General features: G+C 45.7%; 3 protein-coding genes and 1 long non-coding RNA gene across 20 annotated transcripts; 3 read left to right on the forward strand and 1 right to left on the reverse strand.

The window, feature by feature from the left end:
• Positions 1-47,624: 47,624 nt before the first annotated feature.
• On the forward strand, positions 47,625-186,560 carry adgrb2 (adhesion G protein-coupled receptor B2). 16 transcript variants are annotated; one of them, XM_029844780.1, is made up of 37 exons: positions 47,625-48,382; positions 90,192-91,100; positions 116,190-116,270; positions 118,018-118,206; positions 123,311-123,472; positions 127,264-127,428; positions 127,875-128,039; positions 128,898-128,999; positions 130,107-130,213; positions 130,927-131,121; positions 131,456-131,524; positions 131,941-132,049; positions 132,127-132,273; positions 135,388-135,475; positions 136,302-136,404; positions 139,598-139,641; positions 148,147-148,273; positions 154,758-154,861; positions 155,156-155,258; positions 155,646-155,796; positions 157,730-157,799; positions 159,162-159,228; positions 161,858-161,943; positions 163,507-163,605; positions 164,921-165,020; positions 165,535-165,606; positions 167,154-167,246; positions 167,996-168,298; positions 169,221-169,260; positions 169,518-169,532; positions 170,658-170,824; positions 170,961-171,668; positions 173,139-173,174; positions 174,877-174,990; positions 176,957-177,038; positions 180,041-180,092; positions 183,952-184,020. In XM_029844780.1, exons 2-36 carry the CDS (start codon positions 90,212-90,214, stop codon positions 180,043-180,045), a joined length of 5,157 nt encoding a protein of 1,718 aa, XP_029700640.1. In that variant the 5' UTR covers positions 47,625-48,382; positions 90,192-90,211; the 3' UTR covers positions 180,046-180,092; positions 183,952-184,020. The 16 variants fall into 16 exon arrangements, 15 of the variants coding, with proteins under 15 accessions (XP_029700640.1, XP_029700638.1, XP_029700636.1 ...); XR_003890203.1 differs by having other exon boundaries at positions 176,957-180,092; positions 183,952-184,048; XM_029844778.1 differs by lacking the exon at positions 176,957-177,038 and having other exon boundaries at positions 183,952-186,560.
• Positions 186,561-218,725: 32,165 nt separating this feature from the next.
• On the forward strand, positions 218,726-261,589 carry col16a1 (collagen, type XVI, alpha 1). 2 transcript variants are annotated; one of them, XM_011609065.2, is made up of 70 exons: positions 218,726-219,002; positions 222,925-223,035; positions 227,798-227,866; positions 227,944-228,061; positions 232,714-232,837; positions 233,391-233,672; positions 234,062-234,142; positions 236,356-236,424; positions 238,034-238,066; positions 239,832-239,882; positions 240,046-240,078; positions 240,183-240,227; positions 240,790-240,828; positions 240,920-240,982; positions 241,691-241,735; positions 241,806-241,901; positions 242,101-242,136; positions 242,293-242,337; positions 242,450-242,485; positions 242,710-242,832; positions 243,314-243,349; positions 243,725-243,760; positions 243,920-244,027; positions 244,166-244,192; positions 244,549-244,584; positions 244,689-244,742; positions 245,201-245,251; positions 245,338-245,481; positions 245,830-245,865; positions 246,393-246,500; positions 246,582-246,704; positions 246,792-246,845; positions 246,928-246,969; positions 247,554-247,589; positions 247,671-247,724; positions 247,798-247,866; positions 247,952-248,005; positions 248,371-248,397; positions 249,173-249,229; positions 249,347-249,391; positions 249,500-249,571; positions 250,042-250,086; positions 251,234-251,287; positions 251,411-251,530; positions 251,767-251,799; positions 251,883-251,954; positions 252,109-252,153; positions 252,650-252,694; positions 254,054-254,107; positions 254,201-254,254; positions 254,380-254,433; positions 254,498-254,542; positions 254,625-254,678; positions 254,913-254,948; positions 255,038-255,100; positions 255,176-255,247; positions 255,331-255,384; positions 255,497-255,541; positions 257,148-257,192; positions 257,318-257,371; positions 257,495-257,548; positions 257,629-257,679; positions 257,953-258,042; positions 258,128-258,163; positions 258,247-258,291; positions 259,297-259,491; positions 259,680-259,743; positions 259,916-260,092; positions 260,178-260,255; positions 260,334-261,589. In XM_011609065.2, exons 2-70 carry the CDS (start codon positions 222,960-222,962, stop codon positions 260,531-260,533), a joined length of 4,767 nt encoding a protein of 1,588 aa, XP_011607367.2. In that variant the 5' UTR covers positions 218,726-219,002; positions 222,925-222,959; the 3' UTR covers positions 260,534-261,589. The 2 variants fall into 2 exon arrangements, with proteins under 2 accessions (XP_011607367.2, XP_011607368.2); XM_011609066.2 differs by lacking the exon at positions 250,042-250,086.
• Positions 261,590-263,986: 2,397 nt separating this feature from the next.
• col9a2 (procollagen, type IX, alpha 2) lies at positions 263,987-277,193 on the reverse strand. Its single transcript, XM_003969037.3, has 32 exons — positions 276,883-277,193; positions 275,856-275,930; positions 275,247-275,282; positions 275,106-275,168; positions 274,405-274,458; positions 274,282-274,317; positions 273,188-273,211; positions 273,034-273,087; positions 272,910-272,963; positions 271,511-271,561; positions 271,369-271,425; positions 271,221-271,274; positions 270,261-270,314; positions 270,074-270,127; positions 269,544-269,597; positions 269,407-269,460; positions 269,200-269,253; positions 269,063-269,116; positions 268,919-268,972; positions 268,125-268,169; positions 267,993-268,046; positions 267,857-267,910; positions 267,732-267,785; positions 267,580-267,651; positions 267,227-267,262; positions 267,097-267,141; positions 266,705-266,737; positions 266,447-266,593; positions 266,320-266,374; positions 266,023-266,211; positions 265,698-265,775; positions 263,987-265,377 (listed from the first exon to the last, which is right to left on the reverse strand). The coding sequence occupies exons 1-32, from the start codon at positions 276,952-276,954 to the stop codon at positions 265,172-265,174; spliced, it is 2,076 nt and encodes a 691-aa protein (XP_003969086.1). The 5' UTR covers positions 276,955-277,193; the 3' UTR covers positions 263,987-265,171.
• On the forward strand, positions 273,195-275,406 carry LOC115251681 (uncharacterized). The gene is made up of 5 exons (XR_003890204.1): positions 273,195-273,234; positions 274,385-274,480; positions 274,925-274,957; positions 275,127-275,178; positions 275,249-275,406. It is a non-coding gene; the product is annotated as an uncharacterized lncRNA (long non-coding RNA).
• Positions 277,194-288,358: the final 11,165 nt, after the last annotated feature.

Raw genomic sequence — 288,358 nt, forward strand, 5'->3', positions numbered from 1 at the left:
TTGCTAACACATTGCAAGTTGCTTCATTTCCATAAACCACCGCAGAAGTCTGGATCAAAGTGCAAGATGAAGGCATCAGACCTGCAGACGTCTGTGGGACGTACAATCAAAAACAATAGCGATTTTCCTTGATAACCTCTCATCTGGGTTGCCTGCATATTCATTATTATAAATAAGCTATTATTAAGCTATTAGTCCTTTAATTTAAAGCATTTCTTTAATGTGAAATAACAGTTTAAGGAGTTGAGCCATCCATTATGGAGGATTATGAAGAGACAGCTGAATAAAATGGTCGACTTCTCCCTCTCCTCTCCTCTCCTCTCCTCTCCTCTCCTCTCCTCTCCTCTCCTCCCCTCCCCTCCCCTCCCCTCCCCTCCCCTCCCCTCTCCTCTCCTCTCCTCCCCTCCCCTCCCCTCTCCCTCTCCTCTCCTCTCCTCCCCTCCCCTCCCCTCCCCTCCCCTCCCCTCCCCTCTCCCTCTCCTCTCCTCTCCTCTCCTCTCCTCTCCTCTCCTCTCCTCTCCTCTCTCTCTACCCAGCTCTCCCATCAGCAGGAGGGTCCCCCAACATGAGCCTGGTCCTGCTCAAGGTTTCTTCCTGTTAAAGGGGAGTTTTTCCTTGCCACTGTTGCTTGTCTGGGGTCAGGCCCTGGGATTCTGGAAAGCGCCTTGAAACAATTTTGATTGTATAAGACGCTATATAAATACAGATTGAATTGATTTGATTTGACTGTATATGACACATATGTCTGTGTAGATTCTCAATCATCCAGGTCATTGTATCCAAGGTAGTTTTCTCTGTCAACTGGACTGGGTTTCTTCTCTTGAAGACGTTTCGCCTTCTATCCAGAAGGCTTCTTCAGTTCTGAAATCGCTGGGGAGAGAGCTTGAGAATATATAGCCCCTGGACCATTTGCATGCTAATGATCTGGGTGGTCACCTGAGAGTCGTTAGCAGGGTCGTTGGTCGGGTCGTTGACCTAGTTTCTGTTGAGATGTCTCCCCTTTGTCTGCTGGGTCACATGGTGATGAGTCACTGGGTCTCTTGGAATGGTGTGAATGTTTGTTTTGCTGTTGGAAGGAGTGGAGGACTGCATTGTATGTGGGTGATAGGAAGTGTCTCAGGCCACCACCTCTGTTTAAGGATGGTTTCTCCAATTTAACATGGATAGCTTCCTTGACCCCCCTTTCGAACCAGCGGTCTTCTCTGGCCAGTATCCGTACTTGGCTGTCCTCGAAGGAGTGCCCACTCTCCTTTAAGTGTAAGTGGACTGCTGAATCCTGACCCGAAGAGGTGGCACGTCTGTGTTGTGCCATTCTTCTGTGTAGAGGTTGTTTGGTTTCCCCAATGTACAGTTCCTTGCATTCCTCCTGGCACTGTACAGCATAAACAACATTACTTTGTTTGGGTCTTGGTGTCTTGTCCTTTGGGTGTACTAACCTCTGTCTGAGGGTGTTGCTGGGTTTGAAATGAACCGGTATGTCGTGTTTCTGGAGGATCCTCCTAAACTTCTCCGAGACTCCAGACAGGTAGGGGATGGAAACGCTGCGGCGTTTGTTTCTCTCCTCCTCTCCTTTGCTGAGGTCTTGCTTTCTTGAGGTTTTGGTGAAGGCCCAGTCTGGGTAGCCACATGTTTTGAGAGCTGTCTTAATGTGGTTCTGTTCCTTCTTTCTGCCTTGGGATGTGGTGGGTATTTCCCTGGCCCGGTGTTGGAGAGTTCTGATCACTCCCAACTTGTGTTCCAGTGGGTGGTGAGAGTCAAACTGGAGGTACTGGTCAGTGTGTGTAGGTTTTCTGTAGACTTCGATGGTGAGATTTCTGTCCTCAGTGATCTTGACTGCGCAGTCCAGAAAGGCCAGACTGTTTCCTTTTACCTCTTCCCGGGTGAATTTTACATGCTCGTCTGTTTTGTTGAGGTGATCGGAGAACGCTTCCAATTCTTGTATTTGAATTTTGACCCAGGTGTCATCCACATACCTGAACCAGTGGCTTGGCGCAGTTCCTGTGAAGGATGTCAGGGCCTGGGATTCCACCTTCTCCATGTATAGATTGGCAACTATAGGGGATACTGGTGAGCCCATGGCACAGCCATGTTTCTGCCTGTAGAAATATGACACATATGCTGCAAGAGTAGGAGCAGAAAACTGTGAAAAAAACTGAGGCAGGAGAGAAAACAGGAAATAAATGTATTTTTAGTGCTGCTTGAGAAAACAGTTTAAAAACAACATCCCGGTTGAAGATGTCTCTTTTGAAATCCCGAGCAAAGACAAAAGCATGTCCAAATTGAGGTTTGAGGCAGAGGAAGATGTGAGAATGCATGTTCCTGTCAGAGAAGCTAAACAGGCATCAGTCCTGCTCAGAGCCAGAAGCAGACGGAGGAAATCAGCTTTCTCAAGTGTTAAACTCTGCTTTTTGGGTCACTGTTACTTTTGTCTCTGGCTCTTTGGCAGACCAGTGACTGACATGGAGGCAGCTCCTTCCTCGGAGACCCCGGGAGCTCGGGCGAGTGTGTCGGATGCTTCACTGATCCGGGTCGGAGCTTTGATTTCCGCGCTTCCTCCGCTGTCCGCCTCCCCGTCTGTCAGGTCGGCCTCCGAGCCGACGCGACGCCTCCACACGTGAACCGCCTCCAGATCTCCGCCGTCGCAGTAATTTCTTGTAAATTTGCTTGTATTTGGTGGATCCCAGGATATTTTAAATGGGTTAAAGAAAACCCGCAGCTGCGCTCGCTTGTGATCTCTGAATCTAACTGTGAATATGTGATCAATGTGCTTCCCTGTCAGTTTCCCTGGGTTGGAAACGGACTACTATACTTCCAGCAGGCCTCGAGCTAGGCCTTGGGCACCAGTGGGAGCTTGCAGGGAAGTTTTATTAAGTGAGAACCCCCCCAGAATAGCAACAGAAAGTGTCCCAAACAACTTCTGATTGGCTGACCTGTTTGCAGACAGTCGACCGTGCAGCCCACCCAGAATGCATCACTCCTGCGTCCTTTGTTTTCATTCCTCCACCGCGGAAGCAGACAGGTGCCGTGATTAAAGGCAAAGCTCTCTGTAGAACTTTCAGAGCCGCCATGTTTAATTGTTTGTGTTCGTTGCGTGATGGCTTATCAATAGCCGTCCGCGGCGGATGGGTTAATGCCTGACGACCCGCGAGTCATTAATTTGCCCGGTTATTGATGCCGTCACATTGCAGGGCTGCGTCGGAGGAAGTGGGCTGAAGACGAGGTGAACTATCGGTTTGGTCTTCAACCGCTTCACCGCTATGAGAGTCTTGGTTTATTCTGTCAGAAATCGACTTTTTGGTTTGTTTTTAGCATTTGAGAAATTACTGTAAATGACAATTATTGTCTGGACGAGCCTGCAGACCAGCCCTGCAGTGTCCAAGGCATAAGGTCAGACGGTTGAATGCTGAGGCCCGTGACTTCCACAAGGGAATTGTCTGGTCGTTTTGTGTTTGTCTGGATCATGGAGCCGTTTTCCTGCAAGCGTCATTCGCAGACAGCTTTACCGAGCTTGATTGCTCACAGAGGTCTTTAGTCCACAATTAAAACCGAGTACACAGAGTAGGTAAGCTCCAGCTGCCCGTCAGGGTTCAAGCGGTGACGCTGGAGTCGATATGCTCTTTTTTCCTTTTCCCAGCTGTCTAATTATATTCCAGAAAGAAGAATTGACATGCTAGCTTTAGCAAACAGCCACAGAGCAGCATGAATGTGCAGCAAATGCGTGCGCAGTCCCACTGACTCAGAGCGACCATGATTCCCAAACGCATCACCTAGATGCGTCAGTCTGACTTTCAGAAATTTGACTTGGTGCTGTTTGAGATGAACTGACTTTTAAATATTTCTGTTCGTGCGAGTGAGGAATTCCACTTTATTGAAGGTTAGGACATAGGAAAAGAAAGTAAGAGTCGGTGGTAGAAAAACTGAAGCATGTTGCTCATATTTTTAATGATAGCTTTTCTTTAAGGTTTTTCTCACATGTCTTTATCGCTGTCGGGGTCGTGGCGAGGGTACACAATAGGCAAAGGTCAGGTCCACCCCTGGATGAGTCGCCAGTTCATCGCAGTGCCCTATATGAGTGTGGGTTTGGTGCCTTGCTCAAGGGTACCTCGGCAGTGCTCTAAAGGTGTTCTGGCACCTCCTCCTACTGCCAGAATACCTTCCATGTTTTGTCAGGCACTGAGGCTTCAACCAAGAACCCTCCGCTTCTCAGCCCAGTTCCCACCAGACTGAGACAAACCTTAAGGGTTTTGCAACTTTTCACAGTCGCATGCAAGTGCCCGTAAATCCCATGAGGGCTGTGTTCAATTTTGTCCCTCTCCTTGTCCCCTTGTTTCCCTCCTCTTGTCATTTTCCACCCTCTCCTGTGCGATCTCCGACCTCTTCTAGCTTCACCTTCCACCATCCCAGGCCCAGACGCTATAGAGAGGCGTCCTTGATGCCAATGACACTTGATGCTAGCCAGACCGACACATTACCCCTAGCAGAAGAGAGACTGGGGTGAGGGGTCAGAGGTCATCACAGCCCCATTCCAACATGCCGGACCTCAGAAAGAAACACTTAATCTTCGCCGCTGATGTTTTTGAGTTCTTGGACTGCAACGGCAAAGATTTTTGAGGGTACTTGTACTCAAACTACAACATCCGTTATCCAACGGTGAGGAAAAAGGAAGCAGAAAATGCCAACAGGATGATAATTACAGTCACGGGGGCACAAAGGGGCTTTGCAACGTTCAATCTCATTGCCTCCTTTCCTCCAGTGGTCCGCTCAGTCTCTCTCTCAGTAATCCTCTGAGGCTGTGCTGACAGCAGAGGTACCATAGAGGAGGGTCCGGAGGAGTAGGCAGGGAAATGATCTTCTAATGGTACACTGATCCCACAGGATGCCTGCTTACACACTGCTCCTCCTTCAGACGCGGTGCAGAGCCGTCATCCCCACAGTTGCCGAGGTCCTTGCCGACCTTTTCCCGGCTCCTTTTGACTCTGTTTAATTACTCCTCTCCGCATTCCAAGCAGAACGTCATCTGTGCATCGTGTCAACTTCCTGACCTCATAGGAAAAAGTCCACATGTGATTAAAACATTCCACTCCTCATCATTGCGCCCGTGGTGGTAACAAAGCGCGGGGCAATTAATACTGGATCTTTCACGGTAGCTTTGTCGGCCATTTCCCTGCTTCCTCTCCGATGGATAATAAACAATCAGCGAATTTCACAACCCAGTAAAACTTTATGAACGCTGCGGGGCTTGGCGCCCCCCCCCCCCCCCCCCCCCCCTCCCCCCCCCCGGTCCCTCAGTGTTTAATGCCTCCACCCTGCCACAGTTCCCGGGATGTGGCTAACTCCAGGTCCGTTCTTGCTAACCCCACCCCGCGACGGCTTCTGCACCGCTCGCCTCTCGTCATTTACGATAGCTGCATTTCAATCATCTTCGACAGAGAGGATTGCAACCTCATTCCCACGAACTCCCTGAGCAGCAACCCATGCATAATGTCACATTGTCCACATGCACATTGTATAGAAATATGTTAATATGCGCCGCACAGTGCAGCCAATAACTTTGCACGGACACCCAGGAGATTAATACAAAGTTATTGGTATGGCAACAGAATGGCCCCTGTTCAAACTAGCGGGTAGAATAGTGCTGACAGGGTTTGGACTGTAAGCTTAAAATGAAAAAGGAAGGACAGTCAATGTTTTTCACTCTGGATCTTGGAGGGAAGGGACAGGAATGTCAACCAATTTTCCTGGCCCACACGTGACTGAGGCCCCGCTGAGATGATCTCGTCATCCACTTGGGCCCCGAGCGCAGCGGCCGGGGGGAAAGGGATCAAGAGCCTCTCGGCCCTGCAAAGAGGCTCCGTATGCTGCGAATGGTGAGGAGCACCTCGTGGATCAGCCGCCATCTGGGAGAGGTGACGGTTTGCCAGGGCTAGCGTGTTGAGAGCGAGCAACGCCGGGAGAAACAAAACATGTTGAATAACTGAGAAGGGGGGGGGGGATTCTTGGGGGGGATGAGGGATTGACAGAAGGGCTGACAGAAAGGAAAGCAACTGATTTAGGAGGATGTTGTTTTCATCCGCTCTCTTGGCCTCGCGACCAGCATTTGAGCTCCACCCCCTAAGGTTCAGCCCCTGCTCCTGCGTGGATTTTCCCTTGTCTGTGTCTGCTCGTGCTTGTGTGTGTGAAACGGTCAAACCAATTTTCCCTGGCTGAAGAGCATCTTATCCTCTGTCTGTCTCAGAGTCCCAGCTCCAATCACTTCCCTTAAACCCGAAACGCAATATCCATGACGAGCAATCTCGTTGCGCCTGCATGTGCGCCTGCATAAATGTTTTGTCGGCATGAATCGCGTGATTAATATCTATTACAGCTGGAGAAAACATTGTTTCACGCTCCCGGCGTGTCGCAGGAGGAGGAATTTTCAGAGCAGGACACAGAAAAAATCCCCCGTGACATGGCCGAACCATGAAGTTTGTGAACACAAGGACACGGTTGTTCACTGATTAGCACTTTTATTGGAATATGTTTGGAGTTCTAACAGTTTTAACCCCTAAACTGATGCATATTGATGTTTTTGAGGAGGTTCTAAAGCCCCTAAAGGCAAAGTGTGGACATTGACTCACACCGTTGGACCCAGGCGCAGCTCAGAGTCTCCAGTCAATCTAACCTGCATGTTTTTGCTCTGTGTGCTTGGAGAAAACCGTGTTCAGGTTACTGCTCTGTTCCTCACAACACACTGAAATATGTCCTCTGCATTTAACCCCCTCTGGTGGTGGGTCGTGGGCAGTTGGCTGTGCAGCGTCCAGGGTGAAATCTGGGTTTAAGGGTCCAATATAGCATCATTGGGTTTAGTCTTCTCTCTCTTAAATCTCCCATCAGTGTGGGGAGTCATACCACAGAGCAGCTGCAGTGTTTCTCCTAAACTGCGTTTGACATTCCAATGCTAATTCTATAAAAACTGGATGAAAATCTGACTTTTTCCCTGAATACCCCCTCCGGTTTGTGCACTCACGTTACAATTCTCAGTCTACATTCTCGCCACTAGACGGCGCCGAATTCGAAACACTCAAAAAATCAAAGTGTAAAAAGTGGCTTTATTGTCAATATTAATGTGCCATCTTTGTAATATTGGCTGTTATACATTTTGTCCTACACACATTTTGGTCACATATATGTTTCTATAGTAAAAGAGGCTGCACGACTTCAATGATGTTGCTGGTATGAATAAGAAAATATCTTTTTGCAGTATTTTTTGAAGTATCACTTTTCGCACTGACTCACAGTCAAAATCCCTGGTTTGATCAAAAGAAATTGTTTCATTTTGCTTAACACAAGCAATTTTACTCCTCTGTTGAGCTGCTTCCACAGTATTGCACTTGCAGCTGACAAATTGAGAAATTTTGGTGTAATTTTGTGATTGTAATTGTACATCAGGAAGCACTTTGTCCGCTCACGGCTCAATCACCTTGTATTGGAACCAAAGAGCCCTGCTGTGTGGGGCTGACGTGAGCGCTCTCCGGTTGGCTCGTCAGAGGCTGTAACTGTGAACAACAGTGGTGGTCCTGCCCCCCTACGTGTCTGTCGTTGTGAGAAGGGTCCTTCACTCCTGTTTGTGATGATGGAACCAGTCGAAATCTCCCTCCCTAATAGCCGGTTAGACCTTTGTGGCCTGTAATTACTGCAGTGAAACCTTTGTTGTCCTGATGAGAAGGTTTGACACTCTGTAGTCTCACAACAGACACATCAGCACAGAGCAGCCAGATCCCCCCCCCCTCCCTTGTGCACAAGGACGTAAAAAAAAGGAGAATAAGGAAATCTCCCGGTTCAATTCCTCAGAGAAGATCTTAGTTAAAATAAAACTCATCTTCTATGTGTCTTAACTAAACGTGAACTTTGTGGCTAAGCTAAGCCGCAGAGGCTTGTGCGACAGTTTTTGCCGCGCTCCGATTGTTTGGCTCTGAGTAAAATATTTCAATACAGAATCAATAACATCACCGCCGGACGAGGCTGTTTTATAAACATGAAAAGATACCTCATCTCCTGCTTGGTACGACCCGCCGCTTACACTGTGACCTGTTTAGCAGCCTCGGATGCTCTGGGCTGCCAGGAGGAGATGGATTCATTTATTACTGGATGCTATATATAAACTGACATTTACTCCTACTTTTTGGAGCCAATATCTGTGATAAAACTGCATGCCCATGTGTCACCTGGCTGATATTCTAGAAGAATACAGATGCTCCATGAACACAGAGGGATGCTTAATCTCATATTGGGTACAACTGACTTAAATTAATTCCTTTAATGGCTGCTAATAATAGACATAACCAGCCAGCATGCTAGATTGCTACCCAGAAACAAGCACATAAAAGGGCCGTTCTGCTCCAACTTCTGACCACTTTCTCCCTTGTGTTTGTTCCATTCAGCTTCTCAGCTTAGACAATTAATTTACCGCCTGTCTGTGCCTTGTTTGTTACGACACCGTAGCATTGATTCATGTTTGCGCCTAAGTGGCACAATTAATGGATCAATAGCGTTGAAATGGTGACTTCTTGACTCATTTTCTGCTGGATGTAAATGAGAGCAGACCGGCACAAACGCAAAAAAAACCCCCAAAAAAAACACTTTGTATTTCACAGAAATGACAAAATGGGTATATGAAATTGAATGTGATGCTTCAGTAGACACTGATTCACCAAACCAGGGAAATTTTATAGATCTTAGGACAATTTGATAACTCAAAAACCTCCCCAGCTGTGCAGCGAGGAGAAGGCCTGATCTCATCCTTTTCAACCTTCTATGTGACACAACCTAACTTCACTTTCCCTTCTGTCGACAGCAACATTAATAAGCAAAAACACACCAAAAAGTCTAAAATGTTGTGTGAGTCGTCGGTTAGCCAGCAGTTGCTAATATGCCGAGCTAACTGAGCACATAAATAATGTGACACCACAGAGCGTGAAACTCACCGCTGCGGGAATCGCAGCAGCACGCTCTGCGTTGGCCTCCAGACCTTGGAGCCCACGTGCACAGATGTTTCCTCCCTGCTGTCTTGGGCCGTTGGAGGAGAGGGGAGGATAGTTTTTAGCCATGGTTGCTTTTAACACGCATTCAGCGGGGAGGGTGTACCGAGTCCTGGAATATATTACCAGTTTTTTTCGCAGAAAGGGGGAAAAAAGGCTTTTGTGGGTGAATGTCACCAGCAGTGTCGTTGCACACTTCACTATTTCCATATCATTATCCAATGGGTGGTTGTGTGGCGGAGGAAAGGCGACGGCCGTGATGGCGAGGCTGCCTATACCTGGGAACCTCATGGACACACACATTAATGGAAGCACCTGTTGTTACAGTGCGAGTGTGTGAGTTTGTGTGACGGCTGCAAGGCCGGCGGGGGGCTGATGGCCGCGCTGTCTCCTCCCTTGGGGAGGAACAAGGTTGGTCTCTGACTCCTGATCACCAGTGGACGTGTGTGTCAGTAATGATGGCACCTCCTAATGATGGAGCACGGAAAGGTCAGAGTGCGATGCCTCGCTGGATGAGCGGGAAGTCGCCCTCCTCCATCCGCAACACCTTTTCAGCCCCTGCAACGTAATTTGAGGAATGCTTGATTTTTTACTGCTGGCATGAAGACTGCAGTGTGTGTGTGTGTGTGTGTGTTTGTGTGTGTGTGTGTTTGTGTGTCTCTTGGAGCTCTTCCACAAACTACAGTCGGCAGCTGCTGTGCGGAATCATCTTCATACCACAGTGCAGCCAGACAGGCCACAGTCCAACAGAGAAGGATTTAGAGGATTTAAATTCTGAAGGTGAAGCACTCAAACAGACATTTCACACACACACACACACACACACCCACACACACACACACACTATGTCTCTCTCTCTCTCTAAAGAGCCTTCACCTCCTTTAAAGTGCTCTATCTCCACAAACCACCTTTGTTTTTATTAATTTAATGTCACGTCCGGAGGAGTCTGTCGGGCTGCAGACTCCTAAATTCAAATCCTTTTTTTCCCCCGTTCCTCGGTTCTAACGGAACAAAGCATCTCCGTGTAATGGCAGTAATAGTGGAAGTAGAACGAGGAGAGACACAAAGAGGAGGAGCGCTGGCTGGCACTGGGGGATAAAAGTGGCTCCCCGACTCGATTAAATTGCCCTTTAGATAAAAGCAAATCTTGCAAAAGGCGGCGCAGAAAAAAAAGTGGGGGAAATATTAATGATTCTCTCCTCTAATCTGATTTTCAGCTTGAATATCAGAGTTGAAGAAGGAAAATAACAATATAAGCAAACGCTTTTTCTGTTGCTGTTTGTGTGAGTGGGGGGTTAATTCCTTGAGAATGACTCTGCATTTATTGGAGGCTTAATGCAGGCACCCTCAGAGAACTGGAGCTGGAGTTGTGTAACCATTGTTAACGTATAGTTCTGCAGGGACATGCACTCGTGGCTGTTGAACCAGGTCAACAGCGTCATGACCCGTCCCTCAGTTGAGCTTTCTGCTTCATAGTCTGTGTGTGTCCAGCCCCCCCAAAAAGAGCTTGTCTGTGCTACAAATGAATTAAATCAAGTGCCAAAGATAACAGGGAATTCTACAAAATCCATCAAGGATTAAAGCAAAAGAGGGAGGAGTTGATACATATTCATCCCAAAAGTCTGTGGTTTTATCTTTAACATGTCCACTTGATGTTAAGGAGCTCTTTAAATTGAAGGCTTTACGATGATATTTAGCGCTCCATAATGACCTGCGTGATGCTATCTAACGTGTTCTCTGTGCTGACTCATCAGGTGACAAGGCCTGGTCAGGTGGTGCCTCAGGCTTCGCGTTAATATCGTTCTATCCCTTTTTCGTCACAGTGGTTATTTTCAAAAGCTATCTTTTTTATAGAAGCAGTGCTCACTAAACATAGATGTAATCACACTAAACTCACACCGTCACAAACCTGTCAACCATCCCACGTGGAGCCTTTGTCTAATGGAGCTTCGTTATTGGCTGATCTGGCTCTGAGGACATGCTCAGGGCGCGTTCAAGGTCCAATCAGGGTCCAACATTCTATTCAGGAGCTTCACTTAGAGAATGTGCTGCGTTTGAAGGGTGCATTTTATTTCTTTTTAAGTCATTCTTTCTTCAAGAGGCTTTTATTATGAGTTCCAAAGCTTCATTCACATTTCAAATTGTCCTGTGTAAACTTTACTGTATCTATGAGGACGTTTGAAGCCAGACTCTGGACTCAGGAAGTGTGTTTTGTGTAAGGTTCCTGATCTGAATTGACTATTTTCCAGCACCAAAGACGAATGCCCGTTTGAATCTCTACCCATTTCTGACCTACGCAGCATCAATTTCCTGTTTGTTAGTGACGGGACCGGCGGGGGGTGACGCATCGTTTGTTGTGCTATGAATACATACATATAGAATCTACGGGTGTATTCCCCATGTCTTGGTTCTAATGAATGAGTGTCTGAATGGTTTTGGCGGTATCGATGGGACAAATCTGCTCAGGAAGCAGCAGAAAGATCATGAAAGGATGGCAGTTAATCGCCCTGCCCTTGTTATTACGAGTCTATTCCTGCACTGTTGCTGTGTTGTAACAACATCCGACGTCGAGCTGCAGCCCAGTCCATTTTCAGTCTTAAAGGCTAACCCAGACCTAGAAGATAAAAAAACCTGTACGGGCGTGTTATTCCACCTCACACTAGTGAGCAGCGGGAGGCTAATTGACACAGGAAGTGATGAGTTCCATCTAATTGAGGGCTAATTTCCAATGCAGCATGTTTGATTGCAATTAACAAATAATGAGCCCTATAATTCAACACAAACCTGTCATGTAACCACAAACATCATAGCCGCAAGAGACGCTGCTTATTATCTAAAGCGTGATTATTAAATATGTTTATTATGGTGATTATGCCGCTTCATTGTCATAAACAATGCAGATACATTGTCTGAACTTGAGAAGAATATATGGAAAATAGCAAGAATCTCATTTGAATCTTCCTCAACTTATAAATTATGGAGGAAAATAAATACAGGAAAATTAACCACCACCAGAAAATATTGCACATGTGTGGAGGAGAAGATATAGAAGAGTCCAGGTATCGATGGTGTTTCAGGACAACATGGGAGGGGGCGTCCTGGGTCTTTCTGGGGGGTCCTCCAGGCTGGACATGCCCAAGACACCTTACCCTTTGAAGGGACACTGGAAGGCAGCTGGGAGCCGGCCTTCTTCCCTCGTTACGTTCTTCTAAATAGCATCATGAGTTGTATAATAGTTCTTAGCTCTTCACTCCTCATAGCTTAAATCCCTTAAATCCATTATTCTTGACTAAACCGAATTCTTGACTAAAAACAAACCAATCAGCCACTAAGCAGACAGGAAAATGCGACGTGCTCCTTGGCTGTAGTAACAGATTACCGGTACATTTTTCCTTCTGTTTACGTTCAGCCCAACCTTCACTCGGATTTCGAGTAACCTTCCCAATCAAAACGTCCCAGTAATTTTAGATTAGATTGCCACTCTCCTGCCTACAGACGGCTGATTGCTCACTTTAGCCTGTTCATCAGCTGATGACTACTTCCTGTTTGACTCACCTCACCCTGAACTGCCCACACATTTCTGCTCTGAAGGATATGAATCTTTATTTCTTTACTTTTTACGGGGTTTTTTTTGCCATCCAAGCCTGGTGTAATTCCATCTTTGACGTCGTTCATGTGGAGCGATGCAAAGGTTCCAATATGTTTCCAGTTTTGGAATCAATATATGCAAATTCGGAACATTTTTTCTGTCCTCTGCTATGTTTTCCACGATGATCCTCCTTTTGTTGCCGCTGAGCCCAAAAGGATATCGCCTGGTGTCAAAATTGGTTTGTTGCCACAGAAGTGGAAAATAGGAAATGAGATTTGTGACTGAAGGAGCAACACGACTGTAGCGGCATCTTAGCCGCCGCTTTATTCTGCATTTGTTCCGCTGGCCAATGTTTGTTGTGATCAAAACACGGCCTCATCGAATTTTAGGAAGCGGCAGCTTCAATAAGAGCTGAAAACTAGTTGAGATTTTTGTCCCAATGCGACCGTTGACCGTTGTCTTTTTTACTGTTATCCTCAAAAAAATAGTCGGGAAAAATCACCACAGCTGTGCAGTTATAAATATTTATGGATAAAAGGACTGATGGTTAATTTTTTATATTTGATATTCTTGTACAATCCAAGGGAAATGTGAACATAAAAACCTCAATGATTAATTGAAGGATGCGGTAAATAGGAAGAACAAGCCAAGATGAACAGCTAATGACTTATTCTCTCTAGCCTTGAGAAGCTAAATCACTCTGAGCAGCTAACTGTATCGGTTTAGTCACATCTCCAGCTTTTCTTTCTTTTAGAAATGCCTCCCACTGTATGACGGTGAAAGCTTCTAAATATAAATGTGCATTTCCGTTGTACTTTCATTCTGATGTTCAGCACGGCTGTGTAAAGGCTGGGGGATTTCTATAAAGAGGTTTTAGTCATGGGGTCGGACAGAGTGTCTTTGTTTTGGTTTTCTTTTACTCATGCAGACTTTCTGATTAAATACTGGCACAAAGGGAATAAATCAAAGAGCTCGAAAACAAAGCAAAGCAGCAAATAACAAAGTCAGACCTGCTCACACGTAGCCTGATTACAGCTCTCTAACCCAACAACTAACATGGATGAATAAGAATTTCAGCCATTCAGCCATTATAAAACGCTTCTATATGGCAAAATTGGCTATAAAAAACCTTTTAACCACCGTTCAGATATTGTCCTCTGATTACTGCGCAATCACAATCAACCGCTGGATTCCAGGCAGCGAAGCTCCGCCGTCCCCGGCAACAGCGTCCACCTCATTATCATTCATCCTCCCTACAAGTGAGCTCAAAGTTATTGCTGGGGAAATTATAAGCAGGCTCTCTTCTGTCTGCGCCACATCTGTCTCAGCTGCTGCCTGATTGCTTTGTAGGCACCGTTTAATTGCCAATTAGGTGGAGAGCAAGACAGCAATCACAATGGTGTTTGTGTGTTTGCGTGGACACGTGAGGCGGTACTGCAGTGGGCAAAGCAAGAGCCACAGCTGATGTTCTCGGTTCTGGATATCTCGTATTTTGCCCTTTTTGCTAAAAAAAGAGAGGGATAATTTTGAATTCAGCAACTTTAACATCAGTTTTTGCGTCACTTGCTAGCTGCAGATGTTTTAAGAACCCTCTGTTGACAGGTGGTTTGTGATGTTACATTTACATTGAACCAAATCTGGCAAAGATATAATAAAATGTACTCTGTGATTGCATTTTTTACTCTCCAAGTTCAGGGTGCGATGGGAAATGTGGTCAAACAATTGGCTTTGCTGTATCATACGTGCGTATTCAAATCAGTTTATGGTATCTGGCAACGTGGGCCGATGTTTTCGGAGCCAGATTTTTCCATCACAAGTTGCCTCCAGGCGTTGAATCAGTGAGGCAAACTTTAAAGTTGTTCCGTTTGGCAGACTTGGGTTTCAAAATGTCTACTGCCAAATAAAAGTGAGATGCTTCGGGAACATTCTTCATCGGTGCGAGCGGACGACAGAACTTGATTTCATGGCTGTTTTAGCCAACTGCTGAGTGGAAGAAACTTTTCATTCAACTCCTCTGAGACACTTTTGGATTTAATGTAAAGAGAATTGAATCACTGTGTTCAGGGACATTAATTGCGCTCTTGTTGGGTCAAAAGCCGAGCGACGGCGCTCCGGTTTAGCATCCGTGACGGATATTGCTCAGTTTTGTCGTCTTGATTGGACTTGACACACTCCGCTGACATTTGGCAAGGACAATTGATTATTCAATAACTCCTGTCAGGACATGATGAATCGCGGGGCAGGTGCACTGTCTGCATCTTTTTACTTTCTGCATTTGCTCCCGTTCGATATGGAGACATTGTAGTTCACAACAGCGGGGATTTTCCGCTCACAGTAGTAGTAGTTTACCACGCTTGATGCGCTACACAACCCAGCCACTCGATAGTTAGAATCGAGCTGAATTATTAAAGTTCATTGGTCTACTTGGTTTTAACTGGATGGTGAAGGCGATGCGATGGTATCCACCCATCTACGTCACCCAAACTAGCTTCTGTTAGCCTTGAAACACAAGAGAGAAAGTCTGAAACACATCTATATTTGAGAGAAACCAGCAGAAAATCATCCATTAACACTTTTGGAATTTTTGACACTGACAGTACAAAAGATTTCGGTTTTGCACATTTGCTTCGATGCTGCGTGTCCATTTAGCCTCTTTCTGTCCTCTCACCTGCCTTGCCTCTCCTCGTCATCCTCCTTTACTTAGCCACCCATCAGTAGGATGGTCCCCTCATATTGGCATCGTCCTGCATGAGGCTTTTTCCTGGTAAAATGGAGTTTGTTCTGCTACTGCTGTTTGTTTGGGGGCCAAGCTCTTGTTTTCCGTAAAGCTCTTAGATGATTTTTATTGTAACAGCTGCTCATACACATAAAGGTGAACTGAATGCACCCCAAGTCCTAAAACTGTGGTCTCTTAAAATATTAATGGTTATTTTTTGGGATATCCTTACTTATACGCTCAATAGGACAGTAGGATATGACATCTGTCCTATACATTCATACAGAAAACAAGCAAACAACAACACAAACATACATTTCTCAGCAGGCTGCATGAAAACTGTCGACAGGAGCATTAGAAACGGATGTAAATTTGAGGACATGCCATCAAAGAACCAACCAATGCTGTTGACTGTGGATCCATCCTCCCTCTCCGGTGTGTCTCAGCGGGCCGTCTACCACATGTAACATTTTCCAGTTTGTTTAACTTCTTACACAAATCTTCAGAGCCTTTGCCTACTTTTACTCATTAGTGTCCAAATGCTTAAGTTCCTGCATACGGCAAATTAATCATGGCATACTCACAAGCACCCCCAGTGTGCCATCATTAAATGCTGTTTGAAATGTAAACACATTAAAGTCTTCGTACTTTGTAGCTCGTGTTGAGATTTTCAAGCTCCATATCCAAAATTCAGTCAATATCCCACAACCTTGTGTGTTCCGTTGATCTTCACTTTGACTAATTAAGTCGGTTCAGTGAAGGAGTTGAACCTGCTGGGTGGCTGAGTGTCTTGGTTTAGGGTGCAGAGGCTGCTCTGCTGTGGTAGCACACGTTGGGACGCCAGGACAAAAGAGCACTTCGGTTACAGCACTCACACTTTTTGGCTGGATTCAGTTAGTTATGAGTTCAGTCCGAGATCGAAACTGCTCCTCTGTTGGTTGGCAAGATGCAAAAATCGTGGCTTTTCGGTCGCTTTCGGAGCTAACTCTATGTAAAGCTAAGTATTCCCTATTACGGTAATGGTTAGAATATGTTAGGAAGACACGATGCACACCAGACCTAAAGCTTCTATTAAAGCCTTTTTTTGTTTCAGGCTATGACCAGAGAGGCCGACATAATGATTGACAGCTCTGTTTGTCTGTGTGTTACCGGAACGCGAGGGTCAGATGATGCATTTCACCTGCCTAATGTGGAGATTTCCAGAATGTGAGGACCAAACTTCAAAGACAATTTGAGTGTGAAGTCCCTGTTTTAGGTTTGGGATAAAGGTAAGGGACATTTCATTTTATAAATGTTAGCATTAGTGTAAGGGGCTGGGGAATGCAGCTTTTTTAAATACAAACTGCCCACATAGTTTGTTTGTTTGATAGCAATGTGTTCAAGGATTCAAGGATCCTTAAATTCCTTGAGTTCATGTCAATGATTTATTTTTTTATTCAGCAATGTTCTAGATTGTTGTGACCTTTTTAAAGATCAACCAGTTATTGTGCTTATGTTCCCAAAGAAAATGTATCTAAAGATACAAAAACCCCTGTGTGAATTAGTATGGCTTTGTTGGCTTCTGCAGAGGGCTGACACCATTTTTGGATTCCCAACTTTTATAAAATTTCCGCAACATTTGCTCTAAAAGCTAAGACCGCAGCAGCTCAAGTAGTCACACTCCAGCTGCTTTTTTTAATTTAAATTATGATCATGATCACATTCTTCTCTTCCCTCTTTGTGATGGAAAGAAGCGAGCGAAGGCGCAACTCATACGATTCCAAATTATAAAAGGAAGCATCAGTCTCACGTGAAAGCTTCTCTGTTGATTCAACCATCCAGCAGAATCCTCTTTCCCCCTTCCAAAGTGCTCCTCCAGTGATGACATACGCTCCAATCATTGGGTCACGTCTCTCACTGACATCAAAAGTCCCACGTGGAGATGCAGAAAGAAGCGGAGAAGGGGAGCCGGCTCTTTGGATTGGTCGTGTCACGGAGAAGAAACCGTTTGACACTTCCTTCTGCTCTCCCAGTCCTGAAACCCTGTGGGAGACAGCAGGAGCTGTGTGGCTGCTCGCTCCCTCTGATTATGGGACAACCTTTGGGAATTAAGAGAGTGCAAAAATTGAATTTATTCATGTAGATGGAGAAGGTCGTAAGGGAGACAAGGCAGAGTGTCAAGAGCTCAGGCCTCTGGTGGGCACAGAGCATTTTTTGACTATATTATTAGATTGCCAAGCACTGAGCAACCTGACCTAGTTAAAGTCCTCTGAATAGGATTTGTGACTGTGTCCACCCTGAACGAGTTCCTCTGATTGAATGGACAAGTCCACAGGTCTCTTTTTGGCCGTGCAGGTGTAGTTACATTGCTTTGAGTTTCTTCTGTGCTTGATTCATCTTTTATCATTTAACAGCTCTGTGTCAACATCCTCCTTCAACTAATTACCGCTTCATTTCCAAAAGAAGTGTTTGCTCTCCATCTTCATCACTCACAAAGCAAACTGACACCAGGAAGCAAAGGGCAGTAACACCGGCCAACAGGACGTTTTGCGTGCCTGCGTGTGCCTGTTGCATTTTAACGTGGAAAAGTGCAGCAGATTGCTAATAATGAGTGTTGTTGCTATGCTAGAGGCCGTCTGCTGACACGAAAGGTCTCTGAGATATTGACGTCTTTATGAGGCGCTGTGAAGAAAAGGAGACGGTTGTTGCAATAAAATAACGATCTTAAATTCTGCCTTTATGACTTTGTCCCCACGTAGGCCGAGTTTTTCGGCGACATTAAACAATCTTCGACGTGCTGGTCACTCGCTGCTTCTTTCGCCCTGTTTACACAAGGACGATTTCAGGTTAAAATGTGAGACTTCTGTCAGGTTTCAACTGTCCGCGTTGCATCCCCGGAATGTGGTGATGCATCATATAATACATCGGAACAGGTCGTGGCGAAAGAGCCAAATTCCAATGAGAAAATTTCAGAGCTACCCAGGGGTCTTGCTCTGCCATGTGTCTGTAGTTTATTGTTAGCATTCATACAAGGTCCTCTGGAACACTCCATGCCTACCAATCATGTCCCTGATTGGTCCAATTATGGATTCCACCACTCTCATTTCATACTGTATATCCTTTCATAAGAGAGTTGATGGAGAAATGTTGTGATGCTGCTCTCTCTCCACACCATAAACACCCACCTGTTAATAAACACACATACACACACACACACACACACACACACACACACACACACACACACAAACAAACAGAGAGCATTCATCTGACCACATATAGACAACATAAAGGGGTTCTTCTTGCCGGAAGACTCCTAGCAGGCTGTGTGTAAATGTTTGCTGGCTAATGAAAAAGGGGAAAAGGACTAGATCAATGCTTTCAGTGGGAAAAAGAGGAAGTAAAGAAAAACATTTGGCTGACCACACTCCATGCTGGCCTCTTGCAGCATTTTTGATTTCACACACTCTGCTTCCCACTGCGGCTCTTGTCTTTCACATATTCACATCCCACAATGTGTTTTTGTTCAAGTGGGAGGTAAATATAGACAAGAGTCATCTCTGACAGACCCTTGTCTGAGCTGGGCAGTACTCCACTCTAACCCCTCGCATCCACTCGCCTGGCTGAACCAGCGATGAGTCCCGGCTCCTCGTTGACCTTTTCTCCTCCCATAAGGTTTTGGTATTAAAGCACACGTCCTCTGTTTTGGACATGGCTCTGCCGCCAACTTCATGACCTTATCCACTGACTTACATGCAGACACAGTTAGGACCATTGAGCTTTTCCGTGCAAGCAAACACACACACAGCAAATTGAATTCTGAAAAATGGGTTTTTGTCCTTCGATGCTTTTGTTCTCTCAACTATAAAACATGAAGAAACAGTATTCAGCGTGTTTTGTTATTGGTCTTCAATTGGCAGATTCCACCCATTCATTAATTGGCTGCACCTTGTCTGCACACCAAAGGTTTTATATTTTTGCCTAAAATGGGTTTAAACATGGTGAATGAGGAAATATTCCAGTTATTTCATGCTAATGCAGCACTTTGGTAAGTGACCTCGCAAAGAGACATAAACCTGTTTGTCTGTCTGTGTTGTGTGCGAATCAACAGCTCCGAGGTGTAATTCACAGCTAAGAATGGCATTTCATTAAATGATTAGTTGGTGTTGAAGACACGGCTTACGGTAAAGCCTGATTCGCACACGTCTCAGCTCCGAGAGGAAAATACCAGTCTCGAGGAGGAAGGGGAACAACGGCACATAGCAACCATAAAAAGGCAATCAACCAACTCATTTTTGCTTTTTACTTTAAGAAGACAAACCTGAAAAAAGGTCACATATAAACACTCCAAACTCATTTAGACCTTAAAGAGACGCGCCCAACCTTTCGAGCACAACTGTACATGCTTTTTCGCACAGGATTTTTAAAGATTTTTCACATTCACACTGTTTATTATTTTTTTTAAAACAAAACACAACAATTTAAAAATTATGTGTTTTTAAAAAAAAATGAAATCAAGGAAATTACAAATCTGGTCAAGAGACTTGCATAATGTAATCAAAGATATTTGTTTACATCCATTCAAGATCCAGTATGATGTAAATTTAATCTACAGATGAACACAATGATGAAAATGGGGAAAAGATTCATAGACAAACACATTTAGAGAAGATCTGACAGCTGCTCAGGGTCAAAACTTCAGACTTTCCATCTTTTTCCAGTTAATCTAATTGTTTATTCAGTGATGGGGAAAACTATCGATTAGCTTTACATTAATGTCCTGGCAGCAGCTGAAACCGCTGTTCTATGCTGCGGTGTGCATGGAAACGGTTGAAGGGGTGAATATTAAGCACTGCAGTAAGCTGCTAAAGAAACACACAACATTAATTCAAATAAACAAGAAATCATTCCAATCACTCTCTGGACTGCAAAAAAAAGTGGAGAAAACAGGGCGATTTTACCTCTGAGAGGAAAATCGCTGAGGTGCTGAGCAGGTATGGATTTTGCACTGGAATCAATTTGAGAGTCATATTTGCTTTTACTTTACTTTTCAGGAGTGTAACATTCACCCCTGATACCACACAGAAGCAAACTGAGCCAGAAGAGTGACAATAGAAAAACTGTGCGGTAAAAAAGTTAGCTAACAGTGTGTGTGTGTGAGTGTGTGTGTCTCTGTGTGTGAGATTAAATCCCATAATGCAATGTGTCACATGTATGTCCATGAACTCAAGGACCAGGCAGGGGAATCGACCACAGTCCGCTTAGGACCCCTGGAATGATCTCAACTTCAAATCCAGCACTCAAAGGCTGTAATCCGATCCCGTTTTCAGGCCTCCCAGACAGGAACTGGGCTTTCATGGACCTGGTAGGTCAGGCAACCCAGTTGGACAGCAGCCCTCAAGGCCTGGGTTTGGGGCTCCCCGTAAATTGTCTTCCAGTGCAGCATTAATGGGATGCAGTAGACCGCCGCTCCTGACAGCCACTGGTTTATTTCTGTCTGACTGGCATCATTTGGTTGACTTTTTTAGGTGCAACGTTAATGGAAGGCTACAAACTGGCTGTTAGCTAAGTGCCAACAAGCAGCGAATTCAGAATTTTAAACGTGAACTTGGAAGCAGTCTGAAGGTATTGGTCGCTGCTCCCGACGTGACAATCCTGGATTTAAAAGATGGATAAATATGTGACACAAAGCAAGTATTGATTGGAATGTTTCTGCCAACTTTCTGTATTTGATTGCATATTCCTTCCGTTCAACCCCTGCCGTGATGATTGATAACAGCACCTTTCATATCTCTCTGTAGAGCTACAATGGATTTGAAAGAAGGAAATCAATTTGAGTCCAAAGTCAAGACTTTTAGCTGTAATGTTGGTGAAAAACTTGGTTGGTTTTGACTATTATACACAAAATGTTCAGTATTTAGAAGAAAACTCTCCAGTGAGCATGTGTGGAAACCAGGACGTCGCCTCCTAATGGAGGTTTAGACTAGACAGGATGACTAGACATTTCTTGGACCCTCACCCTTCATTTGCGCTGTGTTTAGGGTCCACCTGCAGTGCGCAACACTGTCCTATTGTGGCGCAATCTGATCATACTGTAGATCTTTTTTTGGATCTGCTCGTGATGTCAGGGACCAGATAAGAACCCAAATGCGACACAGGAGTTTGGCTGAACACCGCTTTATTGTCGGACGCACACAACAGACAGGATTCTCCGGGGAGCGAGCAGAACAGAATAGTCGGGGACAGGCAAGGTCGAGATCGGGCAGAAGGCAGACAGAGTTTACCGGGGAGCAGGCTAAACAGAATGGTCAGGAACAGGCAAGGTCGGAACCGGGCAGGCAGGCAAACAGGAATACGTAATTGTAAATGTCTTACAATGTCTTATTTAAAGTCTGTCATTATCTGAAGAAAAGGTGCTTTTAAAACAAAAGACTTTCTGCTCAGATTATCTTGGAGCTGCTGAAGGATACTAGAAAAATGCCACAAAGAGAGAAAGAAAGGAAACAAAGAGAGAGAGACCAGCATAAATAAGGCTTTTTACTGTAAGTGTCTCTTTCTGTTTGTCCAGCAGCGTCTCTGAGGGACAACCATCTTCAGGCTGATGCATATTCATGCCGATCAGGCAGCATAAACAGGAAGTCCAGAAGGAAACGGGAGGAAGGCCGAGGAAGCTGTTAGCAGCTGAACACATGGAGGCAGAAAGGGACAAAATAGGCCCATGATGGACTAATCACGTCTGTGGTCGTAATTACCCTCACATGTGGTGTGCAGTCTCCCACGAGTGATCAACCATAGTTGGATAAACAAGCCCCTCGGTGCCGCGTTCCCTGGACGTTTGGCAGAGAGTCAACTAAACCAAGAGGTGAAATCGGAAGAGGTCTCCAGTGAGGAGCAGCCTTCGCTTTCTCATGTCAGGGAAGAGGTTGCGTTTTTGGGTTTTGTTTTGTTTTTTTCTTTGATTGCCCTGTTTGTCTCTTTTGGGACTTCACCGCTCGTTACAGGTCAGTGGAGCGTCAGCGGGCAGCCGGGCAGGGAGTTTGAAGGGGTGCCAGCGGCATGTGTTGGGAGAGTCATCTCTTGTTGGTATTACTGGTGAACGCCGGGAAAGGTCACCGCTCGCAGCTAAATGACCCTGTCGTCATTGGTCAGTGCCAAATATTCCACTTTTTCCTGCTTGGATTTGGCTACTTAATTACAAATGAACCGAGGCTGAGACAGACGCACCGCCGAGTCCATGCCAAACCCCCCAATGTAGCCTAGAACTCCAGTCTCGCCCTCTGATAAGGACAAAGCCAAGATGTCAGGAAACTGAGGCGTAAATTAAATGACAAATCTCATTTTCTCGTCTCGTGTAGGTGGAAGAAAAAGCTACTGGTGGGACTTCTCGTCTTGGAGTACACCATGTTCCCGTGGACAACTCAGTCATTCGCGCTGAGGCCAAATATGGAAGTAAGGCTGTTTTCTCCCATTTTTGGGCCGTAAAACAGCTCTAAGATTGGAGTGCGAGGGTGTGGAGAATGTTTAGGGGCAATGTTGTGGAGCAGTTTGCTCAGGTCCCGAGTGAAGGCGGTGACCAAGTGTGGTTAAGCAAGACTCCGGTGAAGCCGTGAGTTGTGGTGAGCTCAGTTACACGTGGCTACAGGGCAGACCAGCATGTGGACGGAGAAATGGAAGACGGGGTCAACAGAAAGTGTACAAGAGGCAGGAGGAACCTTCGACCCTCACTGCTGTATAAGGCTGCCACCACTGGCTCCATTTTGGTCGAGTTTACGACAGCGGAGGACACAGGGCGCGGTTATATTTCCATCTGTCATTTTCTTTATCATCGTTCAGTCTCCTTGAGCTCCTCAGCAGTGATCCTGCCTCTGTTGTGATGTTCCCAGCTTTATTTTCTTACCTTCTCCCTTTAATGTGCAGAGCAGCCAGTGACAGGTTGATTACAAGGTACCTGAATTCTGATCAAATCAGCAAGACACACCGTCTTTACGCGGTCTTCGGGGGGTTCTACGAGAATCCATGTTTTGATGAACGAAACAAACGCACTGCTGAGCTCCAGGTACGCAGACGGCGTGATTGATGTGTTTGTTTGGAGTTTCTCAGTCCCAAATGGCCGAGCTGCCACACATCAGACCGCCGCTTCCATTTTGCTGCCAAGATGGCGCCTCCTCCACACAGAATTCTGCTGTTTTGTGCATCAACCCATGAGACCCCCTTCTCTTCCCCGGGGGAGGGGGGCATGAGTTCCTACCTGGGCTTAAATGACCATCCCACATTCTAATTTAGGACAAAAACAGCAACTTAATATTGATTCATTGAGTTTGTTGACTCGAAAATGCGGCCGTCGGTGTGCATTTATCGTCACCGTGGTTATAAATGGGCAGTTTCAGACGGCATAAAAAAAGGGAACCAAACGTTGATTCCCACCATCTCCAGCACCTCTCCATTCTCACCTTGTGGTTTTGAAGCGTCTCAGTTGCTCCCGGATATGTTTTGAAGTGTCTCATCTGCAAAGAACAATGAGTTCTGAGGCCTTTTTTTGTCTTTGACATTTGTGCAAGTATTTCCTGACTTGCATAAGAAATTAAGCCTATAAAAATCGCTCCTGCCGGCTGCTGCGATTGATGGAAGACCTACAGATCGTGTTGTTTGAAGTTGAAGTTAGAAGTTGTTTGGTAGCTCGCACGTGGAAGATCAAGTACAGGAAAGTGGAGTCTGCAGGTCTTTATAATGTTGAGAAGCTCATTAAAGCTGCAGCTGTCTTTAAAGATCACATACATCTTGTTTTAAAGCAATTCTAAGCTCCAGTAATTTCTACATCTCTTGTTTTTCCGTGACTATGGGAAGAAAGGGATCTACAATCTATTTCATGTTATCTTTCAGTTCCGTTGCAGCAGAAACACGAGCTGTGTTCAGCTACGTGCTTGAGTTTGAGGGACCATAATCAACATCAGGGTGTGTGAGCTCATGGACAGAATTGCCATATTTTGTAAATGTTTTCTAGAAATCCATGTCAAATCACCGAACCGAGAGTTTGTAATGAGAAGCTGGTGAATTGTGGGTGTCGCCGGCTGCAGTCCAGCTTGTTTTGCATCATCATTGGAGCTGAAGCAGCAAGTCTGTGCCAGGAAGATGTCACATTTACTCCTGAAAAAGAGTCATTTAAATCTGTGACATAGGCTCATGGATTACTGCGCAGCGCTGCATGCTAAATTTAATGTTAATTTTTGCGACTGATGTGTTTGGGTCCAACTCATTTAGACCTTAAAGAGACGCGCCCAACCTTTCGAGCACAACTGTACGAGCTTTCTTAATGTGATAACATCTTCCTATATGGACTTTAATCAGCTGCAAAAGACTGAAGGTAATTCACAGCGGACACATAAAGCAGATTAGATGAAAAGTAGCTGTGAGAAATCCATATACTAATGCTTCAGCCCTCTGGGAGCAGGGGCTTTACTTTATTCGTGCAGAAATGTTTACATTTCCCCACAAATATACATGAAATGCAGTTGAAAGGCCAGATGGCCACAGAGAGAGAGAAAATCTTAAACCGGCAGCAAAGATGAGACAGAACACATCCAATTAATTTTTACGCAGAGATGCGATTAATCATCTGATATATCAGGTGTTACCCGTGATGACATAGTGCAGACAATTCTGCTTGATTCTACGCATACGCTTTGAGCTCATGGAGCGCGCATCCTCGCCATGACAGACGGCTACGAGCTCGAACTGCCTGTCATTTTAGCTGCGGCTGTGACGCCTTTTCATAGATTTTAATGGATATGACATTTAATGTAAAAACCACCTTTGTCAGGAAGAGACGCGAGCGAGAAGCCTGAGGCTGCGGCTTGCGTTCTTCAGCTGAGTCTGGAGTGAGAACGTGTTGAATAAAGCCGACGGCTTTGCTAGCAAACAGTCAAAAATGCAATCAGTTGCAAACACCATTATTCCTTTATCCCCACTGGAGGTGTAAACACGCGACTCTCCTAACCAGTTCACTTTGTAACCTTCGGGGGGTGGTGGGGGACCTAATTAAAAGAAATCTATAACGTGCAAGCTGTACTGGGATCAGTTCAGGAATCACACTTTCAGCCGCCAGTGATCCGATAAATCTGAGCTCAATATGTGTCACGGGCATATTTCAAATGGTGTGCACTGGTTTTCACTGGTCATACATGTCCAGCACCATGTAGGGGAAGGTTAAGCCTAGGTGACAACACTAAAAATCAAGAGCTTTCTGTGCCTGATGGAGGAATCGGCCGCGCTAGGCTAGTAACGACTTAGAGGTGTAAGTACGAGCATCAATTATTCAGTATATAATTATGCGTCGGGCTGCTTTGTCAGCCAGTCAATCAGAACTCAGCTTTTCATTAGCCTTCCTGCCAAGGCGGCACGAGGGAGGCCCGCCTCTCCCACATGCGTGTGACCGTCACCTGCCTACCATCCCTCCAACACACCTAGATGCACAGCGTGAAAACTGCAGACACAAGCTCTTCTGAATATGTCATTTTAAAAAAAATGAAAGAAAAATAAGGGTCAGAATTGCCCCCTGCACATTTTCCCATTCTTTTGCACAAAAGGCTCCCACTGAGATTCAATTTAAATCTTAAATGAGACTGATTGAATCATGGCGGCGATGAATCGGCGAACGACGGGAGGGTGTCTGGAGGAAGGAGGGAGGGGACTGTACAGATGCCTGAATAGAAAGATAAGACCCCAGATTATAGAGAGGCCAGGCCTTTATGCGCAAAGAACGTCTTTTATGGACGGGCAGAATTCATTTCCATGATTGCCGGCGGCCTCAGAGATTTGCTGTGGTAAACAACAGGAGGGAAGAGAAAAAAAAACCTCTGAATGCAAATGGCGGTTAATGTTTGCAGTAAACGTGCAAACATTATCCTGGCATCGCAGGGACGCCTCTGGTATTCCACGGGAAGCCTCCTTGGTGTTGTTTGGCAAAAAGGGGAAGCGTTTGGCCCCTAAGCCCTGGTCGCAGCTCCACCTCCGGAAGAGCTCCATCTGGGCTGGAAAGGACAGCAGATCTGGGATCAGGCACGCGATCGTGGCTGACGTGTGGTTTACGTGAAATATCCTGTGAATTTCGCTGGGTTTTAGCATCACGCTCAGGTTTTGGTGGGCAGACACCTTAAACACATTCGTAAATGCAATAGTAAAGTCAACGGTGCGTTCAGAAGTGCCTTTTTGCCTTTTTTCAGCGTATGTCAACACAGCAATCACATTTGGACGAGCGACAAAGAAATGAGGCAACATTTGCAGAGTCAGAGCGGTCTTGGCTGGCTCTCCTTCGGCTCCAGGGTAAACTATTTGTGGTGTAAAAGCAAACAAGCCAGCTAGATTTATAGCACCATTGCGAAAGCTAAAGTACTTATAAATCAAGCCGTGTTTTGTAAAATCTACCCAGAAAACGATCTGAGAATTGATTTGTATGAGAACATTTTTATAAACAATGGGAATTAGTCAAAGTTTTATGGGGCCTGGCTTTTTTTCTTTTTTTAAATCATTATTGTTCGGAATGAAATGAAAACTGTTATTGAATAAAAAAAAGTCATTAATACCTGCTGAAATAAACTCATTAAGAGCACCTTTAAAATATTTATTGTATTGAAACAGGATACATTTCTGCTGTTCTTTTTGTTTTTTTCAGACTTATATCCATTAAAATCATTTGGTAATCATGCTAACACACATGCACGCGTATAATTACCGATCATTTCTTAGTCAGTAGGAGTATAACTGACCTTCACTCCTGGGTCAAATGACCCTGGGAACGCTACACCAAGATTCATGTGGAAATTTTCCGGATGAGGTAACGCATCTGTCATTTCTGCGTCTTTCTTCACCACAGCCAAAAACAACCTCCATCTACCTTCAAGCAGCACTATAACTTTGTTGGGTCTGCATTAATTGGAAGAGAGAAGGAAAACCACGTATAGAAAGGCTCTGCTATCACTAGCTTTCATGCTGCCTTCCATGTTGCTTCCAAATGTTTACTACCGTGTTTTCCAGTGCGTTTCTGAGCATGGCGACGCCTGAAGACGCGCAGCAAAATGCCCTGGTTCTCATGTTTGGAAGGGTTTACTCGTGTTTAAAAAAGCCATGTGCACCTACTAGTTTTGGCGTGAAAGGGGATTCACGCACTTTAAATGTGATGGTAAAAATGTCATCAGACTCACAGTACCAACGGTGAAACTTGCCCGGTGGTGTAAATTGAGTGCACCGGTTTCCTAGCTACACTCCTCAGTGGCATCCTGCATGATGTACAGTATGGCTGATTCCATGCTGAGCTCTTCAGTTGCAAGTGAGATTAGTTTAGATTAAAAACTCTGAGCCAGAACACGGTAAAATATAGGAGTAATTAAACACCTCTGGAAGGATTTGAGAGCCATCGAGAAGGCTAAGTCCCACAGCAACAAAAGGCAAAGTTTTAGGAAATAAAACGATATCGGAGCTGAGACCGAGGAGTTCTCCTCATCTGACCTGAAATTGATTCTCTTCAGATCATCGGACAGGGAGAATGAGTATCCGACACAGCGGCGCTCTGTTTTCTTGCTGTTCCACAACACCTCCCCCTTTGACAGGGTTTTCTCGAAACGGCTTCTTTCCCTTTGGGTCCGCGGAAATTGTCAAAAGACGGCTACAGCTGGCTAAGTCTTCGGTGACTCTCTTGTGAAAATGCCAAGGGAACATGGTTGGACTGAAAAGGGCAGGAGGGAGGGGGAGACGGGAGGGAGGCAGACAGAGGGTCACAGTTTCAGAGAGGAGGAGGCGGAGAGACCGAGATGTGATCAACCCGTGCAGAAATGGTGCAAAAAGTAAAAAAAAACTGAAAAGGACGTCGGGGTGCTAGAAATAGACGTTCTCTCCGCGCGGTGACAGCTCGAGGATGAAGACGCGGAGCCGCTGCGCACGTGTTTGAGCGTTAGCGGGATCTCATAAATATGCATGTCGACATCTTTGTACATGTGGGTCTGCCTGAATGTTTCCTCTCCTTTTGACCAGGATGTCTCATTACCAAATGTGACGGCTGCTGTGTGGATGGGGGGGCTCCTCCTCTAGTCCTCCGGATCAAAGCAACCAGTGTGTATTCAAGATTTGAAAAAAAATCCAAAAAAAATCCCTGTACTCCAGAGAGGAGTGGCACAGAGTAATGATGTTGACTCAGGTCTGTACACTTGTGACTCAAAGACGGGCTGGTTGGCGCTGGTGCGTGTTTTATTTCAAGGGGTGTCGTGATAAGCAAAGTGACAGGGGGCCGCTGGGAGATCAACAGCACCGGCGCTGTGATGGTCAATGTTTGAGTAACATCCCTAAACTTTGACTCAATGTGCTTGGGAGCAAACACGGGTAAAGCGAGCAGCTCCTCAAACGGCGGCTGGATATTTCGGATGTGTCAAAGGAATTAGCTCCTTCTTTCGCCTGTTTTTGTCAGCGTTAAGAGAAGAGACGTCCACACGCCATGAGTCAAGCGCTGCAAACCGACACCGGTTAATCAAGTTGTCAACGCTTGAGCAACAGAAGACGGCGGCGGCACGCACCGCCTGCCCGCAGGCACGTGCGGATGCTAATCAGGGAAACGCAGCGGCGTTTACCGCCATGTGTCACAAACAGGAAGACAGGAGGAAACACGGATGAGTCTCAAAAGTGACGACAGAAGAAGGAAAAAGAGAGCTGGGTGGTTGATTTTGGCTTAAAAAAAGAAAAGCCAAAGAAGAGAAAAAGCATTTTGAAACCAGCTGTTTGTGTTTAAACATTAGATATTTGACTTATCAGGCTTGATTCAGCACTGCTGGATTTTTCTTTTAGGTTCCTCAAATAAAATAGTCCCGAAACTCGTAAAAACAAGCATATAATGTGAAGTCCACCTCACAAGTCACTGAACGTTACAACCAGCAGTGCCAGTTAAACCACCTCTGTGCTTCAAAACTAATAACCTGATAATGTTCTCGCAAAAGTCTGACCAGAAAAATGGGCCAAATTAGATTTAAGTATCTATGGGGAAATAGAAGTAACCAATTGGGTTCCAGAAGGAGTAAAGAGAGAATTTCGAGCCAGCTGTGATTAGCCCAGTATAAGACGTTCACTGGTTTCCTTCGGTGAAGATTTCTTTTGCTGGATTTACCTTTAGTCTCTTGCTTCTTGGTTTATGAAACAGAAAAAAAGAAAACAAAAAATGAGGACAAGAGTCTGGACACCTTAGACATTTGGAGGACCATCCCTAAAAAGGCTTCCCTTGGTACCCGTTACCCCGTCTGCTCGGGAAACACGCGTCAAAACGCCCAATCTGCCATTTTCCCAGCAGCCCTCCAGCCAGCCTCCAACCTGTTGAGCACAAAGAGCTGATAAGATGGACTCGGCCACCCGGCCTCTCTTTGTGTTTCCACAGCAAAATGTCAACAAGACGAGGTGTCCCGGGGAGGCGCCCAGACCAAACACCTCTCCTGTGTCAGTTATTGTGGCCTCTGATCCTCTTTGAAGCCACATTGTTATAGTAAAACTCTCAAAGGATCAGTGGCCCTTATCTTGACTTTGCTCTGCTGCAGCCGCAGTGAGCTCCTCCGTCCCCGCACGCGCACGTGAGCTTGCTCGGATGTGCGCAGGTAAAGGAGATGGTGACGGGCCTTCTGGCGCTCCGAGCACCTTGAATGACGCGTGGTAATAAAAGTGTCAGTGCGGTGACGCGGCTGTGATAAGGAGCCCGCGAGAGTCGTCCTCATTAACCATCAGTCCTGTGTGGCTCGTTGCCCTGGGTGACACCCGCCATTATGACACACGGAACAACAAGTAATGTCTGATTCTGGCTTCTGTGGAGGATTAGAAATGAAGGCAGGGCGGCGTAGTTTGGAGTTTGCTGCAATTAAACCGCAATCTTTGCTTAAAGCCTTCCAATTTGTCTCTGTGCTTCTGACTTCCAGAGGCAGAGACGGCAATTTCTCCCCGGCGAGGCTGAGGGCAGAGCCTGGATGTCAGGCTGCTGAGGGAAAAGGTGCAGGGATTCTGCAGCTCTCCAGCTACAGGTGTGTAACACTGTGTGTTTTATGTGCTCCATTATGCTGATGTCTCAGTCTAACGCATTCTTAGATCCTGCTTCTCATTTCATGCTTTGCAAACACACACACAGACACACACACTCGTACACACACTCGTACACCCTCTGGACTGAATCATAATCCTGTTTTCAATTGTACACAAAAACACACAGCGCCGTGTCTGCTGTGAAATTGTGCTCGTAGCGCACAATGATAGCAACAGCGCTAACGTTGGGGAGCTATATAGGACGACGCGGCGGTTCTTTGTTTTTTTGTCGCATTTGGGGAGCTGGAAGTCGGTGAAATCTGCTCGGCCGCAGCGCAAATACGAGTGTGAAAGCACATTCCTGCAAACTTCTAAGAGCAAGTCGGCATTCAACACATCAGCAGTATCAGGAAATGTTTGCTCTGCTCTTTAGAGAAGTGCTGGATTTTGGAGAGAGCTTTTGCTAATCACCACTGTATATTTTATGAGCTATACATAAAATATGAATGGCATACTGTATACATTCCATCTGTTTATCTAAGCGAGGATACCTTTTATCCCCACTGGTTCATGCAAACTTCTGGAAGACCTCCTTGTAGGATGTAGCTGCATAAGCATACATACAGTGTAGCGTGACTCGCTAACTGTGCGTGCCTGTGCGTAATGCAGCTGCAGAAGCAGTCACTTTTGATCCAATTTAAAGCCTGTCCCTCCGTGCCTGAACCACAGCATAAACTGAAAACAAGTGACTCTGAATAAATACCTACGATGAACAAATATGCACTTCATTGCTCTTTTTAGTTTGTTTCCGTAGCAGCAGCGATTTCTGCATGTGTGTAAAATAAGTCCTTCGTTTTGTCAAACAACTGCAGCCCACCCCCCCGGCCAGTTGGTGGGGAAAACACGTCGACCTCCAGTAATCTACGATCCACTTTTATGGCAGTGTTGTCGGGTTTGTGGCTGTGGTCTGACTGTGAAAAGCAGCGGGATCATTTCAATATTAACACTGGTGAAGAAGAAGGGGTTGATATTTGCGTGTTCGCCTGAAGAGGCAGCAATAATCACAGCGTGGCTCAGGCCCCAGAAAAGAAGAGACCTTCAGTTGCATTGGAACACTTGGTGTCCAGGTTCATATGGATAGTAAATAATAACACGGCAAAATGGGTTACCAAAGTCAGGGATGGGCCACATTTGACCCAGAGTGCCATCAAGTCGTTTTGTGCTATTTCTCCCCTAGGGGCGCCCCATCAAACCCCAAAATATAGAGTTCTCCTTAGAGAGACAGGAGTGACATAAATAGTCCAAACCTGCCTTGTAGTGTTTACATAGCTGCTGCTGCAGCTGGCGTGAAGCTTTGTTCCAATTTTCAATATAACCTGAACACATCACAAGAGTTAAATCTGTCAAAGAAATATGTATGTTTGAGGCAAGGGGAGGGAATCCAACCATGATTCTCAGGATGCATTTAGCCTCTTTATGTCCATGTAGACATGGAGGAAAGCTTTCAGGCAGGTGGTTCGCAGTGATTCCAAACCTTCTGGGTACCAATAGCAGCTTGACATCTTCTCATCCATGATATCAGGCCCATTTTCCCGAGTTTAAATGGGCCTTTACTTTACCTGTATTGCCTTTTTAGCATCCACTTGCACCACTTTTTATGCTGGGATTATTATAACCCACACCCATCTGTGTGGTCATTATCAGAGTCTTTATGAAAAGTCTCTTGACGCGTCCTCCTCATTTCCTTTTAATGCAATAAATTCCCATCTTTGAAAGGGTTAGGAATAGCATGGTGATTACCTTCATAAAAGAAAAAACTCAGGTACTTATTTCAACATCTTACGTAAGGGACTGATGCTCTTACCTGATAATAGCGCCTAAACTCTTCAGGCCAAGGATCTTGGTCCTGGATCACCCTGCATGTTAGAATGTATAAGATCTGGATATTTTAAAGGGTAATCCACCATCATGGAATCTCGGTATGGTGATTCCACTGTCTCGTTCATAAACTCCAGCGGGAGTTTTTGGTTTATGACAATATTTATTAATATGGAAGAAATTTGAAGGTGCGTGGGTCTTGTTATCGGCCTTGTCTGCTCCACATTCTCTGATAATTATTGGCGTCCCAGTGGCTGATTTTGATACAAGGTAGCTTATAATGTTGCATAGCCTTCATTTGGAAATCGTCCTCTCTTGTCCCTCTATCAAATGTCAAATTTTCGTCTGCCCGAAGCGATATTTTGATCAGTAATGAAATGAGTGATGGCACGTCGGCTCTGAGAGGTGAAATCGTGTTATCAGCCGTTACAGTTGTGACCCGGGCCAGAATTTTACTGGCAGCCATAACAGCCGTGGCTGTAATTTTCCCCACTTGTGAAGATTGAAGGGCGGGCCGTTTGAGCGCGGCTGCAGCCTTTATATTAGCCTACGCTAAATTCGGTCATGACGTTCGGTCACTCTTTATTGTCATGATTGATGCCTTCAGGACGGTTCCCGCTAAGGCGTGCCCTCACCACTATTCCTACACATGAAGTACAAATATATTTTTATTACTTTTGTGATGTGAGTTTAATTTGAGAAATGTACAAGTTCATTTTATTTACACTGCAAAAATCATGCCCTAAAATTAAGATTTAGATGTACTTTATTCATCCCCGTAGGGAAATTGAAATACCTGTTAGGCTTAAGCTAACAGGAAACATTCCATCCATTATCAGCTGCTGTGGACAATGCCTGTCAGGTCAGACGCAATTAGACCCAGTGTATAAACAAATGAAGCTAGGGAAGCTGCCTTGTGACTCACATAGTAGGTAGCCCTCTGGCATTTCCTGCTATACTGGTATTGTTAGCTTGTATGCTACAGGGTTATGGTTTCAAGTCAGGTAAAGTGTATACCTGTACTTCAAAATATTGCCATAATCCTTGTGTGTGAAATCCTTCTCAAGCTTGGGATGCTAATGTAAAAATGTGCCACTAGCAGAGTTTCAAAAACATTGTCTGATGATGAAGTTATATCCCACCATCTCTGCTGTAATGAACCTGAAACTCTTTAGGTGAAGCTTTCGTGGTTGAACCGTAACCTGAAGTTGAGGGAGATTGACAACAAATAGGCCATTTCAGCAAAAACCTACTTAACAACCAAGATTGGTAGCATGTTTATCTATGGATGCAGGCATCCCTTCACGTAAAAATATGAGACCAAAGTCATCGACCGAGGAAGAGCCGGCGCCCCGCGTTTTATTTGATGGTCCCTGCACTCAGTCACACTGGTCCCTGCATTGATTTCAATAGGAGCTGTCATGCGATCAATACAAGTTTATTACCCCCAGAAGGAGCACTGGCAATGTAGTTGTGCCCCATGGGAAGTGTAGTTTCACCGGCTTTCATCATCTACCTGCTAACGCTCCTGAGGGAGCATCTGGCGTGGGGAATTGCGGTTTTTATAGCGGCAGTAAATCTGATTGTTATTCGTCTGGAATGTGATGGTTTGTCCAACATATGAGTCATGAAGGGAAATTGAAAAAGAGTCGCGGGAGAGTAGAGGCTCCCAACATGTTAGCTGGGAGCCCGTTAGCGGTTTGTCATGCAGCACAGCACGCAGCAATGTGAGAACAGGAGGTCGTTAAGACACAAGAAGAATAAAAATCCAAGAGCGGGCATTTATTTGCTCTTGGGCTCTCCGGTGTGATCAAACGGTCGTCTTTTTGCCGTCTAATGCCAGGTATTTGCGTGCCGTAGGTGTTCTTTTTGACAAACAACCTTGCAGCATCGTTTACAGCACTGCGTGTTATATTAGAGCCATTTAGAGAGACCGCTGGAGTCCACTTCCCCACTGACTCCCGCTGTCGCTGCTTTTTGGTTACCCAGGTGACCGTGCACGCTGTGATTAATTGCACTTTTGTTAATGAGCGCAACAAACCGCCCGCGGGGAGAAGTTCAGGCGGCTGATGGCAGAGGTACAGCTGACCACGTGCAAGCGGGTTACCCTGCCAACTCTTCGTGCCCCCCTGGCCACCTCTTGCAATCATATGCACTGGGGGGTTAAACAATTGCAAATAAGTGAGGTCTTTTCCAATAACAGTCTCATCTTTCAACGTCCCCACGCCCAGCATTTGTCCAATGATGTACGAGGGGATCCTAATACTGTTCTCACCACCCCGATGTCCCGATTATAAACAATTATTCATTGTTACTTACAGTAATAAAGGCTAATGGTGGCTCATAAATCTTTGGGGCGGTACTCCTATTCTTCCTCAGTGGGGGTGGTTGCATTGGGGGTAGTCTGGGGTGCAGCGAACTCAAACCCAATGTCAGATCTTTGACCACCTCCGCAAACTCCATCCGTTCAAAAAATGTTTGTTTTGTAAAAACATTGTTTTGTAAACAGCGGGCGCAATTTGCATTCTTCCTTCGTCGGAGACTCATTAGACACGGAGGTTTCCTTCTGACTGGCGCGTAGGTTAAACCGAGCGCTCGCCTGGGTCTCGTACTGAGCGACTTTGATGAGATGAAAGCAGAGCCCGCATGGAATCGGGTTACGCTGCATAATGAAGGAGGTTACTTGAAATTATCCACGTCCCGATTGACGGGCGCTTATTACATCAGAGTGCTGATGCGGTAGAAACATATGAGCGCGTTTTGGGGGCAAGGGGGGCATTTGATGTGTGATGTCAGGAAATGGGAAGAGACATGGAGGTGTGGGTAGTCGGGTGGACGGATCTTTATCTCATGATGCAGTCAACCTTGTTGCGATTTAAATATTCCTCCTCTCTCATCGCATCAACTTGTTTCTTATTCCCCCGCTCTTCGCCCATCCCCCGATTGGCCGGCCTGCCTTCCAACAGAATGGCGGCACCGCTGCGGTCAGTCATCAAGGACAGCTCGTTGAAATTCCGCTCATCCCTTCCCTCGCTCCCTCACTTTGCATCCATCCTCACAGCCCTTTCCCCGGCACCGGCCAGGGCGAAGCGGCCCCACTGTTGTTAACGTCGTTACATAAGCACCCAGAGAGGAGAGGAGACGGAGTGCGGAGGCCAAGGTTCTGCCAGAAAAAAATTATCTCAGGTATGTATTACACAAATAATGCTTTGTAAATCAGCGGTGAGGTGCTTCTCTAAAATGGTTAAGAAGTCCGTGCACCACGCCACAACCACCACTGATGCCACGAAAGCCAAGCAGCACTTAGCGTTGCTCTAACCTCGGCGTCAGGACGAGAGGGAGGATTATGGAAAACACATAACAGGGTTATAAATGTGGCGGAACCAGGGCGTGGATGGCAGGAGGAAGAAGGTGACCACTCGAGTCATTTGTAAAACTGACTAAGATTGTTGATGGACCATTTCAAGGACAGGTTGAAGGGAAGTGTGGTGGTTGGGTTGGTGGGGGGGGGGTCTGGAGTGGTGAGGTAATGTGATAAGTGAGCACTTTGATTCAGACCCACTCCATGCAAAACACATGGGTTACTTTCCTTCACTTAGCTTGCCTCCTCTGGAACGCAGCGCGCTCATATTTCCTGAGTCAGGAAGCGCCCGGCCGACATGTCACACAGCTGTTGTCATCAATCCCATAAATATCCATCAATATGAAGCCACGGTTTGTGGCCGTGGCACCTGTGAACGCACATGCAGGCGCACACCCGCACATGCCTCTGACCGGCCCATTAACCGCGTTAGGAGGGAGGAAAGTCAGAGGCAGCGGAGTGTCTCTTATTCCACCTATCAATCATACATTAGCCAGCTAGCACAACAATATTATCCAGACAGGAAATAGGATGGAATCAGTGCTGCAGACCCCTGGCCAGCGGCATTAATCTATGCATGCATCCTTGACTAATAACGCATGAGTGAGGCAATGTGCATTTGCAAAAACCAAAAGTGGTAAGAATTTGAACTCTGCGCTAGAGCCGAGTGCAGCAACCGTGTCGACTGAGCAGCCACATATTTTTAAAATGTAAACAATGATGAAAGATGCAAAAAAGCATAAATGGAGCTGGGTTGCATCTCTGCACCAGTAAGGCCTGTAATGGGCGGAATAAAGCAACAACAATTATGTCAGCAAAGAGCTGTTCCCTAGTTGCTTCTTTTAAATATTTGATGCAAGACAAAAGTGTCGAACAGCCAGCACGTCAACAGAAGGTTGGAGGCTGAGCTGGACGCAGGACCACATGAATTTGGCGAACGTGACTTTTTCGGTAATTTTGGCGCTTCTCTACACGGCTAACTGAAATACTATTAGGTCAGGAGGTGGGTAATTTCCTGTGTTAATTTCCCAGAACCCCCATTACTGCTTTAATTTACTCATTCCTGACACACATACAGGACATACTTTTAAAGGATTGGGAGCCTGGGTAGTGCTAGCAGCTCACGGATCCAAATGGAAATCATTCACTGGAAGTTGGACCTTAAGATTTACTAGTATCGTTTTTACACTGCCTGTTAATATAAATGACGCACCATCAGTCTAATCACGTGGACAGGGGCTGGTTTATCTATGCTGGTGACTTTTTTATTCTATTTACAGCGTAAACGAGGTTAGTTTTGTCCGCATCCAAGAGAAATGAAATCCGAATATTGCTGACAGCCGCCATAAGAACAATGCGGACACTAATGAGAGCCGTGGGGTGGGATGGGGTGGGGGTGCTCAGGTTGATTTTTATGAACATGCCTCTTCATTTATTCATGTTGCGGTTTTCCAGCCCAGTGGAGCTCATCGTCAGGGAGGACCCTGCAGCTAGCATTGCTCTTCTGTGTTAGAGATATTCCTGTACAACAGGGTTAGCTGGTGGGAGTTGTGTAACTGCGTGTTGTGCGGGGCTGGTCGGACTGGTTGTTTTCTGAATGGTCAGTGCAGGCTTGCAGAAGTTGATGATTTGGTGTCCGCAGCTTCCTCCACGCTTTGTCCATTAGTCCATAATTTTACATGCATTTTACAAGCTACAGAGGAAAATGAGACAGGCTCAGCCTACAGTTTGTGCCCAATAATAGTGGTTCTTCAGGATGGTAAACTGGTTTAAAGGACAAAAGCTGACAGCGTGGATGCGTCCCCTTGTTACAGGATAAATAGATCTCATCTTACATTGCCTTTTTTGTCATTTCTCAGGACTGATGAGGCAAAACATTGTGGTGTTCTGTGGGCTTCAGCTGCTCTTAGATGTATGGGCAGGGGGGTGAGGAGATGGGACGAACGGGCCTAGACAGAGATAAGATGAAGGTATATGAGAAGAAGGCCGGCGTGAGGTGATAGATGCCTCAGAAGGAACCATCGAAGGAGGGTTGAGATGACCATAGACTGTAGGTGGGCCTGTTAGTGGAGGGGGTGTCGTGGTCAGCGCATGATCCGTCACTGTCGGATGAACAAAAGTCAACCCTCCTTCAGATAAACCTGAAATATTCCAACTGAGGCTGAGGGGCTGTGGAAATGCCCCATTCGCCACGTGGTAGCAGATTTAATGAGTCAGACCTGATGTGGTGCACAGCTTAGATCGACTCATCATCTGAGCTGTCTAGAAGACTACATTTAGTCAACATATTAGATATACAGCACATATAAAATCAACATATTGTTTTCTATTGCATCATATATAGGCAGTGAGTTACATTATGGCTGTTGCGTTTGTGGAAACAGCCACTCAGCACACGGCTGATGTAGGGTGTCGGTGCGTTAACATGGGTGCAGTTACCACGTCAAAAGGGAACAATACAAGTGAAGGTGAAAAAGAGCCAGCGAGTGTAACAGGATTTGTGAGGGGCAAAAAAAAACAAAATTTCAAGATGTTCTTTTTGCAATTTGAGCAAATAATGAATCACAAACTGTGATTGAGGAGTTAGAAAGCAGCCAGGCCAACCTAATGAAAAATACTTAGTGACAAAATGACTTTGCACTACCAACAGCAGCAGGGATGTTTATAAGTCATGGAGTCAGCAAGTGATGGATCATTACCTGTGAGCCAGTCTTTTCCTGTGGAGCTTCTCTCATACTTGATGCCTTATATCCCTTAATCCCCCCCTCCTCAAAACAACTCTGTAAATTAAATATAATGTAAGGAAAGAAGTTGAGTTGAAATGGATGACTGTTATTCCAAAGGACAATCCCCACAACGCCATGTTCTGGGATTTTAGCGCTTTCGACTTATTTAAAATGCTATCAAGGCTTCAATACCAGCAATATAGAGCTAACATTATGACTGTTTGTGATCCTTTTTATCTATTAACATATCAAATTCACTGTTGGACTGTTACGTTTAAGAAAACGTGCTTGGATTTCTTTTTGGTGCACACTGAAACGGAAATACATGAATTTGGCATTAACTGCAGTCATAGCGTGGCTAATGCTAGTAGCACTACTTCAGCTAATTGTGGGCCTCGATATCTAGTCATGTGGAAATATCACTGTGAAAAAAATTTCTACATTTTAAATCATTTTCATTTGTTAAAGCATGGGTAAGAGAAAAAAATACTCAAAAATATTGAAACTCTATTTTAAAAATGATTTTCTACTTCCTTTATTAGCCTTATGAGAGGCTCTTTTTTTAGACAGGCTTTATTCTGTTTCCTCTCTGAGAGGTCATGGAAGCCCGCCTCTGATGAAACGGCGGCCTCGCCATCACAAGTGCCTTTGTCTCAAGAGACAAACGTTATGTATGTTCTTCAATATTTTATGACCCACTGAACATCGTATGACTTGCATTTGGCGTGCGCAGTGTGGGACTTTATTTTATTTTTTTCCCTTTCTGTGTCACTGAGCACACGCTGTGACTCTTTTTGAGCTCGGCTATTAAAAGATACCACACGTATGAATTATAGATGGACTGTTAGAGATTAAATCTGAATCCAAATGGAAGTCCTCCTCAGAAAGCGGAGCGTCCGGCCTGAATGTCCAAACTGTTTTTTTCGTGATAACAAACTGTATTTAGACGCAACCCTGGTGCAGCGTTTGCTGCCGCTTGACTTATGCAATCAATGAGCGTATGCGTGTTCTTAAAAAAGCATTTGCGTTGCACAACTCATCGTGCATGCTTGTAACATAATTGATAACAAGCTCTGCTGGCTTTTTCACTTACTTCCTCTCTCTCCCTCGAACACATGATCACAAACAGCCGAGAGACCAGGGGCCGCGGCCTTTACCTTTTAGTGTTTGGAGTGCTTATTGGAGCATGCTGTCTATGGCGCGGCTCTCAACAATAGCCTCAGTGAGGATTCCATTTATTTAAGAGCCCAGAGAAGACCTGACTCGAGGCTAAACAGAGTAGTGCAGATGGAAGTGGGAGCAAATAGACAAGAGGGAGGGTAAGAGAGCACGGTCAGGTAGTACCGAGGTAGTGCTACTTTTGTCCCCCAAGTGTTCAATTATCGTGACATCGGTCCCTTCACAACCCAGATCTTAATCCAGCATTGAAGCTCGGATGCTGAACGAGCAACTTCGACCCGGATTGATGGAACTGGCAGCGATTCTTCAAAGGGTGCAGCTCTCTAATGGTGATGGGCGATTCCTGCCGGCATGAAATCGCTAACCGGCCTCCGGCAGGGCAGGGCCAAGCTGGGCGTCATCACTTCTGTCCCACCCAGCTTTATTTACGGCCTCCTCCCGCCTAAGTCCCGGTGATGGAGTGCAACGAGGCCTCATATTTCTCCCGGTGTAAACAGATCATCTCCTCCGACAGTTCCGGGCCGCAGTTGCAACGTAAAAATAGACAAGTGAACTTTGGTGAGCGGTCCTCTTTTCACTCAAAAAAAAAGGTGACCAAAGCATCTGCTTGGAGTTTATAAATTATGGACAGTCCATGTGCAACAATATACAGGGGAATGACTATGCAAGCATGGAGAAAACATGCCGAGTCTTCACAGAAAAGCGCCACACTGGGATTATAGTCGACAACCTCGTTGCTCAGGAGAGACGGGCATGATGGAATCATGGTGTGGTTCTCAGACTGTTGTTTACCAGAGCCTCACCTTTGTTCCACGGGGGTAGATGCTTATGTGAACAGAGGAACAATTTCATTTCTTCTTCTGCGCTTATTTTTGTCTGAACGTGATTGGCAACTGAAGCCGAGCAGAGGTGCACCAGCAGGAGCTCAGTGCCGCGGTTCCACTGCCCACTCAATCTGGCTCTGGATCACATCTCCACCTTAGGAAACCAGAATATTACACCTTCATTTTTGGGCAGCAGATGGAGGCGGAGATGCATCTTTTATGTTTATCGATGTCGGCTGAGTCCCGTGAACTCAAAAACAAGAATTCGGAGGAATTTTTTGATCCTGTGAAGACGATGTGCTGAACCTAAAATAAAATGTTAAGTTGCTTCTTGGTATTCAGCTCCATTTTTTTCCCTTCCCAGCGTTCTGCGCTTCATACGAGACCTTGCGTTCGTGGCGTAGAGTTGATCGTGCTTGAAGCTTGCACACCATGCGGGCGATGTTCACAGTTTCCTAGCCCCCATTCCTCTTAAAAATAAACCACATGCAGTATATGCAGGCCAGTCAGATGCATGATGGGATTATGATTGTTTATTTAGCCCCAGTTTGCAACTTTACATACAGCGGTGCGTGTATCCTGTTGCCTAGGGAACAGAACAAGTCACAAGTGTTTTCTAAAAGCACATTATTGTATTGGTCATCGCTAATTAGTTGAGGAACTCTTAACAAAATGACCATGGCAGAAGCGAAGATAACAAAATGATCTCTCGGAGCAAAGCTCCAGCTGGTGCACCTTAGAGCAACACCGAGGTGGCCTTAAATCATAGCTCCTCTTTTCCCTCCAGACCTGTTTGGCCAACAGTCAGTTATGATGGATGAGGCAAAACATTGTGGTGTTCTGTGGGCTTCAGCTGCTCTTAGATGTATGGGCAGGGGGGTGAGGAGATGGGACGAACGGGCCTAGACAGAGATAAGATGAAGGTATATGAGAAGAAGGCCGGCGTGAGGTGATAGATGCCTCAGAAGGAACCCTCGAAGGAGGGTTGAGATGACCATAGACTGTAGGTGGGCCTGTTAGTGGGGGGGGGGGGGGGGGGGGGGTGTCGTGGTCAGCGCATGATCCGTCACTGTCGGATGAACAAAAGCCATCCCTCCTTCAGATAAACCTGAAATATTCCAACTTAGGCTGAGGGGCTGTGGAAATGCCCCATTCGCCACGTGGTAGCAGATCTAAGAGTGATTTATAGCAGCGGGGAAATGGGGCCTGGGAGCATTATGATGAGGCTGACTTTGTTGACTACCCATCAGGACTCCAGCAGACCGCATGTTCTTCAAAAGACATGAAGACTGGGACAAACACAGCACAAGGGCGGGATGAAGGGATCTAAATCCAATCATTTAAGGATCAGAATGCAGAAGCATGCAGACGTGATGCTTTGCGGCACCTGACCGGTGACATCCATTTGGATGATTTGTGAGAGAGATTTGCCTGAAATTTGGAGAGAAAAATTTGCCGACTCATTTCAGTTTGACGGTATTCATGCTTTCAAGACTAAAACTGGGAGGATCTCTGAATTTATGGACACAAATTAGTGCTTATTTAGCAAGAGATTTAACTTTATAATTGGAGGTTGAAGTTTTGAATTTTACCATGCTGATGGATCTCTCTCTGGTTTACAAAGCCAGTTGGGGAAGAGCAAAGAACCTGGACAATCCAGCAGTACGTCACTGGGTTGACACATCAAGACAAACAACCATATACCTTGACATTTACACCTACAGGGTAACTTAATGTCACCACTTCATCTAAATTAGTAGTAGTTATAGCTAGTAACAGTAGCTGCAGGCTGCTCTCTACTTTAGTTCGGTCTGTTATATTCAATTAAATGTTCATCATAACATCTTATATTTATTGGGGGTCCTAGTGTTTTGTTTTACTTTTTTAAACTAATTTTTACTTTGGATCCTTTTCTTTTTATAATCATATTAAGGCCACATGTATGCTACATGCATATGCTAAAGAAGGAAAATCAAGTCCTTGCAAAACTGTTTTGTTTATTCAGACCTTTTAGCAGCAAGAGTTGCTTCCCAGCTGCTGAACTCCCCCCCCCCCCCACCACACGCACACACACACACACACACACATACACAGAGACACACCCAACGTGCCTCAACAAAGAGATGATAATGGACAGAAGAGGATCAAGCATGACGTGACTTTGGATGCTCTTGTCAACAGCAGGAGAGAGTCATTTTGCAGACTCCAGGTTCACCATCCAGGTGTCTCTTCACGCAGAAGGGCCTCTGTCTGGACTCTACCATAAAGCTGGGACTGGTGATGTGCTGTACACTGGATCCCTGGAGCTCAGCCAGAGGAATCATTGGGTTCTCTGTCACATCTCACGGTCACATAAAGATGCTTTTCCCTACATCGTTTACTTTGGTCTGAAGGTCAGCTCTGGGTGGAGTGCTGGCTTTTCCCAACTTCCTCCACGTCACAATTATGGAGGACATTTTGCTCTTGATTTTTTGTGCCTCAATCAGTGTGGTCTCTGAGCTCTAGAGGAAGTCCTCTGGACCTAATGGCTTGCTTTTTTTCCACAGATGTGCCCCATTGGCTGTGGGTCTGACCAAATTCCATTTTTTTTACTATTTCTTAGCATATTTCAGCAATGTAAAATATCGGTAAAATAGTCTCCCGACTGTAGTTGTGTTTCTCTGGTTCCTCAGTCTGTTTTTAATCCCATTTTGGGTTGGTCCACCTCTAAATCATGATCAATGCCCTTTAAAAGTAGAAGTAAGCTAAAGTGGGGGAAAGTGATGAAACATATTTTTGAGAAAAAGCGTTTGCGTGTTTGCAGAAAAAGGGCAGCAGCCTAAAAGATGGAAAGAGGAGGTGGCATGAGGAGAATGCATGGGAGAGGAATGGATGGTGCAGCCAGAAGGGAGTTTTGTACCAAGAAGCACTATCATAATTGTCACATTTGATCAGGGAGGAATTGTAGTTAGCTTCATGGACCACTGCTTTTTTTGTCCGAGCTCCAGACCCCTCTGCATATCCGAGTCTTGTACATACCCCTGCACACAAAAACACACATGGGAGCATCCGAATATGCACATTTTAACAAATACAGCAAAAAATAATAATAATAAAACAAGCTCCATAAAGATTCACTTCACTGGTATCTTATGCTTGCATTTATCTGCAAAATATTCCCAGAGCGCAGTGCTCTGCCATCCCTTGATTTGAAATATAAGCAGAGACAAGGTGCGTTAACGCGGAGAAGCAGATTACTGAAGTGTAAGTCTGGAACGTAGCGATGGAAAATGGGGAAGATTTTAAAGATACCGTTGCGCCTGTGCGGTTTCTGACTGAGGTTGCTCTATCAAACTTCCAACAGGCATCACAGGATAAACCTTAAACGGCTGTAATGAGCACTGACATTTAGAAAGCAATTCACAGTTTACCAACAGATCCTTTAGGAAAACTGTGGAACTCCTGTGGTACCAGTTGGGAAATAACATCTACGCACGTTGATGAAAGTAGTGGATTTAATAAAAAAAAAAACACAGAAAGGTAATTTAACCTCAAAGCAGGCATCCATTGAAAAACGTGCACATTTACAATTGCACCATTCTTCGACAGCTGTTTGGCCTTGACAGTGTTACTCACACAGGAAATGTACTTTCCTGCCCATGCCGCCATGTTAAAACTGGAGAAGAAAAAACTCAGAAAGTTAAGCAGAGTGGAATTTGAGACTTTGTCTCCGTAGCTTTCAGCTTGTCTTGTAATGAGTTACGAAGGTCACATAGTGTAACGGCCTTAATATTCACACATTAACCTTCAAAATGTTGGCTACGGATACTCTGTATTGTCCTGGCTCATGCACGTTAGTCCATAACAATGCTGAATGTGTCACAAAGCAAAACATACTATACACGTGTGTGCAAAAGGCAATGTTTTCACGTTCTGCTCTTGGTCTTACAGTACTTTTATCTGGTTCTTTTACCGCCTCTGTATAGGAGCTCCCTCCCCGCTGGCTACAGCAGATGTCTGGTAATCAGGTCAGGAGGTCCCATTGACTTGTGCTAATGTGTACATACAGCATAAAGTGTATAAAACTGTATGCTGAACAGTTGGCGTGGGCAATATAAAAGACTGACCTAGCTGCCTCGTGAAGCATGGCAAGCCAAGTTGCAGGTTTGCTGTGATGGTCTTGTGAGCGCTGCAAAGTGCCGATATTTGAATGTATCGACCGATTAAGTGGCGGTAATTATTCGACTCCTTTACTTTAATCAAGGAGGGTTTTTGAGTTTGGCCCTGTCCTCAGTGTGAACATCCAAGCATTAATTAGACCCAAGAAAAGAGACTTAATGCCACACGAGCATTAATTTGTGCAATGCAGCAATGTGCTTGGAGAATATTGATGTCTGATTATAATTCCTTGAAAGCTTTGTTTCCCATTCATTTTGCTGTCAAGCAAAAGTGCATAATTAATGTTTAAAGAATGTTCCATTTGGTTAAATGGAACAAAGGCACATAAATATCTTTGACAAAAACACCGAGAGACTCCTGCTAGGCAGAGTTATGACGTTGCGTCTACTGGTGGTGATGGAGCTCTCCGTGAAATTTGCGTCTATGAGCCCTCTTCTGCGTGTGCCTGCACTATTTTCCTTCTCATATGGGGCACTGGTGTTCAAAACTCAGCCAAGTCGTGTGCTTTTCTTCATGTAGCCAAAGGTTACTCATGATGATGGACTTCTAAAGGTGAGGTATGACTCTGGGGTTGTGGTTGTGTAAAGCCTTTGGGTGAAGTGAAAACTAATGTCGGTCTGTCTGTTGGTCTGTGTGTGTGTGAGAGAGAGAGTTGTAGTTTCTTCTAAACCAAATTTAACATTTTCCTTGTTTTAGAGTAACAATTGAGTAACAATTACAATCAGCTTATGTCACAAGTAATAAAACAAGAGTCTTCTTTTCCTGCCTAGCTCCACCCCACCAGTCTTATTTAACCGGCAAATTTGAATGAGTTGTACTTTTAATGGAATAAACACATTAGGATGACTGAACACTGCTTATCAAAACACAGGATGTTTACATGAGCACCTGGATATTTAGCAAAACTCAGGACAGAAAATAATCTGTGCTGTGCGCTTCCTATCGGACTATACTTTACCTCATTCCTTTTTTCCAATTAGTCACAGCAAATTGTGGAATGCAAAGTCAGATTCCTATCAGTCAGTAAGTGAATTAAACGTGCCGAGCAGAGAATTTTCCATCAATAACTGTAGCTGCAGCATTACATGCGATGGTGAGTCCCAGTGCTAATAGATGAGCTTGATTATATCCGTCTCAGACAGCACCCCCCCCCCCGGATCGGCTTTGTGCGTTCGTTTTGGTCCAATTTTTTTCTCCCAGAAAGCTCTCAGGAGTAGTTTTGGTCCAAATCGCAGGAGCTGCGGAAGAGCAGAAATAATATCACTGGAAAATAGTTGTGAAAAAGAAAAGTTTGTTGGAGAGAAAAAAAATTCAAATCACAGGTCATTTTTAAATCATGTATGGTGGCATTACCTTGGACCTCACCGTCTCTGACCATCAAGCTATTTCCTTGACTGTTCCTCCACCCTTCCTGAGGTGCCGCCCTAAATGCACCATGAAAAAGCCCTCCTTCACCACCAATTTCGCCCGTGTTCATCACTTGGATGAGCAACAACATGAAAAAATCTGATAGCCAACCAAGGAAGCCACCCCAGAGAGCGGTTTTCGACCATGGGTTGACAATGGCCTGGAGACTGTCCCCTCGCCAATGACAGTTTTTGCGTGAGAGAATTGCTGCCATCCTTTAATAGTTCCTGGCTTCACCCCAGTTCAAGACCCAGGGACCTCTTTCATCCCCCCAGTCTCAGTGATGTCCCTCAGGGTGCCTTGTTTCTCCCATCACGATCAACATCATCAGTGACACTCTGGAAAAAAACTGAGGCGACAGTTGGGACACCTAACTCAAAGGTTGAAGATCTTCCTCTCAAAACCAAGAGGTGTTTCATTTCCCCATGTCACAAACTCTGCAATCCATCCTGTCCTGGATTCCAACCGGTTTGATCCATCACCAAACCTGCCTTCTTTCACCACAAGCAAACACCTCCAGGTTCTCTTTGTAGACGGCCCATCCTGGAGGAAACCCATCAATACCGCCCAGCCTGGACTCCTGCTACAGAATCCTGTCGGGGCTTTCCAGCAAAGCTCAGATATGTCTGATATTTCTCAGATGGCGTTCTCATCTGCTCCGTGTCCCTCACACCCGTAGTTTTCAGTGCAAGGACTCAGCCCTCTAGAACCCCCCCTTCAGATATTGTTAGGGAGAAAGTTATCAGTTTTCTTCCCGTGCTGTTGCCATCAGAGGAATGAGATGGAAGCTTCAGTTTACTTGCTGCAAGGACAACCACACGTCTGCAGTGTGAGCTACAAGCGTGGGCCCCGGTGAGGTTTATTCTTATACTAGCACATGAACATGTAAGATTACAATAAGCGTAAATGTTAGCGCCATATGATAAAGCGTAAGCGTCACAGGATACAACAACGCATGATATATACAAAAGGAACATATAGGAAAATGGGGGATGGAGTGTCACAGGATGTTCAGGTTGTCCACTGCTATCCCGAGGTGATAGAACATCAGCTAAAGTAGGTCAGGGTTCTGGTCAGGAGTGATAATAAGTAGTTACAGCATTGTAATATGAACAGTTTGAACCTAACAGATATCCTTAGTGACTCTTCTCAGGCATTACCAGCCAACGTCCTTGAAGTGGACTTCAGTGTTTAATACACTGTTCAATCTCTGCTACAGTGTTATCGGATGCAAGTCCTGTAGCTGCTTAGATTTTCCACCACAGAACCAAACTGTAGGCAATTTTCTTATAATAGTATCCAGAACGCACTCCCCCCCCCACCACCACCACCTTTGATGGAGAGATCACAACCATGGGTGAAATGGCAGCGATTGGCTAAGAGCACCAAATGCTCGATGCTAATGGCTTTAATTATGCCTAAAAACGGATGACCAGGCACTCTGAGAAGGCTTCAGTACTCCAGTTCTTACATGGCCATATATAAATATATGTGCAGCATTTGCTGAGCCCGTTAACATCAACCAGTCGTGCTACTTAAATGTGAACGCCATGGAAACCATTCTGAGTAATTTACAGTTGTTATACAGATCTGAACCGTGTGCATGCGCTTGATTTGGAAAAACCGCGCGCCCTGACGTCACTGCGGACGGATGTGCACGGGTGGGCGGGGCGTCGGTGGTTTTGGTGGCGGGGGGGGGGGGGCAGTGTCGTGAGCGCGCCTGACGGATCCCCAGCGGAGAGGCAGCGTGGACGCGCATCTTAGCTCTCCGCTTTCGGAAGCGACTGCAGGGGAGCCAGATGCCCGACTGTGAGGCGCTCGCTTGTGGATACCCATCCCGACTGCCAGAGCAGGCGAGAGCCGCAGACGCGCACGGAGAAGAGAGGACATGAGCGGGGCGCGGAGGAGGGATTTTGTTTTTCAGTATAGATCAATTTTTTTTTTTCTGAACATCTCGCTCTGCCCCTTTCAAATCTGCGGTGCGATGAATGAGCGTCCTGTGACTTGGATCAGCTGAAAAGATAAGCAGTTATCACTCTGCGGCGCTGCTGCCTGCGAGCGCGTCCTGACATTGCACGGGAATACAACAGCGTCCCTAAATGCGCCAAACACTGGAAATTCTATGACTTGGATTTATTATTGCAACAAAGCTGGACACCCACAGAAGCGGCTTCTTCTTCTCCCCCCAACTGGCCACCTTTTCCCTCATTTTTCTTCATTCCTTTCACCCATGGATACTTTGAATTCACACTGTTAGGGATAATCAGTTGCTTCTGATTTAATTTTTACTCTCCCCCACACTTGCCATTTGTTGGCGCGTCTCGGAGGCGCAGAAGTGGAATGCCTCGCAGTGAACATTTGTGGAGGAAGAGTCAGCGCAGCAGCGTTGGTGAATGAATGCCCGTCTCCCTCTCCATCTGAGACGTGCCATGGATGGAAAACTTAATTTGTGCCCACGGAACCGTTCGGGGAATAGCCGCCGCATCAAATAACTACAGCTGACAGCGATCAGGTATGCGTTTCCAAATCTCTGGCACAGACCGCTGCACTCTTTTTTGCGCAATATGCTCCAGGTTGTCTCAGATCTGTGATATTTTTTAAATGTATTCTTTGTATGCTCGTTTTCATACGTAGTCGTAGCCAAAACGCTCGCTTTAACTACGTAAACTGTTTTTTTTTTTCGTTTAAGCGTGAACGTGGGGGGGCCGTCGGCGCGGAGGATGAATCTGTGAACCTGAACGGAAGTACTGGTCACGAAATCGCCCCCCCCCCTCCAAAAAGAAGGTTTAGAACAGATGAAAAGCAGCTCGTTAGACAGACACAGGTGGACTTTTGAACGCTCAACCCTCAGTGGAAGAATGAGCTGTGTGATCGTCTCCAAAGCCTGTGGCAGACCTGGAACTTTGCGCAGTGACCAACGCACACGCGCCGGGAGGAGGATTTTCCGCTGGTGCCATTTTGAGTTTGGAATTAAATTAATAAATCGGATAAATGCAGAGATGCTTTTTGGCAGGTGTAGTGGTTCGGTCTATTACGTGGAGCCGGTTAGATTATGGAGATGATGCCCCCCACCCCCACCCTCTCGCGCGTACTGTGCGCCTCAGAGAGTCGTTGCCTTCTCCCACTGAATGCTAAAGATCCGAGATGTAGCAAAGGCGCGATTGAGCTGCGTTTACGAGGGTGAGAGGAGCTTGTGCGATCCCCGTTTGGGCAGTTGGAATGTGCTGCAGACAAAAAAAAAAATCCTATCGGCCACTGATTAATTTGTGCGCGCCTCTGGCTGCCGCAGTGCCGACTCCTGCTGCCACAACCTCCCTTCCAGTGAAATGATTCTGGTTTCGCACCGACAGCTTTGCTCACCGGACCCCCCCGTCGCCTCGCCCGACCAACCTTCGGATGCGAGCAGGTGGCTCCGGTGACGCTGAGCGGGGATGACAACCGTGGAGGCGACAGCGCAAAGGAGCCTCCGAGCATCGTCCCGCTCCCATCTGTTGAGCGTGCAGTTTGCGCTCTCTGCGCACGCACCTCCAGACTAACTTCCACATCAGATCGCGCTGAATAATGCAAAGTTACGCACACGGCCAAGTGGCACGTTGAACAATTGGCTATATTTTACTCATCCTAGTAGCTGTAAGGCCGTTTCAAAGGCAGGCAAGTTCTTGAACAATGGCTTGTTTATGTCTGTCTTCATTGGAAGCATCAGGTTAGGAGACCGTTGCTTACGTGAAAGAAAGCTGCCATGTCCTCATTTAACAGGGACTAGTGAGGCTAGATAAGCTGGATACTCACAAATCTACACCATCTTGCATCCCTTCTTGGGGTATCCATTCAGTGGATCTACTTTAAGTCTGTTCTGAGAACGTGGAACTGTGACTAATGAGCTTAGAGGACATTAGTTCTGCAGTGCTGCGCTGCAACTTTTTTTTCTCAAGTACAACCCGCAGATAAGACTGAAGAGATTCTGCTCTTTGCTGTATCTCAATTAAAGGTTATTATCAACCAGAGAGTGCCATGATGCAGTTACCCATGGAAACTGGTCAGTGTCCTTGGTGAATGTAACCTTTGTAGTGTTCAAATCAAAAGTGAATGGATAAGAAGCAAACATCACACCAGCCCAGTATTATCAGGGGTTTATTCACCTGGTAATGTGTGGCTTCTACAGGACCTCAACATTCCAAAAACTATTGACCCTTCTTCAACTTTTCACAGATTTGTTTCAGTGTGTCCTTAACATTTAGCTCTGGCAGCACGTCAGTTGTTCTCCCAAAGACTCAGGAGGCGCAAAAACAGCCCTGGTCATTCCAAGTCAGTGACTGAACTTTCAAGAGGCTCATAGAGCTTGGAACGTGTTGGGAGCCCACAGATCCCTTACTTTGGTGCTATTTACACCAATGGTTGAAAATACAAAGTGAAGATTGCAGAAATCAATGCACTGGCTAAGTCTGGCTAATTCCCGGTCAGAGTGATGCTTGTGCAACACTCTTCTAAAATTATTGGGAATCTAAAAGCTTGTACCTCCTACCGGGTATCTTTTACAGAAAGTTTGGGGTTGAGGGAAAGGTCTCTTGGTTTCAGTAGAAACCTGCTGGGGTTTATCAAAATAATAAAAGCTCCTGCAGTGGGAAAGCGGCTCAAACAAAGAACTTGATGCCACACCCAACCGTCACATGGATTCAGGTTGGCCGGTCCTTGAAACCATCCCAAACTAAGATCAGATGTCTTCTCCCCACAGTCACAGTCTCTCATCTGCTTGCCGTAAAAGTAAAGCGTGACGCATCAGTCAGTGAATGAGCTCGACACCCCAGGTGCCAATCGCAGTAGCGGATCTGCAAAAATGTGTTAAACGGTGGCAAAAAAAGTGGTGAAAAGCATTTCAAAGACGACACCTATAATTTCTGTTGAAATTTAAATTATTTTGTCATAAAGTGTGTCAGCCTATAAATAAAGAGGACAGCGGTGCGCCTGTGCGCACGGCCGCGGCAGTGCTTTCATTGGACGATAATTAAAGCAGCCGGGAAACGCAACACAAACGACAGCATGAAACACATCAAGTGAGGATGTATGAAAACTGTCAGTTCTGCAGCCAATTTTATGTGGACAATAAATGCGAGACTAATAACATCAGCATCCACCCCCATAACACACTCTCTTGCTCTCGCTCACTCACACATGTGCACACTTAATGTACACAAAGTGTTGGAAGCGTTTGTGCTTCGACATGCATGCCGCTTAAACAGTGCATATGGTGCCTAGGCCAGGCGACAGCTCGGTCCTGCCTGGATCACTGCACCCCGGCTGGACCATTGTCCCTCTGCACACACACCCTTTCTCCCATTCACACACTTCCTCTCCTTTGCTCTTCTTCAGCTAACAAGCTTACCCGCTCTCTCTCCTCACGCCCATCGAGATGGTAAACCCTTGCTCCATTCCGGGTATAATTTGCCCGTTTGGACTTGGTGCGTTTTTCTCATTGGTGGGTGCCTCGGTTCAAATGACACGTGCTCGTCACCCTCCGGATCAGTCCATCAGACCACCAGAACGTGGCAGAGGGGTGCAAAAAACTGCACGGCTTGAGGCTTTTTAGGTTCAAGGGTAGGCCAGAGAGGAGATATTATTGAAAGCATCAGTACACTGCACCCATTTTCTGCCCCTCTCACTCTCCACCTAGTTAATATTCTCTGCCATGCTCCATTTGGAGTCACAGATGCCGCTGTCACTGGGGCGGCTTTCATTTGGCACTGATTCGGGTGACTGTGTCAATATTTGCAGCGGCTACCATTTTAGTTTTGGGGCTCTATATGAGCACGACTGGGCTGAGGACCAGGACCAGCCAAGCTGAGGGGAAAGCCGACAGGAGAACTAAATGGGGGGGTGGGGGGGGGAGATCTGCGCTACATAATCAATTAAGTTTTTTGGCAAACAGGTTTGAGTGGAAAGACTTTCTAGGGAGTACAGTAGATATTTGGAAGCTAATGAACGGCTAGTGGAATGAAAATTGCATGGATGATCCACATCTCCGATTAATGTTGATCACATCGGGAGAGGAGACGAAGAGCCATATAGGATTAACCGGCAGTTTTTGCTGTTGGAGGTTGTGTCCATGCGTCTGTGGTTGGTGCATTCCAGCAGCAACGTTTCCTGCTTATGTAATTTCTATTTATCTCAAAACGTGCACCCCTTTGGGAGTGCTCTGTCAGACAAGGCAGAATATACTGACTGAGAGCGGACGTGCCATGAATACGTTTTTCACGATCGCATCGCGGATTAAAATCCCCAATGCTGCCTGTATGTTAGCCGACACATGGCCGGGCTATTGCACGTGCAGTGTTTCGCTGCTACGCTCGGAGCTCGTGGGGCACAAGCTAATCTGCCTCAGCACATTGGCCTCATCGTCAGCAGAGCGCCCCTGCTGTGACACCCATCGGCCTCCATTAACGCTCCTCGCAAAGGAGGACGCTTCGCGTTTGCAGGCCAACAAGTGGAAAGCTTTGCTCCGCTGAAGCAGATGGAAGGAGTCTGGACTCTTTGGCTGCGTGATCTAATAGCATCTGATGGGTGCATGTGCAAGTGTCCAGTGCACCGAGTTCATGCTCGGTAAATGCAGCTGAGTGCTTTTAGTGGGTAAAGTACCGTAAACGTGGGGGCCCTTGCTCCGGGGGCTTGTTTCGGAAAGAAAAATAAAATTCTCGTTGTTGTGGCAAAAGAAAAGAAATAAAGTTGTTGTTTTTCAACTGGTGCACGTTTTAATTTGAAAGAGTTTTAATTTATTTTATCTAAGAGATTCACTGATGGTGGTAGCTCAGTTTGTAGGGGACCGGGCCGTTCCTGGTTCAAAGCCCGGTGTGCACAAAACATGCAAGCTGTTCTGGTGCGAGGACACCTTCAGAGCCCCACTGCGTCGCCCAGTGCGGTACAACACCCCTGAATGGCTACATAGGGCCCTAGATAAGCTGGTGACACTTTCAGGGTGCCTTCGCCCATACGAAGCTGGGATAGGCTGGAAAAACCTGGAAAAATTCCCTTTGACAGTGGATCAGAACTGTTGCACCTGTGGTGCTTATGTTGGCCATTCTGCCTACACAGCAAATATAGGTTTGTATGTTTGGTCGAGGGTTACCATGGACACGAGTAGCGCATGCTGTATAACATTGAAAATATGAAATATGGATTAAAGCAGATCGGCCTGCATCTTCTGCAGCTCCTTGGGCTCGATGTCTAATCCCTAATTTCCCTTTGAAGTCAACCACACGCGGTTTTACAAAGAGCGGGAGGAAATAAAATAAACAAACCAAGAGATAATCGGAGGTTTAAATGTAATTACTTTCGACCGCGCGAGGCAGACTGCATGAAAATGCGCCTCTGCAGTCTTTAAAATTCTGCCTGGATTCACTCTGGAGTTCTTGATTCTGTTAAACAGGTTCATCAGGGGAGGGTGGGAGGATAATGAAATGCACCTGACAGAGTCTTAACCAGCTCCAGCAGATGCCGGCTGCAGCCACAAAAAACAAATTACCTCAGAAAATTGGATATAGCGTATTTAATTGCAACCACAAATCTACTGTATCCTATTCTTAATACAGTCCTGCAAATAACCAGAGTAAACCTGTCACCCTGCTAACTGTTGCTAGTTGCCACGTAACTCCTTTCTGGCAGCTTTGTACACAGAAACACACGACACCTAAATGTTGCTTCAAAACTGATAAGTAATTACAGCATATCGATAACGTGGGTGTCTGAGTGCACATTAGAGCACGCAGGTAGTGATTTTGTCTTCTTTTATTTAGCCTTCGCAGGCATTTGTCACCAGGCTCCGAACATCAAGCATGTCGCCGCGGCAGGACAAATGTTTGCTTCAGCAACAGGAAGTCGTGTTTGCAGAGTGTCTGAGTGAGACAGTTGTGACAGACTGATTTCAGGATGTTACAAAAAACACCAGTTGTCGCCCTTATGTGCCTTTGGACCGTCAACGTTTGCTGCTGTCGCTGTACATTTATCAACCCGCGTGTCTTCCAGTTCTTTGCTTCTCAGGCGAACCGCAAAATTCTGCCCGGATCAAAGCACTTAAGCACGTTTACGATCCCCTGTCTCCATTTTTGCCACCTGCGGCAGATCTGGACCAGTGCGTCACAATTTATGTCCGCTTTTATGGTGTGTGTGTAATGCAACTGAGGTGGAGCATTGGCTACAGATTCTATTTTCTACGACGCCGGGGCAAATTTTCTTTCTCTGTGAGAACAATTATCAACACTTAACTGAGAGTCTGAAACAACAACCAGTGCACGTAAACCTGGTTGTGTGTGGCCATTCACATATCAAGTATAGACGTGCAGTTGACTGACTTCCCGTTAGCGTTTTAATCACTTTGGTGCATGTGATAAACACTAAGGCAGGGCTAGAAACTACAATAAATATACACAAACATGAGATTAGAAATCGGCTATAGCTTGAAAGGGTGGGTAATGGCGCTTTTTCTTTATTGCAGTTTGTAGACGGTCCCTGGGTTATCATCCACGCCGGCTGGTTGTAAACAATAAACATTCATCTTGTCTCCAATTCAGCTCATAAATACTCGTTTGTAGCTCATTTTGAACGTTGCTAAGCACAGATAAATCGGGAGTTTGTTTCCAAATGTGCCGCAGTTGCGCAAAGTTTGACAAACCAGATGACATCTCACTCATGTCGTGAAGGGAGGGAAAGTGACACAATGCAGAATTTACCCTCAGCTGGGGGCCACGAGAGGCACATAAACTGAAGACGACCCCCCCCCCCCACCCCTTCATCCAATCCCATGAACAGCGCTGGGGAAAAGAGTGGCCCCGTGGAGTACGCTTTTAAATTCATACGTTTTCTGGGAACATATTAGACTTCTAAATGTGAGTCCCTGACTAAAACATCAATTATTCTGCCAGGCCACGGGAAAGAATTTTTAAATTTTATTCTGTATTAAATTAAATCTGGATGGGCCTCTTTAATGGGCCTCGGGGAGCTGATGTAAGTGTTTAGGTGCTATTGTTAAGAGAGGCAGAAGGCTTGTTAGCTGTGAAGAGTAGAACGTGGAACGTTACTTTAGGGTGCAGATGGTCCAGAAATTGCACGGATTAGATCTTTGTGCAGGTCTGAGCCTCTCTGGAGGAAAAAAGAACCAAACCAGTTGTTTTCAATAGTCCTCAGTGGCAGAACAGCAGGACCCCAGAGCCCATTCGGGTTTTATTCATTCTGTCCTCATCCTGCTTATGTAATAATGACTTTGCAGAAACATCCAGTGTTCAGAAAAAAAAAATCTGTTGTTTTAACTCTTTGAAGACAGAGATAATAAGAGATAATACATTCTTTTAAAACGATGTTCAAGATCAACCCGGCTAGCACCTGGGTCACAGCCGCCGTGCTGAGTGATCAGTCTGAGAGGGTTTTGCTCAAGGGACTGAAGTACAGTTTAATCCACTTCACAGTCCAAACCACGAACAGTACTCATGGTCATGGCGTTCTGATTGACGACACCGTCATTCAGTCAATAACACGACTCTTCTTACTGCCTTATTTTTACAAGGTTACACCTGAGCTAATAATCCTTGTATTTGATCCTCAATATGCCCACATTTTTCTCTCTAACCAGAAGTGTGTATTCCTCTTATTCCTGAACTAAAGTTATTTTTAATGGTGAAACAACGCTTTCCCTCCGAGCCTATAACAGCCTCGCAGTGGGACTGTTGCTTCAATGTTCCCCCACATCGACCCCCCTGCTCTGTGTAACAGAGACTCTCTGTGTGATATAATATACACAGGTTGTTGCGTTGGGAAGCTGTCCTTTACAAACAATCCTTCGAGAGGTTCCGTCACCGCGGCCACATTGGATTGGTCCCGTCAGCGACGAGAGCGGCACAGGCAGGCGTGCTTGATTTACCATCAAAGTCCCAAACCAGGAGAAAATGAAGCAGCATTGATGTCAGCAGTAGGGAGAATAATGAATGAGCAAGCGCTGCGGGTTTAGTCACCTGACCTGCTGTAGTTACGGCCCTGCCAGGACCTTCAAAGTGTTGGCTTGCTGATTTACCCAATAGGCAATGAATTGAACCAAGTTAATGGCCCAATATTCCATGTTGGTTTTCTTTCTATACTGTTGTGAATGAGGCATCAGCAGCTTGATTAGTCTACGTAGGAGCTTGAGAGAAGGAAGGTATGTTATATTTTTAATGCATCTATCTCCATTTTTAGAGTATGGTTAAATGGTCGAAAGCCAAAAAAAAAGAATATCAACATGGTTTCCCATCACTTTCACCCAATTTATGTCAGAGCACCTGGGAAGAGCTTTGCTCCCAGCACTGTCAGCAACATTTTATCATCAAGCCCATGAATTTGTCGAAGACCCTGTGATGCTTTGAAGGAAAAAAGACATACATCCTCTAGAGTTAGTCCACTGAAATAGATATATTAGCCAGCCAATCACAGCTAACCCCCCCCCCCCCCCCTCCCAAAAAATAAATGAAAAGCTGCTGAATAAGCCATCTTTAAATTTACATCATTCATTGGATTCATTTCCAAAATAATCTCCTCTTCTATGGAGGTTTCCAGTGGATCCCCGCAGGTGACCATTCAAATCCACCATTAATGCATATGGATTTTTCTATATGTGCTCCAGTGAAGAAGAAAATCCCTGGCGATTTCCAGATAGGTTTCATTTCTAGCAGCCTGACAGCGTTTTTAATTCCCCCTGCGGTTTGGGTATCATATCGGACCAATCTCCCGGCACTACTCCATCAGCACCTGTCTCCCGGACCCAATTTAGCCAGTGATCCTAAAACTAGCAATCTAGAGACCCGAGTCATTCAGAAAAGTGCTCTTTGTGGAATAGCACCCTTGTACCTTAAAGGAATATACTGCCTGAGAATGTAATTAGATGCTGCCAATCTCTGGTGATCACTTGGGAGTGGGGCCAGTGGGTCTCTTAATGGAAGTGGAACAGAACTTGTTGAAAAAAAAGTGTGACGCACCAGAGTATCACATTAACATTCCCGTTGTTATGGATTTTTTCCCAAAAGATAAAGTCCAAACAGGTCCTAGAGGCTGCAGGATATTAACCTCGAACAAGACCCTCCATCTGTTGGGGTCATTGATGGACGGTTATTAAAAAAGCAAAATGAATAATATACACTCAGCTGGAGGTATTTGTGTTCCAACGTTAGCCTTCGAAGCTGACTTTTAAAGCTGAAACAGCTTCAGTGACGTTGGACGTGCTGCTACTTTACTTGCTACAAGAGGCACACATGTCTGTTCAGAGCGAATCACACCCGTTGAGGGGGGTTAATCTGACAGTATCTTGCAGTTGTTAGTGGTGTTTATTTGGGTCGGATCATAGCTGGAGGCAAAATCTGATATTTTGCTTTGTAACTAACACAAGCGGCCTTTTATTTTTTTAAGTTTCAATTTGGAATCATCGATCTGCGTTATTATCTCCATCTCCCTGCAGCGTCTCTGCATGTGTGGGCCGTCCTTTTACCATCTGTACGACTGTATGCAAACCCGCAGTGACAGGAATCGCTTGTGCTCGTCAATATCCCGAGTCTACACTCCTCTGAACGTGTGTAGGGGTGTGTGAGCGTGGGACACCAGAAGGTGACAGCAGGGATCTGAGGCCACTGTCATTATTAACCCCTGACTGATCTGAGTGGAGGCAATTACAACCAGTCATGCGGCCCTCGTACCATCAGAGGGAGGACACACAAATCCCCCTGACTCAGCACACACACACCCATTTGGATTAGGTTCTCAACATTTTGATTGTTCTGTCGAAGGCAGAACACGTTTGACAAGGTTTGTGCTCCATGTTTAAAGCAAAAGCAGCGTGAACGTGGCAGCAAAAGTGAAATTCACCATTACGTTGATCAAAATATAGTCTTTCAGGCAAACTCGCAGGCTGTAGTATCAAGACAGCCAATCAGAGTTAACACGGTGTGAGTAAGTCACGTCATCCTGTGCACTTTTCCAACTATTCGGAATGTAGGGGGGAAGGATGAGATGTAATGTGCTAGCCAAACCGGTAGGAAGCACATGTTATCTCCAAGGAAGCAAACGTATGCATCGAGACCAGGAAGATCTGAGTGTCTGTCTGGAAAAATAGGCAAAAATGAACCGTTCAGTACATTCAAAAGCATTCCTGTATTGAAAAATAAAGCACTTTCTATATGCTACGACAGCTGAGTTTTGCTTTGATAGTCTTTCACCCACAACATGCACTAATTCCTGCTTGATATTCCAGGACATTAAGCTTCTGAGCACCACTCAAATTGCATTTTTATGCCCACCTATCCAACGGCCCCTCCATGATGACCGGCTTGGTAGGCGATACGACTGCCTGTTTAGTGTCATTTCTGTGAGATGGACAGATTAGTGGGAGGAGGGGGTGGGGAGACAGATCAGGGACAGGGCTCTGCTACACAGCATGACGGGCGGGCGCCGTGATGGAGCTCCACCATCTCACCTTCCCCTCACATCCGTGTTAACGCTCTGCTGACGCGCGATAAGTTGGCTGTTTGTCCGTCCAGTTTTGCCTGGACCCCGTTTGTCCGTCACTCATCTGTCCTCACCTCTCTATTCAGTGTTCCCGACAGAATTGCCACTTAAAGACACATCTCATACAGTCTTAGAGTAGGTTTACAGCACAAGGGAACAGTGGGTGCCAGGTTTTATCAGCATAATGGGGTGTTTATCCTACCCCTTTACATATACCTTTGTGTATAGCTGTCCATTTTTATCACTCGGCAGCCCCCTCCTCCATCTATTACAATGGTTTACGCTCTGAAAAGATGAGTTGGCTCTTTCCGGCTCCTTTTTCTCATCTCACTTTGCATAACTCTGTGTAGAACCTGACAAAAATAAGTAAAAACCATCGCTTGTTTTAAGCTGCTGCTTCTTTTACCCCCATCAGTGCTTACTATCAGCCCTTGCGCGCGATAATGCCCCTTTTTTGAGGGGATTGCTTCCCCGAGGGGAGTTGTTACCTCTTTAGCTTTCCTTTATTTTCCAATTCACAAAGTAGCTGAAGTTGACAAAAGAAGAAGTAAGAAATGATTAAGTTGAATTTGGATCATCTCCTAAATGGAATTAGACCACTTTGAGTACCAATAAAAGCAAATCACGCTAATGGAGTCGCCCACATCAATGGCCGTAATTGGTCTGGGGGACAATTGGAGCTCCTCTGCCGAATAAAGGGAACGAAAAACACGGTTGTGTTAGAGCCGCTCAGGTGACTAGGCAGCTATTGTCAGCCACATGTGTTTTTTTCTCTGCACTCGTTCCCTAGCTTTCCATTTTTGATTTTGCCCAGCGACTCAGTGGCGGCTTTGTAGATTCAATCATCACATATTTATGAGAAGCCCTTAAATGCACTCCAATTCCGGAGGCGTGGTGGTGGAAGAGATTATATTTTTCTATCCCACTCATCCTTTCTTTTTTTTTAGCTTTGCTGGCACTCATCCTCCCTGTCCGATTTGCTCTTGACGTGAATTCCTCTAAGTTTCCTCCAAGGGAAAAAAAAAAATGACACGATTGAAGCATGAACCCAATAAAGGGCGAGCTGTCAGATGCACCCTCCCCCCATCCTTCTGCTCCATTCAGAACCTCGATTGACAACCTCTCATGTGGCGGGTTTAAAACAAATCCAGGCAGAAATGGATCTGCAGCCGCCATTCATGGCAAAAGACCGTCGCCATCTTCCACCACTTAATGAATCATAAACGTCAGTTACGGTTACGATCTGAACTGTTGTGATTGATTCTTTTTGTCGCCAGTAAATGATGTGAATTTAATGAGAATCCAGGCCCGCAAATGAGGCTGCGCAGACTTCCTGATCTCAACAAGAGCAAAAACATGTGGTTTTGGATTAAAGCACGATGAACATGGCCTTTGCATGAATTGCCTCTCCCTAAGACGCGGAATTATACCCAAAATCTCTATGGACATCACTGTTCAACTTCTTCAGGTTTTCTTATCCGCATATGTAAAATGAACCCAAATATGGGTAGATGTCCTGAATCTAACCGCTCTATCCATGGCATGTTTGATCCACATTTTTGCTCCGCGACACATTTATTATTTTCCAGTATTCCCCCCGCCTTTCCCACTGGCTTCTTTTCTCTACGAAAGTTATTAAACATATTTATTTTTACAATTCATTCCTCCCAGTAAAATCTCGCCTCAACGAGTGCTGAATTATTACAGCAATATCTTGCTGGCTGGCTGCCAAATCTCATGTCTCCGTGCATTTGTGAGGTGCATGTGTGTGTGTGTGCGTGTCCTCTTTATTGTGCATTTACTGTCTAATGCCCTTTCATCACATCTCCGTGCGCCTCGCAGGAGGAGCTGCATGCAGGCTCATATTCACAGACTTGCCCTTGCTGTTTATACCTGTTAAACCCCAAAGATGTACAATTTCTCATCCATTTGGGAAGAAAAAAAAAAGAAGAAAAACACTGAAGCTGAAATCCAAGACAGCATTCGTGACTGGACAACGTCCACTTTGACCTCGACCCCTCCAGCACGCTACGTCTTCGGAACCGCATTAAACGCCCGGCATGAAAATTATCTCGGCAACCAGGCGAGCTTATTTGGAATACGTTCCGCGCTGCCGCTTATTTTCCCGTGCATGTTTAAAAGAAGTCTAATACGAGTGGAAAGGCCAAACCGACCGGATGTCTAATTCAGTCGCGAAACGCTCGCCGAGTGTTTGGCCGGGGAGGCCTAGGAGGTAATCCTGCCTGGGTTATTTCATTTACATACTTGAACAGGAGGTGCGAGATGCATTCATGCATGCCTTCATGAGCGAACACATGCATGAATGTGCCCGTATTAGCATCCGCCTGCACGTGTTTGGGATGGAAATGCAACTAATTGAACTTGCAGAGGCGCTTGGGAGGACAGAGTTGGACTCGTGCTTTTACTGAAGCAACGTTGTCAACAGTTTGGAGTTGCACATGGGTCACAGTCGCCCTCCCTCACCCTTGATCCCCCCCCCCATTTTTTTTATATTAGCATGCAGGTAGTGGCTCAACAGCGAGAGCCCACTTTCCCCTCTGTGGTCACAGTCTGGCTCTCTAACCCATGGCCCGAGCTGCTGCTATTGTACTACAACAATGATAAGGAGAAGCCGAGTGTGGGAAGAAGACAGCGCTTGATTTGGCTGTAGTGCTGCCTCCTGTCTGATCTTCAACTAAAAAGGCTCTAACTCCTACAACAGGCTTATAACCTCTCACTAATCCCCCTTCTGACTCATTTCACTGCAGTGTGAAGCACTCGCTTTAAATCTCTCTTCGGCATGCTGCCGTACATCGTTCACACAGGGAAATTTCTTCCCGCGCCAATAATTTGAAGCCTGGCAGATTTAGTAGTCCCCTGAATACCGTCTGAGGGTCAGAATATGACCGCTGCATCTGTATGTCAACGCCATCATCGTTATGCAAACTCTGTGTTTTAAAGATTGGGTGCTTTTCAACAAAAGTGGCACTAATCTAGTTTTGCATTTTGAGGTCCCGACCTTTACTGTATCACCCAGCCAAACATGGATGCATCGGGAAGGGCACGACTAAGGAATGATGCCAAAAGGGCACTGTATGGTGACATCTCGCCACGCTTCATTATCTGAAAATTACAAGTGGAAACGTTTAAATATCCTTCTATATTATACAATGTCAAGGCCTTTATGCCCCCCAGAGTTTGGCATAAAAATGTCCTCTCACCTTTTAATATCAAACCATATTTGGTATGTTGGCATTTATTACAATAAGTCTGCCTGACGTGTCTATTCTGAGGATGAGCTTGTGTGTCTCTACAAGAATACGGGGGAAAAAAGACTTTCCTCCGGTACGGCGTTTAAGCAGCTGACCTCTATTACATTTTCTTCGACTCATCTTGTCTTTAATAAATTTTTATTCCGGAGCACAATGGTTTTCAGAGAAAGAGAAACAGAGATGCCCTCCTGGACATCCATAATATTCACAGATACAGCCTGTTCCTCTTCCCACTCCATTCTGGGTTTTTTTCTTCCCATTCAGTCTAAAAATTACCATTTTGTCCTTTGTGTCACACCAAATTGAAAATTCCGAGTTTTGTGACCGAGAGGCTCTGAAGGATGTTGAGGGGACAGAAAGTGGCGCGGTCCCCTCTGCGGCAGACCCCTGTGTCACCGCAGAAGATTAATGTTTTTAGAGGAACGGGAGGAATTAGCATTAGTGACGGTTTTAGTGTCAAATGCTTGTTTTAGAGCTGCCACTTGCACCGGCCTGCACAGAACCAGACGGCTTAATATTCCGCTGTTAATAAAACCGTCTTGTCAGGTTGTCTAAATACGGATCGCTGTCAGGGGTTTAGCTCCAGGGGTGGGAACACAAGGGCAGGAGAAGCATAATTCTGTCTTAGTAAAGTCAATGAGTTTACTTCAGCATGTCATTTTTAAAATTTCCATTAATGAGCATTAACATATACAGTATAAATGGTAGCTCAATCTGTTGGGATTGTTCTGAGAAGCACACGGTTCCTGGTTCAAGCCCCAGTGCATACAAAACATGGATGGTATTCTGGGATTAGGGAAGGTGCCAGAACATTCCAGAGGAACCTTTGAGCAAGGTACTGAACCCACAACTCCTTGTATAGGGCCCTGCGATGAACTGGCAACAAATTGCTGCCCATCTACCTTGCCCTCCTTCTGACCCCAGAAGGGAAAAAGTGGCCAAGAAGAGTAAAAATTTGCCCTAAATATACAATCCTACACAAATATTCCCCTCAAAGCAACGTTTTGGTTAACTGATGTTATCCAGCCTCCTCATGGCGTGATCATCCCATAACAGCCCGCTGCATTCAGGGTGATGCAGAATCTTCCTCAACGCTTCCACTTAAGAACTCGCTCTGGCTGATGGATCATGCTGCCATCAGCACGGCGCCAAGGAGCCACTCTTCGTATCCATCGCCAGGTAGAATTGCCTCCACTACCCACCCGCCGACGGGACGAGAATGTGGTTACGGAAAGATGGATATTTACGGCGGGGAACGCGCCGCCATCACCTCATTCAGGACCATCAGGCACCGTACAATCATGATCTTTCCAACGGGGCGGGGGGGGAGAGAGGGGTTAAGATACGACCAAATTACCTCTGTTCATCAGATGGAAGTTAAATGTCAGCAATTCTCTCTGTAATTCCCATTTTCTCGGTTTTGTGAAGCTGGAAAGCGCAATTTTGTCTGCAGCGTGTGTGATGAGTGTATGATGGCGCTGAAATGAGGGCCAGGTTTTTTTTAACATTCAGGCTCCCCATTACCTAAATGGGTCTATAGGCTCTCTGAGATTTGCAGCCTTTTGGCCATGATAATTATCAAACATGAAACGATTCAGTGTCACCAGAAAGATTCAACAGAAAGTCACCGTAGGAGGGATGGGATATGTGACGGATGAAATAGGATACTATAGACAAGGGTTACGGTTGGTTTTAGGGTTGTGGTTCGGCCAGGAGTGACTGTAGACCTTTTTTTCCTTGACAGGCTATCTTAGCGGCCTGATATGAATGTTCAGTTCAGACTCTGGACCCATTTTTCCGCCTTTCAGCCAGACGATCAAGGCAATTTCCAGGAGAAAAAAGTGGAATGACAGGCAGCAACAACAGTCGAGTAACATCCATGTAAACAGAGCGCTGAATAATAAATAAGCTACTAGGTTATTGATTCATGACTCATAGCAGCACACACAACATTGCAGAACAGGAAGGGGACTATGGGTTTCAGACATATTTCAAAGCATTTTACCCTTTCTTTCCACCCTTGTGTCCACATACATGCTCTGCCTCGGTACCAGTAGGAGCTGTTTAACCTGCGCTGAGAGACGGCAGTTATCAGCTCCTCCATCCAGAATAAACAAACTAAGAGAAAGGATGTAGGGGTGAGAGAATAGGGTGGATGTGTTTGATCAGCATCTGAAGTGAAGGACTTGTCTTTAATCTCCTCCTTTAAGTAATCCCGCTGCTTTTGGAGGGTCCTCTTTGCCTGGTGGAGAAGTGTTCCGGTGTAGTCCTGAGAGCAGAGCTGGTGGTCACACTGAGGGACTTTATTTTTTCTAGTTTATTCTTTTATTCTTAGGAAGTTTATGATGTCACGATGAGCGTCTTACTCTGACCCGCACTGAATTATAGGCAAACTAAGACGAACTCCAGACCCAAATCCATTAAAAGAGTTCCATTTGCACCAACATCAGTGTCCAGAATGACCTTTCTTCCCTGACACAACATCCAACGCCAGCTATTTTGATAGCAACCATTATTTAAATGTTGCTCTTTATTTCCAATTACACATGTCAAAATTAGCTGTTTGAATCATTTCTACGAATCCTCACAGTACTGCAGGGCCCTCCAGTGTTCTTTTCCTTCTGAATGCAGCTACATTTAGCTTCATTGATCAAATATCCACGATTCCACATGTAAAAAGGCCCGATAGTGATTTATATTGCTTTGTGTAAGATATGAAAGTGCTTTTGGGTCACACTCTCCAGTTAAACTCTCACTGTCAGGCTTCAGAATGAATCCTTTCCTTTCCTATCAAAGGCTTTTCAGCCTGTAATAATCAAATAAGGCCAGAACAGGAGACGATAGGCCCACCATTGAGTCTAAACTGAGCATAAAAGTAAAATAGAAAGAAAATAGGCAACAACTTCTAATTGCTCGAACACTATTGGATCTGGAAACCTCAGCTCCTGAATGCAGCTTCAGCTGCCTGTGCCCATTATAATCCAGCATACCAGTGCTGTACGATCCAATTTAGCTAAATGAATATCCGGCCTCAGACGACATGCTCCGGCAGCTCCGGCAGCCCTCCACGCAGACAGCAGCTGTCAGAGAGGACCAGTCAGATCATAATGTATACCAAATGCTTGGCTGGCGATATCAATGTGTGATCAATATGCAATAAAAACTCATTAAAAGATTCTGTGTTCTGTCAGTGAAATGAGTCCCGGAAGAGGGATCCGCGACGCGTCAGCTCGGGTATGATTTCAGTCTACCCATGCAGAAACAAGTTATTTAAAGCCAGAGATTGGAAATGGGGCGGGAGGGGAGGGGCGCTGGGAGAGAACGACACCAAAAAAGGGAGAGGGAGACAGAGAGAGAGAGAGAACAGGAGAGGAAGAAGCCAACCCATCTGGAAGAGGAGACAAAAAGAGTCTATGACAGCCTGGAATAATGAGATTTGGAAGTCTGCGTGGCTTTCCCTTCACCTGAAAAAGGGTATTAACATAAAACACACGCGCACTGTCCTCCATTCTGTTCGTGTCTATTTCCAACCCGTCACTGTTCCGTATCCCTCCCACTCAGTGATCTCAACATCTGGTGGCTCAATCACTCGCCTGTTTATTGAAAACGGAGGATCTCTTCGTGTACCTGCCGCAGAGGAAGACTGTAGCCGCGATGCGTCAGATCTGACATGGCGCTCCGTCGCCAGGGCGCCCCAGCAGGGCGGCGTGGGATGTTTTTCAAACGCAGATGTTATTTTGGTTTTAATCCCTCTTCGCGGGGCCTTCGTGTTGGGATACCGCTGTGAGCCAGGATGGGAAACAAAAGCAGAGCGGGGTTCAGAACGCTGCACGTGCATTTACAGATGTAACAATAACGCCAGCAATGTTCTCGCTATAAAAACAAGATGTCTTTTTTTTTTAACATTCCGGGCTTGATTTTTACACCTTCCCTCAGCATGCACGAAGGTCAGAACTCTGCTCATTGATTTGCTTGGCCTCTCCTGGCAGATGTGCTTGAATGCACAGGTCACGCTGAGATGTGAGATACGACAACGTCTTCTTCATTTTCTTTTTTCCGTCAAAAGGAACGCAGGGGTGTCAATATTGATCCAGAACTGCGCTGGCTTTTATGCCCAGCTCCATAAGACATGTCCGATGTAAAGTTAATGCACACGCTTGTTAAAATGTCTGCTGGATTGACTGGTGGTTCTGGAGGGGTGGCCATGCATTGTGGCGTGTGTTACACGCGCTTTGCATTCTCTTTATTATCTGACTCACCTTGGTTTTTATTGTGGGGTAGAATTCAATGGAATTGACCCGTAATGGTTACAGGGGACTGGTGATGCACTACATCTGAAAGCCTTTTGTTGGTGCTGACACAAGGAAAGGGAAATATCCTCTCTGTTGGGTGCTACAAAATTAATGCTGCTTGCTTTGGTGTCCCTGTGTGTACAGACACTTATCTTTTTTCACGCTCCGTATTTATGCGCCAAACTTTGATGTCGACTTTTTTTTATTAATTCCTGTCTCAGTCCAAACTATACAAAATCGATTGTAACATCCCATCAGTTTCCTTTTATCATGCTCTCCTCAACGTAATCAGTCCATCGAGGCACCCACCCGCAGTATTGTGTCATGTGATATTCACAGGAAGTGAAATTCACTTGCCCTTTTAATTTAGGATTCTTTCTTCTTTCTCTGTCAGGTAGTATTTTTAATGTCCTCATCTGCAAACACTCTCTGGCATTAATGCGCTGATGAGCCTGGTGGTTTAGCGAAGCGTGTCATGCACCGGGTCGACTTTATGAGGAACTCACAGATGAATATTTATCATTTCCTCCATCTGTTCAGTGAATCATCCTCAGGATAATGTCGCCCTAATGCTGGACCCTAGTAGTGGAGCCAATTGAAGCTCACGTTGACTATTTCTGCTCTGAAATGTTGTGTGACGGGAAAAAAGTCATTTAGGACCCCACAAACGTTCTAAAATAATGTGTGTTTGCTTGTGTTCAATTGCAGTGGAGTGTCCGCTCTGGTTGTTAGCTGTGCTTTCATTTTAAATTTACTTTCAATGACAAATAGAGTTCATTAGTACCTTAACAGAAGATCACAAATAAGAAAATAAGCTCCATTTACCTTTCCCGTAAACCTCAGGATTGTGAGAAGTTCCGTTTTCAGGCAACGGTGGAGACGGCTATCAAATTAATGAATCAATTCCAAACAATTACTCCGATTACCTTCTGATTCAACCAGTTTTTTTTTAGTACTAGGAACCATAATTGCATCATTATCAATGCTCACCAGTATGGGGGCGTGTGTAGTTGTGGTGTGTTCGCGGCATGTTAATGTAGCTGTTACTGTTACAGCTGGAAGGGAGAATTAGCGTGTAAAATCACATTTATGTACTCTAATGTGTGTGCAGGTGTTCTGTAGGTATACCTTGAAGGGTTTTTTTTTTTTTTTTTTGACTTGCACTGATTTCTATTTGGAGACTCTCAATGTCTCCAGAGTATCTGTGTAGCTCCCAGAGGGGGAGGCTGAATGCATCTATTACTGGACCTCTTGGTAGGAGCCTGTTGCCCCATTTACACAAGTCCGTTGAACTTTTATTACATTTTCGCTGTCCATTCATTTGGAAATGGCATTTAATGGGATTCAGAGTGCTCGAAATACTCCAGTCTCCGTGTAAATGAGGAAAACATTTATTTTTCTTCTGTGAGGTAGCTGCGCTTGTGCATTGTTGCATCACACCAACTAGTGGTGTCGTGAAAACCCAATAGAGTAATAGGCCAGAGTAAATCATTTTGCTTTTCCAGGTGAAACTCTAAAGGGTGTTTATCCAATTCAGGATGAGGGTTCTGCTGATCTTGTTTCAAAACACTTGATAACTGAAACTTGAGGTCCATCTCCATCATCATCCTCCACCTATCTAGCTTATTGGATAAAGGGCATTGCTACAATAATGCAAGTATCCAAGCTGAAATTTGGGTTAGATTTGATGAGTTTGAGACAACAGCAACTCATGTGGAGAGAAAGAAATCAATGAAGGTTCCAAAAAAACCTCCTTGAAATGTTGCTCAACATTTTTCAGTGTAGACAGCTTTGATTTAGCTATTAGCAGTTTCAGTAATTGAGGTTCTGAAGCTTGTAGGTCAGGAAGTGGGGAGCCTTCAACAGTCCACACTGTGCTGGAAAATCTTCAAATTACCCCTTGATCAAGTCACCGGTAATCGGTTTGTAGGAGACACGACATTTCCAGTGTTGTTTGTTCTTCTAAGAGCAAAAATAAATCCTTCCTGACAAATATTCAGTCACATTCAAGTGCCTTCACCTGACACTTGCTCCACTGTTAATCCTAACTAATCCTTGAAAATTATACCGATATACCAGAATCAGAATGAGCAGATCAGCTCTTTTTGTCAGATAACGCTGGTTACTGCCATTATCTCTGATAACCGTACATCTGAACGACTAGTTTTACCTGTGAAGAGCCATCTCCCTTGTGATGGGAGGAATTCATCCCTATTACAAGCAAAAGATGTTTTATCATCTTTTGATGGGATGGTAAACGCCATTGGCAACCAATATGCAGCAAGTTGCAGAAATGACCTCCCAGTGGCCAGTAAGAACGGCGTTCAGATTATTATCAGGAGCACGGACATGAAAGTGAAGTGCAGAAACATTCTGCTGCCTCTTAGGAGTGAGCTGAGTGGGGTAAAACCGAGCGGGGTGGGGGGAAGAGAAGCAAGGGGAGAGCGGACCTGACAGTTTGTGTGAAGAGAGAAATTTCTTTGCTGACAGATCCCACCAAGACTGGGTCAGAGGTAGGGATGTAGATGAAAAGGAGGAGAAAAAGGGGGGGTGTATCACAGCCCAGTCTCGCACAGGACAATTTTACAACTAATTCATTTCAGACAAAAGAAACAGATCACACCAGTATCATGAACTCAACTTGTGTTACGAACACAGTTTTTACAACCACAGGCTTCTCGGCTCTGAATAAAGTAAATAACAGTGATCTCCCGAGACAAAATTAAATCAAATTATCAGAGCAGCCTTATTTTGAGAGAAAATTAATTGGGAAAAGATAAATGGCAGCACTTTGAATTGTGTTTTTTTTTCTTTTCCCTGTGAGAGGAACCAATAGATTAAGATTTGCGAGAGTGTGACGAATTTTCGTGAGACTGAGTTGAGTATCGGGTTTTTAGAGCAGAAAGAAGGGACATAAATATGGGGGCAAAATGCATTAAAGCTGCCGTGGGAGGCCGAAGGTTAACACTGTTATCTCTCTGTGTGAAATCAAGTCTGCATTTTAGTGCCCAGTGCCGAAAAAAAGAGGAATTAATAAAAAATAATAATAACTCGGCTTGATCTTATCGCTCTAAGCTGTTGGGTTTTTCATTATAAGCTGATATCACGTGGCTCTGTAACATTGTATTTTCTTTTCAGTAGTGTGTGTGTGTGTGTGTGTGTGTGTGTGTGTGTGTTTGTGTGCATAATCCCTTTCCAGTAATACATTTGCTCCTGCTTGTGTGGAGCTCTTCACATTCCTGATTTCCTTCCTTTGACTTTCATGCACATTTACATCCAGGCACACTTCAGTCACCTGTTGCTGTCTCAGCCGGCCTATCGGGAAATCTCAGAAACGTGCGCCCGAAGAGGACGGCACGGGAGCGGGAGATAGCGACTCCTGCGGCTTTACCGCGAGACGGGAGTGAAAGGCGGTCAAAGCGGGGAAAAATAAGAAGACGATAAAAGGAGGAGAGGGCTCAGCCTTATCAGTATTCGCTTGCAGGACAGTGGATGAAATTACCCTTCTCGCTCTCGCTACGTCTGCGGTCACCGCTATCAGCGTGGGCCGGGGATTTGCAGTTTACATAAAACCATGTGTGTGAGGGGACAAGTGAAAACGTTGGTGCACAGGCACAGGTGGGGGTCCAAGGAAACCAATCTAAAGCACTGAGAACATCATTTACCTCTGTTCACGTACATCAACGCGGCATTAGTAACAATTATCTGCGGTCGCCTCCGTGTCCTCCCTGCTGTGCTTTTGTCAGTCAGCCCAGATTAGAGCTCAATCGGGTGATTTTAAAGGGCTGCTTTCATTAGTTTTTTTTTCCCAATCCTTTGTTTGATAGGGATGCCTTGATAGAAGATAATTTCCCACTTCTCTCTTCTTCGTGTTCCACATGCAAGACTTTTCTTGTGTTTCATCTTGATGCCTCTCAAGCGTTCTGCTACCGCCAGGACTTTATTTTCTCCTTTGGTCTTCTCCTGTTCTCCAGTTTCTTGTGGCCCTTAAATTAATTTTCTAAGTGTTTTTTTTTATTTTTTATAAATGTTGAGTTCAGGGGAAAAAAAGTGCCTTGGAGCAGAAGACGTCAGTGGCCTCATTTTAATTCAGAGATCTCTTTTGCTTTCCTGCTTGGTTTTTCTTCATTAATAAAGCCAAATAGGAATGAAAACCAATGACTTCTGACCTCGCATTTTCCCTGAGAAGCATGTGTGGGGGGGGGGGGGGGGGGGGGGGACAATGGAAGGGTTGACAATCTGTCATTTCAGATATTGCCATATTTTTAAAAATGTAATCGCCTTACCTGACAGCCCCTTCAACCACAAGGGTTCAGATTTTCTGAGGATTACTTTACTGATTCTATTTTATTTTGGCACCATATTCTATCAGTAGCAGCACGTGACCAAGAGGACCGGGTGTTTTGGAGGAACTGTTTTTCCTCTGACCTTCAGGCCCCCTTTTTCTGGGAAGTTTGATACTGACTCACTGTCACCACTTTGAAACAAACTTCTTAAGTCTCTAAACTTGGATGGGGCTCCTTCTGAAATCCTGGACAGCCTGGACTTGAATGTACCCATCATTTACTGGTTCCTTCTTTCTGACAACTATGGTTATGAATTATAAATAAAGTATTTTTATGCTTTTCATCTTCTTCCTTGGTGTGGAGGCGGGTTATGTGACACAAAGGCAAACACAAAGGCTTCCTGTGGGTTGTTCATATAGAATACCTCGCAAACTTACCCCATTTGCATTGCTTTTGTTCTTGCCCTCCTCTGCATCTCTGATATTGTCGTTCTCTGTCGGCGCTTTGGCATCACAACAGGTGAGTGTAGGCATGATTTACTGTCATCAATAATCAAAAATGTTCCCCTTTATTTCGCGACTCTTGTCATCTCCCCCTCTGCTGTTTTCCAGCCTCTGCGTCCTCCCTCTGGGAGCATTATTCATGTTGGGTTTGAGGCCGTCTTGCTAGCAATGTAGCACTCAGAGGAGCACAGGCGATGATATAATTGGTGGTTAAATTAGAGAATGAAGCCTTCCACAAACACCTCCCCGCGGTGAGTCGTCACACACACACACACATGTGCATATGGGCTCCCCAGAGGCAGACAGTTTCCAATTCTTTTTCAGATAGGCTGAATGTAGACACATCTTCCGTTGACATATTCAGCTGCTCGAAATAATTCTAACAATCAACCCATGATCAGGAGTCGGGGCAGGTCTTATCTCGGTAATTGAAGATAGCTTTGCTGATGGAAATGTACATTTGATTCATTTATTTTTCGTTATTAAACTTACAGTTGCCCGTGACGGAAGAATGGATCAAGTCACATCTCCTTAACTGCTCAAGGCTGAAGGCGAACGTGCAAATCTGCACCAGCTGTGATTAAAAAGGGAATTCGTATTGACTATACATACTGACTTGCAAATCGATAAACATATTCACGTTTAGTGTTTCCTGATGCTGTGGAGGCTACAGGACAGTGTCAGAAGGAGGTTACTCTTCCAACTTTCACTGCAAGACAACTCGATTAAGATCACTCAAAGCAACAACTTTGCCCAAGATGTACCAAACTTTCGTACATTGGTGATAACCAGCTTGTGTGAAACGTCACAATGCAACTTCTGAAAAACAGATAAAAATTGTTGAGTCAAGTCTTCTTTGCCACTTTATCTGATTCGGGGTCACAGGCAGAGTACACAATGGGGGAAAACAGGGGCCACCACCGGATAACTTGCCAGGTCATCATAGGGACCTATGTGAGCAATTGTGGGTTCAGCACCTTGCTAAAGGATACCTTGGTAGTGCTCTGAAGGTGTTCTGGTAGTAGTGGAAGGTGCCAGAACAACTTCAATGTTTTGTGTGCACTATGTGCTCGAACTGAGAACCCTCCACTTCTTAGCCCAGTTCCCAACAGATGAAGCTACCACTGTCCCTTTGTTTGCTAAGTGGATCACAAAAAACTGAGGCCAGATGAAAACCTTCATGGACAGGAGATTTAACAAGAAATTGAGGAGTAAGATCATTGTTCCATCCATCCATTCTCTACCGCTTATCCGGGGTCGGGTCGCAGGGGCAGCAGCCTAAGGAGAGAAGCCCAGACTTCCCTTCCCTCCCTCCAGTGTTAGTTGGAGGTCACGGGCCGATGACGCCAACAGGACCACATCATCCGCAAAAAGCAGAGACCCGATCCTGAGGTCACCAAACCGGATCCCCTCAACACCATGACTGCACCTAGAAATTCTGTCCATAAAAATTATGAACAGAATCGGTGACAAAGGGCAGCCCTGGCAGAGACCAACCCTCACCGGAAACGAGTTCGACTTACTGCCAGCAATTCGGACCAAACTCTGGCACCGATCGTACAGGGAGCGGACGGCCCGTATAAGCGGGCCGGACACCCCATACTCTCGGAGAACCCCCCACAGGACTCCCCGAGGGACACGGTCGAATGCCTTCTCCAAGTCCACAAAACACATGTGGACTGGTTGGGCAAACTCCCATGCACCCTCGAAGACCCTGCTGAGGGTGTAGAACTGGTCCACTGTTCCACGGCCAGGATGAAAACCACATTGCTCCTCCTGAATCTGAGGTTCGACTATCTGGTGGACCCTCCTCTCCAGTACCCCTGAATAGACCTTACCAGAGAGGCTGAGGAGTGTGATCCCCCTATAGTTGGAACACACCCTCCGGTCCCCCTTCTTAAAAAGAGGGACTACCACCCCGGTCTGCCAATCCAGCGGCACTGCCCCCGATGTCCACGCGATGTTGCAGAGTCGAGTCAACCATGACAGCCCTACAACATCCAGAGCCTTAAGGAACTCCGGGCGGATCTCATCCACCCCCAGGGCCTTGCCACCGAGGAGTTTTTTGACTACCTCAGCAACTTCAGCCCCGGAGATATGAGAGCCCATCTCCAGGTCCCCAGGCCCTACTTCCTCACTGGAAGGCATGTTGGTGGGATTGAGGAGGTCCTCGAAGTATTCCTTCCACCGATCCACAACATCCCGAGTTGAGGTCAGCAGCACACCATCACCACTATACACAGTGTTGACAGTGCACTGCTTCCCCTTCCTCAGACGCCGGATGGTGGTCCAGAACCTTTTCGAGGCCATCCGAAAGTCGTTCTCCATGGCCTCACCGAACTCTTCCCATGCCCGGGTCTTTGCCTCGGCAACAGCCGTAGCTGCACTCCGCTTGGCACGCCGGTACCCATCTGCTGCCTCAGGAGTCCCACAGGCCAGTAAGGCCCGATACGACTCCTTCTTCAGCTTGACGGCATCCCTCACCGCTGCATTGCCGCCACGACAGGCACCGACCACCTTGTGGCCACAGCACCGGTCAGCTGCCTCAACAATGGAGGCACGGAACATGGTCCACTCGGACTCAATGTCCCCCGCCTCCCCCGGGACATGGTCAAAGCTCTCCTGGAGGCGTGAGTTGAAGCTCCTTCTGACAGGGGACTCTGCCAGGCGTTCCCAGCAGACCCTCACAACACGTTTGGGCCTGCCAGGTCTGTCCGGCATCCTTCCCCACCATCGGAGCCAACTCACCACCAGGTGGTGATCAGTTGACAGCTCCGCCCCTCTCTTCACCCGAGTGTCCAGAACATGCGGCCGCAAATCCGATGACACAACCACAAAGTCGATCATCGATCTGCGGCCTAAGGCATCCTGGTGCCAAGTGCACATGTGGACGCCTTTATGTCTGAACAAGGAGTTCGTTATGGACAATCTGAGACGAGCACAGAAGTCCAGTAACAAAACACCACTCGGGTTCAGGCACGCTGAATTCCTGAAGATTACAGGCACTGAGCTGGGGAGCAACGAGAATTGTCACCCCTGCCCGTCGCTTCTCACCATCGGCAACTCCAGAGTGGTAGAGAGTCCAACCCCTCTCGAGAAGACTGGTTCCAGAGCCCTTGCTGTGCGTCGAGGTGAGGCCAACTATATCTAGTCGGAACTTCTCAACCTCGCGCACCAACTCAGGCTCCTTTCCCACCAGAGAGGTGACATTCCATGTCCCTAGAGCCAGTTTCAGTTAGAGCCAGTTTTTTTTCAGTCTCTAGGGAAGATCATTGTTGTTTCTTTTAATTTAGACATCTAGACACCACAGGTTTTACAGTTTAAATAAAAACAAAAACATGTTAATTGGTCAAATTGCCTTCTGTCATGAGCCTTTTTGCCCCAAGAAAATGAAGCTCAATTTAAAAAGATTTGGAACTAATTTATCTAAAATAATCCACGGCGACCTTGTGATTCATCTAGTAGAACATTTTGGTCACTTGAGAACTGTAGTTACTTTCAATTTGCACTTTGTTCAGAAAAAAGCAAATGTAATTTTTGTGCGGGGTGTCCTCAAAACCTCAACTTGACATTGGAGTGCGTCGTGTACGCTCAACAGGGATGAATAAAGCATTGGTATGTGCGTCAGCCACCTCCTTGACTTTGTAAACGACACTCGGCTCCGGTCGTCACAGGCCAGCCCAGTGGAAGCTGAGTTTGTTTAGCTCCGTTCCAGTGGGAGCTGGTGTTGTTTGAAGCCCTGCCATTTCAATCAGGGTTGTTGTTCAGCTGTTGTTGTCTTTTGGGGGACCTGGCAAAGACTTCTAACCAGGGGACGCATGTGGTTCGCCATGCCTGTAATTGGATTTGATTTTGTGTTCTGCACTTTTTGCCTGTGTTTAATTAAGGGTCTCTGCCACTGAGCGCAAAACCATTCCTGGCTGAAAGACTGACATGGAGCCCAAAGTGAGGTTCTGTGGTGATTAGTGGTTTGAGGAAAGTGGGCAAAGTTAATTAGTGTAGGTATTTGTCATTTTACAATTAGTGTGAGGCCTACTCTAGGGATTGTAAGCAGTTGTATACAGGCTTTAACTTATTGTTTTCACTGCGTGCGCTATTCTCCCGCAAGCAACTCCATGTTCAAAACGGGACAGGGAGGGGGTGATATACCATATGTGCAACGCTGCATCGATTATGACACGGTCCTCCTCCCACTGGAGCCATGATCGGGCTATTTGTTTGACAGGAAAACAGTGGGGGCAGTCTATTAGCATGGTGCTTTTCATGGACTGATGACGGGTAATGGCAGTGGCAGGGGCCAAGCCCACTGGGACCCACCTCTTAGCTGCCCCAGTCTGCTGTTTCTGCTGCCGGTTGCAAGGTAAGAAAAGAGAAGGAAAAGCGCACTAATATTGGGAGTGGGTTTAATGAGATGAGAGAAAAATTGCCCAAACAATGACTAGTCACAATTTCTATCCGCATTTATTTAGTTTTAATGTTCAATTAGAAGGGCCGATAGTATTTTCATTAGCTCGTGAGGTGAAAATTTACTGGTTATACGTTTCTTTCTGATCCTCAGTTATGGGAGCTATGGGAAATACGTTTTGAAAATTACTTAGAGTCCAACATAAAGTTGTGTGCATCTTCAATGCAGCATTGAAAACATTCACCAAAAAAAAGGAATAGTCACAGCAAGAATCACACCAGGGCTTCAGGCCGACGTCATTGGATTCTGGTTAAAAAACAAATATCTCTGCTGAACCAATCTTCCAATTTTCCCTCCGCTCTTGCTGTGTTGTGCAGCTTGAGTGGCAGATGTTTGCCTGTGGCGCTACACTCGAGTCAAATTTGGGATTAAATAAATGTGCATTCTCTTCGGTGATTGATGATTGGAAACGCTTTGGACAGAGAAGAATCGCTCGGTGGACGATGGACACGGTCGCTCTTCCAAACCCTCAAATATCCCAAGAACAGCCGCTCGGAAATTCCGCCAGCACAGTTATGTATCTGACAGTGATGGCATTTATCCTGAAGTTAGCAACAGACTGCGGGATGTGGAGTGTATAAAATTGACCATATTTGCCATCGATGTCTGTCTCCAGGTTGCATCGTCGTAAATGGCCATTTTGGGCTGAATTCCTGAAGATTAAGTTGTCCCAAAGGAACTGAATAACGAATAAAAGTGTGTGCCTGCCTCCGAGTCGTGGGGACTAAACTGCCACAACTGTGCAGCTGTTAAAGAAATAAAATGATTGCACAGTGTGAAAATAATACAACCCAGTATGTTTACGGGTTATCGGGGTGAAGACAATTTGAAGGGAGCGGTGGGTGTGTTTCTGCAGTGATTCCGACCGACATAAATGCGGGAGTTGTGAGATCGGCAGTTTGGGCTGATTACGATTACACGTGCGATAATATTGCTGCCTAAAAAGCTCCTTTATTTTTTTTTTTCCTTTGGCGATCTCTAAACTTTAGCTCATGTGCTACATCAGGATATATCGCAAAAAAAGATCAGACAAAAAGCTGACAACACTTGGTCGTTTGGCTAACGGTAAAAGGTTCGCATCATTTCCTTTTATGTTTTATTTTTTGCTTTATTCATCAACAAGACAAAGGAGTCACACTTTAGCTTACACAGCGACACTCACACAGCTTTATCGCACCTGCTGTTACCATCGCAAACTAGAAAAGGAAGCATTAGCTTCAGCTAACTGACCCCCTCCCACTACCGCATTAATGTCTCCTTATCTCATCATTGATTGGCTGCTGGATTAGCCTCCACCCCCACCTCCAATTCTGCCAGGATGTGGTATCGACAGCCTGCCTGTCAGTGCCTGGAGAGCTCTTCAAGATAGTGAATAAATCCTCAGCCGAATAAGGACCCCTGTCAGTCAGTTGCTGACGCGGCAACCTCTGAACCCCAGATGAAGGTTTTCAGCAATGCCACGGAGCTTCTGGGGTCTTAGGCCCATGACCAGGCCGCAAGGGGGGGCTCAGGATTTTAGAACTGCGACTTGTTTGCCATTACTCAATTCAACATAGTTTAAAAGCTACGTCTTCCTGGGAGGAGCACGTTCAACACTTCTCTTCATATTAGCACTCTGTTACTCCTTCTGAATTGGCAATCGCATCCTGTGTGACCTTCACAATTGAGCATAATTCAATTCCTCCTCCTGTGTGTGCATGTCTGCGCAAACGCTCGGGGATTTCAAACAGCTTTAATGTCTGATTATGTTGCATCCGATTTATGCGTTCCACTCATGAGCAAACGGTACGTTGTCAAAACAAATGCAGTTACTCTGGCTGTGTAAGCTGGGGTGTTTGCACAGAAATTAGCTTAATGGTAATTAGCTTAGGAAAACATGTTGATATCTTGGAAGCTCTGTCTAGCTCTGCGTCTCTGCTGTATTTGTTTTTCGTAAAATTTCAATATATTGTCAACAGTTTCATTCGGGTTGTAGAGTCGCCTCCGCTCAAGGGTTTGCGCTCGTGCTATCGGATCCTCGCGATCGGCAATGTGTGTTTTCATACGCTGCTTAGCTCCTCAATTGCGCGGTTGCCGGGGCTCTGTGGCGCTATTCTGCCAGTCTGCAGCTACAGATAAAGTTCTGGCCTAAAGGCGAGAGGCCGTTCCACATCAGCCTTCTCTCTGCATATCTCGCACCACCTGCCCACCCCACATCAACTACCTCTCTGACCTGTCTTTCAATACACTCACTATTCTCCTTGCCCTCCAATAATTTCCTTTTGCCTCTTCTACATCTACAGATTTCATTTATTTTTTGTTTTTACCACTTGTGCATCATTTTAGCATGCATCTCAGCAGCTAATGAACAGAAGTGTTGAGCGACAACCTTGAGCTTTTGTTTTTTGTCAGATAATCTTGACATTTAAAGACCTAAAGGACCCAAAGACCTTGGCATTTAAAGACCTTTAAGATCTCATATGGATTTGCTTACAATTCTCTTGTAATTACTTTGCTGAACCTTACTGAAGTGATTTCTAAGGGTCCTAATGACCCCATAGGTGCCATGTCATCAGTAGTAGTAGCTGCAGATGTCGTTCTGTCTCTATCCTCTATTCATCTGTCTCACAAATTAGCAGCTGATAAAAATAATAGTTTACTTATTCAAGCAATGAAAATAATGGCTAGTTTTATTTACCTAACAAGCCTATCCATTCTTATGCTCGTAATGCGGTACGCCTTTTGGTATTCAGCACCAGGTGCTAAACCTCCCCCCCCAACAAATAACGTAAATAGAAATCATTACATCATTACATCATTGACATCAAAGGTTTTTAGTTACTGAAGTGCCATGCTAGAGAGCGCTTATGCCTTCTTATGGTCACAGGAGCCCTAAAAGATGTATTTTGCATTAAAGAGATGAAAAGCGTGCGATGCAGAGTGTTCTTTAATCGTGGTTACTTTAGGCACACTGGTATTAATGAGTTAACTGACATCGACAGTTCTGTCTGACCTCCCAGTGAACCCGGCTCTCTGGCTTTTGGCACTCTTTAAGTTCAGGGTGATCGGAGGTTTGCCAGGATGTCTCATTAGCTTGAGCAGGCAGGGCATGCAGAAATTTTTAATCTTAATGACAATCTTTCGGTTTGTGACGTGTCAGAACAAATCCCACCCCCCCACAATTCGGCCACGCGAAAACGATCAGATCTGGCAGAAATGTTCAGTTTCATCTGGCGAGCAGAGATTATTGAGCGACAACGTGTACGTCTGAGAAAGATCGTCTCTCGCCGCTATCATTAACATTTGCATTTCAGTTGTCCTCGCCTGATTGAACAGCAACAGCAGGATAAGTGGTTTGGCACAGCAATTTCCTTTCAGCTTCAAAACAAACAGCCATACATATTGATGTTTGTGTTCATCAGAAACAGGACTCAGACGTTGCTCGCTGCTTTGATTCACCTGCCGGAAAATGCTACATGAATCAGTCCATTTTTCAGTCTCTCCGTCCTCTTTTCAGTATGTTCTTTAATTCCATTTTCTGTCTTTGATTCTAAAATCCTTTTCAACCTCTTGCTGTTCTTTTAACCACATAATCTCATATAGGAAGGCCGGCGGCATGGCCATGTGTTGCTCTGTCCACACTGACATATGCTAGCTACTTAATATCATCATAAAATTTTATGAATCTTCCTCACTAGGTTCATTTTCATGTTTTCCCTGTAGCAACAACATTGGATCAACCACCAGCCTTACACTTTTAACTTTGTAGCTTTCAGCGCCACATCACATGATTAAAACTGCATGTTTCCTTTTTCTGACTCCAATCGTAATTCCTTTGCTACAAGTTTGTGTCTTAAAAGGGAATATCATTTTGAGCTCCTTTCAACGGCTTAATTCCTACCTTTCATCAGATGTTATCTTTTATTACACTGAATATTAAATGACCACATTTGCAGAGAAAGAATGCTCTTAACAGAAAAGTGAAGCACCTTTTTCCCTCCCAAGGGGTACAAACAACGTAAAAATATATGCAATACACGCTACGGTAGTGATACATGATACAGATTTGTGACACGGAGGTCAAGTACCAACGTCAGCAAAGTGTGATCTTGGCCCGCTCAACTTCTGCTGAACACACCAGTCAGTAAGTGTACGCAACACATCAAATGACTGAGTTTTTGTGTTAGTCCGACTAAGACTAGACTCTCAAAGGGCACGCAAACATGTTAGCTTGCCTGAAAAGGAGGTTAGCAAGTCAAGCTACGCGCCCAGATAATGTGATTAAAGTTGATCAGGTCGGATGCGCATGCAGGTCTGGTTTTGTTGTATTTCTCTGCTCCTGTTTGGATCATTCCATCGTCAGTTCCAGCTGCCTCCTGGAGTTCTGGTGATTCTACAACATCTGTCTTTTTTCTGCAAAATTCAGAAAAAACCTACAGACAAAATTCAGGGATTCAGAGGGGAGAGACTCTCCTGAGAATAATCGACGAAACGATGAATGCTCATCAGGACAACACCTACACCTGAAGAGAAGATTGAGAGGGAGTGTAACGAATGAAGGGGGTCATTCATGTCAAACTGGAACAATCAGCACTTAGTAGAGGCGGTGGCTCCTGACACCAACTATCAGACACCTGTAATGGAGTCTTATGGACAGCCTGAGCCCCATTTGCACCTGATGGAGATCTGGGTCAGCGACATTCAAGATCACTTTCGAGGTAGCAGCCGTACTAAAGGTTAAATAGCTGGGACCCAACGGGAGCTTAAAAAGCCGTTCGAGCCTGCCTAACGACTGAGGACCAGCATATTTAAAATGCTTTTTTGAAGCATATTTTGGCACATTATTAAGTCTGCTTGCAGTTACTTAGAATATTAATATGTGGCTTTTCACCCGAGCCCCCAGCGTTCATCCCAGAATTGCTGCATGGTGAAGTGTTTTGACTCCATCTGCAGCAATACCCTTCCACAATGTTTCCCGCTGGGAAATTGCACGACGCCCTCCCTCCTTTATGCACCCAACCGCAACCTCCTTTTGCGTTAAAAACCACACACTTTTCAAAGCGACTGCTCTTTAAGGAAGAAGCCTTGTTGTTTCTGATGTGGACACTTTCTTGCCTAGTTTTGACAGAGAAAAAGAGGGTCTCAATTCACCCTCAGATCTATATGTTCCACACTGCATTGCAAAACCTATATTTTAGCTTTCATACTGACATTATGTCCTAAAGGTATACAACAGATCATCTTAAATATCAACTTCAAAGATTACTGCTATGTTATTCCAGGATCAGGCTACATAAATTTAGCTCTATTTAGCTTGAAGTGCAACATGTGCATCATCAAAGATTGTAGATCTGGTGTCTGGGACGCTTCCTGAATGTCTGGTGTGTCCGAAATTTTTGGTTTTCCCACCTTGTGCGGCATGTGCTACGACATGTTCCTAGACACCACCTGTTGTCCTGCCTCGCCACCCTGAGCCCTCATTCCTGGTGACAGCACGCCATGATCAGGCGGGCTGTGGTCAGCGTCATATTTTCAATGTGGCCACTCACTGGTATAAGACTCCAAATGAATTTACGAATGACACCGCATCTGACAGAGCGACCTGGACAGTCCGCGCAAAAAGGCAATGGCGTTTCCCCACGATCTTCCCTCCCTGATACGATTGGAGGTACCGCAGTGAAATTTAAATTCCGAAACATCTTTATCCCAGTCGACAGATGTGTGTGAAAGGTCATTTGGCAATCTGCGACCCAATGCACGGTTCAGTGCCACGCGGGGATGAGGTCCACTTCAACCCCTAACCCTCAATGTGAGGTGCGACATGAGTCAGGGGGACATGAGCCGAGAGGACTCACGTGCGCAGGAGCTGGGTTAAATTGATGGTGCTGTCAAGGTCTTTGAATTTCCGTTTGACAAGATGTATCACCCCTGCCTCGTATCATCTTGACTTACCCATAAGGCCTCTCTCCATGCCTGTCGTCAATGTTGTAAAATATAGCTGTCACATGGCCAATGTAACAATGCCTGTAATAGTAACAGTAAATATGTTTTGCCAGCATTTTCATCTCCTTAAAGGACAGAAAGGCCACATAGAATTGTGCGAAGTGTTTAGCCGAACACCGGCGCGAGCTGCCGACTATCTGCAGTGTCAGCGCTCTGCGCCTCGGGTCTTGCATTATCCTTGATAGCAAGCCCTAAAAACAAGAAGGGGAAATAGAGAGGGAGAGGAGATAATGAAATAAATACCCTGGCTGGCAACGCTTCAAAGAGAAGAGGCGGAGCCTGGAGGGCTCTGCGGCTACAGCGGGAGAGATGTTACTTAGACAGCAAAAAGATCAAGATGTTTACAGGAGGTTCCGGAAAACCTGCTGCTTTAAGGAAATACGTGACTCTGGGATACTGATGCTCTCCATCTCGGTCATATACTTGACCATAGAAATGCATTTAAATATAGCAATCAATACTAGCGTGTCAATGCTAAGCGATCTGAAAGTCTGTTGTCTTACTAAAAATGAATTTAAGTATATTTGTTAAATTTGGTTTTTTTTTTACTCACTTTTCTGGACTCAGATGTGGTATTGTTTGCTTGTTTTTAATCATCTGGAGGCCACAGCAATTTCCCGTTCTTTTTTAAATGAACACTTTCTCCATTTTTCTCTTTTGAAGTTTTCATGGCAAAATCATCTGCTCTATACATGTCCAAATTTGGTGTTTCAGGATTTTATGAAAAAACACTGTAGTGATGTTTGAATAGTTCTAATCAAATGCAGCATGAATGTTGCTGCAGGAAAGTTGATGCACTCTTGTTCTGGCAGTCAGGGACTTGCTTTCTTTCTTCAAAAATGTTTTTCCTACATGTACTTTATCTTCACACATATTCGATTCATACATACCGCCCTTTTCTGTGTTCCTCCTTATACTGATCTGGTAAACATCAAGAGTAGCAACTGAACCAGGCCAATGTGATGTTTTTTAACGTGTCCTTGTACGTGTATGTCAACAGGCACTAGTAGTTCATCAGGATCACGCCTGTGACATCATGCATTGTCATTAGCCCCCCGCAGATATCCTGAAACTTGTCATCAGCCCATTAGCTTCTCTTTTGCTCCATTTGAAGTGAAGCTTGTAGAAATTAAATAAGCAAGTCTGCAGCCGCACGCAGGCTTAAACGTAGTGCCTTCCGCCAGTCGGTCCACCAATCCCTCAAGAATTCCAAGGAACCTGAAAAGTCCTCCACAAGCTACTCTGTTCCTGGAAAGTTTGGGATCGAGGGGAATTGACTTGGGAGTTGTCGGCATTCCCCACACATAAAGATATTTGTCGTCAATGTAAAAATTGAGGTAAAATTTTTATGATTGTCAGCCCTGACTATTTTTTGGAGCTACTTATTGGGACAAATTTACTCTTTACACACCTCAGACCAACGGATAATCTCATACAATAACCTTTTAAGACATAAATTAACTGTGGGGGAGGATTGTCGTCCTTGGTCGGGAAGGGGGAAACTTGGCGCAAAAACAGCCACATTGTTTTTATGTGTGCACGCTGCGTTACAACAGCTGGTCAGACTGGAGATATGTGGTGAATTAACAGAGCAGTTAAAGGTATTTTCTCCCTTGATTCTGTCGGACAAATACCTGGAATTGTCAATTATTCCAGTGGCTACCATTTCATGGATGTTGAGGAATGATACCTTCAGTCAATCACCTGCTGCACGCGGGAGCAACAGCTTGGGGGATTCACGTTCACTTTCAAAGGTGTTTCTCATCAGCTGTTTTTTTGTTTTGTTTTTTTAAATCCAACCATGACCCCGGTTTGTCCAGTCGTGGTAATTGAAAAGGTAAAAATGCTCGTATTTCGCCATACTGTAACTTATTCATTTTTATCATCTATACTATATGTTAGCATGACAGAGCTAAATCTGATCCTGCCTATTCATGAGATGGGCAGGTACTTAGGCCACAACTATGAATGAATTATGCCAGTTTCACGCAACAGCGATGCACCGTTGTCGCGTTATTAGAGGCAGGATTTTGGTGGAGTGACAAGTTGATGAGTCCTGCTCTTTCCCTCTCTCTCTGCAACTCTTCCTTTTTTACTCTCTCTACGATGCAATAAGCCTGTGTTGTTCCGAGGTGGGGGGGGTGCTGATGTAAGCTGATATGTTGGCAGGGAAGCGCTGCGGAGTAAAGCCGATCATCCTTGCAGTTTCCCCGTGACACCTCAATTCCTCGACCTTACCAAACTTCCATTTAAGCATGTTAAATGAATGGCCGTCGTTATCTCCATACAGCTCCGATTATAGCTGAAATTCTTTGTTCAAGCATTCTATATAAATCATACAGTGCGTACGTCAACAATTGCTTTTGTCGCTAACCTCTGGAGGACTTTCGCTGTTCCCCGGTGTTGTGGTCGTTTCAGATTCCCGCAGTGATCCGTTCATTTGCCGGGTTGTTGAATGAGGGTACTGATGGATAACGGTGGTCTTTTGTGCCAGTGTTGAATCAAACAGTGAAGACAAATGGTTCAACTGCGCTGCAACTGTCACGTCCCGCCGAAACGTTAAAGTGGCTACTTTAGATCATGGCGGATGGGCCGCAGGGTCATATTTAAGTGCTCTGAATGGACATTACTCACCTTGTATTTCTAGAAACTCTCAGGAGTCGAGCATTATGCGCATGTATCTCTTTTTTTGCAGGTCGGTTTTCTTTGTAGTTTTCTTTCTTCTTTAGCTTCTCTTCGACTTTCCTTTCTGTTGTATTTGTTGATTTGTTCCTGTTTTTGCCTGAAAAACTTTTGCCACAAAAGACGCCAGATTTTCTCCCCCAGCACCATTTTAAGTAGTTCACCAGCTGAGAATTTTATGAATAAACATAATCTTCCTTTCTTCATGGTTTCTGTTAGTCCATAACATTTCCTGCAAAATTCTAATAACATTTTTCAAAAGGGCATCTGTATTTGACATGCCAGTTCAAATTAGAGGAAATAAAATAACCTTTCTGTGAGTTCTATATAACATGTAAAGACGTTAGCCTTGCATGATTCTTTAATTATTAGCTTTCCTGTCGACTCGTGGCTTCTTTTTCATTAGCATCAATGTCCCACGCTGACCTGATTAAACAACACATACCCATCACTCTGTAGAAATATAAATTTAGCATCATGTCTCTAAAAAGAAAACGCCCTTTCCCCTGATCCAAGGCTGCGATACGGCCGTCTCCATCTGCAGCATGAATTTCTGCCTGCCATATTTTATTCACAGATAAGGTGAAATGAAAATACTTCTGGTGGTAGAGTGGGCTACTTCAAAGGACAAACAGAGCGCTTCTAAGATGTCAGTTGAAGTTAAAAAAAAGCAACAAAAAAATTAAACACCAAAAGGGCTTATCAGTGTCTCAAAATCAATCCTTCAGGGCTTTTATGTCGTGGAGACATTGGTGAAGTGTTACACTTAAGGGGGGTGGTGTTTAAAGGGAAGGATGTCAAAGACAGACAAACACTGGGTGATTTTGTTCCAGGAGAGAATAAATAGATTAAAAAAAAACAGAAAGGTTTACACCATAGCAACCAGTTGCTATGTGTTGCGAGAGTTGCTAACAGTGAAGGTTTTTTCACTGACAGTTCTTCTTGACATTGCTCATTAAAGTTTACCAGATATGTACAATACTTCGCTGCAGGACTGTTGCTTTTGCTAAACCTCCACTCAAAGGTTGCCAGAAGCCGCGCTTGCCTTGCTAGCTCTCGTAAATTCAGCCGCGAGTAAGGAGAAGGGCTTTTGGAGGGTGCCAGGCGCTCTTCCATTAATTTACAACAGCAATGTTATGATTTTGGGATTTAAAAGGATTCGCCCGACACTAATTTTTGGATGACTATCTAAGTATTCCAAGACAATGTCCTCCCTGCTCAGTCTGGGATCCTAATCTGGATTTTATTGAAAACATTATGAACCAGTTGCTTTTAAAAGAATGAATCTTTTTCCAAGATAAATGTATTTCTTTTTTCTTTTTTTTGTGGTGAATTATCCAAATTGCTTTACAATTTACGTCCTTGAGGACTAATGGTCGTAGCTTGGGGGTTGTCTGAAGACAAGTGAGGACAGAGTTGTGAACTGTGGAGAGGTGGGGTTTAGCTTCTTAATACGTAAGCCACGACTGTAGCAAAAGTGCCCGATTAGAGGGGGATGTTTTGTTAACAGTAAAATATATGATCAACATCATGACTTATAAAGTAAGGTGAAAATGTGTCAACATACTCTGATTCAGTATTTCTTTAATGATTCATTTTCACTTCCCTGAGCTTTAATTGTTGCCCATTATTACTTTAAACTTTTTTTATTATTATTATTATTATGTCCGTGATTATTGGCCTAATGACGCGATCTTACAACTCTAAAGCTATACTCTGCACGGCTTGTCGCAAATCACTTTTACACACTGTTGTAAACACCACAATTTATAGGCTAACAAACACAAAGCCAGTGTTTTCACTCCAACAACAGCAGAACGAGCTTGGCATCGGGCTTTATAGACTTAGTTTGTGATGCTCCCAAAGTCGGAGATTTACAAAGCCAATGTGTTATTTCTTGTCTAGTGTCATCTTTTACGTCATTTTGCTTCCTCGCCACCTCCGTACACTTATTTTCCCCGCCCTCAGCATGTGGGCGGTGTGTCACCATAACGATTTTAAATGTCAACCCAAACAAATTTTTATTTTCTTGGTTTGCCCCCAAGCAAGAATCATCCAGGAGGGATAGTCGTGGGCACTCAAGTGGACACTTGTGTTTTTTTTGTTTTTTTTATTTCCCACCATTCCTGCTTTTCCATCAACCTTCTACTTATTTTAATGGTTTTTCAATGTTTAGCTGTCAAAATCGTACCTTTCACATCAATGACACTCACATTTGTTGAGTATTTTGTGAATTTCACAGTAATTTGCAGCAATACATATGCAGGACCAACTATTTTACAAGTATAACTAGCGCCATAATGCAGTTTTGCTAATGATAGAATTTCCTTTAGGTTATATAAGTTAGCCTACACGTGTAGAGTTTATTCAGCAGCCTGTATGTGGAATATTGGCCAACACTTCATTATCTGATGAGTTGTGAGAGGGAACATGGACTAAATTAATCCCCGGTGTAAATGAATCCTGCTTTGAGCTGCGCTTCCTAGTGAGGCCTAAAGCCCTGTTGGTGTTAGAACAATGCTACTGTCTATAGCAGAGAACCAGACGCAGTAATTGGTCATGTTCCTTTTTGCTTTCACCAGCAAAGACAGCGCTGTGTAGGAGTGACCGCCATAAATCTTTCAACAACGCCTTTGAAACGCAGAAGAAAAGTTTCTGGCTTTCCGACCATGGGTGATTCTCAAAGGGGGCTGGGCAGTAAGGGAGGGAACGGCTCCCTGCTTGCTTTTCCTTTCCCTTTCTTAATTGACTACAAGGATTGCGGCTCACACCAGCTCCTCGCGGGCAAATGAGTCATTAAACCATCCGAAACAACATCAGAGTCAAATTTCGAGTGGAGCTACTGCTAACGGCGAGCGTCTGAAGGCAGATCAATAACAACCCGCTCCCTGCGTCATTTGCGTCAGCAACACTTAGCGCCGTTGTAGTCGATGGCGGACGGAGCGAGTCAAAAAATAGAGAGCAGAAGTGACAGGTAAACAACCACAGCTTCAGGGACAGAGGAGAAGTGCGAAGGTCATGCAAATATACTGATGATTATGTTTCACAGTGAATGTAGGTGTGATTCAGGAGACACTGTGGTGCGTTAATGTAAAAAAAAACCTGCTAGCACACCCTCAGCGCACAAATAGCATCGCTCAAAGTCGCCCGCAGTGTTATTCATGTAAACCACACATGATAACTGAGGAGCTGACAGAAAGGCGTCTTTAACAGTAATATTTATGTATCGTGCTGACATTTTTCTCTCTGATTTTAACTGGACCCCAGTTCCCTTCATAAAACCAGTTGGCTTCCTGGTAGGACAGAAAATTCTTCAGGACTGGGTTGCCCTCTCCTGTTGTGAGACAAAATGCTTCCGCTCCTCTCGTCCACATAGAGACCGTTCGTTGATAAAAGTCTAGTCAGTGTTCCCACTGCTGCCAGCGCTTGTGAGCACCCACGACTCTTCAGGGTGACACCAGATGAAATTCAAACAAGAACCTATTCAAGTTATCCATCAAACTAAGTGTTCGCGACTGCTGCTACAATAATTAGGTAGTTCCAGCTAAGGTCCAGACACTCCCTGTTGGGATTAATGACAACTTTAAACTGTTAGCGTGAGCTTGACGTCAGCCACTGACTTTTGTGCATAAGAAACCGCAAATATGATTCAAGTGTCATTGTCTCAGTGGGAAACATTTGGGTTTTTTCATTTAAAGTGCTTAAACTTGGAAGTACGGTTTCATTTTCACCTATAATTGAATCTGTGAAACATCAGAACACATTTATTTGTTCACATTTGGGGGCAAGAAATTGGTTCCAGCCTATAAATTAAAGACTAATGGATTCAGTGGGAAAGGTCTCATGAGGGACAAACCTAAGAGATGTAAACTTTATTTTACATGTTGTTTTATTGTTGGTAACAGTGGAGTGACAATCCCACGTTTGATTGTAGTTAACGCAATAAAAATTATTCACTTCCTGTCATCTTCCTGTTTTAGCAAGGGGGCGCTGCCACGCTGTTTACAGGACAATAGAAAATGTCCCGCAGCACAGTGATGGAAAATGGGACGAGTTCTGGTGTTAAGAGTTTAAGAGAGAAGAATCAGAAATGAGCCCTTGTCACCTGACTGAGGTGTAGAGCAGAAACAGAGAGAGAGACGGAGGGGGAATTTGGTATTTTGTCAACTTTGATGATAACAGTCATGTCAAGGTGGGGGGAGGAACAGAACATATCAAAGCAGATGAATATTTATGGGTGCCCACAGTAATACGCTGTCTTGAGTGAAGTGGGCCAGAGCGGCCCCCGTGAAGACAGCACTTCAGGGTCTGCTTTTGCACAGACAGCACCCCCATGAATATTCAGTGTTCATTGTTGTAAAAACTATTTGCCTCGCCGAGGTGACGTCCCCTCGTCTGTGAAATGTGCTTTTAGTGACCTTTTCCCAAATTTGACGACTCAGATCAAGGTTTATAAAGCATCAAAGATCATCAGTTTTACGTCAGTCTTAGGGTTTTACAGCATCAACGGTGTCAAAGCATGCTGTTTAGGTTTACGTATATGTTCTTGGGATGGGCCCTCACATAGCTGGCAGATGGATATCGGCACTCTTGTTTCCCAGCGTGCTACTTGAGCCCCCTTTAGCCCCTCTGAGCGCTGCATGTTTGTGACAAGTCAACTCTGAGTTGTTCAAAACGCTCCATGTCAGATCTTCTGTGCAAACAGGAGAAAGAGCCAAAGGAAAATATCAGAATCCATTTAGCAAAAAAAACCCCACATTTCCAGGTCACGACATAAGACGTTGCCATGGTTACTTTTCTCCACACTACCAGGCTTAAAGTGTATAGTGCCTGATGTTGAAATGAAAGCAAGATGGCATTACGTGCTGTCTGCTGCTGTAAGCTGATGTGCACAGGCGTCACCTTAGTAATATGTAGGTTTTGGACCATTATGGCCATTTATCAACACGTATCTTTAAAATGTGTTACTCAGCTCATGCTTACAAGGGAATCTTATATTCTTCAGAAAGAGCTGACAAGAAAGTTTTTCTCAGAAACTTATTTACTTTTCCCCCAAATACTTTGGGGGTGGGGGTCACCTCTTGACATTGAAGTTTGCAGCCTGTTAGCGTCGGCCTGTGGACTCCAGAGCCGCCGCTGCACTTCTTTAACATGAACCGTGTGAAGTGTTGGATACCGCTGCGTTTCATTAACCCGGGCCTTAGGGATGTGGAGCACTTCACAAGTGTGCTTTATACAGAGACTTTAAAAAAAAATAAAGGTCTGTGCATATAATGATTTTTGGTTGGAACCATGGACACCAGATGGATGGTTCTGGTTAACTTTAACTTTAACCATGCAGGAATAAAAACTCTAAAGTTTTTTTTTTTTTTTTTAAGTATGTCAAAAAAAAAGAGAAATGATACATTTTTGATACAATAAATGACACCTGTTTCAAGCTTAGCTGATGTGCAGCAAACAAGACATTTGAGCTCCAGAGTTAGGAGAAATGCATTCTGGGATTTGTTGTGTCTGTTGGTCCCCGATCATTAAACATTCAGGCCTGTCACAGATGCCACCAGTACCTGTCCAGCCTGATTTTCCAACATTACAAATCTGGAATCCTGATGATTTTTAAATGCCTGGGGATTAATGTTCCACGCCCCACATTTTAAAACTCAACCTGTAAACCGATGCGCCCGTCGCATATGAGCATCTACAGCAACGGCTGTTGAGTTGTTGTGTTGTTCCATGTTCAAATCAGACAAATAATATTAGCAAGGCTAAATATCCGACCCCCGGCGCTGTTGGTACACATCCACCTCCTTAAGAAGCAGCCGAAAGTGGTGGCACAGTCAGACAAAACAAAGCAGACTGGATGTTGAAGTAGTCTCAAGCAGAGCGCGCTGAAACGCCGTCTGCTATATATAGGGCTTTTGTCTGTACTGTGTGTATGGTGTGTGTCAAAATCAAGCTGTTGGCAGACCCTCACTGTGTCGGTGATGGTAATAGTTAGCCAGAGCCTCGGGGGGGTGCCGCTCAGCGTGTAGCCGTGCGTGTGTGTACGTGTGCACACAGCAGGAGGAGCATGGAGCAGGTCCCACCGAGCGCCTCTCAACAGCCGAGTCATCAAACCTTTTAATCCGACGCGGCGGGGATGTGTTTGTGTGTTTAGACGTTTGAAGAAGTTTTTGGAGAACGGCTGTCATTAACTTGAGATGAGGCTCAAAGATAGTTCCAAAAAAATGAGAATCTTTGAATGTGAACATTAAAAGTTGTTTTTTTCTTTTGTTCCATGTGATGTTTGCTAACCCCCCCCTCTGTTTTTCTCCCATCCTCCCTTTGTCTTCCAGTACAGGACGAATGTCATAGGATGAACACTGCTGGTGGGGTGTGTCTGTATGTGCTGTCCTCTCTCCTGGCCGTGGCCGGAGCCCTGGCCGCAGCGTCCGCCCTCGCCTTAGCTCCTCTCTCTGCCCTGGCTGAGGTTGCGTATGGAGCCCCCGACGGCGTCCCCGGCGCCAGGGCAGAAGAGGTCCACGCCCCTGCCTTCTCGTCATGCTCCAGCCTGGTGGCTGGGGTGCTCTACGGCTCTTTCTCCCTAAGGGAGCTCTTTCCTTCCAGGTCGCCAGGCTGCTCCTGGTCCCTGGAGAACCCCGATCCTACAAAGTACTCCCTCTACCTCCGCTTTACCCGCAACCCCATCATCTGCCAGACACACGTCCCCATGCTTCTCTCCCTCGACCACCACCTTGCTAATCAAAGCTGTCCCCTTAACATGCAGTCAGCCACTGCGAGGGACCAGGACATTATTAGTCTTTGCAGTGACCAGCCCAGTTCAGAGGCACCTTATTCCTTCCTCCAGTTTGATAAGAACTTTGTCCAGTTGTGTTTGACCAGACACCCAGCTCCAAATGAGCCTCAGGTAACAAAGGAACTGCTGGAACTGCGGCTGGTCGAGGTGTTACTCATCAACAACGAGAACTCCAGCCAGTTCACCTGCGGCGTGCTCTGCAGGTGGTTTGAGGAGTGTTTACGCACGGGTCACCATGGAGATCAGGGGGAGTCCGACAGGGACGGATGCGGGATGACCCAGACAGGATGTATCTGTCCAAATCACAACATCATGGCGCCACCTATTCCCCTCCTCCCCGCAACGCCGCACAGCTCCGGCAACGGGTCACTGCTTCCTGATGACTGCTGCGTCACTGGGCTGCATTCCAATGAAGCCATCGCCATCGCACCCAGAGACGTCCGACAAGGTAGGAATATGCCACACACAACAACCTTACCTTGTTTGAGGTTGTACAAATATAAATGGAGCTAGCATTACAGTAGGGGTCTAAAGGTCAACTTATCCAGGGCCACAATGCAGCTGGGATTTCTGTCCTACCTGGTAGACCTGGGATTCCACGTTCCTTGGTGAAAAGCATTTTCCTCATGCTAGGACAGCAAACCAGGCTGGATGGTGGCCCTCAAGGGCTAAATCTGGAGACCCTGGCTTTACAGTCATACTCAAACCTGCCACAAGAACATTTTACCTCATTATCCAAACTTTCTATAAACCCTAAGGGAAGAAAATGCCTCTGCTTGACAGAGAATTTATTATCTGAATTTTGTTTGTTGGTCGCTAATTTAAAAAAATGAGGCGGTTCAAAAGGGGCTCTTTATACCTTCCTTCAAAAGATTTACAAATGAAATTCAGTCTTCTGATCTATATTTTAGAGACTCCCCATGCGGCACGCTGAGAGGTGTGCCGCCTCAGCTTTACGGCTCATTATGCACTTACTATCCAGTGTGTGTGTTTTCGTCTGTGAAAATTTGTCTCTCACATCTCTGACATCATGTCGCCAAGACCGAAGCACAGGAAAACACATCATGTGCACAAAGTTCATCCTCATTTTCAGGTCCTATTAGCGGTTTTTCCAAAAATGTGTTTACAGAGAAGAAAAAAAGCCTCAATAGCACTGAAATAGTAAAAGACATTAGGTTTTCAAAAGTAGGGGGTCTTGGTCCAGTTTGTGTGTTTCCCAGGTAGCGGCTGCTAGTAGATAACAAGTTTAAAGATCAGTGACTTGCTCCATACCTTTGCGGCGTCCAGGTGCTGACTCAGCAGTTTCCTCGGATGATTAGTTTCCCTATTCCAGAAAAAACACATACTTAAATTTACCCTCCGGAGTCAGCGGGCGCAGTGGGCAACCCGAGGAGTTCCATTTCCCACGGAGGCTGAAATAATTGGGTAATGGTCATTTCGGAATTTTAATTTCTTCAGCGACGACACAGACGTGACCCCGATCCTTCCTTAACACGCACGCGGCTGGCACACATCTCAATAACCAAAGAATATGAGATTATTTTCAGAAATTACCCCCTTGAAAGCCAATATTTTGGCTGAATAAATTCCCAGTGTATAAATATATAGATTTTTTTTTTAACTTTACATACATGTATTACTTCATCCGTATACATGCCCTTTATGTAATTTAGTTCTCCAGGGTGGTGTTTGGAGAGGCTCGCATTGATTTGCAGGTTTCACCTCTTAGATTGATCTGCTTGAGGCTAATGATTTTGACATTTGTTCTTGTGCACTTAAAATCACTCGGAAATACGGTAAATATACAGAGATTCAGGCATGTTAATACGCTGGGGGAAAAAAGAAACAAAACTGTTGGCCGATGTGATACGTGGGCGCTAATTGCTGAACTGATGTAAGAATGTGTGACATTTCTCTGAGAATGGGAATAAATAGCTTCGGGATGGAGGCTGTCGATCACCTTGATACTTTCTCAGGACCCATCACTGACATTTCAGTGCCCCACATTCACTTTGCTTCCCCCTCAGTCGTAAAGGTGGTGAAAATAGACTGAAGAAAATAGATTTTTTCATCAGCCGACCATCACTGAAGATAGCTCTGTTCCTGGATTTACAAATCGGGGCTGTTGAGGCTGTTATATTTCAACCTGCAGTTCCAACTGTGCAGCAACAGGTGACCCGGTGAAAACAAAGACGGGGTCTTTTCACTAGAATGGCCACAAAGTTATTGTGTCTCTAACTACAGCGAATAGCTTGTGCTTGTCCTAGGTTGAAGCTACCGGTTCGTGCTGTGCACCACATTGGCTGAAATTGTTCCAGAAGCAATGTTTTTTTTTTTATGATTTCCATTTGGCCAATGCTGTGATTAGGCGTGACAGACACACTTTTTTTTTTTTTTTCTGGCAGCTGATTTGCCGCCAAACAGCTCAGCCTGGCGGCGCGTGTGCCAGAAAATTCAAACTTCTCTGAATCACCGCAGCCCCAAGAGAAGCTAACACGACTCTTTAGTCAGGCAGTGCATTTGGGTTTTCAGGCAGATGAGAAATTGATCAGATTTTGGCAATTGGTAAACAGAAGGCATAAATACAGATGCCTCAATCAGAGCTGTGAGCTGCAAGGTAAGGAGATTTAAGAAACCTCTGTTGCCAAGTCATCCAGGTAACAGCAGGTTTTCAGGTTTACTCTCACAGTGACATGGACGGGCGATTGCGTTTTTGCTTTAAATCCTCGTATAGTAGCAGCATTTTAAGCATCCATCTAGTTTATTGTTTTTTTCAACTCGCTTTTTAGTCAACGGAGCCCCGGGAAGGTCGCCAGAGCATCGGAGGACACCACTCCCGCCTTCCCCTCCCCTACAGCACATTTAGCTGCAGCCATTTTAGGGGTTCGTGTTTTGGCTAGCAGACAGGCATGCAGATATTAGCTTTTGACAGCCTGGATTGTGGAAAGCCTTTCGCAGCATTTACAGGGTCGCACCTGGAAAATCCGCATTGGTTTTCTCCATATTTCAATGCCCACCTGTAACATCATTCCAGGTGCAGATGCGTTCCGTAACAGTTCTTTCAGACGTTTGCCTGCGTTGCCATCAAACATCAGGCGTAGCCTGCCTGGTACAATGATGGGCTGCACTACAGATGGGGTGGGGGGTGTTTAGTGTTCAGTTCACAGTACGGCGCTCCCTATGTCGTTATTGCACTCAGCTCAGATCTTCTAAATGTCTCCAGCTGCTGGACATGACAAAGACGAGCCGCCTCGTTTGCACCAAGTATATTGTCAGAATTAAAAGTGAACGCCGCGTTTTTAATCATTGATGGAAAAATGACACCCTCCTCGGTTTGGCAGTTCATCCATCATGCGGATGTAGGCGCCGTTTCCACGCATTAATTGAATTAGTTGCTTTGCACTCATCACATTGTGCTGGCGTTTGGAGGACTGATGGGTTTTGCTCGTTGATTGAATGCAATTGTAGGTGTAATAATTCTTTAATCTTGAACTTGTCCCCTTCGTAAATTTAATTTGCTTGTCTTCTGTGGAGAAAATAAATCATTTGTAAAATCATGGGGATATCATTTGACCAATTAAAACAACACAGACGAGTCCATGATGAGAAACCCCGGGGCTCTAAACTCAAACATGGCAAAAAAAAAAAGGCCAGTCTATGGCGGTTCCAGGCACTATTTCAAATGTCCTTTATTGCCTGCATGGCATGATTCAAATATTCTGTTACAGCTAGTTCATTCTTGCAGTGTTTTGTGTTTTCTGGATTGAGTTTTGTTGGAAAATACAGATAAATATCAATAATATAAGTTTCATCTGTCAAGTGTGCCTGAAGCATTCATCACCGTGGTAGTGTCCTGTTTGATGTTAATTATAACCACAAATTCGTTCAGATGTTAAAATGGGCAAAATAATGAAATTATGGTTTCGTATCCAAAAGGTCAACTCAGCTGCAGCATAGTAATGTTGACAAATTCTGAAATTAGACTGATTGCGTGTTGTGGTGATAGCAACGTGAACCCTGAGTGTTGTTTCCAATCAGTTAATGTCGCTTTATGTGTTGTTCTGCTGAATCTGAGCACTCCATTAGCGCTGGGCACCAGGCTTTAGCGTTAATGTTAGCTGCAGCCTAAAGAGTGATTCTATTTCTTTTTTTTTTGCATCACTTGGACTGGGAAAACAGACTGAAATAAATATGAGACTTATCACCAAAGTATGCTTTTTAGCCTTCAAAATAAAAGACAAAATGCCGAGTTTCTGTGGCAAAATATGAGTTTTTGTCCTTTATTTAAACATTATTGCAGTGTCATAGGTATGAGACCTCGATTCGAGCATTAGCCTGCTATGCTACTAACTTCCACCTGTTGTTTCCATTTATCCATGCTTGACCCCCATCTTTCATTGTTGTCCATAGATGGACACCTGCCTCATACCTTCCTGTGACACACCTGCAGGCACACGCAGGGTTAAGAACGATTCCCCGCGTCTAAAACCGCTCAAGTGTGTACGGGTTTAGCAAAACCTGCCGGGAAGACTGGGATTTGGCAGGGCCTCTTGGGACCTGATCGCCCTTGCATTGAGCAGGAGCCAGTGGTCCATTACTTATAAAACACACACACACTGAAGATGGCTTATCCCTTCCTCCTGGAATACTATCCACTTGCTGGTAATTAGAGCAGAGAGAAATGTTTTCGTGTGTGTGTTATGCTGGCTGCACAGGTGAGGGAGGTGTTTATATTCACACTGCGCTGGCTTAGAGCACATACTGTACAGGTGTTTTAATAACTCTCAGTTCCACCAACTCCTACTGTGAAGAATGCACACACACACCACAAGAATTAATTGCACACTGTGTTGGTTGTGTGTGTTGTTGTTGTGTGTGGTTCTGTGATTTTTCCTTTTTTTTTTTTTTAACATAAAACGGATCAGATCAAATGCGCGTGTGAAGGACTATCTGCTCAGGTCGGCTCTGGCGAAAGGATTAGTATTCTGTGCACATGAGCTCTGGCTTTCTCTTCCCGAGAGCACTGAGCCCCTTTATACTCCAGCAAATGTGCCAGGCACACAGACACACACACACATACATACACACCTTTTCGTTTGGATCCGTTCCTGTTTTTCTCTGCAGATCAGTGCCGATAGTTTAGGCTGGCTGGCTTCAGCCCTATCTCAGATGCATTGGAACATTGACTTCCTTCCTGTTGCTTGTAAAAAAAAATATCAGAAATTGACAATTAAACTCTTTGAGAAATGACATTTCAAAGTAGAAAACACATCTCCGAACAATAATTTCCCCCTGGCAAAAGTCCATTTAGAGTTTAAATCTGCAATTTTTGAGTTCTGGTTGAGGAGGGAAAAACAGAAACTACTCTGAAGGTCAATGAGCATCATTTAAAGTCGAATATAAACTACATGTACAACAGACGGGAGGGAAAATCGAAAACCAGCCGATGTCTCTGGCCATGGAATGAGGGCCAGAGTCGGTAACTGAATCAGCACCATCATTCTGGATGCATTTAATGAAACTTGCAGTATGCATTAAGGGGAGAGTGCATTTCTACAGATCCTTTGAGCTCAAGAATCACGAGCGACCCGTCAAGCCGGTTGAAAAGGAGTGAACCGAGGGAGATGTGGAGAAGGCACCAGTGGGCCAAATTAGCCAGCCTCTCGAGATTCCCGCGTTGTCAAACCACAGTGGGAGATACAGTATGTATGTCAGCAGGGAGAGGGCACAAGTGTGTGCATGTGTGTGTGAGAGAGGGGATGCTACCGACTGTCTTATAAGGCTCAGCCATGTGATAGTAGAACAATTATAGAATAATAGAGTCTAGAGTGGTGGTAACACACACACACACGCACAGCTACACACAGTAAATCTATATCACTTTCTTCCCGAGCGATTCCCAGTCAAGATTCACTGGTTTCATGTGATCGATTAATTGCGGAGGATAGAAAGGCAGCTGTGTCTGAAACCATGTGGTACGGTCCCTGTAGGCCCGACCACTCATATGTGGCACGGACTTATGCATCCGCAGAATGAGCCGCATGACGCCCTAGAAAGTAATGTGGAAGCAACACCAACCATGAAAGGCTCTAACAGCCGTATCCGTGGTCTGCTATAAACGCTGTACTTCATCCTCCAGCAGCCGTTTGTTCAGGCAGAAGTGACATTTTGTGCGAACGGCTCGACGCTGTGGAGATGAGCGTCCTCTGTTTGCAAGGACAAAATGATAGCTCGGCTGCATGAAAGGATCATTTTAGTTCACTGCTTTGCGAGGGCAAACAGCTGTGCACTACGGCCAGACCCAAGACCACAGAACAGGAGATGAAGGGATGGACACAAGAGGATGGCACAAGTGGAAGCGGTCAGTTCAGACAGCTGAACTTTGATTCGAAGCTTCGCAGTTTGTGATTGACGCAACGCCCCAGCGTGAACATGGACAGTTCGGCAATAGAAGGATGCACAAATGCAACAAGAACGGGACCCGAGCGCATCGCTCACAACTAAACGCAGTGCATCCACCCCATTGACGATGCGACCACGTTGTTCCCCATGTGGCAAACAACCGAGCACCTGAGCCCAGAGCGGAGACGATGCCATGCGCAAATATGACATGCACGCGGACCTGGCTGCCGAGCCGATGTGGCGGGCCATTAGGGTCGGTCGCGAGGGCGTGCCTCGCCGGGTTGAAACAACCCCGAGGGCGCCACGGCCTGCGGTGCCTTGAGATACATTGCAAGACAGTTGAGAGTTATTGACACCGTCATGCAGGAGGGGTTTGACAGATCGCCTGCTGTTCTTTCGGGGGGAGGGGGGGTGCGCCACTGCATTAAGTGGAGATTAACATCATCGCCATGGTGTTGACAGTTCAGCATAAAAGCAAATATGATTTAGGCACGTCAGTGGGTGAGCCCATGAATGATGCATGATGTAGCCGTGCTTACCTTCTGGCTCCTCCAACAAACCCTCCAGTTACCTGTTAAGATGTCCTTCACGATAAGTGTCACAGGGACGCTCTTCTCCCTGAAACGTCTCCTCCGGGAGCTCATTTGTGTTCATCTAGTTTGATGCCTGGGGAATCTGTTTGCCAGACACAGCTTAACATGATGGACAGGGCTATTTATCTTAATACAGGAATGGAAATTTTCCTAAATTTACAAAACCAAATGTTGGGCCCAGATAAGACTAACATCTGATTCCACAGAAAAGCCACCACAGTGAGATTTTCTTTACAGTTTTATCAATTTAATAAACCACAATCATGAAGTGTGACTGTGCTTTTTGTTTCCAGCTGATTGGACACTGTCACACACACATTTTCCAAATTGTGTGTGTGTGTGTGTATGTGTCGGGGAGGGGAGGGGAGGGGGAGAACAATGCATCGTCCATTCTGAGGCTGAGTATGTGGCACCCAGTTAAATATGAAATGATCACAGACGCGAGCCGCAAACCCGGGGCGTGAAAAACATCGTCACATGCGAGTGCACATCGTGGCGGGACACGTGGTGCTAACTGCGAGGAAAGACTCCTGGCAATGCAGTGCGGGAAGGACATAATAACTTGGCATGGAGGCTGACACGTGTGGGATGGGAGAGTGGTATGGATGAGTGCGCGGACGTGACAGCAGCCGCTCCCATGAGCCACGACTAAACCCCCCCCCCCACTCTCATTTGAGCGGAGAGGATGTTTAACTCTGACCAGCGAGCAATATTCGCCCATGCAAAGTCAATGTCGCTTTGGAACAAGTATGACCGCCTTTGTCTGTTCCTCTCCCTCCCCCTGCCTCCTTCCGCCTCTCGCTCTCTTTTTGTCAGCGTGCATTAGCATCACCAGCCGGTGTGTGGCAATTAAATGTATCCCTGGGCAATGAGACCCTATTTAGAAATCATTACAAGGCAAGGAAACTTGTCCCGTGAGTTTAGCAAAAACACACGGGAAGGCCCGCCTGCCTCCATACGTGTGTGTTCCCTCGCATCCACATGAGTCATCCTTCACTCATCCGCGACTCTCTGGCTCTTCTTCCCAGGACGTCTTCCCTCTCGGATGGACTCCAGCGGCGCTGTAACACGTATTGTGCCCCCTTTTATGGGATTGGAGGCGGAAGGGGTTATTCTGGAAAGTGTGATATGTTGTATGTCTCAAGATTAAAGTGGCACGGGGATTTGGCCCCAACCTGTTGTTAATCCCGAATGACAGTCGGTAAGTTTAGGAAAGGGCGAGGTGAGCGCAATTGGATTCATGTCCAGCAACGTCGAAGGCGTTACAGCAAAACTAGGGAGCCTATTCCAAAAACTGTAATAAAGTCACATTCGGGGTTCTGTCCTGCCCTATTTCCCAGTTTTGCCGTGTTGGCAGAGAACAGCTGATGGTAGAGCGATGCAGGGGATATAACAAAAGAAAGAGTGTTATCGACCAGTCTTTAGAGACACTTCCACACCTTTCCAGATATCTTTAGTTGGGTCTGCAACTCTCTTTTCTTTAACCCTAAATAAACATATTTAGCTCAGTTCTCTGAGCAGCGTCGATTTAACAATCCCATCAGGCTTTGTTTTAATCATCGCTAGTCGACCATTAGTGTTGCATTGCTCTTTTGGACAATACGATAATTTGCATGTGCAGTGTGATGTTTGGAGCAAATCTAATTACTTACAGCGCAGTCCAGAGTCGACCCACTAACACGGGGGGCTTGCATTCATGCAAATAGAGACAAATCTCATCACAGAGCCCACACAACAAAAAGACAATACATGCATAATATATGTCCTCTGACGAAAGGCGTGATATGTGATGCATATGTGAATCTATTAATATGAAACAATATGAGAGCACAAAAAATAAGTGGAGAGGAAGAGAAATCCTCTCAAATTGGGCTCCTTTTTTTTCCTATTCTGATGCACCGGCTTTCAGAAGCCTTGATGTCGCACTACAGCAGTTCCCCCATGGTGGATTTAAGAGTCAACAAAGACCAAAAAGCTCTTAGTCTTCATCTCAGTCTGAAATTCTTTTTTATTTTGCACATTGGTGCAAGTAATTTAATGTCAAGTCTGACTTAAAGTGGGGCTGTATCCAGCACAGAAATCCCCATTTAGTCAAATTCAGCTCAGGTACATCTTTCACTGCCTTAAGAGTCATTTCTGCTGATAAAAATATCCATGGAAGACTGCCACAGCACCCCTCTGTCCTCTCCCATTGGCCACGCATGCGTAGCGGCCTTGAAATAGTTTTTTGTTTATATGATGATAAAATATTCATGGCGAAAAATAGCTGTGGAAGCTGTCCATATAATCTCCCATAAACTGATAGCTAAATCCATCATGTCCCCACACGAAAACACAAACACAAGCGTACAATAAGAGCTGACAGGCTCAAGGGCACAATGGAGTGAATGACAGCCGCCCCGGCTCGTGTCTACCCCTAAACACAAGATTCCGCCCTCGCACGCCGCCAGACAAACGCTGCGGTTTTCGAGCAAGTATCGATTGGCACGCGTCAGCAGGTCCTCCACAACAACACTCGCCTCTGAACGTGCACCAGCAAATAAACTGTCTGAGGGAAAGACTGCGAGAGAGGGGTTTCTAGGTGAAACCGACCGAGCATCGTTTGCTTGCAATCCACTGACAAATGCCATTATCCCAAGATATCATCGCCTTTACCCACAGTGCATTGCCACAAGGTAAAGCATCATAAAATATTATTTTTTTGTTATGTTTTGCCTGTGAGCAAGGGCAGAGTGGCTAAAAGCGAAGAACCAGCACGACCATGATGATGATAAAGCACCTAGCCATTCAGCTAACGAGAGCCCGGATCTGCCCCGAGTCTGCCCGCTATGCAAATTTCTTTTTCACACCAGCAATGAATCAAACTAATATTTCTCTTCGCAGCACTTAAGCAAAGCCATCACTCACAGAGGACATGCCAAAGGCGCATGCAGCCCGGCAACAAGCCCCCTTACGCACATGCGTGCACAGAAGGAGGACGAGCTGACGCGTAACGACACGTTGTTGCTTTGTGCAATCTGCTAATCAACTGAGTTGTCAACAAGTTTGTGTTTGCTTGTCATTCTTTTGGTATGACGCTTAAGTGCACAACAGGCACTATATTTGAGTCAACAGTAACGAGGCTCTGGAGATAGCCTTCTGTAAGCTGACAGTCTTGGCAGACAGAAGCAGTAAAATAAAACATCTTTTTCTCCCTTGCCAACTCTGACCTAACAGCACGACTCTTTTCCTGAAGGTTAGACTTTTTGGTTTGGTTTCATCATTCGCTTGTGTCATCACATGCCAGAGTAGAAAGTCTTAATCTAAATCTTACGATTTTGACGGATAGAAATTGCTCGAAAAACATATACAGTTATTTCTGTCCCATTGCGGAGCTGTCAGTCTTTCTTTGGCTTCTTGGGGTTGGCTGTCTCTCTTCCTCCGTCCTTCCTCTCATTAGCGTGTTGCTGTGACAGCCCTGCAGGTTTACCTCTGGGGTGTTGAACCAGCGCAAGAGTGTGATGGTAATTTACTGGAATGGAAGGCCAGGCGGTCTCATCTTGCTTTTCAAAAAGTGTCATGAGTGCAGACCTTTGACAAAACGATTAATTATGTACTACATTTGGCAGCACTGGGCGTTGTGGTTAGCACAGTCACAGCACAGTAAAAGGTTCTGAGTTCAAAACACTGACTTAACTTTAAAAAATAAAAGCAACAGGCAGGCAATCTACTTTCCGGGTATTGAGTTTTCCTGATGCTTGTTTTTTGGTTTGCTAATAAACTTTAAAAGGTTCTAGATTGACAACTGAAAGTTGGTTGAACGTTTTTGGGTCGTTTTTGGCGGGAACTGGTTGGCAGGGTTCCTGGTTGCTGTTGTGCACATTGTGACTCCATGGAAGTCACACAGATGGTCTTGCTTGTCTGGGGTATTTCAATTTCATTTTTGGATAATGAGGGTCTATGAGCCACCTAATGACTGATCCTATAAATAGGAACCAATCTGTGTCCAGGCATGTGTTCCCCTTAGAAGGTTTTTGACCACCAGAGCAGCTCTGCTCTAGAGCTCAGCCATTGCAAAAAGGATGCATCATTTATCTTTATTTGTGTTAATGGTGTATATGCCCTACCTGCCATCTTTTTGACGAGACATCTGCATGCATGTGAATCAGTTTTATATAGTTCACAGTGCTGCGTGTATACCATGCTAAACCTTGTCCTGTATAATTGACCTCATTTTAAAAACTGATGTTTTCAAATATGTTAATTAAAACTAATACTAAAGACACATATCACATTAAATGGAGGAAAAGGAACATGGAAGCATGTTATGGGCTTTTAAGGCTTTGGCCAGATATGGTTACTTTCTCCTTATTGTTGATAAATGCTTCAGGGGGTTCCCTAAAGGCTGCAAGATAGCTCCCTCTGTGCGTGTGTGTGTGTGTGTGTGTGTGTGTGTGTGTGTCACTGAACAGGCCTCATGGGTCAACCTGTCACCACAAAGACAGCTAAGCAGCAGGAAATCAATGTAAGGTGATGAGGCTTGTGTGCATGTTGGGGTGTCTGTGTGTACGCGTGCTCTTGTTTATTTTGATTAATTTCACTTTATTTCTTTTACTCACAGCATAAAGATTGAGGGAGAACAAATAAATTGGGACCACATATCACGTCAATGAAAAGCTAGAAGGCAATTAGGGCAGCACAACACACGCCTCGCTGAACGTTAAACGTTCAATTTTAGATTTGCGCGATGCACAAGGGTCCCCACAGAACATGTTGTTATATTTTTGGGATATTTTTAACTAAGACGCAGGCATTCTGCATTTCATGTTGATCCTTGTGGCAACTTTCTGAACTATGGCCAGGGATTATAAATGATTTTTCTTTTGTTTTTGTCATTTCCCGTTGGAAGATTCAACAGCTTCCTGGGTTTTACTGGTATTGGCCCGGTTTACTTTCAAAGGCTTTTGAATATAGATTCTTGCATCAAGATGGCTCAGCGTTTTAGGCACCCATGGGATGTGTCTGAGTGTTCTGGCCGCTGGTACTGGTTGGTCAGGGTGTCAAGGCATGAAATCTCCATTGCATGTGGCCGAATCTTTTAGGGCGGCCTGAAGATTACGAGGCTGCCAAGCACTGGAGCAGCTCTGCCTTCCTGAGGCTGCAGGGAGAGTTGGAGCTTCAGCTCACTTCTCTGTTAGTGAACCCCGGCTCTTTAAACGAGCCCCAGCGGTCCTCATTACCCATTCCCTGGGCGCGCTCTCACACAGCACACAACACGTTGCTGTGCATGTGTGGAAGTACACCAGTGCAAGTGGAGGGTGGAAAAAAACAGTCGCACTCATCTGTCAGCTTTGGTGAGGCGCTGGTTACTGCCAGTTTGTAATAGGCTCTATGGACGGCCGCCTTATCTTTTCAACATCGTGTTTTAAGGAAGTGTTTCAGTGGTGATGATGCCTGGCTTATCTGGAGGTTGAATCCAAAATAATGCTTCTTTTAAAGCACTCCTTATATCCCATGTCTTAACTGACCAAAGCCTGTTGGTCTTTTGATTTAATCAGATGTTCTCGAAGATGACCCACTGTGAGTGAAATGTAATACATGAGCGTAGAGGTGGTTTGCAGGTGACTTTGTGACTACAGGTGGGAGGACCAGGAAGTGATTCGCCCAGAGGGAAAAGGCTGAGATCATGCCAAAGTTTTGTGTTGTCTGTGGCTGTACCAACCAATCGAATTAAGGGAAAGAAACAAAATCTGCTTCTGCATCCTGTAGTCACTCACCAAGGAGAGACATTGTCGAAAAATGGCAGCAAATGTTAGTTAAAAGCCTCTGACTCAAATGAGGAGGAGCAATGCTCATATATGCAGTGACCACTCTGTGAAGTGTGACGCTACAGTAAAGAAACCACTTGTACTGTATAGCTGGCTGAAACTGTCAACCTTACAGACCAATGTGTACAATATTGCTGGAAAAAACCCAACTGTGATAACATCCTGTGTAGCTTGTTCCACACCTCATGTTTTGAAGTGTGGCTACCATGGCCAGTGGTTCTCAAATGTAGGTACTTGTTCTGACAAGAGGGAGGGAAAATCCCTTCTATTTGGTATGTATGGCTCATATCTGATATGTTTTACTACTTTTGTATAATACCTGTTGCTTCTTTTGTATATTCACTGTCCATCATTTCCACTTACTGCTCTCCACTTCCTGCAAAACCTATTGTAAGATTTTTATTTTTTGGATATCCTGCCTGCATCATTATTTCTGTCATCATTATTTGTAACCTAATAAAGCAACTGGGCAGGAACTGTGGACATTTTTTCGGTCCATGTCAAAAAAGCATCTCAGGTGAGGCGATCCAGTCGCTTGTCTCCTTTAGGTTTTTCCGTCTCTCACTGTCTACCATCATATGTTCTTTGAAAGCCATTGTTCTACCATGAGTCAAATTAACCATCTATGCGCTTGGCTGCACACCAGTAGGCACTTCTCCACTGGGGGAAGAAAAAAAATGTGGAAAAGCTGTGGCGTCTCATCTCCAAGCTCATCATCTTTTCCATTTGTCCCTGTGCTTTCATTTTTCTCTTGACATCCTTCTCCAACAGATACCACCTATGGAGACAGAGATGAGTCGGGCCTTATTGTCTGTATTGACTTGTATGTGCTCATTGGTGAGTGGAATATTGAGCACTCTTCATAAGCATTCAATGAGGTTTTGATAGTGTAGTATCTGAAGCCTGTGTATTGCTCCTCAGCAGGCCTTTACCTCTGTAAGATCTTAACTTGTTTTTCAGACACTTGGGCACCATCTCAAATATGTTCCATCTGTCCTGTCCTGTCACAAGAAAGGAATGTGTTTACTTGATCATATATAAGGGTCTACCGAACAAAGCACTTCGGAGATCTTCACCATCGGGACCACTAAACCTCCCTCGGACAAGCTGCAGCGTCCGATTGATACCTGACTGTTCTCTCCAATAAACATCTCTCATAACCAAGTCGGTGTCTACAAAGATTCTTTTTTCAGCACATTCAGCACATCTGAACAATCTCCAGAAGAAATTTACCACAATAGAACCTTCAGCATTAAGCTAAAGTGGTCCTTGGATATTCCTGGAGTTGCCTCTTCTGCTGCCCTGGTCACATTGAATAACAACAGTTTTTGTACATGTCTTTAGTTATTATAAACTTGTTTTCAAAACGTTTAACTGCCTAGTTAATTTTTTTTTCTGCGTTGACTCATGAGTCATCTGGACGGCCTCGTCAGGGTCTTGCAGGGACACACTGCAGCCATTGTTTGCCTCTCATCGCTAATCTAAAGATAGAATAGCCATCATATTCTCGGGAGTGAAACAGATGACCATCAAGTAATCGATGTGATTATCAGCGAGAAGCAATCAAGTGATTTATCAGCTTGACATTTATGCTGATGCGGGAAATCCTGGAGAAAGTCTAACGGCTGCAGTGGCTACAAAGTGAAGTGAAAATGGATCATTTAAACAAACAAAATGACTGAAAAAAACAATATTAAGTTAAATTAAAAAGTATAAAGAATTGTTGCAGAATGTGACTTCAATTTTTGAGCGGGCTTTCTAATCTTGGCACCTCAGGGGCTAGAGTTGAGTTGAGGATTCTATCAATAGTTAGTGTGTCCACTCCCGTGGTTACGTTTTATCAGCAGAGGTGAGGTTTTTGGTTAAACTGTGGCATTATTGACTCCTGTCCTCTTTGTTATCTCCATACTTGTCTCAGTAATCTTGTGTAGTGTCCCAGAAAAGGCTATTTTCAACACACTCCACAACAAACTGTCTTCAACACACCACAGTGGAAGGGTATTAAGCGGCAAGTGCTGCAGTTTGGCTTGTCTAAAGGAGCTACTGTTACTTAAATCAGATAGCTGTGCAATTCACTCTGATTTGGTTCCACTTTCATCCTGCAGGCCAGGACTTCTGTTTGTGATCTCTGTCCAGAGGGAGGCTCGTGCATCCACAGCTGACTGGCAGAGTTTTACAAAGTTCATCAAGTAATCAGTGTAGACAGATTTCAGGAGAGGCTGTAGAGAGTAAACTGTTACTTCTTCAGCAGTATATCTCCTTCAAATTCTTAATTTTTACATTTCCTTAAATGCATTGCACCCATAAATTCACCCTGGGACTTTGACCTCATGTGTAATGTGAATGCATCTGCAAGAAAACATGATTTTTCACTGTTTTTGATGATTTGATATCAGGCAGGGGACAGAAGTGTGTATTATACCCACCCGAGGAGGAAGGAGGACATTATTAAGAGAACAATTTTGGGCTCATTTGGCAGATTTTCCATTTCTTCATCCTCTGCTGCTCCATGATGGTGAAAGAGAGCGAAAAGGAGAGTATTTTAGATTTCACTTCAAATGACTCCTTCCTGGAACTCTCATCTTTCTGACACCTCTGTTGTTCCTCTTCAGCTTCATGTGGAGTTCTTCCTCCAGACTGGAACTCCTCTGTTTACACTCTTTCACAGCAGCTTCATGGTGGTCAGCAGGGCCAAGGTGTCGATGAGGGCTGTGGTTCTCCGTTGTCTTTCTTGCCCTGGATCTCCTGGTCTGTTTCCTCCAGGTCTCCGAGTTATCCGACCTCTTCTCGTCAGCTCTTTTCAAAGCTCTGCAGCTCTTGTGTCCTTCTGACCTCTTGGAGATACCAGAGAGTTCACATTTGAGAGAATCAATGATGCTGTCCTTCAATTTTGTTGGGCAGAAAACAGTTTCCTCCCCAGCTCGTCACACTTGTGTTGCAGCTCCTGGAATACTTTTTTTTTTCCAGTTGTCTTACTGTTCATTCATATCCTCCAACTGTCTGTGAATAAACAAGAAAAACCATTAGTTTCATATATCACAACAAGAGTCCCAACCCCAGATGGGTTTCAGCCGTCCATCTACACCTCGAGGATATGGGACACTCATTAGAAGACAATGTTCAGGAGTAAAGGAAGCCATCTTTATTAAACTGGAAAAACCATCACCGTTCAGAGGAGGCGGCCTATGACAGCAGTTGCCAGCTGTTCTGGGATCCCTTCTCACAAGGTTTCACAATGGTTCACACCCAACATCACATGGGGACCGAAAGGATCCACGCTCTTTTAATAATGCAAATCACCTCTGTTGAGCACAAACAACCATTACGCTAACGACCACTAATGACATTCAGTAAACACAGTACATATAGTTCTGGGATGTAAAAGATATATATAAAAGATAAGATACATATATAATAAATATACATATATAAGATACATATAAAACTGAAGAAGCCTCTTGGATAAGAGGTGAGACAACTTCAAATAACTAAAGGAAGTCCAGGTAAAGGTTTTTAAAATCATATTGAAAGTTCTGCCATGGGAATAGAGGTAAAGCTCCAGTTTTAAGGTTGGGAAGAAGCACAGCTGAAACGAATCCCAACATATTGAATCAAGCTACAGATCATCTTTCTTCAGATGCAGTGTCAAAATCCAACAGGAGTACATTTGTGTCCTCCGAGGCCGCCGCTGTTATGATGAATTGATAAAGACGTTTGGGACCAAACCAGGATTCAGAGCTGGTGTTCTGCAGGAGCCGCCACCTTCTCACTGGAACAGAATTTATTCTTGCTATTTCAAAATCCTTTTTTTTCCACACAAAACTCACCCCAGTTTTGATAAGCACCTACTTGTGTGCGACTGTAGTTCAAAGACGCCATCAACGGCGGTGAGGGCCAGTGAGAAAAACGACTAATGACAGTTTAAAAAAAAGATTTTTGATATTCTGAGTGTCCTTTCAGTGTCTCTCCTAACCTCTGTGACTTGGTAGAAATCACAATTACCTGTAAAAGATGGTAACGTTGCCATTGTAAATATAATGGAGGTGCGCAAGATGCAGAGCCGCTGGCTACATGCACACCGCTCCCATCAGAGGAACCAATCCTATAAGGTATTTTTTTAACAAAACATCCAATTATGTTTCAGCTCTGCTTCTTAAAATATTGTAATTATCATGTATTTTACCGTTGTAAAAAACAGTCTGCAATCTTTGGAGTTTAATGTAGAACAAAAAAACATCATACTCTCGAGCTTCACATTCAGAACCCGTGTTGCACTTCCGTCACCCCCATGGTGAATCTCCATGGCGCTCCATCCCTCCAGGAGGGAAACCGTTACCAGAATTCTTCACTTGTCTTGAGGGGAGAAACCCTAGACATGTCATTAAAAGAGGTTTATCGCTGGTACACTTCCGCCAAGCTAACCCCAGAAATCTAGGACACAGCCTTGTTTTGATTATTCAAGGCAGAATCGTTTAGCTGAGCACCGTGTCAAAATCGCTGCAACAGCCACAGTGGTTGGTGCAAACTGCACAGCGCTTTTTTCTTTCTTTTCCCCCGGGAAAAATGTTGAACTCCACGGCTGAAATCAACCCTCTGGCGCGACGCTTCCGCACGGCTGCACGATTTTGCTGCTCTCTTGATTAACCTCATGACTGGGACTTTAGAGGGACGGCATTCAGTTATTTATCCTGGCGATCAACACCTTTCTCTCTCCTTGGATTAAATTGCCCGGAACATTTTGCAGCACAGAAGTGGGAAAGAACAAGCAGAGAAGTCTTATTTCAAGAAATGATGAGGCCCTGGCAGTCCTTGGGTCTGGGGTGAGAGGGTTTTTAAGCCGCGTACGCTCTGTGTTGTGCATCACGAGCGGAATCAATCAAGCCAAGTCCGAGTGAAAGTGTTTTGCTCCTGGTCAAGGCTGTGTTTCTCTGCATTTATGCTATTTTGTTTTACCCTTGGACGTCTTTGAGGAAGTAGTTGGCGATATAAACGGGAGGGTTGCGATTGAGATGCCGGGCAGACTTTCCAAGTGTGCTCATCGCACAGAGTGGGGATTTGATTTTGCTAATCTTTCCAAATTCTCGTTAAAACCCCAAACTGTCGGTTCTGTGACTGGTTTGTTTTCCGATTTCGTGAAAGAAAATGTAAGTCTAACCTCAAGTCTATCGCAATTAAAATTTTGGAGCTAATTCAAGCCTAAACATAGTTTTTACGCTGGTATTTCATTTTCACTCTGCACTAAGTAAGTTTTGATTAAATTGGCGTGACTGCAATGTTCTCCACATGTGCCTCTTATTTTGTCAAAAAAAAGAGGCAAAACGCGGGGTCATTATTGGTAATGTGTGTTAATCCTCTATCAAAGTGAATCATTGTGGGCTGTGATTCATTCTCCAAACATAACACACATTTGACCCTAACCCAGCAGGTACCGGGCACCACCATGTGTGCCAGGATACAACTATCAGATGGGCTGCGGTCATCACAACCAAAGCTAGCTCCCTCTGCTTAAAAACCACATTAGGGTTTATTTTTTTAAAGCTCAAGTTGAACACCAGATGGCTGTCATCGAGTCGAGATGTCATTCCCCACATCTCTCAAACTGTCAAAATAGCCTCGGCTAATCTTGGCTCAATCGAGACGGAGAGCGAGAACAGAGCACGGCGTCCAAACGGTGACGCTCATGCTCCAGATAAAGCTGTGCGAAAGTGGCTCCCAATGAGTTGAAGCAACAGCGAGGAACGCCGCTCACTGTACGTGAGCCGTAATTTACATTTAAATGAACTGTACCACCAAATTTGTGCTGGATAAACACGAGTGGAGGCGATTAATCACAACACTGACTGAGCCAACTGCAGTTGTGATGAATAAAAGCAGCAGCTGATGCTACACAAAAGCAAGGAAGTGCTTTCTTAGTGCCATCTGTTGGGTTGAGCTTCATTTCTTTTTATAAAGCAACAGTTGTTGTTTTATTTTATTTTTTTAAATATGTGTATAACTTTCGCTGTGTGACAGAAGATGTTTTGGTTTGGACTTTACCTTCAACTCTCTTGGTGTCAATTACCCGAGGAGGCAAACTGCCTCAGCTCTGACTGTATCGGACTCTTCTGCATGAACCTTTAAAGTCTCGCTCTCTCCAGGCGAGAGTGGCTATCATGTGGGTGGATGTGAGCCCACATATGAGCGAGTATATGTCTGTTACGGCGGAGTCAGGATTGTGTGTTTATGTGGACGTGCACGCTGAGTTTATTGATGTGTTTGCTCTTTGTAAAATACTCCAAAGGCAGATCCTTGCCTTGACAACTGGAGTCAAGATCATGCAAATAGAAGAGAGATCGTGTTCTCGTGATTATATAAGGACTTATTTAACTGCAGGTGATTACATTTAAAAAGCACAAACTTGCATATTGTGTAAATGACCTGGCTAAAAAGGTACATAGATATCAGGCTGAATGAAAAAAAAATCACGGCTGAAATATAAAGAACTCACCAAATATCTTTATCTGGTTCTCTTATGGAATTAGAGCAAGAGAACATCTTTAGAACTATGCCACTAATAAAGTGTGCTAGCCAAGGCTGCAATTCACCGTATGAATTGGGCTGTTAGCATCACTTGTACGTTCCTCCCACTACATGCTGGCGAGCTGACGACATTCATCTGTACTGACATTCTTTGAAAGGTTTTTAGCTTGATTCAGGTTTGTAGAGGGGGAAAAAATCACTGTGACAGGCAGGTTTTAAATTAACGGAAAAATTAGCTCAAAATGAGAAATGATACACAGGCGAGAATGGTGTTAATGCATGTCAGTTTATCATGAATTAAGTAATTAATTAATCTAAAAGTAGGCAATAAAAATAAATCATTAAAATAAGGGTGTTCAACTGACTAACTTGCGTATAAACCTAGTAAATATCACACAAACATACAATCTTCTAAATAAAACCCCATCTGGATTAGCTTGTACCAATTTAAGGACGTGGCGTGCTGCCAGTTTGAAATCAACTCATGTCCATTTGTTTTGTGACTGAAATAGAAAAAAATAAAATCTCTGGAAACAAAGAAGGGAAATAAAATCCCTCAACGCATTTCTGGCTTGTGACATTTTAGTTTTTAGGCATTATCGCCGCAGCGAAGTGTGCAGCAGCTGAATTGGAATCAAAAGTGGCAAGAGGCTCTTTGCAACTTGTTTTGACGTGTTCAACCTCTCCCGCTGTTGTTGTGAAGCGGCCGACTTTGTCTGAGTAAATGAAGCAAATGCGACAACTTTAGTTCCGCAGGGAAAAAGACAAGAAAGTTTTCTTCCGCATTCCTAATTGAAAACACTCAGGGTTTTTCTTTTTTAAGGTAAGAACCCGATCACAAATAAGTTGGGTTTTGGAATGACTCCCTCCAACAGGCAGCTGAAAACGAGGTGTTCCCAGAGTTCACGTCCGATTCCAAGACATTACCACTTTGTAGTTAAGAGGAGCCGAAAACATAATTTGCAATCCTTTTTCCTATCCGGAGGAGGGGGATCTACTTTTTTTCCATCTGTAACATCTGTAATGATTTCTATGGTCTGTAGGAGAAAAAAAAAACAACAGGAAATGCATTTGGTTCAAGAAAAGTGCATCATTTGAAGCAGGTATGGCTAATTATTCATTGCGTCTATTAAGTGCCCACATTTGCCTTTTTAGAAGGATGCGCGCACGGCTTTCATCGTTCATTAGCATAAAGTGGAACCACGGTGTGACTGATCGTACATGTCTGGAATTACAATGTACAGATGACAGAAATACAGCAAAGGCAAAGAAAAATCAACACCCCACAAGCAACACCATCACAACAGCTGCTCCTCTCCGCCGCCGTCCCCTGACCGTGCTACCTGCCTCCGCGTCACACATGATAAGCCTGCTGACATGGATGCTAATACATAATCCGCCCGCCCCACCACCACCCGCCTCTCTACCTTTCCATCACGGTGTCCGCGTGGTCGTGTTGCTAGGGCGACCACCCCCTCCGCAAAAGCAAGTGACCTGATCAATCTTTTCATCTGGTCACGTGAGACACAACTGCCCTTCACCCGAAAAGCCCAGAGAGAAACCTCGAGGCGAAAATTCCGCGGTTGCCATTTTCTTTGTCTCTCCACTGTGATTTTTTCGGTCTTCCTGGACTCTCCATCACATCTGTTGCAGCTAACGCAGAGGCCAGATCCTGATCTGAGTCTTCATACGTTTAAACCTTCTTGAGGTGGGACATGAAAACGCGCACGTGTCCTCATAAATATGAATATGAATCAATAGCTGCAGCAGTTGGGAAGCACCTGGGAAGCTGATCTGCCCATTGTAAACAAACACACTAAACCGGTGGGGAAGGGGGTGGGGGGGGGGGGGTAATTGTCTATAGCCTTAACAACAGGTGTCTGCTCGGGGGTTAATGAGCAGTTCCGGTCATTTTGGGATCGATCGCTTGTCGATGGCGTCGCCTTTCTGCAGCCTGTCCCTGAATGCATCAGCTGAGCCTCTCCTCCCGCCGTGGAACAGGGCAAAACAAATGCTGAGATGGGGGGGGGCAAAGGGCACAGACAGATGACTCTATGGCGTAGGAGTTGGAAAATTTAAAAGTCATTAATGATAGAAAGAAAAATAGGAGGAAAAGCCAAGTCCAGATTGAGACTGAAACAGCCAATTTTGGCAGCTGGAAAGTGTAGCAAGGCCTTGTGTTGATCTGTGTGAGTGTGTGCGAGTATTAGATGAAAAACAGCAGCCTTTGGGGGCTCGGTAAACTAGATTCTGAATTCATTTTGAAGGCAGCGAAATGACCTTGAGGCCCCCGTTTTCACACAGAGGCTGCCCTGCTCCAACCTGATTCCACCACTGCCTTCATATCAAACAGACAGTCCAGGATTGGACCTGTCAGTCCGGTCAGCTTATAAAAAGTCCATTATGGAGCTCTTCTATCCGTTTGGACTCTCCCAATGGGGGCGCGGAGTGAACAGACATCAGCAGAAAGCCATAAACTCTGATTTGATTGATGGCAGACTGTCTTTATGTTGGCAACATCGCAGGACTGATGAAGCAGACCATGAGCAGAAACGTCACCTCTCCTAATTCTGCACATTTACTTACAGGGCTTCCATATGTGTTCTGGTGCAAAACACACACCCACACCAGCAGGCATGAGTCCCAACTTGGTCAGAAGCAGCCTCCAGCTCTGGCTGGCTGTTTCCCAATTCCCCTTGCACGACATTTAACCGTGTTTATCGAGCAGATCTATGACCGCTTTGCCTCTTCGAGGGGTGTTTGGGTTCACACCAGTGCTAAAGTGTTTACCGAGATGTTCAGCGACTTGGTAGCCCGCTGTTGTTCGTCAGCATCTTCTGCACGGTAGCATCACGCGCTGTCAACGACAGATCGCGGTGGAGGCTGCAACCATTGAAGACCACAGTTGGAGAAAGGCTGAGATGGTGACGTGCAGGAGCACGTATGAACCATCATCTCCTCCAAAAAGCAGTAAACTCATCAGTGGTTTTTGCTAACCAGAGCTCTCAGCGCTGCGCTGAACCCCCACAGCCAAATCCTTTTCCATATTTGGGATTTTTCTGCCCAACGGGCTCTTTTTTTACTCTCTCTGTTCTTCAGTGTGAGGATGTTCTGTGGGTTTTCAGAGACTTTTGAAGCCAAGATGTGCTTTAGCTGCGTATCAAAACAGGCGCTCACACTGCGAGCATCAGGGTGGCTCGCTGTGTTTTCCGCAAGGACAAAAAAAAAAAAAATCGTTCCAAATCTTGGTCGGGGCAGCCAGTCAGAACTCTGCAAACCGTACACAAAGCCATTGCCATCATTTTTTTTTTCGTACGCTCACATTTGAAAGATCGACCTGTAGGATGATTGACATTGGTAAATCTCTGAAAAGAGTGCTTTAAAAAGGGTCTATTCACCACTTGCATTGCATCTAGGATATCCTTGTGCTGCAAAACAAAAGAAGCGTTTTACAGGTATAATTGCTACCCTGCTTGCACGCTCAGAGGTGAGTACAGATATTAGCACCTCTCTTCTGCAGCATTGGGATTATTGACCGTACTTTAGACAGGAAGTAGTCCTTCCAAAGGTGGAAAATAGTATTTCTAGACGTGAAGGTGCCTCTGATGTTGGCCGTAGAAGGGCCGGTGATTTGATGAAATAACCGTTAAAGTGCAGTTGAGAGCATTAAATGCTCTAGCGGGGTAGTGCAAAGGTCAGTGCCCTTGGGGGGTTTATTTATTGATCTTGCCTTTCAATTTTGCCGGCCCGTGCGGCGCTGTTCTTTCAAACCTCCGCCCTGTAAAGCACACACCTACCAGGGATGGGTGAAGACACGCAGGGAGGGAAAAAGAGCGTTTATGCCCACGTGATTATTCAGCCAGGGAACGTTCACTAGTGCAGCATCGAGGCGAGAGACTCTCACAAAGAGACGGAAAATTAGGACACTTTTAAAAAATCTTTTGTGATACCATTTGGAAGGGATTTGAGGGATTCTTTCGCATTTCAGAAATATATGCAGATAGGGATTTATACCATGTAATACCTTTATAATAACCACATTTCTATAAATATTGTTTTATAAGGTTTCCACAGTACAATACTCTAATCAGTTTAACAGTATAAAATGATATTTCAACATCTTTGCTGCAGGTACTTATTGATTCTTTGGCGCTAATCTCTTCGTTTTTTTTATACCAGCCCGTGCTGTTAGTGGAGCTTCTGCGTCAGAGGAAGAGGATAATTGGGCAGCTGGGAATTTTCATTTGCATTTTTGTTTTTTAGCTAATGAGTATTGATTAGTTAGGAGGATGATGAGTGCTGGGAAATCATGGACAGGCTGAAGGAAGTGTGCCGGGAGAGTTTAGGCTCAATTAAATCCTTTTATTGCCCCCTTAAAGGCTTGCTCGTGTCTTAAAAGTTCTCAGTTTGGCAATTATTCCGAGGTGTCCGTTCAGTCAGGGCCAGGATTTTATGGTTAAAAACGAATATCATATCACCAGGGTAAGAAATGTCCACAGTCAACAGTTGCCCGGCAACAGTAACCTTTTTGATTGTTAGATTTCAGAAGGGCTGTCTTCGATTGCGCTGTTATCTTTTTAGCTGCAGGTGTTGATCAAGTGACCAAATCCACCTGGTGTCCAACAAAAATTGGTGTTTGAGCGCATTTTAATGCGCAGGATCTGTTTTATCGCACCGCCTGACAAGCCACGCCCACTTTAACCCATCTGAGAGGAGAGGTGAGGGGTCACTCTGCGGTCTCAGAGGGGGTGGATCGAGATCTAGCTTCAATGCCACAATCAAGGGCACGGAACATGCAAAAGTCCCCAAGCAGGATATAACTGTGCCCGAGCGCTGCCACTCCCGCTCTCCTCAACACTGTAAATATTCCCACTGATTCACTGCAGATTCATTTGTATCCATTTATTCATTCATTCATTTCAGTCTAATCAATCAGTTCTCTGGAGATTAGGATTAAGAGTCTGCACTCAAGAAGACAGATTAGCAATATATCCACTCCAGGAGAAGAGATCTGTTAAATCAAAGATTGGTTTCCCTGCCAGAGTGTTACAGTATAAATCCATTTACAGAGCTCACAACAGCCTGAATTTATGCCTCCCTGTGTTTGAAAGTGGATAAAACCAACCGATGGGTTTCTTCATTTTAATTTCATCTCTGCTCTGATGTGGATGTTCATTTGTTTTCAAAGACTTTGCTGCGTGCTGAATTGTGACTTTCAGGACATGCATGCGAGTATTTTATTTTAATATATCCCCGTTGATCAAAAATTGACTTTGGGATTATATCGCCAACTTGTCAGCAGTTTTAGTACATTGTGTGCTCTGTGTTCATTAAAAAATTGGCTACCAGAAGCAAGCCAAGCAAACGTAGGCGGGTATATATTTTTATTTGATTTTTTTGAGGAGCCAGAGTCGTGATTAGAATGTACCAGTACGTTCTGATCTTTCTGCATGTATAAAAAAAGAGTAGGTGTCTGTCAGAATTTTCTCTTTAGAACTTGTACCCGTTACGATCCCACGATTCCAAATGGGGGGCCCCCACACGTAAATGTGAAGGAATGTTTGTGGAAAAGGATCCGGATGCCTGATGGATCAAACATGTAGGGTTCCATTGTCCATCCACGCCAGCAATGAGGATTCTGGTAGCGTATGAGAGGCAGGGAGCTGAGCAGTGAGCTGGTAGGCTAGGGGAGCGCACATCTAAAGCTGGAAAGATCAGAAGAGCGAATCAAATGTCCACCTGTTTGGAAATATTTCAATATTTTTGGCGCAGCAACAGGTCTGCAAGGTGGGGATTTCACACAGTGGGAAGGAAAAATGGTGACGTTAAACCGTGTTTCAATACTAGTTAAAGCTTCAGCAGCTCTGAGCAGCCCTCACATGCACACTGGGCTTTGGCACACTGAAAACATCTGCTCTGCTGGTGACTGATCCAATGTTATTAAAATTTTCACCAGTTCTGACCTATGTGCAAAGCGTCACTACAAGTAGCTCAATGCAGGTACCTTCATGTCACCAGTAGGCGGCGCTGTAAGTACGACCCATCGGTGACAGATCTGTTCACATGTTGAATAATAATAAAAATCTTAAGGGGTACGTGGAATTTGATTTTAGTATCAGATGACTGGGATATGGGGGGGGAATGGATCAAGACATCCCTATTTCTAACAGAGGACGCAGTATTTGTCTTTATCTTTTGCTTTATTCTCTTTTTCAGACCCATACGATGACGACCTGAAGGTAAAGACCCAAAGACCGAGATCCGCTGACCAGCCGGGCGTGTTTCAGGCACAGACAGGTGAGTCTCCATGAGCCACGGAGCTGGTTAATGATAAGAAGAAGGTCCTTTTGTTGGACACTTCCTGCATGGTGACCAGGCCAACTGCTGCGGTTGACCACTGACCTCCATGCATCAGAAAATGTTCATGGTTAATCTGAAAATAAGGCTGAATCATTCAATAGATGCAACATGTAACATTTCAGTTCATGTCATGTTAAGACTGCCTGATACACAGAACAACATGTTAATGACATCTCAGGTCACAGGCTAAATAAAGCTCGCGTGCACGACGACTCGCGCATTGATGGGTGCGTGTAGGAGGGAGTCCCCTCCGTGAGGGGAACCCCCGGCTCTATCCCGCCTCCCCTCCAAAAGTCTTCCATTCTTCCAGGCATGTGTGATGAGCTTAAGCCCTGACTCATGGCGTGTTAATGAAGATGTAATGCGATTAGCGGACATGCAATTAATTTGATTTCCTTCGTTGCCATGTGATGACGCCTTCATCAAAGGACACGGCGCTCGTAAATAATTTAGATGGGGGGAGAGAGGGGGAGCGAAACAAGAGGGCTGATTTAACCCTGCTGTTTTTGTTCTCGAGGGAGTAACTGGGGAAGGGGGGGGCAATGGAAGAGTCTCCACAGCTGCCAAGATAAGTCAAAGTAACCCTTGAGCAAGTGTCTGAGAGCCGCTGTAAAATGAAACATTTATTGGATGCATTATGTATTAAATATATCCTGTCTAAATCACAGTCATGTTAGCATGATGTAGGAACAATTTAAACCCCCACGCTTGATAAAAAAAGAAATCACTTGTGTCCATCATAGAGTGTTTCAAAAGCATTGTTATTAAACTGTTATTAAGTCCAGAATGACCCAAAGTTCCAGCAAGAGAGCTGAGGAAGAACCTCCTGTTAGAGGGCAGAAAGTCCCCGTTTTGCTCCTCCTGATACTCATTCATTGTTTTCCCACCTTTTCCCACCTCTTGGGCCTGATGAGGAAGTTAAAAAGTACTCATCAGCTGAAGGAAAACCTGTTGACATTGTATCAAAGACATTTGCCTCATTGTCCTTTCACATAACAGGAGGACGGAGGCTACGACTCGTCGCGTCGGCAGCACGACCAGTTTGACAATTTCCCCCAGCTCGGATGTAGACCCAAAACGCATGATTGCAATCATTGGCTCGCGTTATTTGAAGAGATTAATGGCTACAGTTTAATTCCCGGGACTGAAGCAGAGTTCCAGGATGAACCACATACAAATGTGGATTTGTCTGGAAGAAAGTTCAATAAAACAACCCCAAAGGACATTTACTTAATCGTTTGACCGTCCACAAACGATAGCTTCCATCAAGGTTCAGTGGCCTGTAATATCAACTAGCTCGTTTTCATCTGACAACAGGTACTCCATTTAACCCTTAATAATTCTCTTTGCGACCGTTGAGGACGGACAAATGTCCTTCGTGTTGGCCGCTGCACAGTAGCTAAAAGGGTTAAAGGTTCACGATTTGATAAAACAGCTTCAACCCACAAAACAGGAAGTGCTTCCTGTTTTCAGACACATCCGAGCAGCCAGTGTTAGGATGCTCATGTGGTCTTTAGTGGCACACTTGGTAGCTAAGGCGTCAAAAGTAAACAAGACACTTTGGGATACCGAGAAAGTGCACTCATGGTGCGTCAGCGAGAAGAGCCCACAGAGGCTCCTGTGATGATGCTACAATTATTAATCTCTCTTTTATTGCTTTTAATGATTCCTCCCCGCCCCACAGGTGACCCCGCGGCCGAGGAGTGGTCACAGTGGAGCGTGTGCTCCCTCACGTGTGGCCAAGGTTGGCAAGTGAGGACGCGCTCATGCGTTTCCTCCCCATATGGGACGCTTTGCAGCGGTGCCCTGCGGGAAACGCGCATGTGCAACAACACGTCCTCCTGTCCCGGTGAACCTGGAATCGTGGGCTCGGGTACGTGTTAACCTTTTGGGTTGTTTTTTTTTTGAGCGCCTTTTTCCCCACAGCGTGGTTTTTGAAATTCAAACAACAGAACCTTGACAGTTTCCCACTCCCGTTTCATTTACGTCCCCTCAAAATGTGTCATGAAAAAAACGGGAAAAGTGTCACTCAGGATGAAGAACGCGGAATCAAACGCGCCACCAGTCCCCCGCTCAGCCGCGGTGAAACAATAATCTTCCTCTCTCGTTTTCCTTGTCTTTATCGCCAGCAAATCTCTCTTCACGTGCTGTTTATCTAAGACGTAGGTGTGAAAGGAAGCTTTCTACCTAGGATTGTGTAATTTATGGGGAAATTTAATATCTGCCCAAGCGCCGATATGAAATATTTTATGCAAATCCAACCTGGGCCCAGGTGACAGTGATAAGGCTTCAAAATTATTCCAAATCATGATGACTGTAAAGCTTTTGCTTCTGCTTTAGAGGATTTTGGTTTTCATTTTAAATGAAGTCCCCCTGCCAAACGCCGCGTTTTCGCCGCCGTCCTCCTGCCACGTCGAAGCGCGCGGGGAGGGAAAATGAGCAGCAAATTATCCGTTTCTACTCCACATTCACAACACAATCAGACCGGATCAGGTTGATGTTTGGAACCTGTGGGTCTCTACAATTAATGTTGCCCGGGGAGATTGCCAGGGTGGGTTTTTAGGAGATTAAAATGTGAAGTACAGCGTATCCTCCTCAGCTCCGAATTGAAATGTCCAGCGACTCCCACCTGCCCACTTCATATCCCTCCCATAATCCACAGCTCTTCTCATCAGTGGGCGAAGTGTGTAATTGTTTCAGTGCATTTCCACAAACCGGCATCTCTATACCGAGCTCATATCCCCGGCCGTTACCAGCCACTTCCGCTAAGCATATCCCGCCCTTCCAGATCCAGGACATCTGCAGCGGTGCGGAATCGCTAAAATCGGAGCTCCGCTGATCTGGCACATCAAAGTCTGTTTGTAGGTCTCGGGGATTACCGCCGAATAAGTGATCAAAGTTGCGTGGCTGAAAAGGCGGCTCCATAAAGTTTGAGATTGATTAGCTCAAGTAGCATCATCGATCATGAAGAGGTCTGCGGATTGAATTAAAAGAAAGTTGCTAAGAGTCGGGCCCCTCGCTAGTTTTGAAGTAGAGTCACACCAGTAATGGTGTTGTCGGAAAGGGATGTTTTGATATGAGGAGGAGCTTTCCGTCCCTCTTTAAATGATGCAGTTTTACCTCCTCAAGAGTGACGTAACCGTTTCCGATACTCTCTTTGCCATAGCACCTTCCACAGTTGGCTAGCTGACCTCTGCAGTAGCAATAGTAAACATCAAACATATTTCTTTGATTTTGATTCCTCACCTTGAGGAGGACTGGTTAAGGCTCACGACGGTATTCAAGACGTGACTTTTCCCAAAGAATTCCTTTGTATAAGCAGTTGCAGATCTTTTTTCTCTGGTTCCTCAGATCAACAGTCAGGGTTCTCTGATGCACTAGAGAAGGCAAGAGGCCCATTTTCGCTGTCAGTGCATATGCTAATCTTGTTTTCATGCAAATGCACCGACACGATTTGTATGTCTAAGTGCCTCATTTTTCATTCAGTGTCGATTTTAATATCCTCAGCCGCTCCTTTGATGGAATATTGGTTGCTCCGTTATGTTCTGTTTATTATTTCATTTTAGTTCAATTCCTTTGATGTTTCCGGACACATTTCCTGAGGACATAGAGACACTACAGAGACTGCCTGAATGGAAAAACACTAAAATCAAAGTAAACTGCAAATATGATGATAGCTAGGATATAAAAGTGTTTAATAGACTTGATGTGATTGGCTCGTTTTCTTTCTTCTCCTTCACTTATTAAATGTATAGATCTGCAGTTAGCTAGAATAAGCTTGATTTAGCTGCGTATTCAGGTTTTAAAGGAACCTCAAAAAATGATCCAGATTTCTTTCAACTGAATGTAGCCGCATTAGCCTAAAATAGCCTGTCATGGAAAAACAGTATTAATTAAAAGTCGAGAAATCATTCAGAGATACAGCTTCAACAAGCAACCTCAGGACTAAACGTTATGGTGAATAAAATAATGAGGGGGAAAAGCAAACATTTTGTTCTCCGGCAGCCACAGGATGTTCTCAAAGTTTAGGTTTGTGACAGTTCTTCAGTTACATTTCCTGCCACTAAATGTATCACGCAGTTCTTTTAAGCCTTATAAATATACCATTTTTGTGGCATATTTGTGCAAAACCCTTTCCAGAGGTAGAGCTAAGCCTGTCCTGAAACTAATCACGTTTTTAATCTATCAGGAGTTAGATTACAGTCCAGGAATCAGACTTTTGATCATCCACAAGACTGAAGACTGTGACAAGACTGTCACATTTGTTCATCCACAAAACTGTAAACTTACACAGGGCTTTGGAGGAGCCTTATAGATGACTGTTATTTCCTCCTTGCACACACACTTCCTGTTAACACATCATCTGACCACTCTGATGTGTTGAGGGGTTTTTATTGTTAGAACGTCAATAATAAGTGAAACTGTTACCGTAAATTGTGATGTAGTGGAGAAATGTAAACACATTTCTCCCTGTTTCGACTATGTAGATCATTAATTTGGAATATATTCCAGCGCTGGACAAAGGAAACTACCAATCATGGGCACGAGGGTTGTGTTTTCCTGCCCCGGTGCCTGCAAAATGAATTCATCTCCTCGTTATCCACTGCTTATTAGACTCAGTGACATTTCAAACATGGAGCGGAAATATGGCGCGCCGTGAATACAGTACGTCTGGGTCAGCGTGTAGTCAAACGCGGCAATGGCGTGCTTTCAACGATCATTCAAGCACGCGGCCGCAATGCCTGCGAGGATAAAATGTTGAAGCCGAAGCAGATTTATGCAGATGTGGAAAGCAGAAGCTGAGCCAAGCGTACATCTGCTCTCCTGGTTTCAACAAACGCTGCCCTGCTGTGTTATGATCCCTGATTAAATAGCTAAAATGAGGACGGTACGTGTCCGATTGCAGGCAATGGGATTAAAAATGGTGGGAATTTACTGGAAATTATGCTACATCCTCATTAAACAGGGGTTACGGCGAGCGTCGCGGCGCCCTTTTGACCTTGCTTGCATTTGCTTTCAGTGTTTCTGGCTAACTTTGAAATGTAATTTGTTTCATGTGTGCTGTAAACGTGCTTTTCTGCCTCCTGCTGCAACGGCAACCCTGCTGGCACCAAACTCTTCACATGTTCGGCTAAAATAAGAGATGCTGCGTTATGTTTTCTGCAAATTTCAGTAAAAAAAGACACAAACAGATTGAGAAAAATGCCTTGTTATATACGGCCTCCCTGTAGTTTATTCACTTGTGATCCTGCTCTTTACGTCTGTTTTGTTAGCGCATTAGCAGCAGCGTGTTGCTAACTTCATTATCGGACCTGTTGGGAGTGAGAAGTCATCGGCCTCTGTCAAAGCTCCATTTTCTGCACTCCGGATCTTATTCCCGAGGCAGCTCCCGGCTTGATTTGAATGGACAGAGAGATTGATTTCCTCAGATGTCCTGGACTTTTCCTGGGTTTGAGAGACTGCCGTCCGCATGAATAAATAATGACCTTCGGGTCATTTTCAACAGAAGCAAAAAAAGGGTTTTTGTGGGTTTGGTCACGCCTCGTTTTTTTCTTTTCCCCCCAATTTAAAATCAAATGACCCGAACGCTTTGAAGATGCCGGCTGTATTTTATTATTTATGTGAGTTAATCTGCGAGTAGTTTAGGACTTTGATAACAAAAAAAATCCATTTGTGTGACAGCACAAGTTCCTATTGAGAGCAAATAGGTTGTTATAGATCATAAGGAGTAAAATTATCTGAATATCAAACTGAATAATACACATTCGAGGAGCCAGTATCAGATGCCTTCATCCTCTTATGTCCGAACTATGTGGAGTTTTGGCTCAGAGCTGCTCAGGCATCAAGATCAGGAATCAACTGGAAACTCACCTCCGTTAGTATTTACAGTCGGTTGTCCGCTCCCTGCTTGTGTTTCTTTTCTTCACAGTGGCAACTTAATTATTTAGTGCAATGATTTATTTAGCTTTAGCTCAGCACAACCAGCACTCTCCATCCTCCATTTCCTCCATCCCTCCCTGTTTCTGATTCTGCTTTTTTTGCTGTCCTCCTCCTGGAAGTTTCCTTTCTTCGTCCTCTTCTTTGACTTTCCCTGTGTTTTAACCATCCCCAGCCCCCTCTGCTTTCTTTCTGATATTTTATTTTTTTCCTATTTTCCACTTCTTCAAATAACTGTTTTGTTCTCCGGCAGATCCGTTTAATTTCTCTTTGAAATGATCTGTTTATGCTTAATCTTCCATCTCTGTTGCCGTTTTCTATTAAATTGTCTTCAGTGGGGTTTTCTCCCCTCTCTTATCTGTCCGCCATCATTATTCAGTCTTATCTCAGGTACAACATCTCACCATCTTTTCAGCAATTATTGGTGTGTGTGTGTGTGTGTGTGTGTGAGGGAGAGAGAGCGAGAGAGCTCATTTATTGGATTTTTGGTTTATCTCAACTGTGTGTGATGCTATATAGGGATGAGATGTGCAACAACCATGAAAAGGGAGGGAGGAGACGAAAGAGTGAAAAAGTCTTAATGCTTTAATTAGCGTTTGAAGTGTTTGAAGTCAGTCGTGTCTGTGGATCCTTTGATTTGCTCAATATTCTTCTTATTATTGAAAGCGTTAATACTCTCAAAAGCAAACTCGCTGCCTTCATTTCCCTGTTATCATTACTCAAACTGCTTATTTGCATGAGTCCAGACGTCAGAATGTTCATTTCCCAATAACCTCCATTTTCTTCCATACAGTAACATGTAAGTACAGTCTCATTTTCTGTGCTTTTTCCATAACGGGAATGTTTTTTTCGTCCAAGCCATTAAAGTCACCAACTTCCTGAATGTTTCTTCTGAAGGAATGTGCTCAGACTCATTGATCTCATGTTTCTCTCATTCTCTGAAGCCTCTTGCCTGCCTTTGGGATGCTCCGCTCCTCCCGTACGTTCCCCATTCCTCATCCATGTGTTGTGTTTGTGCGTGTGTCCGTGGGTGTTTGCAGTGCATGGGCTGTGGGAGGAGTGGTCGTCATGGAGTCTGTGCTCCGTGACCTGTGGGCGGGGCTCTAGGACGCGGAGCCGGAGCTGTGTGAACGGGAGCGGGGTCCTGGCATGCCGACGGCCTGAGATTCAGACCAAACTCTGCAACATAGCAGTCTGTCCTGGTTAGTACCATTCCCCATTTACATAATGCAGCCTGCCTCTCTCTCTCTGTCCCTTCCAGCATGACGGTCTTTTTTAAAAAAAAATAAATTCAACTTGTTATATCCAGTTTTTGATCCACCATCACATTGCACTGAGCTTATTTGCCTCCTTCCAAAAATGTGGCCCAGCGCTGCATTCTTGTCACATTTGACGGTGCCAGTTCTGCAAAAACAATATCTGGAACGTCTCAACACTTGGCTGGGTTGTGTTTACGTCCAGTGTATCTTGGGGGTGGAGTCTAATTCCATTGGGTATACATGTTGGAGTTTTCCCTCCTCGCAGCTTCATTTTCCCCCGCATTGTCCTTGTCCCGTGGAACTGATTCAACCCTAATCCTACCTTTACCAACGTCTTAATGCCTCAGCTTTGGCGCCGGTGTCACAGTGCCTTTTCTGATTTTGGATCTCAAGCACTTGCCCATTTAACAAAACCACCTCAAGTGGTCTCGGCGCCGCAAAGTCGTTGATGTGACTTCTTTCGGGGCTCCACACTCCTATAGCAGAACTGTCCGTGCTGCAATTGTCTCTGAAATTACCTGTTAGGCTCACGCTTTGTCGAGTGCGGCGGTAACTCACCAGCACCCCCCCTCTAATTCTCGCTTCATTCCAATCTCGCTCGAACTGTCCAGGCGAAACGTTTTTATCAGGCCGCAGCTGAAGGGGACTAAAACTGACCGGTGGCTCCAATAACGTCTCAATAGATGCGAAAGAAGTAATGGGGCAGGTTCAGTGAGCAGAGCAGCTTTCCAGGCACAAAGATGTGTGCTCGCAACATTGATTCCAGTAAATAAACACACTCGCTGAGCACTTTATACCTTAATGTTGCTTCAATTGCTTGTTAACACACATAGCTAATCAGCCATTCATGTGGCTGCAGCTCAGGGTATTTAGGCAGGTAGACGAGCATCGGAGTTGGAGATAAAGGGCATTTATGTGACACGGCCTGGTTGTTGGCACCATTCTGCAGTTCCAAAACTGCCGATCTATTAGAGATAAACCATCACTAGGTCCAAAAAAGAAGAAGACATCCAGCGAGCGGCAGCTGTGTGAACAATATTATCTCCTTGATGTGAGAGGTCAGAGAGCTAAGCCTGTCCTGAAACTAATCACGTTTTTAATCTATCAGGAGTTAGATTACAGTCCAGGAATCAGACTTTTGATCATCCACAAGACTGAAGACTTGGGCGGACTGGTTCCAGATGATACAAAGGCAACGGGCAACTCAAAACATCCACCCGTAACAACCCAGTAAAGCAGAAGAGCGTCTCTGAAACCTGAGAGTTGATGAGCTACAGCAGCAGGAGAGCACATTGGTGCCCCTCCTGTCAGTCCATGACAGGAAAGTGAGGCTGAAGTTCACACAGAATCACCAAAGTTGGACAACAGAAGATTGGAATAGAATTTGGCATAAAGAACATGAACACGTGGATCCATCCTGCTTTGTATCAAAGGTTCAGGCTGGTGACGGTGTTGTGGTGGTGTGGGGATATTTTCTTGGTGCACTTTGGGCCCCTCAGTATGAAGGTGTACCTAAAGAAAAGTGTCCTGTGAGTGTCTCACCTGATTATTTGTTAAAATCATTGACCCTAACAAAATAGAGTTAAATATAAATATTAAAAGGCCAAAGGTGCATCACAAAAAAATGGCAATTCTGCATTCTTCTCCCAGAGGAAATCACACATATGAAACTCTCTGGGTGCAGCCTTTTGTGTACTTTGCTTTGTCCCCATTTGATTATTTATTTCCGGTTGTTCAAAAGCCAGCGCTTAGAAAAGGTTAATAAAGGAAAAAGTCTCCCCAACAAAGAGGACGCAGCGTTGCATCACGAAGCAAGATGGAGAAATGGAATCCTCTAAAGCATGACTGCTGGGATGTTTTGTGTTGTGGGAACACTTATGGAATAAGAGGGCTCGATGGGGGGGGGGGGGGGAATCATCCTTCAGGAGCCCGAAGGAAATCTGTGCGTGTGTGTCTTCCAGTGCTTCGCGCGTTTGTGTACGGCTGGTGCGATGCGATCGCGATGCATTCGGTCTGCGTTTTCTCTCGTTTTTTTTTTTCCTCCTTTGGAGTTCAAAGGCAGCGGCCCTTTGAAATGATGAGCACCAGCGCAGGCCTTTTGGCACAAGCAGCCATGCATGAAGAATGGAGCTTTGATGGATCGTTCCTGCCTCTGTCTGCGTGTGGGTGATTGGATCTCACTGCACAGCAAATACTCAGATCCTCTGCTATCACGTCCTGCTCCATTTTCCATCCTGTCTGAGCAACACTGACTTCAACTCATCACCGTAATCCATAACTAGACAGTGTAAATGCTACTTAAACTGAATGAACACCCTGTCTTTGCAATAGATCATCCCATGTGAGACGCTTTGTGTGATTTGTGGAATTCTTTCTCCACGTGAACACGTAGGCACGTGACAAACATGTCATGGCAACCAGAGCTGGTCCTAATTCTAGTCCCTGATGTTTCCATGATCAGATTAGCCCAGACGGTCCAGCATCCAAGCTGTGAACCCCTGCAAGAACTAGATTATATCAGGATTTAATTAGAAAATTGAACAAAACTTCCAGATTATCCATTCAACTAAAGACCATCCCCTCAACATGTCTTTCTACTCCCTTCATGGAGGCGACCAGAGACCTGTTCTTCAGTCTGGACGCTGACTCCTAACCTGCCGCGTCCAGTTAGCATGGCCGAAACTTGTCCCATCCGCGGCTCATACCCTGCGGTTCCACGCTGACACAGCTAGCTGGAAGTCTGTCAGAGTCCCACGCTGTGATTGACCACGTTACCAAAGAGAGTTGGCAGTGCTTCACCACTCAGGAGGAGTACATTCACAACACTCTGCTTCATTTCCCCCCATGACTCAAAGCCCCATTGTTAGCAAAGAGACCCTTAATACATCATTCCCAGCCAAACAAAGTAACACTTCGTCGTTAACGCCGAGACAACCCTGTTTTGCTCTGAATATAAAAGTAATGAGCCTTTCCCAACAGACACAGGATCAGGCTTGTCTAGTTTTAAGGTATTCAGGGATGCAATTCTGAGACTATGAGTGAGCCGTCTTTCTTCCTTTATCTCTGTCTGAGTGCTGGACGCAGCACCACACCGAGGTCAGACAGCCGGCGGATCGAAGCGGTTATCAGCGCCGTTTAACGGCTACATGCTATAGCTGGACACGGGAGCACGCACTATCTAATGCAGCGTCTGCTGATTGTGACAAACGCAAAATGGAAAACTTGTCCACCTGAAGAGTAATTTGATGGAAAAACAACAACATGCAGGAAACTGATATCAGGGCCTGCACACTGGTGGATTAATAATTGGATTTTGAAGGCTTGGGTCACATTTCTGTCACACTCTGGTCGAGGTGTTTGTGTAATCTTCATTTCCAAGTGCTTGGAGATTAGCAAGAGGGACAATAAATAGCTAAAATGTCTATTTCAGCAAACAAAATAGCAGAATTCTTGCGAACAGAAGCCTGGGCTGGCCTTGTTATGCTGTGCTATCTCTATGAAATGGCTGTTAAACGTTTATTGCTGCTTTAAGTCAAAATAAGTACATTTTCCAGGAGACAAAAGAAGGAATAATGCAGTTGGAAATTAAGCTCCAGTTGATCATTATACCACGGTGGATATAAAACAGAATTGCATTGCCATATTTTATATACCTTTCCTGGTTTCTTATTAAAGCGCCCTCTCGCCACCTGCATCCATTTCCGTGTCTTTTTTCTCATTTGCCGGTTTGGCAGTGGAGGGTCAGTGGCTGGAGTGGGGGCCGTGGTCGAAGTGTAGCGTCACCTGCAACACCGGAACCCAGCAGAGGCAGAGGCGCTGCAGTTCGTCGGTGCACGGCTGGGCCGAGTGCAAGGGTCTTCATGAGGAGAGCAGAGAGTGCACCAACCCGTCCTGCAGCGGTAAGGAGCTAAAATCCGTTGCTAGCATAGGAGGCTGGCATCTGCTCAGGCACACCGGAATTTTTTGAGTTGGAACATAGTCTGGCTCACGGCCTGGTTCAGACCAGGACCCCTGCGAGGCTGAATTAATGGTGTTTTAATGAACCTGGACTCAAGAATGGGCTTGTTTGCCTTAATATCCTTCCTCCATTAAAATCAACCAATTTTTTTTTCTTTCTTTCCCCGAGTCCCCAATCACATTGATCCTCGTTTAAAACTCATCAGGTGTGGTTGGCGCCATGCAACTAATCAATACCACCACAGCCAACGCATGTCAACAAAAAACTCAACAGCAGCCTCATGCCCTCAGTGCTGCTGTCACGGTTTCCATGTCAGAGTGGGAGATTCTGTCTGTCTGGGCTCTCAGATCCCCAGTGCTCATGGCCCCTGTTCTGCTCCTGTTCCAGGTGGAGGTAACTGGGGCAGCTGGAACCACTGGAGTCTCTGCAGCAAAACGTGCGACTCTGGCTGGCAGCGCCGCTTCAGGCTGTGCGAGGGCACCGGTTTACAGGGATACCCCTGCGATGGCTCCGGAGAAGAGGTCCGCTCCTGCAACGAGAAGAAGTGTCCCGGTCAGTGACTCTTTTTTTTTTTTTTTAAATTGAGGTTTCTGCCATTTTTCCCTGTCTTCAGTGACAAAAGAGCGTGTTTCCACACTGCATCTGCACAGTGTTTGTCTAGACCGAAAGCGGCACACAACGTGGTTCTTTTGGTCTGAGCCCAACTCCCGTTGCTTCGGTCCCCAGTCATCTGCACCTCTTCGCTGCTTCTTTTCATCCTCAGATACTCGCTCCTCTTTAACATTGTTCTCGTGCCTCTCATTTCCTTGGCTGTATTTCAGTTTCTTCCTTTGTCTGTACTCATCATCATCGACTGAATGAAGCGCTGCGCTTTAATAAGCGCGCCTGTTGACTGAAGCCACGGTGGAAGTGAATATAAAAGCATGTTTTCCCGAGGGCGGCGTGTACATGTGCACTCGAGTGGCTCCGTGTGATCAGTTTTAGGATAGCTCTGAAGATTCTTTTACACAGAATGAGGAATCTTTCCTTACTCGGCTTTAGAAGGGACCGCCATATCTTGTTTTCTCTCTTTCTGTGCCTGCCCTTCCCCTCGCTCGCCGTCTCTCTGTGGTCTGCCAGCACTTGTCTGTCCCATCAGAATATCTTTAAAGCGCTTTTTTTTCATCAGGGTTATGAAAGAGAGGGACGGGGGACGGGAGGAATAAAGAAAGGGAGTCGGCCGAAGAGATGCCGTTCAGAAAAGAGGGAACAGCGTTAAAGAGAATGAGATGGAGCGCAAGGACATTGATTTGTATCTTGTTTGTGGGTCCCTCTTCTCGCCTCGGCAGGGTGGACGTGCTGATATGTTTCTGTTTGCCTGCAGGACTGTGTCTAACTTCACTTCTTTATGCCTCTGTCTCCTTTTTAAAGCTCCTCATGAGATATGTAAGGAGGAGCACCTTCTTGCTATGTCCTGGAAACGTGCCTCAGCTGGAGAGACGGTCTACAACAAGTGTCCAACTAATGCCACTGGTCAGTGATGCATCTTGAATCTGCAGACCATCACTAGTCCCAATAATCAACGTTTAAAACCTTCAAGAAAAACTGAAAAAATAGCACCATAGCACCATATTAGCTAGCATAAAGTTGTACACGATCCAACATCTTAAAATTAACCTCAGGATTTACATTAGGATAATTATTGTGTTTTCCCCTAAATAAAAGGCTCCATAATAAAACTTCAAATCTAGGACCAAGAACAAAGTACTGCCATGCAAAGTACAGCTGTCAAAATTTACCTCTAAAGAACTCTGAGGTAATGAAGGTTCTACAGCAGTTTGCAGCATTATAAGATGAATAAAGATGTCTTGAAAATGAGTTTCTATATTTTCAAAAGAGGTCAAGTTTTCTCCAAACATGTCAAAAATTGAAGCTTGGTAAACCCTCAGTGTGTGAGTTAATGAAATAGTAAAAGGTTTAGTGACTTGGCCTGGCGTGAATTCCTGAATTCCGGTAGTTCAATTACATAAAATGCACGTGGCTGTAGGAGCTTTACAAACAACAACCAGGCACTATTGGGAAGGTGCCGAGATGAGTTTGTGAAATAACTTAATATTTTAATGTTCAAGGATGGGCGCAAAACCCAAAATGGGGACTGCAAAGCAAATATCTTCCATGGCCCCGCTGCAATATACCTTTGGTGCTCCAAAAGCAAAACCTGTCAAGAGTAGCTGAGTATTGAGCCACAAACCAGTTCGCCGCTGCCATTGATTAAGCTGTGGCTGCTACCTTGTGGCTAACTTCCTTATGGATTGTTTGCAATGTGATATAAAAGGTCAACCGGTGAGGCCCAACAACAACAGAGTAAAACAGTGTAAATGGCCGCCTATCGGGGAGAGGTAGCTTACCGCCAACGCCGCTACTGCAAACTGCTTTGTCGACGGAAAGTCTTGTCTTGTCTCGTCTTCTTGACCGCTATCGACAGAAAGTCAGGTTGCATAAGATATATACGCCAGCCAAGTGACAAGTGTCCAATTTTTTGTAGTCCTAAAAACACTGATGATGCAGATATGCTGCAAACAAAGCCAGTCTCCCAAAGTTTAGGTTTATCCCAGACTGATCACTGCTCTCTCTTTACAGGATCTGCTAGTCGTCGTTGTATGCTGGACAATAATGGAGTTGCTTTCTGGGGTCCTCCGAGCTTCGCCAGATGCGTCTCGCTTGAATATAGATATTTACATTTATCTGTAAGTTCTTGACATTATCAGTGCATATTGTGTGACAAAACATTTTAAAGACATGCTCTATAAAACAGAAAACTAGCACAAACTTTCTTTCTTAAAAGACTCTATGCCTTTGGTTATTCATCCTAATTTGACATGTTTCTGTCTAATTAACATACTTGTCAGTGCTTCAACCTGATTTATGTTTTATTTTACAAAATCCAGATGCTGCCTTCAAACGTTGTGTGCTGGGATCTCTAATTAGCTTTTGTTACACTTTCTGCACACGCGTATCCATTAATGAACACACAGTAGCTAATGAATGTGATCATCAGAGGCCGATCTTTGAACCTTGACCTCTTCCATCTCCCGGCTGAAGGCGGAAGGTGACGGGGGTCAGGAACTACGCATGACAGAGCTGATTGCTTTTGTTCCAGCCTCCCATTAACATCAAGAGTCGATAATTAATTTTCTGTGATTGCTGTTATCTTCTGATTCCACCCGCAAGCACTTTTATTTATTTATTTATTTTGCATTGCACACATCCACACATGCGGACACGATTTGTGGATCTCGACTTTTTGCTCGATGGATTCCGTTTTTGCCCATTTTTAAGCTCTATTCAACTCTCCAGTTCTGGTGACGTCCATGCTGCTCACTGCTGCGTTCACAATAAACCTATTCCTGATTTTTTAGAAGCGGAAGAACATTTCTTTCTTTCATTTCTCACATTACAGTTACGAGAGCATCTCGCGAAGGGTCAGAGGACCCTGGCTGGGGAGGGCATGTCTCAGATCGTAAGAAGTCTCCTGGACCTATTGCAGAGGAGGAGCTACTACAGTGGCGATCTTCTCTTTTCCACGGAGATTCTACGAAATGTGACGGACACCTTCAAAAGAGCAACCTACATCCCAGCTCCCGACGACGTGCAGGTAAGCCCAGTGTCCTCCTAATCCCCCTTAATCCACAATCCGTACTAAACTTTCAGTCACACACTCACAATACACCTGAAAAAGGAAAAGAGCTCCATTTTCTACAGCACGGATTGTGAATAAAGATGAACTACCGCAGCACTACAGTGACTGTGGCTTGAAATAGGATTTTGTTTTCGGTCTTTTGCTCTATTTAAAAAGCTAAATACCTTCACGGCCTTCATTTTTGCCCAACATATTGACTGTGTGTGACTAAAAGCCTTTAGCAGCTGCATGCTGGCCTCATAACACTTGTTAGGACTTTCCTCATGGCATCTTCTCATCTTGCGTTTAGAAATTCTTCCAGATCGTCAGCCATATGTTGGACGTGGAAAATTTAGAGAAATGGGAAGACGTGCACCAGGTAAAGTCTTTTTGTCCTGAATCTGTGCCTCATTTTAGCTACAAAAATGTTTGCCTCCTGTTATTTATCACCCGTTTTTCCAGGAGGCTGTGTGTGTGAGCGGTGGGAGTGACCACAGCCCACATTAGACATTTTATCCACAGTCATAAAAACACACCTGTTTGCGGAGCATAATTGAAACCTATTAGTTTCGCTTCATTTGTGTTTGTGTGCGACCTGGCTTGATGCCCTTGAGTGAAGGTGTCTTTACTTCCCATCTGGACACAATAAACAAGCATCCAAATTTAATATCAGATGCCACGTGCCGTGGAAGTCAATCAGCAGTTTAGGTAGTGTAATGAATAAAAATGTGTGGATCAGTGATAAGTGGATTACAAGATTGACGGCATCAGTGTTGATTTCTGGCTCCCCCGCAGGTCGCTCCCGGCGCTGCTTTGCTGATGAGGATATTAGAGGATTTCATTCACCTCATTGGTGAGGCCCAAAAGCCTTTCCAAAGCTTTCTGGTGGTTACCAATAACCTCAGTAAGTGTCGTGCAGTACTTTTCTATCACAAATGGAACACAAGACATCTCGCTCACAGTTTGCTTTTGCCCGTCCAGTGATAACCATCCAGAGAGAGCCTGTGTCAGCGGTTTCCAGTGATATCAACTTTCCCATGAAGGGCCGGAGAGGGATGAAAGACTGGGCCAGAACTGCAGAGGATAAGCTCTACATCCCTAAGGAGGTCTTCACTAATCCGACAGACGGTACGAAAGCGAGGGATACGTTAAAAAAACGCTGTCAGTGGCCAAACGAAGTCGGCTGTTGCACGCCATGGATACGTGGGAAAGGCATGGGTCCTTGATGGTTCTGTGGATACATTATGGTTTGTCTGATGCAAGTTCACCATAAAGACGAGTCAGAAATGCGGAGCCAAGAGCGCTTGCGGCTGCAATCGACTCGACGAGGTCTCGTTAAACTAAATGACCACTCGGCTCCACTCTATGGAGTCTCTCTATTCCAGCCTCTCTAAAAGTGAATTACTGCACTTTAGCTAGACCAGGCTCATCCGCATTCGGGTTTTCAGTCACTCAACCAGACGATTGTCCCTTTCACAAGGATCAGTTGGACTCTTCTCAAGAATACTTCTAATAGGAATCGAATGATTCATGTATTGAACCGTAATTCGCCGAGCTCTTTTGACAATCTGAATTCAGGGTTTTTAGATGTGACGGGTGCAGATGGTTAACCTTGTCTTCATTCAGCCCTTCAATTTCACCTTAATATCGCCCCAGCCAGCCAAACGATTCTAGAACAAATTTGCTTACAAGGCAATGTCTATCCTAGCTGGACTGACTTTCAAGGGTGTCAGTGGGTGATTCTTGAAAGAGTGCGGACCGCAAGAGGCCCCGGTGGGTTCCTCGAGACGGTACAGCTCTGTCATCTGTGAGGAAGGGCAGCCTCCTCCTGAGAGCATCACCAACTCATCCCCTTGCTTTTAGCGACATGCGAGGCTAACTGCACATCTTGCCAACAGCTGTGAGTGTTTTCCGTGCATTTTTCACTAAATCCAGAAGACAAGCACCACAATTACGCAAATAGGGCGTATAAAGAGAAAGAAAACACTAGCAGGCATTTGAGCGAGACACCATGCGGGGGATTGAAGAGATTTCCGTGAAGGTGTTGCTCGCAAGACATTACTGTGGCAGCTGCCATACACTACCACTGAAAGCAAAGGTCATACCCTGCAGGAAATAACAGCGGCAGACTTTCTGTCTCACACCCTGTACCCTCGCCCAAATGAAAGTTCGCTGAGGGTATAGAGAAAGGTAGCAGAGTTGCCTCTGACCTCTGACCCGCGCAGATGAATCATACTTGTTGAATGGCTTTCAAGAGGTCCTGTGGGGTGACCTCAGGGCACCCACACACACGCGTTTTGCTTCTATCGACCTCAACAGGTGCCCGACGTGCAGTTGCCTCTTCCCCGTTGAGCTTTTATAGGAGTCATTTTTACGATTTGCCAACGAGTCGTCTCATTTTTCCTGGTGTAGTGAAATGACGCAGTGAAATATTTTCCGAAGCTGAGCCTCCAGCTAATAGCCTCAGCTCTTAGTCTGTCTCCCTGTCCTTCTGTCTTTTTCCTTTCGTTACCCCTGTAGTTTATAGGTGATTTCTCTGTTAAAAAACAAACTGGCAATAATGTTCTCATCTACTTTAAGCTCCACTGTCTGTTACGTAGATGCTATATCATACATTGTATCAATCGCGTACCTTTCCAAATTAGGACATTATTAGCTCGGTGGCCCACAAGCGTAGTCCGCCTTTTCCCACCGGCAGTCTGGGAGTTCCAGTCTTCCTGTCTGATTGCTATTGGTTTGATTGGTTCATTTACTCCATAATGAAAGCCTTTTTTTCTGAATGACAGCTTAAACACGCTCATAAAGGCCTGCTGGCACCTTTGTGCACACACCAGGGTACACAGAGGCACACACTCGGCCACTTGATGGGTTCATGAATCGCTTCGCTGGGCAGAGGCTAGGACTGTTACTCACTGACTTTCTAACTGACAAACTCGTAGCCCCCCCACTACACGCCCCCTACCCACACAAACACACACATATGCAGCTATCAATCTGTCTGGCAGCCATACATGTATCCAGAAAGACTTCATATCTTAGGAGGAAAATAAGACGGCCGTGTAGAAATGATTGATGCCATTTTAACATCCGAGAGACGCTTTTGAATTTACGAATAAGATTAAACTCAGACTGAATGATTGTGTTTTGTTGCTCTGATTAATGGTGTTCTATATGGTTCAGAGCCGCTGACAGGCATCGGCCCCCTTCAGCTGCGCACACCAAACATTTTGCTGTTAAGCTGGAGGAAATCAGAGCTCCGTGGGTGACTGAGTGCCTTTAGTAGCCTTCCCAGCCATTCCTGATTTCACCTACCAGACCCCCACTCATTTGCATGCTTTACGCCGGGACTGTCCAATTAGGGGCCAGCACACATAGGGGCCAGCACACCGCCCCGCACACATTTCGTGCCGAATTTCGTCCTATTTTTGCCCACCGCATTGTCTCGTAATGGGCCCAGTTGTTTTTGCCTCTGCTTCATGCTGTACTTCTCTGACCTCCATTAGCATCTCTCTGAGTGCTACAGGCTGACTTTGGATAAGTCACCTGATCTGCCCCCCTTCCTCCCCTGCTGGTCTTTGCGGAAGCTCCTCCATCACAACTTCCCAGCACAAAAGGGCAGAGCAGGGAGTGGCACCTCTCAGAGGCGGCTCTTCCTCTCTCATTTCTCTTCTGCTACCCCGCCCCCCATCCCTCGCTTGAGACTGTCTGACATTTGCGGAGGGATGGTTTATCTCCTCGGGAGCCCCTGCTCTTTTTCGAGGCGGAACACTGACAGGAGTGGAGAGCAGGCAGGGGGATTGTTGTAAGGGGGGGCCACTGAAAAGGGTGAAAAGTTGAAAAATGAGGCTTGAGAATTGCGACACAACAGCAAAAAGGAAAGCAGCATGGGGAGCAGGAAGGACAGAGTAATTACCTGTTCAAGAGCTCTATGATAATGAAGTGGAAATTATCTTGATTATTTTTTATCAGATTTTTCGGTATTTGCTTGTTAATACACACATCGTTTTCACGTTCCATTGAATTACTTCCCCCACCTGTAGGGGGCGCAGGTCTGTGGTTTCTATCTGCAGTTTAAAACTTGGAATTGCTGGTGGATGTGTGGATAACTGCTCATTTACTTAAAGAGAAAGTCAAAAGACTGATCCTGGTTATCAGAAGTGTCATTTGATATTCATGCAGTGACATAAAGATTTCATTTCCTCGTCCTTTCTTTCATCAGTCGTGTCTTTATCTGTGTTTCAGAAGCTGAAGCCGAGTCGGAGTCGACCATGCATTATGTCATTGGGGCTATTCTGTACAGGACGTTGGGCCTCATCTTACCGGCACCAAAGTGAGTACATGCAGCATAAACCCCAGTCTAATAATTCATAACTTCCAGCAGTTTAACAATATTCATTCCATGTTCCATGTCCCTACATTTTCTACCAGTCTCTTCAACCACCTTGCATCCCCCCAAGTCAGATTTTATATATTTTTCCATCTTTGCTATCTTTCTATTCCTGTTTCCTCTCTTACTCAGTTTGTTGTCTATGTTTAATTCCAGCCTCCTTTTCTCCATCTGGCTCCTCTTTTAAAGTGTCTCATCCTTCCACTTCTGCCTAGTTTTCTGACAAATGTCTCGAGCACATTTCCCCGGATGTCTTCCCTCTTTCTTGTACCTCTTTAGTGTATTTTTGGAACCCTACACTGGGGTTTAGAAGTGTATGGGCTTAATTGGTCTGGAACTAGCGAGGAACTTGCAGAAATAAAAGTTATGTGGGCAACTGAAAAATTTAAGGCCATATTTAGATGGTCCCTTTGCTGCCCATAAGCCCGGTAAGGCCGGTGCTCATGATTGTGGATGGAAAGCCGCCCTCCTCGAACCTTTGCTGAATGCTAATAGGTGCTGTGTTCTTGCTAATCTTTGACTGACTTTGTTACATCCTCATTAACTTTGTGTTGACATCATTTCATTATTCATCCATGCATTTGTGTTTCTTTTAAATTCATTCTCAGAATCCATTAACAGTCTGCCGGGGCTGTGGATCTTTCTCTGACTGTTAATGGATATATTTGACCAGCAGCAGAAAGGGAGCAACAGTGACATGTTTTTATTTAGTCATAAAGCTAATTCTGTGTGTGTGTGTGTGTGTGTGTGTGTGTGTGTGTGTGTGCAGTGCCCCTGCGGTGATAAACTCTAAAATCCTGACTGTGACAGTGCGGCCAGAACCACAGCCCAGCGAGCCGATGGTGGTGGTGGAGCTTTCACCGCTCATTAATGTAAGTAAAGAAAAAAAGGGCAGCATCCATTCTTTCATTTAAAGGGCCAAGGAGAGACAGTGTCGCTCAGCGCCGACATTCCACGAGCAATATCAAAGTGCATTATGTGCAATGCAAATGAAAAAGAATCAGCGTGACGCAGGGGTTTACAGTTTTCATTAGCTGCTTGAATATTGAACGAGCTTTAGCCAAGCAGGCATATTTGTTTAAGCTTTAAAGGATTCCCTGTCTCCCAGCTGACCCATGTCTCCTGGTTTCGGTGGAAATAGAATCTGCTGCATGCTGTAAAGTGCCGTTGTGCACTCACTGAATTGCCTGAGTAAATGTAAACCTTTTTGACTTACTCATATCGCTCTGTCTCCTGGTGCCTATTCAGTTTATATAACAATGGAGTGTGTTCTTATAAATGACTCACGTCTTCAGCGTGGAGGGCCTGCTGCAAGTTTAATAAAAGCCTTCTGGAGTGACCTCCCTAAGATGCTTCTTTTATTAGCCTTTCTTCTTTTTAAGGGCAGCCGCAAGTATTGGGAATATTTAACAGTTCTCTTGAGATGGTGTACACACCGTCTGACAGACAGACTCACACCTTAATTAATCAAATCAGCCCGTTGGCACCATTGGCCAGGACTGTTTATCCGGTAGCTTCTATTACACTCTCCTGCTTTTAAACACGTACTCACAACATAATTATGATATTTCTATAGTACTTAGTTAACTATCTTCCAGTTTTTGCCTTAATGATGTCGTAATTCTCTAATTTCCAACTCCAGCCTGCTTTCGAACACATATGTTAAGATTATTTGATTTAGAGCTTCCTTGATAAGAATATTCCAGGCTATTTCAGGACATCTGTAAAACAGAAATGATCATTTCCAAACATTTATTTTTCAAGGATTTGATTGGAGAAGAGAGGGAAGGGAGTCAAATTCAGGTCGAAACCTTGCAAAGACACCGAACATTTCTCAAATGTAACGCACCATCCATAAAATGGTGGATTTAAAAAAAAAAAAATGAAATGCAAAACTAAAATCTACCAACAGCAGGATATAGTGCAGGTTGATTTCCTCGACAAGTCCCTTGTTGTTTGGCCTCCACACCCGGAGGTGGCGCATGTCAACTGGACGTAAATGCTCCAAAATAAGCAGGCCTTGATGTATGAAGAGCATCAGCCACCGAGTGAGATTTAGTGACTGGTGGTTCCATCCTGCTCATTTCTGGAGTTTGGTTAATGTATTTTCCAAAACTAACAACTATTTACTTCCCTTGGTTCAATGGCTGATCCTCATCATAGACCTACGTCTTAGTTTTTGTCACCGGGGAGGCCAAACGAACACTCTGCCATTTGTTTTTCAATCATAGATATTGGTTTTACATTTAATTAAAAAAAAACGGTCATTCATTTGTGAATGGCGTTTTATATTTGAAAAGCAGACCTTGGGATGGATTTAAGTCCATAAAAAACAACTAAAGCATAATCCAGCTAGTTGCAGCTGTACTTGGAAGAAAATGGAAAAAAGAATCCTTTGGTGTGTTTCTATGATGATAGCTACCTTCAGAAATGAGAGAGGCCAAAGGGGCAGAAAGGTAACAGCAGAGGATGAAAGTGTTATAATCAGCTCGATCCCAATAATGGAATAAAAGTTGGTGTTATTCTTTGCCAGGTTTGTCTGCTCCTCTCCACTGTTGACAACAGCTGTTGTCACGGAAACATACTCTTCTACACGGGCCGTTCCTTCTCGATCCTCGTCCAGTTTAGCATTAGCTTCATCTACGTTAACCATGAACGCACAAACCTGTTTTTTTCATCCTCTGCTGTTACATAAGCTTCGGCCTGCGGCTTCCTGCGACCCTCCCCCCCCCCCATTCCCCCCTTCCCCAGCGTTATTTCTGACAGAAGAGAGGACTGATGAAAATGCTGTGGCAGATCTTTAAATGTAGATTTAAATCCACTTAAACGTCTCAGAACATCGATTAAAAAACATATACACCACCGAAAATACGGCCTCATTTGCATTCACCTCCCAAGAGCAGTGGGTCGGTCCAGACCAGATCTCTGGAGAGCTTTAAAAAAGCAGAGCTGTTTAGGTAACTAGTGTTGCTCCTCCGGGAGCGGCATCAGTCAGCAGCATCTGTCATTTGGCTACGCGGTGATGCTAAGGAGACGGGGCATTTTGTGGGAGCGCCTCTGCGTCACCCTCGCCGCCCTGCACGTGAGGCGGGAGCGTCTGCATCAGCATCACTCTCACGCGCTGCAAATCCAATTTACTCACAGGTGACGGAGCCCATCGGCTGAGCGCCAGGGCTGCTGTAACCCCCGCTACCATAAGGGGGAGCTCAAAGGCAGAGCGCTCAGTGCAGTGCTCAGCAAGGGGTGGGGGTGTGGATGAGTGTGTGTGTGTGTGTGTGTGTGGGGGGGGGGGGGTTCCTACTGTAAAGAGATCAGTGGAGAAATAGGTCCATTTTCTCCTACATTACCACAAAGGAAGAATGACACCTCTATTGTGTGTCTCAGACTTTAATAAAAGGGCTGCTCTTTCCTCCTCCATTAAGGACCCAGGGAGTGTTGGCCGGGTCCTCCTTTTAGACCCGCCTGCTGATCTCAGACCAGACACACACCTTAAATGGCGGCGGCCAGAAGGTTTGATCCCAACCAGTTCCCCCTGAAACCCCGCACAGACCCTGAAAGCTGCACCGTGCAGGGTTGAAAGGACACGGGCGACTTTTCTTTTCTAAAGGGATCGATGTGCGGATCGATGCGGATCCCCAGCGAGCCACGTTGAATCGGTTAATGACATTGATGATGACTCCATCCGTGGATGAAGACGTGGCCAGGCCTCTCTGGCCAGTGCGCCTGGCTGACTCTGCCCTGCGTATTTGAATCCGCCCCCCCTCCCTCTGTGGTCGGTCTTGGAATCCCGGCGTGATCTCGCCGTCCTTGAAAAGGCTTTCCTTCTCCCTTTGTCTTCCAGCCCCGCCGCGCCATTCCTCACGCGGGCTTTGGCAGCGGCAGCCATTTGCCATCCAACAATGACTCCGTCTCCCTCCCGTCATCCATCTCCATCCCTCTCTTTCATTGTCTGTTTACTTCTCTCCATCAGTCCGTGCAGCATCACTCTTTCCACCATCTTCCTCCTCCCTGACTCGTCCTGGCGGCTGGCAATAACAGCTTTTCTCCCCCCCCCCTGTCTTCCAGGGTACATCAGATCCTCAGTGCGTTGTCTGGGACTACGGCAACCCGTAAGTTATTCTACATCTTTTCTGGTGCGTGTGTGTGCGTGAGTGTCGACTGCGCTTCCTGTTTGCTGTTTGTCTTGCACGCGCTGGTTCCCAGTCAGACTTTATTAATGGACTGAAAGCAGCCTGATGAATATTAGCACGCTAGCGTTACGTATATCAGCCCCGGGGGCAAACACCATCCACTCATCTCTCCCTCTGCTAGTGTTCCTTATGGGCTCGGTACCTTTTGTTTAAATCATGCGAGAGCTTAAATGTGCAGCTCTGTCACGCTCTGGACTTTGGGACACAAACGATGGGGGTCGCACCGAGCGGTGAGGCGCAGCTTTAGCGTGCACCACTCAGTCATCGATGCCAACGGCATTTGGGCTACTTACTGGAAACCAGCACCATTGATCTGGCTGTTTTAACTATTAACCCACATAGAGCAAACTCCTGTGCGTCGATACGAGTTCCGATTGGTGTGGAGCCATTACAGCAGAGCTGGGTTCCAGGTCACGGACCGATTTCATGTGACCAGCCAATTTCCTCCGATGGCCCACATTTTCAAAGCTGGTCTATCTGCATCGATATTGCAGCAATTCTGGATTCTTTCGGCGGTTTCTCTGATTCTCTCTGATCCTGCCACTTTATGATTTAAGGTGGCTCAGTCAAAATTAGCGCTGTATCCCATCTTTAGGGTATTTTGTAAGCAGTTTGGCTCCTTTTTGTGATATTTTTCTGGTTCTTTTCTCCATAGCCATGCTGCTTGAGCCTGCAGAGGTCAAAGTTCAGCGTAGAAGAGTATCTTCACAAAGGCTTTTTTTATCCTACACTTGTCTGTGAGACATAAAAAGAGCTGTTAGCATTTTTAGCATCTGAAGATCACTTTCTGAGGCTTTATTATCCAGCAGAGGAAGCACTCAGCATAGCTGCACACGCAGAGAGAATAAGTCATTCTACATTTTCAAACCAGCTCCTTTCTATCAAAGTGGGAGACGAACAAAGCGCGGCAAAGCTAATTAGCTAGCCAGGAAGATTACAGTTGCAGTTAAATTAAATTGCAGATAATACAAGGGCATCAAGCCAAACTGACTATAAAGTGGCAACGTGGCATCAGGATCCTGGCAGGAACGTAGCAGAACCGCTAGGAATCTGGACAAAAAGTATTTTTATATGTAAACAAAATGGATGAGATCAAAACTCGAGACTTTGGTGGTTTGACTTGTGGAGAAACAGACCCGACAGGTCAGACGCATCCGTTCCTGAAGCATGAATTACCAAGAGAGCGGCTGCTGAGCTGATCCAGCTTTGAGGCACGTGTAGGTCTACCATCGCCCTCAGGTTATTAAAATATGTTTTACCAGCCCCACAGACGCTCCTGAAGGGTTGAAGCTGCTCGGCCCAGCAAACCGACGCACCACGTCGACGCAGTTAGAGAGGAATCTGAATGAATTTGCCATGTTCTTGTCACGTCTAAGTAAAAGATTCCTGCCTCAGCGTTTAGAGCCGGACGGCCAGCAGCTATCTGGGAAGGGAAAAAAAAGAAAGCTAGCTGCAGGACCTCACCTGCTGCAGCCTGGCTGCCTCTGACGCAGCCCATCGCCAGGCTTCGAGGGATGTCGGGGATGTCTGGATAGAGGCACGGAGGAATTTTAATTGTTATAAATGCACATGTGGGTAATATCCTCCAGTGAGGAGATTAGGGAAGTAGAGGAAGCACAAATCTGTTCCAGCGGTATCTCTGCTCATCCTCCTCCTCTCCCGGCTCGCCAAGTTAGCCGACAGTTTGTAGCAGTCGCGGTTTATCCCAGTATTTATACCAGAAAGCTTATTTATTTATTTTGCCCCTAACAGGCCCATATGTTGGCACCATCTGCCCACCCAAAATGCTGCGCGCACCATCCTCCCTCCCTCCCTGTCCACCTCTACATGCGCGTTTCCTCGTTTATTTTCCACGGTTAGCCCAACGAACCGCGGGCGGCAGCCGAAACTCCGAACTCAGAGGTTGCGACCGTTTTCTTGTTTGTTGTTTTTTTGTTTTATTTTTCAAAAGTGAAATCTTCATCTCGCCTTCATCGGCCTTGAGTTTTCTGCATTTTACTCTAGGCCCCCCTCCCCAATTCTCTCTCTCCCCACGCTGAGAATCATGAGCATGACAGCTGTTGGGCGTCTTGCGCGGCGGCTAACCTTGCCCCTGGTGTCCCTGCGCTTTGACCCTCGCTCCACTCTGATCGCGTTATGATTGGAACGCGGCGGCTACGTTAGCCTTCCTCACACCGCCGATAGCTTCAGCGCTACAGACGCCCTTTCCTTCATTACATACGTGATGTGCAATACCTGACATACGGCTACGCATCACTTGCATATTTCCAATGAGCATAAAAGCTATGTCTATACATTATAGATGTGACTCTAAAGCAGGCTTTTAAATACGATCCAGTATTTACAGAGAAATGTATTAAACACGCTGTGGATGGATGGATGGCGCTAAGCTTGTGATGGGCTGAGAGTCAACTTAATCCCATTTCTAATCCCTAGTGGTTTTAAGCTTGATCGGAGATCAGTGGTTAAAGACCACAGCACCCTATGCCGTTGCCATGGAGTAATAGCGTCCTGATGTGTAGCACACCTTGCCCAGTCTGACACTGGCGGGTTAAAGCTCGCTCTGTCCGGGACCGATCCTCCGTCACCGCTAGCCTTCGGGGTCGGGCACGTCCCATCACCTCCAACGTAGGGAGACACCGACGACCGCTAACCTGGAGTCACATCGGGCCAGGATGATTTCAGCCCACAGCAGGAATCCTCTTTTTCTATTCTGAGCGGTGAAAACTGGAGCTGCCGGTTGCGCCTGTACAAAATTCAAGTACATCACATAAATAGATGCTGCACTCCTCCTACTGAAAGGCTTTAGGTAGCAACGCTGTGCTAATCCGCAACAAAGGAAGGCTTTGTTCACCTGGATTAGTGCGATACAGACTTGCGTCTATTAACACGAGAGAAGCTCTGGATGTAAGTTTCCGAGAGTTACAGCACAGTTGTGCTTCTTTCTAACGGCTGCGTGAGACATGTGGTCGGGGAAGCTAAAGGGTATTAGCACGGGTTCTGTTGGTCTTTATTTGGCTTGACCACGCCAACATACCAGCGCTCAGGCGAACGCTCTTCATCTTGGCGGTTATATCCTTTTAATTTTCTCTTCATCTCATCCGTTGCCATGGAAACCGCCGGACCGGAAAGATTTAAGCTATCGATTTCCTCAGCGATGTCATGCACCTCCCAAAGTCTGACAGAGAGAATGCTGTGGATTCCAGTCGGTCACGTCACTGCCAGAGAAGCAGTGTGATTTTTAATCATCTGTTTCCCAAACTCGAATAACAAACGCAAACCAGTAGCATTAGCGTGCTAACCGCCGTCATCGTTTCCTTCGGCTTGAAATATTTAAACATTTTAAAACAGGCGCAGATTTGGACCTAATCAATTCAGAATCATGCTATCAATTGAAAGGGGTTGCTATATTTAGCACTTTCCAGAATTTCTGTGGATTTCCTCATCTTCCCCTGATGACAGGAGTACACGCGCACTGACACACTCCACGGTGCAACCAGCAGGAGGAGGGGGGGTGTTGGCGGAGGGCTGATTGGGCTTGCTCTACTTTTCCATCTGACAGAACAGAAGGGATCAAGACTGTGTCAAACATCCAGTCGGTGCGTTAAGAGGGAGCCGGCCAGTGGAGCTTACGCAGGCTCTGACTCCGTCCGACTTCCGATGCAGCCAGGCTCTTAGCTTGTTTTCCCCAGCTGTCACAACTGTGTCAGGGAGAGCGCTAACTTGCTAGTTTGATTCTCTAATGCTCTGATTTTTATTGAGGCCACTGTCACGTTTGCCGATCCCAAGCGTAGCCTAAATTTTATTTTAGCTCCGGGACCTCGATGGACGCGGGCTGCTTCCTGTTTTGAGTGGCAGGGTGGTGTCAACGTTGGGATCACTTCGAAAGCTTTTGTTTTATCGATCGTGCCGTCATGTGAACAGTGGGTGTGGAGCCAAGCGGAGCATCCGAACCCGAGTTAGCCTTTAAACCTGATCCTTTTGGACATTGTTGAAGATGATTTTCGCCATTTGTAGTGAGTGTAGAGAAAGAAGACTCGGAATACACAAAAGCAGAACTCTGGATTTTGAGGATCAGTAGGTAGGTAATAATTTAGCCCTTTTCCTTATCTGTCTGACACGGTTTGACGCTTCCAGGATTGTGTATGTAACAGACAACACACGTTAACCTATTTACTGGAGCATGTTTAGCGATAGTTTTTAATCCCAAATGGATCTCTGGCTGCTGTCTCTCAAGAGTAATTGGCTTTTACCTGCTTTTATGATGCTCAGAAAAGCTTTCAAACAGAGGCGGTCAATTTTTTTTTTTTCTGAAGATTTTTCTTCGAGACAGAAGTAACTGCAAATGCAATCTGAATTTTTAAATGATAGCATCGTTTAGCTCATCTCTGGTGTCTTCAATTAGGGCATTAACCTGCCTGTCGTCTCCCTGCACACGGTCTAACTTGCACACCAGGAAGAAAGCTAATCCCGGGAAAGAAGCTTAGAAATTAGCCGGTGCCCGTCCCAGGGAGCCGAACAGGGCGGAGGAGGTCAAAGGTGTCAGCGCTCTCCTCACACGAGAGACAGAGGAGCAAGTCGGGGTTTTGACGTGCCGGGAGAAGAACACGGAGGCCGTTGGGCTCGTGAATGTGAGCCGCACACGCACTTAAACGCCACGAGGAGCTCTGCGTAATCTGGCAGCATGTTCTCGCGGTCAAAAGATCGCTCATCCAAGGAGAGGCTTAGTCCCAACAGTCAATATCTGGGTCGCATCTTTCTTTTCTCCCTCCTCAGGGAGGCGGAAACGGCGTGCAACCATGATGACTGTGAACGTTCTCTACCGGGGTGCCCGCATCCGGTCCTTGAGGGGCCGCGGTCCAGCTGGGACCTCTGTCCTACCGGTACACTTGGAGAAAGCCTGTTTGGTAGCACAGAAAACCCGGCTGGCCTGAGGTCCTTGAGGACCGGATTTGGGCACCCCTGTTCAATAGTCTGCTGCGGGAAGGTTGGGGGGGGTCCACATCGTGGAGATCCGCTTCAGCGGGTTTCAGCTGTAGCGAAGGGCCGACGCGCGCTGCCTCTCTGGTGGAGCCGTCACCCGTCAGCTGCTGTAAATATCATCCCAGGGACGTTTTCCCTCCTCATTTCTGCGGCATAACTCTGCCCGCCTGCGAGCTTTTAACGATTATTGTCTGTCCTTTGGACATCAGACGGAAAGTTACTGCCAGCAATTTACGCTCATGCACATTTCGGCGTTTATCACCGCTTGAATCCCACGGCAGCGGGGCACAAATGGCACCGTAGCTACGGCAACAAAGTCTGACTGGAGACACACATCAAAAAAATTGTGGAGGTGCTGAACTCTTTTGACCTTTGACCCCGGGATATCTGTGCAACAGTGTCAGCACGGGGCAGCTAATCTGAAGCTTTAGCGTCCTCCCATCTGTGGCGCCGTTTCCTACTGCCTCTCAAAGCAACACACAAAGACCATCAAACTTCCTGGAAGCCGCCGCCGCCGCCGTCCCTTTGAAGCGTCCTCCTCTAAAACACAAAAACTGACCCCATCTTTGCCAAACTTTTCCGCCCTTTTGTGCGAGAGAGTAATTTCTGTGTAATGAGGCTGCTTTCTTTAGTGAATTACCAGCTTTTGATCTCCGCCTGTGCGTGAAATTCTTTTGTCCTCCTTCAATGCTTTTGCCCATCTATCATTGCTGCCCTCATCTATCCTGCTTTTTATTCCGATTCCCTCGTTTCTGACCACTGATGTCTTGAACGTGATGCATGTTGCTCAGAAAGAAGAGATTAAAACAACTTTGATATGATCTGAAATGAGCTGCTAGCTTTAATCCCTTTTCCATCAATCGGACGCCATTAAAAATCAAAATTCCTCATGTAAGAAAGTGCTTTGCCGCTGTTGAACTCTTCAGATTTAGGCATTCAAAGCCTGTTTAACCTTTTTTTTTCCTTAATGGGATCCAACTGGCTTTTAAAGCTTTGCCCTTTCAGTGAAGGGACGCTGCCAATTTATCCTCAGTCGACATAAAAGGTCAATTTATGGTGTTTTTCCCGATGCATTTTTCCATTTTGGTTGCATTTACGACATTATTTTGCATATGAAAAGATGGGAAAATGGTCTCCTGTGGAGGTCGCCTGAGGAAAACCTCAACAGTGGGACTGTTTTTTTTTAAAACTTCCAGTCTGGAGCCTTTAATCCTTTTATTGATGGAAAACCATTCAATCCATACAAGATTTTCCCAGCGACATGTTGCAATGTCAGGAGAGCGGAACAGGAAACAGCTGCTGTTCCTGGCAATCGTTGCTGATCATGGTCAACGTTACAAAGAGGTTAGCATCAGGTTTATTTGTGTCTACATTTTGGCAACCAAAACATGCCAACTTTCCAAAGAAAGGGTTTTAAATCGATATTACCTGCAAAATCTGGATGCAGAGCATGATGCCATTAGCATTGTGTCATTACGCTCTTGTCCACATCTATGTCGATGTTAGCGGATATTTTTATCTATCAGATTAAAGGCGAAATGCTAACATGTCAGCTAAGCCTTCAAATAAGAGCAACATCCACAGCCTGCTTCCATTATCTTCTGTCCCAAGCTTCCAACTGGCTCTTTATCCCTCAACAATGTGAGGAATTAAACCCCGGATGTCAGACGAGGGTCGTGTTGGCTAACCTGAGGCTAAACTGTCGGTTCCCTCCCACCTCTGAGATGTGGCGCCCTAGAAGCCTTTAGCCCTAGAAGCTAGCTACCAGATGACGAATGAGCGAATGACACGACCGAGATTCAAACTCAACTCTCTGCGAGCACGTTAGCCAGTAAAAATGAAAAGGCGGCACGTGCGCGCCTACTTTCCCTTCTGGCTCACACGTCTCAGCCTGTCAGGCTTTGAATCCTTCTCTGATTCAAGGAGTTTGAAGCATCGCTGTGAAGATGATGATCATCAGGGCGCTTGTGCTCCGTCAACGACGCTCTAAATCCAACATCTTTTCCATCCAAGTGCACTCACGATCCCGCGTTAGCATCCCGCGAAGTGTCCGCCTTTCTAGAAAAACGATATCAGAATCGACGTTATTGAACTGTGGCATCACAAGAAGCTCCTGCTGTGTTTGAAATGTCACAACGGCGCCATAAAAAGACACCGGAGTGTTACAGCCGGTCAATAAAATACCGAGATTCCACCAGGCGAGAACATCTTCCAAAAATGGAGACTTAATTACACTTTCCCTTTTTTTCTCTTGTCGAGAGTATTTGTGGCCTTCAGCGGAGGTAATCGTCCTCACGCTAGAACTCTGGGCTGGAAACAAAACCAGATCCAGATCCTTTCAGATCCAGTCGATCTAGAACCGACGGCCCACCAAATCTTTGCTCCACCGCAGCTTCTTCTAGCACATATCCGTCTGGGAAGCAGTTTACCTCTATCTTTATTTCTCTAATTGTGTATAGGCTCTTAGATTCCGTTGCCATGGGGATCAAGTTTAGCTGTGACATGCGTGGGCGTCGCCAGGCCTGTTGGTCAATTAACTCGGAGCTCATAGGGAAGCTTTTCTTGTACACACTCGGCTTCGCCTCTGTTGCCGGCAGCTAGCGTTGCGACGCCGCAGGTCCAATTCCTGTTCCTTCACTCACTGGAACAGCTAAACGCAACCCTGCTTGAAATTGCACTCAGCTGCCGGAGCACCTCTGTTCCCGTCAAATGACTTTTTACCCTCTGGGGGCGAGATCTGAAAGTATCAGGGCTGCTAAATCATTAGCTTCTATAAAAAAGGCCATTATTTGATCCTTAAACCTATACCTTCCACTTCTATATCACTCAAAGCGGCTCGGAAGCTGCTAATGTTTCGGATAATGACCATATTTCTCTCTGGTGGCCCATTTTGCAGCATATTGGGGGTAAATGTGGGGTTAATGCGGAGTATGAGCTACAGGAGTAATCATTTCAATTAGGCCAGTATTGATCGACCTCCACATTCAACCTTCTGCTGGGGGGCATTTAAAGGGAAGTTTGAGGGGGGATTAGGGGTATAAAAAGGTGTGTGGGGGGGGGTGATATGGGGCAGTGGGGGAAGCCTCTATTGAGTGCGATTCTGGCCAAATCTACAGCACATTCAGTGCTGAATTATCTGCATCAAGCGTTGAAATTGCTCGTTTTCCTTGAGGGTTATTTTTTTAAGGTCAACGAGAAGAAAATAACTTTAAGGAAAAGTAAGAAAATAAATGTTTAAGGTGCTGAGCACGGAGAGCGGCTTAAGTGCCGGTGGCACCGGTGGCTAATTGCGGCCCTGTTAACCAACCTGTAATGTTACCTTCTGCATGCAGAGTGTGTGTGAGTGTGTGTTTCTTAAAACCACCTGCGTTCTCCAACACTCCACATTTTGGCCACCGTACCGCCGTCGCTCACCTCTCTCATGTTTCTCCCCACCTCCAGGGAAGCTGGCGCGGAGAACTGGGGCACCGAAGGCTGCCAAACCCTCGCGTCAACCACCGTCCACACCAAATGCCTGTGCAGCCGGATCTCCACGTACTCTGTGTTAGCGCAGCAAGCTAAAGACCCGGTGAGTGGCTGACGCACATGACCGTGTATGCTGTTTGTCTTGGGGGGGGGGGGGGGGGCGGAGAAGCTGGGGCCAGGTTAGTAGACTGATGGGAACAATGGGAATGGTTCAATAGTGGCGCGTAAAGCTCTCGTTTACTCTGGTGCGATCTCAGTCTGCACAGCTAACGAGGCAAACGGCGCCGGCTCCAGCCGCGGCACGCGTCCGCCCTTGTCCTGAGACGCTGTCACAACGCTAAAAATAGGTTGTAGGGAAAAGTGCTGCTGCGTGATTAAAGAGCGCAGAGGAAGAATCGACCGCGTGCGTGTGGGGCTGTTGCCCATGGCAGCTAATTACAAATAGCTCACCTGACTTCCTGCGAGGGTTGGACAACATGCCCGTCGCCGTGATGACCACCGTCTCGGCTGAAATACTTCAGTCATGCTTCCCGCATCACTGTCACATTCCCAGACCTTCCTGAAACCAATTAAGGGCGCCATCTCTCCTTCTTGGTTCCGAACTCTCCTCAGTGGGCTCGCACCCCCTTATAGCCACCCAGCGGTGGCTCTGAGGTTTAAATTTGCCCGTCCATATATCAAAACTCCGTGCGTTTAGTGAGTCGAGAATCTTCCATCTTCCAGAATGTTTCAAAGGGATATTGACTGGCGGAGGACAGCAAACAGGAAATAAGACAACCTGGTCTGAGTTGGCGCTGAAACAAAGGAAGAGAGCAACATATTGGAGAAATGTGCATTAAGCAGTGATGCGGTAACCACCCCTGCAGCAGAGATAAAGAGCGGTGGGCCCGCGTGGACATCTATCCCCAGCTAACCTTTTAGAGCTAAAACATTGCTTCCATGCAGCACTTAAAGCTTCTCATTAGAGCTTTAAAAGGCATTACTGTAACGAATGTCTCCTGCATACGTGCTGCGTTAACTATAGAGGGATTCATCTTCACTAAGTGGTCTGCTGTTGTGCTTTGGTTATGAATTTTTCCGCTCACCTTCTGCTGACTTATTCTACCGAAATGCAATTTTTAGTCACGTTCCTGTGAAAAGAGCGCACGAGACTAAAATAAATTCCGAGGTGTTCATTTGCTTCAGCTTCCAGTTTTGATGTTTCCTCTTGTAATGTTTAGCTACACACTGGGTTTTTTTTGTCCTGTTTTGTTTGTCTGGATTGTTTATCATCTGTTTAGCCTCGGGATAGTATTATTAACACATACATTAGCCTGTTTGCTAGCACCGCTATGCTCACAGCCCTGCTGATCGATCCCTGAAAAGTCTTGATGAATTAATTCAGAAGAGAATATAAACAATATTTAATGCTTCGGATTTGATCATCATGGATCCTGCTTCTGCTCTAGCTAGCTCGAGCATTCAAATCTGCTGAGAATGCTAAAATGTGCGTAGCCCGTAGCGACGACTGGACAGCTAATTTGAATTTCAGAGGCCTGTGGTGTCAGAGGAAGTCGACGCTGGCCGGCTGAATAATACAAAGCAGCTTCCGGTCCTGGCAGGCCGCACCACCTCCTCACCTTTGTTCTGGCGTAATGAGGGTCAACGTGGGTGGTGGCCTTGGGCTAGCATAACACATAACTCATTATTTATATCATTCATTATAGTCCCTCAAAGCTTGAATTTCTTTACAGGGGGTCTAAACCCATTATAGAACTCAAGGGAAACATCCATTAACATCATATGGAAAAACGCCGGATGCGATCTATGAATGGACAGATCTGGTCCCGTGATTCCTTTTTCCGACCGGGCCCTATTGTCATCCCTGTTCAGTGAAAGAGGAACAAGAGGGGGGAAATCCATTGACTTTTCCGACACAGTGAAGAGTGCGCTTAGTCATTAGCCGCCGTTCTTCAGCTCCCAGTACCACCATTAAATCCGCTCCTGAGTGCCAGGAGCTCCGGGTCGGCCTGTTGATGCGCTCAGTCAGACCTGCTGAGTGCACTTTAGCTTTAGGGTTCTCCACAGTTGGATTTTTCCCATCCGGTGGAGGCCAGATTGTTTGGAGAGGAGGAAAACCAAGCGCTGCAGATTCTGTTTTTGAGCTCGGCAAGCATCCTCCTGGGTGCGCGCACGTACCTGCCACACGCTCATGTGCTGCGAGATCGCCAGAGCAAAGCTTAGCATCGGGCAGAGCGACTCTGACAGCTTATCCCCGGCCGCAGCACCAGGGACCGGGGGGAGGGGGTGGGGGGGTCGGATTAACCTCCATGTTTAATAGAAAAGGGAGGGATGGGAGGGAAGAGATGGGGGGATTTAAAAACAGTGCTGCCATTACAGGGCGAGGGATAGCGGATAATCCTGTTTATTTCTATAACAGCTGAGATCTCCGCGTGCGCGGCAGCTGGGCGTGCGAACACCCCGCGCACGTCCTCAGAGCGACCTTTATGGAACCGTGAACACAGAGTCTCACTCCTCAGGATGCCAATTCTCTGTCTGCGTCCGTCTTTCCGCTCCCGACGGCTCAAGGAAGCGTGAAAGCGACAGTGTGCAGCTTCCGGATGCTCTATTGATAGGCTAATCCAAATATCCGGCAGTCGCTCCCGATTGAGTTTAACTTCCATGGATCCACTTGTTGGAACATCAGTTGTCCTGCTCAGAGGCCAGCCCGACGGCGGAGGGAAGGGGCGTCCGAGGGTTTTGACAAGGTTTTCGCTGTCGTCGCACCTTTGGGAGCTGATGTGAATCCCAAAACCGTCCTTGTTCCTATTGGATTTGGGTTTCGGAGCATTTGACTGGAAGAAACATTCTACTTTCATGGTTAATTGACAGCAAACGCCTGGGAAGACTTCGGGAGGCTAACAGGCCAAATTTGGCTCCAGCTGATGTTAAAATTCCTGTAAGCCAAGACCAGCCAGCCCGTTTCATGACCGTTACAGTCCCAACTTTATCGGATTTCTGGAATAATCCGATTATTTGAGTGATGAGAGGAGCCCTCCTGGAGTTCTCCTAATACTCCGATGTTTTCGTGCACGTGGTCGACACAGTGGACGCTCCAAACCAAAGACCTGTATGTGCGCCCATTCTTGATTCCGAGTCATGTAAGCCAGGGCGTTCGGGTTGGATGGAAATATTTGGAATGAGCTACAGATCATATCCAAATGTGTGGCTGTTTTCCTGGAAGCGGAGCCATGACACCCCCGGCCCTCCGTGACACCAGCTGTGATTAAAAGACCAGTGAAAAATCGCATTAACATTCTTTGTAATCAAAGGTTGCGGGAGACGCTGACATGGTAAACAGGTTACATGGATCAGTATAATTGGTTTATGGATCAGAATATATCCCGAGATTAAAACATCCGCCTGCCGTTGCTGTTTATAAGACTTTAAAACCGTATTTGATGGGGAGAAAACTCCAGGTAAAAGAGAAAAAAACCCCGGGGTGCGACCGACACTCACTTTGATGACTTTACACGTTAAGGCGCTAAGTCAGCCTTCCAGGTTGTCACGCACTGATGGGAGACTTATGGTTTGTCTTGACAGCGGGCCCCGACGAGCCGAACCCTCCAGGGCCCGCCGGATTGATTCAGCCGGAGCGAAACTCTCGCAATATTTCCATCAGCAAAACAGGAAACCGGGGAGCAAGAATGCTAGCTAGGCATGTTGAATACTCTCTCCAGAGGTGGAGTGGCAAGAATGGGCTTCTTTTCTGCCTGTTTCCTGAGTAGCAAGTGTTAAACTCCAGCATAAAGTGTCTTTTGCATCAGACCTCAACTCTTACGGAAAGCTACAGGTATATCTTTAAGGACACGGAGCGCTACGGGTATACCTTTAAGGACACGGAGCGCTACGGGTATACCTTTAAGGATACGGAGCGCTACAGGTATACCTTTAAGGATACGGAGCGCTACGGGTATACCTTTAAGGATATGGAGCGCTACAGGTATACCTTTAAGGACACGGAGCGCTACGGGTATACCTTTAAGGATACGGAGCGCTACGGGTATACCTTTAAGGATATGGAGCGCTACAGGTATACCTTTAAGGACACGGAGCGCTACGGGTATACCTTTAAGGATACGGAGCGCTACGGGTATACCTTTAAGGACACGGAGCGCTACGGGTATACCTTTAAGGACACGGAGCGCTACGGGTATACCTTTAAGGACACAGAGCGCTACGGGTATACCTTTAAGGACACGGAGCGCTACAGGTATACCTTTAAGGACACAGAGCGCTACGGGTATACCTTTAAGGACACGGAGCGCTACAGGTATACCTTTAAGGACACGGAGCGCTACGGGAATACCTTTAAGGACACGGAGCGCTACAGGTATACCTTTAAGGACACGGAGCGCTACGGGTATACCTTTAAGGATACGGAGCGCTACGGGTATACCTTTAAGGATACAGAGCGCTACGGGTAAACCTTTAAGGACACAGAGCGCTACAGGTATACCTTTAAGGATACGGAGCGCTACGGGTATACCTTTAAGGACACAGAGCGCTACGGGTATACCTTTAAGGATACGGAGCGCTACGGGTATACCTTTAAGGACACGGAGCGCTACAGGTAAACCTTTAAGGACACAGAGCGCTACGGGTATACCTTTAAGGATACGGAGCGCTACGGGTATACCTTTAAGGATACGGAGCGCTACGGGTATACCTTTAAGGATACAGGTATACCTTTAAGGACACAGAGCGCTACGGGTATACCTTTAAGGATACGGAGCGCTACGGGTATACCTTTAAGGATACGGAGCGCTACGGGTAGGAAACAAGAAGGTAACCAGAGACAGAAAAGGAGTTGAAGGAATGTTGATCAGACAGTTGGTAGTGAAGGGAGGTGGAGTGTCAGAGAGGAGATAAGTAGGTTAAACTTCCTGAGCCTAAAATAGCCATCTTCTCCATCACGCTAGTGGAGCCGCCCAGGGAAGCCAAATACGGCCGGCCTCGGCACAGGCTCGCTAATCCGTATCCTCACTGTTTTCCTCCTCACTCCCGTCACATGTGCCAAACACATCACATCCCTCATGGCAGCCGCATATCAATCAGCGTAATTACAGAAAGGCGTGTGTGCGCTCCTTAGTAGCCTCGGGCTGCACGCGTTTGCATTAGCATTTTTGTCTGTTTCTGTCATTTTGTTTTCACCCCCCCCCCCCCCCCCCCCCCCCCCTTTGTGCAACGACATCGCATCACACCCAAGCATCACCAATTAAGAAAGGGCAGACTCGAAGAAGAGCCGAGATCAGTCGTGGATGCATATCGAGTGAATTAGATGAGCTTCATTTATTCCATTACAAGTCTGGTGGAAGCCAATTTAAGGCAAAGTAGAAGAGATGGAAAAGGAAAATCCAACAGGCCTTTGGCACGTGCGCGCTCGTCACTGCTTGTGCATCGGAATAAGAAAACACTTCATCTTTTGACCTGCTTCCTTTCACGGTTTCAAACCCAGCCGGTCCTTCTGAGCGGGTATATTGACGTTCCTCCGCTCATTTGTACTCTCCTCTTCCCTCTGAGTAGAGCTTTTAATGGCCTCGCTCAGAGAAGCTCTGCTTCCCCGTTTGTTTTTTTCCTTATCTTCTCCTCCTCTTCCCTTCTCACCACACTCTTTTTCCTCTGTCCTTCTCCTCCACACGTACAAAACAACACATCTCGGGCTAAATGGTGGGCTAGCCGCCGTATGTGAAGGGTGCAGCTGGGAACATAAAACCGGCTAACATCGGGCTAACATCGGGCCCACCTGGGGACACGCAGATTCCACACCTTCCCTCTGCTGATCTCCATCTTTTCATTTATGCACCTCTGGAGAGAGAGAGGAAGCAGAGGTGCGATGAGCATTATGACCCAAATCACTTAATTACCCCCGAGCCAATATATCATGGTGTATAACAGTAAGCACTGTTTTAATTACACTATCTATAGGTGATTCTAAAGAGGATAGTTTAAGATTAATCTAATGAGGTGTTGTTATTATTATAGGTGTATTTAACAGATGTCTGGCATCATAATTAGAGTTAATTGTATATCAGGCTGTAATTATGATAAAAGGCTTCCCTCTGAGGTCACATCTACCACGGAACATTGTTCATAGATTTTAACTCGTAAAAAAAGCGTCAACAGATGAGTTACGCCTTTGGCACCACCCTTGAGGACGCGCTCGACCCCGGCCGCGTCGACACGTTTATATGTATGACAAACGGCCCCCGGAGGCGATGCCGCTCGTCGCACCTGACCCGATGAGCCTCCGCCGCAACGGGGCACGTGGGAAATCCATCACGCTGATGTTGAACATAGTCTAAGCGTAATGGCCTAGCTAAACGCGGGGAATTAGCTTTGGCAGTTTTATGAATGGGAAGATCTCCATAGGACTGTGTAATGTACGGAGTCTCAAAGTCCTGGTGGAGAGGATTACATGAAGAAACTTTAATTTCCTAGCAAGAAATTAGGTGTTATTTTCCTAGAAAATGACATCCGAATATAAATAACAACACTTTTGTTGGCATTAATGGCAATTGTTCCTCTCTTCTTCGATTCTTTTTCAGGACATGGGTCCTGTCAGCATGCCCTCTGTGCCCCTCATGGTGGGCTGCGGGGTCTCCTGCACCGCTCTGCTCATCCTTCTGCTAATCTACACTGCCTTCTGGAGGTATACACTCAAAAACTCACGCATACTGATGCTAGGGCTGTAGCTATTCATATATTTTCTGGTCACACTAGCTTAGTATGCATTTAGCCTGGGGGCCCTAATGTGCCAAAACCACAACGAGGCCTAATAAGCAACAAATGTTCGAGCAAGGTTGATTACATTTTTGTAGCACGGGTGACAGATTGTAAAATCAAGCTAATGGCAGAGGCCACGAATGCTTTTGACTTCATTGAACCTGTCAATACGCCTCAGCTCACATGTCTGCCACCCTCACCCCATCCTCCGCCTCCTCAGGTACATCCGCTCAGAGAGATCCATCATCTTGGTCAACTTCTGCCTCTCCATCTTGGCCTCCAATCTATTGATTTTGGTCGGACAATCCCAGACGCTGAGCAAGGTGAGGCACCGGGACGCTAGCACTTTAGCTTTTCAGTGAGCACCAGCAGTCTGGTGGTTCGAGCTTTTGTCCTGCCTTCAGCCAGAACTTTCTAAAGCAGGCCCCGTTACGGTAAAAAGCAATTTTGGACTTTTTATAGTCCAAGCATCACTTCACTATTTTCTGTTGGGTATCGATCAAACTGTCGAAAACATTTGGGCTGGCCTGGGCTCTTAACCGCTATAAACAATTTACACAACTCTTTTTTTCCCATTTGTCCTCCCTTTTTGTCCCAAGAGACAATTCATTATGACACCTCTTACAAAACTGTCCCCTTTTGCTCTTTTGTAAAAGGGCTCTTGTGGGTATTATCACGGTCTCCTCTCCTGTTTTCCCTCTTCTCTCCAGGGTCTGTGCACTGTGACCGCCGCCTTCCTGCATTTCTTCTTCTTGGCGTCCTTCTGCTGGGTGCTGACAGAGGCGTGGCAGTCCTACCTGGCCATCCTCGGCAAAATGAGGCCACGGCTCATCCGCAAACGCTTCCTGTGCCTCGGCTGGGGTGAGCTAAGCGACATATGGGAATCACCTCGGGAAGATCCCAGGGAATATCCGCTTCAATCTTGATCGAACATTAGTTTGCGGAGACCAACAGGAAGTCGCGTTCTGTCCACCTTAATGCTCGTCCCTTTTTGATCTTGGATCTTGGAGTGTAGTTTTGGATTTCGGTTTACAAGGTTAGCAAAGAGTGTTTAGAGCAGGCGGTAATGGCTCAAGGAAAGTCCGCACAGGGGCCGCGGCACCTGATCGATAAAAATAAAACTGCTTTGCTCTCCGCCATAATTACAACTGTCGGTCCCAAACAGTCCATCTCTCTCCCCGCCGTAGTCGCTTAGCACCGCTCGGAAAACACCGCGCTGAAGAAATGTTCCCTTTAAAGAGGAGAGGATGGGAAAACTTGAGGGAAATGACACTTTCCCGAACATACAAGGCCGTGTTAGCATTCGGCTCAGCAGGCACGAGCCGCAGATTAGCTCCTTTCTTTTAATCCTTTGTGCCGTCGCGTTGTTTGTTAATAGCTTTTTGTAGTCACCGCTAGGCCGCGGTGCTCGGCAGAACACTTAACGAAGGATCCGGGCTCCTCTGTTGCTGTGGCTGAGAGCAAGAAGCGTCCTCCGCTGCCAGGGGATTTTCAGCGGAGCCAACGAAGGCACGCAAACCATGAATCAGATGCTGATTGAACCGCCGTGTGACGCGCATGGCTAATGGAATGCTGTAACACGGCGTTTTATTCATTCTCTTTCACATGAAAGTGAACCAGATTTCTGCAGGAGAGTTTCAGAACTGCTGTCCTGCGTTAAAATCATCAGTTCTGTTGGAATTTATCCCGTTTTTCCTTTGTGGTATTTAATGAAATGCCCCTTCCGGAGGTCTCGAAAGGGCCATAATTCTAGTTTAACTGTATACATGCAGCCTGATGCAAAAGGCAGATGCGTGATAACATCCGCGCTCAGCTGATGCCTGCAGATCCTGCTGGAAATTACCTTCCCGTCCACATTCCCACTGTTCCCTATCGATCCCGCGGTCCAATCTGCGTCGATGTCCTCTGCCGACGCAGAGGATGTATGGATTGTTGTACAGTCGCAGGTGAACAAGCTAGCCGTGTCTGAGGGGGATCGGACAGATAAAACATCTCATCTTCATCCGACACGTTCTCTCATAATTCTGTGAATGATTTCAACCCGTCACCATGGAAACAGGAGATCCCGGGCGCCACGCTGCCGGCGGGCCGCTCGCTGTAGGTGTGTGTTTACCTGTGATGAATCTGTAAATATTTGATTGATCTTTTTGGACCGGCTCCCCACGAGCGGCGCACCGGCTCCGGCTCCTCGCCGCTGTATTTGTTAATGCTAATGTGACTTTTTCTAATTGCTTTTCATTTGCAGCCATAATCACAGCTTTGTTAATTACATGAATATTTCCCAGCCAGCCTCATTACCGGCACATTTCCTTCCCTCTTTTCTGGCACGTGCTCCCTGACACTTCCCTTTCCATCTCATTTGCACGAGCGCAAACGCAAAATGCTCCGTTTTTGCTAAATAATGCAGGACTTATTGACCGATGAGCACGGCGCCCTACATAAAAAGCCGGTTGTGTTTTGATCACACTTCTCCACGTTGCTCGAGCGGGCTACACATTGGGCCATTAGCGCACGCAACATGTCAGCGGAACACTTCCGTGCTTAATTCCCAGCACGGATCTTCCGGCAGCTTCCTGCCGTCAGCTACGCCTTCCCGTCAAGGAACCCTCAGGATTCCATCAGAGCCTTGGGGTAACTTCCCATCACGCCTGCTCGTTACAGCCTGTTGCGTGGCCGCTGATAAATGAGAAAGCGCCACGCCGAGATCTTCACAGCCGAGAAGCAGCAGCGCTCCGTCGCCTTCGCTAGCACTTCCTCTCACATGCCGCCCCCCCTCCTCTGTGTTTCTCTGCAGGTCTTCCGGCCCTCGTGGTAGCAGTGTCGGTGGGTTTCACCAGAGCCAGGGGTTACGGCACAGCAAGCTAGTGAGTAGCGCTGCCTTCTGATTGGCTCTAAACTGGACACATCTATAACTGCTACTGCTTAGCATTCAAGAAACACCCCACTTTTCTTTTTGCTGAAATGGTCCGCCTAACCTCCATCCTCCCTTAAGGGTTGCTGCTCCATCGTTTCATAAAAAAATGGGGTTTTATATAATTTTATGACTGACCAGAGGTGGTCAGTGATTCACTCAGTGGAGGCTCGGCTGAATATATAAATCCTGAATGTGTTTTTTTCCCGCAGTATTACACAACAAAACAGCTTTTTTTTCTTCTTGCAGCCATCTATCCATCACTTTTTATTGCTTCTTCTTCATATTATGCATCACAGGGGGACTTGAGACCAACCTGTCATGTAGCTTTTGAATTGCGCAACACATCTCGGGGCCGGTAGATCTTTTACTTGAATCAAAATGCAGCAAACACACCTCAAATCGATACGCATCCCTACAAACCAACGCTGAAACTTTGCTGTCACAAACTTATAGAAGATAGAAGAATGCTCCTGGTCAATTTCAAGTTTTAGGGGATGAGGGCAGTAAAAAAAATGGAATTTAAAAGGTAGAAAGTAAGTAAATGTGAAGCTCTACCCTTCAAAGACAAGGAGGGGCAACAACTGTGGGGGTTTGTTGCTTATGTGTGCCCAGTACCTGCTAGCAACACAATCTGTGTGTAGCCTTTAACCTTTTAGAATATAATTAGCTTTGTCATGGGAGCCTCAAAGCTAAGTGCTAATAAGACCAATTCACAGCATCTTTCTCGCCGTTTTTCGTCTCCTTCCAATCGGCAACTTTTTTTTATTTTTTATCAAAAACTCCTCCCGGCACATATGTGCGGTATTTTTCTCATTCTTTAAGAAAACATTTTCACGCTACTATTGACAATTGCCATCAGGCTCTGTTAGCCCACGTTAGCTTTAAGCTGTCTCCAAATGCGTTCCGTCCTCTCTAATCATCTCATTAGCCAGGCTGTATGGGAGCTCCTGGGCTGTGGATTTTTCCTCCTTCATTCCTTTATTGAAGCGCAATTAGGGAAGCGGGAGGGTTTCAGCGTGGCCTTGATGACATCACTGGAGGACAAGTTTAAACTCAATAAGTCCCAATAACCACACGCCAAATTGAATTTGCAGTTTGAGGATATGTTTTATGTAATCTACGTGGTAAATTAGCTTAGCGCTGAAGGCGGTATTGATGAAAACAGTCATTTAACTCGCCAAGGAAATGCAAGCGTACAGTGTCTCCTTAATTAAATGTGGAGTTGCTTCGGTTGGCGTGGAGCAGAACCATAAACTTTTCTGGGATTTGAGTTGCGTTCTGGGCTTTAAAGACATGTTTGCTCCCTCTGCAGTTGCTGGTTGTCCCTAGAGGGCGGCCTCCTCTACGCCTTCGTTGGTCCTGCTGCTGTCATCGTCCTGGTGAGTCCCTCCGACACGCACGTCCCCATTCGCAGCATTTTGTCTCGCGGAGCTCATTTCCGCCGCGTGAGCCTTCAAGGCCGAAGCGGCTGAAGTTTGACCCGTCAGAATTTGCCTCCTCTGAGCGCTCACGAGCAAACGCGCTCGTGGTGTCCATGACGAGATGACAAGGTCCTTTGATCTTGGAAATGTCGGCACTGGAAAACTCAAATATCTTCCCGCGGACCAGCGCGGCGCGGGATGTGCCGAGAGTGAATTCCAGCCCGGCAGCCAAATGTCTCACTCTTTATTATCCGGCAGTAGAAGCGGAGCCTGTTACTCCTGTAAAAACAGACCCCTGCACCGCTGACACTGCTGTTGCTAACAGAAAGGATAAATACAGCTTTCCTGACCTGCACAGGACTCGCGTTGTCTTGTATGCTTACAGAAATTCCCTAATTTGCTTTGTTGAAATCCCTGGATGGTTCTTTTCACAGCTAAAAGAGCAGCGATGTGTTAAATAAAGAAGCAATGGCCTCTTCTTTTTTTTTCCATCAGCGGAGCTTTGATAATTAACCAGGGTTTTGAAAAGCCTTGGCGCATTTCCACCTAAATTACCCAGGGAATAATCTTTCAGGGAACCACAAATGTTTCCTGAAAAAGTCCCCAGCAGGGGCTTAAGGTCCCCTAGATGGAGACGGGACTGTGTGCTGAAGAATTCCGATTGGTGGAACACAGTCCAGAATAATGGACACACAACGAGGTCCAGGCTCTCTGAACGACACCCCCACCGCCGCCGGGCTACCGTCCGTAGAAAAGTGGGATTATTCATGTTTTTAACCGTGTAAGAGTCGCAGACGACCAAACCCTTCGGTTGGAGGTGTATCACGCCGCCTGGAAACATCAGGAATGTAAAATCAATGCCAAAAGTGAGGCCACAGCTGCTTTTGCCCCCCTGTGAACATCTCAGTCTCCTCCTTTGACACGTTGGGACGGCCGTGGGGTGAAACAGCTAAACTCCGCCGGATGCAGATGTGTTTATGCTCCAGCAGCGGCGCCGAGGTGGCGTCTGGGCTTCCACCAGCTTCTGACACTCTGGCCACAGTTCCAACACCTGAAACAAAAACCGGAGAGCCTCGACACCGAGCAGATTGTGCGGCGCACGCCGTGACCCGCTGTAGACGACACGGCGACTCTGACGAGCCCTCACAATTCCCGCTATCGGCCGCATATCCCAGAATCGAGAGGGTGGCAGGAAGAGGACAGGATGATTTTCTCTCCACAAAGAATGCGGGCCAGTCATTCGTGGATTCGTTTCCCACTTTTCACCCTTTCCTCGTTTCACAATGTCAGTGAGCACCCCCCCCCCTGCCCCCCCACCACCTTCCCCACGGCGGCTGCGTAATGGTGCTAACTCCCCCACCACCACCGCCTCCCCCTACGCTCCTTCACTCAGACGAACAGCTGCGGCGAGAAGCGGCGCGTCGGGCGGCGCAGCACAACGCAGACCTTCCCACCGGACTTTTTCTCTAATTAATTAACCTGGCTTTGGGCAAATAGCAAAGCAGAGCGACGCTGACTCACCGAGCCGGCGCCAGACATGCCCGGCATGACAATGGCGTCCTCACAATCTGGCAAGCTAGCTGTGGTAGCAGCACCCACGCGAGGGAAGGAGATCAGAGGCCTGATGAGCAAGATGGAGCGAAGAAATAGCCCCCAAGTAAAAAAACAAAACAACAGAAACTCTGACTCGGCTAACCGCGTCAGAGTTCGACGTGAGCGGCTCAACTCCGCAGCTCTTTTCCCGGGATTCCTCCCAGCTCCGTATCATTTTCCACCCTTAAGCGGCTCCTGCTGATGGATGAAGGAAGCAACAGAGACAGACGTTTACTCCGGGGCTTTGATAGGAATCGGAGCACATTACACACATTCATGCAGAGACCGTGTTGGTACGTGGATAATGTCATTCGTTGTTCATCCACTCCTATTGCTTCCATCCTCCTGGCCCAGAGAGAGCGAGGAGAGATAAATCGAATCAGGATTAGAAAACAAACAAAGCGTGCCTATAACCCCCCCCCAGATGGGCAGAAAGTCAGAGCGGAACATGTGGCAAGATTCCGGTGGAGTCAGGTCAGCACGTGTCTCCGCTCTGAACTCTGTCACTGGGTCACTGTGGCCAGATGTTCCGCCAGCTTGTTAGTGGGTAGAAGAGATGAGGCCTGGTGGCAACAGTGAAGCAACATACATTTAATCCATCGCTGGGATCGGAAGTGGCTTTTCCTGCTGGTGGTCGAATATGGATGACATGAATATAGATTTTTCATCAAATTCATGTTGCTGATGGATGCAGTGTGTGTTCTGCTAGAAGCCAGCAAGGTCTGCTCAATATTGCCTCCAGTGGACAGGGGGGGGGGGTATTGCACGCATCCACCTCAGCGTCACAGAATTCCAAAAGATCGCTCCTGCCTGACCCCAACATGGCAGGTTATCAGACGGATGCCTTCGCACCGAATGTGCCTCTTTAGGACGCATTTTTCAATACTGTGAGCAAAAAGCTTTTGATTTCAACAATGAAAACAGCCTCAAAAGCAGCGAGAATGAGTCCCTCCTGTGGGCCGATCCTCACAGAACTCCCCCCTGTGTCTCCCAGGTGAACATGCTCATCGGAATAGTGGTGTTTAACAAGCTCATGTCTCGAGACGGCATCTCCGACAAGTCCAAAAAACAGCGGGCGGGGTAAGTGAATGTTTTGCACCTCACAGGAGACACCAGCCGACCCCCCCCCCCCCCCCACACACACACACACACACACACCTGATTACACCTCCATCCACCAAGTCCTTGATGGGAACTGGCTACAGATTTGTCGCATTAGATTCATTTCACCCTCTCAGACAGAACTCGCAGGTAGATCACGTTTATGGCGTCTTCCACATTCCAAACACACACACACTTCCTGGCGCACCTGTTCCTCCAATAAAAAAAAAAACAGTCCGGAGAAAATACAATCCAATTTCAGGCAAATGAGTAGCCACCTGTTAGCTTTCTCTGCGAGCATTTTAGAGCCCCGCTGTCGGTTCCAGTGGAGTTTTTTTCTCCTGTCGCGGATGAAGATAATATATCAGAATCAATGGCAGATGGGAATCTCATCACAAACTGGAAACACCAGAGCAATGTCAAGGAATTCTCGCGCCCCTCACGTGCTGTTTCATTTGCGCGCAGGCAGATCGTACATGCGTGCAGCCGCAGCAACATTGTTTCCGCGGGAACTTGGGTTCTCATCTTTACTAATCCTGGCGGATTCCCTCAGCTCCTGCAGCCAACTTCACATTTTCATTTCCAAAGCTATTGATTTCCATTGTTTATCTCTTTCTCTCGCTCTGCCAATCGCATTTTTCCCCGCTTGCCTTCCGCACAAATTGAAATTGATCATTTTTAAATGGCTGAAAGGGTTAACGCCACCGATCATCTCCACAGGGGGTTGATTAGCTTCTGTAACCCGGTGATGCAACTGAGATTATCCCAGTTGTATAGTAGCATGTCCACACAAGTCCTAAGTATATCCAAGAATTGGGCACGCTTAGAGCCGGATTCTTGGAAGTGTGTGTTTAGAAGGAGCTCTCGAGTACACGCTAACGCGTAGTGTCGCTTGCAGAACAGGCTGTCATTAGCGTAATGTATTTTCTTATGATGCCGTGGGGATGTGGCTGGTGCTAAGGCAATGAGCTGTGATGGGGCGCTAATGTAGCATAGCCTGCACGCAGCCCCGCCGTCCTTCAATTGCGTTATATATAAACACCGCGCAGGCACACAGACGCCGTCTCGTCTCGCGTGTGTAGTCAACTGTGAGTAAATAACCTTTTCCTTCCTTTGAAACAGTATGGTGCACAGCCTCACACACACACAAACACACACACAGACACCTCTCAGCTGGCGACAGCAGAACAACACGATTGGTCGATTTCCCGTCCGTGTCGCCGTAATCTGTTAATCCGCCGCTCTGCTGTAACACCGCTCACGTTCTCTCCGGATCGATCGGTGTATCCTAACTGTTTGTCATTGCTGCTACTTTCTCAAGATGTGGTTTTAATTTGCTTTTCTTTCTTTTCTCCCCCTCCCCCTTTTTTCTATTCCACACCCCCTCTTTGTTGTGTTTCTCTCCATCCTTCAATCACTTTACTATCGTGTCACCTGCTAACCCGCCTTCACCTGGACTCCCACATCCCACCCGCCCCCACCACTTGTGTGTGCTGCCTGTATCTCCGTGTGTGCGCGTGTGTATGTGTGTGTGTTCCCAAGTGTCCCGGCGGAGGCGAGTAGCCGACTGCTGCTGAAATGCTCCAAGTGTGGCGTGATCTCGAGCACAGCCATGTCCACCGCGACTGCCAGCAGCGCCATGTTAGTCCATCTGCATCTCTCTCTTTCTCTATTTTCATTCTTGTAATCTCCTCTTCTTCTCTGTCCTCCATCTTTTCAACCTCTCGCCGTCCGTATTGTTGCCGGAGGGTGTTTACCAAGTCAAGTTCGTGAAAGAATTTTTTCAAAAGAAGCGAACCACCCGCATGGACAGATAATTCCGTTTCTGATGTGGCGGTAGCCTGCATGCGCGCATGGTTATGCTTGTTTTTCACTTTCACCTCGGACGTTCCAGCTAATGTTAGCATGAGCAAAGCCTCTCCGTGATCACCGAGAGGACAGAACAAACGCACACAGTGACCACACAGCATATTTCCAAGATCCGGCCTCTTGTTGAGACATGGGAATAAAGGACTTCCTGCGCCCCCCCCCCCCCAAAATACCCCACTGGGTGATGACATTTACGAAACCGTGACAGCAAAAACAAAAGAGACAAATGTCTTTGAAGAAACTGGATTTTAGCCCTCGGGGTAACCGCTGCATTGTCGTGGGTTCCGGTGCCGAACGGCCGCTGTTGAGACGCCGTTCGTGGCAGCAGCTCTGTTTATTTGCACCGTGACCCAATTGGATGCCGTGATCGGAGGCTGATAGGGTGACGCTGACTATTTCCAGACACTGGACTTGTTGATCGCATGCAGAATCCAAAAATAGATGCAGCCGCCTCTGTTTTTACACGCCACAATTGGCCTACCTCTGTAATGGGAAAAGTTTAAATCTGTCCTAGTTTATTTCCGAAGTCGTAACTTCAAAGTTGTGACAGAGCAGTTACCAGCCACCTGCCATTTCCTTTTCTTCCAATTGACTTTATGGTATGTTATAGTGTAACATGTCATTAAAAGGGTGATTATGTGTAATGATTAGGTTCACCACACTCACATTATCGTTTGACGTGTCGCTTAATTCCTTAAACTTATGTCAGAAAACGTTCAGGAGATGCCGAATATGTGCCCAACCAACATGAACATTTTAAATTGGCATCTGACTACCGCGGTGAAGAGCCTCGCACGTCCAGAGGCTGTCAATAGGCCGCTCTTTCCCCGCAGCCCATCATTCCGCAGTGCACCACGATGACATTTACGTGCATCAACCATGTAATTGTGAGCAATTGTCAGTATCATGACTGTCTGCGTGATTACACATCATCTCGCACGACTTGGTTAGCATATTAAGTCTGATAGCGAGCGTGGCGCGCCAGTCTGCGTTTGAATGAGCCGACGCGCGAGAGGAGGAGGAGAGAGAAGAGTTCTGTGACCTGAACCTCCTGTTTTGTCCCCCTCCCTGCCCATCTCTCTGACAGGGCTTCTCTGTGGAGTTCCTGTGTGGTCCTTCCTCTGTTAGCATTGACCTGGATGTCAGCCGTGCTCGCCATAACCGACCGGCGCTCAACGTTGTTCCAGGTGATGCATCTCACGATTCCTGGCAAAGCTACAACACACATACCCTCATACAGGAACTCACATCTGCAGTGGGGAACAGGGGCTCAAAAATGCATAAATACCAGAAAGTCCTCTCAAAATGTAATTGATGCGACACTCGATGTCTGCAAGTATGAAGCTAAAGATAAAACGACCAATTTATAAAGGAAGAAAATTTTTTTTTTGCATTTTTGAGTCAATTCTTCTGTTATTCTTCTGTTACAATGATCCTTTAAAGTGTCTTTCCAGCCAGCAGAAGGCTGCTAGCTTATGTGCTTGTTGGATGGATTGGTTTCTCCATACAAAAGTGGAGAAGTACTTTAGATAACTAAGCACCGGGTGTCCAACAGGAAACGAACCCATCAAACTGCCTGGCGCATTTATGATCACCCTGAGATTTTAACTCACACCTTTTGGTCGCGATACAACCAACCCTCGTGACCATTTCATGAGGCCAGCTCCAAATCCTGCGTGTTTTACTGTCTCTTTTCTCCAGGTCCTCTTTGCTGTCTTTGACTCCGTCCAAGGCTTCGTCATCATCACTGTCCACTGCGCGATGCGGCGAGAGGTGAGTCCCGCGTCCCCGCGCGGCGGTGATCTTTTTTCAACCCGTGCGTATCCAATCCACCACCATGCGGCGACCTCGGCGCCGGTTGCCCCCCCTCCCCCATCGTTTGACAGGTGGGATCAGCATTTAGAAATGTCACGTTCGTTTCCAAAGCCCGAAAGGAATCACGGCAGAGCAGAAGTGGATCAGACGTGAGAGGGATTAGCTCGGTATTTGCGTTCTATGCTGCGGCGCCTCTCCTAGTAGGTGGTAATACAGCGTGATGGTGCAGCATTGTCCGTCTGATCCAAGGCTTCTTTAAAGAGATTACTAAGATTTTGTGCAGAATAAGATGATAAGTCCCTTACTAATACCCACAGTGCTATTAACCACAGGCCTGGTTATGCCCGCCAATGTTGAACTTGAAACGTAAATTTGAACCTTTACTCGGGGAGGTGTTGCCGCGCCCGTGCTTAATGGATTTTATATCAGCTGCTTGGGATGATAAACAGCACGGGGCCCTCCCCACAGTGCATTCTAGAGATCATTATGATATTGAATGCGCTGCATGGCATAAGTGAATTTCCAAATGCTGCGAATGCTTAGCTGCATTAAATCAAATAGCACAAAAGCGGCAGGGATCAGAGCGCCGTAAACCCAGGAATTATTTATTTGAATTGTCGGGAAAGCCTGAGCGCTAAAGCCAACGCAGATGCAGAACAATAGACAGAGGAGGCGAGAAAAGGAGGGAGAAGGCGGTACAAAGTGCGCTGTTAAGTAAACTAGCAATGCAGGGCTGGCTGCTACGTGGAGCAGAGAGGAATCAAAGGATGGGCGGCGTGCTGAGATCAGTTGTGGCGAGGCGAGGAGATTAGCACCTGTGCTGTTAGAGGTGTCCCGATTAGGAGGCAGCGGGAAAGAGAGAAGGGTGGAGGAGCACCGCGAGCGGGCCGAGAGGGAGGACGTCAACTTGGATGCGGAGAGAAGTAGGATGGAGATCATGTGATTCAAGAGTGAAGCGGGGAATGATGCTAGGAGAGGTGGGTGGAGGATGGAGAGTGGGGCAGGAACCCCTTTGAAGGGGTCCTTACTTTGAAGCCAGGATGAGCTGCATCAGGTGCAAACACGGGCAGAAGAGAAGAGACAAATAATAGGAAAAAAATGGAGGCCATGCCTGAATCCAGGCAGGAGTAATCAGGCACGGTCCGGGATCAGATCCACTCCATCTGTAAGGCCACATGACTAGAACAGGGACGCTCCGCTTCCGCTTCTTGGTGCCACTTCTCGTATCCGCCCACAAGATCCTTACGGACGGTGATAGCGGCAACGTTCCAACGGGGCCGTTTGTAATGGAGCCAGATTCGGGCTGGCTGGGGAACATTACAGGCGGACCCAAATGTTCCGGGTCCTTCGAACAAATCTATTGCTCCCATTGGAGGATAAACGCACCACGAGCCTAACACAGCCCGCAGATTAACGCCACTTTATCCACCTGCGGCGGCTTTTGATTAAAGACTGTCTGTCTAACTTCTGTCTCTTCGACACCCCCTTCCACACCTCGGCCTCAGGTGCAAGACGCCGTGCGCTGTCGGATGGGCGGCTGCAAGGACGACAGCGAGAACTCCCCCGACTCCTGCAAGAACGGACAGGTGCAGATCATGGTGAATAGCATTCCATTTCATCCGACACTGTGGGCCATTAAGCTTGAACTAACCTCAGCGAGCGGGAGCTGCAGCAGCCCCACAGCAGCACGACACGAGCGAAGCGCTCCGATCTCCCTCCATTTCCTGTTTACGCATCACACATTTCATTCCCCCTATTGAGATTAGAAACACGGCAATTTAGGTGAAATATATTTATGGAGCAAAGCTGCCTGATCGTAAAAATCCTGTTTATACAAGCAGAAGAAAACTCTTTTTTTTATATGTGCTGTCTTTTGTCGGAGGACGTCTACTGATAGCTCCTTTTTGCGTGTTTGTTTTATTTTGGTTGAGTTAGCCGCATGCTCCCAGGAGTGCTGGCTGCAGTACACAGGGGGTTTATTTGAATTTTGAATGCCTGGCATGTCATCTAGCGACGCCTTCTGCTAATGTTTGAACTCAAGCCGTCCTCACTGAGGCAGCCTGTCTTCAGACCCAACCTGGAAACTAAGAAGCTTGCAAACCATAACGACCAGCTAGATGCTCTCCTTTGTGTTGTTTTTCTCGAACCATTAATTATGCATAAACTAACCTGTGTCTGCATGTGTCAGGAGTCAAGACATCATTATTTGTTGCAAGTCATCGGTGAGATTGTGGAAAAGAAAAAATAAAATCTGCGATGACCTTTGGAGCACGCCGCTCACCTGTTTTCACGTGCTCCCATTAACATTTCAACCTCATGTCTTCCATCCATCTCTTTATGCCATCAGAAGGGTCCAAATGTGAGCCGGGGCGGGCAGCAGTCCGGCTCCCTGCGCTACGGCACGACCACGTGTCTGTCAGGCGCGCAGGCTCCGCCGTTCCCGCCGTCATGCCAGCAGGCATGCCAGCTAGGCTGTTACCACAGCCTGCCCCTCAGCAACCACAACCACGGAACGGAGCACAGCCACGCCCTCAGCCACGCCCTCAGCCACGCCCTCAGCCACATGCATGAGCAAAAGCCCATTGTGAACAATAGCCACAACCATGCTCATAACCATAACCACGCCCACAACCACACCGGCAGCCACCCAGTATGTCCTCTGTAGAAATGAGTCCTTTGATAGAGTCTTCTGTCTGTCTGTCTGTCTGTATTTAGACGAGACATACATATGTAGAAGACGGACAGACAGGTTTTTGATGTGTCTTTTATACTGTTCGCACTCAGAATGTTGTATATATCTAAAGAAAATGGACTCTTGTGTCCACATATTTAACTGTACTTGACCTGCCTGACGGCTCCAGCTACTTTTTTGCTAAAATAAATACATTTGTTGTTTTTGTATGAATTTGGACAGGAGCTTGAGAGGGAAAGAGTTTTCTTTCTTTCTTTCTTTCTTTCTTTCTTTCTTTCTTTCTTTCTTTCTTTCTTTCTTTCTTTCTTTCTTTCTTTCTTTCCCTCTTGCCGACATTCATCCATTTAGTCGAACCTCATTTATGATGCTGGGGCTGATTTGTGTACTAAGAGCTCTCCCACTCCTCTGAGACCTTTACACATTCTCTCTATCAGTCTCTCTGTTTTTCCACCCCCCCCCCCCCCCCCCCCCACTCCATGTGTGCCGTGCCCAAACTCTCTAAAATGTGTAGTTTATTATCCAAACAAAGGCTTTTGTCAGAGAATCTCAGCAGAGACAGGGGAGGCTCTTTCCTCAGAGAACACACGACCAGATCTGCATAGCAATGAGCCTCACTTTCACTCAACTTTAGGAAACTTGAGCTGTGGCCATTTTGGAAACAGCAGCATCTTGCTTTTAAGACGCAGCCCATTGGGACTCAGCAATACCTCCCTTGCCTTTAATTTCTAAATCTAAATCAGTTAAGAGGATGTTTTTGACCATCAGAGGCTCAGATATAATAGAATCTAGCATATATATCTTTACCTTGCAGATATAGTGAAACAATTAAACTCCATGTCTTTTATCCCCCTTCCCCCTTTGCTCAAACTCGCCTTTTCAGACGGATTTCGAGAAGGACGTAGACCTGGCCTGTCAAACAGGTGAGTGGCTCCTCCCGATCGATTATTATCGATTATGCCTCCCCCGTCACATGGTTGCAGCTGGGTGCTGCCAACACTGAGGTGGCGACAGGAGCCGCCGTGTCCCACATCCACGGTTTTCCTAAAAAAACTGTGCATGATAATTAGCCTCCTCAGCGTGTTCACTGTGTGTGTGTGTTTGTGTGTGTGTGAGTGTGTGTTTGTGTTGTGCCTTGATATGATATTAACAGTCACTTTCCCCCCCTCCACCGTTGCAGAGAGAGGACACCCATGTAAGTTTCTGCACCGTGACCCTCTGACCACTGCCTGACGTGTCCTTTAACTTCAGATATTCTAGTTTTTCTCAGTGCATCTGGATTGTGGGCGGAGCAAATTATGCTGCCATTGCAGCAGCGACCATTATTTTTTTTCATATGAAAACAATTGAAAACCTGGAACCATCTTATTGAAGCAAATAGGCTTAAAGGCCAGATAACTGCTGCAGCCAGAACACTTATTACCCATGATGCATTGTAGAGATCTCCTGATTTCTCCCTTGTGGTAAACGTGAACTGTGTCGCTGCGGTAACGGCGGTGGTGCTTGACACGAGAACACCTCGAACAAGCGCCGTATTCCTGCATAGGTCATTGTGACATCAAACTCTTGGCTGCAAACCTGATGGGATCAGATCGGTCAGATATTCCCCAAACCTGTCCGCTCTGTTTTGCGTCAGTTTGCACGCACAGGGTGGTAGAACCTCAGAGCGCTAGCGTGTCCTTACTCAGCGTGTGCAGATTGGCATCTTGTCACATTCAATGCTTTGTTCCACAAATGGTTTTTTCAAGCGACCGTGTAAACATTCTTTCCTCTGATGGTGAGATAAAACGCATGGAAACTGGCATGAGCTCCGTTTCAACGTACCTTCATTGTGATGACAGACCGACGTTGGTTGTGTTTGAACATTATCTCTCATCAGCATGTCGTAGTTCATTTAGAAAGTGCTAGAAATATGCCGCATTTGTAGATTCTTTTATTTTCGCATGCTAGCCGATTGGGTCATCGTCACACCGAGCTCATAAATGGCAAAAGAATACCAATAATTTGACAAGATGACAGGAAATAATAAGCTTGTAAGTGAGAATCGAGAGAGGACGCACACCAGACGAGCAGTGGAGGTCACAGTGACTTGCCATGAAAAACATAATCACACTTTCCTCCGGATATGTGATCCGTGTTCCAACTATGTGTGGGTGCAAGTAGTCGAGATGTACGTGTCCATCTTGTTGCTTCTCAGTCGGCGTCCATGACCAGCATTGCCCCAGTTTCATTCAGTATCTCCCCCTTTTTCGTCCTCTTTATTCACTAGCCTAACTCCTTCTCACACCTTCTGTTTTTCACACTTTTTTTCTCCTTCCAGTCATATTCAAGGAGGTCAACACCTGTAACCCGGCAACCATCACCGGGACTCTGTCACGCATCTCGCTGGATGATGATGAGGATCCGAAGCTGCAAGCCCATCAAGAAGGGGGAGTCAACTTCAGCGCTCTGCCTGGCAACATCCCCCCTCCCAACCTGATTGTACAGGTAAAAAAATCTCTAGAAATAAAATGTTGTATTAAATCTTGTCAATTTCAATTTGAGACAGAATGACATGCGTTGAATAAATGTCTGTTACCTGGAAGACCAGGAAATAACTGAGACCCAACTGGTTTTCGACAAGGTTCCACCCCTCAGCAGCCTCAATGAGCTCAGTGAGACCCCTCTAAAGAAGGAGGTGAATGTGGATCAGCAGAGACAGCAGGGACAGCAACGCGGCGGCGCCCCAATCTACCTGTGCACCGAGAGTGGCCTGGGCTGGGCTCGACCGCCCACTTCCTCCAACGCCTCCCAGGATGGAAGTGCAGGGAGTGGGGGGAGCGGAGGAGGGAGTGCAGGGGGTGGTGAGGGAGACTACATGGTCTTACCTCGCAGAACAATCAGTCTTAAACCTCCAGTAACCTCTTCCCAAGGTGGAGGCCTGGGACTGGGGGGTGAGGACAAGCCTCTCAACATCGCGGTGGAAGATCCTCCTTTCCCACCACCTCCCTCCCCCTTGACCCTCCACCCTGCTGAGAGCGAGGCCTACCCGGCAGATTTTGTGCCCTCTAATGTGGGTGACATGAACATCGCCATGAACCTCAACCGCTCCTACGGGACCATTAAAACCATGCCCCACGGGCACGGTCATATGTTCCCTCAGGGTGGTCTCGTGCATTCCCATGGAGGTCACATGCATGCCCACGGACATTCGCTTCAGCTGAAGCTGGGACAGAGGCCATCAGTCAGGCAGATCCTGACTGGGGGGACGACAGTGGAGAGGACCAGGACTCTGCCACGCAACATCGGCAGCACCAACGCCAACACCAGCCTCTCTGCAGGATCCCTGGAGGTGCGTATGAGGGAGGAGGATGGGGAAGAGGGGTGACGCCTGTGGTTAGATGAGGAGAGAGAGATGGTTTTGGCCCAGAAATCAGCATTTGAAGTGGGTATAGTGTGAATTTAAGCAGCTGAAATTAGTTTTTATCTTGTTTTATGTTAGTGTTTGATGGCAGAAGTACTTTTCTTTTTCAATTTCTGTTTGTCAGAACAAGTGGGTATGTGATACATGCGCGTTGTGCCCCCTCCTATCTGTGCAAGGTGGCGCAGCAGATGGACGGGGACAGGCAGGATCAGGTGAAATACCCTTGGTGGATGTCTTTGAGCCCACCTTAGTATTTCGCACACATGGACTAATGAGCTTACACATTAAAACAAGCCCTCCATGGTATTAAGGTACACGGTAATGCATTTAGACCGTCCTTCTTCTGCCGGCATCGCACTGACTCACAAGGACTTCAGGAAAAAATAATCCTTTAGGGTAGATATTCAATCTTGAGGAAGGTCACATCGTTGTACAATTTAGAGTTGGATGATTGCGCCCACACATTTCGATAAATGATGGGCGATGGATATTATAACGTGGCATTCTGGATCGAGTCAGATGTACTGAAAGAGCGAACTCAGCCTGCGAGTCTTTTAGAATGAACTTCAAACTCTAGACATTAAAAGTCAGCTTGTGGCTGAAACAAATCACAGGTGCCCTTTTTTAATTCATGCACTATTTTATTCGTGGGTTAGGACTAGGGTTTATGGGTAACCCTAACTCAAGCACCTGTGCACTGGTGTTGGGGATGGGCCATAGTACAGAACAGGGCATTCCACCAAGGTAAGGCTCTCTGTCTCAGAGGGTGACGCAGTTTTGCTGGAGCATCAGATCAGCAACCCTGACCTTGCAGGAAAAGAATGCAGCTTTTAAGTAAGTGTTGGGAACAGCACTTTATGCTGCCTAATGCAGCTCTGGCAGACGGGAAGATCTGAAAAGAACGTCAGACTTGGGAAATAGTGCAGTGTCAGGGCCAGAGGAGCTGGAAAGGTTTGTAGCTCTTAAATTGGCAGCTGGCGTGGCAATTTCCACAGCTATGGCGGCACTTAAGAGCAAAATAGTGTTATCCAACAAGTAAGGGGGTTGAAAACAATCTCCCATGATTGTCACAGCTATTTTGTTCTAAATGCCTTTGGAATTCTTGATGGCGGGGAAAGAGGTGGAATGTGATTGATCTGTGCTGGAGGTTGTAATGATTGTATCTGTGAGTACATGAGCGGAGAAATTATAATTAACTTCTAATTCTGGTTAATTCCACTTCACCAATCTCATTACGGCGAAATAGGCCGAGTGATTTGAAGAATACCGGTGTCATGTTGGGCGGCCAGTGTGTATCGGTCCTGTTGTTCGAACAATAGCACCGACAGACCCAAACTGAGACAGAGAGGGGTGATCATTGATGCTTTCTTCTCTCCCCCCACCCCCCACCCCTTCCAGAGGAAAAGAGTCCGGTACTCTGAGTTGGACTTTGAGGTAAGATCTCGGACCTCGCCCCGCAACCATTAGCCTGTCTCTGCTTTTTTTCTTTTGTGCTTCTGCCAGGATCTGAGTATTACATAGAGGATAACGCACTGCTAAGCCCCCCCAACCCTTTGAGCCCTTTTGCATTTGGAACTATGGATTGTTTTAGACCCGTATTATGTGCTGTTTCTCCAACAGGACCTACTGTCACCTGTTGAAATTTGACAATTATTGAGCATATAAATGAACTAATGTCATCTGAAACACAAGGGAATCACTCATCAGTTATTGGTTAGCGGGCCACCTGTGAAGAAACAGCACAGTAGTATGCTTCTTGTGTCTGACTTAGCTCAAGTCTGGGTCGACCCCTGCGGGCTGTCCTTGATTGGCTTGTCTTAACTGGAACAACATTTGTCAGTGTCTCTGTATATCTATGTTACCAATGACCTTGACCTTTGTGGGGAACTAATTGAGCAGCTGTTTTGCGAAGAGGAATTACGTTCCGGCGAGGAACCTCCAGTCAACAAATGTACCAATGCTGACGCAAATTTGCATGTTTGAAACGTCCGCTCTCCAAACCTCATTCAGGTGTTTGCAGCCCTGGGAGCTGCACCTGAATGCATTAATTCTTAACATGCAGCTAGCATCATATACTGTAATTTAAGTACAGTATACTTTTGCTACCCAGGATTAGATACCACAATCAGGCTAGCTAACGTCAGCTTCGATGCTGCCACCTGCTGTGTTAATACTCCCAAGAAAATGACCATGGGGGAAGGCAGTCCTCCCGGGAGCACCCCATGTGGCTAATTTCAATTACAATCTCATAAGTGCTGCGAAAGCATCGACTTCATAAGATTTGATTGAAAAATGCTCCCCTATACAATCCAATCATAATTTGAACACTTGTATCTAACTGTATCTGAAGTGATTTGGCCCTCTTTACTATGATAGGGGGTCTATGACGGAGCTACAATGCTTCATTAATATTTACGTACACAAGTTTTGCTCCATGATTCTGTTTCTGAAGCATTATGGTTGTCTCACACCAGTTCATATCAGACAGGAGAAAGTGTTGCAGTGCAAAGATGCTAGTGTCAGCTGAAGTAGTTGGAGATGGTGCCAATCTCGGGGAGTGAGTGCATGCTAGTATTGGCATCTTATCCTTTGTCATTTTCAGCCTTGCCAGTTGATTTACTGATGCCGAGTGGCTCCTCTGAGGAGACACCATCGGCGCGGGCTAATGTGGCGTGTTTATTAGACAAATAAAGCTCAGAATTAAGCTCTCTTTGAGAGGGTCATAGTCAAACCACAAGGAAGTCGGTTTTCATCGATCAATTCCATTCCATCTGTTACACATTTAATGGGTTACACAAAATCCTCAATTTAGCAGGATGAGCAGCCAACAGGCCTGGGTCTGTCAGTCATTTTCACCCACTTTTCACGCAACACGGCTCTTCTGCAGCTCTCGGAGTTGCCAGATTGTTAGAAGTCGAGGCAACAGCTGATGTACGGGCATGAGCCGACAGCTGATCGATCCGTTGGCATCCCTTTCTAACCCCTTTTCATGGCCGGCATCATTACCGCCCCTCATCTTTTAACCCATCGTCATCCCCCTGCCTGTCCCCTAATTGGGTCCCTACTTACTTTTGCTTTTTTTTATTTTTCTGTTTGGTTCATTTTTGTTGCTGTCCCTTCCTCTCTTCCCTTCCAGAAAGTGATGCACACTCGCAAAAGACATTCTGAGCTGTACCATGAGCTCAACCACTCGTCCAAGTTCCACACCATAGACAGGTATAGCAGGGACCCAGCCATGTCCACATTCAAGGTAAGATCATTGCCCACATGCGGGATTTGGGATAACTGCTGTAACCATTGCACCCTCCACCCCCACCCCCGCACTTTTACACGGCCACAAACGTCCCATTTTTCTATTGTAAAGTGCCGTCAGTAAAACAGGAAGTACCAAGCGGCTACAGAGCTGCATTTCCACTAGGCGCTACTGTTTAGTTCAAGTTCAGAGCCACTTCAGGCACCCGTTGCGGCGGCTTTTGAGCAGTCATGAGGCACGGTCAATATCAGTGGAAATGTAGGTACATTTGTCACATTTACCTGTATAAAAAAATAAATAAAAAGAATTTATTCTGCAGATATGTCAGTTTAAAATAAATGCCTCACCTCTAAACAGTCATAAAATAAGTTCCTGGAAACTTAACTCACCATAAATCTGTCTTGACTTTGCACTGTGACTTGATTAACAAAAATAGATCAAAACAAAAAAGATATTGTCAACATTGGGAAGGAAACTAAATCAAATCAGGATCAGCAAGTCGCATCACATTAATGCACTGTACTTGCTTTTTCATGTGTCTGTGTCGGTGCTTTGGTGTGTCTTTGTGTGTGAGTGTGTGTGTCAACAGGGTGCATGGGTGGGCACCTGTGAGCATATGACTCCTTTGAATCATTAATACACCATTAGCAGCAGACGAAAGAGTCCCAGCTCACTCGGCGCTGACCTTCAGAGGGCTGGTTTCATTAAGATTCAAACGCACGCACGCTAACGTGTGCTCGCCGCTCCCCTCATCTGCGATGCTTTGGTGCGTAGAGGCAGGGAGATTTAGTCAGCCTTGATAGATGCACTCTGTCTTGGCACTGGATGCATGCTGGTTCACATCTAATTTACACCGCCAGTGGAGGAACAGAGGCTTATTTCTCAAACCACGAAGTGGCACACACGCATGCTAACACGCCGTCATTTCCCACCGCCAAGTCCATGCCCTTCTCCTTCGTTCCTTATTTGCTCAACGTTTTGATCAAGATTTTCTGGCCAGCATCCCATTCATGAATGCCAAGCAAATACTTTGTAGAAGGGAAGAAAAACCGCAGGCCGCTTTGTAAAAAGGCTCGGGTGATATATTAGCCATCCTGCGGTCCTCAACAGACGTCCTGCGGCATGCTAATATGTTCAGGTGCACTAAGGCAAAAGACCAATTATAGATGCATTCATATTAAGAAGCAAGTCCAATTAACCAAGTTCAAAGCTTTATTCCGTGGGGTAGCGGCGTTACTTGAGTTAACATAGATCGACGCCGAGGTTGCCCACTCATCTATAGCTCCTATTTGCAGAGCAAGTGAGTAGTTGACTTAAGCGGAAAGGAGTGTGTTGATAATACCATCAGTGTCAAGCGTTCGACAAGAGCCAGCTTTGGTTCTCACCCCACGCCCGTCAACAGAGTCGCCCCCGGACGCAGACGTGCTGACTCTGCTGTAATTATGGAGATGAGAGTGTGTTTGCACGGTTGCGTTACGCGTGTGTGAGTGTCCTCCTGTGCTTTTCTGTTTGTGTTTCACATTTTCATTGAGTGAGATCTGCATGTTACACTCTTCCCATGTGTTCAGGACAAAGGTCCTGTGCAGGTTCTCTCATAACAGCTTGATAAGTGTATAACCACCTTCTTCCGAGGCCACGTATGTTGCTACTGCCTCCTGCCATGACCTCTGTTCTGCGGCAGAAAATGCAACGGTCTTTTATTTCCTTTGATCCACTTTCTGACCGGGCCCGTTATGCATCTCATCTGTTAATGATCCACTTCCAGAAAAAAACGGTCCATGTCCTCTCCGCCCTCTCACTCGACTGATGACGTTGTGTCATCTCCTCGGGTGACAAAAATCTGGAAAATTTCATCGACCCCCCTATCCCGACCATTTCTCCACTAATGCATCTAAAACCGTATGTTAACCCCCATTCTAAACAGCCTATAAGGGTCTCTAACCACCTTGGCCCCCGTGTACAGGTGCCCCCTCCCCCGCCACCGAGGCAAAACACAGAGCCATTACTAGTGCGCCGAGCGTCCCTCGTTTACAAAGAAAGCCAAAGTAAGATGCTAAACTCACATAAACCCTGTGCAGTAAACCCCCCATAACTCATTCTAAATCCCGCTGAGTTGTGTCCTTCATAGTTTGCTGTTTCTGTGTATCTGGACAAGGAAACCCTGAGCGCCTCCCTGTCAGACACAGAAATAGAGTCAAACTTTGCTTTCACGTGCTCATTGTGTCGGTGTGACATGAGTAATGTGGCATCTTTGTTCAGACCGCCTATTAGACAGCCCCCTGGTGGCCTGGCGCTGTAAACATTAGCCTCCACCTTCCTCCATCAGGTCCTGTACAAGTCCATTCGGAATTTTACAACCTAGAACCGATGGGTTTATAAGATGGTCTGATGAAGCACTGCCGTTTTTACCCGTGACAGAGCCAGCGTTGTTGTGTGTGGCGTGACACTCCTAAACTTATTGTGCCCATTTCAGTGCCCGAATTAAACCTTATGGGCTAAACACCATAACGAAGTGATAAATCAGTTCATAAATACAATGAACCATCCGGATCGATTTATAACCAGCCCATAAACTTTGATAGTCTGCTCATAAACTAGTTCATTGGCACTAAAATGGGCCAGATAGGCAGCACTTTGTTTGGGTGCTGATGAAAGATAGGAAATGTCCCTGGGGTCCACTGGGTCAGAGGAAGTCGCACCCATTTCACTTGTCTGAGAAGGTAGGAACTCTGCTTTGCATGTGTTAAGAGGATGAGTGGATACCAGAAAATGTCACATACACCCACCTGAAGTTCTTTCCCATTGGAATTAGCTTTTCTACTGTGGTGGGCTTCAAATCATCATGCATGGAGCCTCACGATAGGTCCGTCCCACCCACTCACACTGTTATCGGCCTGCTTTGCCCAGGAATGGATTATCCTTCCCACTGCAGCTAGCACGGGTAAGTTATGCACAGGGTGTGCAAAAGAATGGAGCGATAGGCCGTGATATATCACTGGATTCACCATTCGGAGAAATCACTATTGGCTAGTGCAGCTATGTCCTCGTTCTGACGGTGCCGGCCGCCGTTACTTACGGCGCTGCTGTTTTAGCAAAACATACGTGCCACCTTTCAAAATCTACTTTGTACAATGGCTCGCCGGGAACGCAGCAAAGATCGGTCTTAGATGTCCCGGCAACTCTTTTGCATTCAGGAAAGCGGCGACAGAATACGCAGGGGGCGTCGCTGATTGACTGTAGATCGTTAGCCTTTGTTATTGTTGGCGCCTCAACAGAGGCTAGTGACCTTAAATCAAGTGTAACAAGATGGAATGTGTCGTTGAAGTGAATGGAAAGTGGGCATTTACATGGAGGCTAATGGAGAATGTTGTTTAAATGAATAAGAAGTGTTCATTTGCATGTATGCTAATGGGGAAAGCTAGTTGAAATCCTGCTGCTTTAAAGGACAGTAGAAGCCCCTGTCAGTAGCCAGCGGAGGGGGGCTGGGAGGGGGACAGTTTCATTTGGCTGTACTAATGAAGGTTGGGGACAAATGGATTCTGTGGGGTTACTGGAAGACTTAGCTGACAGCAGTGTGTCCAACGCAGCATGCATCAGCATTACCGCCTCTGCTAATGTTTAGATTTGAAACCACGTCCTGGCCTCCGCTGCTATGGAGTAAGCCCATCATTTTCTATCCTCTCCACAGGGTTCAGAAGGTCGTAACACGCATTTGCATGTGATGCCCAGCAATGCTGCGCCCCGCGTGGAAACGGAGCCGAGTGCACGCGCACGGATCGACGCGAGAGGAGCTCGGGGAAGAGGGTTCACGCTGTGTAATGGGCTGTCTTATTCATTTATTACTCCTCAGATGGGACATAATCCCATGCCTTCATCTGCCGTGGTCTAGATGAAATGAAGCGTGTCTGGTTTGTAACTCTCTAGCTTGACTGCGAGGAGCCGTGCAGGGTACTGCAGGATGGACAACAATATAAAAGGAAAGCAGAACTCGGGGTTTGAGATTTGACTAATTGCCAGCACTTGGAACCCCCAATCGGTCTCGATAGTCAATTTTCTGGTATTAAAGCAGCAGGCCTCATTTTCACATCCCTGCAATAAACCAAGTCCTCCTCTTCGTTTCATCATTATACATCATTCTCTCTTCTATTCATCTTCACGCCCTGACATTTTCATTCTTACCGGTGACCCTTATTTCTCCATTTCTCCCTCTAAACTCTGCCCTCTCGGCACATTGGAGACATTAATTGAATAATGAATTCCTCTCATTAGCTTGTTTTTAATTATTTCCTCGCCCTCCTTTTCCCCGCGCCGAACATAAACTCGTCAACTGTTTTCACCCCTCCGCGCAAATTGCCCGTGAAAGCTCCAGCAGAGTGTGGCGTTAGCGTACCGGTTCTGTCAGAAGCCCCTAATGAGCCGATGGTCAGCCCAGGCGGAACAAGTCTAACACTGCCGTCGTGCACGGACAAGCACAATGTTAATTTAGCTTATTTAATGTCCTTGGGCAAATTAAAGGAGGTGAAAAGGGCTGAGTCTATTGCTGGTTTTACCATAAACAGGCTTTGGTGGCATTGCTGGTGGCCGAAAAGTGCGTGTGTGTGTGTGTCTGATTGCTCATTTGCCTCGATGTGTTGCACTAATGGAATTGATTAGACCTGCATTGCTCAGATCCAGTTCCTTTGAAGGACCTTATGATTTCCGACGCAGCTTCCGAAGGGGTATATAATGAAACGTCTCTTCTTGCCCTCCCTGGGGCATCATTGCCAAACTCCACTGACCTCTCTTGATTGCGATTGCGGGTCACCACAAACGGAAAGCTTTAGAGAACCCACTTGTGAACAAAGACACATTTTCTGGTATCCACGTACTCCACGGTTGTCGTGATTTCACCGGTGAAAGTGATTCAATTGTGTTGCATACTGTGTGTGTCTTTTCTTTGTCACACTGCCACATTTTTCTTCATCAATTTCTCCTTTTTTTGTTTCCTCTTTGGCGTCCTTTATTGGCTGACCGGGCCTTGTGTTGCATGCTTGTTGTCGTGTCCCAGTTTGAATATAGCCAGACAGTCAACAGAACCATGGGCATCCAGTTCAACAAAGGTAAAGTTCAACCCACTCACCCACAGTAATGCTTCATGCCACCTTCATCCCAGAAAGACAGACTAACACACACCTTCCTCACACTCCCATGACTCTGAAAGGCCTCACTCTGGATCAGAAGAGTAGAACCTAACACTTTTGGTAACCTTGCCAAGCATTCCTTTGCTTGAATTGTCGATTGTTAACATGTAAGGGAAATGTGCTCTCCTTTTTCTGTTTAAACAACACCCCGTTGATGAATATTCAGCTCCGACTGCAATTACGGCTGCTGGGCGAGCTCCTCATCTCCCCATGTTGATTGGAACGCTGCTAAATCCAGTGGTCGTTCCACTGGAGGCTGCGTGATTTAAGCATTTGTTCCTTTTTACAATCAGAAACAAAAGAAATTGGCAATCAGAGCGAACAAATGAAACAAGAATGATTTAGTTATTTATTTATTTGATGATATCAAAGCAAATAGATTGTCCATTCAATGACCGCTTCAGTTTAAAGATGGATTTGGTGAGGACAATAGGACTCGGAGATATTTTAGATTTTTCACGGGAAAACTTGCAAATCCAAACTTTCAAGCTCTCTTCCCACCTCAAATATAACATGCTCTCCAAACTTCTCAGCTTTTCTTCCCTTTTTGTTGTAAACAACCCACTGAGGACCCAGACGGCGCCATTGTTCGCCACACAAACTTTTCCGAACAATGCTCAACAACAAAAGGAAAACGGTGTTAGCTAAGCTGTTAAACCCTCTATAGGGAAAAATTTGGGGGCCGGATGGAAAAGAAATTGAATTTGAAAAGAAAAGAAAACAATTTCAGTAATCTTGAGGACCTTTTTTCCCCCCTCTTCCCATGTTTTTCTCTTGCAGTGGTCTTGCTGCACTCCTCAGTTGGAGTACCAATTCTGCAATGGTGGGAGGGTTTTTTTTAAGCCAGAGGCAGAACATACCTACTCAGCAGTGTCTACTTTACAGCATCCTATTTCCAGAGCCGTGTGGACTCGCACCAGCATCAAATCAATAATGCAGACAGTGTGGATAGCATTTTCATGCACTAATAAGCACATTAGTTATCCTCTATCAACATTATTTACAATACATGAGTTGTAATGCCTCTAGCGCGGCGATGCGTGCTCGCTCTTGCGGCTTTTTTGGTGGGACTACTTTTTCGCCCACGACTGTCCTGATTGCAGCTGTAGTTCCCATCAGTCATCGTGTCCTTGCTTCATCAGCTTCCCCCATAGCTTTAGCAACTCAGGATGTTAAAATACTCCCACATTGATGATACATCTGCGCCCCTGCCAACACTGCCAGCGTGCACGCATGTATTTTGTCGTGACAGGGCTACAGGGCGGGGTTTAGGAGGATAAGACATGAAGGAAAGGGCAAAGGTGACAATGCCAAAGTGAAACTTCTCCTTCACCTTACTGAGGCAAAAAAAATAAAAAATAAATTGCTGTTGTTTTGGGGGCAGACTTCGCTGCCCCACACCCCTCCTGGTCTTTTGCCTCCAGTCTTGTGAACAAAGAGGGAAAGGAGGTGTCTCCTGGAGGTGAGTGGAAGTCAAGGGGTGTCTGGCAGAAAGAGGGAAAGTGAGGGATGTGATGAGGCTTTGGATCAAGCGAGGAAAGTAGGCAGGCGAGAGGCGGTGAGAAAGAATGGCTAGACATGCAGTGGCAGCACAATCACATTAGCCTGGTCTCCCAGGGATATTGTTGAGCTTAACTGCTGCATTACCCATCCTCCTGCATCCCAAAATGCTCCGTCACCAGCATTTAGCATGCAGAATGGCTTCTATATTATTCCTTTTGTATTCATTTTACCAGCAGTCAAGCTGTCTCATAGGGAGAATGATAATAAATATCGCCACCTAGCGTTCCCTAACAAGGCAACAGGATACAGGATGTGCTTTGCTTCTGCGGATCAATAAAGTGTCTGGTGGGTGGGTGTCTTATCAGCATGATGAAGAGAGACACAGGGTTCCCCAAGCTCTGAATCGACCTTCTGGTGACAGGGACAACCCGACTTTGCACGAGGACTCGACAAAGCTGTGACGTTTGCCCGACGTCTGGGAGTGTTGAAGCGGCTAGCAGCAACTGGCAGCTAGTTTCATGAAGACCAATAGAAAATTGTGTTTTGGGAGTTGCTGTGCCAACAGAATAGGAGGTCATCCAGTACCTAACGAGAGCCTCATGGGCTCTTTCTTTCACACTATTCCACTGATTGCAAATTATTACTTGGGGTACAGAGAGAGATTTGTACACTGCTGTTTTTCCCATCATGCCTCTGTTTAGATGTTGATGACAACTTGCTATTTTCCTGCATATAGCGGGACCTTGTTTAGTCCTCCAAGAGATGCTCATCATCCTCGTCATCATCATATAAAAGTATCAAATATTTAGCTTTGTGTTAGCCTGCAGGCTCTGCTGCAGTAGGGTTCTTAATGGCTGCCACGGTTTTCTCCTCTCGTCATCTGGGACAACGTGTCCTCGCTCATAGGTGTGAAGCCGTTAACTCTGCCCGGAAGTTTGTTTTGTATTGCTCAGGAAATGTGCTCTATAAACGTTATCATCTCAGGTACAGTATGAGCTAAATGGTGATGTTTGATAATGATGCTAAAGTGCTGCGAAGGAAGGTAACGTATGTTTGGTTTTTCCGACATTTGTAAAGTAACATAATTTTGACCAAATGCCAACGTTTTATGTGCTGATGCTTCCAGAATCATGCTATCGTGGTCAGGAACTGTGTGGGAGTTAATGGGAGTTTATTGTCAAACATCCACTTGCCAAAACAATGTTGGCAACGTTGTGTTTACAGGCAGAAAAGAGAACTTCCAGCATGTCAAGGTGTTAAAAAAGAATGCCAGTGAACACAAAATATACAGTATTTCCCAAGAAGCGCGATCCGACTGCTTCAAGTGATGGGAGCCATCTTGATTTTTAAAAAAATAACTGAATCCAAAGCATCTGAGCTCTCCAGGAGGTCATATCAGGGTGCCCTGTTGCCTCAGGCCTGCATGTAAAGCATTGACAGCAAGGCCTCATCTGAATGACTATTGTTGCTAATGAATGCGCTGTGTGCCGCAGCATGTCAGCGTGAAGTGGAAATAAAAGCAGTTCGGCCACTTTAACACGTCAAACCGAGTGCAGATCTGGGAGACTAATGATGGCGAGAAGTTAAATCTACACATTTCTGTCGTAGCTTGAGGCCACATGAGCCAACAATCCATGGTTCACTGTGTTATCTGCCTGAATAGTGTGATGTCCACACTCCATCCCTATAACTTTCTTGTGGATGCATATGCAGACGAGCTCATCTAAGCTACGGTTAGGGCAGTGTGGAATCTTGCTCATATTTACTTTACGATGAAATGGAGTAAAAATCAACATTGAACAATGACCCCGCGTCTCACTGACGTTTATTGGGAGAGAGAGTGACCTCCAAAATGAAGTGAACTTGTTCATAGCTTAGATTAAACGTTGACACTCATTTTTGCTAAGGTCTTCCACATTAGTTGTTATACAAAGCATCTATGGTATTGGCTTTCCTCACATGGCAGAAAACAGACTCCCTGATCTAGAAAGGAGGTGTGGAAACCGAGACCTGGGGGGCCACAATCCAACCAGGTCCTAGGCTCCCACCTGCCTTTGTGAAAGAGACAGAAAACCCAGGTGGAAAGAGTTCTAGCTTTCAACACCCCTGGTCTAGAGCGTCTAGAGTCTAGACGCTCTAGACCAGGGGTGTTGACTCAAGAGCGTTTAGAGCATCACTGGCAACATTCCCCCCTTTGTGGAGGTTTTGTGTCACACTCCCCATCAGCAACATGCTAAGTCTTATACGGCCATTTTCCTTTCCCTCCTCCATCAAGGACAAGTCAAACCCAGAGGACCAGAGCTCCTGGGACAGCTTCAAGAACATGACCCCCGAGCTGTCCATCGTGCCTGGGGAGCAGAAGGACCGGATGGAACTGCACAATAAGAACTGGGACTCCTCCTCCGCCAACACACCCGACTCCTCCGAGGGGGACTTTCAGACTGAGGTGTGAGGAGGCTCAGCCGCTCTCTGATACGTGCGCTCACGCATCGCCACCATGAACTCCTGAAAGGCTATACATAAGTGAATTTCTGCAAAGGTTTCGCACACGCCGCACCCCGTCTCCACCGATGTGCTCCGTCGGATCCGATATTGTATTTGTTTACCACCGCAGTGGGCAGACACGGTGGAAAGGAGACTGTTCTACGATATATTTTCGCAAAAAGACTACTGAGAAGTAAGAACAGGGGCTCGACACGTCTGTGACTGATTTTTAAATGAACTTTAAAAGAAGAAAAAGCAAAGCTATGATAAACTTATTTCCGGAAGGAAAAAGAAAAAAAAACAGTCTTGATTTTATTCTGCAGAGGGGAAAAAAGGCAAAAAAAAAAGTTTAAAACCATTTGATTTTAAAGGGGGTGGGTTGAGATGAATATTTCTGCACCGTTCTTTTTATAGCAAGGAGAAGAAAATGTCACTAAGATTTCTCATACTTGTAGCCCCACCCTCCCCGGCACTCTGCATCCGTTTATTTCTTTTCTAATGGATGACGAAAGCATTCTATGTCTCGGTCTCACATGATCATTTCTTTTTCATCATTTGGGATGGAAAAGAATGGGGGGGGGGGGGGAAGCTGCTCAATGACATGTGCCATTCTCTCTGCTTTTCTAAAAATGTTCTTTCAGCTCACCGGCCCTCTGCGATCATCCCTCTCACATTCTCCGTGGCAACGTTGTATTTCTCCTTTTTGTGCTTTTCCCCTGTTTTAGTTTGAAACTCCTGGAGGTTTGAAACTTTTCATGAAAAAATAATACAGCTGGAAAAGAAAACTGAGTTGTGTTCAGTGGTCTAACTATTCAAGGAGAATTTTCATCTTTTTAAAACGGTTCCGTTTGTGCTCGCACGGCCTTCTTTTCTTTCTTCTTATATATACATATTTTTGAAAATTCCTGTGAGATTTAACCCATGTAGATTGTATAAAAAGGAAAGGAAACACACAGAGTATTAACATGAGCTAGCTTTTTCAGATGATTTGTGCCACATTTTATGTACGTGAGGGAAAAGGGGAAGATATTCTCTCCTTTTTATTCCTCCTTTCTGCTATAACTGTGAAACTTTTAGCGACTGCTAATCCATCCCTGCAGTTCCCAATAATCCTTAAAAAAAAGTATTTTTCAACCCGAACAGAACCCAAGCTTTGTTTAGCTTCCTGTTTAACACCAGCTAGGTCTCCCGCAATTCTCGTTAGCCTTCCGTCAGCGTTACGTGAAGCTAAAAGCACCTCAGCTAAATTGAATTCCTTTTTTTCAGACTTCAGTCATGGGTTCAAATACAGTCCTGCCCTCACTTTTGCACCTTGTTGCTCGTCCTGCACACAGATTGTGATGTTAAAACCCAGTACAAAATATTGCTAGCAGGCAGGCAGATTCCTCATCCCCACATCAGCCCTCTAACCCAAGGCGGGGGGAGACAATGCTTCACTGAATGCCCTGATTACTTAGAGCTCTTACTGATGTACAATCAGAGAGATGTCATTGATGGAATCATCAGAAGAGAAGAGCGTCATCAGCATATACGGAAGGCAGAGAGGCAAATGGGGAGCGTAGAAAGCAAATTATCCAGAGATGATGATTTGTTCTGACATTTTCCAGAACAGTCCTCCAACCATCTGTTTAAAGACCACTCGTGTGGTTGCAGAGCAGTGCAGCGCAGATGGTACGGCAAACTCGCAACCCCGCTATAACCTTTCAAGATCTACAAACCCCCTGTTGAGAAAACGAGGTGGGTTTCACCCTCGAAACCCCCCTCACCGCTCGCATCTGTGTACCTTTTGACACGGCAAAGTCTGAGTCTGATTCATTAAAAAAAAAAAAAATGTTGATTTTTGTGAGATTTCGCTCCCATGTTTTGCTCAGTAACCCTGAAATGTGTTTTTTTTTTTAAGTTTTCGCCTCCAGCAGGGGTAAGTAAGATGTCATTCGACTGAAATGTTTCGTTGTTTTTTTTTTTTTTATCAATACACCAATAGGTCATCTTTTACTGTATTTTTTATTAGAGATGCACGGAAAAAATGATCCGTTTTCTTATCGAGCATCTCTAGTTTTTGCTTGTGATGAATGGTGGAAATACGCATTCTCGGAATATTCGTGTTCGTGTTTTCTGTCGTGTGTGTGTGTGTGTGTGTGGGTGTGGGTGGGCCCACCGATCCGACCGAAAACACCAGAGAGCCCACAATGCAGCTTCACTCCAAAACCTGCTCACATTTACCTCCAACTTCTGCCTTCAGTGATTCACCGGCTTCTGCTACCGTCACACCTTCCTGTGGTTATGTCTGCGACCCCTTTCTTTCACCTCGTCATTTCTGTTCTTTTTATACATAAGACTGTATAAAGTAGTCATCTAATGTTTTCATAGTGTCTTTTTATATGAAAATAAATTTTCAAATTGATCAATCAGAGACCTCGTTCTTCTGTCTGGACACAGTTGTTCAAGGGATATGGATTAAAAAGACTCCTCTGACTCTGCTGTAGTGATCTGCAGAGCTTGGCTGGAGGCACATCAGTAGATGACAGTATGCCCCAGTCACTCTACATTTGCCCTCCAAGAGACTTGTGGGTAATTAGGTGTGGATGAGTCTGTCAGCAGAGCGGCCATAGCTCGCCCTGCAGAAAGGCCACCGTCTGAAGCCTTCTCGGGGGGCACGAGATGGGATGAGGAAGAGGTCAGAATAAAAGGAAAATGGAGGAGGCAGCCCTGAGGATGAAATGATGACATGGTAAATGCAAGAAAGGCTTTTTTCTTCTTTTTATTGCCTGTGGCTGTGGAATCACAGTCATTAGAGTGTCTATTGGTTCTTTTTCCCAGAGGTTCCTGGGTGATTATGGTGCAGTATTGAGGTGTCACCAATTACCTGGTAAGTGAAGGCCATTCTCTCTCAAAACAGGTAGTAAAGGTGGGAAAATTGAGTTGCAATAAGACGGAACATCTTGGCTGGAGACTCGTGGGACATAATCCTCTCGTTAATGGTGCCTTTTGCTTGATTTCAACAGCAACTTGTTACAGGATGTTACCGTCGGTGAGTCTTTGGTGGTAATGTGCTGCGTATTTAAAGCTGTTGAGACGTGAGAAACCCCCCTGTGGACACATTTTCCACAACATTCCGGCTGACTTAACCAGCTGTGAGTTGCCTTAGCAGGAAGGTTCCCTTTTTAAATACTGGCTCTGGGACATGAAGATGGAATCTAAATCTGAACCAGAAAGCTGAGAGAATCCTCCCTTCGGTTTGGCTGCTTCCTGTTGAAGCTGACTCATTCTTGCAGCAGGTTAAAGAGGATCATCCGAAATCCCCCCCAGCAGAAGACACCCAGGAGACATTGCAATCAGCGATGCCACGACAACTGTTTCCTTTCATCCGCTGTGAGATCCCCCCCTCCCCTAGAGGACTGGTGCATCCCCAGGCGCATCACAGTAACCCTGTCGAGGATGTTTACTTCGGCCGCTGTTATCCAGGATCTCAGGTGAATTGAATGAAATAAATTGGCTGGTAACTCAGAAGCTTGGCCTGCGTGTTCAACTCCATCCTAACAGCAGGAGCATAAAGCCACCCCTATTTACAAGGAGATGTCTTACAACCTGCCTGCATTTTTGACCCGTAACACCTGTGGGCCAATAGTCTATAGCTTAGGGCACATAGGGCACATACGTTATACAAGCCTCGTGTCAAGAGGGTCTATACTGCAATTATATACTGTTGTGTGATGCAATAAAGGGTAAAAACATGGAAAAGAGTCTTTAAATTCATTTTGATCACACATCATGAGTTATGTTGAATTCTATGGATTCGAGTCAAATTTCAAAAGGGAGAAATGGAAAGTAAAATGAGCGCAGCAATCACAGGGACACAAAAAAGCACTAGCACAGACCAGACGAGGGAGTAGTGAAGAGACACTTTAAGGCTGCACTTGAGTACTTGGGATTTGAAGACCAGGGTAGTCGTCCTGAGATGTAAATGGAACAGCAAAAACCCATCGTTCTACTGGTTGGAGCCTGTTGCTGTCCCTTATCGTGGGCTCCGGGGCTAGAGCGCACTGACTGATTAGGAGGGAGGATGGAGTGGACAAGGCCATAGTGGACAGGAGCGAAAACGGAGGTACCAATGAAACTGAGTTTTTTCTCTTTCTCTCTTTTACACTGTGCCACCATTTTTCTAATGCTTGACCAACCATTTATTCATTTATGGATCAGATCCCAGAAAGGTTTCTGAAGCCAGAATTTCACTTTGGCCCCTCGTTTGATGCCGGCTCACAGACAGAAATGCAGTTTCCAGGCTTCCTCCCTACACTGGTATCAGACGGCTGTCCGGACAAAGCGCCCCCTGCTCTCATTCATCCAAATTCTAGCTGTGCTCATCCAAGGACTGATAAAGCCCCCGTTACTGAGCCCGGCATAAACTGAGTTGTCGTTGACGCTTTGAGGATTGTTCTTCAGGGACAGGGTAAAGGACTCGTTTGGCTGGACATAGCTATCTCAACAAAGCACTCCACATGTGGTGGCACCCTACATTTATTCTGAATGAATTACCTCTCCACACAGCCAAGGGGCACTGGAACCTGGCAGAATTTAGAGTTTGGCTTAGACCATCATGATCTCCCAGAGCCTCTCTGGTGTGTTTGGAACTGAGAGGACTAGATAAACATCTAAATAAACAGCCTGATGGGAAATCTTATATCCTTTCTTTCTTTCTGCCACTTCACCGTTTACTCCATGTAGAGTCCCAGTCCATCACATGTAAGTCTTACCTTTAATATCAATGTTTTTAATAGTTGATGTCGTTTTCATGTTCTAAACTCTACATCAGGTGGTTTGAATTAATATCAAAAAATATGGGAGGGGAAATATAAATGTAAAAAAAAGCAGATATACAGTATATCATTTACTCCAAATCCTAATTAGTACATACTCAGTGTTGAGATGGTGCTAAAAGGTCACAGTGTTGTTGCAGAACCAAAGGTCCTTCCTCCAATGTTCCTTCTGGTTTGCTTGTACTTGAACACAAGGGGCCAGTGGGTCTTTTTGTCTTCTTCATCACTTTACTACCCTTCATGCAACCCATTGCTTTACGACATCAGGGACAGATTGATTAAATTCAGAAAATTAGCCATCCCATGTTATTCATTTTAAAGTAAAATTGCCTCTTACCAAACCAAAGAAGAGTCGGAATGACTCTTCTTTTTCCATCAAGTAAAAGCTGTTGAGTTGGTATAAGTACATAAGTGGTTCTGCAGAAATGAGGTTGAATGTTTTCCCCATTATTTCAAATGTTGTGAGGTTTGTTTTTTTGACAATTTGATACCAGCTGACAGACTGGTCACTTTTTAATACCTTGTTTTTGTTGTCAACTTTTCTTAACTCTCTAAAAGCATTTCCAATTTCCCCATTCCAGGTGATCAGTCAGTGTATTTGGGTAATCCAAGTGCAATAATTACAAGTCTGTCACCTTGGCTATCAAGAGAAAAGAAACAAACCTCCCTGAATTTTACTTGTATAACGATTTTTCATTTTTCTGTGCAAAAAGCTCCAGATAAAACTGTCACTCTGCCTGAAAACAAACCATTTATTTCTAACCAGACAACACTGTTTGAGACTAATTTGGAGTGACTGACTGATAACTTTCATAACATTTTTTTTTTTTTTTTAAACAATAAGTAATGAAATTTAGTATTTCAGAACTGAGAAAAACATCACTTCTATTATTGGAAAACTTCTCCTTCCCTGTTCTTTGGGGAGGGTCCTTCGGCATTCACAGTCTCTCAGGGCATGTTTTCGGCCCCATGGGGCTTTTCACTGATCTGGTTAATAATACTGTTAGGACGTCAAAAACAAATTAACATCTGACAAATGTGTTGTTTTTTTTAATGACCTGTGGTGAGAATGGACCACCGAGGTTTGGGGTCTGGATTAGGGGATCATGATCAGACCCTCATGAAATACTGTACCATGGATTAAAAATACGGCAGCACAAGTGGGTCATAATTTGACCACTTGGAATTAGAGTGATGTTGTCTTTGTGCCCTCTATTTTAAAAGTACTGGAAAAGGACATAAGACCCACCTTTATTAGTCCCATGATGGGAAATATCCAGTGTTACAGCGGCACAGGGATACCTAAAGGATATAAAAGAGTACTGCGCATGCCGATCAACAATAAGTATGCAATATAGAATGAGGCTAGTGAAGGTTTAACGTACACATTCAGCATTATACACAAACCATAATTCATAATCTGCCGCACACTGGCACGCTCCGGTGCCACAAGGTAATCGATTTGGCAGAGTGTTAAATATTCAAATGCTCCCGGTGAGCCCTCGGCTGGTGATCTGAGGGCTTTAGTTGTGCAAAGACTGGCTGCACTTCTGATTAATTTAAAAACTTTGATGTGTGCAGATAGACACAAGTGAAGCCAGGGAGGCCTGGAACAACTGGGGGAGCAGAGCCGGCTCTGTCTGAGTCTGGGCCGCTTGGCTGGCAATCAGTCATGATTCAGGAGCACCACCAACGACCCGTCAAAGCAGCATGTATGTACACCTGCAGCCTAAATTTCTGTGGAGACATTAAGAGCTATGTTTATTGTTAGCACAAAGGCGTCAAAAATGAGCCTTACTGGAAGTTGATGGGATTAGTCAGTGATAGGATAGTCAGTGGAAGCACAGCTAATCAAAGGACTGCATGGGAGGGAAATTTAATTCAAGCTAAGTTTGAGGGTTGAATCGTAATGGCTCTTTATTCCAAATAATCCCCCCACTCCTGGCTATCACCTGTTCATTAATCCATTGGCTTCTGCCGCACATGTGCCTGAAAATGGATCAGAAAATCGGGTCCGGATAAAAATATATCACAGATATAGAGGTGGGCACTTTGTTGCCTAGAAACATAGCCTGCATGTGTGTTCTTTCACAGTGTGTGGGGCGGAACAAACCACATTGGAGATGAACAAAAGCGCGTCTCACCTGCTGGGTAACCATCCAAATGTATGGACATGTAGCTCCTGCAAATGGAAAGCGCCACAGCGAAACCGCCGTTCATTTTTACCGACGTGATTAATGTTGCAATTAATACTGCGTAGGACATGTTCCTATTAGATTCCCTGTCCTCACCCAGCGAAACTAGTTCCAAAGACTTCATTAATCTTTGAGGAGTTGTGCAAAGTGTGCCCTCTTGAAAACTCAAATGATTGTGCTGGAAGAAAAAGAACCCTCGCTGACAGTTCTCCGAATTTGAACGGAATAACTCCGTGGGCATCCTTGTTCTCACTAAACGGGACCATCGACTTATTTCAGGGTTATGAGAAGAACTTGCAGACTCTCCAACCTGGAATCTTCTTTCCTGACATTCATGCTAATGTGGAAAAAAGAGATCATGGCCTCCGTGTGCCTCACCTGAGGAGTTTTCATCTACCCTTTTAATGCTTTGATTAATAATCCTTTGTCTTTACCTCTACTCCCAGTGCATTTATCTGAGAGAGGTATGAAGGGTTAAGAAAAAATAATCCTGCAGAGTGATAATTTATAACAGGGAAAATGTCACCAGTAAAAATTAGCCTCTGCAGGAAATGACTCATCTGTGAGGAACTGGCACTAAACCTTCATATTGACTTTGTCAGGTGGTTTCAATGTCCACCCACTGTTGACTTGCGAGGTGTCCAGGGTGCTATCCTCTCCTAAGACACTCTCATTTTAATGGTCAGAATGATTTTTTTGTTTTTCTTATCTTGCGCCACTTGAATAACTCGCGCTGAACAATCACAGTCTTATTCTTCAACATTTGCTATTTAAAAAAACGTACTCAACTCTAAATAATGGTCATGAAGGGCGTATTAAGCTATCAAGAGTAGCTAGCTGAATATAAATGACTCTCTTTTCAAGATGTGTTCCAGTGGACTATTTTAAAAAGGCCTGCTTTGTTGCAGTTGCTTCTCTTTGTTGGTGATTACAGCTCCTGGACTTCTACCCCCATCTTTGGAAGGCTCCCGTTGTTTTTAAAATTGCTGCTTAAACAGCTTACAGAAATAAAAACTGCAGATGCAATTTCTGGGCAATCCTGGAACGTAAAACCCTTGTCTGCTGTTCAGCTATAACAGCGATTTTTGGCTGGACCAAAGACTGGAGGTGTCTTTCAGTCTCCTTTCAGCACTACTTTGCATACTAGCATATTATGTCAGCCTGATTGCATAACTCTAACAGATCCCAGACTGTTGCTGCCATCGTGATGCGTTCAATGTTGCGTGTCAACGATCACCACTGGTTGCTCCATTTGATTTGACTGTCATGAGTCAGGGTTCATTTCAAGTGGAAGAGAAAAATGTATTCCATCCAGTTGCATGACTCAGGAGAAGACTGCCCAAGAGATGCATTTTTGGATCCACGAAAGTCACGGAAAGTTCCTTAATAGAGTTGTCTTGCTGAGCACAAATGCAGGTGTCACACGAGGCAAGGACCTTTGGGGGTAAAAGTTCTGAAGAGATACTCGGAGATGAGCTGCTACGTCATTCCTTAACTGTAGACTTTGCAGCATTGTTCAAGACAAACAATTCTCCAATTTTATAATGCCTTCAGAATAATGCCTTCTCTATTTTGTGGGTGTAGCAAACATTCGCGTTGGCTTATTGACTGCTCCTCTTCCAGTGGTTCATCCTCTTTTTTTCAATCTAAAGGGGGGCCAGGGCATGACATTTCACGCAAAAGGTCGACTGCCTATCCTTCAGTCTGAGCCAAACTCCCTCTGCTCTGAGTGCACTCCAAACTTTCCCAGTTTGGAGATTGAGCCCCAATAGCCCCGTTTACTCCACAGGAACTTTGATCGTTTACAGGGATTTTGAAAAAGCCTCAGAGCCAAAATTACTCAGGGTGGGATAAAACTAGTGATGGGACGATGATACCTCAAGGAGTGTATTGACACACTACACAAACTGTGTCGGCACTGTATTGATACGGTGTTGGTCACCCACTAGTGACCCCTGCAGTAGTTATAAAATGATTGCAGGTAAAGGAATTCCTTGTTTGCTAAACTGAGTTGGTATGTAAAATATAGCAAATTTGAGTTACAATTCAGAGTTACATTTTTTTTAACTTATGTACACACATTTTTTGTTAACTTAACTGTTAAATCATATGAAATAATACAAAAAAAGTGATTCGTTTATGAATTTTTATTGAGAAACAAAAGCTTTTGGAGTGTCTTTGCTCCAAGGCGATTTCTCCTCTTAAACACCAGCTCCCCAGCCTTAGAAAATCCTCTTTCACACGGTGCAGATGACGATGGTGAGCAGAGAGTTTTAAGTGCAAGTTGATGCAGATGTGGATATGTTTTCTGGTGCTCTCACGAGTATCTGCCAATTCTCCATTGCCATGCCGAGCTCTATAATGCCTCAGCATTGATGAAGTGCTCTTATTGATGCTCTGTGGAGCAGAGCCGACACTTCACCTACAATAACATAAAAAGTTACAAACAATTCAAACCTCTTACTAGAACAGAGTAAAAACTAAGGTGGCGCATTGCATTCACTTGTTAAAAAAATAGACACCCTATAAAATGAATAAAGCAACTGTAAGGCTCTTTAACTGACTATCATATGTATCACAGGTCATTCACTTGATAAACTGATAAAGTGAGTGCAATGCGCCACCGTTAAAAATTGTATACAACAGTAAACAATGCTCAAAGGAGAAAAAGATTTCCCTTGTTTGGAGTCACAAGATCAAAATTATTCCACACTGGGGAAAACGTCTTAGAACGATCCATAATTGCGCAACTGCAAAACTCCATCCAACAAACCCGCGACATGTCGATCCAGTTTGTTTCCTTATAAACACACTTTGACGCGACACACTCAAACGATACAATTCCTGTATCGGTCACGTGATTCTTTGTTAAAGCGATACACGCACCGATACGGGGTTTCACTCCTGAGCTCTCGGCACAGTGCTGACGCACCAGTGTCGCTCGTCCCATCACTAGATAAAACCCCTCCTTCAATCCCAAACTTTCCCTGTGAAAAGTATCTCGATGGGCTGGAGGATTTTTCGAAACCAGGTAGATGGCCGGGAATCCTTTTCACCAGGAAAACAAATACAAGTTTCTGGGAATGTTGCTGTCATCCAGACTATGTTGCAAATGTATCCCAAGAGAACAACCCAGACAAATCACCATTATGGAAGCAGCACCTTTAAACTATTTTAATGCTTTGAAATATGAAGATATTTAAAAAAAAAAAAAAACGGGTATAAAAAAGAGCTTGCTTCCGATTCGGTCTGTAATAAGTCAACAAGGGGGAAATAGCCCCAGCACTTACAAGGCAGAAGCAGCCCTTCCACGGCCCTGTGGGTGTGCACAGGAAAAGTTGCCCCTTTTATTGGCCTGTAACCACCTCTGCGTGCAAATAAATGCTCTGATGTGTCCTGACTGTCTCCAGAAGCAATCAGCATGCATGGCAGTAAAGATGGACACCTACTGTATAACCTTGTCCCGTAGATCCTCGTAATGTATGATATATGGCTCTTTTGTGTGGCAGCCATAAGTCATGAGATGGAATTGAACGCCTCAGAGAGCATCGGTAAACGCCGCTCTTAACGACGTGTTCAATGACAGGTGAATGACACTGACAACATGAGACATGGTCTCTCCTCTGAAGGGCAAAGCCCAAAATGCTATAAAACTGGAACACATTTAAAGAAAGAGATTTCCCCCACGACATTTCTTAACTGATCCAGACGGATGCCTGTTAAGTCCTTGGGGTGGAACTGGCTGCAGATGCGTCTCACACCTCTCCCGATACCTATAAATGTTCAAATTGTCCCTTATTTCTCGGAGCTGTAGCAACGCGTGAACATTTCTGAGCTTGCTAATGGGTGAGCAGCATGTACACCGAGAAGCAGATTGGATGCCAGATTTATCGTCTTGGACGTGCCTGTTGAATTGCATGAAAAGGCACGAAACATGCTCCCAGTGTGAGACCAGGAGCCGCTTAGGTGACCCCGCTCAGAGGTCAAACTTGCTGTGACTTCATGTCCTGAAGAATTTCATCTTGCTGAGCAAAAATGACCGAAGTGACCTTAATTAGAATTCATCGGTGAAGGTTCCCCTGACCCTTCCGGAGGACTTTCCTCCTGATATCACGTGTAAATTACACGTCAGATGAAATAAAATAGTGCACAGATGTCAAGTAATATCTGCAAGGTCAAGAGGAAGACTCTTCAATTTTTCGCATCTGGTCTGACGTCAGAGCGACAGTGTTAAATTTCATCTGACCTTGAAATTGAAGTGATTTTACCAGCAATATCGAATTTGTTGTAATGAAGGTCGGGCTATTTCAGAATCTTTCAGTGAGGAAACTCTTTCCCAGCGACAGCCTTGGGTCTACACGAGAAGGAGGGGGGTGTCGTCCAAATAGACGTATCACGTGGAGCGGCGCCCTGCTGGTTAGGACAACGCCCTAAGGTCTGGAGCAGCACGGCCAAGAAGTGGAGAGCCGTCTGTGGGCCAGCTAGAGACAGGAAAGAGTGGGGAGGAATCACACAACATTTGATTATTAAATTAAGACAAACAAAACACATTTGCATGAAATGTGTGTAGAAATGTTTTCCCAAAAAATGGTCTCAGTGGGTGGACAGTTGTCTTTGTTTCTATGGCATATATTGTCTTTTTAATGTTCTCATCTTTATTGGGTGCTCTTGTCATTATAACATCACTGAAAAATGTTATCAGCTATAAGAAATGTTATCAAGCATATAAGAAATCATCCGCAGCATCCCGTCACCGGAGGACGCGAGCCAGGCTAAAAATAAAGACTTGCTTTTTTTTGTGGATTCATCTCATGTCCCAAACCTGGCAACCTGCAGGTTGCTTGTTTGGAGTGTGGGGAGGAGGAGAAGGAGCGGATAAACAAACATCTGCATTATTTAGGGCTTGGACTGTAGGACTCGCTGCGGTGCATCTACAGCTTTACTTGAGATTGTTTCAAATCCAAAAGAAAAAAATCGATTTTCGCCACCTTTCTGTTCTGCAGTTGTCTGTCTGGTTAGTGGGAAAGCAGTTTAATTTGGATGTTCTCTGAACTCAGATGTACCCCAGAAAAGGTAGAATGCAAAACAAAAGACTGCAAGGGGAAGATGAGACCGAAAGGGTCAAGGCGGGGGGGGGGTGGGGGTCCAAGAAACCAACCGGTTGTAGAATTGTCCTGATGCACCCGTCTAGCCTCCCACTGTGACTCCCCTTTGCCTGGAGGGTGGGCTGGAGGAGGGATTCCAGAGGGCCTGAACGAGATTATCTGGTAAGGGAAACATGATTGTAAATTAAAACCATGTCAGAGGCAAGAGATGGAATCAATACATCCTGTTCATTGGTGAAGGCTCGCTCCACTTTACCGCAACCTCTCACACACATATATATATATGTGTGTGTGTGTGTGTGTGTGTGTGTTTGCATGTGCGCATGTGTATGTGTGTACGTACATTTTGAATTGAAACCTTCAGACTAATTTAATGCCAAGTGGCAGTTTCATTGGAGAGTAAATACAAGAAACGCTTATAAGGTATTGATCTGCTCGTATTTACGTTAAATTATCATTGTGAGGCTACACGTTGTTGCTTAAATCATTATTGCTATTTGAATAATGAGAAATATGATTGGAGAATCGGTCCCAATTAAAAAAACAATCACTTGTGGAGCAACTGCAGAACGTGGAAATAAATGGGGAATATTGATTTTGGCAGTTCGTTAATGACGCCAATCTGGTGACAAATCGGCAGCACTGGGTCACAATCCCTCCAGTAGAAGTCCATTATAATTCCAGAAAAATCTCCCACTTTTCACTCTTGAATGCACCATGCACCGCATAGTGGGCAGGGCAAGAATCGCACACTCGTTTGGAAGTCTAATGGTTTCCAGTAACTGATCTGGAGGCTAAACTCATTTATTTACAGCTAGCAGTGCAACAGATTTGGTCTCACACCAGTTTGTGTTGCGTATTGATGGTCTGGAAGCGTCAAATGGCAAATCTAGTCATTAGCTAACTAAATCACAGTGCTGACAGACCACCAAATCTAATTAGTAGATGAGTGGTCACAGCAAGAACGTTCCATGGTCTGTTCCAGGCTCTTTATTCCTGGAGTTCTGATCCAATGACCCGATAACTGCTGGCAACCCCAATGACCTGAGAATCAACACAATACCACGTTCACCTGTTGTGTCTGGCGCTACTCCAGTCCTGTTTTATTAAACTGATTTGATTTACTGTGTCATAAACTCTGTAACCTCATTTGCAGATGGAAAGCGCCGACAGCGCGTAGCCACAGTGCCAGCGTGAGGCTCCACACCGATGCTGCCATCACAGCCCATGAAAAACAGCTTTAAATACGGGTGCAATGCCACGCGTCAGTATTGTTTTTTTTTTTAAATAAATGTTTGTAATACTAAAGATTTTTTGTCTTTCCCTCTCTAGTGCACAGCTGCACCTTTTGGCAACAACCCCCCCATGAAATGTGTCCGAGTCGGCTCTTTTGTCCCTTGCAAATGGAGGAGGTGCCCTTTTCAGAAACTAATGATGTCTGCATGAGAGGGGGACATGGCTGGGGGTGTTCCGGTGACTGTCGGAGGAGAACCGGCGTCCTGCGGCCCCTGTTTGCAATGACTGTTTGCTAGCTGTAGGGGTCCCACTGCTCTTGGAATCCTGTCGGTGGTGTGGCCCCCAGAAACGGCCGCCGTTTCGCGCAATATGTTTTCGATATGAGGCAGAGACTGACAGCGTGATGCATCCTTTGACATTTCTGACTACCCTAAAGGTAAATATGTGTGAAACTGTACGTCTGTGTGCATCTGACCGCTTTCTGGCACCCGCCGTTTCTCCATCTTTTTCCACTTTTCCTTCTCCCCAGACACCAATGTTCCTTCAAAAGCACTCGCAGCTCTTTTGGGGCTCTAATGGGCAAAACATGTAAAGCGAAATGCTTCCCATTTGCCACCTTTGTGAAGTTTGTGTCTGCTGATCAAGTCATTTAATGCTAAATGGTGTGTACATGCTGCTCAGCCATTAGCAAATGTATGAATATATTTCTGACTGTTGATGAAGAAAGAGCCAGACACCCAGAGTGAGCTAATGACCTGCTAATTCATTTCCTGTTCCCTACTTCCTGTCTGACAGTAGAGGGAGCATTCACCTTGCGCCACGCTGCCCAAAACCTCTTCATTTTCCTTCTCTTTCTGGCTGAACATGTAAGTGAATGTGCATATCTGGATGATTCCATCTCCAGGGTAACAGCAGAGGTGATATTCAGGTATGTCTGTAACAGTCGATGGGGTCTAGTTTGCTCCCATTTGTTCCTTTGCCTCTTACCACAGCCCGTGGGGGCACTCGTACCCCACACACATATATTAGCCCTGAGTAAGAGACAGCATGGAATCAAACCCAGATTCTAAACTCCAGCTGGGTTAACCAATGCATGGCGCCCCCAGGTATCCTTTCAATCCTGCTATTTGTGCTATGACTGAAGTTATCTTTCATCACATCACATATGTTGAACAACAGATAAACATCAACATGTTGACTTGCTCTCATCGTGAAACTAACACATTAGCACAAAGCTGAGATGAGTCCCACGCAGCATCTAAAGCTCATGAACACATTGGTTCTGGGAAATTTCCATTGACAGATCTAATTTTAAAAAAGCTATTTCAAATAGCTGAAATTGGACATTCGTCAAGTGCTCATTGCTGATAGAACAGGACCGCCAGCTTAGAGAGGAGATGATGAAGCACTTGACAAGAAAATGCCAGAGCCTTCATCCAAAGCATCTTTTCAGCAGACAAAAATGAGTGTGGATTCAGTCGGATCAGAAATTCGCTGCAAAGAACAAATGAAAATCTGCAGATCATAAATCCTAAGGGATCAAACTCAGTTTTGCTTTCGCGTGAACATCTGTCGTGCTTGGCTTTACTACATTATTCCTTTGAAATATTTGGCCTCCCTGTCAAGACCTCAAACAAAACAATCGTATTATTCCATAAACCGGAACACTCTCGCGTGACCTCGTCCTTTCCTCCCCTTTAATTGTTCAGTTTGGATTGGAATAATCATTAGCTTCTGCTGTGCAACAGCTGTGAGAGTCTTCCTCTCTGCATTTCATCCTCTGCGAGTCGTGTGCGCCACCTACACGCCGCTATTCTTGTCGTCGACGGAGGGGCCCTACGAGGCGCCGCGTGACGCAGATCCAAGCTGACAGCTTGAAATAACAGTTAGCGGCGCTTCTGCCCCACTCCCTTTGACAAATTCACAGTGCTGTAGTGTTAAATGGAGTGTGCCACAGACCAGGGAGCTGCACAGGTGCTCTCCGACGCCATGCCGGCGTCACCTCTGAGCTTTTCCCCTACCATCAATTTCCCCCATTCTTCTTTTCACTCATGTCGTGTTCCAGCACGTTAATTTCCACCTGATGGCACCTGTCACCTTCTTTTGTTGTCAGGTCTATATTTTTTTTCCTCATCATGTCTCATGATGAACTAGACTCATATTTTCCAGAGTTTTGAAGGGACACTTATTTAGGAATTTAGGAAATCTGTCAATTCAAATCATCTTTGTTTATACAGCCTCTGTTACGGTCAAGATTGTCTCAAGATTGCTTAACAGTTTGACCTCCCCCCAAACAAGCAAGAGTGGCAGGAAAAAAATCCTGTTTAAAAGGAAGAAACCTTGAGCGGGACCGTGATCCTCCTGTAACCTCTAGGAACACTTAAGAAGAGCACAAACTTTTCTTTAATTCTTAACCTATAAAGCTTCTTTGATTAGTTTTTCCTGCCATTGTCTCCTTTCTCCTGTTTTTTGTACTTGTTTTTTTGTTAGCCTGTACGACCCTTTTGCCAAGTCTATCCAAAGACGAGGGAGCAAAATCTGATGAAAGGTCCACACGTTAGCTCAGTAATCTAAAGTTGGACGCTCTTTGGTCTTGTTTTTGGTACAGTTAGTGCAGATCACAATGCTGCGATAAGCATTGCTGGGCTCATTTCTCAAAACTGCTCGTTACCCTTTTCAGAGGCAAAAATTACTGTTTGAAGTGCAAATTTAGCACTTTGGCCAAATCACATGCACTTTTCTCTGAGAAACTAAAACTTTGTGTGAATTGCAGTGGTTTAGATGTTCCAGAGGTTTTGTTTCTTATACCTGCAACTGATAACAACATTAACGTTAGCTTTTGTTCCCAAAGTTACATGTTGGTAACATAACAAACTTATGGCATATTTATGAAGAAAAAGTCTTGTTTGCATCATTATTTCTCTACTCTTTATCAGCAAAAGTAATTTGAACTCAAAACCCTTCAGGTTTCTGTGTTTGTGATGCTCATCAGTTAAACACCAGTTGCACACGTAATCCAGCAGCTCACCTCTGAACTGAGCCTTTGTGATGGACTCATAACCTTCTTCTCCTCCAGAGCTCTTCTTTGTCCTGGCTCCTCTGGCCGCCACCGAGGAACGCAGGAAGAGATGATGGAGAGGAAGTGATGAAAAAGGGGACAAGTGATGTGAGACAGAAGGAGAAGGGGAGCTGTCAGAAGAGGGAGATCCAGGCTTTCAGACCATCCCACATTGTTGATCCGTCTGTCGGGCTGATTGGGATCAATCCTGAGGCGGATCAGAATGGGTTCAGCTGACCTGCACATGAACCTTGCGGTAGAGGGGCACGAGATGCCCGATAAGATTCTGAGGCATGGTAACGGTGCAGAACTTCCTCAGTCCACCAGAAGGTGAGCTCTCCTCCTCTCCTCGGTCTCCAGATGGAGACCAACAGGAGAAAAGTGTTGATCAATCCAGCACAGGGGAGCAATTGGGTGGGAGGAGGACAGGGTGTAGACGGAGGGGGACAAAGGCCAGTGCCATCGCTCTTCCATGATGCTCCGGATCTGGATCTGCCGGGCTCCGGAGCTAAATTAAAGCAACTGGCGTCCCATTGATCCCAGTGTTGACGGGGACCATACATCACCCTGCACCCAGAGAGAAAGGATGGAGGTGGAGGGGAGGAGAGGGGGTGTAATAAAGAAGCTAAGAGCACCTGGGAATAAAGGGATAAACAAAAAGATAGAGGGGAATACCATGAAGGACAATTAGAAAACAGAAAGTCTGGGAGAATGCAGACAAGAAGAGAGGAAGAAAATCAGTCCACCGCTGAGTTCATTTGTGTCCCGTGCGTGGAATGTGATGGTTCCTGCCTAAGAACTTTTCGTTTGAGTGGGCCGAGATCAGAGGGAGGAGGGTCGCCGTCATTGGCTTGTAGTCATCACAGCGCCACGGAGCGAGTCGGCTTGGACAGCAGGAAATAGAAAAGCCTGAGTCGAGTTTTTGTTTTCACAATAACGTCTTTCCAGTGAAAGATACCTCAATTGTTTTTTTCTTCAGCGCCGGGAAGGACAAGGACGGAGGACGTGAGCAGAGTGTGAAGCCAACTCAGCAGAGGGGTTCAGCCTACATTAGCAAAGAGATGTGGAACTTTTATTTTGTGGCATGATTAAAAATGCAATCTTCGGACATGATAGGACAAATATTTGTCCCAACATTACAATGGTAACTGCTGCTTTTCCCAGTGTGGAAGATTTACGCCTTCAAATATTCATTCTGATTCAGTTTATCAGTGAAAAGCTTTGCTGGCAAAACTTAATTCAACATTTTAGTTTGAGAAAAATATGCTCAGATTCATTGAACTATAGACAGGCGTCCTTGTGCTGCTTTCTTTGTGATGGTTTTCACAGATTTCACAGAAACCATTAACAAGCTACTTCCCCTTACCTGACCCCTCCCAACAAAATATTAAACCCTGACCTCACCTTAACTAAATTTAAAGGCTAACCTCAACCCTAAAACCAAGTTGTAACCTTCAAATGGTCCTTGGTAGTTGTGAGGACGAGCCAAATGGATTTTAGTACTTGATAAGCAGCGTTTACAAGAACATACACACGCGCTGAATAGATTTTTTATCTATTATTTTTAATGAAGAAGAAAATGAAAGAGCCATAATTTTCCACAGCAGTACAGTCATATTGATGATGTCATTTTGAGCTTAAATTGTCTGAAATGACTTATTTCTTACAAGTAATAGCGCAAAAGAACAAATCCTTTTTTATTACTATCAGAACAGGTTTCCTCCAAGGATCAAGTGTAAAAACGACATAAAAACAATAACTTTCCAACCTCTTTTGACATCTCCTACTTTATTTTTCATCAACAAAACCTCCCACAGGTTTGGTCCAAAGCACTGTAGCTCCGAGCCCGACATCTCTCCCCAACTCGAATGCGGAAAACTCCAAACTTTTCCTTCTGACTCTCCGGGAGCTGGTGTGAAACCAGCCGCCACGAACGTGACCACTGACACGGGTGACTCGCCTGCCGCAGCGTTGGCGTTAAAGACTTTGCACTTCAATGGGAATTATGGATGCACGGGACAGTGCAGCCAGGGAGGCAACCAGAGCAGGAAGATATGTGCATGCATTTCCATTTCCACATACGGAAGCAAAGGGCTCTGGGCTCTGGAGAAGTTGGTCAATGATTCATCATCTGCACATAAAACAAAAGCTCTGTGTTAAAGGTCCAGGAGGAGTTAATCGTTCGGGGGGGTTATTCTCCAGTCCGGGTTGTGCTGAATAATTATTCCTTGTGAAGATTTTGTCAGAAGAGGAGAGGAACTGTCAAAGGTGGAATCTATTTGTCACTTCCTGTTGGACTCCAGCCTTTCTCAGTCTTCACAGAGGGAATTTTAATTTTCTATTGTTTCTTCCTTTATTTGCACCACCTTGCATTTAGTTTTAGCTTTAGATTTAGATGCAGACCTTTTCACTATGGATAATAGGATTCAAGTGTGTGGACACCAATCAGCTCCAGGTTCTCCAGGACATCTCGTTCTGTAGTGCACCTCATCGCCTGTGATCTCAGCCTGCCAAAGCCAATGTACCACCAGTCTGTCTCCCGCTGACAGCCCCATCTCCCCAGTTTAACCAGTTGCCTTGGTTCTGCCTTCTGAATCCAGACCTTGCAGCCTCCACAGTTAAAAACCAACCTGAGCTGTCAAGCTGATAAGCGTGACGCCCCTGATTAGCGGGTTTTTTTGGTGAGTTTCCTTTCTTTGGATGAAAATCCTACATATCTTGGAATATTAAAATTGCCTTTTATGTCACACAAATATCTCAGTATTTCTATCAACGCTTCCAGCATTTTTCTTTTTTCAAACTGTCTTCATCCTTTGAACTTAAACGCTGATAGACATGGAGACGAAATGGCGGCATGATTCACTTAACTCCTCGTGCTCGAGCTCTTTGATGATCACTTCTACATCAGGTCATTCAGCAACAAGGGGAAGATGAACAGCCAGGCTCTGCACTGACTGTTACTACAGCCTTTAAACGGATTTTCTATATTAGCAAAATGAGTTCAAGCTTTCTTCACATGACTTCTATTGATTTTATTTGCTATTTTAGCAAGATTGATGAAGCAGGTGGATGGTATACGAACATATAACTGTCCATGCAGGCCTTGATGCAGCCTGTTATGCTGTATTGATTAAAACTAGGAGCAGCCGTGCGTGACTGTTGTGCCAAATGTGAGACTGCGCGAGTGAAAAACCTGACCTGAACGTACCGGCTGCCTGCTTAAAATGAAGTGGAACCAGTGAAAAGCCAAATAGTTTTGATGAACCGCCTTTTGTACCGGCTGGGAATCTAATTAGGATGGACAATGACTCTGATCTATGTGTACAAGTGTGTGCTTGTCCTACAACAACCCCCCCCCCACCACCACCACCACCAAAAAAAGAGAGCGCCATATGGATGTTTGTAATAACTGCCTTATTTGTATGCAAAATGAGCCACTGATGTTGTTGCTGCTGTGGATAACTGGACTCTCCAGCACCTTACAGAACTTTATATGTGGTGATTATGGTTGGAGAACATGCAGAAGAAAAATATCTGAACTGGACTGTGAGTGGCCCCTGAGGTACTTTAACTGAACTGTTTTCCACAACAGCCACGCTACCAACGCCTATCATCCCTCTTGCTGATGACCTTGACCTCATACGAATATAGTGCCCAACATTATGAGAGATGAGCCAGAGTCCAGGCTGCAGCTTATGTAACACTTCGGCAGGCTGATAGAGCAGGTGTCATCTGAAGTGGTGCTTCGTGATTTCCTGGTCATCCATCCTCATCTCTCTTCTTTTAACGGTGTGTGGATCAAACAAGCTTCTGTGTATGTTTGACTTGGATTTTTTTTTTTACCTCATTAAATGAATGTAATCATAAATAAGTGTTGGAACTATCAGGATAGTTCACAAGGGCATGTGCAACAGCGGATTCTGATAAATACAATCCTAAGTGACCCCCCCCCCACACACACACACACACACACACACACATTTTCCACACATAATACCCCGAGAAGCTAAGGTGAGGCCGGCTGATACTCTTTAAAGTCTGATGAAAAGGAACCACAGAAATACAGCTAAAATGAACCACTACGCGTTTCCTGCCCTCCGATACCCGCTAACCTGGGAAGAAGGAACACAGCGAGCGGGCTGCCTGAAACCTGCAGGATTTTCAAAATGACTTCAGATTGATGACGCAATTTATTCTGGATGCGAGAAATGTTCACATTTAAAAGCTGCACAAGTCTCCAAATCGCACGCTCATCGTGTGACTGGAGTGTTCAGAGGCGATCATCCCCCAGTTCAAATAAATGGGTCCCTGACGCTTGTAACTAAGATTGATTTGTTTACCGGGTCCTTGCAATTGGCGCTGTTGTCACACAATTGGCAGTTTAGGCTTTAATCCAGCAAGTGTGAGTTCAGGCTTAAACCTTTCATCCCGCGGTATTTTTCTGGCTTGATGGAAATGGAATCGTGCCAGTGTCATCACAGCGGGAACTGTTCCAAAGCACTTGGATGGTTGCTCCGGGGTGACGCACATTCACCACATAACCCCCCCATCGGGGTACAGGAGGTATGGTAATGTGGGGAATGGTGAATGCTGAGTGTCTGGGAACTCTCTGGGAGTGTGTGATGGGTTCCGTGTGTGTGTGCAGATGCTCTCTTGGCCACCATCGCCATCACTGAGCGGCGGCGAGCGGCGGCGCGTGACACGGACCAGCTGTGTGTGTGCCCGCTGCTGCTGAGAGATGAGGCCTGAGCCTGGGAGACGAGGAGGGAGAGCTGGGGAGGAGGTGGATGAGGGGACAGAGGGAGGTGAGACGGTGAGGGACGGCAGTGCCACAGCCAAGGAGACATCCATCATGAAGGTAAGATGAAACACATTTAACACGCGCTGCCCACACGTACTGCAACATAACCACGCAGACAAATCCATTATCCTGACCTCAGTGTCATGTTCAGTGTGTGTGTGCGTGTGTGTGTATGTGTGCATGCGCTTGTGTCTCTGACAAATTGTGTGATGCCTGTAGATGTGCAGCTCCCTGGGAGAAATAAAAATCTGCCACTTGTCATATTGTCATGGTGACCGTAGGAAGAGCCATGAATACAGCAGTGATCTATTTCATGGAGGTGTGCGCGTCCTCACAGTTACAACATTCCCAATACCAAAATCCACGTTCTATAGCCAAATGGGTCGATGATTGTGTTTGATGTCCATTTCTCTGCCCTGGTTCCACAACTACAAAGGACTGTTTGAGGGTTGACACATGATTTGAGGTTGAGGTTATAATGGGGTTTAGGTAAGAATTTGGATAAGGTTACGATTTGTGAGTTGGATTCAGTCTAAGAAAGTCCTCACAAAGATAGAAATCTGAGAATGTGTGTTTCTGTGTACTGGCTCACATGGGATGTTACCATCTGTAGGATTTTGTGTCGCTCTTGTCCTTCCACTTTACTTCCTGTCTCTCCCTCATATGGTGTTGACAGACGCCTTCGCCAGTGACGAAGAAAAGCATTATGCATGGATGAAGGTGGGGGAGAGGTGGGTGTGGGGATGAAATTACTCCTGTGCCAGAAGATAAATGCATTTTCTCCACTTGCCTCATTCTCTGCCCCCACTTTCAGTCGCTCCTTCCTCCCTGCTAATTTCACCTCCCTCCATCCGCCTGCAATATTTCCGCTCCCGCCGCCATGGAACGACAGGATGCTCTGTCACGCCGTTTGGGATGTCACCTGTCAACCGAGGGACAACAATGGCTGGCAGGAAGTGCACCCGGGCAACATGAGACGTTCCACCTCAACTCGCTTCCATCTTTTTTAAAATCCCATTAGGGGAAGTCTGCAGTCTCTCCCTGCGAGAAGCCAAAGATACTAATTCACTCAAGTCTCTGCTTTTAAAAGGCAACAAATGCACCCTATATTGCTGGGCATTAAATTCTTCTAAAAGCCTCTTAGATGAGCTCCATTTATCGATTAATCTGCATGCAGGAAAAGTATTGAGGAGACTTCAAACGGTTGTAAAAGCACATCTTTTGTATATTTGACGCTCTGCATTTTCCAAGCCTTCGCAGGTCTCTTAATGTATATACAGTGGGACCTCTATTTATGAACGTCTCCACATGCGAAATTTTCAGGTTACGAAACATCTCAACGGGAAAATATTTCCTCTTGTTACGAAAGAAATTTCAGAATATGAAAGGCAAAAATACGCTACCGCTGCTACTCGCAGCTCGCGAAGTTTAGCGAACAGAAACTTGCTTGTAGCTGCTCTGCCACTGGCTATCGCCTAGCATCTTCCTGTAATCCCATTGGCTAGGAGGGACGTCAATAAGTACAAGTTTGTTTGTATCCCAGCGTCTTCTTCGTCGTCTTCGGGATTTATAGTTGGTGTTCGTATGTTTGTCCATTAGATGGCGGTGTTACCACAAGTGTTAATGTTGGTTGCTAGTAATGACGGCTAATGTAAGATTAACCTGTAATAAAGTTCATTTTGTTCCTGGAGAAGCCTTGCACTGAATTCCTACATTTATTGTGCGGTAATCTAATTGTAACGTGTATTTGTTACATGTTTTGATGCATTTTTTTTTATTTTATTAAAAAAAATTATGTCCGTATTTTTGGGGGCTTGGAACGGATTAGGCCATTTACATAGAAAACACGTCTCTACTTACGTCATTTTCAGGTTACGAAACAACTTCTGGAACCAATTAATTTCGTAAGTAGAGGTCCCACTGTATTGCTCTTTGCATCTAGCCAACCGTCTTCATACATGTTCTCCCCTTAAAAGGCTGAATTGAATGATTATGTTCTGAAACATGTTTTCCACTTCTTTTCCACAGCCTGACAGGGTCTCCAGATGTGCCTTATCTTATCTATTTCAGTGAAATGAATATGATATACAACACTGAGGGTTGTTCTTCAATTAGGTCGTCAAACAGGCCTCAGTTCTAGATAATCCCCCTCATTGCTGATATTTAAAGCTCTATATATTTAAAGGAAAAGCCTTGACATCACCAACAATGATGGCTGTATCCCAGTCAGCTCGTCCACTTCCTCCAGATATCACTTGCATGTTTGTACTAGCGTAAATTGCTATCAAATGTGAGTGGAATATTTTACTGGTCATTGCAGTCATTTTAACCATAGTTATTAACTATTTTTTCATCATTTCAATGGGTTTCCTTCATATCCTTTCACGTTCAACAGATATTCAGCAGAATAACCAAAAATAACACACTCCACCTGGTTCAGCAGTGTTTTCCTCATTTGCCTTTTATCTCCTACATATTTACCTCTCTGTGTGTGTTTGCAGGTGGTGCTGTGCAATTGGTGCTGGTGCCACCATCTGTGTCAGTCAGGAGTGGCCTATTTAGGGCAGCTAATTCATCATGGCCTGAGAGCTTACATACGGTACATATAATTATCCCCCAATGCAAACAAGAACCTCGACTGCCGTGATTTATTGTCGCGTCAAGCGAGAGAGGAGATGCTGAAACACGGAAGAGATGGGCCCGAGAAGGAGACCAAGGAAATGAGGAGAGAGGGAGGGAGGAGGAGTGTAGGAAGGAGGAGTTTCATGCGATGGGGACAAAGGTAGAGAGCTGATACAGAGCTGATAACCGCTACTTATTTCTAATCCGGGATTTCCCAGGGGACACTGGAGGTTGGCAGGAGGACACTCTGTACAGGTCACCAGGGCAACAGGACTGTGAAGGATCCTCCTACAAGACGACCGCACTAGTCCCCACCACTTGAACCATCCTGGAATCGGGTGTTATTGAATGCTATTCCAGCAGCTCAAAGTCGAAGATCCCATTTTTGTCTCTTTCCCTCTCAAAAGGAATCAGAAAGAATTCCCAAGGTCTTCACTTCTCGATTCAATCAGATTAACTATAAACGCTGGGCAGCAGCAGTAGGCTTCCCCGTCGCTGTCAGAAAGATGTAGCTTTGCGCGCTTGTTTTCCCCGATGCCCCCCTGTGCTGAGCTCATTTTAAAACACATCACCGGCCCGCTTCTAGCGGCGGCTGTATTGTTCGGCTGAAGGCGATGCGATGGCCGTATGAGTGGAAATGAAGAAAAGGGTGGGGGGTGGGGGTGGGGGGGTGGAGGATATGAGCGTAACAATGAAAGATTTATAACGGGCAGAAAAAGCAGGCGTTGGCTTTATCAGCCTATTATCAGCTGAATCTGCCCCGCTGACACGTACAACGTCACTACTCTGCTCTCTCTGCTCTGTGTTATTTCACTTTCTTTTCAGATCGATGGTTACTTTAGCCGGCATCACCACATGATCCCTTTATATTTACCTGCCCCTGTGCCCACTTCTTTATTCTCATTTCTGTCACTCTCTTCAGCCAGTTCTGTCGCTCTTTGCTTTATTGCTCTTGCTGCCCCCCTACCCCCATCCCTGCATGCCATTGTATATCTGCCTGCTCTCTGTAACCCATGAAAGCTCTTAATAAATGGCAGTTCACACCTCTGCCATCTAATCCCCTGACTCACCCTGCATCCCTACTGCTCCTGTCTCCTGTGATCCAACCCCATCTAACCCCCCCTCCCACCATTTCAAACCAGTCCCCTCCTCATTGGGGGAAATCGGGGGGCAAACAGGTTAATGTTCTGGCAGTGTGAGATACACTGATGACATTTCAGTCCAGCATCTGTTTTACTGCAGCTGATTTAAGGAGCGCCGCGTTGCAGTAGGGCAGGGAGGAAAAAGGGGGATGAAAAGGAGGGATGGAGGGAGTGAATAGAAAGTGGGAGCCCAGGGGGATGATGCAGCAAAGGAGAGACTGTGGCCCAGGCTGCTGCGCACACAGCGGGGCTGCATTTGCATTGCCAATAATAGATGGAAGAATGTTAATATGTCGCCCCCAAGTGGCAGGCATCAAAAATATTGGTGGTTCTTGTGGAATGGACATAATATTCTGTCTTCTTTTTGAAATAAATAAATCAGCAGTCCTATTATAGCAGCCGAGCTCTACTGAGGGACTTTAGTATTCTTTCTGGTGTTACTCACCACACCTAAAAGCGACTTTAAAATCCACTATAGGCTGATCCCAGGTGATTTTACAGAATCAATGGGAAAACAGTGAAAGGGAGGGGGCCTCTAATGAGAAGAAACCTGGCCTGACAGTAGAATTGGGGAAAAAAATCTCAATATTTTTTTCACTTTTACCAAGTAAAACAACAGCAAAGTTAACATAAACATCGACAACAAGCGGTTGATATGTTGAGCAGCTAGCATATACAGTATATATAACATTCAGTGATGTCATATATATATATATATATATATATATATATATATAAGTGGGTGTGTGCGTGTGTGTGTGTGATTTTTTTCCTGTTTTGACCACATCTCACATCAGTTTCTGCCAATGGGCGAAAAAAATATTTTGGAAGGCTGAAATTAACATGAGAAATGAAATTCATTCCAGTGGTAGATGGAAAATTCCAGTCCAATCCCCATGGTTACAATTTTTAATTTCACTTGCATCAGCTCAGCATAGGATGAGTCCACCACCACTTTCTACAATGCAGAACGTGTTCGTGACCTCAAATGTGTCTTCAGGGTGTATTTTTATTAACATAAAGTGAAACTGTTCAGTACACAGCACTGTTCTAAACTCAGTGTTTTGTAAGTGGTGGATGCATTTTGTGTATTCTTTGTTCTGTTTTTCACTATTATAAACTCATGCTTTAGGGTCTCTGTGGATCGGCACTCGGACAAACAACATGCATTTAAACCAATTGTAGTTTTTTGCCAAAATCCAAGAATTAATATTCTGTCCACACTGTCGAAACAGAATCAAGTCAATAAATGAACTTTGAGAAACTGCCTGAAAATACACTAAAACCCAAACATGAATGGGACCCTCCTTCCCTGTCATGGGGGGGGGGGGGGGGGGGGACCCTGCAGTCTCCAAAAAAAATGCCTGGAAAAAAGTTGATCTAATTTTGGCAACTTTAAAGGAAGTAGTGACAGGTTTTCCAGCTGCACGTTACAAGGTTTGCATGTGTTAGTGTGCGTCTGTTCCTTTTATGCCAAGTCAAGTCAGTTTTGCATGTAAGAGTTTTGATCATTGCAAAATGATCAAATCTGCCAGAAGCTTGGTTTTCCTCTCCCAAGAGGTTCTATCTATCTATCTATCTATCTATCTATCTATCTATCTATCTATCTATCTATCTATCTATCTATCTATCGATCTATCTATCTATCTATCTATCTATCTATCTATCTATCTATCTATCTAGTTTTTTAATCCACCAGCAATGAGACTCAACCCCCTCCTCTGTTCCCATCTTCCCTACGCCCCCCCTCCCTTTCCCCGTTGGCGGGTGCGAGTGGGAGTGTCTCGCCCTTGATCTCCTCTCCGAACAAACAGCCTGGTAAACATCATGAAACATTTAAGGGAGGCAGAGCAGCCTTTTCTCTAATTTACGCCGGCAAACCCGGAGATGCAGGAAAACAGCTGCTCCCAGCGCCGGCCCCTGCAGAGGGATTCCACCTCATGTGTGTGCCCGTGCCCTGTATGTACCTTTACAAGTGTTGGATTTTTGACAGGTGCATGGAGACCTGGCACGCCAGCGCGTTATTTTGTGTCAGCGTGTGGCGCGAATAGCTTTTTCTGTTACAAGTTGGAAGTAATTTGCAATGAGCTGATGCTCTTCTGCTTGTGAAAATCGAGCACCGGAGCATACGTTGGCATATGTGGGTAGATTAGTCTGTTTGGCAAGCGCCTCACAGGGACGGAAGGGAACAAATGAATGGATTAGAATCACAACTCGCTCAGCTGGAGGTCTGAGTCAATGCCTTGTGCTGAACAAAACCCTCTTCCCCGATTCCTGCTAGGCCTGGCTCAGGAGACCGCCTCGTGCTCAACATTTATAGTTATTTGTAAAGCTGGATTGACTCTGTGGTCGGACAAATACAGCGAAAGCTGCCTTGAGATTGCACCAGTAAACTGCACGTCGGTGCCTCCCCGATGTCATTTCCTCTCCTTGGATGGAACAGGTTGAGCCAAGGGACTGCTGAGCATATGGTTTCATCCATTATTTTACCTCAAAATCCACATTTCCTGGTGCTCACATCTGAAGTCAGCGCGGCGTTTCTCTGCGTTCTGCTGTGAACTATCCATTCAAGTCCGTGAATAATGAATTAGGGCGTGTAGCCTCTTACTATTTTAATAAAATGTATCAAGCGGAACAGCTTATTCAGTGATGTCATGGATAATTAGCCGTGCTGCCCAGACCACCTTCATGCAGTAATCTTCCGAGGCCTGACCCGTATTCTATTTATCCTCACCTCCCTCCCCACTCATCTGTCACTCCATCTTCTCTGATGCCCTGTTTTTCTCATCTCATCCCTCTCTTCTCTTTCCCTTTTCTTGAGAATCTCTCAATCTCTCAAGTGTTTGGCTCAGAGAATTTATGCTTTCAGAAGCATGTTGAAGAGTCCTTCGTGAAAATAAACCAGCTTAAGCGGGTGATCCCATGTAGAGACAATTGGCCACGGCGACGCTGGGACCCCCCCCGCCGTGCCACATGGAAAATGACTGAGTAAATTTTTGGAAAGGTGAGATTCAAGGCGCCTCCATCGATGAAACGTCTTAAAATCCAAAGCCAGCGTGACTCCTTAGGAATAATACATTGTGTATCAGCCGAGCATTGCAGCAGTGCTGTGTGGGCATCGGTGTAAGCCACAGCACGGCAGCTACTTACACCACGATCGATACTACTAGGCCCTGTTAGAAAGGAATCGATCAGCTTAGGAGTTGATGTGGAACAGTCTTGTTCTATATCTCACTTTCTCTGTCTGTCTCCCTCCATCGGCTCTCTCTCGCCATCTCACACATCATTGATTTCAGGCAGTGATAGCAGTGGCATATCTTCTTTGTAAAGGTGAAGAGGTCGACGAAGAGCCCCCCCGGAGACTTTTAATTACCAGGACAAGGTGAGGGACGGGGCTCAGCGTAGGAGAATTGCTCCATCCTGGGAGAATCTGCACAAGTAGGCCGGAGATGACAGGAAGATACAGGCTCCTGTTCATCGGCAAAGACTTCAAACCGTAAATATCACCTGTCGACCTTACTGCTTGAGAGGGTGGGGACGATGCTGGCACCCCTCCACCACAGGTTCTAGTTAATCTGGAGTAATTGCAAGGACCAGTGATGCATGTAAAAGTGAGATGGGGTGTGTGCGTGACTCCACACTGACAGTTGCTAATGAAATGGACCATCTCCCACTGCTGGTTCCTGTCTGGGCTGTAATGAAGGGCAGAAACACTTAACACAAATTCTACAGTGTTTAGCATATTTAAGAAGAATGAAGAAGTAATGGAACGTTTTTCACACAGAGGGGGGAAATAGTTAATGTTGAAGGTTTGGAATGACACCAGGGATGTTTTTAGAGAAGAAACTACCTATATTCTAATTTCTTTACAAGCCGTGCAGCTGCTGCGGCTTCTTTAAATAATCAGACCTCTGATTTTCTCCTAGAGAAATCATCGTACGTTAAGTGAAGTCCTAGAAAAAAACTATTTTTTATTGCATCTTTCAGCAAAATTGTTTCAGGGCACATGAGCATCAAGGCCAACAAACAAAGCATCACTGGCAAGAAAAGCTCTTTTTTTAAAAGAAAGAAACCTTGAACAGGACCAGGCTCATGCTGATAGTTGGGTAAAGGAGGAGAGAGAAGAGGAGAAAGGGCAGGAAGGAGGAGTTGTGCTGATCATGTCATGTGATCAAAAACACTAGTCGTGAATGTGCTTTTGCATCAGCACCTTAGGGTGCAGCTGAAGGTCATCGAGGTGTAACCCCATCCTGAACAGCTCTACAAATGTTCTTCCTGAGATTAGACACAAAACATTGTGAAGGTGGCAATGATGAATCGTTGAGTTCAGCAGGTGCACTCTTGGTACCACAATTTGTTTTATCAACTCGCCACAAAACATCAGAAGAAGAAGCAGGCCAGCTCGGTCAAAAGCAAAAAGAATGCCGGGTGAGTGTTTTAAGAAAATGAATCTTGGGAAAAAAATGTAAACATATCGCAACCGCCGCCAAACCAAACATTTTTCAAGTGGTATATAAAGTTGTAAAGTATTCAATTCCAACTTTTTAAAACCTCTCAGTGTTGGCTGACGGTGCTTGACTTCCTTTATATTGTTGTTAGTAGAAATTTGACTGCAAAACAAGCCAAAAGCTAATATCTTCATTAGGACCAAGCCAACGTTTCCCATTGCAATAATTCTAATGAAAGTGATCAGAGAAACTTTACTGAAAAGAGATGAGTTTCCCCGACACAACTGGTATTTTTTGCAAGGCCTGTAAGTGTGTGAGTGGTGGTTAGCGTAGGCTTGTGTTCCTGTTCGCAATGTCTTGTTCGCAACATTAAATAAATCCACCGCTAAAAGCCTCAGGCACAGGCAGTCTTAGCTTCCCTCTCGACCGGCCTCTCACTGCTTCTACTTTTATAGACATAGCAACCAATTTGTAGAAGAACTTCAGTTTTTGTTCGGTGTTCTTTTTTTAATGAAATAAATGACAGTGCAGAGTCTTCCAAATCACTTTCAAACCCTGTTCTGTTGTGATGTGGACATCAGTCTCTCATCAAAAGTGTTGGGCACCTTTCCTAATGAAGACCCAAAGAGCATTTCGATTTTCTAAACATTAAAAATGTTGCAACACGAAAAAGTTGAGACACGTTGAACAGCATGTGCTGATACAAGACGACTATACCCCCCGTGTTTGTGTCCTCATCACTTTCCATCCTCAGAGTTTTCCCCTTCTGCAACATTTATCATTAGGCTGGCAGAAATAGGTGAAACCAGGAACATCTGACGCCTTCGATCAGCAGACCTGCTGATGCTCGCAAGCCCCCCCCAAAAAAAACCTGTTAATGATCTCTGGAAGAGATAGAAGCTTTATATCTTGCTGAGGCCAATTAGCTATGGATGTTGCAGGTTGCTGTTGAGATAACAAGCCTTGCAGGGACAGCGCGGGGCTACCACCAGAGCTATATGTTAATGAGCCAAGGCATTCATTAAACCTGCCACCGCAGGCTGTCAGAAGTATCCCAAAGCCCTGTTGTGCTGCATTTACCTGGTGGACAGTCCAATTAGCATAAAAGCCTCTGACTTTGGGATAATTTCTATCTCCACTGTTTATTTTAACATCTGTACATGCGGATTTAACCAGTCTTAAACTCGAACCTAAATAAAGGTTTAAATAAAGCCTTACTCACGTACTCTGACGTGTCAAATACAACTTTATGGAAGTTTAGGATGTGGTCCCAGTCTCCACGTCCGCTACTAGAGTATGTTAATACAGATTGATTGAGACCCTGGCAGTGTTATGTTTTTTTATGACTTCCTCTAATTAGCAACGAAGCTGCCAGAGGACACGCAGCTGCCTCTGATTCCTGTTTATGTATAAGCTCGTAAAACTCCTCTTCATTGTTGAGCAGTTTTTCTTCTCCTTGTCCAAGTCAGGGTGCGCTCTTGCATGCCAAAGCCTTTACCTGCGTCTGCATGACGTTATTATAGCAGGCGAGTGTTTGAACACTGTATAGCACACTCGGGAAAGTAGATTTTCGAGTCTTCGGTGATGCTAAAAGGTAAAATTTAGAGAAGAAATTTAGACCTCCCTTAGATTTTGAATTGATAAGCTTCCAGCACTGGTTCCTCAGGGAACTCTTATTGCCCCTCAAAATATGTATTAATGATCGCCAGAATAACAAATCTGTTTACATTGTGTCCCAACTTTTCCTTGGATGCTGTATGACGGGACGCCAAAGGGGAAATGGAAGTTTGATCGAAATATCTAATCAGCTGACCAATTCACATTCCCTTGTTTACTTGCTAATTAATGTTCTTTTGCCTCGCAGGCCAAAAACAACACGGCCAACATTCATCTTCAGTAATGCATTTGGATATTGCAGTGTCTCCCACTTGGTCCATCACCTTCTACATAATTGCCTTTCAGAGAATCAATCCTAATGACATCCTTGTTTTAAGTGTATCTCTTTTATTCATGTGATGGCTTATCCTGAGTTCAAAAGTCCATCCAAAGTCATCGTGCCTCCAATCATTTTTGGCCAAATCCCGCAGCAACATCTTCATCTCAAGGCGGAACCGCCAAATGCTGCTGTAGTTTGCTGGATCATTGTCTGACTTTGCCTGTGCATGTCTGTTTCTGTAGTGGCTCATTGTGGATCAGTTTTTGGACACACACACACACACACACAGAAACAATTTCCACAACATCTCATTAGCCAGGTATCTGCAAATTTGTGAACTGAAATTTCTCAAAACGCCTACAAACCATTGTCCATATTTGAAATTAAATCATATTGTTGAGCCGAGTGTTGCTTTTATTCTTCTTGGAGTGGAAACACAAATGAGCCACTTAGCGTAAAATCATAAAACTTAAATTCTGTGGCCTGATGGTTGGATAGATCCTGATAGGCAGCAGTTCCTTGGTTAGACAGGGATAAAACATACATCCATGGACATACATATGCGCCCTTTTGCAGAGAAACACAAAATAGAGATGCACACGGTGCACATGGGGAGAAGCAGCGCAACCCTGAAGGCAATCATTCCAACAACAAAAGTTCTCTGTGTTCCATCTAATGCACCACATATTAAGTCTACTCAGAAAATTTCTGCCTTGGAAGTGGGAAACTCTCCTAACTGTTGGTTATGTGAGCCACACGAGTGAGAGGAGAACAAGAGTTGCTTCCAGACCAGAGTGGAAAATTACTGCGGCAGCTCTTGTCCATCCTCTGCAGCTCTACACAACTTTTCTTCTCCCTCTCCTTATTTGTCTCTTTGTACTTCTCCTCTTCCCTTCTCTCTCATTAGCCTGTGTCAGCATATTCCAGCCCCCCACCCCCCCATTTTGGATGGAAACACTGAGCAGGGCTCGGAAAATTAAAACGCTGCCATTCTGAGTGCATTTGTCCAAGGAGGTTCCACATGCTTGTAGTCATTGTGAGGGATGAACAAATTCTTCTCTTTTTTCACCAGAATTTCCAGTCCTCTGTTTCCTCTTTGTGGTTTTTTCGCATCAAAACCAAATGAATCGGGGGGGACGGAGGCTGCCGCTTCCTGTCAATTCCTGCTTTCTCTGCAATGGTGGGACTTCATTCCACAGCCTATTGAGGCAATAATCCAGAGCAGCGGACTGAGGTACCCCACGCTGGCACACGTTCGAACTCACGCTGCGGCCGACGCTCAGTAATATTATCGGTCAGCAAGAGCCGGTGTTGGGCATTAAGTCGATTTACTGGTACGCACCAGTTTATGGAGGCTGTTAATACCTCTCCAAACAGAGGACCTGCATGCTAAATCAGCCGTGTGTGGTGGACTGTGATTGGTGCTGCTGCCCCTCTATAAGTGCCTCTCTCTTTCCTCATTGATTGACTGATTTCTATCGGCACTCATGCTTGAAATAGAATCCAGAGTTCTGTCTGCTCTGACCGTGTTCTCTCTTCGCCAGCGTGCGCGTCACATTCTCAGCGCGCACGCGTGAGAGTTTGCCGATTTCACCTCAGAGGTAAATGCAAAGAAAGGAGAGCGGGTTACCCCCCTTCTGTCTTGGTCCACTCCCCCCTTTCAGAGCTCCGATGCTCCTCCATCCCTCATCCTCTTAGGGGAGCAGGAGAGCATGGCGTGGAAGAAAAAAAAACAGAACCAATAAAGATGCTGCCAGGATCCATCCTCTCCCCACTCCTCACACAGTTACTGGGGGAGAGAAAGAGCAGCGTGCTTGGTAGAGAGGAGATTTGGGGAGGGCGAGACAAGAGGAGTCCAGCTCCACTCAGAGTGGAGGAGATAGTGGTTGATAGGATGCAGGAGAGATCTGTGCTCTATTCTCCTCCTCCTCCTTCCTTCTTTCCCTGCCACTGATGTCTGTCGGTCCTGGAGGACCCCCTAGAGGGCTTCACAACAGGTGCAACCCTCTCAGGACAACAAAAAGCTCTTTCCTGATCACACAGAGCTGCTTGTCTTTAATTACAGGACCACGAGAGCACTAAGACTTCAAAAACCCACTTCATTCCAAGATCGGCGTATCCTGAGCTAAATACAAACCAGGTGTGGGCAAAAAAAAAGCTCCACTGAGCCTGTAACTCAGTGGAAAATCCAGGCCTTGAATAAACCCTGAAACGTTTCAGACCACCATGAAGGTCCTCCTGATCTCAATTTAGTTCCACCAGGTAAGAATATGAATAGATCACTGATTTAGATCAATCTTGAAACAGCAGTCAAATGCTGCTGCCCACCACACAGCCCTGAGCTCTGAGGAACCAAAGGAGATGAATACGGTGTTCTCTGAATGTGGCTCTCACCAGGACTCGGAAACAGCATCTTTTCAGAATCTGTACCAATGACCCTTCAAAATAATTGGATCTTTTTTGTCAGTGCTTCGTCTTTGACACACAGACCCACACACAAAAATGCATGCGTGTGTGACCATGAGGGAAAAGTCCTTCCCATCATGTGCTGTTCTCCCCTTCAAAAAACAAACAACCCCCCCCCCCCAGCTTCCTAACAAATCCTCTTGCATTCTTTCCTGTTTATCCTCTGCCTGAGGTGACAGGTGATGGGAAATAGCCAGACCAGAGTGGACCGTGACGAGGATCCAGAAAGGGAAGAATCGTCGGTGTGATGAGAGAGAAGGAGATCCAAATAGTTCTTTATGCGCCTCCTAAACTATTTACTTACTGACAATAAAGGCCAAATTTATGTGTCTCTTAAACCCAGCGCTTCGGAACGGTGGGGGGCTACGGCCAAGGGCCACTTTATGGATTAGATTAAATAAAATCCAGTGGTAAAACAATATGGAGGCGGTGGTCTCAGCCATCACTCACCCGGCAAGTGTGACAGAGACCACGTTCATTAATTTTAATAGACTGAATTCTTCTCAATAACAATCCAGCCTGGTTGCCATTACCTCCATTTCTTGTCATAATATGGTTCTCAGAGTCCTCCACACCCCCTTCCAGCAGAGGGTGAGGGTGCGTGTGTGTTGGGGGGGCAAGGGTGAGAAGAGAGATTAGAAGGATGCCCCAGGCGCTTTCTGCAGCCCGCCTGGACAAAACGGTGAAACGGTGCCATTCCACGTTTGGGAGGGAGGAGAAGAAACAGGAAGAGAGTGGAAGAAAGTCAGGAGAAGGGAGGGGAGAAGGAAAGCAGGGGAGGGGAAAAGTTAGACACAGACAGTCCCGCTGCAACTTTTCTCTTCTCTCCTTGTCCATTCTGGAAGAAGCCCCAAAGAAATAAAAGAGGAGAGGAGGAAAAAAAACCCTCCACGTTGGATTATAATCGCGGTGCGTTTCCAACGCGACGTCGGATTCCTGGTCCCTTGGAACCCCCACTGCGCGTTTCTTTACGGATTAATGTGGTCCTAAATTAGTGGATTTACCATCAGCAGAAGGTAGGGCTCTTTGTGGACTTTGCTGGCGTGTGGGGGAGTCATTGCTGCAGCGGGAGCGCGGAAGCCGAACTTTTCTCTTTATTTATTTATTTGTTTATTTGTTGTTTCTGCAGCTGGTTTCAATGTTTGACGCTGCAGGGCAGAGGGGAGCGCTGCTACAGGCTGCAGCCATCGGTTCACCTGTATATCACTGCAGTCACAACCGCTGACACTTGCAGGAGCCGACGGTGTTATCGGGACTTTTAATTCGAATTATTTGAGACGTTACGATTTCAAGTCCGTTTCTTGAACCAACAATCGCGCTGCTTTATTTCTTTACTGGGTCGGTGTAGCTCCTGGAAGGGGTCTTCCCCCTCTGGATTATTACCAAACATTATGGTCTGGCTTGTTGCTGTGGAATTACAGCCGCAGCCCCCTCCCACTCCACCCCCTCCTGTCTCCTGGAAGGGGACCCTACTGGGTCACTGCTTTGTGCACATCCTTCAGGAGATCTGAAAAAACCTCTGCACCCACAAATCAAACTTCTTTAACCTAGGTCACAAAAGAAGGGGTGAGGGGGGCTTAAAGGCACATCTGCTTTCCTCATGACTCAAGAGTGCTGGTTTTTGTATCCTGTCTGTGCAAAGGTTTTTTTTTTAAGGTTTATCCAGAGCAAAGGTGACGCAACTATTGCACAGATCCCGCCAACTTAATTCCCAAATCCGGGGAATAAAACATGCGTAGCTGCTTGTCTTTTATGCTCTTTCTCTACCTGTTGCAGGCTGAACGTGCGGTGTTTGGCTGTAGGGTCAGGAGGATCCGTTTGGTTCTCTGCCCTCTCGCGGTGGGCCCGCGGCGAGGTGCGTCACCTACTTGACCCATTGCACTTCGATGTGAGTGGCGCTGCGGCTGCGTCTAAAGCAGAAACATGAATTAAAGACAGAAGAAGGCATTCAGTCACCTTTGAGTGACTGAAGGAGGCAAGTGCTGGGGGGCAAAGCGGTACCACTGGCGCCGCGCGCGTCAATTCAGATCATGTTTCTTTTCGCACATCAAAACGTGTCAGCGGAGTTGTCAAAACCGACCACGCAGGCAGAATCGAGGCTGCGCTTTTAACGTTTCCTCATGAGTCTGGAACTGTGCTGGCCCACAACTACTCAAAGAAATGCACTGAACACTGCCCAGAATGTAGGACTAGTGAGGACGAGTGAGGGCTTGCCCTGCTCTCTGCCATACAGGACGGTTTCCATCGCTTCCAGTCAGCAGACATCAGGCGTGTTGGTGGACGCCTCGGGCTGTTTTCATTTAATTCCCTCTGCCACTGAGTCGGGATTCAACGTGCACTCATATGAGAGATAATCACATATTGTTCAGTTTTGATCTTCAGATAACACCTACATGAAGGGAAGACCCAAGTGGCCTATTGGCACAATTCACGTCTACGTGCGCTACAGCTGATGCCTGTGCAACCGCGTGTCAGTCCTAACAAGAACACTGATCTTCTACTGATCTTGGCTGACAGTTCAAAGATCACATGGCGTTGACACGCGTGGTCTACAAACATCTTTTTCCCATGTGTCGGCCCCGCATTAACTTGTCTCGCCGTGTCAGACTTCATGCTCCGGCTGCGTGACAGCGTGTTTGCGTCTCTTCCAGCGGCTCGCCCAAGTAACATTAGCTAACGTCGACGGGAAGCTCGCGTCTAACGGTTACGTTCCAGTCAACTTGGGCTCTGGAGAGAGGAGGAGAGGGAGGGAGCACAGTCTCCGAAGGAATCATCCGCTGTGACCTCTCAGACGGATCAAGAGGTTTGTCTTCAGAGTGCGGACTTCAAACACACTTGCTCGTGTGTGTGTGTGTGTGTGAGCTGCAGAGGGGTAAATAGGGAGCAGAGCCTCTCTGCACTACACAGCACCATCTGTCCATCAGTCTTCTCACCACAGCCTAGACAGCTGCGAAGGCAGCGAACCCTCCAGTCATTGACACATTTATGGCGAGCTGTCCTGTATAAGCAGAGTCGCTGAGGCAGCGGGCTACTGATTCACCGTTGTTTAATCATCCATGTCTGGTTGGCTAATAAGCGGCTCCCTTGTCGAGCCACAGAGGGGACGCGTCTCATTTAACTCTGTCAGAGTGCGTTCCTCTAAATGGGCGGGTGTTGGGGCCTGCTCGTTGCATCCGTAAGCGGCGCCGATGATGAGATGCGCGACAACAAAATTGCCCAGCACTAAACACAAATTACCTCCACTGGAAGATATGACAGCGTCAGCGCTGCGCCGCGCTCGAGCTTAAGCCAAGAACAAAAAGGCTGATCAGAGACATCCAATACACAGCGTAGTCGCTGCATTTTCATATGTCGGCGGCTTTTTTTTTTTTTTTTGGATAAAAGCTGTGCAGTTAGCATCTTTTTCCCTTTGGTTTCCCTACAAACGGAGCCCAGACAGCGAGGAGCCGGCATGCATTACTTCAGTCAGATGCTCCTTCAAGCGGTGGGATGAACCGGACTGTCGACATACATTAATGCCCAGTGGGAACTTATGGTAGGAGCCATATTCCAGGTGTTGCAGGGCTGTCGTGTTGGCTGGAGTTCAGGCGCGTCACTCACAGCCTCGGTTACCCATTGCATGTCCATCTTAGAGGTCTAATGTTCTTTACCCAGGTAGACAAAAAAATCCACAGAAAATAAAAGCAATGAGGTGCTTCTCCCTCCAGTTTGCGTTCTCCGGACATGCATTATGCACCTTTGTATTGTGTAATAGTGGCTGCAGCTGCACCACGCCTGAACGCAGCCAATGAAGACTTTATTTGACCCTCCACCTGTCCAGCTGAGTTATTTCCAGCCTGTTCATCCCGCGCCGCTCTTTCAGACGCCAGCGTCACTGGCGCGCACTTCCTCCACCATCCTCTCTTTCCCAGCTGCTGCGCCGGTCGGGACGGGTCGACAGTATTCACATCACGTCCACGGCCATCCGGCAGTCCAGTCATGTGCCCCCTGGGGGGGAGGGAAGCGGGGTCATTTATGCAGGTAGACCGGACAGGTGTGTGTACACAGGCCGGGCCCGCTGACCCGTGTCCCTTGAGGACCTCGCTGTACGTGTAAACACTGCAGAGTCTCATGGCGTTCGCACATGCTGAGGTCAAGCCCAGGTTAGGGGGGGGTGTTTATGCTAGTTAGCGTGGGAGGCATTTCAATGTGCTTTTCCGCCAGCATTTCTCCGCAGCTGACTGGTTCAGCGACTGTCGGGGTGGGTACGAACCAAAAGAACAGTGCTTCCTCTCATATGTTAGCAAACCTCTGTGGACTACAGAGGTGCACGACCTCTCGGTAATAATGACTTGGGATGTGCCAAATATTCTTGGCACTATATTCCTTTACTGATTTTATTCATGACACACGTGATTATATCATGCTACTTATGTTAGCTGGCATGGCTAACGCTATATCTCTCCTGCTCAGGGTGTGCTTCTTTTTGGGCCACGTGGAAGCATCTGGCGCTCCAGATGTTTCGTTTCTCTCTCTTGCCTTTGCGGATTAAGGCTTTATTTGTAGCCTCTTGTTTTTTGTAGGGACTATTTTCCCAGGATTGATGCGACAAAATCTATATTTACATGTCTGTGTGCGCTCCCGAGTGTCATGTCTGCTCAGTCAAGGGCCAGCCAGATGGAAAGGATAATGACTGTGATCAGACTTTATAGACTGACACTTTATAATGAGAGACATTCTCGTTATTTCATACACCACCAACAAAGACAGACTCGTTCCACGTAATTAGGACATCATCTATGACTGACTCATAAATATACATCAGCGTTTTCTGAGGAGTGACACGTAATGTGCAGCTGCCTGGAATGTTAGCATACTGGGTGGCATGTTTGTCAAAATATGGGTCAGATTTGACTTTTTGTGACTTTGCGTTTTTTTTCCCCCTCTTTCCTCCTTCAGTTTGTGGCCGAGGTGACGCAAGGGGAGGTGAAACCATGTGGCGTCTCTGCTCGGCTCTCGCTCTGTTGGCCCTCTGCTTCAGACCATGTGACTCACAGACATCAGAGCACGGTGGGTTTCATTTTCCCACCATTGACTTTGTTCCTACGAAGAAAAAAACGTCCTCTGCAGCCAAAACAACCACATGAGGTTTTTTTGTTCCACCTAATACCAGGCAAAAGAATATTCCCTTTGTTAGCCCCCTCGCAGGTTAGCAGACACATAGCGGACACACATCGCAGTGTTTCCACAGCAGAAACAAGAACATCTTTTGCACGAAGCTGGATTAGCTGGAAACTTCCCTCAACCTTGGTATTCCCCCACCCTCACTTTTATGTTTATTGTGTGTTATATGTTTATTCTGGGAACAGAGATGTTTTGTTAACTGTGAACTGTGTCAAATGCTAATTTGCATGCTAATAAACCAGCAGCTCATGATACGGGCTACGGGTATTTGTACTGATTCAAAACGCAGGGAGGGGAATTAGCATGTCACTCATCACATTTTATTTCTTTTATAAATAAAACTGTAGTCCAAACAGGAATATGGCTGACAGGACACGATTGTTTTGCTGTCATGTTTCATTTCTTTAGTTTGTAGAAAACTGACACACTAATCACGCTGCCAGTGTGCTCCCCAGGGCCAGCAGTGTGATGCCACTCAAGGGGCCAAACAATTCTCTGTAGCCTGTAGAGCTATGAAGGAAGCTTTGTGGAGGAAAGAGTTCCCTCCTGGGGACCCAGCTGGAGCGTTCCAGATGAGACTGAGTCAGCTTGCCGCTCCCTTGAGTCATTCCCCCCTCGTGCTCGCAAGAAAGTGCTTTCATGAGTTTAGCTGTAACGTTTTGTCACAGCAAGCACCACACACGGGTGCTGTATTTGCTAATTCAGCACAAAGTGTGCCGCAGCTGCACACAGGTCTGAAAACACATCTTTGCACACACGCACACACACACACACACACACATTGGGGTATATGTACTGCAACCCCCCGCCCCCCCCCCCCCCCCCCCCCCGCAAGTTTTTTGATGTCAGAGGGATTTTAAGATCTCTTAACCATGGCTGAAGGCTACTGAAATGAAAAGTCAGGAATAAAAAACCCATGAAGGAACAATGAACGCAGGTGAGCAGAGGGAGATGAGAAGGAGGAGAATCTCGAGGCCAATTATTCGTACTCTCCATGAAGACTTTATGGGAAAGCATAGATACTGCAAGCCTGTAGTAAGACAGCCTCCCCACCACCACCTTTCCTCCCCCCATGATGAGGGAGGCCGGTAATTTCTTTTCCATGTGTGCTGCAGCAGTGTTCCACAACTATAAAAACACTGTGTCACATGAAAACAAAACCGCATTCTCTCCAACCGACTCACTCGCTTGTCCCTCAACACTTGATTTACTCATTCATTCATCCTCACTTCGTGTTTCTTTATCCCTGTTCGTTAATGGAGAGCAGCAGTAGGTGAATCAGACCGACGCTTGAAGTATAGAGAGCACTCAATACTGCTTTTAAAGCCCATTTAAAGTCATGTTTACTTGATCAGGACCTCACTCAAGGACCTACCTTTTTCTCCGTAATTGGCAGCTAGATGATACCGTAGTGGACTTTTGGGTATTTCCAGACACGTTGCAGTTTGGCAGAAGGACCCAGTGAATAACTTGTACGCCATTTTCCTTTGAGCACTGATCCAAGCAGCGCATTTGCATGTTGACAGGTTAATTAGCACAGACTATGAGTGCCACTCCAGAATCCCGCTAGTAGCTTGATGTAGCCTTAAAGAGATCCAGCGGTCTTGGCTGAGTTCGCTTCCTCTTTGATGGGCTGTGTTTACATTCGGCCAACGCAGGTAGCGGTGCCACGCTTGCAGTCGAGAGGCAAACTGCTTAGTGTTCCCCCAAGTCTGACCGTTTCCAAAAAAATTGTCTTTGGAGCAGCGAGCCACTAAAAACGTACATTTGATCCATATTGCAAAAAGGTTGCTATGTAAAATCGTGCACATTGACTCTAGCAAACCTGTTAAAGCTAGCAGATTGTAGTCGAGTGATACTCATACAATACCGGTCATTGTGCACCTCTGAGGGTGCCTTGCAGTTTGCCACCATTTGGTGGCACCACATGAGACTCACTTTAACTTGGTTACATTTACAGTAAATGAGTGGATAAATGTTTTAAAGTCTTATAAATAACTAAAAAATGTTTATTTTATACTTTTACCCTCATCGAGAAAATTCTCTATTCCTTTATACTCATTAAGCCAAATTAAAAGACGCTGTTTTGGTGAGAAAAAGGTTAACATGAGGCAGGAAGGGAGTGATAACAGCACAGGGCAAAAACCAGATTGAAGCATGTGTCTCTTATTTGCCTTCTTGGCCAAATGAGGCTGACATGGAGGGAACATTCCTGGTTATTTTCCAGAGATAAAGTTGCAGCACAGAGGAGGGGGGAAGCTTAAAAAGGCCCTTCTTCGGAGACTCGAGCTCACTCATTTCCCTCTTCAAGGTCCACGTTCAGATGTGCAGGCTCGGCCCGACAAATGCGCAAGGTTCCAGCGGCGAACCGTGTGGGGACGTGCTGAGATAAGAGCCTTTTGTGACAAGTTTACAAAGTGGGTTTTTCGCTATTCTCCGATGTTTTGGGCTAGTAGATTTGATGACTAAGCGTTTTTTATCCCTGGAATAGACAAATCAATGAAGTGGGTCAACCTGTCAAATAAATGGCAGGATGCAGAACTGGTTAATATAAGCTCTCATCGCCAGCAGCCACAAATGCTGAGCAGTCATCTGGCAGCCAATCCAAATGTTACACGCAGCCAAAGGCCTCTGGGCTCAAATCCCACAGACATGAATGACTTTTTAACAGGAGTTCTCTCCTCTGTCTACTGTTTTTATACCTGATATTCCATAATACAGGAACCTGCACATAATTTCCTTATATCCTTTGTCTGTCTCCAAAGAACTGCACTTTCCGCATCGACGACTTGTCTATTCTTGTCTCCTAACAATTACAAACGCTTCCAAACCAGCAACAGCTGTTGGGATTTGAAGTTTTAAAAGCACAAAAAAAAGAGCGTCATTGTTAAAAACTGTTGCGATGTTCTCAGGCTGACTAGATAACTGGTCCATCCAGGTCAAATGGGGCCTGTGCCAGTTGGCCCACTGCAGAGAGTCCGCCTTAAAAACTGGCAGAAAAGAGCGGTTTAACTGTTGGTCACCCACCTTTTCAAATCGGTGTGCTAATAATGGGACATTTTGGAATAGTAAGGTAGAGACAGCAGCCACGGTGAGATATTTGATAAGCATCTAGCCATGCTAGCTCGATAGGCCATCAAAAACAGCGATGTGGGTTCTAAAAGTTCAGCGCAAACTTCCATTGTATTTGGTGGGGATTCAAAAGAAGACAGTTATGACTATTAGCGGGTTTCCTGTTGTGGCTGACTGGTGCGCTCAGTTGACCGTTTATCTTTCCTTTTTGTTTTATTCAATTCACAACCAGAATTAAGCTTCTAAAAATGTGCAACGTTGCTCCAAGACAGAGGGAAGGTGACCGAGACCCAACACATCAATATAAAAATCCATTATTTCTTTTCAGTCTGCGTTGAGCCTTTGCTGCGAAACAGCAACGTGTTGCCAAAGACGGGGGTTCTTCAGTACTTTGATCAAAGCAATGCTCGGCATGAAACTCAACAGAACTGTAGCCTAAACTCATTTGAGATGATTTTTCATGACTATCTTTTCTTCTCTTGGCTTCCCCGTTGCATCGTTTGAGCTTCCTATCTTTTTTCGCTCTCAGCCATCGGGACGCTGTGCCGGGCAGACACTGGAAAACCCGACTTGTCCTGAAGCAGTCGCTGCGCTCTTTTAAATGGAAGCTGCGGGACGTCAATAATGAACTTGATAATCGGTGATGAAGCACTAAATGCAATTTCATTCTTTCTTCATCCCACTTCTGTGAAATTAAAATGATGTTATTATTTGAGTAGTTGTAGATGGCTCCTTTCCCTGCCTTTTGATTGGACACAGCCTGGATTCGGTCATGAAGAATCCGCTGCCACCCAGCCTCTTTTGACTTTTTTGTCCTCTTAAAAAACTATTTTTCCTTCAAATAGACCCAGAATCTGAAAATCTACATTTATTATTACATTTCCAGCATAATGGAAACCTGTTCTCCACTTCTAAAACTTTCCAGCTGACCTCTTTTGTTAAAACAAAGCACATCAAAGACAATCTCACACACATCAAAGTTCTTCTAAATTAAACCTCTAAATATGGATGTCTTCTTCTCACTTATTGATTTTTTTTCACCAGCTGCAGCACAGAGTACAAAAAAAATCATCTTTTTAAAAAGTTTGGCTGTCCGTAAGACACTTCCACGTGAAAAAGAGTGCCGGTATATCTTTTTGGGAAAAGCCAGCCCTCATGATACATCTGTCTCAGCCAAGGTCCTCGGCCCCAAAGAGATCAATTAACTGTGGATCACAGTGATTCACAGGGTCTCTGTCTACCTGCGCCACACATCTCCCCACCCATCCTTCCCCGCTCTGACAGGCAACACTTTTCTGGTAACTTCCCCTGACAGGTTGAGAACATATCCATCAAACACTGGATACCGTGGCAGAGGAGCTTGGTGCTAGACAACCTGTCAGACCCCTGTCGGCACATCTTGTCCTCAGTTCATTCCATTGTTGACATCCCGCCGTTTCTTTTTTTCCAAACAGTTTTTTTTTTTTGACCCAATCGTTATTTCCCCTCAGATCAAAGATTCATCTTCTCAAGATTTCTATCATAAATGAGTGAACTATGGGCAGTTGACCTCCTCGCTTCTTTTTTGTCTCCACAGTTGAACAGTGCCCCTCTTTACAGGTGGAGGACTGGAGGTTTCCTCAACCAGCCGGCCGCAACATCACCGGTAAAGAGCCGAGCCTGATTACGAACGCGGCTGCGCGCTGTTAGCCGAGTGTTGCTAAATGTGCCATTTGCTTTCAGGCTTTAACCTGCTGAGGCGATTCTCGCTGCTCAAGAGTGCAGATGTCAAGAAGATCCGTAACCCTCGAGGACCTGTTATCCTCCGCCTTGGCAAGACCACACTCCTACGGCCTACCGAGTACGTAGCAGCGAACGCCACAATGTTCACCGCGGTAACAAGGAGGAAACGCCCTGGAGGAAGCACCTCCTATTGGCTTTTCATCTCTCTTTTGGGCCCCAGTTGGCTCTTGATATGCATCCACTACTCACTCACTCACTCACTTTCTACCGCTTGTTCCTCCACTGAGGGTTGCGGGGGGACTGCAGCCTATCCCAGCACAATGGGCGGAGGCAGGGTACAGCCTGGACTGGACGCCAGTCAATCGCAGGGATAACACATATAGACAAACAACCATTCTCTCTCACACTCACACCTACAGGCAATTTAGAGTTTCCAATTAGCCTAATCCCCAATCATGCATGTCTTTGGACTGTGGGAGGAAGGCGGAGTGCCCGGAGAGAACCCACGCAGGCACAGGGAGAACATGCAAACTCCACACAGAAAGTCCCCAGCCTCAGTCCCAACCGGGGGTCGAACCCGGGGCCTTCTTGCTGTGAGGCAACAGTGCTAACCACCACACCACTGTGCATCCACCAGAGAGCCCTGCTCTGGTCAAATCCTGTCTGCGCCTCCAGAAATCCTACCACGTTTTCCCTCGATGGTAAAATAGAGCCATTCCTGCAGATACAGTTTGAATGTAGCTCTTTGCCGTCTGGCTATATGACTGATGTCTTAATTAGACGCCATGATGAAGCTGTGCGTTTAATTGCCGTGTTTGACTGCGGGAGCTGGTTCCAAACGTGTTGGTGCACCAGCCGTCATAAAATCCAACTGCGCACTGCTTCCTCGCGCAAGGCGGATTTAGCGCTACGTGGTTTGATGACTCTATATTGGATTTTGATATAGTTACACTCAATGCTTAGGCGTTGATTGTGTTTCCAATTGTGCGACTAATGCTCAGGAGGATTGTGCACTTCCTGTTTTTCTGTTCGGCTGAATTCTCAGTCCTTCTACTCCCCAATAAAGCTATTTTTTTTAGAAGGTGCCAATTGGGTCAGCCTGGAGTGTTTTATCACTCTGTCCAGCAGCATGAGCTCAACTTCGCTCCCAGGCCCGATAAATCAGTCTACAACTCAGCCTTTCTCGGCAGCTAGACATTCTGTTCCAAAAGTGTCACGTACGTTGTTCGTCACGGAGAGTTGTCGTCCCGGTGAAAACGGGGCTGCGAAAGACTGTCACTTCTCCGAAAATCAACATCTTTGGATCTAAAGAGGTAAATCCAAGACGTGTTTGTTTTGCCTCCAACCATCCAGAGGGCGGATGGTTGGAGTCTGCGTCTGCGCCGCTCCTTGTGCCGGTGTGGGATTTTTCTTATGGTGGAGCGTTTATTGAAATTTTGACACCATTGAGGGAGAAGCTGACAGGTTATTCGGCGAAGAATGCTACCTGTGTGACTTCCTTTTGACTTAAGACAGAATAATCAACGTTCGCGCGCCAGCACGCAAACACCGGCTGACACTTATTCTGCCATTTTCTACGCACGAGAGCTCTCTCTTTCCCGGCTTGGTTTCTCAGAGTGCCTGAACCAGAGGAAAAGTTTTTTCCTCCCCGTCCCCCACCCCCACTATTTCTCTGTTTGCCTTTTAAAATTGGCTCAGTCAGCGCAGCCTGCTTCGGCTAATGCAGTCCTAATATTCATCTCTTTTAATGGTCCATGTAAATCACTTTTTTTAAAGCTGCTATGCGCCGAAAATGGAAAAGTGGAAGCGTGAAACAGACGGGCGGTCGTGAGATGTGTTGGCAAGGGAACGGCGGGGCTAAAGGTCTCAATCCAGGCAGTAACACGAGCATCTGAACAAACCCTCAGGCTTCTTTTCTTTTTGCTGCAAATGTGTGTCGTTTGAATGCGAGCAAATGTTTTCACCACGTCTTCTTTTCCAGTCTCAGTGCGAGAAGCATTCCCAATCCGCAGGCTCCCCGTCACTCAACAGGCTTTTAATGTGTGGCTGGTGAGGTTGATTGAAGTGCGAGACCCCCCCTCGTGTGTGCCTGTTTGTACTGCCATCGAAAAGCAGTGTTTCGCTTTGAATCAGAGGCTAAGCCGTTCAGCTAATCCAAGCCTACACAGATGAGTGACAGCCAGATGAAGCTCCTTGTCTCTCTGTTGTATTTAGCTGACAGTGAAATGGGTACCGGCCACGTGGTTGCGTGAATTTTAATCTCACAGAAGCATGATTCGATCCCTGCCAGTGAGCCTCTCTGTGATATTGTGGCGGCCGTGGGGGCGGGGAGGGATCACAGCATTTCTGCCGACACACCGATAAAGAACTGAATGTAACACTTTAGACTAATAAATACTAATTAAGCATTTTCCCACCTTTAGCTTTTGGGTAGCCTTTGAATGAATTTCTGCTCTGAAACGCACAGATGAGGATTACAGGAGCGTACACTTTGGTGCAAACATGTGGGTGTCTGATAAAAGGAAAGCTAAAGAGTCGAGTCAGGCTTGTATTTTTAGACGGAAAACAGAAGCCAGATAAAGAGATGAGTCGGGGGGGAGGGTTTTGTCGACAACTCAGATTTTACCTGCAGGCGTTGTGGTGATGGCGGTCTGGTCTGACTGTCGGTGACATATTTTCATAAATGCTAATGGGTCGAGACTTTGATCAGTTTACTGGTTCTTCCGTCTCTTTGATTCTGTAACTGTTCGAATGGTTTGACGTTAAATTTGACACGCTTCCCTCGGGATGATGTATGGCTTCGGGTTTAAGACGCCTGATTAAAAAAAGAAGAATGATACTTCTGTCTGTTTCATCTATAGCTTGTGTTTAAATAATTGTCAGATGCTAACATGGCTAACATGCAGAGATACATCAGCAACTTTTGATGCTTTGGCATTTCCATCAAGCTGACAGCACATCAGTCTTCCATCGCTCTGGGCTAGTCTTGTTTTAACTGCAGTCGTCCTGAGGGCAGGTTATCTGAATCCTCCACTTCAGTTTGGTTTCTCAAAGTTGCAAAAATCATTTTTAGCAAAGCACATTCGCTCCAAACTACAGTTGAGAATCAAATTATTTATGTGATCCAGATGAGAGAGAACCCATCCTCACTGGATGGAAAGGATTCAACTTCCAGGTGATGTTTACATCTCCTGATACAAGCACTTTCTGTGAAGAAAACATGTAAATAAACACATAAATGGACCCCACTTCAGAGCCGCAGACGATACCAGCGCCGCTGATTACTTCATGTCTCTTTTGTAGTGATCTGCGTGTAATTTCCGATTGTTGGTGGAAGAGGTGAATGTTTACAGACACGCAGGACTACACACTGGAGTATGTGGTGATCAGGGGGTCTCATTTGGCCTTTTTTTAAAGGTGTCAGTTCTCACAGTTTATTTTCATGAGTCATTTGAACATTGGTCTATGGGACCAGATTTTTTCTTTTATCAGAAAAACGTACGGATGAAATGGGAACCACGTGGTATGGACAGAGCTATGAATGCAGAAAATGGAGCCGGATGAGCACAGTGATTTGTGACGGCCGGCGACACAATGTCCGATGTTTTCTTCTCCTGTTAGAAAGGTAGTCAGTGTACTAAACATATTTCAAATGCCTGTCCTTGAAGGAGCCTACCTTGTGCCATTTTGTGCCACTATTAACCATTTAAAGGCCTTGCCTGCCTTTACAACCCCACCAGCCACACCACTGACCCGTGCACCAGCGTTGTGGTGCAACAGCCTTTCTTCCATCCACATGCGTTCAGATTAGCTCATCGTAAAACACCTCAGTTGTCTGGAGTCTTTACGCTTTCTTTGCTTCAGGTATTCCCCTCCTCCCCTGCTCATCCTCCCTTTGTTTTGACATCCTGTAGTGGGCTGTTTTCCCTTGGATCTTCCCTCAGTCATAAATCACTGTCACCCCACTTTCAGGAGTAGGAAACCAGCTGCCAGCGTCAAAAATTCTGCCTGTGCACAGTGAGGAAGAGGGAAAGTAAAAGTGTGTGTGTTGGGGGAGGGGGTGGGGGTGCAAGAGTGAATATTTCAAAGTGTTCACCCTCTCGGCGAGCCTGCATTTCAGCCAGCTTGTTTGTGAAGCCTTCATTGCTGCACACGTCCGTGCAGTGAATATGTGTGTTTATGTATTTGTGCGCTCAGATGCCCTTGACCAAAACTGACGGATGAGGCTTGCTGGACTGTATCTGCTATGAAAATTAATGTTACAGGGTTACACACGGCAGGTTCTGCATCTCACCACTAGCCTCAGTTGCTTGTAGGGACCGGCAAGAGGAAGGAAAGGTGGGGAGAAAAACAAAAACGTGCACGGACTAAGAATATACTGGCGCAGGGAACACACATTGAATTGTCCTCAGTGGTCTCTTAGTCTGGATTAATGGTGTTGAGGGACGTCGTGCTGGGACACGGGATCCCGATGCATCTGTAAATGACATCAGAAAATATAAATGCGTTTGATTCCTGCTGCGTCGATGTTACCCGCCGCCATCACACAGCAAGGAAAAGCTCCCCTTAAACAGGAAGAAACCTTGAGCAGAACCCTTTTGAGATGGAGACGAAGAAGAGGTTAAAACAAGCAAATCAGCCTAATGAAGCAAATGAGAGTGGGGGCAATACATTTAAAAAGCTCATCAGCCTACGAAACAACACTTTGTGTCAACGTTATTTCGCTGTTTCCGAGATCATTGGACGATTCTGTTTTTTTCCACCTTTCAGTCAGGTGTTCCCTCACGGCCTACCAGAGGAGTTCACCCTGGTCTTCACCCTGGCGCTGAAGAAGGCTGCCCTGGGCGACACCGTCTACCTCCTGCAGATATCTGATCAGCAGGGCTACCCACAGGTGCTGCTCAACAGTTCTGCCCCCCCTCCCCCTCCCCCCACCGCCGCTCCTTCCCTTTATTTTTGATCTCGTGTCCGTCTCTCTTTTGCATACGCGTCCATTTTCACCCTCCATTTATTTTCTCCCCTGACACCTTTTCAATTCCCTCTCTTTGGCGGGGCGTCTTTTGTGCTCTTCCCTCGATCATCTTCGGCTTCTCCTCTTTCATTCACCTTCATTGTTATTCATGCGCCTCTGATGATGGAGCGCTGGAGTCCCAGAGAGTCCCCATAATCACCAAGAGTCTGAGGCCAGATTTAAACACTCAATGTGTATGATGGATGGAGGCCACGTCACCTCATTAGGAGTGATTGATTTGCTGTAGCGCTTGTGTGTGTAATTAATATGTCTTCCTCTTTCTTGCACCTCTGCCGCTGTGTCCTACAGCTTCGTCACATAGCTGCAACATGTGTGTATTACTCTCCCGTTGCTCCATCTTTCTCATGTTGACATGTTAAACGCATCTCCCGGGGTTTAATTAGCGCATGTGCCGATTTCACATACCTCCAAACAGCTGTCTGTGGACTTCAGCGGCCCCGATGGCACCTTGTCCCTACGTGCCGGGCCCGCCGTCCCAGGAGCCGACCCCGCGGGTTGCCTTTTCTCCGGAGAGGCTGTGGAAGCTCTGATGGACATGCGCTGGCACAAGGTGGCCCTCAGCGTACAGCGCGACTCCGCCTCCCTTCTCGTGGACTGCAACCCCGTCGAGACCAAACCTCTGGAGCCCCGCGGAGTGACCCCCACTGACGGACACACGCTTTTGGGCATCCGGGCATCAGATGCCCGGTCTGCACAGGTCTGTTCAACCGCAATTAGCTTGATTTTCGTTGAGGCCTTGAATTTAAGCAGACCAGAAGTGTTTATAGATCTGTAATGAACAGGGACCATTAGCGTAGAATAGATCTGGTAATCCAGGCACTTAGTTTGATGATCAATTAAATGGCTTAGTTAGAAAGCGGCTGGGGTGTTTCATAAGCGCAGACGGAGGAAGGAGGCGTTTGTACCTCCAGATGCCTGCGCACGTATGCAAGCCTCCTGACAAAAGCTCTCCTCGTACAAGTGAAATGAAAAATTAATTGCCTCTTAACCTTGTTTACTGTCTCATTCAAACTTTATTAAACAAATACCCCAGACGAGGCGCCGAGGCTGGCATGCTAAACCCGTATCGGCTTTTCTCTGCTGTAGATGGACATTCAGCAGGTGGTTCTGTACTGCGACCCGACGCTCGGCGCTCAGGAGACGTGCTGTGAGATACCTGGAGCAAAGGTGAGGCGGTCGACCCCCCCTCGTGCCGACTCATCCTCACTAAACAGCAGCGATTAAATTAGCGCGGTCCACAGACTACCGTACTTAGAGCTGAGCTAATAATCTTTTTCAGCTTTACTAACGTTTTCAATAATTCAATACTAATTTTCTTTTTGGCCTAGTTTAAGCCCAGTAGCTTTACTGTTGCCAAGCAAAAAAAAAAGAAAAAAGAAGAACATATTTATGAGGTGTAATAAAGAACACCTTCGACTTGTGTGTGATTTCTTGCAGAAAGCAGATGATTTGTCACTTCTTTGCTTCTCATGTGACAACACAACCCGGCTCTGTACATCCAGAGCACAATGTAAAACATTAATTTGTCAGTGGGTTTGGAGATATACCAGTTTGAATTTCCTGTATGGGATGAATTATTCATACACCATCGTTCTGTATTATGTCAGGCTCAATGCTGTGACGCTGTCAGCGTTTCAGTTTAATGGCGACTTCAGGAATCTACACAGAGCTCGGTGTCAGGGCAGTGAGCCTGCAGCTTGTACCAGTGGCTACCTAGTTAGCAAGGTAGAATAACTACCCATTGACAGTCAGGAGAGGCCCAGAACTGGTATATCTGTGTATGAATTTCACATTTTTGTGAAGGTGTGGGGGGGTACATTGTGAACAGAAAAAAATCATTGCAGATTTGAAGCAAACATGTTTGAGGCTCTAGTAGAACAAAATCACGGATGTTTTTTTTGACACCACACGTGTCTGGGCAGAGGTCACCGTACTTTACTCTCAGCTAATGGGTTGCTAGCTGTGGCATTGTCATGTTTCTACCAGCTTCAAGACATCTCCACTGTCAAGTTGTCACATTCATTCTTTGGCCACTTTAAATAGGCAAAATAAACTTGCCCTGAGGCTAAAGCTCTTTACTAATCACAGCTCCTCGATAAGCAGAACCGTCATTGTTTGGAGGAAGGTTAAGCCCCAGCTTCAAGGAAAACCATTTTTTTCTATCTGCATTTCTTGAAGGCACATTAGTGGTGATTTCATTAAGATTTGGTGCTTAAAAGAAGACACAAAGGGCAAGATGGACATGTTTGATGTGTTTCTATTATCAGACAGTTTGAGTCGGAGCCAGGGGCGGCCACGTGGCTTGTGAGAGAGACAGGGTCTGGTGGTGGTGATCTGAGCTGAGGAGACTGGATTTATTGCTCTGGCACACCAAGAGCTAGGTCTAGATAAAATCCTTATTAAATTAGATTCATTAGTCGTCGATAGGGCAGAGTGTTTTGGTCAGAGGGGTTTCTTTAAAAATACAATTTAGAAAACAAATAGAACAGGAAGCTGACTTGGATGGGTCCTGGATGGACGACTTGATCTTGATCTAAGCCTCTTTGTGGCTGGCGTGTGCGTGGCTGCAAGCCTCCCTCCCCGTGTTTGATGGTGAAGTAATGGATGAGCCTGTGTAAACAGACAGACATTCTCCTGCTTGCTCTCGCACACAGAGGGCGTACATTATTAAAACACGGAGGAAAAGGAGAGAAACGACATCTCTGACGGTGTGGCGTGGGCTACAGGACACGATATTAGGCACACTCATATGTTTATTTTTTTCAGTATTTAAAATCAGGTTTCTTCTGTTCAGTTTCAGCATGGAATCTGTGTTACTGTTGTTCCTCAGGGCTGTATTCGTGTACCACTCGACTATATGTAACAGCACCATTATCATATATTATCCAGGACCACTAAAATATACTGTAGCTGTCCTTCCTTCAAGAAAAAGCAGAAATTCCTGCAGCTGATGACCCAACATAAAATAAGCGATCTCCATGTCAGAGAGCTTGTGTGAAGGTGTTTTATTTTTAAGGACATCCCTTTGTCAAAACACCACCCGAGATCAGGCACCAAATTGAAAGAAGTGGTGTTTCAGCCCTCTCTTTTATATGACAAGATGGATGACGCCAGGAAGCAAAGGGAACTTGGGGAAAACTGCTGGATTGGAGCTGGGACTCTTCATCTTCTGTTATCCCCCAGCGAGATCTGCAAGATCCTGGGGTCCCCCCACCCCCCCTTGACGTAGAGCTTCTTTTCTCGCTGCTTAAAAATTCTGTAACATGAGAATTTTCCTCGTGAGAGTTTAATAACTCTAAAATTTCTCACCGGGGCTTCCAGAGCTGGTTTAGGATTCAAGCAATCGACCTTGGTGTTTAACTTTGAGACTGTCTTTCCAGTGCCCACCGGATGCTCCCAAGAGCCGCCGTGCTGCCGAAAATGACCTATTGGAAAACACTTTCCACCAGGTAAATCAAATGAAAGTTTCTAAAGGATTTTATGCCAACACTGTTTTAAAACCAGTAACTGTTCCTAAGTGGACAGTCAGCACATTTCTCGTCCAACAACTTCAAGAGACAATCTGTGGTATCCAAGGATCTGTCGGTATTCAACTCAAAGCCCGCAGGCCTTAAAACAACCTCCAACAGGTCCTTTTATGACTTTTCATTTATTTTTTTATTACGTGTAGGGCTCTAACATGCCACAAGTCTTTTCCCACTGTTTTGATTAGTTTCATTACAATGTAAATTTAACCTCTTTGCCCCCTCCCAGCTTGCTTTAGCTCCGTTTATACGCAGAATGGCGCTCGACATGCCCTGAATGCAGTTAAAGTTTCGTAATTTTCCCTCTCTAACGTGTTTCTACTGGCAGGGAAATGTTGCCGAGTCAATTTTTTTCCCCCTCGAAGCGCAAATGTTCCGCTCTGCTGAAGTTTCAGTCAGGTTTGTCGATCGTCCCCTCACAGCGTAGGAGGTCACCGTCACAACTGTACCAACTACTGACTTATGCAACAGTTGGCAACAACGACTTTCTCTTTTTTTACGCTGTTTTTCATTGCAGCAGTGTTGCGCCGTCGTTCAAACATCCAGTGAAATTTTTATGCCCGAAACACTTTTATTTTGACTTCATCATATTTGTCTATTTGTCTAAAATCTGACTTCAGGTCAGATCTAGACCCATCTTCCTCCTTTGCTCTTCTCCTCAAGGGGGCTTAAAGGGGACACTTCCTCTCACTTAAGTGAAATCTGTCTCCACTCCTCGTATTGGCCACTCAGGCTGATGAGCACAGGTTTAAAAATGTCCGGAAGGAGCAAGAAGCACAGCAAAGTGTCACATGCTCCCTCCAGTTTCTACCTGCCTTATAATAGGTTGACTTTTATTACTGGGGTCCTTTGAGCCTTTTTCCTGGCCACAAACATTCCTGGAGACCTCGTGGTTGCAATTTGATCGACATAAAATTTCAACTGAATTCTGAACCAGCAAACAAGCAAAAGGTCCAGCTACTGTTTGAAAGCTTGAAAAACCTGAAAATGAACCCAGCTCTGAGCTGAAATGTCATGCATCTCCCCAAAGACCCTCTCCCCCCATGTGAGAGGATTTCTTTCTCATTTTTTCATGTAAAAAGCCAAACATTTGGCACTAAAATATGATCTCCCCCTTTCCCTCGACCATCTTTAGCTAATTGTTCCCCGTCCTTTGCCTTTCACGCTTTTTCCCCTCTCGTGGTGCTCGTGCACGCAGCGAGGATCCATCTCCACCGTTGCCTCTGGCTCCAAGAGGTGGGATTCTTCTCCGCCTCCCGCTTCTAATTCTCTTTTATCTTTTTTTCTGTCCATTTTTCTCACAACGAATACAAATTTGCTGCTTATGACCGCTGCGTGAAACTGGGCCTGCCCTCTCATTGTGTATCTGATGCAATAAAGTGTAATTTAAAAAAAAGAAGAAGAGTTTAAAATCTGTAAAAGGACCAGAGCCTACCTTTATCCCCCATGATGCTGGCGAATGTCGATTTGTTTGCTTCCTGGGAAACGATCGAGATCTTAAAAGGAATTCTTTCTGTCATTTCTGTCTTTCCAGGAGGTTTTCACATCCAAGGATCTGGCAGAGAAAGTAAGCACACATTCACCACCCACGTGCACACATGCTACACTGCTGTATCGGATTTACTCGGAGTCTCGCAGGCCGCCACTGTCACTCTCGACGGCCCGCCGCGGAAGAAAGTCCCGCCTCCCACCACCCAGAGACGAGGCCGGGAGCACAGCACCGCCTCAGAAGTCCTAACAAGCACACCCTCCAGAGGCTATATGTGCATGCTAACTTCTACCGAGGAAATCAGGATCTGCGCATCCTTGTCCTGCCTCTCCTCGCTCCCTCCCTGGCTGCCCGTGGAATGATTTACACCTCGTTACGTGCGGCGCCTCAGTGGGGACTCGCTGCCGCCTATTAATTTTGTCATTCACCTACAACAGGCGTGTTCTGTTCATAAATAGAATACAGAACTCCAGATGCTTCATTACTTCGCTCCTGCGTGTGCTTACTAATGCGGCCGGTCGCCTCCCCTGACTTCCTCTATGTAGGTTATTACCTGGGCTGCGGCGTGCGGCTCTGTCCTGCCACCGGGGGCACACACTTGCAGAACAACAAAAGCATCCTCTGGTATTTGAATTTCATGAGTAGACTTTTTGCGAGAAAAACAGTCCAGGCAGAGAAAGACATTTTTTGACCTTGTTCACCAGTAAACAAAGAATAATATTAAGTAATGGCACATATGTCCATCTGGTGTTTTTTTTTCCTGCATGTCCTTAGTTGTATAGTAGGAAAGGTGATGTGGGGTGTATGAGAACATCACACACAGGCTCTAGCCAGAAGGTTCAGGATAGGACATCAGAAAGGAGCATGAAACTGCTGTTGGAACTGATGTCCAGACAATTAAATGGCTCTCTGACCCTGGAGGGGAAGGATTCTAAAACCACTAGAGTGAGGTGCCAGGAAAAAGTCACACCGAATTGTTTAAAAAGGAATAAAAGCCCCGCAGAAATTACTTTTTTTCAAGAGAGCGTAGTCGTTTGATGTTAAGAGATTCTCCATCCAGCTATCAGTTAATTAATCTGACGAGATGACAGCAAATTGGGCTCACTTACGTCCACATTTCAGCTCCATTTCTAAATTCACAATCTGCGGTAACACCCCCCCCCCCCCCCCCCCCCTCAAAGTGAACCGAATTTTCCATTTCAAAGCCCAGCATACAGTAGAGAAGAAACTATGGCGTTTTGAGTGGAGCTGTGTGAAGACCTGACTAAGCTCTATGGAAACACTGACTGAGCCGTAGATGGCTCTGCGAGGGTAGGGGCACCATCCGTTTGGGGGGGGGGGGGTCACACGCTGCCTCTGTGCCGTTATAAGGGATGCTTTTTGTCATCCCGGCTGTCGCTTCAGACTTCACAGCATCTCCGGAACACCGGGTGACGACTTTTAATTACCAGCTTCCTCTAAAAATTCCTCGGTTATTTATAAGGATTGTCCTTATTTGCCGTGTGTTTATGTGAGTGTGCGTGCCCCCCCCCCCCCCCCCCCGTGAGGAGCAGCTGGTCTGCTGTGCTTTGGGAATCAGACATTCCTATTGATCTCCTGCTCCCACGGGAACGCATGCGTGCGTCCCCACATGATGCCCACCCGCTCACCCTTTTTGAACATCCCAGTGTCGCGACACGGGGGGAAATCTCCGTTGAATTTTGTGTGACAGTGCCACCATCCGGTGACGGTGTGAACTGTAAATAAACTGGAAATGTAGGAATAGTGGAGACGGCGGAAGCATCGCTGCCTTTGCTGCAGCATTTGAACGTTAAATCACATCAACTGAAATTGTGTTTTGCAGGTACTAAATCTCGCTCGGGACTCCGGGTTGAAGGGAGAGAAAGGCGACGTGGTGAGTGAGAACGTGCGCGAGTATATCAATATCAGTGGAATGTGTGAGATCATCTATGAGCCCAGACTTGCAGGCCTTTGAATTACACACACTTTTGTGCCACTAGACACATTCAGCCCCTTCCTTGGTGCTCACCGTCTTTTCCTTTCTCTCTCCATCTTAGGGTGACAGCTGCTCCGGCTCCCCCTCCGGTCCTGTAAGTCTCTTTTATTCACTGAGAAAAGCCGGGGCTCCGTGTTTCGCATGCAGCATGTTGTAAGTTTCCCACAAAACGCACCAACCGAGTGTCTCTAACCTCAGTGCACACAAGGACCCAAGGGCGAGAAGGGAGAGAGAGGTGAGCCGGTGAGTGCCAATCTTTTTTACAGAGGTTATAAAGTCACAGACCACTGCCTCACGACCCTTCTAACCTTCTTAGTCTGGCCCTCATTTTCTCTCCTCCAGTCCTGGAGTAAAGTTTGACGCACAAAATAGATCAAGAATTAGCTGCTTTTGAGTCAAGTCCAAGCCTCATTGGTCAAATAGATAAGTTTCCATTTCTATCTGTGTTTATTAGATGAGGTGCTGAAAGCCCAGATGAGTGGAGGCTTCACTTCTTCTGCTTTTTTAGACTCTGTGTGTCTGTGTGTTATATAAAAGGGAGGACCAGAAAATAGCACATCATGCCTGGTCCCCTTTAAACAGTTTAGGGGGTTTAGATTCCAACTTGGTTTGCTGGAAAAAGTGGTTTAGGTTAAGGTTAATAGGCTGAGGGGAGTAAAGTGCTCAGAGGACGATGTAAAGTAACAGTCAGCATCCTCACAACGATATAAATACTGCTGTGTGTGTGTGTGTGTGTGTGTGTGTGTGTGTGTGTGTGTGTGTGTGCGATGTCTTTATTGATCTGCGCCATCCCTTGTGTCTTCAGGGCCTGCCAACCAACTGGGGCGAAGCAGTCGCGTCCAAGGTGACCGCGTCAAGGAAGTTTACCCAATAAATAATCAGGTTCCTGCTGGTGCATCATACCAGCAGTGCTAATTCATGTCTTTTGTAATCAGGGAGAGAAGGGGCAGAAAGGAGAACTGGGCATGCAGGGGCTCACGGGCACTCCAGGAAAGGATGTAGGTGTTTGATGTTTTCTGTTATCGTGGTCTTCAGGTGTAAATCAGGGGGCTCCATCAGAACCCTTGTCATTCTCAATGCGACCCAGTCACCACGTGCGCCTGAGCTCCCGCCCGTCGTCTCGGGCCGACGCTTTTATCGGGCCGGTCTAGATATTCAGCCAACTTACGGGGTATTATTCTTTAAGCTCACTCTCCCAATTGATATCTGTTCGTCCTGCTTCTCTCTCCAGCAGCGGCTAATACCTGTTAGATTAGGCTAGAGCAACACAGCTCGCGCAATCAATGGCGCCTCATTGACTGAGCCGGTCGTCTCTCACGCAGGCGGGGGGCTATTCAGGAAGACTTAAACCCAATAATCTTCCCTGTTTAGAGACGTGATCCCCGTAAGAAGTTTTGAGAGACAGTTTCCAGCGCGCGTGTCTGGTTTTCAGGCATCAGGTGCTCTCACATTTCACCGTGGAGTTAGCTAAGTGCGCGTCCTGAATGGATCATCCTACGGCGCTGACATTATAAAAGGGCCGCTTGATGTGAGTTGAATCACGCCGGCGGAAACTGTTGAGGATAATAAGCTCTGAAATCCGCCAACTTACCGCTTTAGCACGTCGGAGGGAATCAGCAGGTTCTGATTCATTCGCGCTTGGGTTTCCTTTTTGGTTGTGCCAGGCCGGTTCTGACTTTCCCTCTCTCCTTATAACCATTGTCCAGGGTCGAGCCGGGTCCATCTGCGTGGTCGGCCCCAAGGGACAGAAGGTCAGCCCGCTTTGGCCAGTCAGTCAAGTTCCTTAGAATCGGTTCTTTGCTTAACTGCGACTTATTTCAGGGCGTCCCGGGTGTGGTGGGTCCTGAAGGGTTGGCTGGTGAACCAGGGAAGCCTGGTTTCCCAGGACCACCTGGTGCTGGAATGCCAGGCTTACCGGTGAGTCTGTTTCCTCTTAAAAATGTTCCAGGTCACCTTAATGCCTTAAAACAGCTTGTGCAGATGGTTTAAATTTATTAGATGCTGTCAGAGGTTCCAGGCTCCACTTGCTTTTATTGTTGTTGTTCACCATGAAAAAAATTAAATTAAACGAAAGTTCACAGGAAAATAAATGTAAATGTTCATGATTTCCTCTCAGGGCCTTCCAGGTGAACCGGGTGCAGATGGAGAAAAGGTAGGTCTGCTCTTTTGTTAGCGGTCCAAACAGACCCATTTAGACCAACTAAACCACTGATATTATTGTCAATGAAAGAAATTTTCATTTTAAATGAACAGATATAAAACGCTTAATTTGACGGACACTAATCTGCATCTACGCTGACATTAACAGGGAGATGCTGGACCAGCAGGACGCGATGGCTCCTCTGGAGATCCAGTGAGAGACCCTTCTAAACACTGATTTATATTCAGTAACAGATGCAAGTTCTCGTGCGGCGTTGAAACTGCTGACGCGTCAGTATTTGACCAGAATTGTGCTTTTTCAACAGGGTCCGAGAGGACCATCGGGGCTTAAAGGAGGAAAGGTATCAACAAAACCGAGTAAAAGATGATATAGCAGAAATCTTAAAATAATTGATAATAACAGATTGTGATTTATTGTTTCAAAATTCACTATATTTATATATGGTGATAAACTCCATGGTAATAAATGGGCTATCTAGCAAGCTAGAGGATTCTGTTGGAAGTATCATGTAGGCTAATGACTTGATCGTTTAGATTCCACGTGTGACGCGTGTTTGGTCTGCAGGGGGAGCCGTGCGAGGTGTGCCCCGTATTGCCCGCCGACCTGGGCAACACGGTGGTTCTCCCAGGGAAACGCGGCCCGAAAGGCGAGCCTGGATCCCCTGGGAATGGCGAGAGGGGCCTGCCCGTGAGTCCAACACTCGAAACGTCACCTTTCAGCGTTACAGCCGCTGGAGTTCAGCCGCGTGGTGATCCTGCAGCGCCGGTTCCACCCCTGGCTGAAATAGGAACTCGAAGAGACATATTTTATCTTCTTATCACTCCCCTGGAAGGAGCGACATGTCTGTTCACCTCGGGGTTGTGTTTGTGCACCTTTTTTTTTTACATTCTGATCGCTGAAGCAGCTCAAGGAAAATGCCCGATAAGCTGTCAAGATTTTATTCTCGCAGGAAGGAGTCATTTTAAAAAGAATTATGCGTCATCTTAAAGCATCTCGGCTTCTCTTTCTGTTCACTCCGCGTCTCTCAGCAGCAGGTGAAAGGGAGACTGATTTGTTCAGGCGACGGAATACAAATTTAGACCATTTTCAACAATGTTGGCGTCCATCTGTCGCGCGCACATCAGGTGACACCGGAGGTCTGACCGGACCCCTTTTCTGTGTCTTTCAGGGGCCTCAAGGTGCAGATGGCAGAGCGGGACAGAAGGTGTGGACTTATCTTAAACAGCTTATTTTGGGACAATCGTGAATCCACGCGGGTTTACGGCTATGCTAACATCAGCATTAGCTACAGCAAACTCCAGTGAACGCAACAGAAGACAAATCATGCACATGCACCCACACACACTCCTCTCTTGCACACTACCTCCTTTAATACACCTTCAGAATACCCTTATCTGCCCGGACATGCTTGTGCCAACCCCCCCGCCCAAATAAAGCCAGTGTTTCTGCACTCGCGAAGCAAGATTTGTTCGTTGATTACCATTAAATCATTGCGGGAGTTGAGTTTTATTTGTCAATTAGCTGCCACATGCTGGAGCTTTATAGTTATTTAATCCGTGTTTTATTGTTCATCCTGCAGGGAGATTCAGGATCTCCTGGCACCAAAGGAGAAAAGGTCAGCTGTCTGTTTATTTGTTGCTTATTTTCAAACCTTGAACATACCAACTTGTTAGGTATTTTAATTAGGCGACATGTCCCTCTTTGATTCCACCATCTATTGCAATTAAAATGCCCCGGACGATCCTGAGACTGACTCTCACTGTGATTTGTCCAGGGAGAGTCTTGTTCAGCCTGTCCCACCGCTAACCTGCTCCCGGGGGTGACGACCCAAACTCTGAAGGGTGAGAAAGGAGAGGCTGGGATTGGACAGAAAGGCGAGCAAGTGAGTGCGTTCTAAAAATAGATGCAGGGCCAGCCCCCGAGCTTGTTCCCTTTATGGCTGCAAGTTTAAAATATTCAGATTTTGCAGAAATATCAAGTAGAAAAATCTGATGACTTGTTTGCTTTTCTTGCTCCGTAGGGGGAACACGGTCTTCGAGGGGAAAAGGTAGGGAATGTGGGGAAAAAAGGGAATCTCGGCATAGGTGACCTCAATAGAAAATAGACCCACCGAAAGGAGAGGTTGCTCTGTGGGTTGTGGAAAGGTTCTCTTAATAGACCTGCGAGGAACATCATCACAGCAGTATGCTAATTTCAGGGTCCAACCTGTCGGCCATAGGGACGTTTCTCAGCAGGGACCTTATTAGTGAAGAACTTAGGTGGTGTAAAAAACTGACTCCATTGACATGGCTGTTGGTGGGGGTGCTCATTATGATGGAAAATACGTTTCCAATTGAAAAGAGTCGTCTTTTTTCTATCAATTTCAATGAAAATTCTGGTCATTTCATCTTTTTTGGTCTGCAGGGAAACGCAGGCGGCACCGGAGCCGAGGGTAAGCCGGTAAGTTTAGGTCGAGTTCAGAAGGTTTGGCTTTACCCGCTGACATCTGAGGCATGTGTTTTCTTTTTCCTCTTTTGTTTCTGTGAAACACGTCTTGTCAACAGGGAAAACCTGGACCGAGGGGCCACGTCGGCAAGGATGGACAGAGAGGTGCCAAGGCAAGTGGAAAACCGCCGAAGCCGCTCCAATTATTAAGATAGCATCTTGTGTTAGCCTAACGTGAAGTAAAAGGCTACTATTAGCCTCTAGCAGCATGTTTTCAGCATTCTTACCAGGTGACGTGTCATTTTTAATGTAGCTAAAACTTAGAAACAATCTAGTTTAGTCATTTAGTAACTCTGTGTGTGTGTGTGTGTATGTGTGTGTGTGTGTGTGTGTGTCTGGAATAATCAGCAGGAAGTCTGTCTGCAGGCTCAGAAGCCAAGCTCACACATAACACACCCATAATTAATTCAATTTAACGTTAATTCCATCTGAAAGTGTGTGACATCGCCGCTGACTTTGCTTTAGAGATCGCATTAGGGAACGGCGGCATTTGTAGTTGAGTTTGAGGAAGAGCTGTTTTAAAAAAAAAAAAAAAGCCTTAAATATTTGATCTCATTTTCTTTCCGGATAGGGAGAGCCAGGGACGCCCGGCGTGGGCGTTCCAGGCCTGAAGGGTGCGCAGGTAAACATCGAGTCATTTATTTTGCACCCTTCAGTTTGATTCTATCACACAAATTGACCGTCCTGACTCGTCCCTCCCCTCCGCAGGGCGAGTGCGGTCTGTGCCAGCCGGCCGAGGTCGGGAGCGGACCGGCCAACTTCAAAATGCCAGAAGGATCAAGAGGCGATCAAGGCGAGCCGGGCCCTCCGGGTCCTCCCGGACCTCCAGGACTTGGAGCTGATGGCAAACAGGTGAGATTGCTGAAACTGTCCAGAAGCCCAGTGAAATTAGTTTTGAAGTGAATAACTCCCAGATGTGGGCACCACGTAGGAGAACGCTGATCGAATGTTGTGACGCGGGATACGATTTTACGGGTCATCGCGACCGCTGTCAAGAACCCTCCTCCTTGTTTTCATGTTTTCAGGCATCGAGACGGTAGAAAAGATGAGAACTAAATGATTTTTACACAAGTGCATCTGGTCTTTATGGCTTAACTAATGTCCACAGGGATTCCACCCACTTTGGATGTCCAACATCAACATGAACGCTTGCTTCTGTGTCATGGATCATTTATAGAATCCCCTTCTCTGTTCACACAGGGCCCACCGGGGCTTCCTGGTGCAAGTGGAGAAAAGGTACTGTTTCTTCTTAAAGGTCCCTCTGAGGGGTCCGTTCATGGTTCTGGAGTTACAGCTGATAACATGTAAACATCCCGGAGTGTCCTGAGGAGACAGACCGAGCCTCCGGAGTCAGACTGTCCTCTGGGGACAGACTCTGTCCACGAATTTGACTTTAGCGAGATTAAGTGCAGGGGAATCAGTCCGCGGGTGGGATTTCACCGGGATTCTGGTCTGGATTTGGTCTCGTAACAGTTTGCCCTAAAACGCTGAGGAATAAATCTGCCCTCAGCAGAGCCGACCTGCTCCTAATTAGGTTCTGTCCCCGTAACGATGTTTAGATCCAGAGTGATTCCTCAGGCTGGTGGCAGACGATCGCACAGTCGCTTTGCAACACTCTTACAAAACTGTAGCTAATCGCTAACGTCTCGTCTGTTTTGTGTTCTTTTAATCGTCACAGTCACATGACCTGCAACGTGAGCACCCTGATGGTCTGAAAGAGTGGTCTGCCGTGGCTCTTTCATCAGGTTTTAACTGTTTTCCAGGGTGACCAAGGTGATCATGGTGAACAAGGAATGGCTGGTGTCCCCGGAACCCCAGGACTGCCTGGAGAGCCTGGTCGAGATGGATTCATGGGCTTGAAGGGAGAGAAGGTGCAGATCGCATTTGCTGCACCTCTGTTTGCAAGTCATTGGGTCGACACAGACATTTTACTCTTCACTGTTTATTTATAGGGTGATGCCTGTACTAGCTGTTCCTCTCTGAACATGGCTGTGGGTGATGGTGTAGCTGTGCCAGGACCCAAAGGGGAGAGAGGAGACCCCGGTCCTTCAGGGGAAGGAAAACCAGGCAGAAATGTGACGAAACAGTGTATTTGATCATTTTTTATTGATTTGCTTCTGCATCTTATGAAAACGCCTGATGATCGGCTTGTGTCTTCTCAGGGCAAAGCTGGTCTCCCGGGGCCGCAAGGTCCACAAGGCCCCAAAGGGAGCAAGGTAAGAACTTTCGTGTGTCATTTCAGATGGTTTTAAATGATGTCACTTCTATGGTTTCACCCTTACTGTCTGCTCCCTGTAGGGGGAAGCTGGGGTTGCAGGATTTGGCCTTCCTGGACCCCAAGTAAGGCTGATCAATCAACACGGATATTTAACATCCATATTCAGGGCTTTTATTGGAAGCACCAGAGGAGAAACCTGCTCGAAAACTGGCTCAAACAGCAGCATTTCTTTTAGATTTAGAACCAAAAAATGATTAAGGTTTCATTTGTGATAACGTCCACAGTGTAGAGGACCATCGCCATAGTTACCTACGGCACAGTTTAAGTTTAAGACAGAGCTTGAGCCGTCCTTGTGTCTGTGGAATGTTCTTTGTTGGCTTTGGCAGGAAGTGAAGCGCAGAGAAAAGTTCAGGAGTTTTAAGCAAACAAGAGGAAAGTCAGACATCAAAGATGACAAAGGAACAATGATGCACCTTCACCAGCAAAGATCACAAAAAAGTGGAGATTTATAGCAGCTTTCTATCAAAGAGCTTAAACTTGATGAGTTTAAAGCCAAATAAAGGAATAAGAATAAACATGCCTGCGCTAATTCGCTCGTGTTGATGCTGGAATCCAACCAAAAAAAACCCAAATTGCCTCAGACAGACTCGCTCATGCATGACATCACCCCTGCCCCTGGGTCCTTTTGCTTTCTGTTGTCTTGCAGGGTGAAGAGGGACCCAGAGGCCTACCGGGACTTGTTGTAAGTTCAAGTGACGTTTCAAAAGATGCATATTTCAACACAATCATGGAGCGTTTGTTAGCATCTCTGTGCTTGTTGCAGGGGCCCTCAGGTGCCAGGGGACTAACCGGACCTGCTGGGCCTGCAGGAGAGAAGGTAGCGTGGAACAGAGGCACAATGTTTTTGTCGAAGTTAAATATACCTCACGTCGAGGTCTTCCCGACTGTAGGGCTCCAGAGGCGACGTTGGGCCCGCAGGACCACGGGGGCCCGTAGGCAACGGAGAAACAGGCCCCGCAGTAAGTTGTAAATACCGCTGTGCAGGCGGAGTGTCGCGTTGCTTCCTCGTCAAATGCTGTTGAATATTTGTGTTCTCCTCTGCAGGGCAGAGACGGAGCCCCGGGCTCTCAAGGCTTGCCAGGAGCTGACGGTAGACCCGTGAGTCCCCCCCCTCCTTTTATTTTTTTAGTATCAGCATCCCGCATTTGCAAGTATTAATAAAGCTACAACTGGAACACATGTTAGCCCAGGTGCTGCCTTCAGACCACAGTTGGAACTTTCTTTTGAGCAGCTCTGGGATTCGCCCTTGATTTAGGCGCCGTTTGTAAGGGAGTTTTTCCGCCACGATCTAAAACGGAGGCTACGTCTGCTCCCATCTCATCCTCTGTCCCCCGATCCCTCACCCCCCCATCTGCTTTATCCACGAACAACAAAGCCAGACTAACTGTTTTCTCTTCGTGTGTGTGTGTGTGTGTGTGTGTGTGTGTGTGCGTGTGCATTTGCATTGTCTGCTTCACTTGCAGGGGTTTGATGGAGCTAAAGGGGACAAGGTAAGTCTACCGTTTTGTTTGGTTGAAGGGATCCGGAGGGGGTTGGGATATAAGGGGGAGGAACAGATGGTAATCGCAAGAGATTGTTTTGAGTCCCACAACCCTCAAAGCCACCCACCCTCCCGCTCACACACACACAAGCGCACACACACACACACACACCTGCCGGCAGGCAGGCAGAGAGAAACATCAGAGGTGACGAGTGTGGCGCCGCTGCCAGACTGAAGGAGTTTCTGAGGCTCTGAGAGAAAAGAGGGTGAGGGACTATTAATTACTGTTTTCATCCGAGTCCCCGCTTCAAACTTTCCCTGACAGGGAAGGAGAGAAGAAAAAGAAGAAGGGCCAGGAGCTTACAGCTTTAAAAGGAAAAAGTCATTCGGCATATTCTTCCACTGTCTTTGAGGGCTCATAAATATTGTAAAGCCCTGAGCTGAGGAGCGAGAGCAGGTGTGTAATGGGTGATGCGTCACCCAGGCCGGCGCTCCTACAGATGTTCGGAGCGCCGCGACACATTCTTCCTTTGCATTCCATTCCTATACTGTGGTGTGCTGCATTATGGCTTTGGGGGGGGATCCTTGTCACCGTTAAAACTTCACAAGCCGATGCAGAGGTAGCATGAAGAGCATGCGCGTCCCCCGGAGTTCTGAGAGCCGGCGTACAAAAGTGTTTAAACCTCAAAGTGTTCTGACTCCGAACGATGACTCAGCTTTGCAACCAGAAACTCGGTAAAGATTTTGACTTAAGCCACTTATACAGTGATTGTTGCACCTTTTAGGGGGAACCTGGAGAGTGCAACTGCATATTGCCGGTGCACACGGGCGTAGGCGGACCTGTGAGTACACGCGGCTTTACTGCTGTGGAAAAAATGGGCTAAGCTAAATGGATTCCTAATGCATCTCTGTGTTTAAGTTCTGGTTCTGCTCTGAAGTAAACTGCTCTTGCATTCCAGGGAGCTCCGGGAACTCCTGTAAACACGTGGCAGCCCGGCCCTCAGGTCTGATGCGTCAGCCAGCCGCGCTGAGTTAATACTCCTCTGGGAAGTTCTCAAGCTGTGTTTAAAAATGTGTCATGCCTTCAGTGACCTTGTGCTTGTGTGCTGCAGGGCCCACCAGGACCTCCTGGCCCACCTGGCCCGCCTGGGCCTCGTGGAATCACCGGAACCCAGGGACCTCAGGTAAGAGAGAGTCGCACCTGTTCCATCAGCCTGGACTGAAGCGCCACGTTGGCTTGGGTGTCTGGGGGAGCTTCGCTTAGGAAGTGCTTTGGATCTCTGCAACTTTATGGTGCATAAAGTTCAGGAAATGCATGTAGAGTTGTACTGAAGGGGGGCTAACTCAGCTGGTGCTATGAGCCGTCACCCATGCATGGGTTACCTCAGCAAGCTTTGGGGTTTTCATGCAAAGTAACAGTAATTTGTAGGACCCGATTCTGAATTTCCAACATCACCCTTCAAATAGCTTTGACGGACGGAGGTGATGATGGAAGAGGTCACGTTTTAGACTGAGGACTGTTGCTCAGCACGAGAAAAAAATTGGAGCTTTCATGGCGGAAGGTAGAGCCAATCACCTGGAGCCCCTATTGGATGTGGGAGTTGTTAGCCCTCTGCTAGCAACAAACCAGTTCAACATCAGTTCCTTCTTACAGGGTATCCCTGGAAACGACGGTTTACCGGGAACTCCTGCACCGATCGTAAGTAAAAATAGAGCAAAGAGGAGGAGAGGAAGGAATTGTTTGTGAAAGTGTTTTAACCTTCATAAAATTCTCGTCACAAGAAAATGTGACACTCAGAACCCATAAAAAAAGCTACCTGTGTCATGGGGGGGTTCTGTATAGAGATGACTGGATGCGGGCGTGTATCCTGCATATTCTTGCATTTTCTGCTGGGAAGCCTGATGAAAAATTATGCAGGAACAAAAAATAACGTGTATAATCTGGGTTTTAGCTTTAGCCTCAGAAAGCCTCCGTCTCCTGACTAACTTATTTTAATAAGGAGATGAACTGTGATGTTAGAGTATCGGAGGGAAATCACAAGTGTTTAAGTATAACGATAAATGGATGGATGGAGACTGTCAGTGTTGAAATCTGGTTCCGAAAAGTTCAGTGGTGGCAGTGATGAACACGGCGCGCTGAAGTGTAATTATATTCACCCTTCTTCAAAGCAAGGTCAATAGCAGCCAATAGCGTGCTTCGCAAAAGAACTTTTCTGGCTAATGGCTCCAGTTTGAACGCTCTCAAATTGGCCCGTAATGACTTTGAAGCCAGGCCAGGTGCCATCGATGGGCCGTGATGTCAGAAAGGGTCGCGCCCGCTGCGTCGACAGGGAAACGGACCACCAGCAGGAAGTGTCATTAGGCTGGTCGGCCAGGGACTTGTGTGGCATTTACCTTTATTTTTTTTCTTTTTAACTGGTGCATTCTGCTCTTTGAATTGGAATGAATGTGGCGCGTTTCTGGTGATTTGATGTAGTTTTTCATTTCTTTTTTTCAAATTTCGGTGATAGACTCCTTTTTTCACGTAAACACTGATGCTAATCAACGGACGCATATGCAAATAAATCAGTAAAAAAAGCGCCAAAGCTAACTGAAGATATGCAATGTTCAGCAATGAGCCGAAGAATCGAATTATTTCTACGTGACACTAAAATGTGAATACAGTTGAAGCATCCTCTGGTTTTCAGCTGGTTTTGAGGTTGTTTCTGTGTCATAAAATCATATACTGACCTTAAAGCCCGTCTATTAACTCGTATAAAACCACGCGTCATGCCAGCCTAATATTGGTTTGGTTCTGGAAGGAGAGACATAAAATATCCCATGTAACCCCCTGCCCCTTCCTGCAGAACCCCAGTGGACTCCAGCAGCTACTCCAAGACTCTGCTGAAGGGGATGGTGATGTAAGTTCAGAGCCACAAATGCAATTTCGGGGAGGTGGGCTTACATTTAACCCACTGACTTCCCTCCCTTTGTTTTTGCCATGTCAATTCCTCGGGCATGAAACCTGTTGCGTGTTTCTTCAGGGGGGCTGTGGTGAGGGCTGTTCCCATGGGTTGCCGGGGGTGCCAGGCATGGCTGGTGCCAAGGGAGAGAGTGGAGACACGGGCAAGCCCGGGGTAACCCCCCTGGACAGCTGTGATATGGTGAGACCTTCAGGGACCGGGAGAAACCTTTTCAGCATCCCTTTATGATTCTTCCCAACCAGAATCATATGATGCTTGACTTATGGCGCCGCCACTGTGCTTCGACGAATGCAAAATGGCACCCTCTTATTTTGCATGGTCTTCATGTTTGCATGGCTTGACCGGAGGAGCTGTCGCTCTGACGTGGCACCGTAGCAACGGTGAATCTTGACGCCTTTCTCCTTTCTGTCTTCCAGTGTTTGGAGAAACTGCAGGCAACACAGCCAGCGGTCAGTTCACGTCAGCGTTAAAGTTATTGGCTATTCCCGTGCGTGAATCACACTTCCTGGTGCTTCTCTTTTTGCCTCTGCAGGACTGTCAAACCTGCACAGGATCACCTGGAGTGCCCGGATCGCATGGAGCTCCTGGACAGCAAGGGGAACCGGTATGTAAATGGAAGGCCGGAGCGGCGGTTAGCACTGTCGCCTCACAGCGAGGAGGGTTTGTGACCCTGTTAAAGGAGAAATCAGGAGAAGATGAATAGAAGTCGTAAATTTGAGATAGCAGGCCGACCTTTTCATTTCTTACTTTGACTGCAGGGTACGCCCGGGGAGAGAGGCCATGCTGGAATACCAGGAAATATCGTGAGTCTTTGTTTTGAACCTTTAAAAAGTTTCTTAAAAATCCTTCAGTATTCACTTTTTCTTCCAGTTTTTTTTTTTTTTTTTTGAAAGTGCAAACTTTTTTTTTTTTTTCTGAGGCGTTCGCACTTAAAAGGCTTTAGCCTGTTTTAGCATTAGCAGACAGCGATGCCTCCTCAGTGCCAAACAAAAATGTTTGGAAGCAGCAGACTGTGTTCTAACCAGAGAAGGAGCATTTATGACCATTATTTTTAGGACACAACTGTTGGGCTTTCGCATCAAAACATGATTTGAACTGACTTGTGAGGACCTCGTGATCGACACCTTCCATTATCTCACAGCACACCCTGCTGGCCCCAGTGTTGCCAGCAGGGTGTGCTGTGCCACACACACGCACACACACACATACACTGTCTGCAGTGTCGTTTTAATGGTCAGGAAAAGGCTAAATTCATTCATGAGTTCTGAACTGTTTCCTTCACTGTCTTTCTGTCCACAGGGACCTCCAGGTTTTCCAGGTCCTCAAGGCCCCCCTGGCACACCTGTAAGTTTCCTTCTTGTACTTCTTTCTACTCCTCTTTTAACTGCCTTCAGAAAAAAGCGAATATAAGTGTTAAAAAACAGAGACGTCAAACACAATAGGAAAGTAAATGCAGCTCATTTAGTCATTAATTTGAGAAAGTAGACACAATTTGAGCAAGATCATATAAAATATATCACAATTATGCACATTTTCATGGCTGATTTCCTATTTAATAATTCCTATTTAATTCCATATTTAATCCTATTTAATACTAATTTTAATTTACCATTGCTTATTATACAGTTCCTCCCTCTCTGGATCTGAAGTTAAAAGTTATTTGAAATGAGTAAAATAATTTCGCCATCTTTCTTCTGTTGTTCAATTAACCCCCCCTCCCCCCACACACACACGCACACACACACGCACACGTCTGTCTGAGTGATGGAGAGAGGGCCGCTCCGCTGACACACCTGCCCTACTCCTCTTCCAGCGCCGATTTATTGTTTCAGGAGAATAGAGATGCTAAATGAATGAATGAATCCATTTGCAGCGTGGCAGCGCTCTGTGGCAGGTGTCACAGTTGCTGCCGGGCAACGCTCCCATGTTTAGGTTCACGCCGGCTGTGAGGGACAGACTCGTGCTGCAGAATAAATTAGCCGCATTCATTTGTGGGAAAGATGATCAGCGGCTAATTAGCTTCTCCTCAGTATGACCAATTAGTGATTGTTTTTTTTCCAAATTAGAGCCTTCCCTAATTATTCTAAGGATGAGTGTTTCCTCCGAATTTACCTCACAGTGATTCTTAGCATTTATTTTATTGATTCTTAGCAACTTATTTGTTTTTCATTTACATCCAGGAGGGCCAAAATTACACGATGGAACAGGTTGATGGCTAGATATCTCTCTCAGCGGCTACTTTTCCCTGTGCCCAGCCTTAGATTGGCGATTTCCCACGTACCAAACTTCTCCTCTCTCCTGCACCCATTTGTCTTACAGTCTAATAGTGCTTACAGTCGCAGTTGCTAGGCAACGCACCACATTCACACATGCATATTAATATTTGTCTCAAAACACAGTTCAGCTCTCGATTCAGAGACGTTAAATTGAAGGCTGTGGAGTCGCTGCGCATCGGAAGGATCGCTCTTTTTGTGTTTGTATGGGTTCAGCCTTTAAGAGGCAACACCTGAAACAGGAGTAGAGGCCCAAGGACAGAAATCAAATGTACTGTAGGTGGGTCCAGAGGGAGCAGCTACAAGCCGGTGGGTGATATCGACTTAGCTTGTCCTTGGCTCGTTTCCGCCATGGGAAGCGTTCTCTCTGACATACATATCACCTCCTTTCCATCATGTGTCGATCGTTCCTTACTCCCATCCACCTCAGGGCCAGCAGGGTGAGCGAGGGTCACCTGGCCTCCCCGGGATGAAGGGTGAGCAGGTAAGTGGCTGCCAATCACAGTCCTCACAATTATGTCCTTTAAGGGAACCAAAGCATTTTCCGTTTGATGGATTGTTCTTATCTTTACCTCAGGGCCCTTCAGGGACCAGCGGGTATCCAGGAAGCATGGGACCACCTGGAATGCCTGTATGTTCTTCTTAGAGCCTTATTAGAAAAGGAAATGTGAGACTCTGAGCAGTCTGCCGTGGTTAAAAGATGGACAGGCCTCTCCATTGATATGTGCACTAATCAGCTGTCTGTATGTGTGCCAGGGTCTGAAGGGGGAACGTGGGAGTCCAGGGAACAGTGGGCAGAAAGGAGAATCGGTAAGTCCTTCCCTGCACGAGCGCAGCTGTTCATCCCTGACTAACATTTCTCTCCATTCTGCAGGGTGCTGCTGGAAGTGCTGGGTACCCAGGACAGCCTGGACCACCGGTCAGTGTTTCGTTATGTGAAAAACAAATGATCTCATTCACCGTGTGAGTCAGGAAAAGTGTGAACAGTTGTGTTTTGGCAGGGTATTAAAGGTGACACAGGACCAGCAGGACCCACTGGTGCCAAAGGGGATCAGGTAAAACCTTAGGTGTACATTTCGTGCATTGTACATCAGAGCTGTGAGACCAGAACATTCAAGGTATAGAAATCAGCCTCACCCACCCTGTAAATGTTTTTAAATGTATTTGTGAGTACAAATAATGTCACCTTGGTGTGATCGAAGGTTCCTGTCTTGATACCAAAAAAGACAATAATCTGATCTTCAGAAGTAAATATAAAAGAAATATGATTATATTTCTCTTGTTTCAAGGGTTTTCCAGGACCGCCAGGATTCCCAGGACCACTGGTATGTAAATTACTATAAAGTAATTAATTTATTATCCTTAATACTGTGGTATTAATGGCGTGACCAATGTGTCTGCACACATGGTTTAGGGTCAGCCCGGTGTTTCAGGGAAGACTGGAAGAGATGGTCCTCCAGGCCTCAAAGGTGAAAAAGTGAGTACAATTCAGATTACCGGGTGAATGTGATCACTTCATGTGCCTTCGTAATGAAATTGGCTGTTTTTAAAGGGCAACGACGGCGCTCAAGGCTCTCAGGGACCAACAGGAGCACGGGGCTCACCGGGGTCACCAGGACTGATGGTACGAGCAGACCTGTTCATGTTATCCATGTTTGACCTGTTCCCACACATATATGAGCTGATGTGATCTCTGCTCCATGAAAGGGTCCGCCCGGTATCGAGGGCTTGGATGGGAAGGACGGGAAACCGGGGTTGCGGGTGAGTCGTACGTGGCGCATGATAGAAGCGCCCCCGCATCAGTGCTGATGTTCACTACTTGAGCGTGAGATAAATATTTGACCTTTGACAATCGCTATTGTTTCGCTACCAGGGAGAGCCGGGCCCAGTAGGCCCGATCGGACCCCGTGGAATTCCAGTGAGTATCACCTCTGACACGAGCCTGACCCGATTTAATGCTCGACCCATCCAGTGTAGAAAATAACTGCATGAATAAGTCATGAGCAGTAAATCCCACTACATTAGAGCTGGACCTTTTACACATCTGCCCATGTTTGATGTTTCATTTTCGGATGTGGAAATTCCGTTTGGCTCCACAGGTATGGTCAGGGCAACCTATATGTTCTGTTATTGTCAGGTTAGTCATTGGGTTTGGCATATGTAGCTGGATATTTCCCACCAGCTGTAAAACAACTCCGCCTCCACACCCATTTCAAGGGAATTCTGGGCCGGCGTTTTCAGCTGCAGCCATCAAAAGACTTGAATTGGCTCCTGCTTAGTTTAACAAAAGGTGAGAAAGTGAAAACGCTGGTTTCAAAAGGCGCTGCAATTATCAGCTTTGCTAAGTGATTCGGTGTCCCACGAGGCCTTTCAGCTGCCCAGTTTTGACTTGACCAATTTTAAATGATTTCAGCATTCACTACAATGGATACATGCACATTAATGGTGGCTGGAAAATGTTTCACATTCCCATTAGTGTGACCCAGAGAATAATATTCCCCCTCTGTTCTCTCTTTCTTTGTGTATGTGTGTTCTGGTAGCTTCTGCATACTAGTACAGACATTTACCGGCAAAGTGAGGACATGTCTGGGAAGTGAGGACATTGTGGCTGATCCTCACAACACCTTCAAAGTTCTGTTTGAGGATCAAGACTTGGTTTCGAGTTTGGGGTTAGAATAGGGTTGGTTAGGGGCTGGGGAAATGCCCACAAGTCCCCACAAAGATAGAAGGGCAAGGATGTGCATGTATGTGTGCTGGCAAGCGGGCGAGTGTGTCCGTGCACATGTGTGTAACACATTAAAACCATTGCCAAGTGAAGTGAATAACAATCAACATCTAATTACAATGCAGTGCTGTGCCTGGAAATTTAGATCCCTTCATTCAAATAGATACTGCGTTGCTTAGCACCCGTTAAATATTAATACGAAGCAAGTTTTCATTTGTGGCTTGAGAAACATCATAAAAGCCCATCGTCCTCTGGGTTGCTATCTGTACGCGTCCAAATCACAACTTTGTGGTGGCGTTACAAAACTGTGTGTGTCTTCACATTAACCACATGCTAAGCACCACACTCTTAATTCTGCTAGTAAAGTGAGGCCATGGTTGTGAAGTTTGGCCATTTTGCTGGGCCCTATTGACCAAAGGACTGTTTGAGGGGTCTGACACTAGAATTGGGTTTAGGTTAGAGTTAGGCTAAGGAAGTGAGTTGTGAATGTTTAGGGTAAAGAGTTGGGTAAAAAATCCTCACAAAGATAGAGGTACGAGGATGTGTGTGTGTGTGTGTGTGTGTGTGTGTGTGTGTGTGTGTTCTTGTTCATACATATTGAGAACATACACTTGGGAATATATTATGAGAGTCCTCACAAAGATAGGAGTGTATTGGTGCCTGCGTGTGGTTGAGTTTGTGCCCTCCCTCAGAGCAGCTGTTCAAGATTTCAAAGACCTGTCTGGCTGTTGTTTGGCAGCCTGGACTTTGTGAATGTTGACAGTGTATCAGCCTGATCCTCTTTCATGTCGCCCCTCAGGGATTCAAAGGGAAACCCGGCCATGCTGGCTTTCCTGGACAGAAGGTTAGGCAACAACACTTTACCTGCACACCCTCTGCCTCTCTTTGTATTTACAGTTTGAAGTATTTAACAAAAAAAAAGCTTGTGCGGCTCCATTGCTGTAACCAGTAATTCTTACGTACCTTCAGGGTGAAGTTGGCCCCTCTGGTCCTCCTGGAAAACAAGGCAGGACAGGGCACGATGTGAGTATTGCACCAAGTTATAGCAAAAATCACTAGATATAGAAGAGCAGACCTACAGAAAGCACAAAGCCCCAAGGCAACAAGTATAAGGACAAATCTAAGGTGAAATTGTGACCTTTTCAGGGTGACCCAGGAGTCCCGGGATCTATCGGACGACCGGGATCGCCAGGCCACATTGTATGTCATCTGTACTGTAGTAAGTGAAGCATGTTATTGGGTTACACCTGATGAACTTGCACATTTACTGTCTTTATTAGGGTTCTACAGGTCCGGCCGGACCACCGGGACCTGCTGGTCCACCTGGAATGGTAAGAGGATCCTTTCAATATTAAAGATAAACCTTTACCACATGTTGAGGCAACAGCAGAGAGCATAAAGGGAGCGATGTGCACTGTAATGACAGTAACTCATAACTCAATATGTACAAGACTTCAAACAAATTCCCATTAAGGAGATGTTAACATGATCCATTATTCACTGCTGTATGTAAATGAGAGAAGGCGCATAACAAGACATTATTAAATAACGTTGTTCTGTGAAAACAAGGAACAAAATGTTGATTTTCTCTCTTGTCTCTTCAGGGTATTAAAGGAGATAAGGGCCAGACGGGTGAGAGGGGTCTTCCAGGCATGTCAGGAGCCCCAGGACCTCCAGGGCACCCAGGAACAATAGTTAGTACCTCTCAGCCTGTGTCTGCTTAACAAAACATAATTGCAGCTTGATGTTTTTTTTTTTTTTTCTATTCTTCACATTTAGGGAGAACCAGGCAGTGACGGTGCAGCTGGGAAAGATGTAAGTGTTGCATTATGGGAAAGGGGAAGCACTTCTGTTTATGTGAAGGGTTTCATTTATTTACCCCTCCCGTGTTTTGACAGGGTGTGGCAGGCCTCCCAGGGGACCGGGGCTCGCCAGGTCAAAAAGTAAGTGTTGACTCAGGATGATTCAGTATATTATTTAGTGCGTCGTCAACCGGCGCATCAGTCATCCAGTACAACCCTAGACAGCCTGAATTCCTTATCTGTCCAATACGCCGCTACGGTGCTAACCGCGCTCTCTGCATTTCTGCCCTCTCAGCACCTGCGCTAAGCACATTTATCCATTCGGTACCTCTCCGACCCATCCGTGAACATTCCCCTACCCTCAGCACACCTCTCGTGGTTAGCCCTTTTGCTAACCCTCTCCTTGCCTGTTGGACGTCTTCTCAGACGCGGCTTGTGGTGTTGAAGGTGGATATAGCGATAAAGTTATTTCAAGCCACTGGGATAATGCTATTAAGCATGAGGGGCACACTAGATGAGGCTATTTGTCACACTGACAGAATAGCATTGTCAGGTTTTAGCGGCAAACAGCAGAGGATAAAGACAACAACAGACTCCTCAATTCTTTTCCCTCCTCTCTTTTTTCAAGCGCAGCCTGCCTGTCTGTGACGTGTAAACATAAGACATCCATTATGTGCTTCTTTGTCCTTAATAAATCACTGTCGCTAATGGGGCATGGTCTCCTCAAACCATTGAAATGGTGGACTCTGTTGGCAGAAAGAGATATAAATGCAGCCAAAAAGGCTCTTAAGTGCCATTGTGGCTTTTTAGGCTTTAGAATGTTGCATGATTATGATTATAATTAGGCCCTAAAAATTAGCAACCGATAAAAGACACAATCTATCCCTGCAGGGTTTGTAACCGAGGAGTATGGAAGATTCATACACAGTGATGGAGTTTAAACTTAAACGTGAATGCAAATTAATAGTAATTTTACCCTCAGGAAAGTCTAGGTTCAAAGTAGCATAGCATGCTAATTCTAGACAATGTTTTAGCACAGCTTTACTGTAAAAATAACTTCAAATGTTCTTTTTGAGGCAAAGGACCACAATATTCCATGAATCTGCCTTTTTTGCTTTGTTAATTCCCCCTGCATGTGTCTATCAGGGTGAACCTGGGGAATCAGGCCAGAAGGGCTCTCCTGGAGAGAGAGGTCGACCGGGTCCCCCTGGTGGTGGAGGGTACCACTCCAAAGATGCACAACCAATGATTGGCCCATCTGGACCACGAGGAGAGAGGGGAAGCCCTGGAGCAGAGGGTATTCCAGGGTCCCCGGGACTTCCAGGACCGCCAGGAAATGATGTGAGCGACATGAAATTGGCACTGAACAAATTAATATCCATCTAGGTTGTAAAATTAGTGGATGACAAACAGTGTAGTGGCCACGGGCACTTCCTCAGCCCATCTGTTCCTGTAAATAATGAATTTTCCAATTACGTAGGTTGATTAATGTTTGCATTTTGCCCGACAATTTTTCTATTTTTAAACAGGCTGTGGTGAATTATGATGAAATCAAGAACTTCATCCGCCAGCAGGTCATTAAAGTTTTTGATGGTGAGAACATCCTGTTATCTGAAAATAAAGACTGGTATTTTTTGTGAAAAACCCTGATTTCGCTGCCTTCCCTTGCAAATTTAGTTGTAAAAAATGGTTTTAAATTGTTTGGTTTCCCTCATTTCTGCCCTGGAATCATCTTGATTTGTGGCTGCTTGTCCACCATCCACAGAGAGGATGGCCTACTACATGTCTCGCGTACAGACGCCAGTGGAGATGGTAGCGTCTCCAGGTCGTCCCGGACCTCCAGGAAAAGACGGATCATCAGGTTCTCCCGGGCTCCCTGGTACACCTGGACGGCCGGGACATATTGGGAGACAAGGCCTTCCTGGAAACCAAGGAATGCCAGGTGATACATTTCAGTCAGGTCTTTAAAATAAGTAAAGTCACAAATATTTTTTTATGATAAACTCAAATTTGTTTTGTGTCTGTAGGACCCCAGGGACCAAAGGGAGATAAAGGAGATAAGGGTATTGGAGAAATGGGAGACATTGGACCTCCAGGTGCACCAGGTAACCTACCAGTGGAAGTCATCAGTTTTGAAATACCCTCAAAAGTATCAGAAATGACAGTTTCTTTGTTCCTCCCAGGTGTCCCAGGAGTCCCCGGCTATGGTAAGATGGGACCTCCAGGTCCTGTTGGTCAGCAGGGTGTTCCTGGGCTGCCAGGATCTCCAGGACATCCTGGGTCAAAGGGACGTGATGGGCGGTGTAATCCTGGAGACTGTGTGAGCCATCAAGTAGACTACAGCCCCAAGGGCCCATCCGTCAAGGGTCCCTGGGGGGTCTGATACAGAGACTACAGACAAGACCTGAACCCAAAGACCTGAAGATTCCAAACCCAACTCCAAGAGTGCAGCTGCATTTTTATCCGTAGTTCTGAATAAAAACCCACTTTACTTCTTAAGAAGTTCAAACTCCTTGTGGAATGTGGTTTGCAATGATGCACCAGGGCTCTTTTTTAATGCATTGCTCTTTTTTGAACGTCCGTTCATTATTTTATTACCGCCTCTAATTTTTCCTCTCGGCTCTCTTTTTTTTTTTTTGGGCTTTTGTGCATTTTCAAACAACCCTCCAGAGTTGACAAGAATCACAACTTTCTTTCCTTTTTCTCTTTTACTTCTATTTTTTAGCATAAAATTGTCAGAGGAGAATACACACAATTATTGCAACACTCTGCTTGCATATTTGTTTTTAGGTTTTTTTGTGCACCCCCCCTGCATTTCTAATATCCTGTCTGTTGCTTTGGTGTGATACATTTTTTAAATTTACCTTTGAGGGAATATCCAGTAAAAATGTACCTCAGATTGAAACACAAGTTGAACAATTCATGTTCTCCCAGATTTACTAAGATTTTTGTATATATTACTATTTATAAATCATGGCTTTTTATATGTTTTTTAATAGATCTGATAAGACAATCCATCCCGAGCCACTGTTTTTCATTGTCCATGGTTTAGGTTGTATAAGCTATAGAAAGTGGATTTCAAGTTTAAAAAAAAATTGGTATATTTTATAAAATGTCATGGCAACAAAGTTTTCAAATGCCATTAGGAGTTGCACAGAATTAGCCAACAATGAGCAACATTTATGTGTTCACCTCTGACACGCTCATCAGACCTAGTGAGCCCTTGGAATTGCATAATCACAAAGAAAATATTGATTTCAAAAAAGCACTTCACAAGCTGGTTTGTAATATTAAGCATTACTGTATTTTGGAGTGTTGTTTTTTCTTTGGAGTTGCTTCATTACCACCACTTGTCACCTCTGAGCCGTGAGCCAATGATGACCCTGTTTATCATAAACCAACCCATGGAAAATGTTTAATAAAACTGCTTTTCAATGATGCTTCGTGTCTTTGTCAGTCATATTACAATTGGTAAAGTAGTAACGTAAATACAATTATGAATAATTAATTGCATCTGTATGGTTGAGCTTAGAAATAATTTATAACTCTTAAAGTCCATCCATCCATTCTCTACCGCTTATCCTGAGGTCACCAAACCGGATCCCCTCAACACCATGACTGCACCTAGAAATTCTGTCCATAAAAATTATGAACAGAATCGGTGACAAAGGGCAGCCCTGGCGGAGACCAACCCTCACCGGAAACAAGTTCGACTTACTGCCAGCAATTCGGACCAAACTCTGGCACCGATCGTACAGGGAGCGGACGGCCCGTATCAGCGGGCCCGACACCCCATACTCTCGGAGAACCCCCCACAGGACCCCCCGAGGGACACGGTCGAATGCCTTCTCCAAGTCCACAAAACATACGTGGACTGGTTGGGCAAACTCCCATGCACCCTCGAAGACCCTGGTGAGGGTGTAGAGCTGGTCCACTGTTCCACGCCCAGGACGAAAACCACATTGCTCCTCCTGAATCCGAGGTTCGACTATCCGGCGGACCCTCCTCTCCAGTACCCCTGAATAGACCTTAGCAGAGAGGCTGAGGAGTGTGATCCCCCTATAGTTGGAACACACCCTCCGGTCCCCCTTCTTAAAAAGAGGGACTACCACCCCGGTCTGCCAATCCAGCGGCACTGCCCCCGATGTCCACGCAATGTTGCAGAGTCGAGTCAACCACGACAGCCCTACAACATCCAGAGCCTTAAGGAACTCCGGGCAGATCTCATCCACCCCCGGGGCCTTGCCACCGAGGAGTTTTTTGACTACCGGGCAACAGCCGTAGCTGCACTCCGCTTGGCACACCGGTACCCATCTGCTGCCTCAGGAGTCCCACAGGCCAGTAAGGCCCGATACGACTCCTTCTTCAGCTTGACGGCATCCCTCACCGCGGCATTGCTGCCACGACAGGCACCAACCACCTTGTGGCCACAGCACCGGTCAGCCGCCTCAACAATGGAGGCATGGAACATGGTCCACTCGGACTCAATGTCCCCCGCCTCCCCTGGGACATGGTCAAAGCTCTCCCAGAGGCGTGAGTTGAATCTCCTTCTGACAGGGGACTCTGCCAGGCGTTCCCAGCAGACCCTCACAACACGTTTGGGCCTGCCAGGTCTGTCCGGTATCCTTCCCCACCATCGGAGCCAACTCACCACCAGGTGGTGATCAGTTGACAGCTCCGCCCCTCTCCTCACCCGAGTGTCCAGAACATGCGGCCGCAAATCCGATGACACAACCACAAAGTCGATCATCGATCTGCGGCCTAAGGCGTCCTGGTGCCAAGTGCACATGTGGACGCCTTTATGTCCGAACAAGGTGTTTGTTATGGACAATCTGAGACGAGCACAGAAGTCCAGTAACAAAACACCACTCGGGTTCAGATCAGGGGGGCCGTTCTTCCCAATCACACCTCTCCAGGTCACACTGTCATTGCCAACGTGAGCATTGAAGTCACCCAGGAGGACGAGGGAGCCCCCAGAAGGGGCACTCTCCAGCACTCCCTCTAAGGACTCCAAAAAGGGTGGATACGCTGAACTGCTGTTTGGACCATAGGCACAAACAACAGTCAGGATCCGTCCCCCCACCCGAAGGCGAAGGGAGGCTACCCTCTCATCCACCGGGGTAAACTCCACTACACAGGCACTGAGCTGGGGAGCAACCAGAATTGCCACCCCTGCCCGTCGCCTCTCACCATCGGCAATTCCAGAGTGGTAGAGAGTCCAACCCCTTTCAAGAAGACTGGTTCCAGAGCCCTTGCTGTGCGTCGAGGTGAGGCCAACTATATCTAGTCGGAACTTCTCAACGTCGCGCACCAACTCAGGCTTGTTTCCCACCAGAGAGGTGACATTCCATGTCCCTAGAGCCAGTTTATGCAGCCGGGGATCAGACCGCCAAGGTCCCTGACCCTGATTTGTTGCTTTGTTGCTGCTGCTACGAAGCTACAAATCGGTGTTTGTAGCTTTGTGGCTGCTACAAACGTGGCTCTGTAGCTTTGTCGCGGACGCGGACGTATTTTTCGCATTGTGACTTCAGCTAGTTAATTGATCCCTGTGATTAGCTGTAAATGCTCTTGACATGAAGCTGTCTCTCGTAGTTTCAACACTACTTTTCACTTTTAGAAAATTCCATTAAATAAAGTTTTTATGTGTATGATAAAGTGTAATGTGCATTTGTAGCCTTTTAGATTTTCATTTATTTGCTTTTGAAGCGTGTTTATCAGCCATTGTGTATCTGTGTTTCAGACATCTTTATTGGATTTTTTTTCTCCACACAGGAAACATCTGTTTGTGTCCATTATTTGTGTGTTGTATTATGAGACGTATGAAACAAAAGAAACATACACTTAGATTGTTTTTAATTGCAGGAAACTCAACAATTTGTCCATGCAATCATTGTGGATGAGCTGCCATGAAAATGCCAAAAAAAGGGAAGATCTCCAGCTTCGGACGTCATGGAGATGATTGTTTACGCAGTGCCTGATATTGACATATATGAGAGATTGAATAAAAAAAAGCAAATATGTGTATTTCAGTTTCAATATGACACAATTAGAAGCATTACAATTTAGAAAAGGGTCTTCTTTATTGATTTGGGTTGAGCTGAACAGCCAGATAAAAATCCCCTTTACAAATGATTATATAAAGAACAATAAATAAAATCTCTGGGTGAAATTAAATCAGACATGAGGTCTCCGACACCCTGCAAAAAGCTGAGGGTGGAACAGGAACACATATAGACTGATTCGTCAGGAGAAAACTTGTTTAAATTGCAGCCAACTTTTTATTACTGAATTCATTAACACAGGATTCTTCTCTTTTTTATTCCTTTTTAGCTTTGCGTATCGTAACCCATTTCTTTTTCTCTACATAATAATCAACACACATTTACAAAGATTTACAGCACTGCATTGTGGGAGATGGGAGTGCCTATTGGGATATGGCGTTGCCAGGCAACAAGAGAAAGAGATAAAGCTGGTCGTTAGTTTCTAAAATGAGACTTGGGTAGAAAGCTGGGGTGGGAAAAGTGAGGCGGGCAATGTACATATGAGGTAATTCTGGGATTTCACTCAAGCTTACAGATGTGAAAAACGCTGTTGCACGTCTGTACTGGGCGCAACTTCAGACTTCAACCGTTTCCTTTTGCTTCCTGTTCGATCCCTTGAAAGGAACATGGCGTCAAAATGTCAGAATAAATCTCGGCGTAAATCTTGCATAGAGTATGTGAAGACAGTAAAGCGACAGCGCTCCCGTGCCTTCTTTGCCCCGCTGGAACAGCACTGGGAACAATCAGCCAGAAAATGAAAATCAAAACATTATAGAATTCAGGGAGAAGTCGGTGGATGCGAGTTGTCGTCATGGTGATGTAAGGTGGATTATGTGAAGGGTGTGTCCCACTTTGTAGTGGGCCCAGTCAGTCTGGTTCTCCTCCATTAATTGCTGTGGATGTTGTCCTAATAAGAAGAGTGGTGGCCTTCTCCTCTTCTCTTCCTGGTTTCCAGAGCGGCTGATGGAAATTTGGCGCTCCTAAAAATTGGGTCCTTTAATTGTTCCCGCCTCCTGTAGCCTCGGGGAAGTGTACGCTGATGCAGCCAAGCACATGGCAGCCTCACAATACCCCGGGAGTCCTGCAGGACCCGCCTTCCCGGGATAACCGGCCTCTCCTGGTGACCCCTGAGGTCCTCTCTCTCCAGGCCTACCGTCTCGGGCCACACCATCTACACCAGGAGCACCTGTAGAGGTAATGCAGATGTCATATGACATATTCAAGTCCAAGCTCGGACATGTAGACTTAGATGGAGATTACAGGTGTGGGCCACACACACCCCAGCTGACTTGTTTATGCACAGGAGCATCTATTTTCTTCTGTTTCAATTATAATGTGTTGTTGCATGTTCTTATTGAGTAGCATCTGTTAACTGACAACCACAGTCCCTTGCTCAGAAGTTGTGTATGCTAATTGTTGAGTAATTTCAAGATTTCTTTCTTCTTGGGCTGATTGTGAACATTATTGCTACATCAGAGTTGTAAGTATTAAGCTTTAGCAGGTTACCCTGTATCCCTGGAAGTCCAGGTGGTCCTGGATGGGGTTTACCGGAATCTCCTCTCTCTCCTTTTGGCCCTCTCTTTCCTTGGGAAGGCAAGAAAATAAATAATGAAGACATACATACACCACCAAATCACTTTAAGTTGTGAGGAAAGTGATTTTTCCTGTTTCACAGGGGGGAAGAGTTAAACATGGAACTGACTCACGTGATGTGATGGAGATCTAAACTGTTTGCTAACAGAAAATGCAGCACATATAATGCAAACAGAGCCAAAGCCCAGTTATTTTGCAGTTATTGAGAGGCCTGTTACCTGTTCTGATTGTACTCTACCTTTAAGTCCTGTGTTTCCAATCTGCCCTGGTCCTCCAGTAAAACCAGGAATGCCACGAGGACCGGGTAAACCATGTTGTCCCTGTGAGCCAGGTGGCCCAGGAGGTCCAGGAGGCCCAGGCGGACCCATCACACCGGCCCCACCAAGGACATCCCTCTTAGCGCTCACCGCCACTGCTGCAAGCCTCTCTGTCATGCAAAACACGCTGTCGTTATTTCATCTCTGATGTTGGTTTAATTGCCTAGAAGATGAGTGTTTCAACTGCAAACGCCAATTGTTTCGGCTCGGGAACTCACCCTGCAACATCTTCAGAACCACTTCAATGATATGTTGGTCCGATGCGTCACGGCCCTGCAGAAAGGAGAAAAATGAGCCCCCTTCAATGTATCCAACATCTCCAAGATCCAATCAAAACCAACTCACTGATGGACCATGAATGCCAGGCATGCCAGGAACTCCACGCTCTCCGTTGAGCCCCCTTGGACCAGGCAATCCTGGTGGTCCTGGGTCTCCAGGTTTCCCAGGGTCTCCAGTGGGACCATTGTGTCCGGAATCACCCCTTATTCCTTGCTACAAGGATGTGGAGGGGGCAAAAAAGAGGACAGTCACAACTTTTGATTTTAATAAGGTTCAAACGTGAGGAAACGGAAAAGGCCCGAAGAATCTTTCTGAAACCCTCACCTGTCCTTTGGGCCCCGGTTCACCAGACAAACCCTGTCACAGCAAACATGAACACTCAGTCAGTTTCACATTTATCACCTTTATCCATCATCGCTGCCTCAGAGACACTCGTCGAGCAATAATTTAAAAATGAGCGCCTAAATCTGCTCCTCGAAGGAATCAACACGCGTCAGCGCTCCACTGCCATGTAAATAGCTGATTTGCCATCTGGATTATTACACTGATTTGCATGCAACTTGAAAAAGAAGCACCATCTTTTCAACTTCAGGATGGTGGAAGGCAGTTTTTTTCCCTCTGCTACGTATGATGTCTTCAGAGCCACCTGTTAAAACTTTCGTGTCTGAGAGGAAGTTTTTGGGATGGCTGTCGGGTTCCGTGGTGATTATTTTTACCTTTTCACCTTTTTCGCCAGCCAGTCCCTCCACACCAGGGTCTCCCTAAGAGATGGAGGCGGAGCAGTGGTGAGCAACCAGGTAGTGGCGAGAATATTTGTCAGCACTGAGCTGAAGTTAAAATACTCACAATGTCTCCCTTTGACCCGACTTTGCCTTGGAAGCCCTGGAAAGAAAGAAATGGATTGTGAGCATTCAAATGGAATGGATATTTAAATATAATATTGTAATAATAAACAAAAAGGAGGATAAATTATTGGTTTCAGCTAGTGACACCCCATATCACAATGTAAGAAGGATGTTGTCTCATCTCTGAAACATAGAGAATGAGGATACTTAGATTATCATTTATATTGCTTCATCTCATTGGGTGGTTTATTGTGCATTCTAGACTTTTATTTGTGGGTAAACACTGCCCCCTGCGTCCATAAGTGGGTAATATTTATGAAGCATATATGATGCTTGTGCTCTGCACACACAGACCTTATCTCCCTTGGTTCCGCTAAGACCCTGGGCCCCTGGAACGCCAATTGGTCCTCTTTCTCCTTTGCCTCCCTGTTAAAGGGCATTAGAATTCATGAAGTAAAAGTGCATCGACTGCCAAGATAACAGGGTTTTTAAAAGCAGCAACCTACCGACTTGCCGACGATTCCCTGAGGCCCTGCTTCTCCACGCTGTCCTCTGTCTCCCTGTGCAAAGCAGCCGAGGTGAGTGTCTGTCAAACTTGGGGTGTTTTAATGATCCAATTCTGGAGTCCTACCTTTGGTCCAGGAACTCCTTCCATCCCAGCCTCACCAGGAAGCCCAGGTTCACCCTAGAAGATGGGTGGAGTGCATTTTACAACAACTGACAGACACAAGAGGTACTCTTTTCTCCATCCAACATTATTGACGTACCAATGGTCCGGGCGCACCTGACATCCCAACTGGGCCTCTAGGTCCAGGTTCACCCTGCAAAAACCGAGATGATAAAAGACAAAGAGATAAAAACAAGGAAGAAAGAAACAGCCTGATTTTACGAAGGCTTACCGTATCTCCAGGCCCTCCCTTGGCACCAGGGCTGCCAGGCAATCCCTGTAAAATTCACCAGATGAAACCGAATGAAAAGCCGCATTTGAAGATGCCCATTACGCAACCAAGATGCTTTCTTTCCCTGTACGCATTTTTCATTTTTATTATTTTCTGTCTCTACCCACAAAGCCAACAGACTACAAAGATAAGAAATAAGGCAGAGTTTCTCTCACATGTCTGGACTATTCGGAGCGATCTAGAGCTATCATGGCGAACAGCAACAGCAATCCTAAAAGTTTTAGGTAATTTTGACTGCATATGTACCTCACAGTGGGTGCATGTGCAAAACTGTGTTAGGATACTTGGGACTGCACCAGCGCTGGCGTCCCTGCAGTGGCCACACAGCAAAGTGTGAATCGCACGCTCAATTACTCCTCAGTCACAGCAACGTGCACATAAACACTGCCACACGCACGCTGGGGTACAAGCTGCTCGGCGGGCTGATTGTGATAAATGGCGCGCGGTGGGAGGGAGAACGGTATTTCAAGGTGGTTTAAATTCTAAAACAGTGTGGGCCACAGGGTCACTTTTAACCTGGAAGGGTGCCCAGAAAACAAAGCACAGCAAGATTTACAGACGACATCACGCCGGTGCCCCCACCTGCCCCCCCTCCCGTTTGTTTTCTTGTCGGATTGAGGAGAACAAATTGACCCACTACGTGGTCTGAGGAACAACGAGCCTTTAAAAAACGGGGTCATTTGCATGCGCTTTGGCTGGTATTATTGAAGCCAGTCGTCAAAGCGATCACTCACCGCCGCTCCTTGAGAGCCGGGAGGACCAGGCATCCCGGCTTGGCCAGGAGCACCCTGCAGGACAGATAAAACAGAGGTATTTGGTAAAATCCTGGCTGGGTCTGGAGCTCCTTACCAACCTCTTCATGGCTGGTTACCCTTTACCTTTAGTCCAGGAAAACCAGGTGTGCCATCTTTTCCATCAATACCTGGTAGACCCTGAAAAGAGAGCAAGTTAATGAAGGACGACGCTGGCTTCATCTGGCACGGTTCCCGACCACCAACTGTATGGCTGCACTCACATTCTCTCCCTTTTTGCCAACCGCTCCCTGTGGGCCCTGGATACCTCTGCTGCCCTGCAGAAGAAACACAATCTCAGGAAATTTGCAATGCACATCAGGACCGTGGTCCCAACTGCAGATCTGAGGAATATCTCATCTTTTTTTTTTCCTGCGCCACTGCTTTTGCCGATAAACCTGAAGTGAAAAACACCAGGAGATCCAACACACCCTGTCTCCCCTGTCTCCTGATTCTCCAAGTGTTCCCTGAGGCCCCTCTTCACCCTGCAAACAAAGCAGAAAAGCTCGGGATAACTTCTGTGTGCGGCAGGTATTTGTTTTAGAGAGTAATATTGGAGTGTTCTTACAGGAGGCCCAGATATTCCTACAGGTCCACGGATCCCTTTGTAACCACGAGGTCCCTGAGGGCAAACAAGAAGAAATCAATCAGTTACGACAAAGATCGATGCTAAACCTCTGCAGATGCCTATTCTTCATGACAAAAGGTTAATTAGCATTTAACTTGCTTCACTAATGGGACCTACACTGAGAGCCATCCACTCCTGTATTGGGGTGCTAACTTTGCTAACGTGGCTAATGTTAGAAGTAAGACAGATAGCTTCAGTGGATCATTAAGTACAGATGGAGGCACCCTGGACCAGATAAGCCCAGCTCATTAGAGGCAGAGGAGAGAGCTTTGTGTTAGCATCATTTCCATATGTCCCCATTGCAGGTAATGGATGATATTTGTACAGAGTGGGCAGGCCTGGCTGTGTCTCCGTGGTGCTCTTCTAAGAATGAGAGCAGCCTTGCCTCCTTCTTTAGAAGTATCAGGACAAAAAAGTACACCACAAAAAAGAAAGAAGGAAAATAAAAACATTCAAGGGGCTTTACTCACTGCTTCCCCTTTAGGTCCCATCATTCCGGGATAGCCCCTCAACCCCATGGGACCCTTGGATTGAATTGGGGAAAAATCAGATGAGAAAAGCTTCAGTTTTTTCCTGCTAAATCGCACTGACAACACAATTTGAACCGATATGGAAGCTTTGCCAAGAGAAAATCAAACTGTTGAATGCACAGCATACCGGAGGTCCTGGGATACCTTGTTCCCCGGAGACGCCAACTTCTCCTTTGGGGCCCTGTTGAAGTAAAATGAAAAAGCACTGAATAGTGACCCTCATTTTAGATTAGATTAGATTAGATTAGATTCAACTTTACTGTCATTACACATGTCACAAGTACAAGGCAACAAAATTTTGTTTTGCTCCTTGTTAGCTGCTCTTGTGACACCCCTCATAACAACCCTCGTCTTTGAATTTTAGCACTGTTAAAAGCTGGAGAAGATTTGTCTACAGCCTCTAACGTACTTAACATTCAGACCAAAAGGACAATGTCAGTACTGTCGTCAAAACTCAGACGTTTGAGGTCCATCACAAAACTTAATTGGACTGTGAGAGAAAACGGTGAATCTGCCTGACAGTCTTCATACGGCGGCAGGCAAAAACATTTTTAATTAATTTTCAGACCGTGTTTGAGGTTGCACTGCTTGCGGCGATGTAAAGCGTTTGGACTTACTGGTATTGACAGGAAAAAGAAGAGTAACAGAGCAAATCTCTATCAGGACTAATTCCTGGCCTTCCAGAAGAGGTAGTGTATTGAGCATCAGAGGCCTCTTGTGTGGGAAGATCAGAGGCTAATTCCTGCAGACTGGCTAGCTGCTCCCTTGGAACCCACCATGTGCTCATTAGCTCAGCTTAAAACGTAGAGGTTAGAGGGATGTGCGAACCCTGACTGTCTCATCCTTCTCTTCATGTACCTGACTCTTCCACTTCTACTTTCATCTGGCTCCCCGCATGCTGACCGTGGGGTTGGGGCCAGGTCTGACTAATCGCAGCCAGATTAGTTCCAGTCATGTGCCCCAGGAGGCTTCATTAGACCTAATCCTTGCCTCTCCTCATCCTGGATGGTGCTTAGCTGTGCAGAGGTTTATATGTAGCCGTGTTTAAGCTAAGTGCATCTGATCCAGCCACATTTGAGATACATACCATTTTTCCTATGCTGCCAGGGTCTCCCAGGACACCAGAACGCCCTTTGTGTCCCTAGACGGCAATAATCATTAAGTTGAGTCATATTTGTAGAACGAAACGTGATCAATGATGATACAAAATTGAGTGTGTGTGTTTGGCAACTCACCTTGACTCCTTGGAGTCCTTGGGGGCCTTTAGGCCCTGCTGGACAGTTCAGAGGACACTGTTTTCGAGAAAAGGACACACGTGGATTACAACAACCAATGTCATAATTGATTTTGTATGATGGGGAATCCATTAGCTCCTACCTGGAAGTCTGCACTTCCTTCTTCTAGGCCAATAAACTTCCCCGGAGGACCCTGGATTGGCAGATAGATGGGACAGCGAAGATGAGGAGGAGCTGAGCCAGCAGTAGCACTTTATCTCGGTGTAACTACTTCGCCTTCCATCTTCCCCCCTCTGTTTATAGACTGACTTGAGAAAGTCTCTCCGCCATGAATGATGTATTTGTGCAACAGTAGGACGAGACATCTCCCCTGAGGACAGCACTAAAGCTTAACACCCCCCCCCCCCCCCCTCTCCGGGCTGGAATCAACTCTCAACAAAGACATCTCCCCTTTATTGGAGCCACTCAAAAATGCACATTCAGTCTGCCATCGAAAAACTGACCTCGTCTCACGAGACCCTCATCGGCTACACTCATCGAGTACAGCATCGCAGCTGTATATTTCATGGAACAGAGTGCAAGTTTAAACTTGTTTCACAAGTGCAGAATGTTTAATATAAATGTTAAAAAAATAGAAGTCAACCAAGGGTGGTGGTAACTCAGACTTTTGGGAACTGGGCTGAGAAGAGGAGGGTTTTTGGTTCGAGCCCCAGGGCAGACAAAACATGGAAGGTGTTGTGGTAGTAGGGGAAGGTGCCAGAACACCTTCAGAGCACTGCCGAGGTACCCTTGAGCAAGGTACCGAACCCACAAACACTCATTTAGGGCCCTGTGACTCAGCCAGGGGTGGGCCTGACCTTAGCCCACTGTGTACCCTCCCCAGGACCACGAAGGGGATAAAAGAAGTTAAGAAGACGAGAAGCAAGACACACGTCAAAATGTGTATTAAGTTATTTTTAATTATTTCTCATGAACTTAACTGTAATCAATAAGTAATTAGCAGAAAAAAATACAGCTCGTTTATATTATCTTTCCGGTCTCAGTTTTGACTTAATGCAGTTTTATTGTTATTTATGTTTTGTTATGGTTGATCAAATAGCCATATTGATCTAAATAATGTAAAACCTCGACTCCTTCCTGGAGACCAAAATTAACAACTGCAGTTGGTCATGTAACTTGTCAGGGTCAAAGGTTAATCTTCTTATCAATGAACAAAGTTTTTCTAATGGATTTTTCAAGGTAAAATTTGTGTTGAGGTCGTACCAAAGAACAAGATAAGAATCTTGATTTCAGCTAAAATGTATTCGTAATATCCTCAGCCCAACAGAGAAGTTGCTGGAACAGCACGTCTGCTGATAAAGAAGGAAGAGCTTGTTAAGATCTTGGCACTTGGGGATGCGACCTCACAACATTTGAATAATGGCTCCAAAGGTTTCCTTGAGTTTTCACCTCTTAATAACATTGTTAGATCTCCTTCCAACAGCGACTAATTCCACTAATATTGATTATAAAACATGCCTTAGACTTGTCAACACACTTACGGGCTTGCCAGGAGGTCCGGGGAGACCTGGAGGTCCAGGTGAGCCCAATACACCCTAAATGATGTAGAGAAAGAAAAACATCAAAGAAGAAGCAAATTAAGCTTTAATTTGTTTGCATCTCTACCTTTGGTCCCAGTGGTCCAATTTCACCTGGCAGACCAATGGGCCCTGGTGTGCCCTAAACAGAGAAACCAGTGTCAACACAACACATCAAAGAAACACATCAAAGACAAGCTGCTAATTGATCCAAGCATCATTTGATGATACAAACTACGCACAGGCAGTCCTGGAAGGCCGAGTCCCTGTGTAGACAGAAGAAACAGGGGTTTGTTAGCCTACTGCATAACAAGTAGATCCCATCCGTCAAAGTATCAATTAATGTTTGAGGTGGCTAATTAATCATGGCGGCAGTTATTTAGTTGTACTTGTGTACAGCATCAGGGCAAACAGTGTAAAAGAACAAAGGCAAAGAGCACCATCAGTGCGTCTGCCTTGTCTTTCACGTAAATTTAATTAGAAACAAGGTAATTGAGTGTATAAGACAGAGACAACTTGGTGTCCAAATACAGCCCCCACTAATGCAAAACAAGAGTCTTAAGTGATGGTGTCGATTTCGGAAATAATACCGGATGGCATAAAGTTTTGACGTGCCGTCATTGATCGTCCCTAATAAGTGGACAAACAGCGCCATCTAGTGGGAATATGCGATTCCAACATTATTATCCTGCAGCACTGACTTGACTGTAACCCCGTGTTTAGCACTGATAATGGGACAGGTTGGATTTCAGGGTAACACGCGTATCAAAAATGGATTATGCGTGGCGTGCTTCTTCTCAGCTGTGGGCGGCATATGCCACATCTGGAGCCAGAAAGGGGACACAGCTGGTCGGGCATTCAGGCATGAAACAAGAGAGACTCAAGAGGTCTTCTTATGGCACCGGCTGTGTGAAAATATGCTTGCCTGGAAACAGAGTGGCTTCCAAACAATGCCTACTCCAAGCTGTCATAACTCGTTTTAATAAGTATCCGCCTGTGTCGCCCACGGCAATTAGACCAACACGCAGAATTAGGTACACCAATTATCCAGATTTTAGAAATTTTTAACTGTCTTAAATCTTGTAAAGTCCCATGATATTAATATATTAATTTACATTGGACTATCAAAAGGGAGACAGAGAATTTTTATTCATTAAGGGCCAAAAAAAAGGCACATTGGGGCATTCTCCATCAGAGTCAGGGGCTTTGTTGGTCCAACAGGAAGTGGTAGCCTCAGATTTAACATGACAAAACCTTCATACCTATATAATCTATATGAGCAATCATACTCTTCTTGGCAAAATGGCTGATGAGGCCAAACACTACTGATACTCACCGGAGGTCCTGGTTCACCACTTGGTCCAGGTTGACCCTGAAAGGATTTTAAAAAAAATAATGATTTGGAAAGAGAAACTTAGAATCTCCATTTTTGTGTTCAGCTGACATTTTAGATGCTCACCTTTGGACCGGGATTCCCAATAGGACCTCGATCACCCTTTGCTCCAATCAGACCCTAAAGACAAAAACACACACAGGTATCAGAAGGTACACCGGACATGCACAATGAAGGACGCTAACCTGATCCTTTCTGCAACAAAAGAAGTCAGTAATCCAGAAATACAAAATGATAAGTCTAATTACTCCATATTTAATTGGAAGTGGCACCGTTCTAGCAATTGAGCTCAGATTCCAGGGAGGATTACCGGCTAAATCTCTGAGGAATGTATCCAAGTGTGTGTTTCTGTGTTAGCATGTGACCAAAGGGGATGGCTCTTAATATTGGGCCAGAAAGAATTATTTATTTTGCAATTCACAGCTAAAAGCGACTGCGCACTTAAAAACAAGTTTGATTTGTAAAAACAATCAATGACTGTGAATTTAAAGAAATTGATTACATGTTGTGAAACTATCGTGTAAAAGCAATATGTAAAAAGAATTGTCAATTACAAAGAACCATTCCATTTTAACATGATTTTTAGGACATTTCCTGCCACGGGCTCCAAACTCTAAAGGTGATGCACTTTTTTGTTTGCAAATATCCTCAAAAGAAAAACAAGTTTTTTAAAATTATGTTTACTTTTATAGTTTTAATATTTCTTTTTTCCACTGGCACAGTTAATTTCCACTCATTTCCCTTGGCAATTTCTGACATTTACTTACATCAATACCGTTCTCTCCTAGTGGTCCATCGGGACCTGGCTCTCCAGGTTCTCCCTTTTGTCCCTAAAAAAAGGTAAAAATCAAAAATTTACAAGTGTCAAAGACTTTACATCTCTGTAACAAAGATTATTCAAAACTCACAGGTGGACCAGAGGGCCCAGGGGGTCCTTTTTCTCCCTGCAGACAAAGATGTGATATTTGTGATATGTGATGTGATATGAGTAACTGTTTATGACAGAGCAATTCATACAATTTTGACATGTTTATTATTCCTCAATCATTTCATAAGTATTACTTTTTTCTGTCATATTGGTAGTTAACATAAAGAATATACAGATGTTTCTGAAAACTTCGGTTTGTCTAGTGTACAAAGCTGATAATCAGACAAATATTCTCATGATAACTGATGTGTATCATTAATAAACTCAAAATTCTGCTTTGCCCGTCTTTTATTTTTTGATGTGTTTTCATCAGCTGCCTGTTTGTGGCGCCTGTGTGTAGTTAACCCTGAGAATAACTCAAATGTATCACATTACTGCGACACAGACCGAGGACTCAGGCAAGGGACCCTTCTCAAAGACCCCTGTCTCTGCTGGGAACAGAGCTCTTTTTGTGTCCTTGTGTTTTCATTTGCAGCGCCCTCGACTGGTAAGACCGCGGTACTGCAGGCCAGCGCCGCGGGCCATCCCTCCTGCACAATGATTGTCTTTGTGGCAAAATATGTGCAAGGTAAACCTAAGTGGTACTCACATCTATTCCGTCTGACCCAGGGATGCCAGAAGGGCCTGGTGGGCCGGGCAGACCCTGTGGTCCAGGTGGACCCCTCTGAAAAATAGGCAATCACATTTCTGTCAGATGATGACAAACATTAACTTGATAAAGAATATATAGAAATTAATAATAATAAGAAAAAGCCAGAGGTACAGTTTATCACCGAGCTTTTTTTTGAGAAACAATAAAAGGTAAATGCTTGAGACACACAGGTGGACCCGCCTCGGTGTCACGTGTGGCAACATACGTGACAATCCTGGAAAAGAAGTAGTGGTAAAATAAAGTCATCTGAAAAGGTGGAAAAGACAAACAGGAGAGGAGGAATGTGGCAGGAGTGGGGGGGTCATGAGATTGGCACTGTTTGACCCCCCCACCACCACCCCCTCTTTGCCTCCCAGCCTCGGCTGAGCCTGCCTTGAATATCCTCTCAGTGGGTTACTCAATCCGACGCCAAGAAAATGAATCCGTATTTCAGTTGGTTTTTCTTTTGGTGATCGGGAAAAGCGTGAAAAACAAAAAACAAGGCGCCTCCGGAGGGATGTTATCCAGTAATGCCCATGAGACGGCACTTTTCAGGCGTCAGCTCCATCTGTGTCGTAACTTTTCCTCCGATGAAATGATTGAAATCTTCTTAACACCCCCCCCCCCCCCAAAAAAAAGTATCCCAGTATGGCAAATCCACGCTTCAATGGTAACTCCAATCTTCAGTTTGATTTAAGTCCAAATGTGATAAGATGCGTCCACAGGAGATTTTTCCAGATTTTTACTGTGCCCCCCTGCAAGAAACCATTTTCAGGCTGGCCTTTCTCCTGCAAACATGCTGCAAAACAACCCCCCCCCCAGAAACTGTCATTGTTGGTTCAACTTGAAGCGTTTAGTACGCCTTGTAAAAAGCCCTGCAACATCACCGAAAGACTTCCACTGCCCCATCAGCCCTTTCCAGGGGCCTTTATCCCCAATGAGCTCCAGAATAAAGCAGGTCTCAGCTTTGCCCCTGTTCACTCACCACTTGTGCCAGAGCCAGACACAGGGCCTGCAGGATTACCCAGGTCTTCAGCAAGGCAGAGAGAGCAGCCATGGTCCCTCTCGCCTCGGTTCACCAAATCCTCTCTTCTCTCTCTCCTCTTTCCTCTTCTTGACTCCTCTCAGGGCCAGCACAGAACTGGTGGGGCAAAGCCGTCAGAGAGGAAGGAGGGAGGGAAGGGAGGGCGGTGGTGATGGTGGCGAGGAGCACTGGTGTGCACTGCCCCACAAGAATTTCACACAGGAGGAAGGAGAGTGCCTGGAGTGGTGTGGGAGGGGGGGATGATGAGGGGTGGAAGGGGGCAGAGGGAGGTGTGATCCTGTCCCTCTGATTATTCCCAGTATGATATGGTCATTATTTGATTTATAAAGCTGCATCAGCTAATTGGTGGTAGCTGAAATAGTTTGAACTCTGACCAACGGTGACTAAATCCCTGTGGAACTGGTCCAGAGCAGATGGAAACATTAAAAATCACAAAACACAAATATGGATAAAAATGTGTTAATCTAAACACTAATCAGGCTCGTTCCAAAGCCTGACCCTTGGGTGTAAGCCTTCCAGCAGTGCTGTCGGCTGTCACGGTGCAATTACGGTTCAGTTTTTGGTGGAGCTTCTCGTTTGTATTTGCATATTTGCCTGAATGAAAAGATACAGGAAGATGTCTGTGTAAATTCTCAGTCATCCAGGTCATTGTATCCAAGGTAGTTTTCTCTGTCAACTGGACTGGGTTTCTTCTCTTGAAAGCCGTCAGAGAGGTCTTCAGCAAGGCAAGAGAAGAAACCCAGTCCAGTTGACAGAGAAAACTACCTTGGATACAGGAAGATCAACGTTGTGGGAAAAAAAAAACCTCCAAAAGCATTCAGTTACAAAATGATATCTTGTCCGACTAAACGACCTGGAGCCACCGAGGTGACAGAAGACGAATCTGCACATAGATTCAAATTGGGCGTTTACTGACATCTAGCGGCCATTTTGTCATCTGCACTTTCCCATGAAAAGCCTTTGAGAAAGAATGCTAAAACATGGACGGCTGAACAAGACTCTTTTCTTCCCCCTATTGTGCAAAGGCCACATTACAGCAACAATTACACGGATTGCCACTAGATGGAAGCAGACGAGAATGAAAAGGAGCCAGTGCCACAACTGAGGATGAAGCATGAGCATGCTAATTAGTTACATTAATAACCTGAGACTTGAAGCACCTTTTGATATCCCTTCTCACCACATGATACTCTCAAACTTTTTTTTCCCTTTCAGAAATGTTCGCACTTAATCACACAAAGTTAAAATTCATTGCATTTTTCATAAGCACAGTGTTCACCAGTGAATAAAGCGAAAGAATAACATGAACTTATTCTTTAGAAGAAAACATCTGGCAAAGAAAATTGATTTCTGTGAAAAGGTGAGTAAAAACTGGCTGACAGACACTGAATTCCAGTAAGGAATTATGTTTCGTTGCTTTGTTCCATGCTAGAAAGTTGTGAAAGCAGAACTGAGTCGATTTCTCGGACGACGGATGCCCAGCTGGGCGTCTGAGGACTTCAAACTGAAACGGTTGCTAGATCACAAACTGAAACTCAAACCCCAGCGAACGTTGTTGCATGTTGTTGACTGTGTCATCTGTTGACAATGGGCAGCAGATGTGCTTGACGGTGGTTCCCGCCACCGTTGTCATGTTTCAGTAACAAAACAAAACGTGCAACAAATTTGTCTCATCTCCGAAACCAGATTCCACATTTGTCGTTCATTAAACATGCTCCCGCATTTCTGAAATCAGGTCGCGTGGGCCCGGCGAGTGCTCGCTGATGACACTGCTAATTCATTCAGCCCCAGTGAAGCGGGAAGTGATAGTCTCAGTGCCACCTCCTCAAAAGCCATATTGGAGAAGTGAGAGCGTCAGCAAGATCTGGCAAATCTAGATGATGAAATGTTTCCTGGCAATGTGCGCGAGTCACTTCCTTTGAGCTTCTGAAAACCGCCACATCCAGGGAGAACTCGGTTTAGATCTCATTAACCCTTTGGGGCGGTGTGTCATTGATCTAAGTGGCACACGGGGGCAATGAAAAGGAGCCGGTGAGCGGATTTTAAGATGGAAATTGACTGCCTTCCAACCCCTAAGTGCAGTTTTCTTTATTGCTAAGCTAATCCTGGAGGTAGTGTTATAACGAGCTGAAAAACTGTGTGGTGTCAAAATTGTTTTCGGCGGGTGAATCCCATTTATTTCATTTACTGGTGTACACTTATGGAGCTAAGGATGATTATGTTGCTGCCATAGCGCTGACGAGACAAGATGGCTGCCATCCGCCACCTTACTGCTGGGTATGATTTCATTAATTTCACTGGAAAAGATTGGCTAGAAAAAACAAAAAGGTCTTTCAGAAAGCTGTCTGATAAACCTCACTGACCCGACAGTAATGCTATTCTGACCAAAAAAAGAAAACCCTACAGCGGATATTTTATTTAGCCCAGCTCTCTCGCAGCAAACTGTCAAACCCTCTGAGAACGAATCACATTTCAAATGCACGAAAATGCGCCTGTATCCAAAAACCGCATTGTTCGGATCTTCTCGTGGGTGAAATTTGAAGAGACTCGTGATCCAAGTGTTGTCTTTCTCATTATAAATGAATCCCCAGCCTCCGTCAGATGTCAGAAACAAGACAAGGAAAAACACCGGCCTCTTCCCAGTCCGCTCGGCTCCTCTGAATCGTTCCCTCCCGGCCTGTTTCTCCCCGCTCATGTTTAAATTTGCAGGGAAATACGACCCAGCTTTAATTTATATGTGCTGAAAACCATCCGCGTCTTGTTTACCAACTGGAACTGGGTGACCGACACAGGAGGCAACACACCACCCAACCACAACCTCAACACGTGATGGCCATGCACCTTCAGATCATGCACGAGCGTGATTAGGATCTGCTATAGCATGAATTGGAAGAATAAACAGAAAGTGTGTGGAGACACACACGCACAGGTTTGTCAATGCATGAAGCTGCTTAATTATTTCTGATTTAATTAAAATATTAAAGCGTTGCAGTTCTCTGCCCCATAGTTTCCTGGGAAAGAGTTTTGCACATGCTTCTTCTGTCATAAGACACCTGGTGAGGGGCTGGAAGTCATCAATACAGTCACAACATTCACTCTCTCTCTCACACACACACACACACACACACACACACACACACTATAAGGAAGACAGACAGGGTAAATGTTATTCTTGAGTGCAGGTGCAAGAAGTAGCAGCAAGGTGATAACAGAGCAGGTCATTAGAAATCCAGCAGGGTTTGAGACCCCCCCTCCTGTGGGAACACGCCGTGCCATGACTTCCATTGAAAAGACACCATATATATAGACAGAGCAGAGGGAGGAGAGGTACATGCTGACATTTTGATGGCACACAGGCAGAGGATATTAGTGTGAAACATATTCATTCATTAAGCTGTTTTGTGGCTCCTCTTTTCCTCTTAAATGCGCTCCACGTTCAAACTTGAGGGGATTGAGAAGATGGAGACGTTTATGGTGTGTGTGTGGTAAGACAGAGAACATTTGCGCCCACTTTTCATTGCCGTGCCTTCATTTATCTCGGCGACTTAGATCCTTAATGACTTCCTGATGTAGCCGCTGCAAGCTACCATGCTACCCGAACACACTGAAAGGAATGTTAGCTTGAGCGTGTTTGCGTTGGCTAGCGTATGAGATGATCTCATTAGCTGACACGAAAGCGACGCTCTGTAGCTGCATCCTAAGCTTTGTTCTCTGAAAGAGATTTAACTTTTCTGGCAATGAAAAGTTCTGGCCCAAGAAGGTGATGCAGCATTAGCCCGAGCTCTGTAAATCCTCTATGATCTCCAAAGTCACAAATTCCAAACTTGAGAAAGTATTCAAAAAGTAAAAAAAAAAAATAGCGACATAAGTTAAGACATGTCCATGTCCATTCATATACTTTTGGTGATCAGAACAAGGATGGTTGTGTCTTGTTTCTGGAGTATTTAAAACAGGAAGTATGTTACCCAATGGCAAGTATACCATTCATCTTATGTTGGAGAAATGTGATCTAAGTAATTGTTTTGTTCACTTTTAAAGATCCTGAAAACCAAACTCTTTAAAATGCTCAGCACCACAAAAGGCTGCAGAAGGTTTTAGAAGATTAACTTAAAACATTAAGGCACAATGAGCCCTATTCTTTGCAGCCTAGTGTGTTACCATGTTATGAGACATTTTTCTTTCCTCATTAAAAACCTCTATAACAGAATGCACCACTGACTGTGGGCAGCGTGCCATCAGTAAATATTTCCTTTGCAATCCTCCAAGAAATATATGCCTCTTTAAAACTTTGTGCTAAATTGCTGGGCCGTCTGCCACATAGAAGCTGTCAACTTGCATTAATTATATCTGAATCAAAAGTAGATATTTAGCATGGTTTTGAGAAGTGTTGCACAGTAAAAAAAAAAAAAAGAAAAAAAATCCAGCACATAAAATGAGTCAGAATTACAACAATGGCTCCAAACTGTCCAGGAATGTGGCCTGTGGTTGATGCAAGAGCTGCCTCCAGGAGATACACCGTAGTTGGTTACTGTCTATTTGTTGTGTTTACATACGTGGGGTTGGACATATGGGGTAATAAAGATAAACCAACAGCAATTTAAGGATAAAAACACGGAATTGACAAAATGCAAAACCATTTTAGAAAACATATTATCCTAAACTGCCTGCAAATAATTTGGAAAAATGTAATTCCTATGGTTGCTATGCTTGTGATAATTGGAACTCATTTTTCATGATGTGCACAGCAGCATCGTGATAATAGTCTGTAAATACAAGTTCCCACCATAGCAAAACATACAATTGAATTATACTTTAAAATGAACACAACATTGATGTGTAATATTGTTTGTGATATTCCTCAATGAAAAGATAATCCAAGCTTCCACATCATCTTTCTAAAAGATGTTGATAACTTACAATTCAGATAACTCCTATCAAGATGGACAATGAAAAAGATTGTCAAATGAAAACATACCCAAGTACAGGCACTGCTTCATGCCTCTCTTGTTGTATTAGGTCATCTTAAGCCAATCACAGTTCTCTTGATGTACAAACATACACAGGTTTTCTTTTTTAAGGATCCTAATTGAAATTGTTCATTTTATAGCCCCTTATCCTAAACATCAAAAGACAAAGTGTCTCACTCAAGCCACAACTGAATTCTAACTTTCACCATCAAACAGTGCTTGAATTTTGGAGGAGTCCTCACATTCCCAAATGTCCTTGACTTGCACTAATTTAATTGCACCCAAATGTCCTTGACTTGCACTAATTTGCATCCTTGTCCTCAAAGTGCAGCATATTCAACACGTGCGGGCACACACACACACACAGTAAATGCATCAGGATTTTACAAAAGTCAGACAATATCACAACTGCACATTCCTGTAGACAATGCGAAGCCATGCGTTAGATCAGTATCACTGCTGATTTAAGTTCCAGCTGGGAAAGTCTTAAGTTTCACCTTCTGACCAAACAACAAATCAATGTTGGAAAAATATCATAGCAGGTTGAGACCCGTCAGAGAAAAACAGGAGCAGCTGGTTTAGTCGCCTGGGCCCGCTACAAATCGAGGGTGTCCAGTCCAACTTTTCAATTGCAAGTGATTACTTTATAATGGCAGATATAAAGCAACAGCAGACAAATAGGGCGCAGTTGGAAACCATCAGGCTCAAAAGCACCTTGTAAACACATTGTTTTGTTTCTGATTTTTGCTGAGGTGACCCAGATTTCACGCTGCTGTTTTAAAGTGTTAAAAAGAGATGCAGTAAAGCAACAGTCCCCAAACGACATGCTTTGCTCAAAAGCCCCGCGTGACATGAAGGCTGCAGCTTGAAATTAAAGAGTAATTCAATCCTGCTGCAGAGGCAATAACACATTACAGGATGATCTTGATGGCATAATATACCAAATATGTGTGTTATTAATCCAAAATTGTGTTTGTTTTTTCAATTATTTTTAGGATTTAAGGTGACTCTTGCTGTTTCTCGTCTTACAAAGACGGATCAAACAGAGTAGCAGTAAAACAGAAGTCATTTGCCCTTCTGCTGAATCCCTAGCTTGATCCTGCATTCCAAGACCTGTCAGATTTGTGCTTTACATGCCCACTGCTATAACGTCCTCATTATTCCCTTTTTTTTTTTTTTTTTTTTTACTGTTCAACTCAATTGCATTCGTAAGCTTCCATTTTATGGAGCTGCTGCACTCTATATTTGTTATTGACATTTTGGAGACATTTTCCCATCCATCCATAATGCATGACTGAAACCGTCTGTGGGGACCCGCATTGTATTACTCCAATCAGTGAAACGATGCTTTCTCTGTACATGCTCGGCGTGATTTATGACAATCCGCATGGTTTCTGGGTCAGTGATTTGTGTTTACACCCTTGCTGTTGTTTTACTTACTCAAAGTTAATCACAGCAATTTTAGTAACAGGCAGCAAAAAATTTACACTATGTTGCATTATCTCTATTTTCCACGACAAATCAAATTTTAACCTGTTGCATGGCCCAGTGACTAACACATTGCAAAAAAGACACAAGTGGGATTCACTCAACATTTCCCTGTGTGTTTGTGTCAGAATTAATTATCCACAACTGCCTTTATACTGAATAGTGTTGTTCAATTTGGAAAATTATATATTGTCCCAGTTTGTGTCTCCATGGATGGATGCCAGTAGCAGCATCAGGTAATCAGGGGCAAGATGCACATTAAATATGCCAAACTGATAAAATAAAGAGAGTCAGTTTGTCTTCAGGTTGCTAAAATTATGTTAATTTCATTTTATGCAAGCTAAATGTCTTTTTTTGATTGATGATGCTTTTTTATCAACCAGGCCCCTCCTTGATATGGCCCTTCATTCTACCACAGATTCTATTTAATCCTGACTGACAACATCAGTTCCGATATTCATGAGGAACTCATTGACTTGCTGACGACTCGTTTCGAAATGCTAACTGGCTGCCTGAACAATGTATAATATTGAGGAATCTAAGCTGACAACATATCATCTAACGCTTATGCTGAATGTTCTAATGGATCTGCAAAAACCTAATTTGGACCCATGTTTTCTGGCAGTGACCCACCTGCAGTAAACCCTCGTGTCTCCTGGAGATCCAGTATAATGTATGCCTCATCAACATGTCAGATTCATCACCATTATGCGTCACTCACTTGGTTGGAGTCCAGTCACATAATTGTTTTATATGCTGTGAAACCATCTCTATTGCCTCCCATCTCAGCTATTACTGACCCACTATGCATTAGGCATTATTTCCATATATAGTCTGCCAAAAAATTCCCAACCCCTGTCTCCACTATAGTGTTTCCAGGAATGCTTATATCCTATGTGAAGGTGAAATTTCGACGCATTGACGCTGTCAAAAACAAAACAAATTATCCTGCTCCCATGAAGTCAAAGGCTGCAAACGAATAAAAACATGACGCAGCATAAAAGCATATTTATAAAAGTGTATACAGCATTTTTCTACATTATCCTTAAAAGTATATCTTCACCCTATCATTTAAAAGTGGGGCAAAATTTAAAAATAATAAAACATGAAACAAATGATCTGGCACATGTAGAATGTGCAATAATACCCGCAGGCTTTAAAACAGCACAGTGGTAAACTGCACGCAGGTGCTGTTCATGAAAGCGAATGTATGAAGGAGTCAAAAGTCATGCTAGCTACATATGGTCCACATAAAGCAAGTGTACACATATTCCGTGTTTGTAAAGCTGCCTACACGCTTCCCTGCTTCTCTTTGAATGTTTGTGACATTAATAGCGCTTCGCAAAGCATTAACATGTGTTTCTAGATGGTTGTAGTCTGACTCTGCAACAGCATGGCATTGCCCCAGATCCCTAAAATCTTGTTCACTGAAAGAGACTCGATTGTGGATCCATATGTCTTTTATTTGGTTGGAAGGTAGCAACCATTGAGTATCGTGGCTGGCTTCCTGACTGTCTGCAAGTAACGGCGGTGATGCGAAGACGGACAGCAGCTGCTTCCAATATGCATTTCATCCATAAAATCTGTTGTATTACCTAATCCCACTACAAAACAAGGAAGGTGCCTTCATGTGCATGTACTCACGGCAGAGAGTAAAAACACATATGAAGCGCATTAGGAGGCTTTACGGAACCTGCGGAATCAAAGGGGGTATAAAAAAAGGGGAACAAGTCAATCAACGGTAAAATGTTAATCGTTTTTTGACCATGTCAGTGTTTATTTACCTAGTTTTCATGTCATTACCCAAGCTGCAAACAGTACTTTACAACAGACTCCTCCTTTGAGTAACAGGGCTGCATAACAGAAAGTTCTTGTATAGCAAACCACAGCAGAATGTCAGCAAAACTACCTCAGATTGTGAAATATTAAAAAAGAAATCTAAAAAAGAAATCATACCCCCTCCTGTCAAACCAGACTTGCCAACAAGAGAAAAAAAGACACAGCTTAGGACCTGTTTGTGAAGGTTCCTGCTTTATTGGGGATGTTAAATTGTCTATGCAGAGTGGTTGGCTGACTCTGAAAGCACCTTCCTGCAATTACGCTGAATGGTTGAGATGAATTCTGTTATTTCCCCAGTGCCCATTCGTCTGTGTCTTTGTTCATGGTTGGATTTAAAGCAAATGATAGACTCCCCCCCCCCCCCCGCCCTTTTTTTTTAAAAGCAGGAATTTCTCGGAGAGACTTTTTTTATTGCCAGGTCAAAAGAGGAAAAGCAACGCAGTATCGGGAATGAGGAACATGCTGCTTTTCTGTTTGTTTAGTCTCCAAAGAAACAAGTGTGATTGTGTGCACTGTAAAAGAAGGGTCTGAGTGAGTTGCTCTCCATGACAAGTGAGTTATAACAGTCTTATCTGCCAGTGTCCATCGGCTTCAATTGTGCCGCCACATTCCCTCAAGTGATTTGTGTCATGTTAGTGCAAAAGATGTCCCACGTGTCTTTTATGAACAATGTCCCCAACAGAGCTTGACTCTTTGGTCTGTCAGAAATGGTTCATTTAAGTTCGTCTAATGCAGATTTTTGTTTTCGTTGTCGTTCCCCTGGGACTTCTCAGTTGCCTCTTAGGCCTTTTCCTCCAGAAACAACAGGAGAGGACCGAATCCTGAAAACGACATCATCGTTGTTATCGTCCTCATTATTAAGCCGTCGTAGATGGACACGGGCCAGTCCGAGTAAGGTACTTCTCATTTTTCTTTGATTTGGCTCTGTGAACAAATAGATTTTATGCAGAAGGTCGTGCACGAGTGGCGGTCAGGGCAGAGGAGATAGAAATGGGCTCTTGAGTGTTCAGACAAGACGAGTCATTTTCTGAAAAGAATCCAAGTCTCTCTGGTGTTTACGACCTTCCCAGGAGGAACCCTTTGATTGCCTTGTTGAGTGATGAGTCCCATGCTGCTGTTCACAGCACAGAAGCTTGACGTCTAATCTAAGAAAAAATATTGACCTTTCTTTCTTTTCCTCTTATTGCTGTACACAAATGTGGCCTTCTTTCTTTTCGTGCTTTTCTCAAGGGTCTGGGTTGGGTGATGGAGAGTTGGATGAAACCCAGCCGCCACTCCTGTACTGAACAGAGAGGAGAGTAGGTGTCACCTTGAAATCTTTCTGTCTGACTGGTCCAGACCTGTGGGGATCAACTGGAAATACCTCAGTCTGATAGGAGACAGTAAACGCAACAGCCACTGTGATAAAAACAAGACTGATGGCTGGATGGGGTGGCAATGGAGGAGTCGGGGTTTCACTTGCACAATTCAGTGCTGCCGATGGGACTTGATTCGGGGGTCACACTCCTACTCACACTCTTCCCAACCTTCTATCTCCCTCTGGATCTTCCTTCTGGGAGGTCCAGTCCATGAGTAATGCTGGAGGGTTCACGGAGAGAGCAGCACCTACTTATCACCTTTAGTTACCCCCATTTGCATATCTGAAAAGAGAACCAGCAGTTAAACATTGGCATGACTTACGGTGTGCATCTGGCTGCACGATGGACTTTAGACGGTTTGATCGAGCCATCCTCATCAATATTCCACAGGTCATCTTAATCTCTTCTTGTTTTCTTTCTACTGATGCCCATCCTTTGTCAAAAAAGGACAACAGCAATTTTTCTGTCCTTTTTTCGATGTAAAAAGTGCAATAGCATGGGCATGTGCTGTTTTTATTCTCTGCAAAGGTCCAAGAGTTCAACGGCAATGCATGATTTGCCCGCAAAGATATTACAGTGTCAGTGAGTTTGCAAATCAATACTTGAAACTGAAACCCTGCACAATTTTATCCTGGGGCATCAAAAACAGCCTCAGTGCCCCAAATCTTCTGTGAATAGATTATTAAACGGAGCTGATATTTAACCTGAATAGCTTATTTTTTAATTAAAATAAATGGCAATAAAAACATGTTGGGGGTGGTCACTTAATTTGATGGGGACTGTGCTGAGAGGTGGAGGGTTCTTGGTTCCAGCCCCAGTACAGAAAAAACATGGACGGCGTTCTGGTAGTTGAGGAGGGTTACCAGAACACCTTCAGAGCACCCAAGGTACCCTTGAGCAAGGTTCCGAACCCACAAATGCTCATATAGGTCCTTGCGATGAAATGGCGACTCATCCAGGGGTGGACCTGGCCGTCGTCCATGGTGGTCTTCCCCCGCTTCCCAAAAAATAAACACACAGGACTCAGGAGTCCGGTATTTCAGTTTTCTCTCTTTTCTTCCTTCATTTACGCATTGCATTGCATGAACTAAAGTAAACTGAACAACTGTTGCACGCATATATATGAGGTCCCCTAATGCGTATCTCTATAGATCCAGCTCATTGCTACACTGAGCGATGGGGCCACACACTGGTGTTAAAAGCAGCCTGGTCATTAGTGTCCACACAACAGTGGCGGCATGGAATGTGTGCGTGCTGTTGAGATGAAGGTTAAGCCTCCGTGAAAGTCATATACGTTGAGAACTGCTGTTTTATACAGCATGGAGATAAGAAAATATTTTTCTGTATGATCAATCAAAGAAGTATAAGGTTTCAGCTGGTCCTGGCCCTGTAATACGTGATCACGTACACAGGAGGATAGCGAGAAGAGAGAGGTTGCAATGAAAGCAAGAGAGACTGCGCTGTTGTGTGAGGCTTTTATAGCACAGCAGGAGATAAGAAAGACATTTATCTGTCATAAAACAGTAGTTATGTTTGCTAAATATATTAGAAATAAAGGAAGTGGAAAAGCAGATCTTCTGAATATATGTGTGACTCCACAGACACAGACACCCGGTGAAGTCGGCTATCTCCTACTGTCAATCAGCATCTAAAACAGCAACAATTTTCGCTTCAAAGGCCCTCATCCAAGCTCCCGCTGATTTTTTTTATAATTCTCTGTGCCAAGAAGAGAGGCGGGGTATAAAAATTCCACTTATTCCAATC

Source organism: Takifugu rubripes, chromosome 12, assembly GCF_901000725.2.
Source record: "Takifugu rubripes chromosome 12, fTakRub1.2, whole genome shotgun sequence".
Taxonomy (NCBI): Eukaryota; Metazoa; Chordata; class Actinopteri; order Tetraodontiformes; family Tetraodontidae; genus Takifugu; species Takifugu rubripes.

What these genes read in the sequence shown, in the direction of transcription:
- col16a1 (XM_011609065.2), top strand. Translation starts at nt 222,960, where the DNA reads ATGTGGCGTCTCTGCTCGGCTCTCGCTCTGTTGGCCCTCTGCTTCAGA. An exon ending in CTGGAATACCAGGAAATATC is followed by an intron (nt 252,154 to 252,649) that starts GTGAGTCTTTGT and finishes TTCTGTCCACAG; the next exon opens with GGACCTCCAGGTTTTCCAGG. An exon ending in CCGGGATGAAGGGTGAGCAG is followed by an intron (nt 254,108 to 254,200) that starts GTAAGTGGCTGC and finishes TCTTTACCTCAG; the next exon opens with GGCCCTTCAGGGACCAGCGG.
- adgrb2 (XM_029844776.1), top strand. Translation starts at nt 90,212, where the DNA reads ATGAACACTGCTGGTGGGGTGTGTCTGTATGTGCTGTCCTCTCTCCTG. An exon ending in AGCTTTCACCGCTCATTAAT is followed by an intron (nt 136,405 to 139,597) that starts GTAAGTAAAGAA and finishes CCTGTCTTCCAG; the next exon opens with GGTACATCAGATCCTCAGTG. An exon ending in CTCCCAACCTGATTGTACAG is followed by an intron (nt 170,825 to 170,960) that starts GTAAAAAAATCT and finishes GTTTTCGACAAG; the next exon opens with GTTCCACCCCTCAGCAGCCT.
- col9a2 (XM_003969037.3), bottom strand. Translation starts at nt 276,954, where the DNA reads ATGGCTGCTCTCTCTGCCTTGCTGAAGACCTGGGTAATCCTGCAGGCC. An exon ending in CCGGACCTCCTGGCAAGCCC is followed by an intron (nt 271,562 to 272,909) that starts GTAAGTGTGTTG and finishes CTGCCAATCCAG; the next exon opens with GGTCCTCCGGGGAAGTTTAT. An exon ending in CAGGTGCGCCCGGACCATTG is followed by an intron (nt 267,911 to 267,992) that starts GTACGTCAATAA and finishes CCCATCTTCTAG; the next exon opens with GGTGAACCTGGGCTTCCTGG.